This window comes from Pecten maximus, chromosome 6 (assembly GCF_902652985.1).
Source record: "Pecten maximus chromosome 6, xPecMax1.1, whole genome shotgun sequence".
NCBI lineage: Eukaryota > Metazoa > Mollusca > Bivalvia > Pectinida > Pectinidae > Pecten > Pecten maximus.
In genome coordinates this window covers 18,769,307-19,045,956 of record NC_047020.1, presented here as the reverse complement: position 1 = coordinate 19,045,956, position 276,650 = coordinate 18,769,307, and the positions used below count along the sequence as shown (strand labels likewise).

Genomic DNA, 276,650 nt, shown 5'->3' with positions numbered 1-276,650 from the left:
TTAATCTGTTTATTTAACTCGGAATTTAAGTTACTCCTTCCCCTTAATATTAATGGCAAAATACTCATTTTTTCAGATTTAACGCTTTTTATAAAAAAAAAAACCAAAAAATCTGCTTAAATTTGATATTTAGCAGATCAAAAAAGAGTACAAGTTAATCTTTCTAAAACAGCCATAACGATTTGAGGACCGGTGTTTCTTTTCTGCCCAATTATTATTTGTATTAATTTCACTATTTCGGGTTCAGAAATGTAAAAAAAAAAAATCAATCTAGATCCATCTCGAGACAAAAATGTTGAATTTGGCTTTTTATTTAGGGCAAGGAATATACAATTTCAAAATGCTGCAGAATATGGTAATTTATTAAAATTATTGTGAAATATAGTTCTATAAACAACAGACATCTAGATTTTTGACACATTTTAAAGATTCGTGTTTGCTATTAAGATTTACCATATTTGGCAAATATTACATGTACAAAAACACCCTTGCACAAGATGAAAACAAGACTTGAGCGTGATTGCAACCATGGAGGAATACAACATTAAATGCCTTAAGGGTTCGGCCACGTAAGATTTGAACTTTTGTCTGATTTTATTTGACGGAGTTATGGCTCCTAGATTAACTTAAAACGTCGTTTTCTGCAGTTTGCGTGTGATAACTGGAAATATCATCATACTAAATACGTTCATTGTTCAAATGAAAATAACATTAAGCTGAAGAGTGATTTACCATGAACATGGAAACCTTCAGCAAATATTATGTAATGTCGCGGAATTTAACGTAATATAACTAAATCTAAGCGGCCCTAATATATAGAGAAGTCATGCTTTTACTCTAAAGGACGGGGAGAGCAGCTTAATTTGTTTACGATTTTTAACGACTGCTAATTAACTTACAAAAGACAGGAATGGTGCCATGTTTACATCCTTATTATTTGACATTTGCGGATTCATGCGATGTCACGGGAGCAGAATCAGACGAATGTGGACTACTGTCGATAATATAAGTGACCTTTAGCGTTCACCTTCTCTAAGGAAAGTGTATATCGCGTACATATTGTACAAACTCGTAGGCGCTTGTCCGTGATCCTGCAAGATTAAAGAGGGCATTCCTTCGTTCGCACATCAGAAACATGCACAATTTCTATTGATGGAAATTTATGTCCGAACGATGATTATATAAGTATTTGTGCCTACATGGAATGAAATTAACACGAAAATGTACAGGAAAAAGCGTATCGTACAAAAATACCGTATGTCTTTGCGGTAATTAGTGATACTGTTGTGGAATCGAGTGGTGTAACATGTCAGAAATGAGTTATCATATCTGTATGACGATGTTGTCAGACAAAACAGCAACGACAGGAATAAACGTCTGTATTGCTCCGAGGTCTTACCGATAACTGAGGGCTAAAACATAGGTAATATAAAGGCACGAGGCCTTCCGGAGGATAACTACCCGGAATCCTCGGAACCGTACGTAAAATACAATGCTGTTCCACAACATTCCTCCCCGTTTACTAAGAGTGCGATACGTTATAAAAGACAAAAGGTCAGCATGAATTCTATACAATAAAACTACAGTAGTAAATGGTAAAGTATACTTGCACTCTGATGAGGTTACTGAGAGGTGACCATAGCAGATGATAACATCGTGTCGTTTTTAAATTGTATATAAAAACTATGATTCATCACAGCTGAACTCTTAAAAAACAGCTAGTAACAGTAGTCCAAGTAATGTTATCAAACCTACAAAATATGTGTTTGTTATAAAACTTGGAACTTGATCACAATACTTGTATCTTAAAATGGAAATGTAACTAAAATATCAGATTTTCTAAAACCGGGACTATGTACAGCAAGTTCCCACCGGTCCTGTTTTTGAAACCTAGTACACAGTTGTGTACTGCATTGTTACTATTGTACATGGCGGGTACTACTGGAATATATAGAATTGGCATTGGTGGAGGAGGCAGTGTGGTTGGTACATGTACTTGATAGGGAACATATGGAGGTGGCGATGAAGGTGGTTGAGGTGGAAAGCCCGGTACACCTTGATGAGGGATATATGGCGGTGGTGGTAGAGGAAAGGAGCTGGTATTAGGAGGAGAATGATGCTGATGTAGATGTTGACGAGTTAGATGTTGGTGCCGCTTTTGACGATACTCATGCCGAGTTTGACGCACATCACACAGGTTACTTGGCAAATTCATCTGGATCTTCTTTTTCCTGTGGACTCTTCTTCTCCTCTTTCTTTTTTTCTTTACTTTCATGGCATTGTCCAAAGCGTTCTCAATACTTTGTATGTTGTTGTTCTGTGTCTGAATAGATTCATCTTCCCTTCGCACCTTTACTTCGACTATCTCATCTTTGTGTTCCCCTGTGGTGTCTTTCTCGCTCTCGCTGCCTGTCCCAGTTGGTACACTTTCTCTCAACAACCTATACTCTTGAACGATTGCCATCGCCTCTTCTAATGATTTGGCCAATTCGTTGTCTACAACTGTATAGTAGTCTTCCTCTTCCATCACAGTTTTGAGGAACATGTCTATAGCTGTACGTTTGATGATATCCCCCCCACACTTCCAATATACAGCTGTAGCTAAATTTGTGATCCTATCAGCGTAACCATCAAGTGATTCACTGGAATCTTTTGAAACAAGGTACAGCTCTTTTCTACATATAGTCACAAGTTCATCATAAGTTAAAGAATGCATATTTACAACGATAATCAGAATACCAAGTTAAGGACTGAGTATCCCTAGCTACAGATTATACTACAGACAAAAATATAACATTTACAGTACAGCATAAGAACTCAGATAAACATGTACATCAGGTTATACCTGATTACAAATATCTACAACACATGGGGAAAATTCAGATAGCCATGCACGTCAGAGTATCCGACATTACACAGTATCCGTTTACAATAATGAAAAAAGACTAACAATTTACAATACAAGTACAGGTATCAGAAAACTACACACGTCAGAAAATCCGACAGTGTATGATATCCGATGATGAGTCTTAATATGAACATATTTAAGTACGGGAAAACATGTCAAAAGTTACTGCTGGGCACAAAGTCACATATAATCATACTACTTTTGCATAACGGCTGATGAGATTACCTCACCTAACCACATACACAAAAGTTAAATATGTATTGAATCCAAATATGGCGTCTCGTTCCGTCCATGGACATGTATTGAATTCAGATAATGGCACTTCGTTCCGTCCGTGAACACAATTTAAGTGTATTTGATGTATGAATACAACAACATAGCATCAGCTTCCTCCCCGCCTAAAAAAATGCAGAAGGAAATGTATCATACAAAAAGTAAGCTGACACAGCAAAGTGTACAAAATATTTTTTTTTAAAATCACAGAAAAAATGTTTAGAATACCTGTGTGACAAAAATGGATTAAATAATCCAATGTGATGTAGTTAATATTCACAAAAAAGCAACTTCAGTAGACATCCAGCGTTAGCATCCGAGTCGACAATAAAGCTAGCTGAAACAAGAAGTTCTTTTGGAAAATGTATAAAATATGTATACTAAATGACACAGGTAAACTGTACAATGAAATGAATAATAAATGCACAGAGTAAAGTGACCATTCAATTCAAACAAGTGGCAGGGCATCGGCTAGTACCAACTAGTGATTAGCCAGTGAAAACAGCTCACGTACCGAACCACAGGTAAACTGATCAGGTATAGGTCCTATGCGTACACAAAGGAATTTGTACAATCTACATTATTCTCAAAAAATAAAAACTGAAAAATTATACAAAGTAATAACAATGGTCACAAAAGGACATTTCAACCGGAAACAGAACTGTACAAAGCCGGGAAACATCAAAAATGTGCATACTGCAAAAAGCTAATGGGAAAACTAAACAATGATTCCCACAAAAACGTATACAAAATATATCACATCTCACTCGATTTCTTAGGGTTCAGGCATATGAAATCCCGATTCTGACACCAATGTTGTGGAATCGAGTGGTGTAACATGTCAGAAATGAGTTATCATATCTGTATGACGATGTTGTCAGACAAAACAGCAACGACAGGAATAAACGTCTGTATTGCTCCGAGGTCTAACCGATAACTGAGGGCTAAAACATAGGTAATATAAAGGCACGAGGCCTTCCGGAGGATAACTACCCGGAATCCTCGGAACCGTACGTAAAATACAATGCTGTTCCACAACAATACTTCGGGTCGAATCAAGAATTTTCAAGACTTAATACTCGATGAATTTTGATTTATCTTGAAAGTAAAACTGCCTTATCAATGTAAAGATCATGACTTTTACTACTTTGAAAAAATACTAATTTTCCAGTTAGTTTAATTTTGACGATCTAACTTTATTCAAAGGAATGAATGCCCCTTTAAGGTCATCTAAATGCAATTTTAAATTATGATGCTTTCCGAAAGAATTAGTCACAGTCACAGGTAGATTATATAATCTAGTATGCATTTACAAAATTATTAGCATTCTCCTTTGTTTTTCGATGGACATTTGCACCTGTAATAATGCTTGCGGAGACTTGTAACTATGTTAGAATATTCATGTTTTATGCGCATATACAGTGTATACAGTTAGTAACTATAGAAGTTGCAATACTGAAATCATGTACATGTATTCTTCATTTCACATACATTAAAAACCATTTAACAAACCATTGATTGATATATGTTTACACTTCCTAATTACATATGTGGTTATTCTCTGTCGTTCTGACCATCCCGTTTATTGTTGTTTTACATGTCTATTTTTAACTATCCAATATAACAATCAACGGAAAATGAATACGAGTAACTTCTGTTGTATAAGTTGGGTTTTTTTCGGCATAGCCGTCTAATTTTGTTTTGGCCCCGGATATGACGCGACAGGTGGCGTTTCTGTCAAGATGAAGTACGTGATTGGTCAATGTAGCGGTCAATGCAAAATGCAGATATACAGTTTAAAACGAAACAAAGTTAAAGGGACCTCACGGTAAACCAATATTTATTTTGTATTTTCTATCATATTATTGGGTATATCTTTTAAAAAAAAATAACCTTCTGAACAATAACCATTCGAATTTGATGATGTATGTACATAAAAACATCAGTTATCAATTATTAAAAGGTTATCACTCTGAATATGCAAATTTTGTGACATATACGATAAACGCATGCGCACAACAAACTAAAACACATGGAAACAAAAATGGCTTCCATTGTGAATCGAATGCGGTTGGAAACGATAACAGCTTCCGCAATGAAGAGAATAATAGGGAAATGGGTCAAACACAATCCTAGAATTAAACTTGGGAAGCAGTACAATAGATTGTAACAGTTCAAACATGAAAACAGCTGTAAAACGGACGCCGCTCGTATTCTGATTGATTGTTTGATAGTAGGTCATGACAATCTCGGTAGGCTAGTATTTACACAAACTCTGTAATATTAACACAAACTCTGTAATAGTTCCACAAGTTCGGTAATATTTACATAGTCTGTACCAGTACATCGCTACTGTCACTATACTATATGAACAGTGTTTACACTTATTTACACATAAATATGTGTGCCGTAATATATACAGAACGTGTTATTTAACATTTAAACCACTGTATCATATCGTTATCCAACTAACCCAGACGGAATATAGATATCGCCTTGTAAACTATCAATTAAGGGGCCGCTGTGGCCGAGTGGTTAAGGTGTCCCGACACTTTAATACTAGCCCTCCACCTCTGGGTTGCTAGTTCGAAACCTACGTGGGGCAGTTGCCAGGTACTGACCGTAGGCCGGTGGTTTTTCTCCGGGTACTCCCGGCTTTCCTCCACCTCCAAAACCTGGCACGTCCTTAAATGACCCTGGTTGTTAATAGGACGTTAAACAAAAACAAACCAAATTGTAAACTATCGTCTGTTTGTGTTGCCACGATTTCAAAACAGTCACGTAATAATTTAAAAATAATTTCCGCGCTAAATTAAGAGGGGGATTCCCAACTAAATCCAGTGGTCAAGCTGGACATAGGGATTGACTGTGAACATTGGGACAGCACAGAAACATAACTGGAAAGGAACAAAACGCGTAAATTCAGTGAAAATTGCAACGTTTATCGTGATGTCCCTTTTAAATTGAATGAAAGCTGAATAAGTGGATGCATCTATTCAAATAACACATTTGCAGTCCTATTATCACCAAAAATGATTCAAACTGATATAATTTTGTTATCCATGCTGAAACTGCGTATTTATTAATTAAAATGTAGTTCATTAATTTATTTCACCAGTAGGTTTACATTATAACCACCAGCATTAAAACTATGCCGTTTATCTTTTTTAAAGATATTTCTTGTTTCTCATAAAAACTGCAAGATCATGCTTGTAAGAAAAACGAGTGATAGTTAGCCGCACGGAACTTATTATTACACAACTACGTTGTCATTGATAGCATATGAGCCTCGCTATCGTGTTCGTGTCCAGTAAAGATGTCATCACCTGTCCCGGATCGAGAGCACGTGTCCGTTAAGGAGACCACGATTAGGTATACGCCAAGCGCTTACTAATAAACAACACGGTACATTACACTACTGTATATTATAACTCGGCTCCCTATAGGTGTTATATTACGTCTGTTCCATGTAGGTTCAATACAATGTACGGGTCTATCATGCAGCAAGGCGTCCATACATGCTTTGTTCAAAACTGGTGTGGGAAAGCAGGTTTTCTATGATAATGACCCACTCGAGCGGCCTCATTTTTGGATTAGAGATCTCGATCCTGGACAAGCTGATACACTTACCGGACAGGGAAATGATAGCGAGGCTCGCTTCCACGTATTGTTTATACTACGTTTAGTCAGAGCACAGGTAAATTTGCCAAAATGGGAGTTTATTGCGATCGAGTGATAAGATGAACTTAAAAAAACACTAGATTAAAAAAAGGATTAATAAACAAAATGAGTTTTAACATTTACCCCTTTGTACATATCGATGATAGCATTAACCTGGTTCGTTTATAAGGTGATCTAATTTGGTTGATTATTGCTTTTAGTAACCATGCAGGCATGTAATACTTTTTTATATACATACATCATATAATAACTAACTTGGAATGTGGTTAAGGGTTAATATTTAAAGCTATAATTTCCCATTTTAAAATTAACCATTTGCACGAGAGATCAATGCTGTCAGTCTTTCCTGCAGCGACCTCTTGGGGACTGGATACATCACATTGAACATTCATCGGCATATTGTACGATACCAAAGTATAGCCAAGGTATAGGTATGGGATAGAGAACATCAGTTATTCTCATCAACATCTACATGATATTTCAAACCAGTCACAGTCAATGGACAAACATGAAGGTTGGGCGTGAAAGTTTATTTGGTTTTTTTTTTACGATTTTTCATTAAATGTAGTTTGACCTCTGTTCAAAATCAACCTTAGATAACCCTGCTGATAACAACTCCTTCGATTAATGTGATACATTGTATACATGTGGTTAGGTATAAAAAGAGCATATTTCTTAAAGACTGGTTAAATTCTAATGATACGAGTATAAAGGACAATCCAGTGTATAAATACTAATAAATCAGTGGTTCACGCGACTGTTCTATTTTATTGATCTATTGAAGGCTTGGAGAAAAAGGACATGGAAGTAGTGTATTTACCGTTGTTGACACCGACTTTCATGTAACCCTTGTATCCGGTGTACATATAACCCGGCCTTGTAAAAATGTTCCACATTAACTGCTGTTCTAAAAGACTTGGGTAACAATTTCAAAGATAATACTCTTTTTTTTTTATACTTTTTATACTTTTTATACAAGGAAATTTGAACATGGTGTAAGGAAAGTTGCTTCCTTTTATACATACATGTATCCTGCAACTGCCACTGCATTGTCGGAATACACCCACCATATATATTTTTGCTGTATACGATTAAATGATTATTTTTTTATGATTATTTTTATGACTTGCAGGGAAAATAGAATACATGGTCAGTGTATATATAAGCTGTATTTTTGGCTCGGGACAGAAAGACAAAAGTCAAGGCTCGCCACTTTTGTCTTTCCTTACCCTCGCCAAGATACAGCTTATATTTTAAGACACTGACCATGTATTCTCTATGTATTATCATGTATCCCCCATCGCTGATTTTTATCAGGATGCGCGCAAATATATGACATCTGGAGCTTCAAAAGGAACATGATTTGTCATATACATTTTGTTTGTATCTGGATTTTGGGAGGAAAATATGTTTTATAATCATCAAAAAAAAAGATAGACTTGCCATCATTCCATTGGATAACACTTCCACATCAGGGTAGTATTTATATTTAGATTTTGTTCTCTATTTAGCTTTTGAGTAAGAATTACTAAATTACACAGTAATGTAGTGTGAATTCCTAGTCCTATAATGAAAATGGTGTACATGTATATACAAATGTACGATGGGTCTTGCCTTCACAATCATTAGATGTATAATGTTCTTGTTTTGGCCCCATTTATTAGTCCCAATATTTTGCAATAGCAAAGTTCCGATTTTATGACTTAATTAAATGTCTTCGTTGAATTTGTTCGATAAAGTTGTCATTGTTGAGGATTCCTATAAGAATCTGTTCAGGTTTTCTCACTACATCATTAAAGGCCAAGGTCAGTACATTTTGTTTTATATAGTATCATCATACAAGTACATTGCCCATTTTCACAAATTGTGATACAAAGCGTGTTTATTATTGATTCTGGAACATTTTCTTCGGGTTGGTAAAGTAAATATGATAGAAGTTATATAACACAACCAATATGGTATTTTAGAGCGTGACGTTTCGATGACTAGACTGTCACCTCCATCAAACTTATGACCAATGTGAAGCATACCAGCATTGAGGTATGTAGTGTCCGAGATGGTACAGTACATCATACCATCTCGTGCACATGTTTGATTCTATTTTATTTTTACCCTCTCGTCACATCATTTTCGATCTTGGTGTCAATAGGATCATGATAGAGACGAAACATCCCAAGAGTAGATCGAATCTTTTGCAATCTCGGACACTACATAAGTCAATGCTATGTGTTTATTATTTAGTTTGCGTACTATTAAGTATTACTATGTTTTTGTGTGATCTCTTGCTTTTTAACTCACAGGGACCAAGTCAATGAGAGCTATGGCAACACCAGTCGTCAGCGTCATCGGCGTCCGTAGGCGGCTAGGTTACAGTCATTTTACATATACTGTCTCAATACTAATGTGTTCTCGTTGTGACAAACCTTCTCATGGTACTGGACCTGCTGACTTTGACCGCGAGTTTTAGCTTACTTTAAGAAATAAGTTTGGCCACAGTATATTTACCGTGCGAGATATGGCTTTTCATACATGGTATGCGTGTTCCTTGTCACCTGACGCTTCCATTAGTACTAGATTTACGGTCCTGGTGACCTTGACCGTGCCCTCTGACCTACTTTAAAAAAGCATAACATTGGACATAGTATATCAAACGTACTAGATAAGCGTTCATATTTGATATGTGTGTTTCTTTTCACAAGACCTTTCTATTGGTAATACATGCACATTTGCCGGACTGCTGATATTGGCCGTGACCTTTGACCTACTTTAAAAAAACAGTTATGAATTTGAACCCAATTGGCGAGAGCTATATGTTGTCTTCTGATAACTTTTGTTTGCTGTTGAAAGTGTTTATAAATATAATGTAACGAAATAGCCAGGGAAGTATATGATCTAAGTCCCGCAGCCCTCGGTAGGTGTCCTCGAGGTAGCGTCAGACACCCGCCACAATACCCGAGTTTAGAAATAAGTAGTGTGGGTCGTCGAGAAACACAATTCAACACCTTTTTAAAGTTCCAGTCTATGTATATTCAGCAACATCAGCAGTGTACAGGGCATATATAACTAGCAACACCGCTCTCGCTTTCATCAAAACACGTAGTAACATCCAACAAAGTAACACCTAGGCACTCCAACTCGAACTCCCCCTCCGCTCTCGCTTTCATCCCATTTATACCAAAACCTACCGGAGCGCAGCGGGAGCGCCGGAGCCCTCCAGGAGCGGTACCGGAGCGGTGCAGGAGCGCTAGCAGGAGCGCCGGAGCGGTGCGCACCTGTGCCGGAGCCTTCCGCTCCGGTGACTTAAATGTGTAAATAACAATGTACAACTCTGTACATAACACTTAGAAAAACAATTAGCCGCGAGTAAATGTTGACCATGTGTAATATAGATGGGGCATCGCTGGAGCTCCCAGACGGGTCCAGCCATTTGTAGTGGGTAATAGGGATGGGAGGCGATTAATACCTCTCTGACAGGGGCAATAAACATGAACGGGAGCCGGACAGACGATTACTGCCACGGGCGTGGTGAATTGATTCCTTCACGGATTATCATCCCGACGTGTCCCCCATCTAATTACCAACGGTCAACAGATAGACGGGCTATTAAAATTCCTAAAGCATAGATGGTATAACAGAAAATAGAAAAATACTACACTAATATAGAAAAATACTACAATAAATACACTGCGCTGCAGTACTTATAGAACATTTCAAGTTGTATTATGTTTCCGTGTACGTTATATATCTACTGCAGTGTTACAGTTGAAATACATCCGTTATATAATTGTCAGGAATATAGCAAAACATTAAAATGGTTTTCTGTTACAAATTTTTACGAATGCGACTTTCAATAAGAATTTGATCTTGACTCTTTCTTGACTCATTGCCTTTGGACGCTGCGGTAACATCCATTTTACTGTTCCCAGTACATCAGTACGTCACTACTTCACAAACTGCGGTAAGAAGAATGTTGTAACAAAAAGGAAACGTCAAATTCAAAACTGTAAATGTTAGTGAACGTTCACGTTTATACTACATACATATACATACACTGAAATAGATTATATATAATAACGACTTACTATTATACGAACGTATCCCACTCTGATCACCAGTGTAACGTTTACACGAACGTATCCCCACTCTGATTACCAGTGTTACGTTTACACGAACGTATCCCCACTCTGATCACCAGTGTAACGTTTTTATATATTACACGAACGTATCCCCACTCTGATCACCAGTGTTACGTTTTTATATATTACACGAACGTATCCCCACTCTGATCACCAGTGTTACGTTTACACGAACGTATCCCCACTCTGATCACCAGTGTTACGTTTTTATATATTACACGAACGTATCCCCACTCTGATCACCAGTGTTACGTTTTTATATATTACACAAGTTCAAGTTCTTTATTACTTTAAACCACATGGTTTATCAGTATATAAATTACATGCACAACAAGTTCTCACAGTCCTCACAAACACTCACACACCCACACTGATCCACAGACAAACTCTCACACACCAATCCACACATGTACACTACAGCACATACACACCTATACCCACACACTCACACTGAACCACACATATGAACACCGGTCGGTTACATCTAGAATAGTGTAGAGGAATATCTCTCACACTTCAATAATTAAGTACATTGTTTTCACAAATTACAAATTCTGCCATGGAAATTACAAAAGTGCATAGGGGATTACAAACATGTTGTAGTTATATATTCTAGACATTTATATATCAATAACATATACATTAGCAAATTGCTCAAAAGTAATTTCGAAAATGCGTACAACACGTACTATTCAATATTCAGCCTAACATTGTAACAGGCGGTCTCGTTTCTTATTACTTAAGGAAATGAATTTCGCCAAATTTGCCATATCTTTATGTTATCAGTGCACAGTAGTTTAATAAATTTATACATGCTTGGTCTAGTAAAATAATATTTTTTTATGAACTTACTTCTCAACTCTTTAAAGCATTGACATTTGATTATAAAATGAAATTCATCTTCTATATCTCCGTTATTACAAACATTACATTTCCTAAGGTTACGTGATATATTATTATAACGTCCAACCTCTACTTTTAACTTATGTGATGACATCCTTATTTTAATTATTTCTTTTAAATGTTTTGAATCTATAGGCATTGCTAAGTATTTTTGTAGACAAAAATTATCACTCAAATGCATATACAATGCACACAAATATGACTTATTGGTATTCTTCCTAATTCATTATATATCATACAATCTGGTGTGCACTTCTTGACTCCTAATAAATTCTTACAGAATTTCAAGTGTAATTTTTCTATATCGGGTGCTTTGTGCATTCCCCATACTTCGCAACCATAATTTAAAATACTGGCAACATATATATCGAAGACGTGAAGCTGTGTTTCAACATTGAAATAATTTTTCCTACATACATTGGCTACAGCGAAAAGTGCTTTTTTACCTTGTTCGGCTAACTTTTCTTGAGTTTTTCTGAATTTTCCGTTGTAATTTAACAAGACACCCAAGTAATTAAAGTTATCAACGTTATCTAATTGGTGACCATTATAAAACCAGAGACCTATATACTATATAGTATATAGGTCTCTGATAAAACCATTTGTCACTTGACCTTAATTTTCCCCCGTTTCTAAAAACTAACACCTTAGTTTTATCTGTATTCACTGTTAAACCCCATTCATTGGTGTAATTTAGCAATGCATCTAACATTTGTTGCAAGCCCTCGGGTGTTTCAGCTAACAATACCATATCATCAGCATACATTAATAAAAATAGGTTTAATGTTTGTAATTCGATAGAAGGGCATTCATTCGTTAAAAAATTCATTTCACAGTCATTTACGTATAAGGATAATCGGAGACAAACGAACGTATCCCACTCTGATCACCAGTGTTACGTTTTTATATATTACACGGCGGTATACCCACTCTGATCACCAGTGTAACGTTTTTAATATATTATACGAACGTATCCCACTCTGATCACTAGTGTTACGTTTTTATATATTATACGAACGTATCCCACTCTACTAGTGTTACGTTTTTCTATATTACACGAATTCGAACGTACCCCATTATGATCACAGTGTTACGTTTGTGTATCTTAAGCTTTTTTCAAATATCAACAGTACTTAACCGCTGCCGTCTTTCAAGATTAATTGAACAACAAGTTATGTAAGATTATAATTACAATTTATTTACAACACAATAATTCATGAAAATCCATCAAGTAATATCCATGCACTCAACACCAATCTCCAATATTTCTTTATAACTTTTGTTACTACATGTACATCTACTTAGTTGTTCACTGACGCTATTTAAAACTATATACACTATTCTCACTATCTACCACAAACTTCTCTTAAACTACTATTCTATCTGATCTCAGGTCTATTTTTTTCGATTCTCAAATCTTAACTCTCCTCGAAGTCTGCTCACCTCACTTCTATCGTCTACTCCTACTCAGAGCTCTGTCCTACTCTAGCGGGCGACATTCTATTTATGTGTCGCCCAAATTGTATTCATATTGACTGTATACTACCATTTGGTAACAGTTCAATGCCTATATAAGTCGGGCCAGTACTACAAGTTATTGAACATAGAAATGTAAGTCGGACCAGCACTTCAAGTTGTTATACATACAAATGTAAGTCGTGTCATTACTACAAGTTGTTATACATTCAAATGTAAGTCGGACCAGTACGGGTACCTGTAAAGTGCGAAACGAAAGCAAAACGAAACGAAACGAAACGAAATCAAACGAAACGAAATCAAACGAAATGAAAAGGTGAAAACATTGGAAAAAATAGATAAATACACATTTTTAAACTTTGTAAACGCCTTAGTGTCCCATTCTCATCGGTCTAAAACAACACACAGGAATAAATTCATTGCAATAGGAAGACAGAAGCATGGCGAATGCTAGCCCCTATGTAGGAGGACATTCCTGTATCTGTATCTCTTTGAACATAAAAGTAAAATCATTGAACCTGAAAAAGGGTATCGCGATATTCGTTCAGTTCTTTAAATATGAAATAACTTTAATCAGAATATATTTAATTATCTATTTAGCGTTTTTTTTTTTTCATTCCGCTATTACGGCCATATGGTCTTTCTGCGGACGAGAATAGATAGGAAATTGAGTAGAATGGAACAGTATAGAATGAAAAAGGAAAGTGGGGTGGAAGAGAGTCGCCTGTCCAATTGATGGTGTGATTGTTATTTGAAAGCGACTCCCAGATTCGAATGGGTCCTTACCTAGCACTGTTTAGCAGCAATTACGCTTACCCTTGCGAAGATGAAGGGAGAAGAGAGAAGGCCCTACCCTGTGAATTTGGTTTATCAAGGTTTTTGACGTCCATCTAAACACCTAATAAATATTTCAAAATATTAAGTATTGGCCTAAAAATACTCTATCCTCTGGGCCGGCGTTATCACACCAAAAGACCGCCGATGGATCTTTATCGTGCAAGTTAGACATTCTCACACGGGACAGTGGACTCCAATTTAAGTCCTATCACACGGACTTGATGTTTGTCGTAAACGGTTAATTTAAGAACTAGTGCTTTATTTTTGTGCCCGCACTTGTAAGACTTCCTTCGATGTCCGATTCAGAATATACGATTAGTCCATTATTTATAGGCATGCAAATCGCGTAGTGTATTGTGTGTACCAAAAAAGGTGTATATTAAACATGGGATTCTACCAAAAATAATCACAAATACCGGTAAAATATCTTCTTACCAATAAATTCATAATCATAAACTATATACCCTATTTCTTACCCACCTGCTAATTTTACTTTCAAAATGAAGGGACGTTACTCTTACAAGTTAACGTTGTTCAACTTGCTATAAGCGTTATTTCAAGCATGCACGTTCAGCTACAGTACGTTATTTAATGCATGTCTGACCTTGGGTTTAGATCAAAAGAACAAGTTGGTCTTACGAAAATCTCCGAGCAAAGCTGAGATAAAATAAAATATATTCCTTTTTCAACCATAGAAAATCCGCTTAACATATCCAGAATTATTTACAGTTCATTAAAGTTACAGAAATAGAGTCGTCCTCTGATGCTTCCATTCTGTCTACTATGGGGCGCCGTCTTACTATTTATTCCCATTTAGTGATATCACCTATTCGAATTGGTGATATCACCTATTCGAATGAGTGATATCACCTATTCGTTTCATTAAATGATATTCGAATTGGTGATATCACCTATTCGAATAGGTGATATCACTTAGAAAAGTTCTTAAGTGATATCACCTATTCGAATATGTGATATCACTCATTTGAATAGGTGATATCACCAAATGGGAATAAATAGTAAAACGGCGCCCCATAGTCTACACTCCCGACACAAGCAATATGGGAACAGCGCGTTCAGTCGGCGTTTTTATACGAATCGCGCCTTTCAAGTACAGCAATTTTCCCGGAACTCTAACTTTTCGCGATCAGATACACACCTCGCTTTCCTGTGTGTTGCTTTAACACCGATGAGAATGGGACACTTAGGCCTATGTAAAGTCTAAAATTGTCTATTTATCTATTTTTTCAATGTTTTCATTTTTCATTTCGTTTGATTTCGTTTCGTTTCGTTTCGCACTTTACAGGTACCCGACCAGTACTACAAGTTGTTATACATACAAATGTAAGTCGGACCAGCACTTCAAGTTGTTATACACCACATACAAATGTATGTCGGGCGTGAATGTATCTTGCGTGAAATATCCAAGTCAGCGTGATTATTTTTTATACATGTATTATATATAAATGTATAATTTATATTGAATGCATTTTGTTGTTCAGCATTTTGATTGGGGGTTGCGCATGCTTATACGATATAAATAGATTTACAAGTATTTTACATTGTATGTTTAAGTACATTTTATCACAACAGTTAAATTCATTGATTGTTTAAATGGTACTTCATAGTGAACTTTGATAATTAAATCCTTTGTTTATTAACATGAAAAAAATCAATCTCAGACATGGTCTTTGGTTGCAATGTTTCTTATGTTAATTAAAATATGTAACGACCATATAACAATTAAGGCTAAAATTGATTTGCATACAAATGTAATAGACATTGATATTGAATTCGCAGGTCAAACTTTCTGAATTTGTTCGAATTTACCATGATCACATTCACACATTGTAGGCACATGTACTATCAAAGATAATAAAGAGCCAACAAATAGTGATTTTTATCGACAGAAAATGATGGACTATTTTGTATTCTTTACGCTTTTATTGCTCTCAAAAGTTTGAGCTTCGCCTGATTTTTTTTCCATTAAAAAGAAACAAATCATTAATTCAATCACGATGAAATATTACCCTGCTCCGCCTCTTATAGTTCTAATGTAAAGTCTGGCTTCTGTCGCGTTTACTTTTACTTAGGTACAATTACATGCAATGCAAGTGACGAAGTAATTCATATTGTTCTGATGTGTTATATACTTCTTCATATAATATCCTCCCCCCCCCCCCCCCCCCCCCCCCCTCCCTATGACTAAATCATAGTCATCGCAGTTCTGTATTACAATATATGTTATATCGATTAAGAATTGTATTGACATATTTACCATGTTTATTTGTGCGACAAGACACAGTGATTTTGAGTTATAAGGCTTGAGCAGTGATCGTTTGTAGTTTTCTGGAATTTCCCCAATATATGTGATGTCGTTTTACCTTTAAATCCCATCAGGTAATAGTACTTAGACGTATAAGCAGGGACATACATAGATACGACTTAGTGAACGATATCACTTAAAGGGAATAACAAGAGGCCCAGAGAGCCTGAATCGCTCACCTGGTTTCATGAGATATGAAACAAGAACTATGCTGAAGTATATGTGTCACTGGTATTTCTATGTCAATATATCATAAGCATTTTATATGAGTACATGAACATTGGTTTTGTTGTAATTCTAAATATGTCAATTTAGCCAAATTGATCCCTTTTGGCCCCGCCCCTCAGTCCCCAAGGGGTCAGCCCCATCATTTGTACAATTTTGAATCCCTACCCCAAGGGGATGCTACCAGTCAAATATGAGAGATATCCATTGCTTATTTCAGAGGAGAAGTTGTTTATATCAATTTAGCCAAATTGACCATGTTTGGCCCCGCCCCTCAGGCCCCTGGGGGGTCAGCCCCGCCATTTGTACAATTTTGAATCCCTACCCCAAGGGGATGCTACCAGGCACATATGAGCAAGATCCATTGCTTAGTTTCAGAGCAGAAGTCGTTTATATCAATTTAGCCAAATTGACCCCTTTTTGCCCCGCCCCTAAGACCCCCGGGGGGTCAGCCCCACCATTTGTACAATTCTGAGTCACCACCCCATAGGGATGCTTTGGACCAAATTTGGTCAAATTATGATTTGTGGTTATGAAGAAGTCAATTGTTGACGGACGGACGGACCAGGTGAGCTAAAAACTAAAATGTCGCCCCAAAATGATAATTAGAACTTGAGTAGTGGTATTTAAATACAGTTATGTGATTCTTTATAGCGTATTCCAGGTCCAGTTTGAATACAATGTAGTTAAACATAAAATGAAAACCATATTTTTTGTAATGTTTTATAATATATCAATGTATTTATTTTATCATTGTTTTTTCTTTTTAATTATTGATCTTTTCCCTCCTTTTTGTAGAGCATGGGTAAAGCATGTGGGGGATTGTGGTCGGAGGCCTCGGAATATAATCAAATCGAAGAAGTTTTAATTGTATAGATACTGATATATATGTGGTTTTGGTTTGACTTCTATTCGTTCCAATTAGAAGCTTAAAACAAAAACTTTATCTAAAGGTGACACACAAGTAGCTAATTCAGCCAATCAGCTGGTGTTTAGCCTGAACCCTGAACCAAATCCCCGAAGAAAATGTGTTTCTTAGGTTTGTAGCTATTTTCTGAGTAAAAAGCATATGCAATGGGTACTTTCTACATACGAAAATAAAGAGTAGGGTCTTGAGATGTTAAAGATCAAAAATACACACTCCTGGTATAAATAAAAAGATGTAGGATTCCAGGTGTAAAAAGGCGAGAATTTCCCAGTTAGGGGTTCCCCTGTCCACTGGGCAAATAGCAGGGTTACTGTCTTCCAAGTACTCGTGTGTTCTTATATGCTATATAAAACCTATCCAATAACATAATTTTTCTGATAGGGAAATCTTAATTTTAATGTGATATAAATTTTACAACATTAGAACTTCAAATGAGGTATTAAGGGGATTGAGTCATTGGTTATAACATATAGTGAAATAATTAGTTGTGTGATACCTAAATCACTCACAATGATAGGTTATACAGAGTTGCCTCCCCTTTTGGAAATCTCTACAGGAAATGAAAACAAATCTGCAGGGATCTGATGGATCTGCACGACGACTCTAGATCTAGAATCAAAATTTCTCCAGAATCTAGATATCTCTTCGACCGAGTATGGCCTATATATTTACACACATATATGCTGATATAGCCCCAGAGCTGAGAGCACATTATTTTAAAGGTTTTGGATCTACAGCTGTAAATTTCTCATCGTTGCTCACAAACATTTGTACGTTGACAGGTGCGAATTTCGTAGATGGCGACAACCCTAAATTGCATGGATCGTGGCATTCCATTAAAGATTCTTTTGATCTGTTGACTAGTCTAGTACTACAGCAAAACATCAACAGTTTGTTGCCTGGGAAACAAAATTCACTCACAATTGATTCGTTTCAGTTTGAGCGGCCAGCGTATACACAGAGCAAACGCTCGTCACGTGAACCAGAACAGCTGACAAGGACCGGTACTGATATATCTCAACTGGCACACGTACAAGACACAGCGAAAACCGTGAATCAGCTTCAGAACGATGGATACGATTCCTATGCTTCATCTCAAGACAATTTTTCACTTACAGCAGCAAATACAAATTTGGAAACGGCCTCTTCATCAAGACCAGAAAGTAACCAGTTTCCCCTATCTGATTGTGATCAAACAAATGATCAATCTAAACCCTGCAATACAACGAGGAATGTTGTAATAGACTTTCAAGATGTTAATTTTGAAACATTTAAAGATTTTGACCATGACCAACAAAAAGAAACACTTGAAGGTATGTATGGGTCTGATGCTCCTACAACAATACATTTACAGATAAAACAGGAGTATGCTGATGAATCGTATACACAAGAGGCACACACCTCCAACAGCATTGTTGGTCATGAATCTCCTGAGCAACAGTCAATGTTAATGGTTCAGAATGAAGGTTTATCAATGCATATGCAAATGGGAGAATGTGAAAGTGGTGGTAAAGAAAACTTTCTTGAAAACTCGTCACAAATGCCATCATATTCTACAGTGTCACCTATGGTTATAGAAAGGGCTCAGGAATCATCTGGTAGGAAAACTGGAGGAAAGAATAACTGGTCCCAGAAATCTGGGTCAAATACAGGCAATGACACAAAGCTAACACAGATGTATGTTAAAGAAACAAGTGAACGTGGCTTATCATTTGTTTGTATTAATTGTAAGTACAATTCCCACTGCTTGAAAAATATAGAAGATCATGTGAGAAGGAACCACTCTGAACGATTGTTTCATTGCAAGATGTGTTCTACAAAGTTTGGATTGAAGAGAGACCTTAAACGCCACTACAAAGTGAAACATTATGTGATTATAGACAACAACCAGAAACAAAATGTATTATAAAAGCAGTGAAAAACAACCAAATGATATATTATGAAATTTCATAAGTGAAAATTTGTATCCATGTACATGTAGAATACAATGTTGAAGTAGGATGACTTGATTGAAATTCAGAGGCATATATGCTCCCATTAAATTTATTTAAAGTGATACTAGATAATACAGACTTGCTGCAGAATAAAATTTTTTAACATCATGAGCTTTAAAGCATCTGTACCAGGCTGGCATGGCTGCACAGGGACATGGCACATATATATTTTTCAGTATAGTATATGATCAAAGTGTTTGGAAAGTGAAAAGATCCTGTATCTCTTGATTTAAATGCATCAGTATATATACACATACCGATTTAAATTCATCAGTATGCACATATAGCCTCCATTACAAACAAAACTTTGATAATACTATAGAAATTATGTTTTATGATATTGATTTAGGATTTCCCAAAGTAGTGCTGTTAACAGGTGTACTTATTTCTTCTGGTTTGTTAAACCACTTCAACATTTTTTTTTCTACACTTTTTCATTAATTTATAACCGATCTACATATTTATTATAGTGATAGTAATAATTTATGTTTTTGTTGGATATATCATATATAATATTGAGGAGTAAATCAGGATTGCAGTATTTTAAAGAAAGATTAACATATCTAGATTAATACAATGTTTTTCCTGACTTTTCTCAGGACTTTGATTGTAAATGATATTTTGAGAGTTTACTAAATGTACAATGTGTTCACGGAATAAAGTACCATATACATTGCCCATGCCTATGTAAGACTCTTCATTATCCAGATTTTGATCTAACAAGCCTAATCTGTATTTCCAGAATAATACTTGTTTACAAGGTCTCCACCAATCTTTTAATTTCAGTTGTGCATAACTGATTTGTGATTTACTTTGAGTTATGCCCCTTTAATGGTTTTCTTCACATATCTTGCATAACATTCTTAGGAATGGCTATAAATCAGCTTATCTTGTGTGGTCCTGACTACAAATGGTGTTCCGAGTAGTGTGCCAACTGCAGGTCTCGCTACCTTTGCTTGATACACTAATACTAATTGGTTGTTTAGAATTTTAACACAGGTGAAAAGGCACAAAAAGTAAGAAAACATTCATATGGTTATGAACTTTTTGCTGTATGAGATTGAGAAGCAATTTAGTAATCACTTTGTGCATCTGGCTGTGCATGGAAAACTTCTGTGTTCAAGATATCTCATGAACCCCTGCACACATTTAGTTAAAGTTGACATCACATATACCGGTACACCTGAAGAGATTTTGGTGGTCATCAGCCAAGTTTAGATGTTTTAAAATAAAAAGCTTGGGTACTAAATATCTTTATTAATTAAGCCACGTCCTTGACAATTTAGTCCATATTCACACCAAAACATAACACCACCAAGGTATAACTTACATCTGGTGAGAATGTGGTGGTCATTTACAAGGTTAAAGGCCGCACTTGACCACTTTAAAATGAAACATGCACAAGATATATTTCATGAACTCCTGGTCATCCATTTTACATTGTATTTACAGGTAGTAAATATTCACACCATATTGGTAGATTTTTGTGACTATCGGTCAAATTTAAAGGTCAAGTGTTGCACTTGTGACCACTTTAAAAATAAGAAACTTAATTCTGTACAGATATCTTGTTAATCCCTGAATAGATGTATTAGTATATACCATCATCAGATAGTGGGCAATACGTCCATGTTCTGTCTGTAAACAGTCATTGGCATCACTATTTCTTGAGAACAACTCGGAGGATATTTCTGAAATATTTAGGTCTCCGTTGCAATTGGTTCCTATAGTTGTATCCATTTAATTTTGAGTCTCATCGATATCAGGGGAAACAAAATAGCTGCCAGACAGCCATCTTGGATTTCAACAGTTAAAGTTTGTAATCAACTTTTTCTTGAGAAATACTTGGAGGATATATCTGAAATTTTGTATGTAGGTTCCCTTTGGTCTCTCGTTATGCTCCTTCAAGTTTAGTCTAATCGCAAAAAGCCAGAATACCCCACCCCCATCCCCCGCAGTAAGCAATATAACTATTGACAGTAATACAACTGTGGCAATAGGATGAAAGGGCAATGCCAATAATATTGACAGTGGGAAGCCTAGGGTGGGTGGAGTTTGCCAGATGACGCGGTACAGTGGCCGAGGACACGGCGCCATGTTGAAATAAGCAAGAGGACATCACTCTATCAGAATTTGACATGCTAGGGCCGCAGTCATATACTCTCTACGCAAACATTTATTTATCACTAAATCATCACAGTGCTTCGATATAAAAGACCAGATAAACATCATTCTAGCTGGGCAAAATTTAACAAACAAACAGTATAATAATAACAATTACAAAATAAATGGATGACATATAATACAAATAGTAAATGCAATTAAAATGTAATATCCCCAGCCCTGGAGTAATGTTTAAATTCTTTTTTTAAAAAAGTATAATTTCAAAAAGATTGAGTAACTGTAATCTTATTTTAATCATGATTGACTGCATGAATTGGGAATATGATGCTTTGTTCAAATATGCTCACCACAGATAATGATGATTTTTGCAATATGTTCACTAATGTAGTTTAATTTATTCCTGCACGGATACGGATAGGTGATGTTGTTTCTAGTACATTATAATGCATGGGGAGATTAGAAGAAACAAGCATTCTGAGAGTATTGCCGAAGCATTTTGGCTTGGTTTGGTTTGTTTTGTTTAACGTCCTATTAACAGCCAAGGTCATATAAGGATGTGCCTGGTTTTTGAGGTGGAGGAAAAACTCTAGAAACAGTAGCAGTGACCTTGACCCATAAACTCTGAAACTTTGATCTGTACCTACTCATACTAAAGTTACATACCAACGTATCACAAACATACCTTGAAGCATGATTGAGAAAACTGAGACAGACAGTTTGGTTTGTTTAACAGCCAGGGTCATTTAAGGACGTGCCAGGTTTTGGAGGTGGAGGAAAGCAGGAGTACCCGGAGAAAAACCACCGACCTACGGTCAGTACCTGGCAACTGCCCCACGTAGGTTTCGAACTCGCAACCCAGAGGTGGAGGGCTATTGATAAAGTGTCGGGACACCTTAACCACTCGGCCACCGCGGCCCCAAAGACAGACAGACAGGCGGTGAGGAAACCTGAAACCTAACCTATAGATATTATAATCACATCTATAGACAAATCTATTTCAGTAAAAGAGTTAGTACAGATGACAATAACAAGATCTATGAACACTTAATTTTCACATGCATGCAACGTTAACATACTTGTGGCACATACACGTTCACCATACTTACCACATACATCATACTTACCACATACATCATACTTACCACATACACCATACTTACCACATACATCATACTTACCAAACTTATGACACATACTCCATACTTACCACATAAACCAATTAAACCATACTAACCACAAACATGGAACTTACCAAACTTTTGACACATACACTATATATATACTTATAAATGTATTAGCATTATGATTATCATCAATCATTATGTGTGACTCTCCTGGTTCCGTCAGTTTTTAGAAAGCTATTGTTCTTCCTCTTCTGACAGTCCAGCTAGAGCTACTGACTTTGGTCCAAATACTACATCTCTAAATAGCCAAGTGTTCAAATTCTTCACACTAATCAGGCCTAAAAATTGTGAGAAACTGACCAGTGGACTTATGTGGACCTCCTTTCGTTAGAAACTGACCAGTCGACATTATATGGACAAACTTCAGTGAGAAACCACAGGCGTCTGATTAGCCCCTACTCATACTATATCAACACAGTGCAGCACTTGACGATCCACCTGGCTTACGTAGAGAATACTGGCTCCGTTAAAAACAGAGGATGTCTTACACACGTGTAGTCTGATTGCCGGTCAGGTGTGAAGAGACGGTTCACGGGGTAGATCTCTATCTGGCACGGGCCAGTTAACTGTGACGCACTTCCGGCGTAAGTAATCAGGTCAACTCGGCCCGAGACACTGCATTCCTCCCAACTTTATAATGAAAGTCCTTTATGGCCGGAGGGTTTGTAATGGTAATATAAAGATCTTCCGTGTCCTGATCAAGTTCCTTAATTTTGACTCTGCCCACTAAAAGCGTTGCGAGTTACTACTGGTGTTGCTTCCTCCAAAAAGGGGGAATAAGTAGGGATAAAATCCATTGCAGTCAAATCCGGTGATAAGGTACGGGTCGTCCATAAAAGGACACACAACCCTGTTGCCTGCTCATCAATGGGCTGAATAGTCCCTCTGGTTGCCATATCTGTAAATAATCAAAACAGAGCACATGATTACTTATTACAGCAACCTCTACATTTGTATTTGTCAATATCAAGTACCTCAGTAGTGGTTACGTTGAAACAAGATCCATGATACCATTCCTGACAATAATCACATTGAATCATGAACCGGCTTTGCCATGGTTTACGACAAACACAAAAAACTTCTGTACTCTGGTCTGGTAACTCCGCATCTCCTCCCCCTTTTGTCTTAAAGGTCTGGATCCACGCAGCGATTTTCCTATCTTTACAAGGAGCCATTCTATCATCTTTGGTCACCAAAACGGAACTGCGAAGCTTGATTTGATACAGATAAGGCGAGATCTTCTTCACTTTAACTCCCGGTCCTTTCCAAGGGGAACATAGTTTTTTACATTTACCATTGGTGACTGCAGTATCTAAAAGATGCACAACATCTCCTTCAGCGTATGGTCTCTGAAGAATGCGTAGGTCATAATAACGCTTCATACGGTTAAGAGATGTCTTCAAATTGCTTCTAGCGACGGCGTGAGCCTTCTCGAGGTTTCCTACCAGGGTAGACACGTAGTCTACAACATTGTTGGTTTTCTGGCCTGGTAGGGGGAACATGAGCTGGGCGGGCGTGTTCACTTCTTTCCCGAGCATCAGCATATTCGGAGTGAATCCTGTAGTCCGATTGACTGATGTGCGAATAACTCCTGCTATTTGCTGGGCATGCTCATCCCATTTGTTTTGGAACTTAGCGAGGAAACAACGAACAGCGTCCATAAACGTCTCGTCCTAAATGTACACAGAAGAACTTTTCTTTCAGCTTGGCCTTAGTTTTGGCTATTCCCTGATGTGCAGCTGAGGGAAGGTCATTGTGCCACTTGAGGGTTTTTTCTGTCAGAGAGATTGGCACTACAAGCACCAAACCGTCACTGTCAGTTTTCTGTTTAAATAACACACCATCTATCAGTTTAGAGATGCTTCTGTTTAACCAGTAGTACTTAGCTTCTGGAGAGGCTAGGAATAGCTTTCCTTGTCCAGGTTCTGATCCATCCAGTAGATATTTCCGGATAAACTGGAGGTCTGTATTTTGTTCTTGTTCATCTTCGAGTTCACGGTAAGAACCCCCAATAAAAATGGTGTCTCTGCTGTAGCTTCTTTCGCTAGCTGGACTGTACACATCCTAACCTGGAGCTGGTTGTCTAGAAGCTCTATATAAAAACTTCATCCATCTGTGCGATGTTCCACTGGCAAGGTGGACAAACTGTCATCTTTAAGTCGTCTGTCATGTCTACCACAATCAGGATGTGGATAGTCAAGGAAAACCGAGGAAGCCCTATTTACCTGATGACAACCCGGAGTTTGACTCGCAGAAGGTGGTTGGCCAATACAAAAATGGCCCTGTCATCTTTAAGCCGACTGTCATGGCTACCGCAATCAGGGTGTGGATAACCAAGAAAAACCGGAGTAGCCCTATCTACCTGATGACTACCCGGAGTTTGACTTTCAGAAGATGGTTGGATCGAACTGGCATCTTTAAGTCCACTGTCATGGCTACCACAATCAGGGTGAGGATAACCAAGGAAAACCGAAGTAGCCCTTTTTACCTGATGACTACCCGGAGTTTGACTCTCAGAAGGTGGTTGGCCAATACAAAATGGCCCTGTCATCTTTAAGTCCACTGTCATGGCTACCACAATCAGGTGAGGATAACCAAGGAAAACCGGAGTAGACCTATTTACCTGATGACTACCCGGAGTTTGACTCTCAGAAGATATCTTACTGGCACGCATGTTCAGGGGACGCTCAAGTAAACTGGTAGGCTTATTTTCTATACCGACAGAGTTACACACGGAACCAGCCGTGGCACTTTCGTACGGGCGTTGATCGCTAGCAGGAAGACTGTCATGAGTGCCTTGACACGCAAGATAACTGTCATGTTCACCTGGAGGGTGAACAAGGTAACTCGAACCACTCAAGAATGAATTGACCCCTGGCATGTGTGTCGAGTTAATTGTCCATTTAGGAGGCTCTATAGGGTTAGAATCCCCTAACCGGCCTTGCGGATTCGCTAATGTGGCCACATTATTGGTACCTGTCAGGTACCCCTTATCACCGCAAATATTACTTCCCGTCAGGGCGGTTACGTCGTCTACTTCCAGTGAGAATTCGCCCCACTGTCTATCAGCACGCTTACAATAATTGCAGCCTCAACAGGGCAAGTTTTCAGGCTTGATTCCAGCTGTGTACGATGGGAATAGAGTCAGTTCATCCGGGATTCTGGAAAGCGCGTCCGCATTTCCATGTTTGGTTCCGGGTCTGTGTTTCACAATCATATGGTATTGAGAAAGTTCTTCCATCCATCGTGCAAGCTGTCCCTGCGGCTCCTTAAATCGCAACAGCCATGTTAGACTTGAATGGTCCGCCCTGACGGTAAACTGTCTACCTAAAAGGTAGTACTTAAACTGTCTTGTAAATCTCACAATACTAAGCAGTTCCTTCCGAGTGGTGCAGTATCTTTTCTGTTCGGTTGTAAGGGAGAAACTGCTGAAAGCAATGACTCTCTCAACCCCGTCTTGTACTTGATTCAGCACCCCTCCAATCGCTACATCCGAGGCATCTGCATCTAAGATGAATGGATCCTTAGTATTTGGCAACGCTAAAATGGGAGGTTCTGTCAGCGCCTTCTTCAGACTATCGAAGGCCTGTTGCTGTTCTGTGTCCCAATGAAATTTATTCTTTCCTGCGAGATTATATATACAAGGGTTGAGCTAACTCGGCGAAATCCTTAATAAAGGTACGGTGATAATTCACCTATCCGAGAAACCGCTCCACATCTTTAGAAGACGCTGGTAAAGGCCAATTAGCTACCGTATTGGTGTCTGTATCCGACATCGCTATTTGGTCCTTTCCGACTATTCGACCTAAAAACTCGACTTCCGGTTGGAAAAGTAGACACTTTTTTGGTTTTAATTTCATCCCATATTGTCTGAATCTTTCCAACGTTTCTCTCAAATTACCGAGGTGTTCCCTGAAGGTGTGTCCAAATACTGGGATGTCGTCCAAAAAGGCGAGAACTGTTTTCCAGGTGAGACCCCGTAAGATGAGATTCATTGCACGAGCAAATGTGGCGGGAGGGTTAGTCAGACCGAAACCCATACGAAAATGTTCAAATAATCTATATTTTGAAAGAAGCGCCTTTTTCTTTCGGTCCGTGTCCTTGATTTGCCAATATGCGTTTTTGGCGTCCAGTTTTGAGAACCACGAACTTCCAGCTAGAGTGTCCAAACAATCCTCAACTAATGGTAATAGAAAGGTGTCCTTAAGGGTCATCTATATAGCAGAATAATGTTGAATTTCAAACACGAATAGATATCTTTAAATTTGCAAAAAAATAGTCATGTAATATACCAAAATGTTTGTTTGGACATGTTGTGTCTTAAAATCACAAATAATTTTATGTAGATGCTAACAATTTCTTCTATAGAGTTACTTTGTGGTAAGTTGTAGCATGGAATAATTCTAAGTCACAAAAATAACCAAACCTGAAAAATAACCCAGCTGTCATGCTTACAAGTGTCTATAGCACAGGGTAGGAGCATTTGTTTGACCGGATTTGACTTTATGTAGGTATAAACACATATTTTGTTTTGACCTTGAAATGCAAATGGCGGCTGTGGATGATATTACACAAATATGGCATAAAGGCAGGCATTTCAGCCATTAAAAATGCTCCTATATCATACTTTTAAGACATCTGATTATAGTAAGAATGACCTTTTTAAGACAAATTGTCAAACTGGTGAGTTTTGGGCCTTTTTCAGAAATATATATCTTTTACCCCAAACTCAACGGATGAACATTTTCCCCTAAAAACAGTCTTCCTGCCATGTCTAGAGTTCTCTATAGTATCTAATATGAGCATTTTTGACGTTTGAAATACCTTCTTATATGCCATAATTGTGTGATATTATTCACAACCGCCATTTGCATTTCAAGGTCTTTATAAAATCAGTGTTAATACATATCATAAAGTCCAATCTAGTCAAACCAATGCTCCTATCTTGTGCTTTAGACCCTTGTGAGCAACACGACATGACTGTTTTGCACAATAAATGCGATACAAATGAGTTAATTATGTCCCCCTGAAACATGTATTTTTCTCATGTTTTGTTGAAATTTACGAACTACTGAACAAATTAAATGTCAACAGCAAGGCCCACAATTTGACATGATACATATCAAAATTTTATCAAGTTACTTCTTTTAAATTGCACCCTAGTAGGGATGTATAGCCTTGTAAAATATCACTGTTTTGGCTTGATTTGCTGTTTAGATGCCCCTTAACACGCCAACTCCGACATGGACTCCTGGATGACACCTGCGTCCAGCATTTTCTTAAGATGCGCGTCCTCCTCCCCGGCGAATGATGCTGGCTTTCGACGCATTCGCAGTTTAACAGGCTTGGCGTCGCTGGTGTCTGCTACATGCTCAATTTTGTCAAAAGTCCCGAGATCAAATTCATTCTTAGCGAAAACGTCCGAATAATGACGGAGACGTTCAACTAAGTCCTTATTTTGAGATTCTGTCAAATATTTACTAGAATAAACAGCTAATTTCTGGAGATGCTCGGGTACCTTCCCAGTATCGGATGGGGTTTTGGTTTTGTCCGACTCGCCAACGTTGCGACATGTAATTCTATTACTTGTATGCCTCTGAATAAGTCTGGCGCTTATATAGGAGCGAATAGAATCCGCTGTTTCGGGGTTAAAATAATCCCGAACCTCAAAAGCGTTAGCTAGTATTTCTCCTTTCTTGATGGTCCTAAAATTGTCGCCTGAATTTACAAAGCAAACAACGGGCTTAGTATGGGCAATACGAACTATGCGGGGTACTAGAAGATCCAGGTTCCCACTAGGCTCTATGTTATAAGTCCGCGGTTTTTTTTACCGGTGACTCCGACGACAGTGTTGGGGGGTACTATACGTTTTCTTTCAGCTGTAACTCTGGCGATTACTGGTCTGTCATCTCTGAATTTCGTGTTTAGGTATACCCTCTCCTCCCCTATCAGAAGAGTGTCTGTTTTCATGTCGTGGATGGTGCCCCATTTGTGTAGCGGGTCATGTCCTAATAACATTTCATCACTGATGGGGGCTACATACACGCTTTCCTTAAACACGCTGGAACCAATTTTCAGACTAATTGGCGCTATCCAAGTACCATTCAGAGAAGATTCTGTGTCTGCCAGGTGCATTACACTTCTTCCAACTTCTTGGGGTTTTTCCGAAGTCTGTCATGTACAGATGTTGAGATAATAGTCATCTCTGCTCCGGAATCAATCCTGGCTGTAATAGGTACCTGTCCAACTGTGACCTTAACTAATGAGGAGCTAGCACATATCCTATTGATATAAACAACCTCAGGTTCAGAGGTGACACAAAATGCGTCATCTACTGTACTAAAAATACAAGTTGCCTCTGAATTGACAGGTTGTGAAATTGGTAAAGAAAAAGAAGAAGTAGCTAGCAAAACATTTGCTGGATCGGTTGAAACAACCATGGGAGCAGTAGTCACGGGCGGGTTTACAAACCTCCGTAGATTCGATATCTAGGCCTAAATCTACAAGTGGCTCAGGGGCTAGGCCCGTAGTCCTAGGCCTTACTAGTTTAAAGAATCAGTAGAGTTTTTCCTTGCTTGACCTTGTCTGTGTTCTTCTCACACCACTTCTTGTAGCGGCGGCAGTCTATTTTCATATGGCCTGCTCCTTTACAAAAGAATCAGGTTATTTCGTTGGAACCAGACTTTCCTTGAGCCTGTAGATTGGTCTTCCCCAGTTTAGCTGCAAGTTTATTGACGTCCTTCTCAATTAGAGCTTTAATCTCATCTTGAGAAGACTTCACTGCATTGACTGAGGTTTCCTCCCTTCCTTTTTTCTTCTTTCCATCCACGGCCTGGCTAACATACTGATATTGCTTCATCAGGTTTAGAGCCCCCTCCATGGACCGTGGTCTGCTAATGAACACGTGTTTCGCTGCATCTTTATCAACGCTCTCTTGGCAAAATCTGGATATTGCCTCGGAACGGGCATGTTTCTCCGGTAAATGACGAAAGGCCGGCGTCGCGAGAGTCATAACTCTGTCGGCCCAGTCATCAAGTGACTCGTCATTCTTTTGTGTGGCCTGCTGGAATTTGACCTTCGACGTCTCGGGTAATTCCTTAGCACCGAAAAGTCCCTCCAATTTCTTCATGATTCTCCGGAAAGAACATTCTCGTCCCATACCGACATTCATAGTAAAATAGACCAGTGAAGGACCGTACGAAAACTGTCAAACTTCTGCTTGAATGACAGCCAGTTTGTTGATCAGTCATATTTGAGGGTGTTTTTTTTTGGGGGGGGGGGGGGGGGGGGGGGGTTAGCTTCTGTGGCTTACCCCGTGGTCCCAAACTATGATAACAATCTTCACTGGACTCGCTACCAGAACTTGAGGAGTCGAAATAAAATCTCGACTTCTCACGACTGGAGCGATTGTGATAGCGGTGACTGCGATGACGCGAAACAGAGCGTTTGTGGCGGCGCATAACAGAGCGGTCACTGTAACTTCTCCTTGAAGGAGACCGATTACCCCGGCTACGGCTCCTACGATCATGACATGGCGAATATCCTCGATGCCTAGAAGAACTAGGGTGTCTTCTAGACCTGGAGTCTTGACGGCGCCTATGGTGTCCAGACCTACCCTTTGAACTTGATCTAGCGTCCGATGGTGACATAGTTTTATGATGACGCATCGGCTTTCCAGGTGACCTCGATGACCTTGATGACTTTGGCTTGAGAGACCTGAACGACGATGACGTCCCTTTGCTGGGTGACCTCGATGACTTACACGACCTTGGAGGTGTCTTGTCTGACCTTGATACTTGGACACTAGCTTTGTCCTCAGTAGGGTAGTAGCTGGGCGCTTGACTGGGCGGGGGTTGACTAGATGCATCGGGTCGATTTAACCAGAGTGAACTAAGTCTATGCTTAGTCATCTCATCATATGAAGATGGCGACTCCAACTTCCTAGGTATAGGTACCCTAGGTGGCTGCATGGACTTAGGAAAGGCACCAATTTCCTGTTTGGGGTCAAATACCGGGACATCAGGATAGTCCATTGGCATTAAATCCTTTCTGTTGACAGGTGGTACCAATGTATTCACTGGTGACCATTTTACGTAGAGAATACTGGCTCCGTTAAAAACAGAGAATGTCTTATACACGTGTAGTCTGATTGCCGGTCAGGTGTGAAGAGACGGTTCACGGGGTAGATCTCTATCTGCCACGGGCCAGTTAACTGTGACGCACTTCCAGCGTAAGTAATCAGGTCAACTCGGTCCGAGACACTACAGCTGACTGGCTATGTAGACATCACGTGTGCATGCCGAGTCTGACCAGAATGAACTTGAGTGACATGTTGTTGACGATATAACAATATTACTACTATATTTTGTATTTTAAGTAATAACCGGACGAATTGAACGACCTCTCGTTATTGTAATCATGCTAAAAGCAACATAAACAATAAGAGCAATGCTGATCAATTTTATCATTTCTTAAAATATTGTTTGATATCATACAGGCAAGATTATGAGAAGTGAAACGTGCAATCTTGTCAAGATCGGCGTTGCGGACCGGTTAATTTGAAAATGTTCATACTGAAACATTGTTTCCAAAGCGATGTCATCAGTAATGTGATATGTAGTTGATAGCCAGTCAATCAGGTCATCGATAAACGTAGATTGTTGTCTTTCAAGGAAAACCTAGGTTAAGTAGAGTAATTATCGAAGATATTTCAGGAATATATGTAGGAAGAGACGCATACCAGTAAACAATTCACCGTCGCCTTCTGATGAAGACACTGAGAGTGTATGACCATGCACAAGTCAGACCGAGATACAGAAAAAAGTTGGGAGATTTTTTTAAATTTATTAATTAAATCCCAACATCTTTGGAATATGATATTCATAATAAACCAAACGTTTGTATCTGTTTGTTCTCACTCTGTATGTTCAAGAACCTATTTTGTTGTTGTTATTTTTATCCCTTACAGATAATTTGTGTTTTAAAGTCATTTTCATTAGTTCTTTTTGATTGTATAAAGTAAGGATATTTTTGATATACAGGAGCCACGATACGTTAAACCTGATGCATATGATATCACCTACAGATGTCAGAAAGGCGGATCACAAGGCGGGTAATTATGATATCACCTACAGATGTCAGAAAAGTTGACCACTAGGCGGGTAATTATTATATCACCTACAGATGTCAGAAAGGCGGATCACAAGGCGGGTAATTATGATATCACCTACAGATGTCAGAAAGGCGGATCACAAGGCGGGTAATTATGATATCACCTACAGATGTCAGAAAAGTTGACCACTAGGCGGGTAATTATGATATCACCTACAGATGTCAGAAAAGTTGACCACTAGGCGGGTAATTATGATATCACCTACAGATGTCAGAAAAGTTGACCACTAGGCGGGTAATTATGATATCACCTACAGATGTCAGAAAAGTTGACCACTAGGCGGGTAATTATGATATCACCTACAGATGTCAGAAAAGTTGACCACTAGGCGGGTAATTATGATATCACCTACAGATGTCAGAAAAGTTGACCACTAGGCGGATAATTATGATATCACCTACAGATGTCAGAAAAGTTGACCACTAGGCGGATACTTATGATATCATCTACAGATGTCAGAAAAGCGGACCACTAGGCGGGTAATTATGATATCACCTACAGATGTCAGAAAAGTTGATCACTAGGCGAATAATTATGATATGACCACTAGGCGGTGTTTATCATATCATCTACAGATGTCAGAAAAGCGGACCACTAGGCGGGTGTTTTACTCAATAAAAATACATGATTATCTGTCGAACATCCATTCGCTTTTCTATTTTAAGCACTTGTTTGTAAATTTCAGAAATAAACTTTAAGCATTAATACAGATAACCCGTGATTGCAATTACGTTTTACTGATGAAAGCTAACTCTATGTAGATGACAATCAGTGTACCATTCGTGTTATCTGGCCAGTGTTCATAACATATACAACTATAGCCAGGTGACTGGAAGGCTGCATGCGTTTGATGATCTACGTTTTGGTATAGAATAAAGTGGATATCGATGGATGTAGCCAGTGGGATAGTGGTGTCCTCATTTGCGCAAAAAATATATTATCAGCATTAAGAGAAGTCTTCATCCTGAGTCAAATTATTTTGAATTACACTTGTATTATATTGTAGAATGACTACGCATAATATTTTCTTCGCTGTATACATAATTCTTGTTAATTATATGCATATACATGTACTTGGCATTTATAGTACCATGTGTGTCTTTTGTATAATCCCACCAAGACATGGTAAATCCTTAACTTTGTATTGTCACGGGGTTTTAGTAAAAGATTAAAAAGACAATTTTACTGAGCCTATAAAGACTATGCGGTAGTAATTATATGTCAATGAAATCATAGTTCTAACTGTAAAATTAAAGACGAGGGCAGATTAGATCTACATAAATTATTGAACTAAATTGAGTAAAGCAAGGTGTTGGGGGGGGGGGGGGGGGGGGGTAGGCGTCTGTACCTCTTTATAACACAAAACAACCTAATTATGTTACCCCCTCATTTGTCACCGCCTTTTGTTTCTTTTACATTTTTCAGTTATCCCACTTATAAATACGTCCAATCCACAATGTGTGCTCTATTTGGTACATCAATGTATGATCTTTTTGATTTATAGCGTACGATTTGATTGATATAACACTGTATGTTATACTTGATCTTACAATGTAGGATCCATTATATAACATCCAATAATGTCTTACTATTGTTTCAAAATGTATGACATATCCCGATAAAAGAAATCTATTCCAAATTTTGATCTAACATTAAGCACTCTGTTCGACAGAACAGCTTTTTGATTGATTAATATGATGATATCAATGTTTCATTTGGTATGACTTCTTTTAATAACTATTAAAATTTATATTTCACTCTAAGATAACATGATTTATTTCATGTTTTATCTGACCAATCAAAGTGAGAGATATTTTGATAAAAAATGTATGATATACTTGATCTCTTTGATCAAACAATGTATGTCTATTTATATTCACCAATGTATGATCAAGTTGATATTACATGTAATAGTTCATGTTGACGCCAACATTGGCTTATATATCTGATTCAAAACGTGTTAAACACTTGATTGAATAATGTATACAAACAATGTGAGATATGATATGATCTTAAAATGTATTGTATGTAATGTGCTTTATTTATCAATCAATGGATGAACTATTTTATTCAACTTTTTTTTGTAGTAGCTATCTTGGTTTAATAATGCTCAACTACTTACCAGTGATTCATAATGTTTTGTTATTTTAATCCACCAATGTGTGGTACATTTGATCTCTCAATGAATGTATGATTCATCTATATATATCCGGCTGACGATACTGACAATGATCTATTATTGAATGATCCATTTTGATCCTATATAGTATGATATATTTATTTATCATAACATAAGTTATGTTGGTCCAATTGATCAATAAGTATCTGATATAGTTGATTTAATTTTATTAGAAATATATTATCTTATCGAAATGTACGAGCTTTTTGAATATTTATCTGACCTACATGTAAGTATGTTTGAACCATCCGTTCTGACTATGTACAATTTTTCATGTGAAATGAACTGAAGCATACGGTTCAATAATGTATGTTACATGTGATTCATCAATGTGTAATACAACTTATCTATTGATGCTCTAATAACATATAGCATTTTGATCCATCAAAGATTGATCTGTAAATAGTAGTAAATTCAGCAATCTAAATATTTATCTGATCTAAAATCTAGTAGGACCTATTAAATCCATCAATGAACTAATCATCTTATCTAACATTTCTTTTCTATTTTTCCTCTCTCATTTTTAGATTATTATTTTTTCTTCTTCGCGTTACCAAATGTTGAAAATGCTGAAATAACAATGTATGATCTACCTTACTGGACAAAACGATATGAACTCTCTTACATGTACCCTGATCAATTAATTCATGACATATTCCATCCTTTACTGATTGATGTGTGTTGGTTGTACATATGGTTTGTAATCATGGTTGATATTAATATTCTCGTAAAGTCATATCTCCGTGTTTAGTTCTTCCGTGTCTTCATTCCCTCTATGAACCCCATACTCGTCTTTGTTCAAATGTTCTTTTGGAGAAGTCATGGTCCCCTGAGCATATTTTTGACTGATTTATCTTACTTGACATTTTCATCGTTTGCTTGGATATTAACCAATTTTAGTAAGGCTTCCGCAAATAAGTTAATACTAAATATGTTAACTATATGTCACTATATATTTATGTGTGTGTGTATGTGTTTGCGTGCGTGCATGTGCTACACTTGTATTGAGAAATATTTTTGTACGAATCTAACTGATATAATAATTGTGCATCAATCTAATTGTCTTCAATGCTATAACATATTATGGTCTGCTCTGATTCCATATCACTCTGATGTTCTTCTTTCAATCATTGTTTCTGTTTTATTTTCTGTTCTTTTTCTTTTCCCAGCTCTCTACTCTGTTGTTTACTATGCCATTGACTTTACCTCGTGCTGATGTACCAGTTCCTGCACATCGTCCTTATTTATTCATTGTTTGTTTTGGCATAACATAATGCCTATTAGTTTAGCGATATATCGTGCTCGAACTGGTGTCTTTAACAACTGTGTACAGTCTGCAAACTATGCGATTTTTGTGACCGTCCTTGACATACTATGTGTAAGGCTATTACTACTATTTATATACCTGTTATTATCTTATGTCAGTCTTTGTACATCTTCACTTTATAAATGTTGCAATTATAAATCATCTTATCACATTTTCTATTTTTCAGTAGACGTTCTGAGTGTTATTTCTATATATTTTGTTCTGATTCACTGGCTCTTATCATTATCTAGTGACATTGAATCAAATCTGGTCCTTCTTCCATTAGTTCATCAGATTCATCCTTGATTTCAAATATTAGTGATCTGTCTGTTTCTGACAGTAACTATTCATTTGTCCATCTTAATGTTCAAAGTCTCGAACAAAAGCTTGATGTACTGTATACTGAACTAAACAAATTTACTATACGTGTATTATCCTTTACCGAGACTTGGTTAAATGAAAATGATATTTCCCCGGAACTTAGCATGCCTGGTTATTCTGACCCATTCTGTTATTGTAGGCCCGATCGTATTGGTGGTGGTATATCTGTATATGTTAAAGATTATATATCTGCGAAAAGAAGGCATGACTTAGAGCTGCGAACTATAGAATGTATATGGATAGAAATAGTTCTTGGTTCAGAGAAATTTTTATATGGCACTTTCTACAGACCTCCAAATTCTCCTGTTATCACTTGGACCTATATCTCTCAGTCTATTGAATATGCTTTTAACACTGGTTTATCTAATATTGTAATTACGGGCGATTTTAATGCTAACTTACTAGTTGAAAACCAGTCTTCTCACTTACGTGATATGCTTATTTTATTTAACTTGTCACAACTAGTAGAATCCGCAACATTTTATACTGAAGCTTCGTCTTCACTGTTAGATATAGTTTGTGCCAGTGATATCAATGGTATTAATAAATGCATAGTTGGAGAAAGTTTTCTTGACCAACCTGTCAGATATCATTGTCCTACTTACGGTACTTTTAACGTAACGAAGCCGGCGAAGCACACTTTTAAGCGTAACGTTTGGCTCTTTGATCATGGTGATTACAATGTTTTTAAAGATAAACTGAAACATATTAATTGGAACGCATTGATTAATGTTAACGATATAAATGTTTCGGTTAAGAATTTTACAGACACATTGCTTGACATCGCAAAAACTTGTATCCCCAATAAAAATATTACTGTCAAATCTAACGAGCCTCCGTGGATGTCTAATGAAATTCGAAGACTAATTAGAAAACGGAAACGTGCACACAAAAGAGCCAAACGTACACTTATCAATGATCATTGGGCTAAATTCCGTCTCATTCGTAATAAATGCATTAACACTATTAAACATGCAAAAACCGCATACATTAACAATCTCTGTGGTACACTCAAGAAACCATCTAATCTCAATGTGAGGAAGTGGTGGAAAACTGTATACTCATTATTGCCAAATTATAGAAAATCCCCGATACCACCACTTCTTCACAATGACACTGTAGTTTCTGATGATTTCGAAAAAGCTTCCTTGTTCAACGATTTTTTCTGTGCCCAGTCAACTATTGATGACTCAAACGCTGAACTTCCAAACATTAATTACGAATGTAACCACACTCTTTCTAATATACATATCACTGCTACTGATGAAAAAGACGCTATATTAAATCTAGACTGTTCTAAAGCCATTGGCCCCGACCTTGTGAATCCTCGATTGCTTAAAGAATCTGTTGATATTATATGTAAGCCCTTAAGCACACTGTTTAACCTATCTCTAACATCTGGTATTTTCCCAACAGAATGGAAATCTGCTAATGTTACCCCTGTACATAAAAAAGAAAATAAGTCTATCTTAACAAACTATAGACCGATATCCTTATTATCTATTGTTGGAAAATTAATGGAACGATGCATTTTTAAATATGTTCACAATTTTTTGCATGCCCACTCGCTACTTTCTCCTCACCAATCTGGATTTAGACACGGCGACTCACCCGTTAATCAACTTCTTGCTATAACTCATGATATTTACTCTGCTTTAGACCATGGTAAAGAAATACGAATGGTCTTTTGTGATATTAGCAAAGCTTTTGACCGCGTTTGGCATAAGGGACTACTAAGTAAGCTTTCAGGTTTTGGAATTCGGGGTTCACTTCTAAAATGGTTCGAAAATTATCTCTACAATCGTAAACAAAGAGTTGTTATCAACGGAAAATTTTCTAATTGGTCTGAAATTAAGGCCGGGGTTCCCCAAGGCTCGATACTGGGCCCCCTTTTGTTTCTTTTATTTATAAATGACATTGTGAAAGACATACGAGCTAATATAAAATTATTCGCAGATGACACCTCTTTGTATGTCATTATCGACTCACCTAGGATAAGTGCAGTCAATTTGAATTTCGATCTTCGTAAAATTCATGAATGGTCAGTGAATTGGTTGGTTAACTTCAATCCTACTAAAACAGAAACCTTATTAATATCCAAAAAGACTAATTCCCCAATTCATCCCCCTCTACATATGAACAATATTTTGCTTTCTGAGGTAAGTTCACATAGGCATCTCGGTTTGACTCTGTCCAACAATGGCGGTTGGACTGATCATATCAACTTGATCATATCCAAGGTTTCACCAAAATTGAATATTTTACGCAGATTCAAATTCACTTTAGATCGTACTTCCCTTCAAACTCTGTATTTTACTCTTATCCGACCTATTTTTGAATATGGGAACATTGTTTGGGATAACCTTACAAAAACTCAGTCTGACATGCTAGAAAATCTCCAATTAGAGGCAGCGCGTATAGTTACTGGCGGAACTAAACTCACAAGTAGAGTAAAACTTTATCTTGAAACAGGCTGGCTTCCCTTAGAGCAAAGACGTAAACACCACAAAATAATTAATTTCCATAAAATGGTTCACGGTCTCCTTCCTCAGTATCTACAAGAAATTCTTCCTCGACGTAATAATAGCATCCATGATCACAATACTCGTGTTGGAAATAACTTTCGCCCTCCTCCTTGTCGCACAAGTCTTTACATGAAATCCTTCCTGCCATCTGTAATCCCTTTGTGGAATTCCTTGCCAGATGCAATCAAAAGTGATCCGTCCATAACTAAATTGAAAAGTCATTTGAATAAACCACGCCACAAAGTTCCACATTACTTCCTTAGCGGTAATAGACTGGGTCAGATTCACCATGCAAGATTAAGGATGGAGTGCAGTCCACTAAAATTTTATCTATTTCATAAAAATCTTATAGATAGTCCTCTATGCATGTGTAATCATGAAGATGAGACCAACGAACATTTCTTATTACGTTGTCCCCTTTTCGCGCAGTTTCGCTTACGTTGTTTTAGTGCTCTAAACTATCCCTTATCAACTGAAATACTACTCTTCGGTGATAACGAACTCACGTATGATGAAAATCTTTTGATTTTTTCCAGTGTTCAAGAATTTATAATTATTTCTAAAAGATTTGAATGATTGTTTTTATCTTTTATTCTTTATTGTTTGCACAGCTGTTACAGCAGGTTGTATATCTCATGTCATGGCATAAAATTCCTCTCTGATCTTTTTCTTCTGGTCTTTTCATCTCTCCTCTTTCCGAATTTCCCCATTTTTCATTTATTCAAGTATTACATTGCTCACTTACGTATTCTCCCACTTGCTGCCGTTTACTCAATGTGTCATAAAAGGAAACGGATTAATATAAGTCTTATACTTGTTTCCGAATCCTATTCACATTATGATTGTATGATTGTGTATTGTATATGTATGAATTGAATGAATAAAATAAAGTTTATATTAATTGTAATTAGGTACAAACTCATAATAGAGAATAATTAACTGAATATGTAGGAATAAGCTGCAGTGTTGTACACTATAACTACTAAAACATTACTGGTTATCACGCTGCCTTACAGCATAATACAAACATTTGGCAGTGTTGCATAGTTCTTTGACATTGTTTACACTCAAAAGTTTTATCACTTTTTAACACCTTAAAATAAAATGAAATTCATCCTCTACATCACCGTCGTTACATCTGCTACATAATCTATTTACTCTATTAATATTGATATGACGTCCAGTTTCTATATTAAGATTATGCGCAGATAATCTAAACTTTGTTAACATACGTTTATATTTTGTTTCAATGGGTTTACATAGATAATATTGTATATCAACATTATCAGTAAGTTGTTGGTACAAAAATCCTTTTGATGAGTTTTTAATTCTGCTAAGTATCAGTAATACCATTATGATCCATATTCCCCGTACCAGGTAAGTGATATGAGACATACCATAATGAGCCATATTCCACGAACCAGGTAAGTGATATAAGACATACCATAATGATCCATATTCCCCGTAACAGGTAAGTGATATGAGACATACCATTATGATCCATATTCCCCGTACCAGGTAAGTGATACCAGACATACCATAATGATCCATATTCCCCGTACCAGGTAAGTGATACCAGACATACCATAATGATCCATATTCCCCGTAACAGGTAAGTGATATAAGCCATACTATTATGATCCATATTCCCCGTAACAGGTAAGTGATATAAGCCATACTATTATGATCCATATTCCCAGTACCAGGTAAGTGATATCAGACATACCATTATGATCCATATTCCCCGTAACAGGTAAGTGATATAAGACATACCATTATGATCCATATCCCCGTACCAGGTAAGTGATATAAGACATACCATTATGATCCATATTCCCCGTACCAGGTAAGTGATATCAGTAATATCATTATGATCCATATTCCCCGTAGTTATCACTGTAATGTTAGGAGCTCATTTGGTTTAAAACAAGGGAGTTTGGAAATCAAAATGGAGAGTTAGAACATCAAAATTAACCAAAACAGGATTTAAAAGTTGGAGTTCATCACATTATGGTTCAATAAGGTTTTATATTGAAAACCTATGGACCACTTTGACAGAACATGAACTATGTGTATCTATCCTGAACCGCTGCCAGAATTTGCCTGAATATCAGAGCCTTCTAATCAATCTAACAATGAAAAATAGACACAGGGCAGACAAGATATCAGACTTAAACTTCATTTGTATTCATATTCTTAATCAATTGATATCCTTAACAAAACATCCCGCTTTAACATGCATTTCAGTATTCGTGAAATATCTACATTTATTTTATTTTTCTTCATTACCGATTTAAAGGTTTCATTTGTGTGATATCAGAAAGCATCTGAATAAAATTTAACTCCTAGATGTCAATGCAAAGTACTAAAATCCAAAATAGTTCACATCAAAAATCAGTTACCTATCTTGGGTTATTATTCGGTTTTAAAGTACATGTACCTGTAATAAGCCTTATTTTGCCAACTAATCCAATGCTCCGATGTCCGTATTCAAAACTTTATATACCTAGCCATGAAGATGGGGTCTTCCCCGAACACCAACTCGGGTTAGGATGGGGTGTTTACCTTGGGGGTTTCTACAGTCACGATGGCTGCGGCACCTATTACAAAAGCGTTGGAAGAGGCCCATGGGACCCTACACGGCCATGGCGCTTGGACACTGGATGATGTAGCGACGATGATCAAGGGGATAGACTTACGTTTATCCGGAATTGAGACACATGTTAAGAAGATAGACAAGATAGAATTCTCCATAACATCTTTAGCTACCCGAGTAACAGGAATGGAGCGAGAAATCAAAGGAATCAAGAACAAGACTAGAGACATTGAAGCGTCTGCTCAGTCCATGAGTGATATATTTGATGAAACGAGGAAACAAGCTCAAGGTAATGAAAAGTCCATTCAGGCAATCCAACACGAGCTTAGGAAGCAACACATGGATAATGTTGATTTGGCAAGTGATTTCATTATGGCAAAGAAAGATTGTGAAGAGCTCCTCGGCAAAGTAGAAGATCTTCAGTGTCGCTCCATGAAAAACAATTTGGTGTTTACTGGGCTTAGAGAGCAATACAACGAAGATACTGAGGAGAAGCTGAGAAACTTCATTTCGACTGAACTAGGGCTAAAAACCAGCATAGAGTTTGGAAATGTTCATCGATTCAAAAAGAGGATACAGGGGCGCACTCGCCCGATTGTGGCAAGGTTTATATACTATGCCGACAGGCAAGCTGTAAAAGAAAGGGGTTATCTTCTTCGTGGAACTCGGTATGGCATCAGCGAGCAGTTTCCTGCTGCTGTAGAGGAGCGACGAAAATTTCTGTACCCAATCTTGAAGCACTACAAGTCAAAAAATTGTAATGCAAAGTTAGTCCGTGATAGACTCTATATCAACGGGGAATTATATACTGGATCAGGGGAGGAACTAGTAACAGGCGACAGAAAAAATGTTCCTAGATGGACCCGTGGGTCCTACAGTGACGCTGTGACTGCACCACCCAGCGTACCCGACAACACCCCACGCAGGAATCCATTGAAACGAGCCCGTATCTCATCCTCGCCTATGGAAGCCACTCTTGGACCACGGAACGTTGGTAGTGATATCATAACTGTTAACCAACCACCAAACCAGCTACCAAAGTCTGTTAAGGGAGTTAGCAATGGACATGTTATCCAGGTGACGGCGGACGTTCATAGTTCAGAACCTTACGAAAGGCGATTCACGAATGAAAACATGAACAGTGTGGTAGGAACGATTTCGCGAATCAGAGAACCCGTCCAATCCACGACGATGGTGTTGATGATGATGGAATAGTGACAATCTCGGAAACCAGACCAGGGTATAACCGGCGGAATCTACATGATATCAGCTATTAGGATTGTGTGGAGGGAATCTCCATAATATCATGGAACATTTGTAGGAGTATCGCTAGTAAACTCGAGTCGCAAGACTTTGTTAATATTATAACTAAACATGATATTATTTGTTTATATGAATGTTGGGTGGAAGAAAATGAGGTGATAGAACTGGATGGGTATGAATGTTTTGCTTTCCCTCGTATGCATGGTAAAGGTGGTGGGATTGTTATATTTATTAGATCTTCTATTTCCAATAGCTAGTATTGTTGATAATATTTATGACAATATAGTGTTAATCAAACTAGCACGTGCGGTAACTAATGATGACACTGATGTGTATATATTTTCTTGCTATTTCCCTCCAATCAATAGCACTTTTTATGAAAAATGTGATACTGACCTGTTCGTGACTTTGGAAGAAATGGTTGCTTTGTATAAAGGTATTGGTAAAATATTTGTTTTCGGTGATTTTAATAGTAGGACTTCCTGTAAGGACGATTTTATCCGAGATGACACTATAGGGCATGATCCTGTGAATGTTATGTCAAATATATCATGTTACGCTCCAGATGTAAATAATTTCAAACGTAACAGTTCGGACAAAGTAATTAATCAGTTTGGCAGACAGCTTTTACCTTTATGTAAATCGACTAGCCTACGAATTGTCAATGGAAGGCATAAAGACGATCTCAATGGAAGTATTACATTTTATAATCATATAGGATCAAGTCTGATTGACTATGTAATGACGTTTGATGATAGCTATGATAGCATTGCCTGTTTTGAGAGTGGAGTTTTTAATGTTTTTTCTGATCATTCACCAGTATGTATTTCTCTACGAACTCAGGAGGTCAGCAATGAGTCAGAGAACAAAAACTTAGAACATAACATAAAATGTCCAAGTGTAAAGTGGAGTGAAGCGCATACGGAAAGTTTTTTGAATATATTAGAATGTAACAGAGACGAATTATTAAATGTTTGTATGAATTGTGAGTTTACTCAGAAAGGAATTGATTATTGTGTTGACAAATTTACTAATACTTTGAATAATTTGTTGTTACCTTTATATTCGTGTACTCGTAAATCACGTTCACGATCAGGAATTAAGGTTAAAACGGAAGATAAACCATGGTTTAATGATGTTTGCAAACAAAGATATAATGAATATAAACTTGCATTGAGTATTTTCAATTCGGACAAATCAGAGGGGAATAGATACATTCTTTTATGTAAAAAACGAGCATATAAAAAACTAGAATACAAATTGAAAAGAGAATACAAAACTCAGCGGGGCAATATGATGAACTTCATGAGAAGGAGTAATCCAAAAATGTTTTACAAAACGTTTCAGAAAAGGAATAAAATAAGTAAATCCAATTGTTCCTTAGACGAACAAGCGTTCTTCAGGCATTTCCATGAATTATCTTCCACTGAATTACCTGATAATAAAATGGTTACCGATTTTTTAGATACATATTTTGATGGTGATATTGCAGGTTCTGTGTATCAAGAATTAGACTGTGACTTTACTGAAGGAGAAATTCAGTCAGGAAAGTATCCAAAATCTTGGTCTGTTGGCAATATAGTTCCGGTCTTTAAAAAAGGCGACAGGAATGATACAAATAACTATCGAGGCATCACATTAATTAGTTGCTTAGGTAAACTTTTTACATCAATTTTAAATAAACGCCTTATAGATTTTGATATGATATATTCGATGATTAGTGACGCTCAGTTTGGCTTTAAGAGAAATATGTCAACAGTTGATGCTATATTTGCTCTTCAGACAGTAATCAACAAGACGCTTAGAAACAAAAAGAAATTATATTGTTGTTTTATAGATTATAAAAAAGCATTTGATTTTGTAAACAGGCAAAATTTATGGTTTAAACTCATCAAAGAAGGCGTGACAGGGAAAATGTTGAATATTATACGGTCATTGTACAATGATGTGAAATGTTGTGTGAAATATAATAACATCATGACAGAATTTTTCAGTTGTAAAAATGGATTATTTCAAGGGGAAAGTTTGTCTCCGATTATGTTTTCCTTATACGTAAATGACTGTGAAATGAATTTTTTAACGAATGAATGCCCTTCTATCGAATTACAAACATTAAACCTATTTTTATTAATGTATGCTGATGATATGGTATTGTTAGCTGAAACACCCGAGGGCTTGCAACAAATGTTAGATGCATTGCTAAATTACACCAATGAATGGGGTTTAACAGTGAATACAGATAAAACTAAGGTGTTAGTTTTTAGAAACGGGGGGAAATTAAGGTCAAGTGACAAATGGTTTTATAATGGTCACGAATTAGATAACGTTGATAACTTTAATTACTTGGGTGTCTTGTTAAATTACAACGGAAAATTCAGAAAAACTCAAGAAAAGTTAGCCGAACAAGGTAAAAAAGCACTTTTCGCTGTAGCCAATGTATGTAGGAAAAATTATTTCAATGTTGAAACACAGCTTCACGTCTTCGATATATATGTTGCCAGTATTTTAAACTATGGTTGCGAAGTATGGGGAATGCACAAAGCACCCGATATAGAAAAATTACACTTGAAATTCTGTAAGAATTTATTAGGAGTCAAGAAGTGCACACCAGATTGTATGATTTGTAATGAATTAGGAAGAATACCAATAAGTAATATTCGCAAGTTAAGAATTATCAAATATTGGTTTAAATTAAAAAAATCAGACAATTGTATATTACAAGCCTGTTATCAAGAAACGTTATATAATGATAATGGGATATGTGAATACGTCAGAAATGAACTATTCCGAATGGGATTAGGATATATGTGGTATCAAGACAGTATGAGTGATAGAGATTTCGATATTGTTAAATTTAAGATACATGATATTTTTCAACAAGAGTGCAGAGAAAAGATTGAATCTTCTTCCAAGTGTGCTTTGTATATGCATTTGAGTGATAATTTTTGTCTACAAAAATACTTAGCAATGCCTATAGATTCAAAACATTTAAAAGAAATAATTAAAATAAGGATGTCATCACATAAGTTACAAGTAGAGGTTGGACGTTATAATAATATATCACATAACCTTAGGAAATGTAATGTTTGTAATAACGGAGATATAGAAGATGAATTTCATTTTATAATCAAATGTCAATGCTTTAAAGAGTTGAGAAGTAAGTTCATAAAAAAAATATTATTTTACTAGACCAAGCATGTATAAATTTATTAAACTACTGTGCACTGATAACATAAAAGATATGGCCAATTTGGCGAAATTCATTTCCTTAAGTAATAAGAAACGAGACCGCCTGTTACAATGTTAGGCTGAATATTGAATAATGTTGTATGTATTTTCGAAATTACTTAGTATTGAGCAATTTGCTAATATATATGTAATTGATATATAAATGTCTGGAATATACAACTACAACATGTTTGTAATCCCCTATGCACTTTTGTAATTTCCATGGCAGAATTTGTAATTTGTGAAAACAATGTACTTAATTATTGAAGTGTGAGAGATATTCCTCTACACTATTCTAGATGTAACCGACCGGTGTTCATATGTGTGGTTCAGTGTGAGTGTGTGGGTATAGGTGTGTATGTGCTGTAGTGTACATGTGTGGATTGGTGTGTGAGAGTTTGTCTGTGGATCAGTGTGAGTGGGTGGGTGTGGATCAGTGTGGGTGTGTGAGTGTTTGTGAGGACTGTGAGAACTTGTTGTACATGTAATTATATACTGATAAACCATGTGGTTTAAAGTAATAAAGAACTTGAACTTGAACAAAGGGGTTAAGGTGTGTTGATAGGGAGTTATAGTCTGTTACAGAAATATCATCAATGTAAGCACACAGGTAAATCAACTCACCTGCTAGGTGATCAGTCATTAGCTGTTAATGATTGGCAAACTGTTTCAGAAATTGTGTATAAAACTGAAGCACACTTTGGAAAATCATCATAATTTGCTGATCATCGTCTTTACATACATATTTATATGTGCTTGCTGGATCTTGAATTGTAAAACAATTGTATCGTTGAATACTTTTGAACATTTTATTAAAGGATGTGTCATATTGATTTAATTTATAGTGTAGATATTAAAAAAAAATACTTTAATACGATTGTTTAATTTACATTCTTTTATATTATTTCAGCAAATTCAGCCACGTATCATTTTTCATTTATAGTGTAAATGGTGTATATATCTGATAATCAACATTTAAATTGGCATTTAAATTGAATAATTACGGAATCTTAAATCCATACTTTTTCACTGTAAATCAATTATATATTAATTAGACTTTGTATTTTTTTATATTGCTTAACTTTGTACGTTTTTCAGATTTGTATAGATAATTCAATTATTGTAGAATTGTAATAATTTTTAAAAGTTGTATCAGTTCCAGGTTTAGTTAGTAATCGTTTTTGTTTATATTTTAACTTACTTAGAATAGCTATGCATATATTGTATTGGATTTTTTCTAAACGAATTGTTATTATACAACACCATATTGATCAGTTACTGCAGAACTATTGTAATATTCTTATAAAGTTGTATCTAGCGAACGCACATGTCAGCGTTCAGTTCATCATCAACAGATATTGTCATTATTAATAGTTATATCTATAATCAGTGCTTTGAATTTAGAAAACGATATCTAATTTTATTTACTTTAATTTTTATCTATTTATTTTAATCTGATATTGTCATTATTTATAGTAAAATATAAAGTTAGATATAGTGCTTTGAAAATTTGATATTTCATTTATCTTATATATATTTATTGATATAATATTGTTATTTCATTATGACTAGTAAAAAATCTAAATGATACTGCTTTGAATTTAGAAAACTTCATGTATATCTGATTCGTATACCTGAGTTGACCCTATTTTCTTACCTGAGTTGGTATTCCATACTGAAACAGACTATAACTAAGCTTCAAAGAACTTCCTACATAAATACCTTTGCCTTTACCAGAGTTGGTGTTCGGGGAATGAGCCATGAAGATGATGACGCTCTAAGTTACATATCATTTGCAAAGAAACGTGTTGTAGATTCCAACACCGAGCAGCTATACCGTTTACAAAAGGGGTCCAAGAATTGAGATATGCAGACCTACAACACATGTCTAACTAGCAACAGCAGAAAGTTTTAAAAGAACTTTCTTTTGATAATTGTGTCAATCCATGGAGGTAATCGCTTGACACATCATATCATATTAGCTTGACTTTTATGTAAAACCTGACTATTCATAGTTGTTGCAGAGTACGCCACGAGTGTGCTTCTTTTCCTGTAGATAAAGACGCATAGTAAGATCTCTAAACTGCTACACTCTTACGGAATTTCCCGGCATCATCCAAAAAGGGACTGTACCAACTTTTGAATTCAGCAATACGCCACACATTTTATTTTAATTCATTCATTATAGGGCATTCAAAGGGACTCCGGTTTTGGCTCTAGAATAGGAATATCAGTGTATTATTATTGTATACTTGATTTCTCCATATCGTCACCTAGTAAGCGTCTCTATGTTAATCTATTAATGTAGGAATATACTATGACGTCCCTGGATTACCTATCAATCTTTTCATCAATAGCCAGTTTTCGCAATCTTCTTTCTCTTATCTCAATTCACCCAGGGTCTATCATCATGCCTTATAATGCATAAAATCTTGCTTTTAGGCAACAATAAAATATAACATAATGAGTATTCCAATCATATTTCTGATTAAATGATAAAATATAGTTGTCTCTTTTATGTAACCAATTCATGTAGATGAGTTTGATGAATGACGGGAGTTTGTACAGGACTCGTGGAATGAATATACCTACATCTGATGGCACCTGTTTGTGTAGGTTCGCTAATAGCAATTGTTGAAAATAAAAGCATATATACGCACATATATTTACATACAATGTCAGCAATAACACCATTCTGAGACCTCGTTACCATATCAACGTAAATGTCTCCTGGCAAAATTATCTATCATTTTCATTTATCACTTTGATAATTCTACAACATTTTTATTGAAACTCCATGACTATCCGAAAATTGATTAAGAGAACGGTAAGCTGTCCAAATTCATCCATACGACTTCGGTGTTGTGAAATATGGTCATCTAGCTAAGTGTCATTAAATTTATGTTGTCCTAAAACACCCAGTATCATCACGTCTATATTTATAAGGTAGATAAATAGGATGCATCATAATTATGCACATAATGATAAGACATGTTTATCCATATCATTAATGACTACTACTCCACCCTCCTATCTATATAATACACCAATACCGGTATACGACACTATTGTCCAGCGTCATTTGTATGTTCAAACTTTCTTTAAAATGACATTTCGGAACTTCTTGCAGAAAAACAAAACTCTCTTGTTGACTATTATACCACCAGTTGTGCTTTTACCATTGCCTTTAGCAACACAATCACAGGTAAGATATTATCTTTCATTTTTGTTTTATCATGTGATAATAAAATAAGGTATGCCAATGTTTAGAAATATTGTCAACTCTGCGTCGACAATTCAAAGTTGTTTATTGCAACATGGCGCATGCGTTACAGCATAAAATCCTAAAATACCTTAATACAATTGCCATCTTTTTTAATCATAGTCGTAACTTAATCAACATAACCTCCTAAGTGCCTTGTCTTAGATATATATTGAAAACTATTTTGTAATACTATATACGTATAAACTCTTATGTATCCACAGTCAATTATTTTTTGATAAATTGACACCCAAAACAATAATAGCTCAACAATAATGACGTCACTGTTTTTAGTCCCCTACCGGTGAAACCGGGCGACTATAGGTTTTGCCTGCGTCCGTCCGTCCGGTTAAAGTTTTGGTTAAAGTTTTATAATGGCACACCATTCACTTAATAATGGTATTAGGATGCTGATTCTTTGCATAGAGGTTCTTTGGGTGTGTGGCATTACTTTTGTACAGATAGAAATGAAAAAATTATTTTCATTTTTTGAATTTTTTTTCCATATCATGGACTTAACTGTTTTCTCTGTATTCTTAAGGTTAAAGTTTTGTAATGTCTCTCCATTCACTTAATAATGGTATTAGGATGCTGCTTTTTATTTGTGAGTATTAATGCATCTACATGTATATATACAAAAATGTACATAACCTACTGGCATCACTGGGTTTGATCCCCGGTCCGGCTGCACTTTTTTCCTTACCTATTACATTGGTGCCCCATAAAAATCCCACAATGGTATATAAAAGAGTCTCTTCGATTTCTAAAATAAAATCAGAAATCTAAAAAAAAAAAAAAAAAAAAGGTAGAAGGAATGTAGCCGAACCGAGAGTGTTGTCCCAGATAGCTCAGCCGTTAAAAGAGCGTTCGGCTAGTATTCGGAAGGTCCTGACTTCAGAATCAAAAACCATTACCATTTACTGTAATTAAGTATAATACTTATCTCTTCAAGAAGAGTACACATCAATTGCATTTTATTAACATTTAAATGTATTGAATGGTTCACTGATATGAGATTCTTTTGGAATAATATTAGTGTACTACTATGCTGTGCTATGCAGAATCATGTTTATATTTCAATCCAAGGCTGTTATTACACATTTCAATTTAAATTCACTTACATATTCTTTTACTCTGTAAAGTAGACATACCAAACGAATACCTGAACATCTTTTAGGGGCAGGAAACATTGTTTATTCAACCCAATAGAATTGAATTTACACATTGTTTGGAACGAACTTAATTTTTTTCATAAAATGATCATGTTTCAGTTTTGGCTAAACTTTTTTACTCAAATTTGGCTAAAGTTTTAACTTGAGGGCGCCGGTAGGGGACATGTATTGGTTTAGCAATACTCACAGAATGCTTGTTTCAAAAGTATTTATATTACTGATCTTGCCATTTTCACACTTTTTACTTTAAACATATTTTATTTCAATTAAGGAAAAGGGATTAGGCACAAGTTATTGCAACTTACTAAGGCCTTCTCCCATTACACATATAAACACATGTATATTACATATAGAAATAGGCATAACGTTTGAATGACTATGAAAATTTAATACAAACACAATAGTTCACAAGAACTTTATAAATATTTTAAAATCTGTTGCTGGATTTTATGAATAAATGCACAAGTCTAAAAATACGACAATTTAGATCTACGGAAAATTGAGTATTACCATACAATAGAAGTTTTAAACTAGGTTCTGTTCCAAAGGCATTTATATGTTGTAGCATAATACGTCTTTCCTGAGCATAAAGGCGACATTCAAATAAAAAGTGAAAGGCATTCTCACATGGATATCCACATGAGCAAGCTGGATCATCAACAAGATTTACACGATACAAATCGTACTTAAGTGGACTACACTGGTGTCTTAGTCTGGTGTGCATAATATTGAATTTTCTTTCACCCAAACCGAAATAGATAGGTGGGGATGGTTGCACGTTTAAAGCCAAAGAATTTACAAATAAAGGTAAAGAAGGTAATGATCGTCCGGATAAATCTAATGAATTCCAACTACGAATCGTCTGCTAAGTTAGCGACACTGATGTGACCGGTTAGACTGGAATCTGTTTCGAACGAAATATCCTTGGAATCGTTTTCACCTACTGTCAAGACAACTTTCATTGAGAATTAAGAGCTGTTATTCTTCTGAAAATAACGTAAATCCAGTCAATACCAGAAACATAAGTGTTTCCGAGGAATCGAGCCTGTCCTGTGCAATGCCCGTTCAACGCCGCATCACTTCTAAATGTTAATCGTACATCATTGCGCATCAAAACGGTTTCGATTTTAAACAATCAGAAATTATATAATTATGAACAATTTGATGATACCTACACACGTATATGAAATATAAAATAAAGCCAAATTTGTGCAAAAGCCACTTTATGTGTTTGCTATTGATAACGTCATGAGGGACTATATCATTTCTTCTGGAAATTTCGCGGTTCCGGTATTTGAACTTGATGACGTCAGTGATAGGGTAAGCGGCAAATTTAAACGCGTCATAACCTACAGTAAATAAAAAATCTTTATGAATGTAAATATAAGCATTGAACTGTTACCAAATGGTAGTATACAGTCGATATGAATACAATTTGGGTGACAGATAAATATTTCATGTTGCCCTAACGGGCGACATTCTATTTATCTGTCACCCAAATTGTATTCATATCGACTGTATACTTCCATTTGGTAACAGTTCAATGCTTAAATAGACGACTTCCACAATGATCATGTCAGCGTATCGGGCCGACCATCACTGCGCCATTGAAACGTTCTTTTTTAAGAACGCCGATGTGGCGCAGTGGTATAAGCTGCGGGTATTTCTGGCTAGGCGAGTTCGAGGCCCGGTCAGGGCACGAATCAAAAAGTTGTCTTCCTTCGTCATTTGTGTTGCTAAGTTATATATATATTATATTGAATATATACATAATCATTTAAATATATTTTTACAGACAACATATTTCTAATTTGTTTTATTTTCTTTGTAAAGATTAACATCCAATCATGAACGGAATACATCTGATTATGTGGAGGTGTAATGGTTTCTGGCTGCCTAAATGTATTTTTTACGGAACACAATAAATATGTAAATCATTCTAAAGGAAATCTGGATTATTTCAGAATGGGAATATTACCATAAATACTGGAATAAGTGACGTAATTCTACCTCATTCACATAACGCTGTATAGCTTTTCTCGTTTACATTTCACCTACATATAAACAAAACAACAACAGGTTACATTCCAGTGGAAATAATTCATTTTTATTGGATCAACTGCCCATTTATTAAATGTTGTAAGTACAAACACTATAAATGTACGATATAACATCGTTGCCTTGTATTGATGTATTTTGTATATTGAATCAGGAATCGAAATGTGCATACGGGCTACTCCTGATGGCGTTCTATTGGACGACGGAGACGTTTCCGGTCGCCATTACCGCCACACTTCCGGTTATTCTTTTCCCAATGATGGGAGTTAGTAAAGTCAGTGTACTGTCGGCCAAATATTTCCATGTAAGGTGTTTCTATTACCTTCTAATGAACAACAATATATGTTTACAATTTGTAACACGTCTAAGCATTGGTGCTTTAACCACGGAATTGATAAAAGCCATCAAAGCATATAGTTTTGGAATACATTTGAGATTCATTCCATTATATAAGCAATGATTTTAAAAAACGCATGAAATTTTAAATTGAAAACTGATAAGAGAAAATGCAATGTGCATATTACTTGTTTCCTGTAATATTCTACTAGGTGCGGCTTTGAAAAAAAAAAAAACATATTTTATTTCACCGCTATAGAACAAAAAGCGATATTATAAATTTTCTGATAATAATAATAATTATCATTATTTTTTTTTCATCTATAGCTTTAGTATTTCATGCATGTTTTATTAAATAACTGCCTGGTAAAGCACAACGATATCCCTAGTATTCAAAATTTAATACTTGCGTGTATTTGTGATCAATGACGGTTTCAGTGATTTATTTTTCAGCAAATTACATTTGTCTTAATGGGCGGGTTAGCTGTTGCCATAGCAATTGAGAAATGGGACGTCCACAAACGTATAGCATTACGGCTATTACTGATAATGGGTACTACACCGAAATGGTGAGTGATTCCGGATTATTTCCATTGGTGTCATAAAGGATAGTAAATCACAGTATCTGATACAATGTAGGTTGAAACATAATCAGAATTAATTATTGGATAGTGCATATGTAGGCATGTAACAGTTAATGCTACATACATGTCACTTCACTATAAGAGTTGAAAATACCTGATTACATATTTGATGTGTTAATTAGTTAATTGGTCAAATAAGCTTAAACAAGACCTCAGTTCATGATCTTAACATGTACATTACATTTCTAAATGTGAAGGATTTTCCTGTACTTTAAACATTATTTACAAATCGTATCGTATGGACGATCACGGATCCTTCTAATGCTCATAGAATAAGATCGATGACCATGCATAATATCAAATATGTAGCAGCATAAGGAATTTAAACAGCGAACCAAGTTCGCCATGTGTTTGCATAAATTTACATTACAGTCTTTATGAATGGGTATAATATTGTATATATTACTTACATATCTAAGTATATTATGACCAGAAATTAGAGAGTGGTACCGTTTTATCAAAGATTTAAAGAAAAGTTATTTTTTTTTTTTTTTTTTTGCTGAAATGGTGATACGTACTATATAATTCTCTCTTTCAAAACAAGAAAGAATACTAACACAATAACGACACTATAATTCTAACTCTAGATCGATAAAACGAGAGCAAAATTCGGATAAAATATAGATTTACATAGAGACCCTTGATAAAAGTAAGGAGAATAAGATCATGTTTTCAAAAGTAGAACTAGATTGGGGAAAAGGGAATATATTATTTTAATAGTGATGTTATTTCTATTGTAATTGTGTTTCGTAATTTCATTGATTCCTAGATACTAGCCTGAAATATGACAAATTAAACGATGTGTAGAAACTGGTATGCGCATGTCCTTAAAATTTAATAGCTAGGGTTTAGGAACCCGGGGCTCACATTCGCTAGAGTATGATTCCACTAAATTGATGTTACAAAGATATAGTTTGACCTAATACACGGTACATGTAAAAGTGGTTGATGATGTTGTTGATGAAATAACAATATTGATAAGTGTTATGTGACAGGAAAGAAACATATTTACCAGAACGAAACATCGAACTAGCCCAGACCTCTCGGCGGTCCTAAATGGAGTTATGTACATAAAAGTAACACACGTGAAAGCATGCTTAGATACAGTAACACGTGTTCATATCGAATTCCAGGGGACCAAGGAAATATTGCGTCAACAAGTCTGTTCGCCCCAAGAAAGCATTACTGTAGGAATTTAGTTGTCGATACAATATCAGATGAAAATCAATATGAAACTGCACCACCCAGCTGCTTTGTCCTTTTAGGACGCCTGTGATGTTAGGGGAGATAAGTGTGGAAATCAGAACACAGGGGGCTAACTCAATGAAAATGGAATTTACCATACATATTTCGTATTTACTAGATGGACTGGTCAATATACTTAACGACCATATGATTTTTTTCAGAAAAATCGAGATTTAAAAAATTATTAAAAAATCGAGGTACATGTAATTACTAATAAAACAGAGTTGATAACACTTATTTACATATGTATGGTTATATTACGAAATCAGGCTCATGCTTGGATTCATGTTGACCACTTCGTTCCTGTCCATGTGGATAAGCAATACGGCCACAACCTCAATGATGATCCCAATAGCACAGGCAGTTCTTTCCCAGCTGGTGGCCACGCGGACATCACAAGACCAAAACCACGTAAAACGTAGGTAAACTGGAGTGACGTCACAAACTGACTCAATCTTACTAAAATTAGACTTGTAATTTCCAGTCCTCTACAATACTATACGATACACTTCAATACAGTATGTATTGCAGTGCACAGGGGCTTGGCACGATTTTTCAAATGATGGTCCATATATAATACATATATATATGGACCATCATTTGGAAAATCGTACCAAGCCCCTGTGTTGCAGTGTATCGTAGAGTATCGTAGAGGAGTGGAAATTACAAGTCTGATTTTAATTAGATTGAAACTGACTGTATAACAAAGTAATGATTCAAATTTTCACTTCCTATGCGTCCAAAGTCGTTCATTGGCAGATTTGAATATTCTTATCCTATTCAAAACCGTTTGACCGTGAATACAGGGTATATGTAATCTTAGGATAGAAGATTATAACACTAAGATATATGTTTAAAAGTTTTCAAAAAATGTACCTCCCTACATCTGACCGTTCACTACATATTACAGATAAGCTGTATATCTATATTTTACGGGAACAATACCATATTTATATCTTAAATTCATGTTGTATTTGAAGTTTTAATGGCTTAAATTTCAAGATGTATTCTTGTTGCAGAAAACGAAGAGCAGAATACACTAGAAATTCCGGAAATATCTGTAAACGCTGCTCAAACAGAGATGATGGCTTTACCCAATATAGAGAGTGTTGAGTTAACTATACCACCATCAGGACATGCTGAAAAGGAGGAGTTTATCGGTCACCAACCAGCCCAGCAGGTGTCAGTCGAACAGTTCGTATCTTAATGATGATCAACAGCAAATGAAAAGTACACTGGCTAATAATAAGCTGTGAACGTATAGCGTAAATGGGTAGTCAATAGATATTTTACTTGCTGTGGAGTTTTATATCATGGAAAAGTGCTATTGTTTACATTGTCAGATATCTGTAACGCGCCGATCATAATCAATACAAAAGAGTATCTACATTTTAACTAGATTATCTGTTTTAAACTTTTCTCGTTTAAATCTTAATTATATTGAATTCATTTCCTTGTTTTTCTCCCCAATGATCTCTTCATTTCAAGTACTTTTATATCAATTCGAAATGCAATACGGTTCGAGTGACAATAACCTAATCAACGTCTAGTCTACGGAATGATTTTAATTTTGCTAGCTAGTTCTCAAAGTAATATCGGGAGGAGGAGGGAGGGGGCATGGGGGGGGGGGGGGGGGGGGGGGGGGGGTCATTAGGAATTTAACAAACACATATTTCGCACGTCAAATACATTCAAAATGTTTGACGATTCTTTACGGCCATGATACAACAAAAAATGTCTCTTGGCTAAAAAAATCATTTCGATAATTTCACATGTATTGTTGTATTTATTACGCTACTGTTTGATTTAGAAGCAGTCAGCAGACATCTGATCGTTAACTAAAATGTGCAAATTTACACACCGTTCACACAATCAACCCGTGTCACAGCCAACTCCCGTCCTCCCTAACCCGTGTCACAACCAACTCCCGTCCACCCTAACTCGTGTCACAACCAACTCCCGACCTCCCTAACTCGTGTCACAACTAACTTCTGTCCTCCCTAACCCGTGTCACAACCAACTCCCGTCCTCCCTAACCCGTGTCACAACCAACTCCCGTCCTCCTTAACCCGTGTCACAACCAACTCCTGTCCTCCCTAACCCGACCAACTCCTGTCCTCCCTAACCCGTGTCACAACCAACTCCCGTCCTCCCTAACCCGTGTCACAACCAACTCCTGTCCTCACTAACCCGTGTCACAACCAACTCCCGTCCTCCCTAACCCGTGTCACAACCAACTCCCGTCCTCCTTAACCCGTGTCACAACCAACTCCTGTCCTCCCTAACCCGACCAACTCCTGTCCTCCCTAACCCGTGTCACAACCAACTCCCGTCCTCCCTAACCCGTGTCACAACCAACTCCCGTCCTCCCTAACCCGTGTCACAACCAACTCCTGTCCTCCCTAACCCGTGTCACAACCAACTCCTGTCCTCCCTAACCCGTGTCACAATCAACTCCCGTCCTCCCTAACCCGTGTCACAGCCAACTCCTGTCCTCCCTAACCCTTGTCACAACCAACTCCCGTCCTCCCTAACCCTTGTCACAACCAACTCCTGTCCTCCCTAACCCGTGTCACAACCAACTCCTGTCCTCCCTAACCCGTGTCACAACCAACTCCTGTCCTCCCTAACCCGTGTCACAATCAACTCCCGTCCTCCCTAACCCGTGTCACAGCCAACTCCTGTCCTCCCTAACCCTTGTCACAACCAACTCCCGTCCTCCCTAACCCTTGTCACAACCAACTCCCGACCTCCCTAACCCTTGTCACAACCAACTCCCGTCCTCCCTAACCCTTGTCACAGCCAACTCCCGTCCTCCCTAACCCGTGTCACAACCAACCCCCGTCCTCCCTAACCCGTGTCACAGCCAACTGATGTCCTCCCTAACCCGTGTCACAACCAACTCCCGTCCTCCCTAACCCGTGTCACAACCAACTCCCGTCCTCCCTAACTCGTGTCACAACCAACTCCCGTCCTCCCTAACCCGTGTCACAACCAACTCCCGTCCTCCCTAACCCGTGTCACAACCAACCCCCGTCCTCCCTAACCCGTGTCACAACCAACTCCCGTCCTCCCTAACCCGTGTCACAACCAACTCCTGTCCTCCCTAACCCGTGTCACAACCAACCCCCGTCCTCCCTAACCCGTGTCACAACTAACTCCCGTCCTCCCTAACCCGTGTCACAATCAACTCCCGTCCTCCCTAACCCGTGTCACAACCAACTCCCGTCCTCCCTAACCCGTGTCATAACCAACTCCCGTCCTCCCTAACCCGTGTCACAACCAACTCCCGTCCTCCCTAACCCGTGTCACAACAAACTGATGTCCTCCCTAACTCGTGTCATAACTAACTCCCGTCCTCCCTAACTCGTGTCACAACCAACTCCCGTCCTCCCTAACCCGTGTCACAACTAACTCTTGTCCTCCCTAACCCGTGTCACAACCAACTCCTGTCCTCCCTAACCCGTGTCACAACCAACCCCCGTCCTCCCTAACCCGTGTCACAACCAACTCCCGTCCTCCCTAACCCGTGTCACAGCCGACTCCCGTCCTCCCTAACCCGTGTCACAACCAACTCCCGTCCTCCCTAACCCGTGTCACAACCAACTCCCGTCCTCCCTAACCCGTGTCACAACTAACTCCCGTCCTCCCTAACCCGTGTCACAACCAACCCCCGTCCTTCCTAACCCGTGTCACAGCCAACTCCCGTCCTCCCTAACCCTTGTCACAACCAACTCCTGTCCTCCCTAACTCGTGTCACAACCAACTCCCGTCCTCCCTAACACGTGTCACAACCAACTCCCGTCCTCCCTAACCCGTGTCACAACCGACTCCCGTCCTCCCTAACCCGTGTCACAACCAACTCCCGACCTCCCTAACCCGTGTCACAACCAACTCCCGTCCTCCCTAACCCGTGTCACAACCGACTCCCGTCCTCCCTAACCCGTGTCACAACCAACCCCCGTCCTTCCTAACTCGTGTCACAACCAACTCCCTTCCTCCCTAACACGTGTCACAACCAACTCCCGTCCTCCCTAACCCGTGTCACAACCAACTCCCGTCCTCCCTAACACGTGTCACAACCAACTCCCGTCCTCCCTAACCCGTGTCACAACCAACTCCTGTCCTCCCTAACCCGTGTCACAACCAACTCCCGTCCTCCCTAACCCGTGTCATAACCAACTCCCGTCCTCCCTAACCCGTGTCACAACCAACTCCCGTCTTCCCTAACCCGTGTCACAACCAACTCCCGTCTTCCCTAACCCGTGTCACAACCAACTCCCGTCCTCCCTAACCCTTGTCACAACCAACTCATGTCCTCCCTAACCCGTGTCACAACCAACTCATGTCCTCCCTAACCCGTGTCACAATCAACTCCCGTCCTCCCTAACCCGTGTCACAACCAACTGATGTCCTCCCTAACCCGTGTCACAACCAACTCCCGTCCTCCCTAACCCGTGTCACAATCAACTCCCGTCCTCCCTAATACGTGTCACAGTACTGACATAACAATGGCCGACGCCTACAGATTCTACGGTAACAATATTGCAGGTTTCATAACACTTGTATTTTTAATTGTATTATTTACGCAAACGTATGGCCGGATATCCGCTTCTTGTTTCATAATATATAAATGGATCAAATGGTTGTAATTCAAAGTGTTAAAAATGTCTGATTATATTCTAACTTACTAGTAATTACCTAGGGTTTCTAGGTGCTCGTTAAGTTGTGTTATGATTTCGGTTTTTGGTGTTACCATTGAAATACACTTGTTTCTTTGTTAAAATATACAAAAAGTAATTCTCTATTTTACAGTAGCATCAATAAAACTGATTTCAGAGATAATTTTTTCGAGAAGAACAGGGAAGATGAAGATTTTGACTTTGAATCCCTCGACCCCGAATCTCAGAAACTCTGCAAGGCTATGCTACTGTCAATATGCTATGCGGCGAATTGTGGGGGCGTAGGTACACTAACCGGGACAGGACCTAACCTCGTTATGAAGGGACAAGCGGACTTGTGAGTACAACATAAGAAATGTAAAGAGAGCATATGATTTTTATACACCAATTAAATATATGAAGTATGCGTGCTATACACATTTAAATACGGACATTATTAGGTCTACAACCGTCCGTTTGTAAACAGTCATTGTTTTCGTTAGGAGTACTTGACAGATTTTTCTCAAACTTCACATGTAGATTTCTCCTGTTGTCCAATTGTGTTGTTGTAAGTTTGAGAGCGATCGGGAAAACAAAATGGCCGATAGGCGTCCATCTTGGTTTTTGACATTTAAGTGCAGAATCATTTTAAAACCACACAGAACCAACCGATATAACAGACAAACTTCCATTATATAATCCAGGATGGCGGACGGTAAATCAGGGATAACTTTCGCCACTTGGTTCGTCTTCTCATTCCCAGTGGCCCTCATCAATGTCCTGCTGGCCTGGCTGTGTCTACAGGTCGTCTATTTCGGAATCGGGTATGTTGTATCGTTGTGACGTCAACACCTTATCAATACGTGTATTGAGCGATAAAACAACAATAAATATTACTGAATCACTCCAGAGGAATGAATAGGATCCATTAATGTATGTTAGAGGTACATGTTTTAAAGATCTTCGCTGTTATGCACGTTTTCGTGTATAACTGCTAGATCAAAAAATTATTTCTTAAATATAATTCAATTTATCATATGAAAACCGGCTTATTAATTTTGAGGCCAGTTTGAAACCCATTTATAAAATTCCCTGTTTCTAGTATGCACACGACTACATGTACTATTTCTCTATTCATTGCTTTATGCAGTGTACCAAGTTACCTCCCCTCAATATGGAGTTATCCCCCTTTTCACATTTTATCTGGTAGACATATTAGGAAAAGCTACTGTGGAAGTTTTTGGCCATCATTCGCCATTTACTTGTAAGTTTCGGACCAATTAAAAGACATAAATAGTGAAGAAATGTTATTTTTGTTCTTTGTTCATTTTATCTGATAAATGCTGTATATTTGCACTTAGTATAAGTTATGCACGGTATTTCTTAAATTAATTATGCCAGTTAATACTTTTAAATCAGAAACCTGTTCAAATCTGGTGACAAATCGGAAGCGGAGGCAGTAAAGGGGATAATACGGAAGCAGTACGAATCATTGGGGCGTATGAGGTAAGTATAGGGACGTATGAGGTAAATAAATGGACGTTTGAGGTATGTATAGGGACATTTGAGGTAGGTATAGGGACGTATAAGGTTAGTATAGGGACGTATGAGGTAGGTATAGGGACGTTTGAGGTAGATATAGGGACATATGAGGTAGGTATAGGGCCGCATGAGGTAGGTATAGGGACGTATGAGGTAAATATAGGGACGAATGAGGTAGGTATAGGGAAGTTTGAGGTAAACATATGGACGTATGAGGTAGGTATAGGGACGTATGAGGTAGGTATAGGGACGTATGAGGTAGGTTTAGGGACGTATGAGGTAAATGTAGGGACGTATGAGGTAAATATAGGGACGTATGAGGTAGGTATAGGGACGCACGAGGTAAATGTAGGGACGTATGAGGTAGGTAGAGGGACGTTTGAGGTAAATATAGGGACGTATGAGGTAGATATAGGGACGTATGAGGTAAATATAAGGACGTATGAGGTAAATATAGGGACGTATGAGGTAGGTATAGGGACGTATGAGGTAGGTATAGGGACGTTTGAGGTAAATATAGGGACGTATGAGGTAGGTATAGGGACGTTTGAGGTAAATATAGGGACGTAAGAGGTAGGTATAGGGACGTTTGAGGTAGGTATAGGGACGTATGAGGTAGGTATAGGGCCGTATGAGGTAGGTATAGGGACGTATGAGGTAGGTATAGGGACGTATGAAGTAAATATAGGGACGTATGAGATAGGTATAGGGACGTTTGAGGTAAATATAGGGACGTTTGAGGTAGGTATAGGGACGTTTGAGGTAGGTATAGGGACGTATGAGGTAGGTATAGGGACGTATGAGGTAGGTATAGGGACGTATGAGGTAAATATAGGGACGTTTGAGGTAGGTATAGGGACGTATGAGGTAGGTATAGGGACGTTTGAGGTAGGTATAGGGACGTATGAGGTAGGTATATGGACGTTTGAGGTAGGTATAGGGACGTATGAGGTAGGTATAGGGACGTATGAGGTAGGTATAGGGACGTATGAGTTAGGTAAAGGGACGTATGAGATACATATAGGGACGTATGAGGTAGGTATAGGAACGTTTGAGGTAGGTATAGGGACGATTGAGGTAGGTATAGGGACGTATGAGGTAAATATAGGGACGTATGAGGTAGGTATAGGGACGTTTGAGGTAGGTATAGGGACGTATGAGGTAAATATAGGGACGTATGAGATACATATAGGGACGTATGAGGTAAATATAGGGACGTATGAGGTAGGTATAGGGACGTATGAGGTAGGTATAGGGACGTTTGAGGTAGGTATAGGGACGTATGGTGTAATTATAGGGACGTATGAGATACATATAGGGACGTATGAGGTAAATATAGGGACGTATGAGGTAGGTATAGGGACGTTTGAGGTAGGTATAGGGACGTATGAGGTAAATATAGGGACGTATGAGGTAGGTATAGGGACGTATGAGGTAGGTATAGGGACGTTTGAGGTAGGTATAGGGACGTATGAGGTAGGTATAGGGACGTATGACGTAAATATAAGGACGTATGAGGTAGGTATAGGGACGTATGAGGTAGGTATAGGGACGTTTGAGGTAAATATAGGGACGTATGATGTAGGTATAAGGACGTATGAGGTAGGTATAGGGACGTTTGAGGTAGGAATAGGGACGTTTGAGGTAGGTATAGGGACGTATGAGGTAGGTATAGGGACGTATGAGGTAGGTATAGGGACGTTTGAGGTAGGTATAGGGACGTATGAGGTAGGTATAGGGACGTATGAGGTAGGTATAGGGACGTTTGAGGTAGGTATAGGGACGTATGAGGTAAATATAGGGACGTATGAGATACATATAGGGACGTATGAGGTAGATATAGGGACGTATGAGGTAAATATAGGGACGTATGAGGTAGGTATAGGGACGTATGAGGTAGGTATAGGGACATTTGAGGTAGGTATAGGGACGTATGAGGTAAATATAGGGACGTTTGAGGTAGGTAAAAGGACGTATGAGGTAGGTATAGGGACGTTTGAGGTAGGTATAGGGACGTATGAGGTAGGTTTAGGGACGTATGAGGTAAATATAGGGACGTATGAGGTAGGTATAGGGACGTATGAGGTAGGTATAGGGACGTATGAGGTAGGTATAGGGACGTTTGAGGTAGGTATATGGACGTATGAGGTAGGTATAGGGACGTATGAGGTAGGTATAGGGACGTTTGAGGTAGGTATAGGGACGTATGAGGTAGGTATAGGGACGTATGGTGTAATTATAGGGACGTATGAGATACATATAGGGACGTCACTGTATGTTTTTTTATTTAACTATTTTAACGTTACTGCAAGATATCAACATTTCTTTAGACCTATTTTAGGGGGTTTTTTCGTCGCCTCCTTGTCCTAGACACTTTCGGATCCTTGTTGGACGGAACAGTTGTGCGACGCAATGTTTATTTTGTCAATGGCTCCAGTGTATCTCAATTACTCTCAATTTGTATTGAAAGGTCATATATCTTGTGTATTTTTCGTACAATCCTTCAGGGTGCAATAGTCCCGGTTCCTTCTTTTTCTTCTGATAGCACCAAGCTCATGACCTCTATTATATAAGTGGTCATAGAAACGAGGCCTCAATCGTAACGCTGTTAGACAAAAACAAAAAACAACAACAACAACAACAACAACAACAAACAGACTGGTATCGGCTTCGAGCACATGCACATATTACCCCGTGACTCATAATGTAATCTGTGAAAATATGGAGGACTCAAGTTCCGGCAAAATACCGTCAAATTATCAGAATTTACATCTAACGAGAATATTGATTTAGTTTAATATGTTATTAATACTTTGAGTGGTGGGCAATTTTATCTGCATAAAATTACAAGGGAGTCTAGATCTCATTACACCAGTAACCAGATCCCTCACTAGTAGGGGTCCAGCTTGCTTTACATTAATTGCTACAGTTGTGTAAATAAAGGGTCAGCTGGCATCTGGGACACCAACTGTGAACAGGGCCACATACATTACATAATGCAGGCCTCACCCTGATCAAATAGCAGATGACTAAATTTGGTTATATGTAATCTGTTTGACCAATGGGATGGACACTTCCCTGCTAGAGTGAACCCCCATAGGGGAAACAGTCAGCAGACTGTTCCCCTCCTACATGCTGGTCACTTCAGAATTTTCTAGCAAAGCTTCAGCAGCAGGATTTCTCTAACCTGAGATTTCTTTCCTATACATGTATACTGATGGACACATTTTGTCCATACTGTAATATTAGCAGTACTCGATGATACCATAGGCCATTAACCTCATTGGAAATCACAGTTTTTCATTGCTTCCGATAACACAAACAGGACACAAGCGTGCCCTATCGCAGCAGCAAGATGAGTATAAATGCAGAACCTACACCTGGCAGCAGTAGGCACATGGAGGAGCATGAATTATCTGATGAGGACCGCGTAAGAATATGGGGAAAGCGGATGAAGCTATCTGATGTAACCATCAAACTGCTGATCACACATGGGTTTGATTCCATGGAGGCTCTGTCCCAATATGCACCAGAGGATCTGCCAAAGCAAAAAATTACTATTGGACAGGCTAAACTTTTGAATAGTGCAGTTAGAAAAACATTTTCTGACAAAACAACAGACATTGCAGTGTGTTCGGAGGAAACGGTTGCTGACACCCCTTTTAATACACAACCCCAACCCCAACCAGAAATGGATGTAGCGGCGGCTGGTGTTGACCAAGTCAACCAGGATGATGTGTTCATCCAAACTGTACTACGGCAGCTGGAATCTGGACAGGGAACACGAACAGGTTCAACCAGGAATATACCAGCCACTCATGGAGCTCCACCACCTACAGGTAAGGGTACAGCATGTACACTATCATGGCAGGGCCCACAAATTTATTTAAAAAATGCTGCCAATCCTAAACGGCAGAATTTTTATGATATTCTTGACTTTGTAAATTCTGACGGGTCCCCTACTGAGGAAGTGGTATCTGGACTACCTAACGGTCAGTCATTGGTACTTAAAACAGGCCCCAAAAAAATTAAAATTGAGAATATCTCTCAAAATCAATGGTCTATGGCAAATTTGGCAATTCTGTACAAGTTAGTTGAAGAAGGTGCGCTTGCTCAGGACCAAATCTTTGACTATTTGTCCTATACATACAAAGTATTTCAACTATTGGCCAGTTTTGACCAAACCTCTGTATTTCTTGTGGACAGGGAGTACCGCAGACTCCAAAATACCCACAATTTTCGATGGGGTACAGATATCCCGCACCTTCAAACGGTGCATTTAAAACATAGGACATCAAAGCCAAATGTCACTAATCCAGCATCCAAGGCATATCCAAACCCAAAAACGCCCCAGGGTGTTGAAATTTGTCGACTCTTTAATAGTCGAAAGGGATGCTGGCTTCATTCTTGCAAGTATGAGCATGTTTGTTTTGTCAAGAATTGCGGCCAAAAACACCCTGCTTTTTCTCATCCTCATGGGGATGTGGCTAAGCCAAAAAACTTGTAAGGGTCCCTACTGCTGGCATTGACAAGTGTCGGACAGCATGGGAAAGTGAACTAACAGGAGATAAAGACAAACTTTTCATTCTCTCCGGCTTAAAATATGGATTTGACATCATAGATCCAGATACCAACCCTAGCCCTGTAGAATGTCTTAATCATCCATCAGCGTCTACTAAAAGTGATTTGTATGATAAAGCTACAGCACAAATTAACACAGAAATTGAGAATGGCAATTATATACAGGTTGACCAGGCTGCACTGATTGTCAGTCCGATCGCTGTCATACCAAAATCAGACGGCGGAGTAAGACTGATTCATGACTGTAGTAAACCCACAGGTCTTGCTGTTAATGATTATGTATCGGAACTAGACAAACAGAGGTTTCAATCAGTTGATGATGCAGTCAAACTTGTTACGCCATTTTGCTATATGGCAAAGGTGGACCTTAAGTCCGCTTATAGGTCGGTCCCCATAAGCAAACACAGCCAAAAGGTTACTGGTCTTAAATGGGAATTCAAAGATGGCCCAAGATATTTAGTAGATACAAAATTACCTTTCGGTTCCAAATCGGCTCCTGGCATTTTTCACCGGCTCTCCCAGTCTGTCCGACGCATGATGCGAAGGAAAGGTTTCAAGATTGTTGCTTATCTTGATGACTTCTTCTTATGTGAAACTACAAAAAGCAAATGTTTAACAGCATTAAACACTTTACTGGGCCTGCTCAGGAAGCTAGGTTTCATGATCAGCTGGGCTAAGGTAATCGGTCCCACTCAAAAGCTTACCTTCTTAGGTATAGAAATTGACTCGGCCACAATGTCAACCAGGCTTCCTGATGCAAAACTGCTGGCTTTGAGAGAGGAATTGGCTTCCTTCTCATCTAAACTTAGGGCATCTAAAAAACAACTGCAATCCCTTGCTGGGAAATTGAATTGGGCAGCATCTGTAATTTATGGTGGGAGATGTTTCCTGCGCAGAATTCTCAATGCTATCTGCACGCTCAAGCACAAAGCTCACAAAATCCGCCTTGTTGGTGAGATTCGGCAGGACATGGATTGGTGGCTACAATTTATGTCCACTTTCAATGGCAAGTCATTTTTGTTGGACAAGCGTCCCATTACTGACATCCACACAGATGTCTGTGTAGACGGGAGAGGGGGCTGTCTGGGAAACGACTGGTTTTATGCAAACTGGCAACAGGATTTCCCAGATATAATGCCCCTGCACATTAATGAAAAGGAGGTGTTTGCAGTTACTTTGGCAGTAACTAGATGGGCACCTCTACTACGTAATCGGCGCATTTTGATTCACTCAGATAACATGGTCACAGTTAATTGCATTAATAAAGGCACATCACGTAATGAAACTATCATGCACTCCCTACGTACTTTCTTTTGGCTCTCTGCATATTACAATTTCTATATCACAGCCTGCCACATTCCTGGTAAGCATAATGTGACTGCTGATACTGTCTCACGCCTGAGTGAGTCATCCTTCTTCTGGGAGTGGTTAGCAGCCATAGCCTCCCCTTACAGATCAGTTGATCTTACAGCTCACATGTCCTCAAAGGCTTTTCACTCTCTGTTTTCCAGGCACGGGACTACTACCGAGCAACCTAGATAGTTTGGATGCTACAGTCAACCATTTTAGGCTGAACACATTTGCACCATCGACAAAGAAGACTTATTCTCAATATCTTTGTGCATATCTCACGTTTTGTAACACATTTAACATCAAGATGGTACCCATTTCTGCTTTTGACCTGGGCCGCTATGTAGCCTCTGCTTTGTATCAATACGCAATTATCTGTCAGTTGTCCGATTACTTCATATTGAGGCAGGTTATAGTAACCCTCTACAATCCCACTATATCAATTCAGTGTTAAAAGGGGCTAGACGTGTCCTGGGAGATCAGTCATCTCCCAAACTGCCCATCACCCCAGCCATACTGTTAAGTATTCTAAAACAGTTAGACTTAAGTTGTCCAGCAGATATTACCTTTTGGGCAGCATGCACAGTTGCATTTTTCTCCTTCTTCAGGAAATCAAATCTTTTCCCCCCACCAAAATCAGTGTTTACTCCAGGTATTCACCTATGCAGGGACTCTGTGGTCTTTACACCTGATGGGGCTGTACTATCTGTCAATTGAACTAAAACTATCCAATTTCGTCAGCGTACATTGGCTATCCCCCTACCCCGCATTAATAGATCACCCCTATGCCCAGCACAAGCACTCCTGTTGTCATTCAAAATATCTCCAACATCTTCTTATGTTTGCCCTCTCTTCATGTATAGACAAGGTGAAAAGTTGTTACCGCTAACGTATGCAATGTTCATATCCCGCTTGAAACAATGCTTAGCCACTGCGGGACTTGATCCCAGTTTATATTCTGGACATAGTTTCAGACGGGGTGGTGCTACCTTTGCCTTAGAGTGTGGTCTCTCTCCAGACATGATTCAATCTCAAGGGGACTGGAAAAGCCTGGCTTACCAGAGATATCTTGACCCTTCTCTCTCAGCAAGGCATTTAGTTGTCAAAAGAATGGCATCCCACATTAGGGAGCTTAATTTATAGTAGTTACCAGTTGGGAGTCCTTACAAAGCAAACTTTTCTTGAATCTGTGGTTTTATACTAAGTAGGGACCTGTCAGAATATAGAACAGGGGAGGTCAGTATTGCCTGTTCCCCTAACTATTACTTTTATTATATGTACAAGTTTTAAAGGTCAATTATACTGCCTGAGGTATTAATTAAGATATACATGCTGTGCCCTATCCTTCAGGGTTTCTGAGACTTTAATTAACCATTTCTGTGTGTAACTGGTGTTTTCCATAGAGAGTTGTCTGCACATGTACAGGAACAGTTTGGAGACATTTGTGTTTATTCCATGGACATAGCTATATAGTTGGTCTGTACACAGTGAACAATACGTGATTATGAGACAGTGTTTATCCCATGGATATAACCCACCAGCACATATAGTGAATGGAAACACTGTTACACAATTTGATTTGCTTTATGATATTGAATGCTAACTACTTATGTCTAAATTTTATGCAATGTATAATAAACGTTTATACAAATATTAGACCTACTACTACATAACAGGTTGGTTTGGGTGATTTGGAGGACCATAGTTTAAGTTTTAACTACAAAAAATAATGATATTGCTTATTGTTATTTTACTCTGTTATAATTATGTATTATGCAAATAAATCATGGTCTGAAGTTCACCCAAACCAATTTGTATGTTATTTATATTTAGTATATTGTAATATGTTTTCTATCTCTTAAGCCAGCATTTCTACCAGAAAATTGAATTAATGAGAATATTAATTTAGTTTAATATGTTATTAATACTTTGAGTGGTGGGCAATTTTATCTGCATAAAATTACAAGGGAGTCTAGATCTCATTACACCAGTAACCAGATCCCTCACTAGTAGGGGTCCAGCTTGCTTTACATTAACTGCTACAGTTGTGTAAATAAAGGGTCAGCTGGCATCTGGGACACCAACTGTGAACAGGGCCACATACATTACATAATGCAGGCCTCACCCTGATCAAATAGCAGATGACTAAATTTGGTTATATGTAATCTGTTTGACCAATGGGATGGACACTTCCCTGCTAGAGTGAACCCCCATAGGGGAAACAGTCAGCAGACTGTTCCCCTCCTACATGCTGGTCACTTCAGAATTTTCTAGCAAAGCTTCAGCAGCAGGATTTCTCTAACCTGAGATTTCCCACCCGCCCACCCTCAAATCATCATTCACCATTAAATCTATTTATGTGTAGTTTTAGTATTTGTTAACTTGTAGTGTACAGTGATTAGTGTAGTAGGAGGACCATAGTTTAAGTTTTAACTACAAAAAATAATGATATTGCTTATTGTTATTTTACTCTGTTATAATTATGTACATGTATTATGCAAATAAATCATGGTCTGAAGTTCACCCAACCCAATTTGTATGTTATTTATATTTAGTATATTGTAATATGTTTTCTATCTCTTAAGCCAGCATTTCTACCAGAAAATTGGATTAATAAATGAAATAACATATTTCATGAAAATCACATAAATCCTCCACTAATCTGCCGCTAAATCCACATTGTTACACTTTTTCTCGAGCTCTGAACATCCCGGCTATTTGTACTGCACATTCGAGTCGGTTTTAAGTGTTAAATAATACATATGACATCTGTGAATAATCGCAAGACTGAAATATTCTAAAACTTTATAATATCGAATTCTAAAAGGATGTATGATGTGTATAAATACTGCGTTTTAGTATTGTGGTTATTCACTGCCGTCATCTGGAAGGCATATTGCTCTGTTTTTGGAAACCAAACACGTGTGTCTCGAGTGAACAAATCACACACACATACTGTGCTTCGCATCAAATGCGCATTATGCGGATATTTTTGTGTATTAACATCCAAATACTTAAGTAACCAAAACGTATTTGGAAATGTATACTTTGTGTTACTTGGGAGACGAGAGTAGCTGACAGGCTGATGTTCCACTACTATACACACATTTACGATACGGAAAACACCGTTACAAAGTGACACACGTATGACACGTTAGTCAGTAAATTTTGCAATCGGATTGCATGATTTTAAACCTGTTAGGATTGATTTCCAATTTGTTGCTCATGGGCTGATGAAGGGAAGTGTGCCTCGTACAAATCGTGCATGATTTGCTTCGCATTTCAGTTAATCAGTCCATGAAAGCAACAAAATTGTCTTATTTTCATCATACCTTACTAAATATGACCTTTTCCATCCCTAAACTTTACGTCCTAAACACGGTGACAATCGATCCAGACTTAAGGTAGGTATTTAAATGATACTGAACCATCTGCATCGAGCTGATTGCAATGCATGAGCATTTGAAAAACCTTAATGTGACTCGATAATTTCCTATAAGGATCTAATTCGATATTGTTTTCATGTTACTTTCAGTTTCGCTGAAAAAGCTGTCTTGGTCCACTTCATAATCCTGGTTCTTTGTTGGTTTACACTGGAACCCGAATTCGTCCCTGGATGGGGATCCCTCTTCAAACACGGGTAACTTCTACACAATGGAAACACAATAATAGCTATTTCTAACTAAATAGCATACATATATTGAATGTAATGGAGATAATCGATTATTGTTTATGTTCTTGTCACTCTATTTCATCTTTTTAATTTATTCAAAACTGTGTTATTTAGAAACTCTCCAATTTTACAGTTACGTCAGTGACTCCGTACCCGCTATGGTGATTGGAAGTCTTCTCTTCGTGTTTCCTAGCTCAAGAAATCAAAATAACGGTGACTATCATTCAAAAGTAGACACGCTCAGACACCAAAATAACGTTGAAACTCAGTCAAAAGTAACCACACACAGAAACCAAAATAACGGTGACAATCGATCAAAAGTAACCACACAGAGAAACCAAAATAACGGTGACAATCGATCAAAAGTAACCACACACAGAAACCAAAATAACGGTGACAATCAGTCAAAAGTAACCACACACAGAAACCAAAATAACGGTGACAATCAGTCAAAAGTAACCACACACAGAAACCAAAATAACGGTGACAATCGGTCAAAAGTAACCACACACAGAAACCAAAATAAAGTGACAATCAGTCAAAAGAAAACACTCGCAAAACCTGAATGCAGTATGCCCTAACGATGTTGTTGTCATTTGTAGTTTACCGGTATAAATGTCAGTCTTGATTTAAGTTTCTAGCAAAAAATGTCGGACTCTGCTTGACTGGAAAACATTTAACCGGAAGCTGCCTTGGGGCGTCGCCCTACTTCTTGGTGGAGGATTCGCTCTTGCACATGCTTGTCAGGTAGGACAAAAATGAAAAAAAAAAAAAAAAAAAAACACTAATTACGAAAAAGTGAAAGTCGTTAGAATATGTCTTTTTCATTTACATGTTGGAATTCTGTAATTCTCTATTATTTTTTTTTCTTTCTTTCTTTAATACAAATGTATATGTAATCATCTTCCGCAGGAATCTGGTTTGTCGTTGTGGCTAGCCCAGCAGATGGGGATAATGACTGGAATTCCAACTTGGGTCATGGTTGCAATTATCTGTCTTATAATTTCACTTTCTACGGAAATAACCACTAACACCGCAGTTTGTACTATCTTCATGCCTATCCTGGCGGACTTAGTGAGTACAATACAACCATGGACTGCACCATATATAGTCATCATGTTTATCACTACATCGGTTAGATTATAACCATTTCTTTTAATTATTTGAATTTTTATCTGTGGACAAACGCTGTGATATCATTGAATGTGAATTACACTGTATGTTATTCGGTTGTGAGGACAGCAAGTGAAGTAGAAACCCTTTGCTTTTTATTTACAAGACTTGACAATATAGTGTCAGTTTCCGATACTTTCAGGCGAAAGGGATCCATGTACATCCTATTTACATCATGTTGCCGGCAGCGATTTCCAGTTCATTTGCGTTCATGTTACCCGTGGCAACACCACCCAACACTATCGCCTTCTCCTACGGGTACATCAAAATCGTCGACATGGTACGTTGGGAAATACATAATGAATGTTAAGAGCTCTATAGTACAACAATAGTCCGAGTCTCCTCATAGAATAGTGTCAGTGCCATAGGAAACTCGAGGTACAAAATGGTAAGAGTATTCTACTTCATTGACAAAACCGCCTTACAAATCTAGGTCAAATCTGGTTTCAGATTCGTTCTTAAAAAGAATATAGAGTGGTGACAACGGAATCACTAGATATACAATATTTATTAACATTTCACACAGAAATAAATTGTTTCCCAATGATATCATAACGTCGACCACAAACTTTCCCATGCCCTTCATTCATAAACTTGCATATCTCTCAAAACCTCTCCATGTTTATTTTTTCGGGATTGGTTTTCCTTCAATAATATGTATTATACACACATTGCATCATATATGTAATGTTCACTTTAAAGAGATATGGAATAAAAATGTATGTATACTTCTCGATATTCTGTATATATAATATATATGCATTGTATTTCTTATATGGACTTTAAGTTATATGTTTCACATACTTGTTTGTTTAACCATTTGTAGACTTCAAAGTAATTTGATTGTATTCTTAAATAAAAACAACAAATTGCTTACTGTTTAACATGATACAGTGTATTTGATTATCAAGTTTATAGTTTTTATGCATATCCTCTATTTTAAAGACTTTAAAGCCGTATATTGTTACCAAAATTTAGCCATATTTTGTTATATATATATCTAGAGATTATGTAAATAAGTTGCTTTTTTATTTCCATAGTAAAGTCTAACCTTTAGGTGGAAATCAAAGGCATACATGACAATTAGTGTACATATAACATGAATGGTTCATTAGCACTAGATAATAATAAGTAAAATGTCAGTAAAAGGCCAGGTACTCATTATAACAACATTTACCTGTAATGTGTAGGTGAAGGTTCGCTGAAATTCTCAACCTAATAAGTCAGTAATAGGCCTTGTAACATGTATCTGTAATTTGTAGGTGAAGGTTGGTTGGATTCTCAACCTTCTATGTGTTGCCATTGTTACCCTCGCCGTCAACACGTGGGGCATGGCCTACTTCCGGCTGGACGTGTATCCTGATTGGGCAGTGATACCGGAAGAAGTATCATTACAGATGTCAAATGCTACACTTATGGATATCGTAAATCAAACGTCCATTGCTACATCACCAGGAAACTTCATCGAAAATGTCACGTCCATTTAAAGTAAATATAAGTTTAACAAAGATGCGAGCATTTTGTTTTTGTTTTTTATTGTCACTTTATTTTTCTCACTCGGTTAATTAATATATATTGGAACTGGAAAAAAAACCCTTTCGCATGTTTATTTCAACTTGAAGTTAACAGGGACATGTAAATATCACAGGTTCATGAAGGGGAAACAGGAATGTTGGGAAGTTGAAATCATTACACTTGTCATACATCTTGTTGTCCCTGCCAGCTGGTTGTATGTAAAGATCGGGTCAGCGGCTGATATTGAAGAGTCTGCAGTGTCTTTGATATACACATGTATAACATAATACAGTTTGAAGTCCATGTTTTGTCTAGAGGCGAGCTATACCAAATGAAGATCATACCTGGTTTTTAAAATAATATAAATTATATAGACTGTATACAGATAATCTACAGAGACTATATATACCTATCCTTGGATACGATGAGACCTCATAATATATATAACCTGCCGCCTAGATATCGGGAAAAACAATGTTTACTAAATCCGTTTTAATTCATCAGACAGGCTTATACAGACAACACCTTTACCGAGCAATTCTTCGATCTAAATATTTAACGGCTATGTTCTTAAAAAAATCAACGAGCGAATTATTCGACGTATATCAACTTCATATTAGATTGCAAATAACATGTGAACCTACGTTATAATAGAAAATTAGTAAGATGTTACATTGTTGTTTACGGCTTGTTATAATAGAGAATTAGTTAGATGTTATATACTGTCCGTTATAATAGAGAATTAGTAAGATGTTACATTGTTATATACGGCTTGTTATAATAGAGAATTATTAAGATATCACATTGTTATATACGGTCCGTTATAATGGAAAATTAGTAAGATGTTACATTGTTATATACGGTCAGTTATAATAGAGAATTAATAAGATGTTACATTGTTATATACGGCTTGTTATAATAGAGAATTATTAAGATATCACATTGTTATATACGGTCCGTTATAATAGAGAATTAGTAAGATGTTACATTGTTATATACGGCTTGTTATAATAGAGAATTATTAAGATATCACATTGTTATATACGGTCCGTTATAATAGAGAATTAGTAAGATGTTACATTGTTATATACGGCTTGTTATAATAGAGAATTATTAAGATATCACATTGTTATATACGGCCCGTTATAATGGAAAACCAGTAAGATGTTACATTTTTATATACGGTCCGTTATAATAGAGAATTAATAAGATGTTACATTGTTATATACCGTCCGTTATAATGGAAAACCAGTAAGATGTTACATTGTTATATACGGTCCGTTATAATAGAAAATTAGTAAGGTGTTACATTGTTATATACGGTCCGTTATAATAGAGAATTAGTATGAAGTTGCATTGTTATATACGGTCCGTTATAATAGAGAATTAGTAAGATGTTGCATTGTTATATACGGTCCGTTATAATAGAAAATTAGTAAGGTGTTACATTGTTATATACGGTCCGTTATAATAGAAAATTAGTAAGATGTTACATTGTTATATACGGCCCGTTATAATAGAGAATTAGTAAGATGTTACATTGTTATATACGGTCCGTTATAATAGAGAATTAGTAAGATGTTACATTGTTATATACGGTCCGTTATAATAGAAAATTAGTAAGATGTTACATTGTTATATACGGTCCGTTATAATGGAAAATTAGTAAGATGTTACATTGTTATATACGGTCCGTTATAATGGAAAATTAGTAAGATGTTACATTGTTATATACGGCTTGTTATAATAGAGAATTAGTAAGATGTTACATTGTTATATACGGCTTGTTATAATAGAGAATTAGTAAGATGTTACATTGTTATATACGGTCCGTTATAATGGAAAATTAGTAAGATGTTACATTGTTATATACGGTCCGTTATAATAGAGAATTAGTAAGATGTTACATTGTTATATACGGTCCGTTATAATGGAAAACTAGTAAGATGTTACATTGTTATATACGGTCCGTTATAATAGAGAATTAGTAAGATGTTACATTGTTATATACGGTCCGTTATAATAGAAAAGTAGTAAGATGTTACATTGTTATATACGGTCCGTTATAATGGAAAATTAGTAAGATGTTACATTGTTATATACGGTCAGTTATAATAGAAAATTAGTAAGATGTTACATTGTTATATACGGCTTGTTATAATAGAGAATTAGTAAGATGTTACATTGTTATATACGGCTTGTTATAATAGAGAATTAGTAAGATGTTACATTGTTATATACGGTCCGTTATAATAGAAAATTAGTAAGATGTTACATTGTTATATACGGTCCGTTATAATAGAGAATTAGTAAGATGTTACATTGTTATATACGGTCCGTTATAATGGAAAACTAGTAAGATGTTACATTGTTATATACGGTCCGTTATAATGGAAAATTAGTAAGATGTTACATTGTTATATACGGTCAGTTATAATAGAAAATTAGTAAGATGTTACATTGTTATATACGGTCCGTTATAATGGAAAACTAGTAAGATGTTACATTGTTATATACGGTCCGTTATAATAGAGAATTAGTAAGATGTTACATTGTTATATACGGTCCGTTATAATGGAAAATTAGTAAGATGTTACATTGTTATATACGGTCCGTTATAATAGAGAATTAGTAAGATGTTACATTGTTATATACGGTCCGTTATAATGGAAAACTAGTAAGATGTTACATTGTTATATACGGTCCGTTATAATAGAAAATTAGTAAGATGTTACATTGTTATATACGGCTTGTTATAATAGAGAATTAGTAAGATGTTACATTGTTATATACGGCTTGTTATAATAGAGAATTAGTAAGATGTTACATTGTTATATACGGTCCGTTATAATGGAAAATTAGTAAGATGTTACATTGTTATATACGGTCAGTTATAATAGAAAATTAGTAAGATGTTACATTGTTATATACGGCTTGTTATAATAGAGAATTAGTAAGATGTTACATTGTTATATACGGCTTGTTATAATAGAGAATTAGTAAGATGTTACATTGTTATATACGGTCCGTTATAATAGAAAATTAGTAAGATGTTACATTGTTATATACGGTCCGTTATAATAGAGAATTAGTAAGATGTTACATTGTTATATACGGTCCGTTATAATGGAAAACTAGTAAGATGTTACATTGTTATATACGGTCCGTTATAATAGAGAATTAGTAAGATGTTACATTGTTATATACCGTCCGTTATAATGGAAAACCAGTAAGATGTTACATTGTTATATACGGTCCGTTATAATGGAAAACTAGTAAGATGTTACATTGTTATATACGGTCCGTTATAATAGAGAATTAGTAAGATGTTACATTGTTATATACGGTCCGTTATAATGGAAAACTAGTAAGATGTTACATTGTTATATACGGTCCGTTATAATGGAAAATTAGTAAGATGTTACATTGTTATATACGGTCCGTTATAATGGAAAATTAGTAAGATGTTACATTGTTATATACGGTCCGTTATAATGGAAAATTAGTAAGATGTTACATTGTTATATACCGTCCGTTATAATGGAAAACCAGTAAGATGTTACATTGTTATATACGGTCCGTTATAATGGAAAACTAGTAAGATGTTACATTGTTATATACGGTCCGTTATAATAGAGAATTAGTAAGATGTTACATTGTTATATACGGTCCGTTATAATAGAGAATTAGTAAGATGTTACATTGTTATATACGGTCCGTTATAATAGAGAATTAGTAAGATGTTACATTGTTATATACGGTCCGTTATAATAGAGAATTAGTAAGATATCACGTTGTTATATACGGTCCGTTATAATAGAAAATTAGTAAGATGTTACATTGTTATATACGCATGTGGGTTAATGTTGGATTTATAATCAAAAAGAACCAAAATCGTCATGTTTTTATATAAATTCAATATTTAATTATTTCCCGGTAAGTTCTGTTTGTTTTCTTGATCGGATTTTAATGTTAGGTGTCCAACGTCTTTATCGCGATGTTTTCGTCGGTCCTCCTGTTCTCGCGTGGTCACGTGACCGGCACGAAGGACTACATTAACACTTGGTCGGTAACTATGGCCAGAGCACCCGACCAACGTATTTTGTCGTACAAACAAATATAATGCACTTATTCATCGTGCTAAGAAACCGAGAAAAAGTGCTGTACATTCTTCTAATTATTCAAGTATGGTTACATAACGGCGTTATAAACTGGTCTTAATTGACGAAGTGCCGATTAATTGACTACTTTTAAAGTAATTTTGACGATGTTTGTCATTTTCGTAAGAATGTACAGCACTTTTCGTTGTTCCCATACAATTACCTTCGCGCTCTTACCTGTTTCATAATTATTGATTTAGGGTAGTCGGGTGCTCTAGAACGATTTATAGAGCAAGTGTTAATGTTTATTCTCCAATATTGGAACTCTTCAGTGTTTTAAGTATCGAAATCGGCATATAGAAAAGAACAAACGTTAATAAACGAATGCAATGGATCGTAATTAATTGAGAATTAGTAAGATGTTACATTGTTATATACGGTCCGTTATAATAGAAAATTAGTAAGATGTTACATTGTTATATACGGCTTGTTATAATAGAGAATTAGTAAGATGTTACATTGTTATATACGGCTTGTTATAATAGAGAATTAGTAAGATGTTACATTGTTATATACGGTCCGTTATAATGGAAAATTAGTAAGATGTTACATTGTTATATACGGTCAGTTATAATAGAAAATTAGTAAGATGTTACATTGTTATATACGGCTTGTTATAATAGAGAATTAGTAAGATGTTACATTGTTATATACGGCTTGTTATAATAGAGAATTAGTAAGATGTTACATTGTTATATACGGTCCGTTATAATAGAAAATTAGTAAGATGTTACATTGTTATATACGGTCCGTTATAATAGAGAATTAGTAAGATGTTACATTGTTATATACGGTCCGTTATAATGGAAAACTAGTAAGATGTTACATTGTTATATACGGTCCGTTATAATAGAGAATTAGTAAGATGTTACATTGTTATATACCGTCCGTTATAATGGAAAACCAGTAAGATGTTACATTGTTATATACGGTCCGTTATAATGGAAAACTAGTAAGATGTTACATTGTTATATACGGTCCGTTATAATAGAGAATTAGTAAGATGTTACATTGTTATATACGGTCCGTTATAATGGAAAATTAGTAAGATGTTACATTGTTATATACGGTCCGTTATAATAGAGAATTAGTAAGATGTTACATTGTTATATACGGTCCGTTATAATAGAAAATTAGTAAGATGTTACATTGTTATATACGCATGTGGGTTAATGTTGGATTTATAATCAAAAAGAACCAAAATCGTCATGTTTTTATATAAATTCAATATTTAATTATTTCCCGGTAAGTTCTGTTTGTTTTCTTGATCGGATTTTAATGTTAGGTGTCCAACGTCTTTATCGCGATGTTTTCGTCGGTCCTCCTGTTCTCGCGTGGTCACGTGACCGGCACGAAGGACTACATTAACACTTGGTCGGTAATATAACTATGGCCAGAGCACCCGACCAACGTATTTTGTCGTACAAACAAATATAATGCACTTATTCATCGTGCTAAGAAACCGAGAAAAAGTGCTGTACATTCTTCTAATTATTCAAGTATGGTTACATAACGGCGTTATAAACTGGTCTTAATTGACGAAGTGCCGATTAATTGACTACTTTTAAAGTAATTTTGACGATGTTTGTCATTTTCGTAAGAATGTACAGCACTTTTCGTTGTTCCCATACAATTACCTTCGCGCTCTTACCTGTTTCATAATTATTGATTTAGGGTAGTCGGGTGCTCTAGAACGATTTATAGAGCAAGTGTTAATGTTTATTCTCCAATATTGGAACTCTTCAGTGTTTTAAGTATCGAAATCGGCATATAGAAAAGAACAAACGTTAATAAACGAATGCAATGGATCGTAATTAATTGAGAATTAGTAAGATGTTACATTGTTATATACGGTCCGTTATAATAGAAAATTAGTAAGATGTTACATTGTTATATACGGCTTGTTATAATAGAGAATTAGTAAGATGTTACATTGTTATATACGGCTTGTTATAATAGAGAATTAGTAAGATGTTACATTGTTATATACGGTCCGTTATAATGGAAAATTAGTAAGATGTTACATTGTTATATACGGTCAGTTATAATAGAAAATTAGTAAGATGTTACATTGTTATATACGGCTTGTTATAATAGAGAATTAGTAAGATGTTACATTGTTATATACGGCTTGTTATAATAGAGAATTAGTAAGATGTTACATTGTTATATACGGTCCGTTATAATAGAAAATTAGTAAGATGTTACATTGTTATATACGGTCCGTTATAATAGAGAATTAGTAAGATGTTACATTGTTATATACGGTCCGTTATAATGGAAAACTAGTAAGATGTTACATTGTTATATACGGTCCGTTATAATAGAGAATTAGTAAGATGTTACATTGTTATATACGGTCCGTTATAATGGAAAATTAGTAAGATGTTACATTGTTATATACGGTCCGTTATAATGGAAAATTAGTAAGATGTTACATTGTTATATACGGTCCGTTATAATAGAGAATTAGTAAGATGTTACATTGTTATATACGGTCCGTTATAATAGAAAATTAGTAAGATGTTACATTGTTATATATACGATCCGTTATAATAGAAAATTAGTAAGATGTTACATTGTTATATACGGTCCGTTATAATAGAAAATTAGTAAGATGTTACATTGTTATATACGGTCCGTTATAATAGAGAATTATTAAGATGTTACATTGTTATATACGGTCCGTTATAATGGAAAATTAGTAAGATGTTACATTGTTATATACGGTCCGTTATAATGGAAAACTAGTAAGATGTTACATTGTTATATACGGTCCGTTATAATAGAGAATTAGTAAGATGTTACATTGTTATATACGGTCCGTTATAATAGAAAATTAGTAAGATGTTACATTGTTATATACGGTCCGTTATAATAGAGAATTAGTAAGATGTTACATTGTTATATACGGTCCGTTATAATAGAAAAGTAGTAAGATGTTACATTGTTATATACGGTCCGTTATAATGGAAAACTAGTAAGATGTTACATTGTTATATACGGTCCGTTATAATAGAAAATTAGTAAGATGTTACATTGTTATATACGGTCCGTTATAATAGAAAAGTAGTAAGATGTTACATTGTTATATACGGTCCGTTATAATGGAAAACTAGTAAGATGTTACATTGTTATATACGGTCCGTTATAATAGAGAATTAGTAAGATGTTACATTGTTATATACGGTCCGTTATAATAGAAAATTAGTAAGATGTTACATTGTTATATACGGTCCGTTATAATAGAGAATTAGTAAGATGTTACATTGTTATATACGGTCCGTTATAATAGAGAATTAGTAAGATGTTACATTGTTATATACGGTCCGTTATAATAGAGAATTAGTAAGATGTTACATTGTTATATACGGTCCGTTATAATAGAAACTTAGTAAGATGTTACATTGTTATATACGGTCCGTTATAATGAAAACTAGTAAGATGTTACATTGTTATATACGGTCCGTTAATAGAATAGTAATACATGTTATATACGGTCCGTTATAATAGAAATAGTAAGATGTTACATTGTTATATACGGTCCGTTATAATAGAGAATTAGTAAGATGTTACATTGTTATATACGGTCCGTTATAATGGAAAACTAGTAAGATGTTACATTGTTATATACGGTCCGTTATAATAGAGAATTAGTAAGATGTTACATTGTTATATACGGTCCGTTATAATAGAAATTAGTAAGATGTTACATTGTTATATACGGTCCGTTATAATAGAGAATTAGTAAGATGTTACATTGTTATATACGGTCCGTTATAATGGAAAACTAGTAAGATGTTACATTGTTATATACGGTCCGTTATAATAGAGAATTAGTAAGATGTTACATTGTTATATACGGTCCGTTATAATGGAAAACTAGTAAGATGTTACATTGTTATATACGGTCCGTTATAATAGAGAATTAGTAAGATGTTACATTGTTATATATACGGCCCGTTATAATAGAGAATTAGTAAGATGTTACATTGTTATATACGGTCCGTTATAATAGAAAATTAGTAAGATGTTACATTGTTATATACGGTCCGTTATAATAGAAAATTAGTAAGATGTTACATTGTTATATACGGCTTGTTATAATAGAGAATTAGTAAGATGTTACATTGTTATATACGGTCCGTTATAATAGAGAATTAGTAAGATGTTACATTGTTATATACGGTCCGTTATAATAGAGAATTAGTAAGATGTTATATACGGCCCGTTATAATAGAGAATTAGTAAGATGTTATATACGGCCCGTTATAATAGAGAATTAGTAAGATGTTATATACGGCCCGTTATAATAGAAAATTAGTAAGGTGTTACATTGTTATATACGGCTTGTTATAATAGAGAATTAGTAAGATATCACATTGTTATATACGGTCCGTTATAATAGAGAATTAGTAAGATGTTACATTGTTATATACGGTCCGTTATAATAGAGAATTAGTAAGATGTTACATTGTTATATACGGTCCGTTATAATAGAAAATTAGTAAGATGTTGCATAATTGTTATTTATAGAAAAATAATGTCGTGGCCATTGAATAGATAATTTTATTGATAATATAATAATTTAATTTTGCTTGTAACAAGCATTTTCATTGGCTCAAAAAATTATGTTATCATCTCATAACATAAATCTTCGCGGTTTATGAAAAGAGTACACCCCAGTTTTTTGTGTTATTGCTCAATAACGTAAAAAAATATTACAGTTAACCCTTAATTATCATCAATTTCTGACATGTCTATACAGGTCTCTGCTATAATAATGGATATTTTACTGACATGTATACGGATATTTTGGTACCATGACAATTTCGTACAGCAATATCTTGAAGATGGTAGTAAACAACCCACTACACATATACAGTTAAATGATCGTGTACTTTTTTACCGGCCTGGCTGTTTTTACACAGGACCGTTTTATTGGGGCCATTTTTAACTGTGCACCGGTATACCGTTGTGTTGACAAACCAATAATCATGGTCTTTGCGACGTTTGCACTAGGAGAGTAATTAACTACGTCTCATGTTTTCATCTGAGAATGAGTGATGCCGACAGGTAGGTAATTATAACTGTATGTTTGGAGTTTCTTATTTTCATACTCAAACTCGTCGCTTCTTTGCACTATTCTTAAACCCATGCCAGCGTCGTCCCCAAATGTCAATATCATCGCGGTTGTCGAATATATCTTGCAAACAGAACAGAACTTGATGTTGTTGTGAACTCCTTCTGTGATGTTACACATTGATAATATGAATGAAGGCAAAGTCTTAGAAGAGCGCAGTTATAATCACCCGACTCGCCGTTAATCAAGAAGGAAACACAGGGACCTGAGAATGTTCAGATTTTTAGAATTTTTAGAAATTATGACACATTGAGTCTGCAAAATATGCTTCAAAATAGGCCAATAATAGGTCCTAATCCAATACATATAGACTGTAAATTATACATCCCCCATTCCAAAAAAAACAAAAAACAAACAAACAAACAAACAAACAAAAAAAAACAAACAAACAAACAAAAACAAAAAACAACAACATGTAAACACCTTGTAAAATTAACAATGTATTGCATCTATACGTACATCTTCGCTAGCCAAGGGTTCTGATTACGTTACACTCCACGAACCCTTGACGGATATAGTCGTGTTCAAACCGTCGCGCCCTGGAATCCCAGGGCACCCAATCAAATCGCGTTTTACATTCTGGCTTGGTTTCGCAGTAAACAAAAAATGTGGCACCCAGTACAGAGCTACATTGCCGACTATGTCATGGCATTTTACCTAAATACAAAAATCACAATCTTTTGGGGAACATTCGCAGTGTTTGATCAATTCATATAAGTCATTGATCACATATCTCATCGAAATGACACCAAACCTCGATGTGTGTTTGTAAACATCACCGATGAAGTAAATCGGTAACGCTTGTTTTGATTGGTCGAAAATTTCATGCGTGAAGGGTGGTAATTTTGAATCACCGCTAAAGGGCCAGGACTGACGCCTATATCTGCCAAGGGTTCGTGGAGTGTAACGTAATCAGAAGCCTTGGCTAGCGAAGATGCTATACGTATATCGGCTGAAATTCTTATTGTTTGTCCTGATCTGACTAGCATTGTCTTCACTTTGCATTGTCGGATTCCAGATGATCACATACAATGTATATCATATCCGTGATGACATGTGCACTGCATAATGGCATCATTATTCTATTGCCACATTGCATATGCTACTAACAACGTAAAAGTGCAGACGATACAAGATTGTCATGATATATATAACAGGAAAGCGAATATAGTGTGCCGCCACAGGGGATCGAACCCGCGACCCTTGCTTATACTGGCCTGCCGCTCTACCAACTGAGCTAAAGGCAAAATCCCTCATCACCGACACTAGAAGCAAGGCAGCCGTATTACTATGTACACTATTTACAATTAAAACCTGCCACACTATTCTCACTTTTCAAACGTGTTCATCTCGAACACACATTAACCCAGGTTTTATCCCCAACGAAGCCTCTCATTTTCTAAAGCTTGCACTTGGAGTGGTCAACGGCACCAAAAATAACAGAAAAGCAAGAAGTCTCTTCCAGGATCGAACACGCGACCCCCGGTTTTACTAAGTCAGTCACTTTACAGACCGAGCTAAAGGGCTAGAAGGCAACCATATCACTATATAAACTATTTACAATTAAAACTTGCAACGTAAATGTATATTATCTTTTGTTTTATGCATAATTTGGGTTTTGGATCTGTTTTTGTATTGTTTTTGAAGCACGGACATATATTAGTATGTATATCTAAATCCGTGGTTGAAGTAACAAGAAGCAAAATCACTCACTTAGACTATTATTTGAGATATATTATAAACATTGAGGTTTTTAATTTGAAGTGAGTGCGTATTGGACAAGTTGTGAAAAACAGGTTCATTTTCCACACAAAGAAACAAATTACAAAGTCTGTTTTCTCCTGGAAATTTTGGTATACATAACGTCCTGTATGCTTAGACAATGATAATTATAATGTGAAAGTTTGTAATAGAACATCATATAGATTTTGGAAAGATACACGTCTCTGGATAGACTAATACAAACAGAATGAAATCTCCTCAGTCACATGTTTTGATACACACTGTACAATGATAACTTGTGCTATATTTTTCACGATTCCTTGTTAATCATTATTAGACATTGAGAACTATAATGTGGAAGTTTTTTAATAGAACATCAAATAGATTTTGGAAAGTTAGACTAATACAAACAGAATGGAATCTCCTCATTCACATAAATGTTTTGATACACACTGTACAATGGTAACTTGTGCTATATTTTTCACGATGCCTTGTTAATCATAATATCTAGTAATTTAAGGTCAGGCTAGGGTGTAAACTGTAAAGAGGTCGACACAGTAAGATTTTTTTAATTATGAAGTTTTCTTAATAAAATACAAGTTTTGATAAAATTTTATAATAAAAAATGCAACAACTACTGCAGTTAATGCAATTAATCTATACCCACTTAGAAAATACAGAAGATATTGAATCGTTTCCCTTAAATTATCACATATTTCACAGACATCTGGAAGACGAAAAACTCTTAAAATATATGCGTTGAGAAAGCGCGGGAATCATTGGCGAAATCTTTGACGTTGAATTCTTATGACGTCACGCTTGACGACAACAGCATCATTCTGAATGGGATGTTCAACTCAGTAATATTTCAGGGTTTTCGGTTGTAACCTGGAAAGTTGTGCTTACAATGCTGTTTTCTAATGATAATACAATTAAAAACTGTTCTATATAACGCACATATGCAGCAAAATAAAATGTCATTCTACTCTCGCATCCAATTTGATCAGCATCGAAACTGGGAGGGTTCAGATAAATTTAGGTAACTAACGAAATATCTCAAGCCAATCAAATTCGCAAAATACATTTACCTCGTCAGCCAAAAGAAAAATAGAAATGGTAACTTTTAAATGAATCAGGCCTTTGACATGGGTTGTGCGGATATGTCAAGAATTAAGTAATTTGAACTAACTTTCAGTTATTTATTTCGACGAGACAGAAATAATTCAGATCTCATCGTGTAGGGAACAAGATTTCAAACATGGCTGCCTCTACTGGAGGCGCGCGACTTTTCCCGCGGGACACAATTTCAAAGTTGAAGGGGTATTATATAAGAATTGATTGGAAATATAGCTTATACACGTGTTGTCTTAAAGAGAGCTTCGAAAGGGCGCGATGAGCTGCGCTCTTAATATCAGCAAAACAGTAGATTCCACCCTTACCCTAGGCTTCCTGAGGCACAGTTTCAAAGTGTCATCCCTTACCATCAAGGAATTCAAAAAGGCCTATAGTCATGATCACTTGTCGGTCTAGTCACAGGGGCATGTCTAGTCTTATATTAAAAAAATACCTAATATATAATGATTATAGGTATTTCTGGCTATTTTTAGCTCACCTGGACCGAAGGTCCGGTGAGCTTATGCCATGGTGCCGCGTCCATCATCCGTCGTCCGTCCGTAAACATTTGCTTCAGATCGCTACTAGTCAAAAAGTTCTTATTGGATTTTGACCAAATTTAGTCAGAAACATCCTTGACGGAAGGGGATCAGATTTTGCATAAATGGTGACTCTGACCCCCAAGGGGCCTGAGGGGCGGGGCCCAATAGGGGAAATTGAGGCAATTCCTTTAAATCGCTACTAGTCATAAAGTTATGAATGGATTTGAACCCAATTTGGTCAGAAACATCCTTTGGGGAAGGGGAACAGATTTTGCATAAATGGTGACTCTGACCCCCAAGGGGCCAAAGGGGCGGGGCCTAATGGGGAAATAGAGGTAATTCCTTTAAATCGCTACTAGTCATAAAGTTATGAAAGGATTTGAACCCAATTTGGTCAGAAACATCATTGGGGGAAGGGGATCAGATTTTGCATAAATGGTGACTCTGACCCCCGAGGGGCCAAAGGGGCGGGGCCCATATGGGAAATAGAGGTAATTCCTTTAAATCTCTACTAGTCATAAAGTTGTGAATGGATTTAAACCCAATTTAGTAAGAAACATCCTTTGGGGAAGGGGAACAGATTTTGCATAAATGGTGACTCTGACCCCCTAGGGGACAAAGGAGCGGGGCCCATAGGGGAAATAGAGGTAATTCCTATAAATCGCTACTAGTCATAAAGTTATGAATGGATTTGAACCCAATTTGGTCAGGAACATTCTTATGTGAAGGGGAACAGATTTTGCATAAATGATGACTCTGACCCCCGAGGGGCCAAAGGGGCGGGGCCCATAGGGGAAATAGAGGTAATTCCTTTAAATCGCTACTAGTCATAAAGTTATGAAAGGATTTGAACCCAATTGGGTCAGAAACATCATTGGGGGAAGGGGATCAGATTTTGCATAAATGGTGACTCTGACCCCCTAGGGGCCAAAGGGGCGGGGCCCCATATGGGAAATAGAGGTAATTCCTTTAAATCGCTACTAGTCATAAAGTTGTGAATGGATTTAAACCCAATTTAGTAAGAAACATCCTTGGGGGAAGGGGAACAGATTTTGCATAAATGGTGACTCTGACCCCCAAGGGGCCAAAGGGGCGGGCCTAATGGGGGGAATATAGGTAATTCCTTTAAATCGCTACTAGTCATAAAGTTATGAATGGATTTGAACCCAATTTGGTCAGGAACATTCTTATGTGAAGGGGATCAGATTTTGCATAAATGGTGACTCTGACCCCCGAGGGGCCAAAGGGGCGGGGCCCCATATGGGAAATAGAGGTAATTCCTTTAAATCGCTACTAGTCATAAAGTTGTGAATGGATTTAAACCCAATTTAGTAAGAAACATCCTTTGGGGAAGGGGAACAGATTTTGCATAAATGGTGACTCTGACCCCCAAGGGGCCAAAGGGGCGGGGCCCCATATGGGAAATAGAGGTAATTCCTTTAAATCGCTACTTGTCATAAAGTTATAAATGCATGTTGTAAACTCAGAGAGTCTGGACTTCATTATTAGCTCACCTGGACCGAAGGTCCGGTGAGCTTATGTCATGGCGCAGCGTCCGTCGTCCGTCCGTCGTCCGTCCGTCCGTCGTCCGTCCGTCGTCCGTCAACATTTGCTTCAAATCGCTACTAGTCAAAAAGTTCTTATTGGATTTTGACCAAATTTGGCCAGAAACATCCTTGGCAGAAGGGGAACAGATTTTGCATAAATGGTGACTCTGACCCCCAAGGGGCCAAAGGGGCGGGGCCCAATACAGGAAATAGAGGTAATTCCTTTAAATAGCTACTAGTCATAAAGTTATGAATGGATTTGAACCCAATTTAGTCAGAAACATCCTTGGGGGAAGGGGAACAGATTTTGCATAAATGGTGACTCTGACCCCCAAGGGGCCAAAGGGGCGGGGCCCAATACAGGAAATAGAGGTAATTCCTTTAAATCACTACTAGTCATAAAGTTATGAATGGATTTGAACCCAATTTGGTCTGAAACATCCTTGGGGGAAGGGGAACAGATTTTGCATAAATGGTGACTCTGACCACCGAGGGGCCAAAGGGGCGGGGCCCAATAAGGGGAAATAGAGGCAATTCCTTTGAATCGCTACTAGTCATAAAGTTATGAATGGATTTGAACCAAATTTAGTCAGAAATGTCCTTGGGGGAAGGGGAACAGATTTTGCATAAATGGTGACTCTGACCCCCGAGGGGCCAAAGGAGCGGGGCCCAATAGGGGAAATAGAGGTAATTCCTTAAAATCGCTACTAGTCATAAAGTTATGAATGGATTTGAACCCAATTTGGTCAGAAACATCCTTGGGGGAAGTGGAACAGATTTTGCATAAATGGTGGCTCTGACCCCCGAGGGGCCAAAGGGGCTGGGCCCAATAGGGGAAATAGAGGTAATTCCTTTAAATTGCTACTAGTCATAAAGTGATGAATGCATGCATGTTCTAAAAACAATTCTTGAGGTCTTTGAGACCTAAGAGAGTCTGGACTTCATTAATCTTTAAAGCAGTTCGGATTCCCACACTATAACCATATATAGCATTGTTAGAGATTTACAAATAAAACAAATTGAATATGAACATTATTTTGACATTTGGTCTAATCCAACCAGGTGAGCGATACAGGCCCCATGGGCCTCTTGTTTCTTTAAAGCAGTTGGGATCCCCACACTATAACCATATATAGCATTGTTTGAGGTTAACAAACAAAAGGAATTGAACATGAACATTATTTTGACATTTGGTCAAATCCAACCAGGTGAGCGATACAGGCCCCATGGGCCTCTTGTTTAATAAAAGACTAGACATGCCCCTGTGGTCTAGTGCAGTACGGGGCCCTTATCAGAATAGGATATGTATTCCAAATTAAAGGGTTCTGATGTTAATAACTACGAAGTAAGATTGTCAGAAAATTCAGACTAAACAGGATGTAGACAGATTAGAAATGGTTCAACACGTTCCATTGCCAATCGTTATCGAAACACCTCTAGCGGTTGGCAACAATTGACCATCTCAAATGGTGCAGCCTGCAAAACAGCAGAAAGGATGCAAGGTTCACCATGACGTATGACGTAAATCGCAAAATAATAGCCATCACGTACCATCAAGTATCTCACCTAAATCTCCAGACAAGCTAGGCATTATAAGTCATCACACATCCTTTCAATCATTATCCTATAGAACGTGTGTCAGGAATGAATCATTCTTTCCTCTGATCATCAATGGATGGAACAATTTGAAAAATTAACCTTCCTAACAAAATTATCTCTTCCAACTGAACTCTCTACGTATACTATCCTTAAAATCTGAGTCATCTCAATTCAATTCCTTTCCCTATTTCCATGCTCCACACATAAAATGACATAATCTTTACTGTGTTGAAGTAGGTTGTAAACTGGTAGAAGTAATTTCGCCATTTAAATTATAGAGCACAGTAAAACCAAAATCTTTAAATTCTACCAATGTTTGATTTAAATATCATTCTGTATGTAAAGCTATATTCTTAAAGCTACACTTTCCGAACATGATGGATTTATTTAAACTCCTAACCACATGTACAAAATGTACTTTCACTATGTATCAGATTTCGTTATAGACAATATAATTGAATAGTGACTATTTTGCAAGAAAACAAAGCAAAAATTACTTCACTTAAATGCTTATGTCGATTTCTTGCTGTACGGTGTATATTTAACAATTAACTGTATTTTTTTTTTACATTATCTATATCTGGACCCATCGCACGTATATATTGTGGACCCCATATCTATACAGTGGATCCAATGTATATACAGTGGACCCCATATATATATACAGTGGACCCAATATATATACAGTGGACCCAAGATATATATATGTACAGTGGACCCAATATATATACAGTGTACCTCATATATATATATATACAGTGTACCTCATATATATATACAGTGTACCTCATATATATATATATACAGTGGACCAATATATATATATACAGTGGATCCAATATATATATACAGTGGACCTAATATATATATATAGTGGACCCAATATATATATACAGTGGATCCCATATATATATACAGTGTACCTCATATATATATATACAGTGGACCAATATATATATATACAGTGGATCCAATATATATATACAGTGGACCAAATATATATATATAGTGGACCCAATATATATATACAGTGGACCCCATATATATACAGTGGACCCAATATATATACAGTGGACCCAATATATATATATACCGTGGACCCAATATATATATAAAGTGGACCCAATATATATACAATGGGCCCAATATATATATACAGTGGACCCCATAAATATATACAGTGGACCCAATATATATATACAGTGGACCCAATATATATACAGTGGACCCAATATATATACAGTGTACCCCATATATATATACAGTGGACCCCATATATATATACAGTGGACCCAATATATATATACGTTGGAACCAATATATATACAGTGGACCCAATATATATATACAGTGGACCCCATATATATATACAGTGGACCCAATATATATATAGTGGACCCAATATATATATACAGTGGACCCAATATATATATATAGTGGACCCAATATATATATAGTGGACCCAATATACAGTGGACCCAATATATATATACAGCGGACCCAATATATATATACATTTGACCCAATATATATACAGTGGACCCAATATCTATATACAGTGGACCCCATATATATATACAGTGGACCCAAGATATATATATATAATGGGCCCAATATATACATACAGTGGACCCAATATATATACAGTAGACCCAATATATATACAGTGGACCCAATATATATTATAAACAGTGGGTCCAATATATATTATATACAGTGGACCCAATATATATACAGTGGACCCAATATATATACAGTGGACCCAATATAAATATATATACAGTGGACCCAATATATATACAGTGGACCCAATATATATATATATATACAGTGGACCCAATATATATATACAGTGGACCCAATATATATATACAGTGGACCCGATATATATTTATAGTGGACCCAATATATATTATATACAGTGGACCCAATATATATACAGTAGACCCAATATATATATATATATATATATATATATATATATATATATACAGTGGACCCAATATATATATACAGTGGACCCAATATATATATATATATACAGTGGACCCAATATATATATACAGTGGACCCAATATATATACAGTGGACCCAATATATATATATATATACAGTGGACCCAATATATATATACAGTGGACCCGATATATATATATAGTGGACCCAATATATATTATATACAGTGGACCCAATATATATACAGTAGACCCAATATATATACAGTAGACCATATATATATATATATATACATACAGTGGACCCAATATATATATACAGTGGACCCAATATATATATATATATATATATATATATACAGTACTAGTGGACCCAATATATATATACAGTGGACCCGATATATATATATAGTGGACCCAATATATATTATATACAGTGGACCCAATATATATACAGTGGACCCAATATATATATTTATATATATACAGTGGACCCAATATATATATACAGTGGACCCGATATATATATATAGTGGACCCAATATATATTATATACAGTGGACCCAATATATATACAGTAGACCCAATATATATATATATATATATATATATATATACAGTGGACCCAATATATATATACAGTGGACCCAATATATATATATATATACAGTGGACCCAATATATATATACAGTGGACCCAATATATATACAGTGGACCCAATATATATATATATATACAGTGGACCCAATATATATATACAGTGGACCCGATATATATATATAGTGGACCCAATATATATTATATACAGTGGACCTAATATATATACAGTAGACCCAATATATATACAGTAGACCATATATATATATATATATACATACAGTGGACCCAATATATATATACAGTGGACCCAATATATATATATATATATATATATACAGTACTAGTGGACCCAATATATATATACAGTGGACCCGATATATATATATAGTGGACCCAATATATATTATATACAGTGGACCCAATATATATACAGTGGACCCAATATATATATTTATATATATACAGTGGACCCAATATATATATACAGTGGACCCGATATATATATAGTGGACCCAATATATATTATATACAGTGGACCCAATATATATACAGTGGACCCAATATATATATATTTATATATATACAGTGGACCCAATATAGATGTTAGATCTCCCACTTCTCATACATACTAATTAACTTTGTTCAGAAAGTTGGTTTCACAATTTTGTTGCGAACATATTTGAATATAAGTATTTACATTGATTCGTTTGTTTACAGTCCCGATGGTGGCAGGGACAAAAAGAAATCAAAACACCATGAGGACAATGACACCACAAAAAGGTTTGAAACTTAAACTCAGGTGGAATAGAAATGGTTTTCAGATTCTTTTTATCAGTATATAGTCACCAGGTACTTATTAACAAAACAGATTTTGTCAATCAGATATTAGCTCACCTGCCCGAAGGGCAAGTGAGCTTATGCTGTGGTGTGTCGTCCGTCGTCTGTCGTCCGTCCGTCTGTCTGGCCTCAACTTTTTCATTCAAACTACTTCTTATTACCCAAAGGCCCAGGGACTTGATATTAGGCCTGTAGCATCCTGGGGAGAAGGGCTACCAAGTTTGTTCAAATGAATGACCCTTGACCTTCATTCAAGGTCACATGGGTCAAATAGGCTATAATCTTCAAACAACTTCTTCTCAATAACCAAGAGGCACAGGGACTTAATGTTGAGCCAGTATAATGCTTGGGTGAAGAGCTACTAAGTTTGTTCAAATAAATGACCTTGACCTTCATTCAAGCCTTCTTCAAGCCTGTAGCTATAGCATGATGGGGTGAAGGGCTACCAAATTTGTTCAAATGAATGATATTGACCTTCATTCAAGGTCACAGAGGTCAAATAGGCTATAATCTTCAACCAACTTCTTATGAATAACCAAGACATGCAGGGATTTTATATTGGGCCTGTAGCATACTGGGGTGAAGAGGGTACCAAGTTTTTTCAAATGAATGACCTTGATCTTCATTTAAGGTCACATGGGTTAAATAGACTATACTTTTTAAACAACCTCTTCTCATTAACCAAGGGGTCAGGGGACTTAATATTGAGCAAGTAGAAGCTGGGGTGAAGGGCTACCAAGTTTGTTCAAATGAATGATATTGACCTTCATTCAAGGTCACAGAGGTCAAATAGGCTATAATCTTCAAACAACTTCTTTTCAATAACCAAGAGACCCAGGGACTTGATATTGGGCCTGTAGCATGCTGGGGTGAAGGGCTACTAAGTTTGTTCAAATGAATGACCTTGACCTTCATTCAAGGTCATATGGGTTAAATAGACTATTATTTTTAAACAACTTCTTCTCATTAACCAAGGGGTCAGGGGACTTAATATTGAGCAAGTAGAAGCTGGGGTGAAGGGCTACCAAGTTTGTTCAAATGAATGATATTGACCTTCATTCAAGGTCACAGAGGTCAAATAGGCTATCATCTTCAAACAACTTCTTTTCAATAACCAAGAGACCCAGGGACTTGATATTGGGCCTGTAGCATGCTGGGGTGAAGGGCTACTAAGTTTGTTCAAATGAATGACCTTGACCTTCATTCAAGGTCATATGGGTAAAATAGACTATAATTTTTAAACAACTTCTTCTCAATAACCAAGGGGTCAGGGGACTTAATATTGAGCAAGTAGAAGCTGGGGTGAAGGGCTACCAAGTTTGTTCAAATGAATGATATTGACCTTCATTCAAGGTCACAGAGGTCAAATAGGCTATCATCTTCAAACAACTTCTTTTCAATAACCAAGAGACCCAGGGACTTGATATTGGGCCTGTAGCATGCTGGGGTGAAGGGCTACTAAGTTTGTTCAAATGAATGACCTTGACCTTCATTCAAGGTCATATGGGTAAAATAGACTATAATTTTTAAACAACTTCCTCTCAATAACCAAGGGGTCAGGGGACTTAATATTGAGCAAGTAGAAGCTGGGGTGAAGGGCTACCAAGTTTGTTCAAATGAATGATATTGACCTTCATTCAAGGTAACAGAGGTCAAATAGGCTATAATCTTCAAACAACTTCTTTTCAATAACCAAGAGACCCAGGGACTTGATATTGGGCCTGTAGCATGCTGGGGTGAAGGGCTACCAAGTTTGTTCAAATGAATGACCTTGACCTTCATTCAAGGTCATATGGGTAAAATAGACTATAATTTTTAAACAACTTACTCTCAATAACCAAGGGGTCAGGGGACTTAATATTGAGCAAGTAGAAGCTGGGGTGAAGGGCTACCAAGTTTGTTCAAATGAATGATATTGACCTTCATTCAAGGTAACAGAGGTCAAATAGGCTATAATCTTCAAACAACTTCTTTTCAATAACCAAGAGACCCAGGGACTTAATATTGAGCCAGTAGAATGCTGGGGTGAAGGGATACTAAGTTTGTTCAAATGAATGACCTTGACCTACATTCCAGTTCACAGGGGTGAAATAGTGTTAGATCTTTAAACAATGATTTTACAATAGCCAAGAGTCTCTGAGACCTGATATTAGGCCAATAGTATGCTGGAATGAAGGACCAGAAAATTTATTGACATAAACAAACCTAGCTTACTCTGATATTTGAATCAAGTGGTAATCAGCATAGTATCTGTAGAAATGACCTCAATCAATTTCAAAGTTGCTGTAGAGCCAGGTGAGCAATACAGGCCTACTGGGCCTCTTGTTAGAATATCGCTAAAAATCAACATCTTCATATGACAGATAATAAGGCTAAAAGAGAAATATGTCTGTTTAAGGTAATTACATGGCCAAAAAATTAAATATAGGTGTAGTTAATGTTTATGCATCATGTGATGTACTTAGGGTAGTCAGATGATTGAAAGGCCCATTGGGCCTCTTGATTAATGTTGTAGACAGTACAGAAAAGTTGGAGAAAAACTCAGGCGAGACAAACTGAAAAGTTATTTGTCTGTACTAGCTCAGGAAATACCCTGGATCTCTGATGCAAACCACAAAGTTGACCGGTCACAGATACTGAAACTCACAGTTAACTATCTCAAGTTTCACCATGGTGAGTACAGAATCCTATAATGTCTTAATACATATAATGTTATAAAGATATCTGTTTGTGTGTGCATGTTCCTGTTACTCTAACCATCTCTGAGGTGCTCACACATGTATGTTCATAGATGTCGGAAAGAAATGGCTATCAGATGCCTGATATAGATATATTCAAGGCATCCAGTTGATCCTTGAGTTTTAGCAATTTCAGAAGTCAAATCACTCCGAGAAATCTGAAGGGTCAAAACATATGTCAAATAGACATGTCCCTTCACACCCAAGAGTCAGATCGATCTCATTTTGGGGAGTCAAGAACATACTTTGGAGAGTCTACTGGATGCCCTGATATTGATATACAAAAATGTACTTTTAATTTCTTAACAAAACAAGCATGTAAATAAGTTAATTCTGAATTGTTAAGTTACATAATCACTGCAAAATGAGAAGGCTAGGTGTCAGCTGTGTTGTATCTTGTTAATGGGTATGTACAAAAGGTTTAAAGCCAGACCTACTGTTTATTAGCTCACCTGGTCCAAAGGCAAAATATCTTATGAGATATATTGACATAGCAATACCAGTGACAAATATACTTAAGCATCATTCTTGTTTCATATCTCATGAAACCAGGTGAGCGATACAGGCCCTCTGGGCCTCTTGTATATATATATATAGCCATAAGCCATATCAGATAGAAAGGCTATAAATCATTTGGGGATCTCTAAATGTTACATGTATGCATCATGTCTCTTCTGTGGTGTGGCCCAATCAAGTATGCATAATAGGAAATAGGAAAACAGTGGGGAAATACAGCTATTCATGTACATCAGTGCACGAACGATGAACATGTTTGATTCGGTTGTGAATGATATAAATTTTGAAATATTGTGATGTATAAACAAATGTGGGTTTTTCTTTTCTATATCGTATTGATTAGTAGAGCAAAGTACATTATATTTCATATGTCCATCTATCAGATATACATGCAATGTTTGTGGTACAGTTGTGGGATCTTGATCGTTGACATTTTGAATAAAAATTCCATTGGGATCATGTGTACACTACAGTCAAATTATGTCATAAATAAATTCAATCTTAATTAAATATAGGTATCACAGTCTTTCAATTGCATTTTACAATAACATTAATTCTCCTATAAATCAAAATTTAGTTTCCTGGGAGTATTTTCTTTCAACTGATAATCAGCTTAACAAACACGTTCACCACACCTTTACCAAATTTCATGAATATTTGCAACAAATATATAGTATTTGCTACAAGTATACTGTGACCAATTTTAATCATTTACATTTCAAACAAACATTTAGTCAACTTAATGATTTCAATGCTTTAACATGGTCATTTCCTGCCTATCTATAGTGAAGTATACATTTTATAAATACAGGTGTCAAGGAAAAGAAAATCGCACTCCAAAAATGGAAACCCAACTTCCTGTCATCCGACACTCTTCGGCAGTGTCTCAGTGAGGTAATCAATGATCATTGATTATAAAGTATTATCAAACTATTTCATGTCTAAATAATGTATACATTGATTTCTCCAGCTTGTTTGTCACACACTTTTTGAAAATCTCAAAGTCAAACAGCTTATCTGTCACCTCTTCTCAATTTATCTTCAATCCTCCCTGGCCTGTAAGAGTACACATTATATGTCAATTGATTGTGAGTAATTTTATGAGTTTTAGTGTTTCATAGTGTCTCATAAGTCAAATAATTATGGCTGGGTATTGATCACTTTTACTTGTACATTTTATAATTGCGAATTGTATTTTATTGTTGATCAATGCGTGACACTTTAGTAAAATATTTTATTATTCATTTATTATTCATGTCTGACAAGAGATGGTATGTTTGTTTGGTAGTACGTTTTACATAAAAGATGGCATATTTGAGATGTGATAGCACATGTATGATATACAGTTATCAGATACATGTAAGGTGATTGTCATTCATTAAGTAAAAGGTTAAACATGTATATGTTTGGTCCCGTGGCTGCAAGTATGCATATACCTTGAATGAATATCATGAAATATGTCTGAATATGATGATAATTGACTATATACATACAGTATGTATATGCTGCATCTAAAGATATGTATTGTATTATATTTGACAGGCTACTGGTGGATTTGTGATGGTCGTTTCACACACAGGAACTGTTGTGTTTGTGTCAGAAAGCATTTCCTGTATACTTGGCCATTCTCCAGTATGTTTGTATCCAATGCCTTTTAATTTCTGTGTTCGATCCTAGTTGATAATTATTTACCAGCTGGCCTTTAACTACCTTTGACCCATTTTAGGGATCAAGTCCAAAGAAGGTACATTTTGTTGAAACATTTGACTTTAGTATTAAGAAAGATAATGTTCTGGAACTTGATACACATACATAGGTATAACAGAAGGAAATCAGTATCAGAAATGAACAAGCTATTATAGATGTAATTTTAGTAATATTACATGTGATTCAAATCTTATTTTATTTTCCCAACTTTCAGTTGTGATTTGAAAGCACAGCTTTCCAGTGATTTGATATGTGAATTATATTGAAAAGATCAGTAATTCAACACTTGAAAAAATGTATTATGGTACATTATGTGTATATATGATTGCTAGTTTTAAGATAACCTGAGTCTTTGTCTCAGGTGATCTATTACGATTGCCTTTTGTCTACCGGCATCCGCCATGCTTTGTAAACAACTTACACTTTCGACTTCTTCAAAATAACCAAGAGGCCTGTGGTCATAATATTGGGCCATAAACATGCTGTGATGAAGGGCTACAATGTTTGTTCAAATTAGTTATAAATAACTCTGAACTGCTTTCAAGGTTACAGTGATCAATTAATCACAATTTTTAAACAATTTCTTCTAACAAAGAGGTACAGAGTGATGATATTGGGCCTGCATTTTATTAGGAAGAACGGCTGCAGTGTTTGTTCAAATGAATTAAATTGACTTACTTTTTAGGTCATATGAGTCAAAAGTCTTAAATCCAAAAGGCGTAGGGTCATGATTTTAGGCCAGTAGCATGCTAGGATAAGTTGCTAAAAGTTTTTTCAAATAAATGACCTTGACCTACTTTCAAGGACATTAGAGTTAATATGTAAACAATTTTTTCTCAATAACTTTGAGACTCAGGGTCATGATATTGAGCAAGTAGCATGCCATGATGATGGGTTATGCAGTTTGTTCCTATGAATTACCTTGACCTACATTCAAGATCACATGAGGTCAAATATGTCAAAATCTTTAAACAACTTTCACATTAACTAAAAGGCCCAGAGTCAGGATATTGGGCCAGTAGCAAGCTGGGATGAAGGGCTTCCATAGTTGTTCACATGAAATACTGACCTACTTTCAAAGTCACATGGGTCAAATATGTCAAATTCATGCAGTGGCATGCTTTAATAATGGGCGGAAAAGTTTGTTGAATTGAATTACCTTGACCTGCCTTCAACATCACTGGTCAAATATATTTAATTCTTAATCTAAAACAAAACATCCGAAACATCAACTATCAGCTATTGTAGCTCAGAGCTTGGGTAACTGTAAGATCTCTTGTTCTTTTATTCTATCATTGATCCTTATAACCTGTTCTGCTGTTAGATGGCAGCCAAAGTTGCAAATAAATTCATTTTTTCATCTAATCCAGGTGAATGTGATTGGCCTCCCCATTTCCAACATTCTCCATGAAGATGACTGTGAAACATTTAGTCGACAGTTTCAGATGGCTGATGAAAATGCATTTATATGTGAGAGTCTGCCATCTGACCAGGAGAGGGTACAGAGTAAGTGTTCTAACCTTGTAGCTCCTCGATACAAAAACTGTGTCCTGGGATATATAGGTTTTCACTTACATACACTACACGTGTTAAGGTGTTGAAGGAAAAGTAATTTTTAGCATTGATGATATTATTCTATCTTCTATAAAAGGCTTTATTTATCTGTTTTTAACTTTGGATGAGACATCCATATTGTTTTGTTAATTATCCAATAAAGTGTTATCAACCAAATGAAGTCAGAAGTTTATGTCATACCTGGTTAAAACAAATTATCAACCTGACTTAAAATCATGAATTTCTGTTATGAGATACTAAAAGTAGAAGATGATATTAATGTTATTTTCTCTTCAAAATCATTCCATTTGATATTTTCAGGATCTCTAAAACTCTCTGCTGGTGGTCAAACAGAAACAACTACATGTATCTGAGTGTGTTGATCTCTTTTTTCATTAAAATGTTTCTCTGTGTCATTCAAATTCTCATGTACCCCAAGCTAGTATGAGTATTTTACATTGAAAAGCTATCACTTTAGAAATAATAATAAACTATAAATACTCTCACACTGACAGGTAATTTAATGGATGGAGATTTTTTATCACTTGTCGATCTGTTGCAGTAAACACTTTCAAGAGTAACCACAGATCATTCCTGGTACGGATGCAAATTCTGCTGAAAAACAGTAACATCCTACAATATGAGACTGTCCATTTTCTGGGGAAAATCTCGTCTGAAGACACAAAGACTGGTGACAAAAAAGTCAAAACCTCAGGTATATGTTCTTATTAAATTGTTATATGCTCGTACATTTAGTATCATAGACCAAAATCTTAACATAATGAAATTTTGATGGACATTCATTAATGTTGAAGGGTCAAAGGTCACATTTGACTACTTTGTTTTATTTTCCAATTAACTTAATAGGAGCAGCTGACAAGAATTTCAGTGACATTCATAAGAATCACTGAAGTGCACTGTACAATATCAATGACTGTGATGAACTTTCAGATCAACACAACATCTGGCTAGTGGCTGTTGGGCGGTTGGTAAGGGACCGGGTCATACATGAATTGTCTGTGATGGGTTTAGACAAACTGGAATGGTGTAGTCAACACAGTATGGATGGAACAGTCCTTTTTACTGACCAAAGGTACATTTATGTAGGATAAGTGTTACATTTTGTATGACTGCATGTCCTTACTAGCTATGTTTACAGATAGCAGATTCTCCTTAAGTTTCAGTAGTGTAATTATATTTTTCTGGAAGGTCTGAAATTCAAGATGGCCACCATGGCCCCAAAAATAGAATTTAAAACTCCTATAGTTGTATTGGTGCCATTGAACTAAAAAATTGATGAGGATGTGAAAGCAAGCCAACAAAGAATCTATTCATGAAAGTTATTATTTATGATATATTATTGATATCATTTTTGAGTCTCATCAAAAGTTTATAATATGGCAGCCATGATGGCCACTTGATACTATGATTGTGCAATCATAGTTTTCTTGAACAACAAATATTTTATAACTTCTCAAGTTTCACCTTCAGGATTCAGCTCACACATACATGAAACAATCCTGAGATGGTCCTAACCAAGTGTTTTTATACCCCCGCAACGAAGTTAGGGGGGGGGGGGGGGGGGGTATACTGAATCAGGTTGTCCGTCTGTCCGTCTGTCTGTCTGTAGACGCATTTTGTCCGGACAACTCCTCCTAAACTAAATGGCCAATTTCAATGAAACTTCACACAAATATAGAGGACCATGTGTAGATGTGCATGCCACTTTTTTTTTTTTTTTCAAAATTATGGTTGCTATGGCAACTGGTCACTATAAACAGGTTTTCTGATAAGAACCATAACTTAAAGTTTGTCTGGACAACTCCTCCTAAACCGAAGGGCCGATTTCAATGAAACTTCACACAAATATAGAGGACCATGTGTAGATGTGCATGCCACTTTTTTTCTTCAAAATTATGGGTTGCTATGGCAACTGGTCTCTATAAACAGGTTTTCTGATAAGAAACATAACTTTAAGTTTGTCTGGACAACTCCTCCTAAACTAAATGGCCTATTTCAATGAAACTTCACACAAATATAGAGGACCATGTGTAGATGTGCATGCCACTTTATTTTTTTTTCAAAATTATGGTTGCTATGTCAACTGGTCACTATATTACTGGGTTATCTTAGTTAGCCTCTAATTAACAGTTCCAATTCACCATTGACTCCTGCAGATTGCGGGGGTATTAGTCAGCCATCCTGGCGACAGTTCTAGTTTGATTCTGAATAAATACTTATCCATTCTATTTTCAAAAGTGCAACAGATGGCACCGATACCATTTTTGGGAGGCTATGTACATTTTATACCTTCATGAATTTTTGATCATTCATTTAATGAAAAAGTGTTTGGACAAATGTTAACACAGTTTTTGCCTTTTTGATTTGTATATGATAATTATATGACCTTCATTTCAAGAGTATTCATTTAAGACCTCTCCTAATCCCTATCTTCAAGGAATATACGGATGTATGTTCATTGACGTACCTATGCACATATTTTTGTGACAACCTGTTACTTGATCAAATATTTCTCACTTTCTAGACATTGATTAGTAATACTTTCCATTAACTGTGTTGCAGAGTATCCCAATGTTTGGGTCTATTCTCAGGAGAAAGTACTGGACATTCCTGTTATAAGTATATCATACCGGAGGATATCCAGGCTGTCAGCATCAGCCACATGAAAAGTCAGTTCCATAGCTCATTATCATAAAATAAGTAATCTATCATTGTTATTTAAGTTACCTGTTATAATTCATGTTCCACTTTTATATCACTGGTTATCAGTGCATGCTGCATATTACCTGTGAATGTTACTGATAGTCTGGGTATTAAAAAATTAATAATTCTTTTAACTTCAACTGTAACATATGTGATTGCCACTATTTACCTGTGAATGGCACTCCTTACCTGGAAATTGTACTTATTGCCTTGAAGATATTCACTAGTTAATGATTATTGTCACTTTTTACATTAAATTGCCACATTTTAGCTATGAATGCCACTAATTACAAGTGGACATCACTATTTACCAGTGAATGGTACTAGGTATTAACATTGCTAATTAATTTGTGTATGTTACTAAATAAGTGTGAATTTGAAAGGCAAATTAAACTGATATTGAATTTAGGAAGATTGTAATTAAAGTTGAGAACTGGAAATCTTATTAAAAGCATTATCATGTTTCTCATTACAGTTATGACAGACAATGAGGTACCACAAACTATCTTTAGGTTAAAGATACCAAATCAGGATACAAAGTATATTGTGTCTCGCTCTGTCGTCGTCCGGGACAAGTGGACGAAGGAGGCAAAATTCATATCCAGCATTAACATTATCATAGAGTAAGTTGGTCATCTTTGTCATATAAAGAGGTTAGCATCAATACTATAAGTATAGCTACAAGTTAACATAAAATTGGTTTTGTATCGGGGATATCATGTATGCCGGGGATATCATGTATGCTTATTTAACATTAGAGTATCTTTATTAAGGTATTAAGGGTTAAAAAATTCAGCATTTATCATATACATGTGGAATAAATCTAATATACATTGTTTGCACAATTGTACATACCACGAGTCAAAATTATGAAAAACAAATTTGTGAATCTTTGAAAACATGCATGAATTTTCCAAAATATACTGACAAATTTCGATCTTATGTTTCACAGGCAGAAATAATTTTCTTCAATGTCATGTTCATGTTCATGACCATTTCAAGAAAATGTACAGTTATGTTATATCCTCATGTCACCATGTTAAATCATTATGTCACCATGTTATATCATCATGACAACATGTTATATCATTATATCACCATGTTATATCATCTTGTCACCTTGTTATATTATCATACGTAGTAGAAACAATATTTCTAAATTTCTCTGATTTTTCATTGCAGTTGAAATATTAAACATCTTTCAGGACCTTGTATTGGTTTTATATTTCCATGGTCATTATGTTTAATTATTAGGAAATCTAAAAACGATTTTGGTCACTATATTAATACAGTAAAGACTTCTTTATGAGTTATATGAATATTACATATCAAAAATATGTATACAGTTTTGTCAATTTACACAGAAACTGAAATAATTTACACATGCAATGAGATTATAAGGTTTTGGAAGAATAATGGTCTGATTAAATTCTTCAAATTTGAAGGTGCAATGTTTTCACAAACCTTGAAACACCTTGAACATTCAGACTAGTTGCCATTTTTAGCTCACTGGCCGGAAGGACAAGTGAGCTGATGCCGTGGCGTGGCGTCTGTTCGGCCGTCCGGCGTCAACTTTTCCATTTAAACAACTTCTTCTCAATAACCAAGAGTCCCAGGGAGTTGATATTGAGTCTGTAGCATGCTGGGGTGAAGTGCTACGAAGTTTGTTCAAATAAATGACCTTGACCTACATTCAAGGTCACAGGGGTGAAATTGGCTTAAATCTGTAAACAATAATTTTGCGTTAGCCAAGAGCCTCCGAGACCTGATATTAGGCCAATAGAATGCTTGAATGAAGAACTAGAAAATTTATTAATATGAATAAACCTAGCTTACTATGATATTTGAATAAAGAGGTCATCAGCATAGTATCTGTAGAAATGACCTCAATCAACTTCAAAGTTGCTGTAGAGCCAGGTGAGCGATACAGGCCCATTGGGCCTCTTGTATTTTTTTTAATGCCTTGTAATTAAAAGATTATATTGATTTATAGTTACTGTTTAATTGTTATAAAATCATAAAGCCAAAATACCTGTTTTAATTATTCATATCATCCAACATTTGCACCCACTCCTTTCTGTTGGGACCTCAGATTTATTGAAATAATAATTATTGGTAATGGGTATATGTAAGAAACCCCATAGATTTATATAGATTTCAAACAGATTTGATTTTCTTACACTTTGGGTTGGTAAAAAATGACTAGAAAGGATTTGTGGATTTTTCATATTTCTAGCTCACCTGGCCCAAAGAGCGGGTGAGGTTATGTCATCGTGCAGCATCCGCCATCTGTCTGGCGTCGAACTTTTCCATTAAAAAAACTTCTAACTAACCAAGAGCCCCAGAGTTATGATATTTCACCAATAGGTTTTCTGTATGAAACCCACCAAAATTTACGAAAAGAAATGACCTTGACATATATTCAAGGTCACAGGAATCAAATTCCTTAAAACCTTAAACGACTTCTTCTCACTAGCCAAGAGTAGATGTTTTTTGCTTTCACTGTTGTCACTAGATAATAAGTTTTTTCGCCGTTTTAGTAAGACTGAAGGAGACCAGCTATTGGAAGAACAACAGAAGAAAGTTGATACCCTCATTGCTGTAACAAAACAACTTAGCCTTCAAAAGGACAATTCTGAAGTCCCAGCTCAGAAAGACGACATGGCAGACAGAAATTGTAACAATTCAGAGATCGCATGTGACTGTGGTACGTCAGAGAGCCCTGTTGGCAATGTGAAAAACTTTGAATCAATTGAATCATCTGCTCATGTAAGACCTAGACAGTTTGGCACACCACTGCTTAAAAGTCTTTTGGTAAGTGACCTCGTCAGTTCCTCCAACATACACTGTACTTGTACTACGGAGACTTGCAGTGAAACCAGTCCCGTCAGTAGTGGTTCTCATTCAATCAATAGCGGTTGTTCTCACTCCATCAATAGGAATGCCTGCTCACAGAGCACTGGTTCTTCTGAAAGCAAAAGTGGTAGTCCGCAGATCTTTGGGAATGAAGACAGCCCTACAGCCTCTAGTGGAGGAAGTCTTGATGTCACAAATGGGGAAGGAAGTCCTTATCTTTACGATGAAGATACAAATTGCCATTCCTTAAGCAATGATAGACCCCTTGTTAAAGATCATAAGAACATTGTTACAGGCAGCATTAATAAAGAGTTAATTAGCACGACAGAAGAAGAACCATCATGTGATGAGAAGATTCCAGCTATATGTAGCATACAGAGGGTGAGAAACTGGACAGATACCCTCACAGAAGTAGAAATGGATATTTCTAGGAGCACAGATCTCAGTGATTCACGTGATGCCTACTCAAGCCAAAGCAACTTGACTCTTCAGCAATCTCTTTCTGACACAAGCAGTGCCAGCCTTGATGGCCTTGATAGATACTGTCCTAATTCAGACCCAACAAACATAGAATTAAGTCCATCGGTACAGTCGAAGTTATCCCATGACCAGTCCAGCCCTGTATCTAATAGTCGGTCATTCCAGCCATCAGGCCGATTTCATGAAATTAGCTCTGTACAGACAAGTTCAGTTCATAACCTGAATTCCTTCAACATGTTATATACCACATTACCTTGCACTGTAGATTCGAACCTTACCTTTCAATCAAGCCTTCCAGGTAGTCAATCCAGTAATCAATCGAGCGTTTTATACAGTCACTCCGAACAGCTGCCATTGCATGTACCGTTTGATAGTCATGTATCAGATGATTTAAGCGTAACTCCAGAACAAGCTAGTTATGCGGAATCACGTCAATCATTTGATCAAACTTGCCAACCTTGCCAGGCACTGCCCAGCGTATCATTTGCAAAGGCTTATCCTGAAAAGCCCAGCATTAAATGTTGTGCTGACCAATCAAACGTTCCCTCACGCTGGTCAATCTCCAAGGACTCCAAAGAAATTCAAAACCAAGAAAATACTACACTTTCCGTTTTACTATCATCCCCGACACTGGACCATCAACAATCATTAAACAGCCAATCAAAATCTGCACAACATGATCAATACAATCAACTTCATTTTGAACAGGCCAGTCATACCTACAATGATATTAATTTGTTGTCTGCAGTCCAGAGCAGTGTTTCCTATGATTACTCAGGAAATGGTGATGATCATCTGTCTAAATGGCCAATGTTCAAGCAGCAACACCCGCAAGGACAATTGGGATTGAACCAAAGCAGATGTGAACAACAAAATATTGAACATGGCCAGATTTGTCGATCAGAAAAAGGAGCTATATCTGGCTGTAGACAAAGCATCACATCATGCAAGGGAACCGCTTGCTCTAGTGAACTGGATGAAATTCAAAAGGACAATTTTCCTTTAGTACCGGAGAAGGAATTCAAAACAAGAGATTCCCGACAGAAAGAAGTTTTATGTGCCTCTGCGAACGAATCTACTCAAGATTTTCGAAAGAAGGAATGCAACGCATATTTTAAACTGGCAGGCCAGCTCCGCGCTAAACACAAACAAATCAGGAAGTCCCTTGTGTCCCAGGAGTCTGTGCTGGACCAAGTACAAGAAAACCTCTCCCTGGTAACCGACGCTCAAACTGGAAATGGACAGAATGGTACAACGCTAAACCAGAATGTTTTTAATCTGAAGGTAACTAGCAATGTACTAAGATTATCTTTTAGCTATGCACACTCATTTAGTATAGACTGCGGGTTTGATTATAAAACTTTGTAGGTGCAGTGACAGCTCATTTTGTTTGTAATTTCGCCCAGCCCTATCGTATTCCAGTCTTCAAATTTCTATCGCTGTTATATATATATATGTCTCGGTTAATGGTTTCGTATATACATACGTAGTACCTTAGTGGGTAAGGGAAGTCCCGAATCCCTAGCACCCCTGTGTGATCCCAGGGGATGAATGAGGGAGCTAGTAGTCAACGTTTACTCTAAAATTGTGAGTTCGAAATGAAATTTATTTTATATCTCTTCCACATTCATAACATAATGAGAGTATTTGGTTATCATGGGTCTTGTGGTGAAATTGAATTAAGTAAGATATCTCTAATGAAACAGTTACGTTGTAAGTACTTTTACTTTACAAGGGATTACAGCGTATAGTCCTTCACTTTCACTAATTTGCTTGTTCAAGTTCTAGTGAAAAATATACAAATGTATAATCAAATACAAATAATTCGAATTCTTTTCTTCTTTTAACAATGTTTTTATCGCCTTTAATCACATACTTTAATACATGTATATTAGTTTTCTAATATCTGGAATATTTGAGATCAGTTTCAAGCTGATAGCATGCTCAAGACAGAAAATTATTTGCTTTACGTGTTATCCGTAGTACATTATGTACCTGTATAATCTACTTCTACATTCTTATTATTTCAGGCTGCGATTCGAGAGCAGAGGATGCAGCTCTCTGATCTTGAGGATGAGTTTATCTCGAGGATATCGGACAGGAAATGATTGCCGAAAGGTAATTTTGACTGCTCCTTAAGTACATATCATTAACGCAATACGCTTGTGTAAACGGACCCTTATAGAGTACAAGTGCAATTTAAACTACCGTTTGACACTTTCAAAACTAGTTTCTATATAATAAAACTTAATTGCAGTTTTATGCTAAAATAATTGTCAGGGTTGAAGACACTCACTTAACACAATAATGCTTTAATTATGAGGTTGTTGTTAATTTTACTATATTTATATTTATATTATATTTAAAATGAAAATGTACTGCAGCATTAAATTGCCAATTGCCAATTCTGGCTACTCTTTATCACATCACAGATGCAATAAATCCGGGTTGATGTTTGTCTTTCCACGGCAGTCTCGGTATTTACATTCAGTCCATATAGAAATGAGGAAAAGCACGTGATACATCAAGTACGCATTACAGAACATGTAGGAACAAAATGTACATGTAAGTGCACTTTGTCGCGCTTTATAAATATGTACTAATATCGCATATACTAATTTGGCATATAAGTTATATTATATAATGTATTCTGTGAAAACTGAAATATATTCTATAATGTATTTAAGAAAATTGAAAGTTTTAGCACTTAAGATGGCCCAACGCTTTCAACTAAGACGAATTCCTTGATCCGCAGTTTGGAGATATCGTGCGAACGGATATAAATATATAAGACCCGAACACATCATCTTCGGTATTATCATGTTACCTTTGCTGTATTAAATTAGAATTATGTTTGGAGTAAGCATCGTGCTGTATTTTTATTAAGTGACATATTAAGGGAAGAAGGGAATACTGGGCCCTATAGAACTTCTTCTCTGCTATGAATCCTACAAGGTAATTGAAATTCCAATTCACTTCAATTGTTACTAGGTCAACGAATCGTATAATCATGGTAATATCTGCTAAATGTTAATGAGATAGAGTTAAGGTTACCCTACCTTGTTTGAGAAGTGTTGTACCGATTTGGTATATTTCAAAAACATTTCTTGTAAATATTTGTTTGGCGTTTATGGTAAAAATTATTTTGCAAGAGCTAATATTTATGAATCACAGACACAAATTTCCATCCGTCGAAATTACGTCCTTTTTATTTATGCCAGCTATCGAATTTGGTCCTATGTGTATTATTATATACCTTGTAATATGATACCATGTACGCATACATAAATACTGTGTTCTGGACTTCAATTTGTACCTTAAGTCGTTATAAGGTATTTGTAAGAAATCTGTATTGCGAAAATATTGTGATTGTGTTTTGTTCAAAGATATAATAAACATGTTTTTGGATTTATTTCGTACTGTGAAAAGAATAGAATTCCACCTTCATGTGCATAATATGTAGACGTTTTAATCAACTGGTCTCAAATCAGACTTATATGTTGCATTAACAAGAACTATTCGCTTTTTGTCTATTTTTTATCCGACAAAATACTTTACCATATCTTAATTGTCTTCCATCCAAGAAGTCATGTAAAGAAGATTGACGCTTAGATGTTAATTTTCCGTTCTGTTTAAATCGTTTTCAGTCAAGGGAATCGAAATTCAAATCAGCATAGCACTATAGATTTGTTATTATATTGGATGAAATAAACAAGCGATCAAATGACTTCTGTATTAATATAATTTATAAATATTAAAGAAGCTCCATGGTAAGCTACATCGCCGAGAGCCACTACACTACTGTCATAAAAATACATTAAATGACATCCATGGTATGGAAATATATCTAAATAAATGAATAAGCTTCCGCATAATGATCGCTAACAAGACCGAATGTTACATATAAGATATAAAGGGAGGCACTATAGAATTTGTTCGTACTATTATTTATTCACTATTAGTTTGAAAGATATAAGAGAAGTTCAAACATTTAGAGGGTGGTAATAGTGTGTAGTATATGTATATGTCTTTTCTAGTTTTCGATCATAATCACCCGTTGTCCCTTTCAATCAGAACTATTTTATAAGTGTTTTGCATGTTGCAAAAGCCAAAGCGGGGACATCGATCCATAATTATGTATCGCGGAATTTCCACGTACCCCTCCTTTGTTTAAGATGTATTACCTCTGTAGGTTTGATTTTCAAATATAATTCATATTTCACAAAAATTAGTATGAAGTGTAGACAGTAATAATGTATAACATGAACAGGTAACCTATAGTGCACGACATTGTGTATAAACGATGTGGTCATCTACTATTGAAGTAGATAATGTATGAAGGTTTAAGACAAACCCGTTATCTTGACATTGTTTCTGTAAAAAATATTATCTTAAAAAGGTTTAATGTAATGGAAATATGTTTTTATTGTTTCAATGGTGATGATTTAATGATATTTATATCCACAATAACGTCATTGAAGACAAACGTTGACATTGGTATTGTGATTTGCATTTACTTGATGTGTGTATCAAGGTAAATGTGATTGTTATTGTTCTAAAAGATTAATATTTTCCTTTGTTATTCTACTAAAAGAGTTCAATATTTTTTCTTTGTTGATGTGTATATATTAGTAAAGTGTTTATATTATACAAATTTAGATTTAAGATGAATATTTTTGAAAGTGTTAGATAATGTATACTATTGAAGTTTATGATGACGTTTCCCCATAAAGTGTTAAGTGTTGTATATGATATAGATTTATTTATTTTACGGATTTTACGTCCGCAATTACGACCGCACGGCCATTCAGTTGACAAGGATGCACTTTTTAAAAAGATGGATGTTTTATATTTAGAGTTTAGTGCTGCCATTGGTTGATGTTTATATGTGATAGGTAATTCATCATGACGGTCATTGTGTATTGTATTGAATACTCTGCCTTAAACATTTTCATACTTTTGATTACATTACAATGTACCAAGATTTATTTGTACTAATGTATACAATATTTTTCCATATGAAATGCCATAGATATTGTGCTACTTTTATCTCATTTGGCCCAAAGTGCGAATGTAGAATCGCAAACGAATGTATAGCCAGTAGCTTCCTGTAATGAAGCCAGTCAAAGCTAGCAAAATATATACAATTGATCACAGGAGTAAAATTTGGTATCTACTGATTAACTGGGATCGTGATATTTGGTTTGTTCCTTAATCCCATAATGAAGTTTGGCAAACAAGTTTGTCAAAAATGATAATTTGTGCACATAATATTTTATTATGAAGCCGAATTTTAAGCTACATTCTAAGCGATGCACTGTAAAATTCAGTGTAAACCGTCTACACTGGGTTTGTTAGGGTGTTTATGTATGGTCTTGTAATCTTTTGTCATCATCTTGAAATGTCAATAAGGCAATCTTTGTCATAATATTGAAAATATATCTATATCAGTCAGCTACTCGGACAGCATTCCTTACTAGAATCTACAGACTAGTGTTTCTTACAAGGAAACAATTAACTGAAACGTGTTATAAATGAATGTAAGCATACATCTAAAGGGAACTTGGTTTGTAACATGGACACATTATCATAAGTTGACGAGGGGGGGATCAGAGGCTCCAAAAGGGATATCTAATAAAGGGGATGTAGACACGCCTATATCGCTTTCTACAGAGATAACCTCGTTTCCTTTTCATGGTCTATACTTTTTAGTGTAAATAAATCTTTGACCTACATGCCTATTTGACCTTTGATTCAGCTTAATCACATACTGTATTAAAAGAAATGGGGACGTCTTTAAACAAGAATCCAAGTGCGCGGAATGAATAATACCTTGTTTAAGTGATATACAATTGATGTTTTAAACAGTTTTACTTTTACCAATTTCAGAAGTCACATTGGTTAAATTCCGGATTATTATAACAGCGGATTATAATTTGTTAACGGCTATACATGTATTGTAACTTTATATAATAATTTGTGTGATATTGTGGTGTATGATAGATACAATTATTAAAGTTATTCATCAATATTTATCAGACATATTTATTCAGGATATGTCTGCGAGGCTTACGATGTTGTGAAAATAAAGGTCGAAATCTCATTACCAGTAAATGACGGTGTCATTCAGCATTTGAAAATGTATTGGACATTGAGCGTTTCAAAGTGAATAAATCACTTTATGTTAATATGTTGTCTTGGCTCCTACTCAAATAAGCAACAATTTATATAATTGATAACGTTCGGCGTCAAACATTAATACTTAATTCAGACACGTGTTTATTGCTCTGAATTTATTATCCCCTCGTGCGTCGAGTCGCCGAGGGGATCTAGGGATCTGCCCGTACGTACAAGTACGTATGTAAGAACGTACGTAATAAATTTGTGCGGAGCATAACTTTCAAACAAAGCATGATAATTTCATCAAACTTCATTCACATCTAAACCACATCGAGGTGGAGTGCAGTGTGCAAGAACCGTAACTCCTGCTTCTGTGTTAACCGTGTTATTTCCCTTAAAAATACCTTGTCCGGAGCATAACTTTTAATCTATGCATAATAATTTCACCAACTTAATACACATCAAGACCGCATCCAGGCGAAGTGCAGTTGCAAGAACTTTTGCTTCCTTTTTCACCGAGTTATTCCTCTTTGTGAAAAAAAAATACTTACAAAAAAAGTTCTTACATCAAGTATTGCTACAGAGGATATCAAAACGCAGCATCCAAGAATCGTCACTTTTGCTTCGGTTATTCGAGTTATTCCTCTTTTTGGAAAAGTTACTTACAACAAGTTTTTTTTCTACAGATGATATGAAAGCGGAGTGCAATATACAAAGTTGTGTTAGTAAGCTATTGTAGATTATTGAAACAACCACTGAAATGCAAAATGTTCACCTTTATATCAGTTTTTGACATAACTTGAAAAACTGCTCAGCACAATGGGTCCTGATAAATTGTTTGATAAATTGTCCGAGTGCTACATAATATAACTTCCATTGATGTCACCATATATGTTTACATCTGTTGTTAATCACACCAGGAGTCTATCAACTTATTGTTAATAACACAAATCACATTCCACTTGTGTCAGCCTGTTCCATTCATAATTCACGTTCTTCGTCAGGGTTTTCCGCGAGGGGATTAGTATCGTTCCGCGATGGCTTGTTTTATGTGTTTCATTGTGAAATATTTGCATTGCATTCTCCCGTCTTCATGCAATGAGTTTGAGACTATTACTTTAGAGCGTCATATGGTGACATTTTTGGTGTTACATGTCTTATTTTAAGCGGAGTGTCTTATGTAAGCAGAGTGAAATGCCTCAATAAATTGCAACTGTTCATATAGACTAAATATGTAACAGTTATAGTCTTAAACCACTGCTATAACAAAATTATTGTTAAATCATTCTATAAATATACACACAGGTTTATACAGTACTTACAAAAGTTCATATCACATCACGACTTCGGTTAGGACCTTTATGTATGCATCGATACCATTGACAATTCTTTATTTCTTGTACATGAAGCGGACATCCATTCATATTTGATAAAATGAATGAAATCCATTAGATACTTGCCGTATAAGTTTGTTATTTCTTTTTTTTTTCATTTCCGATGTTATCGTCATTTATTTTCATTCTTTTTTGTTATTCTCAATAATGTTTAGGAAAACAATACGTTATGTTATTCAGCGATACGTTGTTTTCGGATGATAGCTAGAGATTCGTGTTACAAATTAGGGCGGAAATGTTCCGTATTAACGTTTCAATATTGATTTATATTACCTTACTCCAAGCGTTCAAGCTTATGGCAGCTATAACGTTTATTTCCAGGAGGGAATCATGGTAATAAAATGTACTTTCACGACATATATATGTTTGAATTGGATTATATGTAGTACTGTATAGCGGGTTATGTTAGCGAGTGTAAACATTAACGCTTTAACGTAAAATGCAAAGAGTTAAATCTTAATGTATAGAACTTTAGCTATTATTCAATTTATGATCCTTATTTTGGCGATCAAGACGATAAACAATTAAATCCCGTATGTTGAAGAAAAGAACATGCTACACTATATTTATGGGGGTGAAAGTTTATTTTTAATGATGTTTAGCAGTTGATATTTTTTCGTTTCAAAATAAACTTAAATATTTACCTCGTTACCATAATGATATATAAGCCAATTCCTTTGTACGTTTATAGATAACGATTGTTTTACCTACCGGTGACCAAATATATTACTAACGAGAAGTGCACGCGTATTTTGTGATTAAATGTCCAAAAATACGACAAACACGCGTATTATTGAAATTATTGGGTTTTTTTTTATTTTATTTTTTTAAATATAAAAACAACAAAATGGTCAGACCTGTTTGAACACTTTTGTTCGGAAGTGGGTGCTTGTTTCTTACACCTTACGCTTCTGTTTGTTATATATTTAAACGTGTATCGTACAAGCAATGTTAAAAAGTATGGTACAGCTTTGGGGTTTGATGACAACAAAATAACACTGATACATATTACCTTAGGGCGCTCGTTTTGTTTTAATTTGCAATCGTAGTATTCCCACTCATTTAGTGTTTATTTGGGTATCAGGCTATACATGTACTTAATTTGATGAGGTGTGAAGAAGGAAACATGTTTTTTCGCTGAAATTGTTGCTCGCCTTAAGGTGCACAAAGACACCACTAGGGCGCAGGGTTATAAAATACAACAGTACTGTAATTGAATATATAATCTATGTATCGTGAGATTTTCGGTTTCACAATGTTGATATACACTGTTACTTTTGAGGACAATTAATATTATTGAAACTTCCCTACACCTGTAAATACACGTACAGAGTTGATTTTTGTATTGTGTTATTTGACGTTGTGTAACATTTGGTGCCTTGTTGTGACTGACAGTTATGTTTTCAATTTTCTAATCCACTTAGATTACACCATTAGGCCTAAATATTAAGTAACTTTGACTAGTTCATGCCAGTTTCTTCGCCCACCGGTGACAATCGAATCTCTACCAAGCATCTTATTTAGCAATCCATAGCTCTCCGAAACCTAAAGGGAACTTTAACTTTAAATTCTCTAACTCTCCAGCTTTAATTACTTTCAACTGTCCTTGATTTGCACATGTACATGAGACAAACTTGGAAGTTGTATTGATCCACATGTCAGTCATTACTTACATGAATTGTCTCTTTATAAAAAAAATCTTCTCAAAACGCTGTTCGTAAATCTTCAGCTGTATTCCTGGTCTATGTTAACTTGTATGATTACTTATCTTCCCAACTTGCAAAGCAGGTTCATCTTTGCATTTTGAAGCGTTTTAATATAATTTTTCTGTCATTTTCTCGTTTTATACATATTCCAATAATTCCTTTATATTCTCTGTATTGATGAGTATTTTATGCTTGTGATAAAATTAACCATGTCCCTCATGATCTCTAGCGTAACCGAGATTTCATTTAACAACTTTTTAAGAAGAGGTTTATTGTTTGAAAGGAAATATCAAAAGGTATTTATTAAGCTACAAGAATTATTAATGGTTTTTAAAATGCGAATAAAATATCGTTTGAATTTATCGTTTTGTTTTCTATGTTTGTGTTCGAACAACATACACACAATAACAATTGTGCTAAACATGTGTAGGGCCAGCTTTTTATAACAACTATGTTTATCCCAGAGTACTGTAGTAAATATTGCATGCAAATTTCTTATTGTAATGAAATCGACAAGAAGAGTCCTCTTAATTATATTTATATTATAGTAGCCACAAAAACAATTAACAATTTGATCCACGATCGGCCTAACAAAAATTGAGACTCCATCTCGGGGATTTTGCTCAATAGAGAAATGTTAGTAGCATAGTAGTCCATCTGAAGCCATCTAATGGTGCCAATTTTGTCCAATCAGAAAATTGAAGACTTGCTTAGTATTCTTAGTATTCCATATGGTTGTATTGAAGTCGGTCCAAAGGAAGCAGTCGGACGCCAACTTGTCTGAGAAATTCAAATACATATACGTACGGCTCGTATTTTTATATACCCATGTGTCTAGTATTTGATTGAAATCTAACAATATCTATATTTTGCAGAGGCTCCTAAAAGAAAATTGATCCGATATATATATTGCGCTCACATATTGGTATCGCCTAATATCCTATGGAAAGCGCAGTCAGATGCATAAAGAATTGCGAGAAGGATACGCCATTATATTGGTCAAATACTGTTGGTACTGCTTCAGCATTTTCTGCGTTTTAAATAGCAATGTTAGGAATTTTTAACATAATCTCCACGATGAAACACTTCATTTTGATCAAACGTTATTGCTTTCCCGTTGTCAGTGAAATGTGACCGGGTGGGGTGTCCTGCTGGGCGTCGTCGGCAGTATGCTGCAGTGACTATCACAAGGAGACTTTACACGAACATACCGCAGCCTCCCAAAACACATACGCACTCACTACACGCATACATGTCGCAAGCACGGGAGGCCGTCTTTAAATAAACTTAGCTGTTGATAGTACGTTAAACACATAAAAGAACGAAAGCTTTTCTTAAACAATACCCCTTCCAAACAATGTTGTAAACCATATTTTAAAAGGATTATTTCTTCCCTTTCAGGATCTATAACTCACTTCCGTTCTGTGGTATTGTCATACTCGTGGGATTCAGCCAAAGACTTTCATACCGTATTTGATTACAAAACAACACAAACCTCAATATATTCATATTTAATGCCATGTGATCATTTGTATATACCTGACAAAATACCAAGTATCAATGCTTGGAAATTGAGGTCGATATAGGACATCGCAAAATTAACTGATTCGTTTTAATCAGCACAATTGGTTGACTAGATATTCTAGAGATGAACGCTCTCTACAAATATAAAATATGGATATTCCCTGTCATTATTCATTCATAATACACCAAAGTATTTTAAAATACATTGATTATAAATGAAAATATATAATCACATCATAATGGTAACACAAAGAGAAAAAATAAATAAAAGTGACCATATACTTTAGTCAAAAAATAGCATAAAACTACAGGGGAAACATAATATCTATCACAACATATCACAAGTTCGTTCGTCAACATTTCTTTTTGAAATTGAAAAACTTGCGCAGCTTTGTAACCAGAACCTGATTAATTTTCAATATTACAAACGCTTGTAAAAGAGCAAAGAATTTCATATGAAGCAAATCTGAAATCAACCCCTTTGTTTGAAATATTGGGAAAACTGTAAAAATCCATATTGTTTAAAACTTCGAAGACTATATATTTTTTGTGATAAAGATTGTCTTTCTTATCAAAAACATTCGTAGATTTAAACAAATATATAATTGGTATACCTCTTGCAAATGAGTTAGTATACCCATGAAATGATACATTTACTTAAGACTGAAAAATAAGAAACTTCAACTATTCAAAGCTTAAGTAGATATTTAAATTTTATTTGTTTGTTTACTATTTCATTACCTACATAATGTACATATCATTTTCAATACATCTCATAATCAAAACCCGAGACGATTCCTATGACATACCTTAGAGTCTAGCTCGAGAGAGAAGATATCTTTAAAGAACTTATAATTTTGTTTAAAAAGTATAAGTTTAACTTTAACCAAACGTGGTACATGTAAGTAGACGCCTCAACCCAACATTCTTTTAAGGAAAGTAAAGAATTTTTAGTCCTATGACTCTGGCAATTAGGGATGATTGGTACCCAACAAAAATATGTTATTTCAACCAAATTCGGAATATTGTTGCATTGTAGTATCGACATCCCAACACACCCAATACATTAAAAGAATTCAATTTTTGTTGCTGTATATTTTGATGATCAGATGTATTTTCTTCTCACGTTTCAGGAAGTGTAATTTATTTTCGGGACGAACATGACAACAGTTTTGAGAATTAAAGAGTTTGCGAAATTTGTTATTTGTTTTGAAATAAATCATTATTTATACATATCTGTATATACAGGGTGCTTCCTTAATATCAAATACAGATTTTTTTGTTGCTTTTGTTTAGTGAATTTTGGAGTTAGCTTAAACTTTACTGATGAAGCGGCGAGATGCATAATTACATGTAATTCTTGTTAGCATTGGTGTATAATTTAGAAAACAAATCACGAAATTTTCATTATAAACTACAAATACCTCGTTCAGTAGATAACTTCTCATTTCTGATACGAAATTATTGCGAATCCAAATATAACACTGATAACATGAAACGCATAACGTGCTATATTCAAGAACTCCAGCTGTGGTTATGATATAAATAGTAGAGTATTAATTCAAAAATAATATAGTATGAACATGTTGACACTTGATGAGGAATTCCGTCAGACCATAAACTGTTAACAAAAAGGAAAAGAGCTGATATATGAAAAGTTGTAGATATTTGAATTTCTAAGAACAAAGATCAGTTTTGTAAATCAATAATCTATTGGTCTATTTATTTATTAACTAAGTATAGCTGGTGAAAATAATCGAAGAACGAATTCATTTGAAAGGAGAACGTTATAATAGAGTAAAAATCATGCTTGCGAGAGTTCGCCTCTTTGAAGATCGTATCTATATAATAACTTTAATGATTAAGCTTCGTGTCATTGTTTTATATCATTTATTTTCATATAACTGTAATAGAGATAAAAGTCTAAAACGAATTCCTGTTTTCAAAGATTATCTCCTCTAGGAGATTTGGTTTTGACATCTTCGGGTGTAAATCAATATAGACAAAGACTCGAACGACACAGAAGACTTACACAATGAAGTGGGACTGCACACAGAGTTACGACAGATCACTAATATCGCAAAATAAATAGTTCGTGTGTTGTAGTTGGGGACATATACGAGTGGATTTCTGTGATATAACATTTTTATATGTTATTTTCTCTTTGATATCTGAATGGTATAAGTTTTTTGAATACTGATATGCATCCACATAAAGACACGAATACTATCCCACACGTTGCAGAGAACGTTACTCTGGGTCCATAAGCGTTGTACACCTGACTTACAAACACTGGTCCTAGGGTTCGTGCCAGGCTTCCAGAACCTGTGAGTAGTCCCATCATCACTCCCTGTAACACAATACCATGTTTGGTGACAACGGATTGTACCAAAGACACACAAGTAAATGTATACTAAACCACGCAGCCGTCTCGTCAGTGGTGTTTATGGACAAAAATGATCATTAAACGCGAGCCTGACATAATTTCTGTTATAGAAGGGGTATACATTAAGCACATTTATGTCGTGTGCAAGAATTGCATGGGGCTACAAAGGTTCAGAATATTCTAAACACTATTTTAACAAAATTTTGGACCCATATTACGTCAGACGTGGAATCCTGCTTATTAACCGATTAATGTATCGCACAACATTTACTACATAGCACTGGCTGTTATCATATAGTTTCAACTTGACCTGTTACCGATATCTATTAACATTTTATTAGGCTGTAATCTACTAAACACCGCCTAAGGTGTTTTCTACTTAATTACAATAGGTCTTCGGCAAATGCATCATCGACTCAAGGTATCCTTAACACAAATATAATGATATTATTTGTTGTTTATCTACTTAACAACTTATAACTGTTTCTATTATGACTGTATGTGATCTGTTGTAATTTTATCTATACAAAGGGTCGTTTAATTAACACGGAAGTTGTATATATGTATTTTTCCTACCTGTGGTTTTGGTCCCAGAACTTTTGAGAAGATGGTGTAGATCATAAGGTTGCAGATCGGGTAACCAATGACAATCATGAGTGTGCCAACAAGGAACTGTGGTAACGGGATACGTGGTGTGTAAGCACACCACTTGTAGGAGTGTGGACAGCCTCTCTTCTCAGGCTCATCGCCTGTCGAACTGTTATGGCTTGCGGTGGTCATGAAAGGTGTTGACCAATCTGTCGAACCTGTTGGGTTTGGCGCAATGGTTGAGGGGGGTAATGCCGCAGGCAATATGTCTGTAAGAAATATAATGTGTTATAATATTTGGTAATCAATTACCCTAATATGCAAACATCGATATAACATCATAATGTCTTGGTATAATACCAGTATTCGTTCGATGTCATTGATATGGCCAATATACAAAGAACACTTCTCATTTTTTTTTAACTTTAGTTGACTTAAACATACTGTTTATGGTTTTGATATGAACGTACAATTGCCGGCATGTAATTGAACACATTCAGTTATTACCTATTTCCTGACCCGGATCGACCGACTTTAACTATGGATATATCTATTCCTCAAACAGCTATTCATCAGTGGTTTATGAAATACCGTTTAGCATGAAATGAGAGTTCCAGAAAAAAAATGTTAACATTTTTCCCTATTCAAATACACGCTGTTTTTTCTGGATCGTTTTGCTGGTAATAACCAAGGAAGAATATTTTAAGATAAGTATTGATACCTTGGTCCTGATAATCAGGGAACTCGTTTCCCCAAGGCAGGTAGATGAAGAAGCCAACCAAACAGAAAAGAAATCCAGCCAGCAGGATGTAGCGCTCGTTGATCCTGAAAAGACACGACACCGATTTATTATCTGTCTGATTTGGATTGTTTTGTTATCTTGTTTGTCTTACTATTGCAGAAACCATTAATGAAATATGAAGATCACTTTGAAACATGGCTTCTTAAAATGAATTTATAATCATTTACGGCGATAACAAACAAACTGCCATACTTATATCAAAAGGTTTTATAGTTCGACTCAATACTCGGACAGCGAAATGTCATAGTATTGGGCGTGTAGTAAACCGAGATGAATGGGTATTGAGTACTTTCGAGGCCACAATGGTCAAATATGTACCGACTTCCACTTATCTCAACGACGCGAATACTAGTCTTAAACCTATGGAGTCCAAACAAACTATGAACAGTACGTAATATTAGAAATCAAACATTTGGAAGTTTTTTTTTCACCTTTTCACTATTATTTTAACGACAACAAAGACGAAGACAGCGACAACTGCCCCGACAGCTAGGATAATCCCAGTATACAGCGTAGCTTCACTCTTTGTCCAGGAAAACATGTCCATAGTCAGTGGAGTGGCGATGCTGTTAACAAAACCAAAATTCAAATCTGCAACGGTGTTGTAAAATGTATGGAAAATTAAATTAGATCAATCACATCATTTCAATATTGGAAAAACCCAAACAACTGTCATGATATTAGGGCACTGAAAACAAAAACAGAAAAGTGAAACCGACTGCAAGATATGAATGAAGCCATTAGACATTTTGAATAGGTTTAAATGACGATACATACTATAAAATTGTGTCTAAATAATATAATACACGATGTACACATTAAAAATTGTCACTTTTTAATTGAACAATTTAACAATCAAATACATTTAGAATTTCTAACGAGTGATGAAGACCTTTTTACCTTGCGCTGATGTTTTCATACTTACGTTTCAAACACAGTAAAGAGGAATAAAACAAAAAAGAAAAGGATGAGTGATGCGCTGACTGCAATACGATCTGGTGTGTAGTCAGGTAGTCGCTCTGTGTAAACAAGAGTAAAGTTGTAGCGACATAAACACTGCTTTGGGCCACACTTAATACTTTATTATTACAGATTTTCATATAAGATATTAATTCAGAAAATATATCATATTCTGACAATACTTGCTTAAGGTGTAAAGACACCAGAATCTGGTATCTAGTATGTGTTTATGATCAACATACCTTCCGATTGGATATTGTAGTTTATATCTTCATCGTTGTCAACCTTGTGTTCTTGAAAAACGACCACCAGCAGGATGATGTTGACGATACCGACAATAGCGCTAAGCCAGGCAGGCATGGTGTAAAGATCGAGATGGAACGCATCTACGTGGATAGGCCCAGGCCACCCTACAGGCACCATGGCTGTCTGGATAGCTGAACAAATAAACAATAAATATACAAAATGTCAATGACAAGCAAAAATTACAAGTGCAATCAATGATTGCGAAAGCTCACCGGTAGCAGCAATCACACTATGCACTCAGTCTTTATGTATGTATAAGCATATCATTTTGAAAGTGTACGTCACATAATATCGCTCCTAAACCTCTAATACATGAATAAAACTTTAAAGAGGATTTTGGTGCTAAAAAAGTTAGTCCACAAAATGGTAAAATGCGAAAAAAATCACAAATTTTGTCTGCATGATTTTACTTACAAGCTTTCCAAAAACTTACCCCAAAAACTTTAAAGTGGGGTGGGACGCCGACGCCGACGCGGACGCCGGGGGAACAGCATTAGCTCACGGTTACTCGTAACCGGTGAGCTAAAACGTAAACGGTTCAAAAGAAACTATCCTTTTAGGTTATGAATATCATTCTATTCATCGTTATCTTTTAGTAAGCGTTCGAGTCATTACATGTACAATAGTTACAAATAAACTGATAATAAGGATCTATTGTTTTTGTTGGTGTTCTTATTCTTTTTCTTCTTGTATATTTTAGGACTACATAATCTTCTGATTAAAAGCAGCTTTGTTCATAATCTGTCAAACACAAATGTACAAAGTAGGTCATGATAGGAAAGCCGCATGTGTGTGGCTATCAAGTTTATAAAAACAATTACTTTGACCAACATTCAAGGTCACGGAAGTCAAACTAACGAAAATCCTCCGGCAAATTCAGTAACCATGAAACCAAAAGCATGATATTGGGCCTCTAGCATGTTAGGATGAATGTTTACAAAATTGAAATATTCGATTGATTAGTGAGAAACATGTGCTAAATTGATTAGAACAAATATAGTTATTTGAAAGTATCTTCATTTTACTTCTGATACACTCACCTGGTCCAAATATGAAGCCCACAGCCTGACAGGCACTCATACTAGCCATGGCCCCGGTCCTTTCTCGTGTGGTGGTAGCTCCAGACACATAGGATCGTACTACAGCTACATTACCTGAAAATTGACCCACAGGTAGTCACTTTACAGTGAAAGGGAGAGTGATATTACGGTTTTGATGCTTCATTACGTAATACTACATGTTATCCTATGTGCATTTTAGTTCTGGTATTTACGAAATCTTAGATTGTTAATGTCATAAAATGATATATTTTCTGAAGTTTAGCAAACATGTGCAGAATTAGAATAGAATCGGATAATTGCCCGCCTTTTCTCGATAGTTGATGTCATTCTATATATTGATAAAGCAATGCATGTCCCCTATCAGCCCCTGCTAAAATATTAACAGTGACCTGGGCAGGGTGCCCAACTACATTTTGTACAATATATGGCGTAACGTACATATGCACAAGACGGACGGAGAGGAAACATATAGTTCAGTCCCTATAAACCTTCATCCTTATATTTGATGTATCCTCGAAGATCTTTCTTTCTATCACAATAGTGTTATTCATTTCCCAAGGCATGAAATAATGATTCAAACTGATGACTGACCTTCAATTAATACCACACGCGGAATAATCTATAGATGCATTTTGATTGGTTGATACGTTGACGACCTTTGACCGGGACTATTTTTTTAATCACGTGGTTCAATGCAATTTGATTGGCTAACGCTTGAGGACAGCTTCACGTAGTCGCACTTGTTTTTTGTCATATTTAAAAATATAAAGAGAGAAATTTATATTGATTTATTACTTGAAAAATAATAAAATTGCTTTTTATTTGTTATAATTTGTTATAATTGTAATATTTCCATACATTTCCGAAATAGTCAGTTCTGCCGTTAATCAGCGGCATTTCCCTTAAGGCCAACTCCTTATACCCCACCTGATATTGTGAAAAGAACACACATTGACACAAACAGGTCAATTCATCCTCAGAATAGCTTTTCTATTGTGGTAGAAATAGGTCATACAAACTCGTGGTTGTTGTATATAGAATTTTTTCACTATCGTTAGTTATTTTTCCAAAGTTACACAAAGCGAGAGTTTTGTGTAACTTTGGAAGAAACAGCTTACTCTAGTGAAGGTAATACCATAAACAACACAGAGCTGTGTTACCTGTATTTGTTCACTTATCAACCCCTCGAAAATAAATATCACATTCTTGAGTAGATAAATCATCGTATTCACCTGAAAACAGGTCGATAATTTTATAAAGTACATGGTGTTCTGCTGATGTATATAAAAAGCGACCGGTGGCACAATAGTTCATTCTTATTTAAAATGCATATAAAACAATCTGCATCGTTTGTGTAAATATATGTAAATATATATGCCTCAACAATACTACATACTGAAGTAGAATGGTGTGTATAGTACATATAATTTTAATACCTGCGCCGAAGCCAATGAATGTCCTGGACAGTAGAAGGGCTATACTTTTGTGTGATCGTAGACTTTCCAGATAAGCATACAGGACAGTCGCTATTATATTGATGATAAGGGAGACAACCAATGGTTCTCGGCTCCTTTTTCGTTTATTAGCCCAAAAACCAAAGAAAGGAGATGCTAATAGCTGTCCCAAACTGTATGATGCCACTACCCAGCCTAAGAAGTCAGTAGTTGCAGACGGGTCTAACTGTAATTAAAAAGGGATGGATACTTTGACTTATACTCGTAAAGATCATTTGTGGTTTCAAAATCATATACCAGTTTAAACTGACAAATATACATTGATACAGAGTACCATCCGTTAAATATAGAAGTATTCAAAAACACGTATGAGGTAAAAAAAAAAACCTGTCTATTGGCAAATCTACGTGTATACATATGGATGGCATACATAGGAGAAGAAAGCATATAGAGGACAAGCTAGTGCAAAAACATAATGCTATATCGTTAATTTGTAAACGTCATGGATTTGTTTATAATAGCCAGAATCTTATATAACTGACAGACATATCAATTGTATTCAGGAACGTTTTCTTCGGTCTGGTAATGTTAGTATAATAGAAGTTATATGACACAACCAGTATGATATTTAGGAGTGAGACGTTTTGATGACTACACTGTCAGCTTCATCAGACTAACGACCGATTTGAAGCGTACTACCCTTGTCTTATGTAGTTATACTCTTAAATATCATATTGGTTGTGGCATATAACTTCTATCATAATATCAATTGTAAATAGGGATTCGTGAACCATCCATATTATGACGTTATAGAGTCGGTCAGTCAGTCGCTCTATATTGCCTAATCTACAGTTCGTCTTTTATTTCAATAATTGTCCTGTGTATGGCCTTGATTAACCTTTTTAAAAGTGACATACTCTATGTTCACCCTATAGCGCTTTATATAGTTGGCAGGGATGCCCCGCAACAAATTCCATATTCTGCCACTCTATATGTAGTCTATACGTTTTGCATATGCTATCAATGCGACCCGATATCTAAATTGGTACATTATATATATTATTCACATTGTTTACCATTATATTCAAATGGGTCTCGCCCTGGTGTTCATAGGCGTTTCACTTTTTGTTTACCCGATACCTATTAAAGGTAACATTGCTGTCTACATAGGTAACAATGTATCTCAATATGCCGTCCACGCTGTCCTATATCTGGTAGTCCATGCATCCATAGTTACAACTGATATGTCTGTCGATAGCAATGTAGAGTTGTTAAATGTATCATGTTTAACATTTTGCGATTTTCTGTTTTTAACTTCTATTTGTTAGGACCCAGTACCTATGTTGGACCATAACGTCGTTTTTACTTACTAGACACTATAAATATTAGGTTTACAACTTCTATTTGTTAGGACCCAGTACCTATGTTGGACCATAACGTCGTTTTTACTTACTAGACACTATAAATATTAGGTTTACAACTTCTATTTGTTAGGACCCAGTACCTATGTTGGACCAAAACGTCGTTTTTACTTACTAGACACTATAAATATTAGGTTTACAACTTCTATTTGTTAGGACCCAGTACCTATGTTGGACCAAAACGTCGTTTTTACTTACTAGACACTATAAATATTAGGTTTACAACTTCTGTTTGTTAGGACCCAGTACCTATGTTGGACCATAACGTCGTTTTTACTTACTAGACACTATAAATATTAGGTTTAGCCGCCAACTCATATGATTTGGTCGGAGGCAGCATTATTTCATATGACATGCAGGGAGTGGAATGTGTAGTGGTATGTGTAACCTAGATTCTATGTCCAAGTTCTGAATTACATTCACGAGGCATTATTGAATTTTGCGAATTTGGATGCATTCATGAATTAAGTGAAATTAAAACCCTTGCGTACATTAGCCACTATACAGTATAGGATCCTGACTATGACACACTTCGAGACATATCAGCAGCTAGCAATGTTATCTAAATAAAAACACGACGAAAACATACTTACCAGCTGAAGATAGGGCCATAACGATGACATACATATAGAAAACGAGACACTACTGAGGAACATAGTGAGGTACATGACCCGGATTGATCGCCATCTACTCTTGTATACATTTGGAGGTTCCAATATTGTACTAGGTACACCGACAGTTCCGGGACTGAAACAATATAAGGTATAAATAATATCAACACAGCCTTCAAAAAGAGACAAAATGTACACAGTCATCAAAACAGGATAGTATTTCAGAGAGAGACAATATATACACAGTCATCAAAACGGAATAATATTTCAGAGAGAGACAATATATACACAGTCAGCAAAACAGAATTTTATTTCAAGGAGAGACAATATATACACAGTCATCAAAACGGAATACTATTTCAGAGAGAGACAAAATATACACAGTCATCAAAACAGGATTATATTTCAAGGAGAGACAATATATACACAGTCATCAAAACATGATTATATTTCAGAGAGAAACAATATATACAAAGTCATCAAAACGGAATACTATTTCAGAGAGAGACAATATATACAAAGTCATCAAAACGGAATACTATTTCAGAGAGAGACAATATATACACAGTCATCAAAACGGAATACTATTTCAGAGAGAGAAAAAATATACACAGTCATCAAAACGGAATACTATTTCAGAGAGAGACAATATATACACAGTCATCAAAACGGGATACTATTTCAGAGAGAGACAATATATACACAATCATCAAAACGGAATACTATTTCAGGGAGAGACAATATATACACAGTCATCAAAACAGGATTATATTTCAGAGAGAAACAATATATACACAATCATCAAAACGGGATAATATTAGAGAGAGAGACAATATATACACAGTCATCAAAACGGAATACTATTTCAGGGAGAGACAATATATACACAATCATCAAAACGGAATACTATTTCAGAGAGAGACAATATATACACAATAATCAAAACGGAATACTATTTCAGAGAGACAATATATACACAATCATCAAAACGGAATTATATTTCAGAGAGAGACAATATATACACAATCATCAAAACGGAATACTATTTCAGGGAGAGACAATATATACACAGTTATCAACAAATAATTCAATTTCTTTGGGCTTTTTTTTAATATAAGCCTCTTTCCGTCGTGACGTCACAGGGCATGTGAAGCCATTCCTACATGCTTCACAATTGGCACAATTGGTAATGTACTCCATACAATGAAGAAGGTCACCGCCGGGCTCAGACAAGGACACCATATAACAGCTAGATAAATATCACAGCACAAACTAAAGTCAGAAACCAGAGAGGCGACTATACTCTTCCCCTTTAGTCACATCAGTTATCGGTATCCAAAGGCTAAAGCTATTCCACCACTGCTCACTTGAATAACGTCAGTGCAAGGATTTTTCATGTCCACAAGTCCATGTAGTATACTTTACTATATCCATTGCTGTACATATCATGTGACCGATTAACCCAGTGTCTTCCAGAACCACAGTTTTCTGTTATTGTTTATTCATACTGTATTCCTATACCCAGTGTATTAGTTCAATGTTTCAGTTACCGGTAGTTTGATCAATGGTTCCGACAGCCATGTTTCAGTGTTGGTCATATCGCATTCACATAGCTATCGACACAATTGACCAGACTCCACACTAAACAATCACTGTACAATTTTTAATTCATATCTAAATACTAATAAAACATTAACTACTTTACGTTTCTGCTCACTTATATGATAGACTTTATATATCGCATAAACAATCAAACTCAGTATAACAAGATTTTATTTTATTATCTGTTAATTTATAATTTAAATCTGTATTATGGATATATCCATCGATTCTATTTTTACTTATATTTAAAGAATTGTAAAAAATTTCATAGAAATTGTATATAGTTCTTAGAACGACGCTAGGTTCCAATACTACATTTCCTGTTTCATCTCTAATGCTTCAAATCACACTTTTAGATTGTCTCTGTTTTTCAAGGCCCAGAAAATATCTAGTGTTTTGTTGGTTTTTTTTTCTTTTTTTGCACTGTTCTAACCATTTTTCTCGCGCCCTTATTTGTGCCCATCGTGCCCTAACCTCATACAATAGTTCTAGAAGAAATCATTTCAAAATATGTAAGAGCGAACTACGTGGGTTTTCTCCGGAAACTCCATCTTCCTTATACAGTAACCCCCAATCCGCTTCCATCCGGGGCAAACAAGAGTGATTAATAAAAGTTGATATTAAAATAAGTTTACAATAGAGAAAAATACACTTAATTCAGGAGACTAAACGGACAGGCAACAATAGAGCTTTGCTAAATGATACATCATAGCAGAATAATCAATACCAAATATATGCTTGCAACAAGATAAATTGTATGTACACTCACATTTTTTTCTGACCGAGTTGAAGTTTTTTCACATCAAGCAGTTGAATTGGTCCCTTTTCCGGTATTGCGAATTTTGTCATGATGAAAACTGAGGAATTTTGAGTTTACGAAAAATCCTTCAAGTGTCTGATAAATGTAGCACTGATATGGACACCAACACTAGAAAGAACCGTGAGTATCACATTAGTATGTGCACCATCACTGGTTATATATCGCCCGAAGACAGATTATTTTAATGGCTAGTGTGTGGGTAGTCAACCTTTACAATTATATCGCTATCATATTTGCCCACATTCTAAAATCCTATTATGAGGGGAGTTTTGTGTCAAGACGTATAGTCTATTTCAAAGTAGCTAACCTACAACCTGTGTTTTTCACCGTTATATTATGATGGTAACTTAAACCTATATTTTTTTCATACTAATTGGATTTGACTTTTTAAAAAGTAATTGATTAAATCAAAGATTTTTTCAAGAGGCATTCCTTCGTTCTGACATCAGAAACATGCACAATTTCTATTGATGAAATCTATGTCCGAACGATGAATATATGAGTGTTGTGCCTACATGTAATGAAATTACACCGAAAAGTACAGGAAAAACTCGTATTGAAGACAAATACCTACGTCTTTGCGGTAATTAAGAATTAAGAGTTTTCGGGACTTAATACTCGAAGAGTTGGTTTATCTTGAGAGTAAAACTGCCTGATAAATACAAAGATTATAACTTTTACTACTTGAAAAAAAAAACATATTATGATCCAAGCTGATGATGCCCGCAACCGTGTTTGTAGATTACCAGACAGCTGTCCCCAACGCCATTCGTCAGGTTTTCCAAGGGGTCGCAGTAAAGGGATGTTTTTAAACTTCACACAATGTATATGGAGAAAGGCTCAACAGACAGGTTTACAGCTGACAATTCTATCAACAGACTGGTACGCCTGACCGCTGTATTACCCTTGTTACCAATGGAGAGTGTAGAGGACGTGTGGTTCAACGCCATAGAAGAACTAGAGGATGCTGACATTCCCGTGAACACCTACCCTTCACAAACTAGGTAGGTCGTGTCACAACGAGGGAGACAGACAGACTTGGAACCACTACTTCGACAGAGTGACGTCGCACCACCAACGACCTGGAAGCCTGGCACAGAAAACTGAAGAAGAAAGTTGGCCACTCCAATCCCAACATCTTCACCATCATCAGTCTTTCAGGAGATCCAGGAGAGCAACGAGATCAACAGGAAACAGAAGGACCAGGAGAACCAACCAGATAACACAACAAGAGATACCGGAACATCGACCACCGCCTCGCCCAACTCAAGGAACGCTTGCAGCATCACACCCTCTTTACTTTGAGTAAAGATGAATATCTGTGTATAACTGTAATGCCATTATTGATAATGTTATAAACTGTACGACCAATTTAAGATGTTGTATAAATGTGGATATTTTTTTATATAATATTTTTTGTAAATTGAAATGTTATGTTTTGCAAATGTAGGTGTATCCTTATGTTTTCATGTTTAATTTCAACTACATGTACATGTAATATTAGTGCTTTCTTTTCCAATGTTGCATGCTGACAGAAATGTATATAAGTAATTATTTCTTAGTGATATATGTTGGTGACTGAAATGTATTGTCTATATGTTGTTTTTGTTTTGTTTGTTTTTTTGTGTTGAATTTCAAGTACATGTACATATAAATTACTGAAATGTATGTTTTATGAATAATGATTATATTTATTAAGGTTTTTAACAGAGAATTGCTTCCCAAATTTTCATAGGTAACAGGTACATATATATATATATATAATACAATAACACAAATGACGAAGGAAGACAATTTTTTGACTCGTGCCCAGACCGGGCCTCGAACTCACGATCTATGGCACCCAATCGCTTAGCCAGAAATACCCGCAGCTTACTTAAAAAGAACGTTTCAATGGCACAGTAATGGTCGGCCCGATACCTTGACATGATCACTGTGGAAGTCGTCTATTAGATGATATGAATACCTAGATCGCAATGTATCATATATTATAAATATTTCTCTCGCTACAACTACGACAGGAAATTCAAATCTATATCTTCGGATCACCAACACATAGTGCATATAATACATTGTGCTAATAAATAGATCTACATGTATAACATAGTAACACAAATGACGAAGGAAGACAACTTTTTGACTCGTGCCCTGATCAGGTCTCGAACCCACAATTTACGTTATCCATATATATAATAATAATTAAATAAGTATTTATATAATAATCCGAATTTTTATGTTAATGACCGTAGCGACTAAACAACAACTGTTATACATTACTGAATACATTATGACAAAATTAGATGATCTGACCACACGGGAACCGTGTACGATGTTTACTTGCCGAAATATACGCATTTTAATTCCAATCCAAACCGCCTCACAGCTTCGGGTCGCCATCTTTGCTCAAATCAAAACATCTGTGCGTTTGAAAGAGTCAGTACTGCAAAGCTTCTGAATGATCTTGTGTTACAAATTTGAAGATTATGATAGAAACGAAATATGGATTTTAAAATAATTTGATTTAAATTACTTATGCATTAGGTTAGGGAATCGTAGCAATTATTTACAATGCACTCTAACGTTGTACTCAATACTGATCACAATGTTTTTATTTAGACATTTTCTATATCTTTCGCTTCATATCATTTTAAGAATTGATTTCGATTTGATGACGTAACATTAAGTCTACAGGCTATAGAATCAGGCATCTATAGTCGATAAATGGAGGTTTGGAGTGGATAACACTTCGGTCCATTAGCTGTATGATATTTCGTGGCGTCGGTTATTAGAACGTGACACGGAAAGCACAACGATAATAAAAACAGAAGATCATTGAACATTCCCGGATTATTTTCGCAATTTTTGAGACACCAATGTGCTAAAATACAACGGAAAGTAACACAGATTTAATTCATAGCTATCGTATCGTAACCTATGTAGTTGGACTAGACCTACTTTCGTTTTACAGTATACGGATATGGTCATAAAAATAATTCATATTCTGAACCATAGTCGATCTAATTACTTAATTGCGGGATATTTCTATCAAGTATATTTGTACTTCTCATGTACAGGGTGCATCTTTGCTTAAAATTGACTGGTCTGCAGGTCTGATCTGACTCTCCCAGCTGACCCTGACCACAGGGCCACGTTAATATCGTATCCTTTTGTAAACACCTCATAATAAATGTATCAACGGCAGAATCGTCTGGATTACAATTTTTACCGTTTAAATACTTAAATATATAAATACTTATTACCGGTAAGCTTGTAATTAAATAAGTATTTATATAATAATCCGAATTTTTATGTTAATAACCGTAGCGACTAAACAACAACTGTTCTGAATACATAATGAAAAAATTAGATGATCTGACCACACGGGGACATTGTACGATGTTTACTTGCCGAAATATACGCATTTTAATTCCAATCCAAACCGCCACACAGCTTCAGGTCGCCATCAGGTTCAGGTTCTTTGGTAGATTCCCTCGTTGACTTTGCGAGGCACCACTACAGCTTATGTAGCGTATGTAATTGAAGGTAGTTAAAGGTCTATACAGGTATGTACACTTCCGGACTTATTTACACTGGATTAAAAAATAATGATAAAATTGTTCAGTATCTCTCTTAAGAGTGGCGTGATCATTTTAAGCGATAATAGCAAATGATTAACAGTCAGGGGCTGGGAGTACTCCTATTACATAAGAGGCCGCTGGTCGGCTCTTTTTCTATCGGATATTATTTTGCCGACTGCGACCTCTTATTTCCGAAGCACTAATTCTTTGATGCAGTAACTAAATATGCTTGAAAAAAACTCTTAAGAGGTTGACAGGTCATTACAACGATGTCTACGTATCATGTATGCAATATTTATCCCATATGTATGTCACAGACACAAATATATAGTATAATACGGTGTATAACACACAAAATACATGCCCATGTCGTTGTAGCACTTTTCTAGTCGTTTTTAAAAATGGCTGCCTAAAGGTTGATACAAAATAGGTGTCGTTATTTCAAACGGAACGAAATGATACGGACTTTGTTGTATTCCGCTTGTAGGACAGAGGTTGTAATCCATTTTTGTATTAACCGGCAAATCACGTGGTATTTATACTATCACTACCGACAGTATTGTCTGCTTTAGCTCTGCTCCGCTTCGGAAGAAGAAAACTTCATAATTTGTGTTTTTTACGAAATTATTCTCATTTAATCATTCGAATATGGAAAGAAATATATATTGGACCCTGTGGATCATTTAAATGTAAGTTGACACGCTATATTTTTTCAATATACGAACTTTGAAAATTTTATCGTCAGCATCGGGAAAATCAGCTATGGGCAGTTAGAGGTTACACGGCGCCTGTCAAAAGTATCTCGCCGTGCAAAACCTCTAACATTGTTGGAGTAGGGCTGGGAGGTCTGCCTTTCTCCTCTATATCTAATTCACTGAGCATCTTCAGACGTTTTAGATGGATTTCTTGCAGGAATTCCCTGCTGTACAGTTCAATTTTGTGGATCTCATCTTCATTGAAAGTGTATACATCGCTGATCACGGGATGTGTACAGTCAAGCATCAAATGGGTCAAGTAGGTTGGATTTGACATGAGCTCTGTATATCGTCTGATTGCCGGAATACTGCTTAGACGAGTGTGTAGGCGTAGTCTGATACTATGGAGAGATTTACATTCAGCAATAAAGTGTTGTCTGTCCTCTGCTCCTGTTTTACATAATCTACATTCTTTGCTCAAATCAAACCATCTGTGCGTTTGAAAGAGTCAGTACTGCAAAGCTTCTAAACGATCTTGTGATGAAAATTTTAAAATTATAATAGAAACGAAATATGGATTTTAAAATAATTTGATTTCAATTACTTATGCTTTAGGTTAGCAAATCGCTGCATTTGTTTACAGTGAAAATTTAATGTTGCACTAAATTCTGATCAAAATATTTTTATTTTGACATTTTTTATTTCTTTCACTTCATTTCATTTAGAGTGTTAATTTAGATTTCCCAATAAATTCGCGGGAAATGAATTTCATGACGTAACCGGAAGCCCACATGCTATTAGAACGTGACCCGGAAAACATGCATGGCGATAATAAAAACAGACGATCATTGAACATTATACCGGCTTATTTTCTCATTTTTTGAGACACCAATGTGCTAAAATACAACGGAAGGTAACACTGATTTTGTTTATTGCTATCGCATCAAGTAAAATGAACAGTTATTGCGAAATAGCAGTAGTTGCCTTATCTAGTAGTTTGGCTAGAAGGTAGACCTACTTTCGTTTTACAGTTTAGCTTACAGATATGATCATATAAATAATTCATCTTCTCAACCATATTAATCTAATTACTTATCCGCTGATTTTGTCTATTAAGAATATTTGTACTTCTCATGTACAGCGCATCTTTGTTTACAATTGATCTTATGACTTGGCTGACCCTGACCACAGGGTCATGTTACTACGTATTCCTTTGTAGAAACGGCATATTCCTCTGTATTACTACAATTTTCTATCTTCTGGCAGAGACGTGTATATGCTATACACGTCTCTGCTTCTGGGACGTTGTGACTCCACCTCCCTGTATTGACTTCATACTTATGTTTACCCACAGGGACATGAGAATTAGTTACAGCAGAGACATATATACAGAGAGATAAGTAACATCGCTATTTCCCCGTACACGTAGTGGCTCCCTTTATTCGTTATTCACTCAAGCATATCCCTTATCGAGAGCGTCCTGTCTCCTATCAAACCAAGCGAGCGCAGGTAAATTGGGCTTTGCGCATGTGTGTATCGATGTATTGGAACTTATTCGACATGTTCTGGTTAATCCGCCATTACGTCAGGCCAAAACATCGTCATTTCAAATACACACAGAAAGCACATCGTTTTATTTTGGCCACTACAAAAGTTACCACATTAACCAAAAACTATCAAACTTATGGGATATAGTCTTATTGATCATGCACATTGTTGTCATTTATCCGTATTTTCGAAAATCCATTGGGCCCTATCGACATGTCCAAGTTTTGTAATTAAGCAGCCATAACGTCAGACCAAAACATCGTCAATTTTAAACGCACACAAAAAGCACATCGTTTTATTTTTGGCCACTACAAAAGTTACCACATAACCAAAAAACTATCATAACTATGGGATAGTGTGGTCATTTATCCGTAATTTCGAAAATCCTTGGGTCCTATTCGACATGTCCAAATTTGTAATTAGCCGCCATTACGTCAGGCCAAACATCGTCAATTTAAACGCACACAAAAAGCACATCGTTTTATTTTGGCCACTACAAAAGTTATCCACATTAACCAAAAACTATCATACTTATGGGATATAGGTCTTATTGATCATGCACATTGTTTGTCATTTATCCGTATTTTCGAAAATCCCTTGGGTCCTATTCGACATGTCTCAGTTTGTAATTAGACCGCCATTACGTCAGACCAAAACATAGTAAATTGAAACGCACACGAAAAGCACATCGTTTGATTTTTGGCACTACAAAATTTACCACATTAACCAAAACTACATATTTATGGGATATAGTCTTATTTGATCATGCACATTGTTGCCATTTATCCGTATTTTCTAAATCCATTGGTCCTTAGCGACATGGTCCAAGTTTTTGTAATTAAGCAGCCATTACGTCAGACCAAAACATCGTCAATTTTAAACGCACACAAAAAGCACATCGTTTTATCTAGGCCACTACAAAAGTTACCACATTAACCAAAAACAATCATACTTATGGAATGTGGTCTTGATTATCATGCATATTGTTGTCATTTATCCGTATTCTCGAAAACCCAATAGGGACTTTTCGAAAATTGGAGATTCCCGCCGATCTTTCCTGCGTTGTGCTTGACTTTCATACTCAAAATACAAACACTTGGACAGCAAATTGTGATATATTTCATATTGATGACACTTCTGCACTTTGATATTAATAAAATTAACGCACATAATTGGATCTTGGTGATGATTTCAAATAGAAATTATCGATAATTATGTGTCTGGTTTTCAAGTTTTCTCCAATGTGGCGTCTAGTGAGGACTGAACCGAGCGACCGCAAAGGATTGTGGTAAGGTCAGTATGTAAACACAAGGGCAAATAGAGAGCTGCCAATCTCTCTGTATATATGTCTCTGGTTACAGTCTACATGTATTTTGAGACGTTTTGGGGGGCTTGATTAAAATTTGGCAAAAATGACATCCCCGGTGGTCATATATACGAAAATTCGAAGCTTAAAGCGGACAAACCCTTTGACTCCAGCTCATACAATAGTAACATGTCTTTGTACTCTATGACTCATAACCTGTCACAGTTTTACTGGATATGAGTTACAGGGTAAACAGACATACATGTACATGTATCAAGTGTGTCACATGTTATGTTATAACAGGAGAAAAAGAAAAGTAAGTAGCAATTAGAGCAGGTTTCGAACACGAGACCATGCAAACTCTAGACTTACACTTTACCACTGAGCTACCTGGTCATTGGTGCACTTAATACATGTTTCAGGAGTCTGCGGTATGTGTTTGTTTGTCTCCTTGTGGTATATATTACCACCGGTAATGTGGAAAACTTTTTTTAAAAAATGAGATTGTTCCATTACTGGCAACCTATGTCTTTCCCTTGGTTGTCATTTAGATGAAGAAGATATTTATCAATTTAATCTCTTTCATTTGATCATATAAAAACAGAATATTTCCCCAAATATTAAGTGTAATCACTTTACACATACCCTGTATTACTGACCAGGATTGATGTTTAAACAGGAATGGACTACACATTCTTATAAAATATTTGCATTACCAAACACACTGAATTTTTTGGGAAAAAAAGCATGCAAGATTTTTTTTAAGAGTCAGACGGGTTAGTAGAGACAAAGTTTTTACTGTATTTGGTATATTAGCTGAAGTCATGAAAATGTGAAATTAAAAAAAAAGCAACTTTGGTTATTGATCAGAGAACTGTCAACAACAAATTTAAAAAGAATGGAATTTGGTTTTTCTCAGTCAGTTCTGAAGGCCCATGTAAACACGTTATGACGATATAGAATTAAGTTCATTTTACACAATTACCAGCTTTGATTGTTCCATCTTTTTAAATTATGTTCCTCTGTGTATAGTTTTTTTCGTTTTTGTTATTTTTTTGCAGGTTTTGTTTTTGTTTTTATACGCCTGACGAAAGACGGGATGTATTATGTTATTGTTTTATAAATCCTTGCAGAGATTTTTTAAGTCGAGTAGATATATAAAAGAATATGACTCTTGACAACTTGCATTGACTACAGTAAGAATTTAGCTTTCAAAATCCATTGCGCTCCACATTATATTGTTTGTTGACATGTTTCTGTGACATTTTCACAATTATTACATTACTTTATTAGAATACTGTGTTATTATTTCTTGAATCCACTCGAACATAGAAATATTTCCTTCATTTCACAAATCTGTAATTGAAATAATTGTAGAATATACATGTATGTGTTTGCACTAATAAGAAATATTTTTTAAACATTCATTTTAACTTATTTGGTGTGTATCAATACAAAAATACTTGTTGACATGATACTGCATTACTTTTATTCTGATTTCAATACACAGGATGTCAGATTTTATTTATCAATAGATTTGGCAACCTCACCTTCTAACAGGTCAAAGACCTTTGGCTTTGATGAGACTAATAAATGAGTATTCAGAGTTTCCTCTTGCCCTACCACCGGAAGTTATACACTGACAAGCTCTCATACAGTTGTTGACTTTGGTTAAGGAACACATTCTCAAATGACAGATGATCATATTCTAAATCAAGGGTTGGATTTTCACTAATTTGAAGAGTTCTGTCCCTTTGTTTTCATTCCTATGCATCTTATTCTAGCAGATTGCCATTCATATTTGTTTCCAATTGTTCTACACCTCATATACATTTGATGATATTTGAAAGTGGGTGAAAATGGAATAGAATATTGTATTGAGTCACATTGACTTCATTTCTCCAATTCATCCAGATCAAGAAATCTAGAAGGTACAAAAAGGTGAAACTTTCCAAATCCATTTTAGTTTCCATGTAGGTAAGATTTTAACATTTTATTATTATGGTTGTTTTACATTCAATTGTTGGGGAGAGAGGACATATTCATCAGATATATATCTCCTATATAACAAGGTTTACACTTGCTTATGTGTATACTTAAAATTAGTTTCCTTTCTTTTGATAATATCTCTGTGGTTATAGTCGCTCACATGAGTCTTTACACTTCTTTCTATCAAATATCTTCAAAAGTTTCATCTCATTTATTTGTCTCCAGTTTCTTTTTGGTTAAACAATTGACATATTTAGTGGCTTTTGATTTTCAAAATTTACTTTTTGTTTTTCAATACATGTACATCAATATTTTGCATGTCTCTGTAACATACAATGTATATATATATATATAGAAATGCTCCGCTTCTTCCTTTTTAACAATAATTTTAATAAAATATTTTGTTTGGTTAAGACATCTTGAATTGACGGATCTGTCAGATCAGCACAGTAGTCCAAGATAACATTCTGGTTCAATTGTTTTTCTTCTGTATGGCTTACTTGATGACCTTTTCAAACTTGGTCTTGGGCATTATTTGGCTGGTCTGATTGTTGTTTAAGAATCTTGAGGCACTCTGCTGACTCCCAAAGAGGAGGGATGGGACACAGAAGGACAATTCAACAATTCAAATGCACATGCATTCTGTAGTGATTGTACCAAATTTTGAATGCTGCTATAGGTTTGTTTTAATGAATGTCATTTACCTTCATTAAAGACCACTGGAGCCAGACATGCAAAAAAAAAACTTGAAAATCTTCAACTGAATAACCTTGAGGCCAAGATACCTGGTATTGGGCCTGTAGTATGCTGGTGAAGTGTTACAAAATTCAAGGTCACAGCCGTCAAATATGTTTAAATGTTTAAACCCTTTTTTCTCAATATCAAAAAGAGGTCCAGAGAAGAAGGTGATATGGCCTCTTATTTGGTTGCTGCACAATACTTTAAGTACTCTTTCAGACTCGAATGTCAAAGGTCAATGTCACTATTTCTGTCAAATGAAAACCAGTTGCTTGGACTACTACATGTAGCTTCAGATTTGAAAGACAAATGTAAAAGATAATGTAACTAAAGATAGAAAAATACTGTACAGATCAATGAAAGACCATGCTTTCCCTACATGAAAAAGTATTAGAACCCAATGCTACTGGTCATATAATACTTCTTTTATATATTCTTTACATGGATAGATAACGGCAACATTTTAAATACTTTAATAGATAAATACTTATTATCGGTTAGCTTGTAATAATAATAATAAATATTTTATTAGCGTGTCACACATTTTAAAATACATACATAATAGTTTCAACTAAAACAATGCATGATTTATAAAATGCCCAGCCTGTATTTGGCTTACGAGACACAGAAATTAATATACAACATTAACACAAATCAATCATGATTAAAAGAACGACGTTTTCTCATACATAAAAAACACTGTTCTAGCTATAAAACACTGCAGAGATGCCTCATTCATTAAAAATATAAATTTATCTTTCGAACACATATCTAAAAAATCTGATTAGATGTCATTAGCCTTTATAAAAAGAGGTTCCCGGAATTCATTATAATAATCACACTCGCATAAAAAATGAATTTCAGATTCAACAGATTTAAATTTACAATATGTACACAGTCTATCACATAATTGTATTGCAGGTTTAAAATAGCGACCAGTCTCTATACATAGTGGCAAACTTTCACATCGTAGTTTAGCTAAGACGCTCCTGTGTGATCTAGGCATAATACTGGTTACATAAGTTTCAGTTATTAAATCTTTCTTAAACAATCTATAAGTTCTCAGCTTATTACCATTTTGTTGCCCACTATCTGTCCAGACCCTTGTAAACCATGACTGTTCATCTAACTTAAAAACTTTTTTAGAAATATCGCGCATGACCGCTTTCGTAGCTCCGGTAGCCCTCGTGATGATTTGGTCGACTTGGTAATGTTTTGCTAGTTTATTTGCGTTAGCATCCCAGGACTTTCCCTTCCTCTCTGACCACTTATGGACTTTATACAAAAGTCTATCACAATCCACTGATTTCAGTCTACAGCACAGTCTAAAAAACTCTATCCGCTGTTTGGCTAGACACGATATCCAACCCATATCACCGATTTTACCCCCGTTAGAAGTATTTCTGGACACACCTAAATAAATCCTCATAGCTCGGTTCTGAATATTATTTATTAGCCTATGTTCAGTCTGTCCCCATATGGCTGAACAGTAAAACAGTATTGGTTCAACAATAGTCTCGTATAGCTTGGTAAATAATATATACGACATCCCACCGGAAGCAATAAATTTGGAAGTTAATGCTCCTAACGCTCTTCCGGCCGATTTAGAAAGCTCCCGTATGGCGAGTTTCATGTCTAAATGTTCGTCGAACCAGAGTCCTAGGTATTTGTATTCCTTTACGATTTCTAACTCGGTACCGCCGCAATGGAATGTAGAATCTGTCACAGGAAATGATCTGGGCCGGAAGTGAACCACATTAGTTTTTTCCCGGTTAATATTTAACCTCCATTTATAACACCATTCTGTTACAATGTCGAGTAGCTTCTGAAGCTTATCGGGGTCAGACGCTATAAGCGCGATATCATCCGCATATAGTAATGAAGTAATGAAGCATGTGCATCGCATATCTTTTTGCTTGGAAAGAGATAACTAGAATGTATGTATCTTAAGCATGTGAAGGAAAATCAGTAGAAAGTGGTATATCAACCTGTGTGTAAGAGCATGGCTGATCAGCACTATATTGGTTCGCTGGATAGACCCATGTAGGATTTCATTAGATCACTTTATAGAAATAACACATAATTTCACTGTACGCAATCGTTACTGACCGGTAAGTTTACTACTATTTAGGGCCGTTTTCGTTTACACGGTACAAACGGTTGGACCAGGATTGTTCGTTTATGAAATAATGACATATGCAGGTCCGTCAAAATTTACGCTTGAAATGTGACAATTAAAAATCGACGAACCAACTTGCCCGCATGACTTTTGGGCCTGTCCAAATTTGCTCTAGGCTAGTTGTTATTGACAGCTTGAAAGTTTTACCAGATAGTCCCCGCCAATCCAATCTTACTAATTATATTTCATGATGAGTCTTTGTGTCGATATACACGGACAGTACATTGGCCATCAACGCCGATACAAAACCAAGCTGAAGGGAAATCACTTTGGCTGAAATCACGTGACCATCAAATTGGCAGTGTATTTAAAGTGCGTGTATATACTCAATCATTTATGTGGTCAGGGGTGCCGGAGGGCAAGGCCGGGACAGGTCAATTGTCTCACAATCATAACTGTACAAGTGTATGCAAGACGTGTTAATATTCAAATAACCATAAACATATTATCTATGTTTAATTTAGAAGTTTAATTACACATGTTTAATATAGCAGCCGACTGCAACTTGGAGTTTTAGTCAATTTATACTCTGAATACGGACACCAAAAACAAACCAAATATGTTTGTCGACTATATATAGCTAGCCTGTCGTGTATCATTGGACAGACGTTAATGTAACAACGACCCAAATACAACATGTTCAATAAACTAATAACTACACCTACACTACATCGCCCGGATAAACGAAAAAACTCCGAACTGGGTAGATACGTAAAATAGCAAATCAAATCGCCCAACCTAAAACTTGCAATAGTAACAGGTCACAAGCCTCAACGCTTCAAGAAAATAAAAGATTAATTCTAACCCAATGGCAATGACAAGTGTTTATTCTCGAGAATATGAATATAGGCAAATGGATAACAATGATACATGGTAAAACAGGATGGACATCAGTATTGTGAATTATGTATCTCATTTATATCAATAATAAATTTAGCCACTGAAATAAGTTCATTTTGTGTTACGTAATTGAATAATGTATTACATGACCTGTTACAGGTTACATTGATTCTTGCCAACGAGCCAATTTAATAATTACCGGGTGATATGTGAAGTACTATATGAGACAACCCATGAAATATGTTTAAAAAATTCAAAACGTTCCAGGGGTCTGTTCCATGACCATTTTAATATCACCCTACACGGGAGTGTGACAGGGTTCCATTTTTAGTCAAAATAACGCACATTTAACTTTTTTTGTTTCATAGATGCATTTATGCAACAAAAAATTCATATATCAAAAAATTACGCAATCTTAAAGGGACAATTTAGTCAAGCATGTTTTTTTATAATTCAAGCAGAATCGATAAAACATATATCCAGACAAAGTAATTTGCGGTCAACAGTTATCTGCTGTGTAGCCAATGTCCAGTATGGTCAGCCTAAGTTTGGAGAAAGCCCACGTCAAATATAGCGATACTCCAAATATAATGACACGTTTTGCGCCCTCTGGCGGGAGTTGCTTGTAAACACATCCACGCAATCGAAGCACAAAGTGACGAAACGGTAGATCTAATTTCAGATATTAACAACATGCGTGGCAAACAGTTGTTATATGTATCATAATTAATAGATTCAATGATGAATGATTGTTTTCATGATTCACAGTTTGCACACAAAGGGTACCGAAGGAGAAATCGTGTTCATGAAATTGTGTACACAGATATATACGGCCGGTACGTCTCTGCTTCACATGACGCAGAAAATACGATTATTATGGAAAGATGTGGCCACCGAACACGGTGGAAGAAGGTGCTTAGCACTCAACCAGACTACAGTTGTATTTGCTATCTGCCGCCAACACAAACCGTTTTGTATAGATAAAAACAAGAAATTGAGGAATCTTGAAAATTCTTGCACTGTTTTACTTCTTTGAAGCCATATGTCATCAGGTAGGCTTTCCAAGTAATATTTTTCTCCTTCATCCACAGCGCTAATGGAATTCTGATATAATCCTCAGTAAATTACCCTAAGGGGCCCCGTAAAAACTGAATGTACCGAGTGCATTTCCTTCCGATATTTACATTTGTGTACGAATGCAAACAAACGTGATTATTTCATCCATGAGAATTATTTTGACAATAAATGACATTAAGTCCATATATGTATGACTATTTAAGACCTACAAATAAAAACAAATTATAATGTCAAAAATTGTCGTAATGAAGACAAGAAGCTACGAACTTTTGAATATTATAATGTGCTTTGCATACACTTTACCTTAATTGCAGTGCGTTCTGGGAGAGATTTACATACAGAAGAAAACAAATATGGTGGAATTATTTTTATTCAGCTAGGCCAACTATATAGTGCCTGTTGTCTATCATAACTACAAATTTTAAATGACAAGGCTTTAATGCAAACAGAACGCAAACATGCACCTTTAACATGATGGTCCAAATAATTGCCAAATATTTTGGGTGTACAGGAACCGGAAGTAGTTGTCCCAATTCCGTAAAAAATGAACATGGCTTAAAATTGGCTTAAAAATATAGGTATTTTTGTGATTACATGCAACTCCCGCCAGAGGGCGCAACACGTTGCACTTTATTTGGAGTATCGCTATATTTGACGTGGGCTTTCCCCAAACTTAAGCTGACCATACTGGACATTGGCTACATAGCAGATAACTGTTGACCGCAAATTACTTTGTCTGGATATATGTTTTATCGATTCTGCTTGATTTAATAAAAGCATGCTTGACTAAATTGTCCCTTTAAGATTTTGTAATTTTTTAATAGATTTTTTGTTGTTGCATAAATGCATCTATGATTTGCAGTAAATATCACTCTAAAGAAAATGATAACTTTTTGAAGCAAAAAAAGTTAATTGTGCATTATTTTGACTAAAAATGGAACCCTTTCACACTCCCATGTAGGTTGATATAAAAATGGTTATGGAACAGGCCCTTGGGAACTTTTGAATTTTTTTTTTAAACATATTGCATGGGTTGTCTGATATAGTACTACAAATAACAGCCGGTAATTATTAAATTGGCTCGTGGCCAAAAAGCAATGTAACCTGTAACATGTCATTTTAATGCAGTTTGTCTCTTATAATAATATCTCGACATATATTTCCGTCTGCTATTGAGAATAAGTTGCTGATCACTGTTGAATAAATACTGAAATTGGTCGCCTAGCTATTTCTCTTGAATTCCATAAAGCGCATATTCTATGTTCACGTGGTATTTTAGACCATATACAACTTGTGATTGGTATTTTTGTATTACTTATTCTAAATTTACAGAACGCTTTGACTAATTTAGGAGGAAGTTCTAGTAAATAATTCTCCAAACAAAGTTCAGTCTTGTAAATTCTATAATTGATTCCGTTCGAGTAAAAGTTTCATTTCTCCAGTTTGCTAAAAAAAATACCTTAAGTTTATAAAATAGTGTACTCTTCAGCCAATTTACATGTATACTTGAAAACTCTTTATTGTTAAATATATCTAATAATCGACATTCTTCAAATATTTTTCACATATTTCAACCAAGACGAGTTATAATAAGACGTAATTGGTAATGGTTTGATGCTCAATTTATTATGATTATGTTTTGTCAATTTAGCCCAAAATCCAATCATTCTGACTTTAACAGTCATATCAAGTGGGAACCGTCCAAGTTCTCCATATATCATAAATTTTGCGTAGACGTTTTAACATTAAAAATATGTTGACAAAATGTTAGGTACAAACGTTCAATAAGTTTATAGTTACAGAAACTCCAAACTTCACATTCATATAAAACAATAGGTTTGACAGCTTTATCAAATATGTCAAGATGACAATCTATAGACAAATTATGATCTCTACATTTAGCCATAGCACCATACATTGCTTTAATCCCTTTTTTATATAGTTGTTTGATATTAAATTCTGTTAAACTAGTTTGGGTAAAATAAACCCCAAGATACTAAAATTATTTGGCTATTTATATTAGATTATTTTCACCGTATGTAAAATTCAAATCATTAGGAAATCTTTTCCTTCCAAAACTCAATACTTCGGTTGTTTTGCTTTAAACTGCCAAAGTTTAGAATATTTCAAACATGTATCTAGCTGCTTTTGCAAATCATCAGCATTTTTCTGGTAGTAAAATAGTGTCATCAGCATATAACATTACATACAATTTCAAATATATATTTAATTATTGTTCTAATTTTTCAGTTATATAAGACAAATCTCTTTACAATCATGTGATTTAATAAAATCTTCTAATCGTTAAGAAAAAGTGAAAAGAAAAACGGAGATAGGTTATCGCCTTGCCGGCCACCGGAAGTACACAAAAATACTTTTTAGAATACAGCATCTTTACTTACTTTGGCCTTGATAACATTGTACATATTTTTGAAAATTCAAAAACTTTTGCCATCTACATGTATATTGTTTATCAAAAGTTTAACCAAAGACCAATTTACCATATACATGTACTATCAAATGCCTTTTCAAATTCTATAAAAGCACAAAATATTTATTTTTTTAAATGTTTAGGTAACTCAATTAAAGTATAGAGCGAGAAAATATGGTCAGTTGTGGAGTGGTTCCTTCGACACCCTGCCTGATTTTCGAGAATGAGTTCAACATTATCAGCATATTTATTTAAACGATCGTTTATTATAGCTGTAAACAATTTACCCAGGCAACTAATCAGAGTAATAGGTCGACAATTATGAGGATCATACAAACTACCATTATTTTTAAAAACGGGGATAATATTTCCTATGAGCCAGGATTCGGGCACATGATCAGTATTCAAAATATAATTGAATAATTCTACATATAATGGCATCATTAAATCAATAGTTGATTTGATATACACGTTACATAGCATATCGTCATCAACAGCCTTATTATTTCTAAGCATTTTGACACAATTCAATATTTCATTCGGTAGTATTGGTTCATTGATAAAACCATTACCTTCAAGTGTAGATAGTGCATAGCTCAATTAACCGCTTACCATAATCATTACATAAAATATCTTTTGATGACCTTGTTCTGGGTACATTAATATCAATAAGATTATCAACATCTGAAAAAATAACTATAGTCACAATTTCGGCTTCAAAGAATTCGGTAAGATCCGCCGTCCTACTATTGAAATCCCCAAGTAGGCAAACATACTTGCTATTTTGCGTTTGTAGAGATAGTAAATCATTTTCAACGTCATGAAAAAGGTCAGGTAAGGAATACTTGGAGCTACTGGGCGGGATATAAACGATTCCAAATAGCATATGCCCTTTGTGTTTAACGACGTCCCCCTTCATTTGAAGCCATTAAACGTGACTACAATCAGTTTTGATTACATTTACATGTTTCACGTATTCATGTTTACAGTAAACAACTATACCACCATATTTCACAGTGGACAAACATTTCTGTGTTTACAAAACGCTGTATAACCATTTATATCAATGGAGTCAGCATTATCAGTCTTAGTTTCGGTAAGACCTATTACATGTAAGTCATAGCTAGAGAGACACTCAATAAAATCGGGAGACTTAAGCTTACCAACAAGACCATTGACATTAATACCAGAATTTAAAATTGTTTGTTATTATTACAGTCAATGTGGACTCCCTCCCAGGTAAATCCTACTGCATATGAAAAATTAAGACGCAATGCACGCGAACGGCAGCTAGAAAGTGACACGCACTACACACCACACGACACATATAAAAACAAGCCAGTATTCTGATTGGCTAAAAACACGACGGCCAAATTAACTCCCACTTTTCTGCGAAGCGCGGGAATATTTGATGGTCGACATCACGGTCGTATTGTAGCCCGAGTTTCCTCTGGTCCTGACACCATGTCTGGTATATCTGGTATGTCGGGCTACGTCTTATTGATGAGTGTTATATTTCCTGGTGTAATATGAAATCCGTTTGAAGTCACTTACAGGTCGGTAATACATATGTAGCGAAACTGGACTGGACTGACCGCCGGTGACCAGGTAGCTCTCAGATGGTTAGAGCGCCCGACTAAAGTTTGGAGGTCCCGGGTCGGAGTCTCGTTTAATCGTTGCGGTTTCCTCTCCTATTACATTTGGCGCCCAACGTGAGAAGGGACACGAGATGTGACAAGAGAGAAACATGCAACGACCATTACTTTCCTCGTTCTCGGAACTTATCTCAACAGCGCTCAAGCTACACGAAACACCCTCAGCCAATCATAGTGCATGTTCAAATCACTCTAAGAATTCCATAAGAAAAATCCAATTCCCGCGGCGGACCCATGATCTCGCTAGCTAAACTATAAAGATGGAGTGGAGGAAGGGAGACAACTCCAGTAAATGTTTCAATTCGTTTCTCGCTGATAACTATAGTTTGAAAGCTGATGGGAGCCGAGGGCTTACAATAGTTTATGTTGTGTTGATAAGTATAATAAGTAATACAAATTCCCATATCGAAATGGGCATCGTTTTATGTATATGATATAAATGGAAAACGTTTTGTATGTTGTATAACTATGATACAAGTAATGACCAGGTGTTAAAAACAAGTGTTGTACACTTGTTGTAGTCTATTTCATTTCCACCATCTCGCCACACTATCTTCAAATTTGGTGTCAATAGGATTATGATAAAAACGAAACATCCTTAGAGTAGATAGAATTTTTACCATCTCGGGCACTACATAAGACAGTGCTAGTAGGCTTCAAATTGGTCATTACATCGAAACGTCACACTCTCAAATATCATATTGGCGGTGCCATATAACCTCTATTAAATTTACTTTACCAACATGTTGAAAAATGTTCCAGAATATTTTGTATAACTTGTTATTTTGTGTGAAACAGTGACACTTACTTAGTTCATCATTGTCTAAAGGAGAGCGTGGTGTATGTTGTTATAAATATTTCACTGAATTAACATCAGTGCTGATAATGTAGCTCTTTTAATTAGGTTATTGTAGAAGAATCAAATTGATCAAATGTAAAATTAGAGGTTCGTGTACAGTAGTATATACTGATGTAGAGAATTTACATCGTTTGATTGTTAAATGAAGATGCATTCCAATGAAAATATATTCATTTTGGCCGACGTTAATTATTGTATTCAATAAAACGGTTGATAGACACTGCCCTTTACTTATATTTATAAGTTTTATTTTTTTTTATGTGTGACTATCTCAACAGAGAATCTGGGTATGTTTTTTTTTTTATATCTTTTGCAACAGACCACAGTTACCTGTAATTTAGACTATCGGCGGTACATGTATATTTAGAACATGCACGTCCTTATTACTTATAAAGTACATGACATGTTCATCAGTCAAGGACCAGTACTTCACATTATATATACAGTGGACATACAGCTCCCCAAACCGACTGTACCACTGTCTATCATATTTATAACTGTTCCTCAAAACAGCCAAAGTCATTTGTTGTAGACATGATCCGTTTCAATCATTACCATTTAAAAAATTCATCCTGTTCGAAACAAGAATTTTCTAATGGTTGAATCATTCGTTATCATTACAGAGCATAAAGATGATGTCATTGCTTGTAACGTCTATTTTGACTGGTTAGAAGATCTGCGTAAAAAGGTTTAAAAAAGAAAAGAATTTAAAACCCTGGAGATATATCAATATTGTTCAGTTTTGTTGGCATTATGGACCGCAACATAAAAGACCATTTATGTTTACAAACATGTAGATTCTACTTAAAAACACATTTCTTTAAAAAGTTACGTTCACAGTAAATAAAACTAATTAACATCAATATGTGTCATTTTTATTTCATGAAAGGTAATTCGACTTTATAATTTTACTAGTATCAATTTGTGCTGCGTCATATATAGTATAAACAATCCTAAATCTACACGAGTGTAGACGTATTGTTAATATATTTGATATTCTCATTAACAAAGCTGGTTAGTTTTTGCGAACATTTTCTAAATTTGTATACATTTTTCAGATATCTTCGATATCATCACATATCATTGGTTTTACAAAATAATCAATCGGTTATCTCATTCAGCTGGCTGTGTGTAGTGATTGTCAACTGTTGAGGCCTACGATGTGTGTTTGTTTACAGAAAATGTTGTTGTTATCCCGAGTACAATTTACACTCGGACTTACCTGTAAACTGGGGGCGGTGGATGCGTACGGAGAAGACTTTCCTCTTCATCGTCGTCATCACTGAGGTACGACATGTTAATCAGGGTCTATCTCACGCCATAACACCACCTCTGTCCGCCATTTTGAACACTATCTCTGTGGTGTCACATGACCTATTCATAAACTACAGGTCACATGATGATAAGTAGACTGGTATAAGTCATCAGATGGTACAAGTACCTTAACGTTTTAATATGTTCGACCAAGTTTGCTTTTTAGACAAATCTGTGCAATGTTTGTGAAAAATGACTTTGAGTCGGTCAATACAGTTATCAGAATGTCATATTTGTTGTTTTAACAAAGGACGTATTTTATTGTTATCTACCTATCTCTTCTACATCTTGTATAATACACGTACAGGTATATCATCGTAAATGACGACTGTGATCGAAGATATGTATCTCAGCTAGTGGGAGATAATGCTGCAGACATTAAGATAGTTTATATTTCCCTTGTCTATAATTTTCAGATTATCTATTAAAACACTGAATGCTACGACGATAATTTTTGTGTAATCTCTGTCACACAGGACTAGATTTAAATTTCTCAATATCGAAAACAGTCTACCGAAAAAGGACAGGGTGCACGAGTATAGTTAGTTCAAATTTTTCAACTGGTTTGAGTTGATATCCATCTCCATGTGCATGTGTTTACTACTGAATTTAATTAAACTTTTAGCATAGACATTTTTTTCATTTTTACGCCCTAACAGTACCATGATTAATTGTAGCTACATGTATATAAAAACATCTCTGAAGTGAAATATAAGAAATATGCGGAAACCCGTAGGAGTCGCTTTTAAGGAAATGTGTTGGTATCAAACCAACATTTCATACAAACAGTTACATATATTTATATAATGCTTGATTTCCGTCCCTCCTGCCGAACCGTTCGTTCTATGATAATCTATGACAAACAGATAAGCTTTATTTAAACTTAAAACTCACAGTATTTTTTTCTCTGTTCGCTGCTACAGCTAAACGATAGATAGAGAGTCACAAGCTGATAACAGACCAACAACTTTTTTTTAATGTCTAAAGCACGTGTACAACTTGTCAATAAACTTTCGCTTATAGGTTGCATCACGATGTCTGTTAATACAACTTCCATATATCCTTCCCTCAAGCCTTGCACCTGATGTGTACAAACTTGATCCTTTATATTTTGAATAGACTTTTGATTTAAACCTTCGTGTATATTTACACAGGAAAGATATATCCTGACACAGAGTAGCTTACTTAATGATAACGTTGTTACCCCACATAGAAGTGGTATAAGCCGAGGTCGGCAAGCTCCACGGGATTGGACTAACCTCAAAGACCTTCATAAAACGGGTAGTTGATATGACCGACATTGTTATCTGGGTACCAACATGAGAATTTAAAAGGTGTTTCAGTGTACAGGTGAACAGTTTTATCCTATATATCCGAGAGGTCTACAGAAACACACATGTTGTCACATTGAGTAGTATATATGTGATTATCTATAGAAGGTAAAAATGGATGTTGAGGATAACAATCCAAAGAAGTCCTGTTGTTCCAAAACGCGCTGTTCCGTCATCGTATTGGTCAGCGTATTGGTCAGTGTGGCCATACTATGTGTGGTCACGTTCGCCACTGACATCCGGGAAAAGGTTCAGTATGATACATCCAAACTAGAATGGTGGAAAACGTCGCCTGTCTATCAGATCTATCCAATGTCATTCAAGGACACTAACGATGATGGGAAAGGCGATCTCAATGGTAAGCGCCCTTAATGACAGTTAGATAAGATAGGAAACATTTTTGGGGGAATTAGGAAAATTCATAAGTCTGCTGGTATATTTTCGCAGCGTTACGTATAATTCCAAATATCTAAAAACAATAAGTTATAAGGAATGATGCGCGCTTTCGCGCCTGGTTTAGGGGGAAATCTAAATCAGACATAGATGTCGTATGGTAACGTTCATTGGTTATACATTTTACATATATTTAGTCTACTGATGACATAATAAGATATGACATCCATGGTGTCAACACTTAATGTCACATGCTAATGTTAAGATATGATAAAATCAATGACAACGTTCATGGTGGCATCACTTAATGTCACGTGACAATGTTAAGTTATGATAAAATCAATGACAACGTTCATGGTGTCATCACTTAATGTCACGTGACAATGTTAAGTTATGATAAAATCAATGACAACGTTCATGGTGTCATCACTTAATGTCACGTGACAATGTTAAGTTATGATAAAATCAATGACAACGTTCATGGTGTCATCACTTAATGTCACGTGACAAAGTTAAGTTATGATAAAGTCAATGACAACGTTCATGGTGTCATCACTTAATGTCACGTGACAATGTTAAGTTATGATAAAGTCAACGACAACGTTCATGGTGTCATCACTTAATGTCACGTGACAATGTTAAGTTATGATAGAGTCAATGGCAACGTTCATTGTCCATAGAGTCGGAACCATTCTCAGATAACCACACAAACTGCTGGCATGTTTAACTACTGATATATGGAGACTTTTGCCGTTGATGAGGTCGACGACGTTCAGTAAGGTGATGCCTAACTTGTAAACTCAGTTAAGATCCATGGTGTGTGACTTGATCTATACCCTGGACGGTTTGCCAATGACATCACGGACTCTCCCATGCTGTAGCTTCTAAACTCGTGTACGTTATTCATTGAAGAGTCTAGAATGAATTCCCCGCCTCAAAATGGCTACTGCTCTTCAAGAGGCGGAAAACCCACCAAAATCAAATAATTACCGGGAAAAACTACTTTTCCTATCATTAGTTTACTATTCAAAGTGTTTAATGTATGAACTATTCTATTCCTTTTTATAAAGGTATAACGGAGAAGTTGTCGTATCTCTCGGTCCTCGGGGTGAAAGCCATATGGATCAGCCCTTTCTACGAGTCACCCATGAAGGACAACGGTTATGACATCATTAATTATACGGCGATCGACCCTCTATTCGGAACAATGGACAACTTCGACCATCTTCTGGTGAAAGCTAAGGAAAAAGGTAAAGCTCAATATGACGGGGTAGGGTCATTGTGTACGGCGGCCAAGATCACTCAAATGAAGTGAATTATTAAGACTTTTATTAAACAATAAAAACTTAATTCACACCAATTTACAAAATATTTTTCTTAAGCGTCGTTTGATTTAAATTAATGTCGCATTTTCGTGATTTCATTAAATTGTCAGAAAGGTAATATTTAACTTTCACATCTACAAAAAGTTAATTCGAGTAATTATGTAGTAACTTTGTAAATATAACATAATTTACGTAGAAAAGGCGACATCAACTTAGACTAATGTAACCCGTTACAGTATTATTCCAGATATCAAAGTGATCATCGACTTCGTGCCGAACCACACGAGTAACCAGAGCCAGTGGTTCACAGACAGTGAGAGTAGAGTGGAAGGTTACGAGGATTTCTACGTGTGGGTCAACGGTACAGGCGACACGACCCCTAACAACTGGGTAAACCTGGGGGTGATTGATATACCCATAACAACTGGGTAAACCTGGGGGCGACACGTACCCTAACAACTGGGTAAACCTGGGGGTGGTTGATATACCCATAACAACTGGGTAAACCTGGGGGTGATTGATATACATGTACCCATAACAACTGGGTAAACCTGGGGGTGATTGATATACCCATAACAACTGGGTAAACCTGGGGGTGATTGATATACCCATAACAACTGGGTAAACCTGGGGTGATTGATATACATGTACCCATAACAACTGGGTAAACCTGGGGTGATTGATATACCCATAACAACTGGGTAAACCTGGGGGTGATTGATATACCCATAACAACTGGGTAAACCTGGGGGTGATTGATATACCCATAACAACTGGGTAAACCTGGGGTGATTGATATACATGTACCCATAACAACTGGGTAAACCTGGGGTGATTGATATACCCATAACAACTGGGTAAACCTGGGGGTGATTGATATACCCATAACAACTGGGTAAACCTGGGGGAATTTACATACCCATAACAACTGAGTAAACCTGGGGGTGACTGATATACCCTTAACAACTGGGTAAACCTGGGGGTGATTGATATACCAATAACAACTGGGTGAACCTGGGGGTGATTGGTATACCCATAACAACTGGGTAAACGGTAAACCTGGGGGGGGGGGGGGGGGGGGGGGTTGTTACATACCCATAACAACTGGGTAAACATGGGGGTGATTGATATACCCATAACAACTGGGTAAACATGGGGTGATTGATATACATGTACCCATAACAACTGGGTAAACCTGGGGTGATTGATATACCCATAACAACTGGGTAAACCGTGGGGTGATTGATATACCCATAACAACTGGGTAAACCTGGGGTGATTGATATACATGTACCCATAACAACTGGGTAAACCTGGGGTGATTGATATACCCATAACAACTGGGTAAACCTGGGGGGTAATTGATATCCCCATAACAACTGGGTAAACCTGGAGGTGATTGATATACCCATAACAACTGGGTAAACCTGGGGATGATTGATATACCCATAACAACTGGGTAAACCTGGGGGTGATTGATATACCCATAACAACTGGGTAAACCTGGGGATGATTGATATACCCATAACAACTGGCTAAACCTGGGGGTGATTGATATCCCCATAACAACTGGGTAAACCTGGAGGTGATTGATATACCCATAACAACTGGGTAAACCTTGGGATGATTGATATACCCATAACAACTGGGTAAACCTGGGGGTGATTGATATACCCATAACAACTGGGTAAACCTGGGGGTGATTGATATACCCATAACAACTGGGTAAACCTGGGGGTGATTGATATACCCATAACAACTGGGTAAACCTGGGGGTGATTGATATACCCATAACAACTGGGTAAACCTGGGGGAGATTAATATACCCATAACAACTGGGTAAACCTGGGAGTGATTGATATACCCATAACAACTGGGTAAACCTGTAGGTGATTGATATACCCATAACAACTGGGTAAACCTGGGGGTGATTGATATACCCATAACAACTGGGTAAACCTGGAGGTGATTGATATACCCATAACAACTGGGTAAACCTGGGGGTGATTGATATACCCATAACAACTGGGTAAACCTGGGGTGATTGATATACCCATAACAACTGGGTAAACCTGGGGGTGATTGATATACCCCTAACAACTGGGTAAACCTGGGGGTGGTTGATATACATGTACCCATAACAACTGGGTAAACCTGGGGGTGATTGATATACATGTACCCATAACAACTGGGTAAACCTGGAGGTGATTGATATACCCATAACAACTGGGTAAACCTGGGGGTGATTGATATACCCATAACAACTGGGTAAACCTGGGAGTGATTGATATACCCATAACAACTGGGTAAACCTGGGGTGATTGATATACCCATAACAACTGGGTAAACCTGGGGGTGGTTGATATACCCATAACAACTGGGTAAACCTGGGGGTGGTTGATATACCCATAACAACTGAGTGAACCTTGGGGTGATTGATATACCCATAACAACTGGGTAAACCTGGGGGTGGTTGATATACCCATAACAACTGGGTAAACCTGGGGGTGATTGATATACCCATAACAACTGGGTAAACCTGGGAGTGATTGATATACCCATAACAACTGGGTAAACCTGGGGGTGGTTGATATACCCATAACAACTGAGTGAACCTGGGGGTGGTTGATATACCCATAACAACTGGGTAAACATGGAGGTGATTGATATACCCATAACAACTGGGTAAACCTGGGGGTGATTGATATACCCATAACAACTGGGTAAACATTGGGGGGGGGGGATTTACATACCCATAACAACTGGGTAAACCTGGGGTGATTGATATACCCATAACAACTGGGTAAACCTGGGGGGGGGGGGGGGGGGGGGGATTTACATACCCATAACAACTGGGTAAACCTGGGGTGATTGATATAACCATATCATTGAATCATTGAATTCATGTTCAAAGCAAAAGTTTCTTCCTGTCTTTTATTACCAGTTCTACGTTTTAAAGAACGCATTCTTTTGGAAATGAATTTGCAATCATCGATTAAATAATAAAAATGTTCAACACCAAGCATGCGCCTTTATTTAGTTATCATAGAGGGTACATATTGTACCTCTAATAACCCATCCCAGTTCTTATCTAGTTGTCATAGAGGATATATATTGTACCCTTTGATAACCCATCCCAGTTCTTATCTAGTTGTCATAGAGGGTACATATTGTACCTCTAATAACCCATCCCAGTTCTTATCTAGTTGTCATAGAGGGTACATATTGTACCTCTAATAACCCATCCCAGTTCTTATCTAGTTGTCATGGTAGTGCATATTGTACCTTTGATAACCCATCCCAGTTCTTATCTAGTTATCATAGAGGGTACATATTGTACCTTTGATAACCCATCCCAGTTCTTATCTAGTTGTCATAGAGGGTACATATTGTACCTTTGATAACCCATCCCAGTTATTATCTAGTTGTCATAGAGGGTACACATTGTACCTTTGATAACCCATCCCAGTTCTTATCTAGTTGTCATAGAGGGTACATATTGTACAGTGTACCTTTGATAACCCATCCCAGTCCTTATTTGGTTGTCATGCGAGTACATATTTGCTTAAGCCATGACGTATAATTGATTTTGTAAGGTTATCTAATGATACTACATCATATATGTAGGAGATTTTCGTTGTTTCAGACAAACACCCTCGGTGCATCAGCCTGGGCGTGGAGTGATATAAGACAACAGTATTACTATCACAACTATCTCGTGGAACAACCGGACCTCAACTATAGAAACCCCGCCGTCATAGCTGCTGTTAAGGTCAGTTCAGAATGTATGGTGGATTTATAATTAGTGTATGTGGATATGATAATCAATACTGATATACAATGTATACAAGTCATACTAAAATTTAAAAAAAAAAACGACATAGGATTACTGACGCAAAAAGGTGAGAATTCACAAAATGGGGGTTTCCCCGTCCTAAGTAAATATCTGTCTTTCAAGTGCGGTTGTTATCCTGTATGCCATTAAATAGACCCAATAACAACATTTGTCAGGCAGCGAAAACCTCCAATTGAATTTGATATACATTTTACATCATTTGAACTTCAAGTGAGGGATTGATGGGATGGAATCTGTTTGTAACACATAGTAAATAAATAGCTGTAAGACCTTTGTGGTAACTTACATGTTCAGACGAGCTTTTTGATATGTTTAGCTTCATATCATCTTCAAAATCCATGTATGTCATTCTCGCTGATAAGTTATCACATCTTCAGAGATCGACCAGGTAGATTGTTGTTAGAGTGGAAATGTTTCGTCTTCCCATAAAAGAAATATTGTTAAAATATGAATTTGTAATGAATTCTTCAAAGTTCATATTCTAAAAGAAAAAAAATAAAGAAAAATGAATGATTTTCCATGCCAAATATAGCGAATAATTTAATATGATAGATGTTGTTTTTTTCTACCTAATAGGACGTATTGAGATTTTGGCTGGATAAAGGCGTGGCCGGATTCCGAGTAGACGCTGTTGTGCACCTGTTTGAAAGCGAAAATCTTCAGGAGCAAGAGGTATACAGATTAATCATACAACACCCGTAACATTAAAACCAAGTGTATATATAGATTTATCATTTAGCATCCGTAACATCAACACCAAGTGGTATATATAGATTTATCATATATCTTCCATAACATTAGGACTAGTGGTATATACAGATGTATCATATATCTTCCGTAACATAAGGACCTAGTGGTATATATAGATTTATCATTTATCATCCGTATATTGATACAAATAATTGATCCTGATCATCTTCCTCGTTCTATTGTGCGTTTTAGGGTACTTTTCACAAAGAATATAAGACTCTTTCATATGTGTATATGTAGGATAGGGATATTCCACCCGAGGGGTCACAAAATGTGGTGAAACCCGAGGCTTGCCGAGGGTTTTACCACATTTTGTGATCCCGAGGGTGGAATAACCCTATCCTACATACACACATAATGAAAGAGTCTTTTTCTCTCATATCATTACCGAATTTCCGGCGAAAGTGTCCCTCAGCCATCCATTTTCTTCAATTTTTTAATTTCTTTATTTGACGTTTTTACTAAATATACTTGTAATATTCTGAAAGATCATACCCTATTTTGGCAAACTAAGTTTGCGCACAAATTTCATTCATTTTGTGGTTAAGTGATGAACGAATGAACAATTCGCCGATAAAAATTACCGTAACTTGACCGATTTTTACGTGGCCGTGATCAAATTGTCAACATCCGAGAAAAAGAAGTTCTATCAACAATACTGAAAGCCAACGCTGAAATGAGTTTTCCAACTTCACATAATTTGATTTGCACCTCGACATATTTAATCATTTCACAGAACACACTGTACTTTTAAATGTCAAGTCAATTTTTTTTTTATATAAAATACTACGTCACTGCATGACGTCACGACTGTCATTGGAATTCCATTCATAGTTCAAGGATATTGAGAGTGATGTCGATCTCGATCGCCATGACGCGGCGATGTTTCGTGGCTGGTAATTTTAAATTCACTGTGATTTTGGCAACTTCGTGTGTGAACCAGCGAACAGTGACTCTATACGAGTATTCGATCTTTTCTGTGACATAGGATTATTTATGACATCTCTGTCTTGTACACGAGCTAGGTGACCACAGCTAGTTTGCTGTTAAGAAACACTAGAAATTGATAATGAAGACATAATATGTGTTGAAAAGGTCATTTATTAATGACAAATCAATTTCAGATATAAAGATATACCCCCAAGTTATAAATTAGAGAAATTATGACTATAACAGCAAAGATGGGGTAAAAAATAGGCATGACATAATACCCAAACAGTACATCCATAATATATTTAAATCAATATAAAGATTATATAACCTCAAGATACCATTTTCAACATGATGAAAAGTTGGTATATGCATATTAGCAAGTATAAGGAGTCTAAAATTGACAGTTCAATACATGTTACACTGGGAGGGCATAAGGGTGGGAAATCAAAAGTGTTAAAAAACTTCCATCAGTGGAGATAAACTTTTACACTTGATTTTCCCAATGGAGGTGACGCTACTGAGGGTCAATCTCCTCTGTGATAGGTCCGGTGGCTGGGCTACGTGGCTGCTGATTGGCTGACCAATCACACGCTTCTATCCCTTAAGCCAAAATGACCAGAGGTCAGTCAAGTCCTGGGAATTTTCCATCACGTGGCCCAGACATGGACCTCCTTCTTGACCCCTCAATGTTAGCCCATTTACATAAAAACCAGAACAATGGGAGATGCGAGTGGTGCCAATGCCCCTCTCAACATATAATAAACAAACAATTACAGACTGACATACAAATGTAAATGTATTTATTTATACAGATATAAATAAATGTTATTTATGACATCTCTGTCTTGTACACGAGCTAGGTGACCACAGCTAGTTTGCTGTTAAAAAAACACTAGAAATTGATAATGAAGACATAATATGTGTTGAAAAGGTCATTTATTAATGACAAATCAATTTCAGATATAAAGATATACCCCCAAGTTATAAATTAGAGAAATTATGACTATAACAGCAAAGATGGGGTAAAAAATAGGCACTGATGACCTAGTCCAGATATTGTATAGAATGAATATATCTAGGGCAAGGTCATCGCCCCATTATATGTGTTTAACCAGTTGTCTTGATGGAATGACGAAGGTAGGTCAGTCGATAGGCTAACGATGATCATATTGAAAGGCTAGGATGACAGTTAGTTTTCATGGTTACTCTACACAAATATAGACTCTGAGTTACAATTAAAATACATATTTTTATATGAACATCGAGGGGTGTCATTTTTACCGAATGTTCGTTCATTTAAGAGCCAATTCACAACTTCCAAATACACAGGTTACTGAGTAGGCCTAACAGTTACAGACAGTACAGTAGAGTAAACAAATTCCAGGGCCCCCTGCTGACGCAAACGGAACCATTTCATAGGTTGTGACGTTTGACATTTTCTTTTTTATATTTTTTATGTATGGCTTTTATTTTACTTCCTGTCATTGCCAGGTGATTGTGTGTGTTTACAAGTTTTTAATGACAAATGACAAATCTGTCGGGTAGGCAAGTCTGTATTGTACTGTAAGTTGTAACTGTTACAACAGGCCTGTAGGCGTAGTCTAACTGTTTGTTACAGTAACGGAGTTATATGTTCGCTCAGATGAAATGTCTAATCGTTTAACCGTGTAGCCCTATTGATTTACTGCTGATATGATATATATTTATCTAAGAATGTATGTATTTTTATAGTTAAGTCCAACGTTTCAAAACCGATAAGGACTGTCGGATGTGAACACAAGCAGACGACGCTGTGAGAGTTGTCCCCCTTGAACGCAGATTAATCCGCGCGCGTGAAATGCTATGTAAGATAGATTTATCTTACATAGCTATCTTACATGGGCAAACTCTATCCAACATGGCGAGATATGAGAGAAATATGTATAATCAGACATGAACATATGGGGTAACTTGCCCGACCACTTGAGTTTCCTCATACATCCGGGCACATAAGGGTGATTGATATGAGCTGATTTAACTTCTCTCGCAGTTGTTATGAAAGTTTAATTTATTTCAAAATATGTACATACAAAAGATCGACTTTTAGACCCTAATGTTATTGTTTGATATTTCTATTTACTTGATTTGTTTATCCGGGTTGTAACGCCCTAGCAAGGGGCACATTGAGTAGATACCAACAGAAGAAAAGGGAGTGAGTAATGAAGGATCGGGAAGAAATGAAAAATATTTGCACATCAATCAGAGGTCAATAAAACGTTGAACGAATTATAATTGTTCATATTTTCAGACGACTGTAAATTTACCTGAGATCTTCCCAGTAATCGAAGGATGGAAGAAGTTACTGGACACATACAGCGACCCGCCTAGGTAATCGACCTCATCAATATAGTATATGTATTATCATGTAATGTCGACAAATGATGCAAGCTTCCTTACTACGGCTTTAAGTTTCGTTAGACGTCAGTAGTGTATTATCAATACATATGGTTCTCTTATTGTAGAATGTAGGGATTTAGATAAAAGTTCACCTGTATATGAAGGAACTTGCGACATTTAAGTGATATTATATGACCTCACTATTATGAATTACTCCAATAATCAAAATATCTTCTCAGTAAATAGCATTATTACAGCACAAAGGAGGAACGTTCAACAAGACTTCAATCATTATTACTCTCGTATATAACGGAATATTTACATTTTGGTGGCATAGTCACGATATAAACTAAGTAAAAAGATTTGCAGTCTATGTGAGCATAATTGACACCCAAAACGTGACATCAATCCATGTCGCGTATGAATATATTCACCCACCGGAACTACTTGTAGCTAACGTAAACAATTAATCATGGCTCTATGAAAAAAAGCCTAGGATCAAGTCGTTTTTTTATATTAATTAAAATATCAAAAAGAAATTTTATACAATATTATCACATAATTAATAAAAAGAATTAAACAGGGACTGTGTTATTTCAATGCACTTTTTTGTTTGCCAATCTGCATGTGACAAATAAATTTTGAAAAAATAGGCTGTCGCTGAATATTGGCATTGCGCTAACACAATATGACGTTTGTTTGCAACGCTCTGGCACCAAGAAAAGACAGTTTAGTCCTTAAATATACGTCTTATACAGACTATTGTCGTGAACAGTTTTAAACACTTTATACATAATGTATGTAAGTTAGACTTTTATGATTGATGTTCCCTCTACCAGTCATATTTCAACGTGTTTATACATAACCTGTTAATACTTTGGTTTTCATATATATTTTTTTCTAAAGGGTCATGTTTTCGGAGGCAACGTCTGTTGATAAGGAAATAATCAGAAAATACTACGATGCCGGTACAATACCATTCAACTTTGACCTGGTCAAGCAGGTTAACAGAACGTGCGATGGAATGTGCTTTAGAGACGTGATAAAAGAGTACATGGAGACACTACGGTCAGATGACTGGCCAAATTTCTTAGTAAGATAACATGATTTTATCATTCGTTTCAGTCACATTCCTGTCCAACTCTGTTCAGCTTGTATAATATAGTACTTGTCCTAGCATTTTTATTCATTTTTTTGTTATGTGTTTATTTGCAATGTATTTGTATTATCTTGTTTTCAATTTTTTCTCTTTTCTTTCTTATTTCTTTTTTTAAATACATATACAACCTGTATATATATTTAGTTGTTTTCTTTCCTTCTTTTTCATTTATCTATTTGAAATTACAATACACGATATTTCAATAACCATATATTGTATATGATTTTATCAATGTTTTAATGTATACTGTAGACAGGAAGTCACGACTTTTCTCGGGTGGCTACGAGACTTGAGAAAGACAAGGCACGAGCGATAGCTATGCTTCTTCTCACACTCCCTGGTACGCCAATCATCTATTACGGCGAGGAGATCGGTATGACGGACGTGCCTTACACATTCACTGAAAGTCATGACACATTCGGACTCCGTCTCGGAGAGGTGAGTAAAAGCAGTTCGTAGTTTTGCTCTTAAAGTTGGCCAGATAAGCATTTGAATAATCTTACGAATAAAAAAACTGTTGAGTTCAAACTAGGGGATGGGAGGTTAGGAACTCGTTTGGAACAAATTGAAGAGGATAATTCAGTTCGGGATTTGCTCTGAATCCAATTCAGACAATATGATAGACACACGACACCGATCCATATGAAATGATATGACCAGCTTTTTTAGTGCATGTATGAAAATGGTTAACCTGACACAAAGAGCTTCTTATTAACATGTCAGCTGGCCGTTTAAATCTCAGTCCGAAAGTATTACAACGCTAAGCATATCCTCGCTCAATTAGTGAAGACGCCTCACTAAATATTTATGTGCTCATCCAAAAATAAACTCGCAAACATTTATCAAATTCTGTTACTTTGCAGTAGAGTTATAATTCATTGTTTATATTTTCGGGGATTATCAATACATACCAGTCGACAAATAATCCATTTTGAAAAAAACTGTTACAACTTTTGCAGGATGATTACACATAACTTACGGCTATGGATCATGAGCATACTGTTTACAGTTAATGATCAATGTCAATAAAGTAAGGTGCAATTTATGGAGTTATTATAAACGTGTTTGCAGGACGGATATCGGAATAAGACCAGGGATCCCGAACGATCACCAATGCAGTGGACGTCGGCTACAAATGCTGGGTTTACCAATGATTCAGTCCATCCTTGGCTTCACCTGAGTCTAGAGTCCCCAAAGGTCAATGTAGAGGTAGGTACGGAATTTTACACGTGGACACGTCGTTTTAGAAATTTTAGAAATCTTTTTGATCTGTTGACTCCATTTTAGCATATTTTACTTTATATGAATATCATCATATAGAGAGAAGCAAACAATTTATCTTAACTTATTTATATCTCATAAAACTCGCAAGATAACATCCTCTGTTATTTTTATATTTTATCTTTAATAATATGTTGTTTAGGTGCAGAAGACAATTGCAAGCGGGATTTTACAACTGTATAAAGATCTGATCAAGTTAAGAGAATATCCGTCGTTTGAGACCAGTGAACTAGAGTTTGCTCTCGTGGCCCATGACATTTTATCTTACGTACGGCATGCAAGGGGCTGGCAGATGCACCTTGTTATAATTAATCTCAGTTCCCAGAGTGCAACGCATGACTTTTCTTCCGGTCCAGTGTTCTCCACCAAGGGAACTGTTGCTGTGACGACGGACAGTTCCTTATCAGTCAAACAGGAGGTAGATCTGACTAGCGTTACTGTAGAAGCTAATCAGGGCGTGGTAATTGCTGTCAAATATCAAAAGCATTAAAGAAACAAAATCAAATGTGTTTGCTCAATTTACGTAAAAGTCACAAATAAACCGCAGCATTACTGCAACCATTCGAAAAGTAGGTAGTTCGTCCTAAATCTATTTCAGGGGCATAGGTACCCGTGATGGCAGGGAGTAATATCCAAAAGTGGAAGATACTTGTGATCTTAAATTAACATCTTTTTACCTTATTAGCAAAATCCTAAATGCGGATATCCCTACTGACGTCTTGTTGCATGTATAGTAAAAGTAGGCAACTGTGACCTTTGAGTCGGTTACTTCAAAAACTGTCCGTGGCCTCTCTCCAGTAAAATGCTAATCTGCAGTGTTAACAAGTGTTGAATGCACATATACTTGAGGAATGCAGAGCTGACCCTTACAAATACATTGTACAGTCGAGTCCCGTTAATCAAGCAATTTCTGCCATTAAAACCCGAATAGTGGAACGGCAGGACTAACTGAACAGTTACTTGACGTATGATTATTCCTTTAGAATCTTGACCTACCTTGATGACTGGTTGTCTCAGAATATACTTGTACAGTCGTTTTCATCTAATTCATCTGGAAAAGCAAAAGTAACAATAGTTTTTGCATTGTTTCTTATCTGGATGAGTACATGCAATAGTCTGTTATTTTATTATATATTGTCACAGGATTGTGTATACAAAAGTTTTACGTAATCTAAAAAAGAAGATATGAATAAATGCTGTCAATTAGAATATATAAGCAGTATCTTAAATATATATTTAATACCACTAATATGCAGTTCAAAAATGTGTATCCACCTAAAGAGTCCTTTGATTTCTACATTGGATAGTTTGCTCCAATATTATTATTATGTTATTGGTACCGCAAAGATTTGATGTTGGATACATACATATATATATATATATATTACTAGTGAAGATTTAATTTCATTACTCTATCAATATCAATAAAATAGAAAAAAAAAGTGTTTACCTGTTAACACATATTCATAAAGCCCGTTGTTATAATATACATGTATGTATGTGTGACGGCTCGGGTGACAGCCTGATTAACAAAGAACACGTTTGATTGTGAGATTACCTACAAACATACATGTATCTTATATATTATGCTAACACTGATCCTTCTAGCAAATTCTACGCGTACTGCTGCACTTGTATATTCTTATACAGATGATATATCTCAAGCTAGTTGAGTATTGCTACACCAGGTATAACATAGAATAGTATTGTTGTATAGGACATATTATACCAGTGATGTTGTTTAAGGTATATCATATTAGTGATGTTATATAAGGTATATTATACTTGTGATGTTGTATAGGGCATATAATACCATTGATGTTGTATGAGGCATATAATACCATTGATGTTGTATGAGGCATATACTACCATTGATGTTGTATGAGGCATATAATACCATTGATGTTGTATAAGGCATATACTATCATTGCTGTTGTATGAGGCACATTATAAATGTAGTGCTATTGTGATATAAAATACCAGCACTGTTGTACCAGGTATACGTAACGTTTTATCAAACATATTATTAGCAACCTGAAATTAGAAATTATACTAGTATTACTGTACCAGGTAAGTCGTAATAATATTACCACAGGTATAATATTCGTGTACTGTTGTAGCGTTAGTCGTATTTTACAGGTATTGGTTTATCATTAATACCACACCAGAAAAGTAATGTTAGGCTATTCGTATGAATTGTACATAATGTTGTTACTTGTTCTGTAATGATTTCCAGAAATAGATATATGATTTTTACCTTAAAATTGCAAGAATAGATATGTATTGAATAAGCCTGTATAGATTTAGGATCTACATTGTGTTTAATGTTTATTTGATTATGGAGATTCTTAACACATTTTGATAGTACAATATCTATCATTTTCGAAGGCGTAACAAATATCTATATATGGATATTAAATTAATACGTAATTAATTGTAGTTGTGTTATATTTTAAAACACTTTCATGTAGAGGAACAATGTAAAATTCTGTAGGTGTACTCTAATTTCAGAGACTCGCGCGTTTTTTGTATTACTATAGTAGACAAGGTTCTGCAAAAACTACATCGCACATTCCGTTTTTCAATATATTTATCTTACCTGCAGCATTGGTCTATGTCGTTACAAAATATCACGTTCTTAACGCACAGTTTAGGGCTATTTAGTAGACATTTACACGATGTCTACACGGATTCTCATGGCATTATCTGATAAAACTAACTAGATTGTATGTAGGTGTAGGACTTTCTGTTTTATTAGTTAATTACTCTACCCATAATATAATCTTTATTATGAAGATTTTATTCACCAATATGACATTTGCAATTCCTTGACAATCCAAATATTCTATCGTGTCTTCTTTCATGTCTGGAATGATATTAGAAACACAAGCAAGCAAACGCCCACCAATCATTCATTTTATCATTACATATTCATTTTAACTAGATACAAAAACAATATCCGTAGTGGAGATTAAGTAGCTGTCAATAGCATAAACCATGTATGTAGAGTAAGCTTAAATTCGGGTCTGTTTACATTATGTCTATGTTACTAAATATTTTATAACATCGTTTGGACTGACAAAACTACTAGAGTTATCGCTCTTGTAACACATAAATCCAAATAACGTATGATCTGTTAGAATCTATGACTCTTATAAGAATGATGTAGGAAAAGAGAAACACACAAACGCACACACACCCACAAATACTTTTAACGACATACATTCACATGTATTTGTTCAATAACAAATAAAGCATACTAAACATAAAGAACACATGTGGATTAAAGAACGATATCCCCATATCCATTGAGCAGTTGGCCGTGCGATATTTAATACTTCGATAACCATTGATATGTTTGTACCGGGAATGTACTTCTTATGATATATGTAAAACCGAATAGGTCGGCTGGAGTTATTGACTCTAAGGAGATATTCCGATTTTATCCTGACCATGGGAAGAGAATTGTGTTTTGTCAATTCGACAAAGAGACACTAAATATGTCTTCCTGTGTGCGTTGATACAATTTAAAACCCTTAATCTATGAATTGGGATACATGTACATGCTATTTGTTGCGTGCAAACATATTTTTAAAACCTGTTACTACATTTCGGATAATGTTCTTTCCTCACATCATCCAATAGCCATTCAGCAGATAAAAATCAGTGGGATGTCTAATAACCTCCACTGTCTTATCGGTACCCTACGGTTCTATTTTAATATGGCTTACGCCGACCGCAACATAAAAACAAGGAATAAAGATAACACAAATGACGCATCTTCTAAATGTCTCATTCGGGAACAGGTCAATTAATTTAAACACTGTAAACATATGTGTCTACAGTTTTATATTTGGCTCATGAATCCTGGGTTATTGTAGTAGTATAAATATCACCTTCCGCAATCGCTCTATGATCATATCATTACTAAATAAAGCAAATTGGCAAGATAGTGCTTGCGAACACCTGAAACATTGTCCTTTGATGGACCAAAGATGTGTCCGTTCCATTATTCCGACTACGAAAACAGAAATTATGGTATGACCTTCATGGTAGGAATGTGATTGGGTATTCATTAAAGCACGATAAATATGTCCCTAATTTTAACACCTAACCCTGTATTATTTAACCATTAAAACCCTGTAATATAGGCTTTGTGAATATATACTCCTTTTTTAGATAAAGGGTGAATCATGAACGGGGAAAAAGATAAGGATATGTCACATTGGGTTGGAAGGTCACATACCTATCTGTGTACGGTATTCTGGGTACAATGATATGTGTCCTATACAGACAAGTTACCAACATATGATTGAAAGGTTGCGATAATATTTACAGAACTCAAATATAATACACACAATACACTTCCTGATTAAATGCATATGCATGTCGAATTCAATATCGTACAATTAACATTTACCACTGGGATGTTGCGAAGACCCTTTGGAGGAAACTCTGTTTAAGACTATATATAACACATATATGCGTTACTGGAGAAGTGAAATAACGTCGTTACAATAAAAAAGAAATAGAAAGTTTGATAGGTCTGGGGTAATAATGGTTCATGTAGTGATTAATGTACACATCGATCACTCGCATGACCGAGCTATCGGGGTATTCGGGATGAGTCACTCTTTTGATATGATGACAACACCATTTGTTTTGATATCAAGCAAAATGTTATGAAATAAGCAAATGGTTCTCATTGATATGTTTAAAATATTATTGAAGATGTTTTATGAAATTGGCTGAGGAGAATAAAAATTATAAATAGGACTCGACAGACAATTATGGACAATAATAGATTTACACGATAAAAGTATGAGGAGGTTAAAACAACCACATAGACATATGATTTCATAGCGCTTGAAAAATAATTTCATGTATATATAAATATGACTTCATATCGCATGGAAATATAATATTTTCATATATCGTTAATTGTTTTATATGACATGGAAATTGGATTTCATATCACATGGAAAATACATATTGTATGGAAATATAATTTCATATTGCAGGGAAACAAAACTTCATATCGCAATGTCATGGAATCATGACTTCATATTTCATGGAAAGATAATTTCTTATCGCGTGGAAATAGGATTTATAAAGCATGGAATTTTAATTTCATGTCACATGGAAATATAATTTCATATCACAAGGAAGTATAACATCAAAACGTATATCTATATCTTCCTTTAGAATAATAGCTTTGTCAAAAGTTCCCGATATTAGAGTATGGAAATCACAATAAACACCAATGACATGATTAATTATATGAGCCTTAGTCTTTATCTTTAACATACGTTTATCTACAAAGAGAGTATTATAAGATAATCACGTATTTCGAATACCAAGTTATCGGCAAATACCGTATATCGGGTTTTTTTAGCGAGTGTCTAATTTTCGCTATTTTCGCGACCAGACCCGGTCGCGAATTATAAGATATCGCTAAAATTGATCACATTTGACAGTAAGAGTTAGCTCCCTTGTAGGAGGGTTTTCATGAACCGATTACCTGTTTACACATGCCGTATACAGGTGTGCTTAACTGGCCGTGACTCGACTGAACTGTATTATTCAATAAAAATGTACTCACAGTTGACCATATGTTTTGTCCTTTGTATAGATCTATTTGAAATCATAACGAGAGTCGCATTGCATTAACTCCTCGATATCATTTATAATGATTTCGCAAGTTCATTTCTTTAATTCTCTTGATGAAATCAATTAACATAAGAGTTAGCTTTGACGGGTCTCTATTTCAAAATACATTAGTCCGAGATTCACTGTCCCTGGTTGAGGTTTCTTTGTAACAATTGTTTCGTAAATGCAATTGCGTTTACAACATGTAAAAAAAGAAATGCTCTGTAGATTTAATGTCTGACTTCAGTCAATATCACGAGTATACTTACTTGATCACAATTTAGTAAAGTAATAATATTAACAATGTATTCGCTCTATTTGGAAATGACGTCTTTCAAGTGATTTATGCCATTTAACACATAACATTGAATTCTTCAATACAAAAGTACTAACGTCATCATCTCGATAAAAGCAAGATTAATATTTATGACATCCACCAAGACCTTCAACTACATAATTGGAATTGTTTGATCAACTGTGTAACTCATGTTTTGAAGTTTAATTGACAACTCTGTAAATATAGCCTTGATACTGAAGCAATGTGTCATTAATATGTATTTAGCGGAATATTGATATAATTGTTTTCAGTCTGACACATGTCGTATAATATGCTTCCATTTACATACTTCACTCTTAGTCCTCCTCTGTTGATATTCAATACTCCAGTTATTTGTATTAGAACTTGGATATCAAATGAAAATACAACCGATTACAATGGAGGAACGTCGTCACCGAGTCGGCATCGGTTGACGCGCCATCCTTCATGGTGGTTTTTGTCTTTTGATATTGTAACTTGCACTTTTTGCTTTTTTCGCTTATTTCGTCATATTGGGATGAGGTGACGTCTGTATCTCATTGCCATTCTTTAAAGTAAACCTTTCTATTAAGACCACCTTGGGGTCTGAGGAAAATGGTCTTAATGGTGGGGTGGTTGTAGTGGACTATATTAACAGTTGACAATCAAGAACATCAACTCTGCATGATACCACTAGAGTAAACATGTGATCTGCTCATGTATCACATGTAATATATCCTTAATGGGCCTTAAATGGCGACCAATACAAAAACATATAGGGACATATAAAGGGACTGAAAAAAATGCCAATGATAGCAGGGTGGTCTTGATTTTAAGGTGGTCATTCAGTGATGTTACACTGTATTGTATATTTTACATTGATATGAAATGTCCTTAATGTCCTATACATCCATATGTTGTCTAAATATCCAATGTTACTTTTTAGGACTAAATATAGCTATATGGTGCAGTTTTATTTGTCCCGTAATGTTTACATTAACAACTTAATTCAAATTTAAAGGTGTTTTAATTCAATGTGTATGTAACTATTGTATAAAAAACACAGAATACTAACATAATAACAAAACGTAATCATTACAGAATAGCGACATAGCACAGAAAAGTAAGTCTTACTAAATAAATCTCACAAACAAAACAGAATACCGACATAGTAACACAATAGAGAATATCGGCATGATAACAAAACTGTTATTGTAACTCAAACAATATGGAGAATATCGGCATGATAACAAAACCGTTATTCTAACTCAAACACAATAAAGGAAATCGACATAACAACGGAATCATTATTCTAACTAAAGAAACAACAGAGAATGCCGACATAATAACGAAAAGTAAGTGTAACAGTATACCGATATATTAACGAAACAGAATTCTAACTTTTAAAAAAAAACCATCAAAACGAGGGCAAAAAACGAACACAAAATATAGACCCGCATCGAGGCTCTTGACATAGTACAAAGAGACTAAGATATGTTTGATAACTTATGAATAAGACCTGTTTGTTGGGGTTTATTTAGTATCAGTGTTCACGAGATGTAGATTCATACTGACACTTGTCATCAACATGTCTTCTTTTGTAACTATCATAAATCAAATCGATAGTTTTAAGTCACGGCGATAAAAGAGCAAAAAATAAAATGAATGTCCATATTGTTATGTTCCCATCTATCTATCTATCCATCCATCCACAAGTGTTGGGGGAGGGGGGGGGGGGGGTTATAATGCAAAACCTGTTCAACTGTGAACGATGTTAATGAATGAAGATAACATTGAAATTTTATTCAGAATATAGTTTTTTTTCTGACAAGTTATTCATTGAAAAATCCACACGTTAACATATCAATAAAACAAATGAAAGAAAATCAATATCCATACAAGACTATTTGCCATAGTAGTAGGACACTGTTGAATCGCTTCTTTTCGATGAATATGTATGATCCTTATTCGAATATGGAAGGATGAAGCTTTGTAAAGGAAGAGAAATCCCAAACAATGACTCTATTGTGAAGTTATATTCACTCAATATGCATGACAACAAACGGAAAGAATGCCGTTTACTGATGGACTGATTCTCACCTTTCTATTTTTTCTGTAACAAAATCATCATCGTAAATCCCTTGTCGTTATCCATTCAATGTCTTACTTCAAGATTACAGTTTAATCGAATCTGGCATTGCCTATAGATGACAAGATACGTATCTACGTGAATTTTCTATGGTAGTCGTTAAGTTATATTTATGCCGCCTCAAATAGGACATTGTAAATGCAAGACACGTTTATTGTAATGTGTTTTCATGTCCTAAAAAGTATGTGTTGTATTTGTTCTTTCATTTATAATTAAAAAAAATCACACCTACCACTATAATCAATGTAAAGTTGTTAAATTTTGCGGGGAAATATTCGCTGTATATTTATTTTCGCGTTATATTCGACGACTGCCAAATTAAATCCCCACAAATAATACCAAATAGATATAGTGTCGATAAATTACGGATTCCAATGCACATCTTGTGAAAAATGGGGAATGTTTTTAAAATGTGCTCAGATTCATTATAAAATGGTAATATTTTTTCTGATGACTTATATTTTGATATCATTGATGCCTTTCAATTTAAAATGTCGTTTTGAACGAGAGGGTAACATAACCTGGCGTATAGTACGCACACAGACGTCACTAGTCATAAAAACCTTTCTGGGGCCAGTTAACTTTGTCATAAATCGAGGAATATGTTGCTTTATTTATATACCTACAGACATATCATATATAAATCTATTTTGCACCTGTTATATATAAATCAGAGATGTTGAATGCATAGTTTGTGATGAAAAGCCAAATTAACTTTCCGTACAAGCTGTCCTGAGCTCCGAGACAGATTGAAAGACTGAGATGAGAGACGAATTCTTCCAGTTGAAATATTTTCAATAGAGACACACTTCATTAGATGTAGTAAAACCACCTGTAAGGGCAGTAGTTATGTGACCTATTTCTGATACAATGCTTAAAAACAAATAAAATGTCTTAATAAACAAATTGTCTATAAGAATATATCCAGTTTCCAATTTTTTTTACGGGCTTAAATGTTTTATTACCCTATGAGACTAGTTAACATAATAAATTGACCTTTTATGAGAAAACATATGAGGGTAGCCCAAGTAGAAAGGTATGGTCCCTGTCAATTTCTATGTGTACAGGGTTCAAGCATATTGGTTCTCAAATACTAGGGTTCCAACGTTTGACTATTCAAAGGTGTAAACAGACGTGTTGCTAATTCTACTTATTGTAGTTCTTTCATGTGGAATACCCAGCTAAGGGTAGTTTCTTCGTGGTGAAATATTAGAATCTTTAGATATCAGGTATCAAGTGAGACCTCAAGGGTAGCGTAAGAGAGAAAGTGATATATTAAGAAGAGCAAAGTGACAGACCAAGGTAAGGATATTTGATATACTCTTTTACATTATCTATCATTGAATCTGGTTTCCCCGTAGATAATGCATTTTACATAATTTAATGGAGAACAAATCTGTCATCTAATATGATTGTTATTGTGATTTTATGAACAGTCTTTGAAGAATGTCATTTTTAACTGACATGTTACGATATTTTATGCTTATCCACCAATGCACATATACGTTGTTGTCATCATGGTATATACAGTATGTAGTTATTTTAAAAATAAATTATCTGTAGAGACGAGAATTATTGATTTTATATATAGATGAGCAATAACATCAATAATATGTTAATTCAACATTTAGCTAAATGTTGGACTTTTTCGCTAGTACACAACTTTTACCCCTCACAGTGTCGAAAATTTAAAAAAAAAATCCCGGTCATCATCACTCATTTTTTTTTCACACCGCTCTTACCTGAAATAGTGCTTGTCACGACACGATTTATACCGTTATGGTTTCCCTGCGATTGGTGATGTTTTCAATCGCTTTTAACTAGATTGGTAAATACATACATATATTTCCACTACCAAACGAGGGGTTTACCTGTATGAGGTACATGTATGGAGTCAATGCATGGCCATGCATTAACATCATTGTTTTATGTGTGTTATTGCTATAAAGTGTATTTCTGGAATATATCTTAATACATAAAAAGTGTATTTCTGTAATATATGTTAATACATAAAAAGTGTATATTTTTGTTATATACTTTAATACATACAAAGTGTATTTCTGTAATATATTTAAATACATGTAAGCTCTTACTATTACTATCAATATTATATAATTATGAAAACAAAATAGTCTTTCTTGTGACTATATTAATGTCAAATGGTTGGTAATTTATATATAACGACAATTTTAATACCACTGACGTCCTTCTGGTTTCACACGTGAATTGTTGATATAGCGCTGTCATTAATTGATGTAAACTTGGTAATAATATATCCAACAATGGTATATACTGGTACTATGATTAGTTTTAATCATGATTATTACATGTACGTTTATTACCATTTATCCAGGAAACACTTTCAATTCAATGTTTAGCGTATGAATTCCCTGTCGCGTTATGTAAAGTTTTGTTATCATTTTGTCGATGTCGTTTTCTATTGTACCTGTATTTACTGGCCTAAGGTGTGCAAGAGTAAAACATCATTTAAATAACTACATACTTAACTATGAATATCATTTGATAAACTAAATGAAAATGTATATCTTTCTGTACAGTGATATATAAGTTACACCCTTAATTCTGTAATAATCATTACCGCGATTTAGTTTCTCTCTCCCACGATCTTCCACATGACTATTCAATCCAACTGATTTCACAAAAATAATAAACGTGGTACATTATCTATTTAGACTCTACACAAAACTTTCTTATCTACTATTTAGTAGACACATAAACCCTGTCCTTTACTGAAATAGTCAGTGTCATTACGTCATTTGGTTAATTATTTTGTACAAGTTGTTATTAAAAATTTAATTACCTCTTCGTCCTATGGGTGGAAATTCCTGGTGTAGAATTAGGCCAGGGCTGAGAGGGACATTTATCGTCGCTTATTTATCCTTCAGTGTTGTGATATCCAAGTCTCACACAAACATTTACACCTTTGTAGATCCGTGTGATAAGATTATGAGCGAGAAATGAGTCCTCTTCAAATCATAAGCCATATCACTTAATTTGTTTATTTGGTGTTGAATTGTGTACAGTATGTGGACTATCAAGAGGTGTTTACCTCCTTTCATACTTAATGCAGTGAGTGTATTTACAATTGCGTCCAGTAAAGAGTTTCCAACACCTTCGGTTGATTTTGTTGTATTAACATAAACTCGCTTATTCCTCTTAGAATGAAAGTTAGTCTGCATTGTCTGTGTTGTATCTCACCGTCTTTTGAAACCTTATCCATTATTTTGAGGCTGTTTCAATTTTAGTTGCGTGCTGACGTACGTAGAAGGCTTTTACCAATTCATTCCTGGGCATACTCTGAATGTCTATGTTATGATTTGTGTGTGATATCACAAAATTGTGTTACAGGCATATTATTTACATTAAGATCCAAGTAGTTTATCTATCAACGTTTGGTAATCATAACACCGGACACTCTTAGTGATTAATACATACAGCCCAAAGGACTATAGGACTATTACTAGCCTAGTTAAGAATATAAATTTGATAAATTACATTAAAATGTTTATTAGAAAATCATTGTAACTACATCTTTAAAAGATTACACATCATTAATATATACACATACATGATTTTAATAGTACGGAAGGAAGTGCCGAACGGACAGGAACAACTAATCTAAATTAAAATGTGTATGTGATATTTTTTGAGAATGGTCCATACAAGACCTTATGATTTAGTATAGTAAAATGTTGGTATGAGGATGTACCTAGAATTGAACATGACGTGATATCGCCACGCTGAATGCCCTAATCTATTTGTGGTCGGGGTCAATATCAACCAACACCCACCTAACAAGGGTAGATTAAGGGGGATTTCATATAATTGATCCGTACTGATAAAATTCGTCCTCACCACCTTACATTTCTCTATCTCTATACAAACATAAACAGTGGCAAGTCAGAATGCCCTCTTCACTCCTGGCCAGGACTACGGCTGATGTGAGCCACCAAATCCATTTCAAGCGCTGATTTCATAGAAATTTAGACACTTTTCATTTATCTCAAGATCGAACATGGAATCGATGGTTTGGGGTAAGTTCTTTACGTGATGTTAATGTACATTTCATAGTTTATAACCAAAACATGTCATTTTTATATAAAATCTTATTATACATTACCTTAGGAGTATAGCTGCCTAATGAGCGACATAAGGCATGTCACTGTGTTGTGCAAGTATAATGGTTTGTGCTTAAAGAAATAGTCCGTTATTAGATGATGACGAAACTGCATTATTTAGACAAAAATACGATAATGCAACACATTAACCACAAAACAATATAAAAAATAGCATGATTTAATTGAAATATTAAGCTTGTCGTTGAATTTAAAATCTATAGTAAAATCGCTTCGCTAGCTGCGCGGAGGAATAATGACTAGACTGTGTTCTCCGGTTGTCTCCCGCTTCGATATGAACTAAACAGTCATCTTTACGATTGGAAATATGTTACGGAGCTGGTTGTGACTTTGATATGAGCCCTACAACTGCTTAAAAGGTTATGCTTCGTTTATTTTATTTACTTATAGTTCTTTTTGATCGATTGAAATTCCTTTTTTACATTTATTCCAATGGATGCGTTATTTCGACCGAGCGACACAAATGGACTTGACATGAATGATTCCCAATTACAATCGGAACTCCTCGGACCTTTCCGGCAAGCTCGGAAAAACACTTGAAAAAATACCTGAGGTGTTCCGACTGGAATGATTCCCAGTCCAATGTCCATTCGGACGATTTAGGATCAGGATAGAATCGGAACTTGATGATAACGAATTTATTTTGGTTGAAAAATGGGCAATTATATGCAAAATCAGGCATCATTCTGGAGCGGGAATTAGACATTTTACCGATGTTTTTGTTGAATATTTCAGAATCTTAATGTAGGCCTCCATGATGCCTATTACGTAAATCCAGCAAAACAGTCCCATTCACTTCCTCCAAAGCCCTGGTAATCTCACATGTATGTTGACTCAGAACTATTCTTGCAAATTAGGCCTATCAGATTGGTAGTTGCATTGAGTGTATTTTGAGTAGAAATTGAAACATTCACTATTATAGATGATGAAATTTAACTTCAACTGTCCAAAGTATGCAATCAACCATGTCGACCGTATTCGGATAACCGAGGTGGTATCAATTGTACACACATAGCACATCGTACATGATTTGCTTGATTATGAATTTGTCAAATGTAAACATGTTTTCGTAAAAAGAAACAAAATAATGTTTGAATTTCTTCAGTACCGCCAGGAATTAAAGTCATGGTAGCTTATGGATTTAGTGGGTTTATTTCCTTACATATTACTGTTTTATAGGTTTACAAGTTTGATTGGTTGAATAATACTATACACGTAATTTTAAATCTCTGAAAATCTACCACTTCATATAGATATGTGTGATGACGTATATCCGGTAATTGTAAGGGGAGATAACTGTAATGTATATCGATATTTGATGTTGTGTTTCATATGGCTTTAAGATGAAACTGATTATTGTATTATATAGAAAATAGTCTTTTAAACATTGATACCATGTGAGATGATAATGGATAGGTTTATACGGTACAGTGTACATGTATATAGACTAGTGGATATGTCACTCACACACTTTACGAATGATCAATATTTGTTGATTGTTTATGTTCTTTTGACATGTCTAGTCTTTACATTGGCTGTGAATATGGTGTCCTACTTGTAAAGTAAATGAGAGGGATCAACTTCCAAGATGCGTCTATAGAATAATATAACAACTATAATATATTATGATTTTCTTGTATAAGCATTGGACTCTGTCCAAGGTGTCTTGTGAGGGGTTTACTGTTTGAAAACGGAGATAAATTAAATCTGAATCTATAGAGGGATTATATTGAGGCCGGCAGAGATATCAACAGAATCAGGCCAGCATGACAGATTTTCCCCATCATTTAACGGCAAATAAACCGCACTGTTCCTCATATATTTCAATATACGTATATGTTGTATGATAAAAGTACCTGCCGATATGTAACTGATATTTAAATATCAAAACAGAGTAGTTTTACAACATGCTACTTCCAATACGTTCTTATCCCAATCTGCGTTCGTCTTTCTAGTCAGATAGGGAATTTTGTTTATATCCAGCTGTTTTATTTCTGGCCATTAGTTTAAAACTAATAAAGACACCATATTGATTGAAATACTGTAAATCGGTTATGTAATCAATGTTTACCTGATGTACGTAATACGTTTAAGTATACTGAAACATCGATCCTCCTTCACCAAAATGATAAGAGCACATAGACCGAATTCAAATTTCTCTTACCCTGGACAGGGATATCCACAACTTTACCGGTGTGAGGTTTTTATTTCTCTTACCCTGGACAGGGATATCCACAACTTTACCGGGGTGATATTTTCGTAACTCACCCTAGGGAAGAGACCAGCTTCACATGCTCTTTGAACGTGCTCTTGTTCCTGACCCGGAACTACTTTTACGGAGTCACACACACAAAAGAAATTAAGTTAAGTATTAATCATCAGAGCTAGCTGAGTATTTGGTGTTCCTTTTTGCAAACTTACCGGAACCACTGTATATTGTATGAAATCAACATCGTAAGGTGTAAAGAATCTGCTGCAGCCTTATGACAATAGTCATCCGCCGTCCACGTGTTGTGGTTTACAAACGTTTGGATTTGGTTCACACTATATGTCTAGATCCCTCATCTCACCCCAAAAGGGATGGATTATTCTATTAATCTCAACCATAGGGGTAAGATACTTAATCTGCCAAACTTTCAGCAAGCCTTGTGTTGACAACTTAAGAATACCCCCTCGGGTTGAGATTCCATTGTCTCATCTCCAAGGGGTGAATTATTCTAATATTCTCAGGTCTGCATGTCCTTCTAATTTCATAGTTCTAAAATAATCCACGATTTTCAGAAATCATTGACCTAAACTGACAACAATACGATAACGCAACACATTAACCATAAAACAACATCAAAAATAGCACGATTAAATTGAAATATTAAGTTTGTCTTTGAATTTAAAATACATTATAAGAACGCTTCGCCAGCTGCGCGGAAGAATAATGACTTGTCTGCTTAATGCTTAAATAATCCTCGATTTCGGGGTTCCGGTGGAATACTGCATCTGAAAATTGATTTCTAACTTTGCGTGATAATGTCATTACCTTCAATATATTTCTTTTAATGGTGACCTGATCGACGCACATTGCCACATATGTATTTCTATATCAGTTTCTAAAGTGATTTTTATAGTAGATGTGATTAAGAAAATTGATCTCATTTGAATTTATTATTTCAAAATCATCTGGTACCGATGTTTATTTTGAATAAATATGTTCATAAGGTCGTCTTATAGAACAGAGTACAAACTCTGGCTTTTTGTTGGTACTATAAAGACCCTTGTCTAGTCTTTTAAAGAGCTGAACTCTAATTTTCTTTAACACTGTATATACTTACTCTTATCTTACGTCTAAATAATTATTGTCCATTAAGTAAATAGGGGTGTGACCTGATGGTGCTATCAGTTCATCAGGGGAATCTAATTTACGAGGACCACGGTTTGTTATACATGGAATGTGTTAATACAGCTGAAGCAATGTTTAACAAAGACATGCGAGCTAAGCTATTATTTCGTGTTTGATGTACATAAATTACAATAGAACTGATAGGAATCAGTCCCATCCTAGTGTGTTAACAAACTGTTTATCTACATACAGCTACGTTTCCCCAGGACTGTCAAAAACAATCAGGGTTACTTATCTCCTGAAATCGGATACACATAGCAAAGAGTTAAGTTCCTTCGATACCATGATTGACAATCGCCTCGAGGTACATTTCTTAAATATTCCCATGTCCGCATGTTCGGGTGTAACATTGCTTGAGAAGTTTTGAAAGTTTTTATGATATAAATAATGTTTTAGCAATATTTCTTGAAATTTTGTGAGCGGATTTGAGTTACGACTTCTCAATTTTTTTTCAAATGTCTGAAATCCCTTCCTTGGCCCCCATAGCTAGTGTGAAACAAAGTCAAGAAAATATACTTTATCTCTGTGATTTATGAAGAGTATATATCCTGTTTAGTCTATAGTGAACTAAATACTCACAGATCAGAGTTAATTTATGCGCAACATAACAGACCATTATCACTTCCGATAAAATCTTAGTTCACAGTATACTGGCTACACTGACTAATAGCACGCGACAGACGATGACGTATCTCTCGTGCTGTAGAGGTCAGTGCTCTGTATGTCAATACCATTTACGTATTCTATATTAATAAACACATATACATGATCACTGTTTACACGATTCAACTTGTAAGCTCGAAGGAAAGATAATAATCTTGAAACTAATTCATCGCTTGCTAATTGTCCTTTTTCGGTAAGGTTATATATATCATAACATATTGCCGAGATCGAATCAGGACAGTTTTACATTTAAGAGTTATAGCTATTGGCCTTATAAAAAGGCACCGTGTTTAATGTAAACATGCTATCATAACATAGCACAAACAAACGTACGACTTTAGAACAATTAAACAGCCTATTTTTTCTACAAGGTATCTTCTTCACGATCAGCATACTTTATGAGTGTTTGATTCTCTGATACAAAATGTACATTCATATCACTATTGTTATTTAGTATTAATCCGTACACTGACTAAAGCTAGTCTTACAACTCGCCGTACGTGCTTCTACGTGCTGTCTACGGGCAAAAATGGACCAAATCGCAAGGGACACGCAAGGCACCCGTACGGTTTTCCGGCCCCGTACACCACACGCAAAGGCCCGTAAAAGAAAATTGGCATGCACATTATTTTCTGCGTGCACCCTGCGATTTCAGAATCGCAGTTAGCCCGCAAGGGGACTGCATGGGGACAGTGCGCTACCCTTGCATTCTCCTTGCGTGTGTCACAAGTTTAAAATGGAGGGTTAGGCGAAAAAGTCACCTCAAAACAACTACGGGGCAAGTACTTGTGCCTCACTTGCCACTTGCGTTCCCCGTGTCAAGTACTTTGCAAGTGCGGACAACTTACGTGGCTCGTGCTTGTCAAGTGCGTGTACCGCCTAACTCGCAAGAGTGACCTACGGGGTAAACACGTGTTTTACTCCACACGCATGTGACATCACTTGTCTTTGGGACAGCACACTTCTATTTCAGTTTCTGTTAAGAGATGGCTCCAAAGAAAGGAAGAAAAGGACGAGCAAAGGCCAGCAAGAGGGACGAGGAGGAGAGGGCCAAGGTAGAGAGAGAGGAGAGGGAGCGGCAAATCGACGACGTAAATTTAGATCTGGGAGTTGAAGGTGATTCTGACGATGGGAGTGAGTGTAGCGGTTGGAGTGAGACCGGGAAGAGGAAAGACCAGAAGTCCTACAACTTCGGGGGAGCAGACGAAAATCGCCTGGATAAAGGTCAGGGTAGGAGTAGATGCCGTAGGATGCCAGTACGTTTATTTTGCAATGGAAGTGAGTGAGTCGCACGGGCGATCTACGATTCCCAAACACGTACCTACCGAGTGAGTGAAACGCACGACAGCCGTACTAGAAGTGCACTTAGCACGAACGAGGCGCACGCTGCACGCATGATTAAAAGCGTCCAATTGACGTACGATGGACGAGCGGCACGCAAGTTGGATGCACGAGGCACTTGCTCCATAAGTACGACACACTTGCAACACCACAGAAACACTAAATCATCTACGGGATGGCTACGGCCAATGAATTTGATAAAATTAACGGAGCCCGTGCGTGCAAAAACACGTACGGCGAGTTGTAAGACTAGCTTAAAGCGCGAATCATTCATAAGTTATGTATAATAAACATAAACATTTTCCCAGGAACGGTTAGGTGATTGGGGATACCAGAAGTTTAGGAGAGAATATACATGTAGTACAATTTAGGATCACACAACGTCACAAGATGTATTCACGGTGTGCGCACAACGTTAAAAGATGTACACGTGTATACGAGGTGCGAAGTATCGATCTATTACAATTGATAAGTTGTTGGCCTCGTATTGAAAGAGGTACTCAAGGATGTTCTTTTTAAGTCCTACTATTCTTTGACTATATAAGGCCGTGTACCCAAGGAATGGTCTCATCTGGTTTGTTTAAATCGGTTAGGGTTAGGGTGAAAGAGTCTGTCATTGCCACCATGGCTGCCATTCCCGATTGTGGCTTTAAACTGATTGAGCATCCGCCTTATTCACTGATTTCGATCCATCAGACTTTCATCTATTTCCAAAACTGAAAACAGCTATTTCAGGCAACCTAACCCTAACACTAACATTCAGTGGATGACTTTCTGAACTGCCAAGAAAAAGAAGTTCAATAAAAGTGGCATTGAGACCCTTAAACACCGCTGGCAAAATTGTTAGATACTGAAGGGGATTCTGTTGAAAAATAATACAATATGTCCGGCTACATTCAAATCCTTCAATGTGAGGCTCACAACCTATCAAGCAGCTCTCGTTTAACACATCAACGGCTTCCATCTCAACAAAAAATGCATAACCCTTTTCACCACACTATATGAATAAATATTAAAGAAAAGAAAGCTCTACTACATCATTGCACGTCTAGGAATTACACAAAGACTCTTTGAAAATTACTTTTGAATAAGCAAACGTATTGTCATACGTTATTTCTGTATTTGTCAACACGCCGGAGGTTTAATGGACCGGCTCACTTGATGAACATATTACAGGTACAGTCTGCTTAGTCATCTACTGAAAACTGACGTCAGTTCAGAAGTCAAATAGTGTATTTGCATACAAACAGTGATCGCGGTCCTGACCTGCGTCACGTGGACACATATCATTGCTGTTCCAATGACAGAGGCAATTACATAGGCGACCTAAAGGTCATGTAAATGTATATTATTTTATTCTGCACCGATATGGCACATATTTATGTCCTTTAAGTTACATAGTAGCTGTAATAAGACATCGTTTACAAACTCGCACTGTAATTAAACGGCGATAAACTGGAGATACACACAAGTGTTTAACAAGTGTTTAGAAATATATACTTTGTTTTGACCCAATAAATGAGTGTAAATTGTGTATGACAACAATGTGGATGACTATGTTAAGTATTTAATGTCAGTTTCATTGTAACAAGTCGGTGTAATATGTTCTCATACCTTGTCACAGATTTATTTTAATGGTTCGAGCTGTCAACGTTTCAGCATTTCCTTATAAATGTTTAACTTAACCAAATGAAATAGTTTGGAAATTATTATGAATCAATTCGTAGATCTATCTAGGAAACGGTTTGACAATTATTGCGTTAACTGAACAAGTTCTGTTAAAGGATGATGAATTATATTACTATTTTATGATTTGAATTAGAAGTGTAAAACATAGATTTCAATATTTTATAAATTAAACAAAAGAAATGTCAACAATTATGAAAGTATATCTATGTTAAGATAGATGGCAAATGTTGAAAGCATCAAATTAAAGCATACATTTCCCCGTCATATCATATGAAGTATGAAAGCGATTCCATGACATGATATATCATTTGACTTCATAAGTAGAAAAGCTTTGTGAATAAAGAAATATGCAATGCATGAATTCATAGTTGACGTAGATTACGATGTTTAAACATGCAAGTATGGAAAATAAGACAGTGCTCAGTTCTGAACAATTGATTGTCGTTTACTTCGATAACTTGTCTGTCAGTATTTAACGAAATGCTTTTTATCTCATGAGAGTTATTTCCCTTAGGCCCCTGTTTGAGTCCATGTTAATGTCTGTGGAGATTTTCTGTGTAGTGTGAAGATCACTGTGGGTAGGTAACATGACATGCGATAACATCAGAGTAAATTAGTCCTCGTTTTAATTCACCGACAGTATAGATTAGTATAATCTTATCTAATTTGACTTTTAATCACTTTTGAACGTCACTATTATGAAACAAGGAAATCAAGATAGAAGAAACACAAAACGCAAGGTCACGCATGGATCGAATATGGCGCCATGCTTTGCATATATTTCTGACATCTTTGATAGTCGAAGCTGTTCTGTCAAAATATTCTTTACAGATAGACTCCGTGACCTTGATCCCTCGTTTCTATTAATTCCTAGTCATTTCATGTCTATAAAACATTAATGTCTTATTGATATATGTGTAGAGCTGCAGCCTGGGTAATTTATCACCTAATGTGTAAACACGTGGCTGTGAGAGTGCTCAATATTGGCCCAGTTTTAAATAACTGTTTTATGAACTGTTTCTATGTCAACAGTGGTTGCTACATGATGACGAAGTGTTTTATATTATCTCGTGAATAGGCAGTCTGTGCTATGTAATTGGGACATACCAAATTTAGATATTCACTTAACGATCTCCCGGTACCGGCAAATGTTGCCTGTCAATTAAACAACATTATACAATGTTTGCCTGTTAATTATTTTTTTTTTTTTTTCATACATGTACCATAGTATCTTAATAATGTATATGATATAATATGTATAAATAGCACGTTATGCAGAAAAATAAAATGATTGTGAAACATCTTAAATCTATATTTATGACATTAACTTCCTCATCAACTAAGGATTGTACAATAGGACAACAGAGACAAGACAAGTAAGGAGACGAGTCACAACATCTCGGGTAGAGTATAACGAGACAGGTCACTGTATCTCGGGTAGAGTATAACGAGACAGGTCACTGTATATCGGGTAGAGTATAACGAGACGGGTCACTGTATCTCGGGTAGAGTATAACGAGATGGGTCACAACATCTCGGGTAGAGTATAACGATACGGGTCACTGTGTCTCGGGTAGAGTATAACATCTCGGGTAAAGTATGGAGAGACAGGTCACTGTATCTCGGGTAGAGTATAACGAGATGGGTCATTGTATCTCGGGTAGAGTATAACGAGATGGGTCACAACATCTCGGGTAGAGTATAACGAGACGGGTCACTGTATCTCGGGTAGAGTATAACGAGATGGGTCACTATATCTCGGGTAGAGTATAACGAGACAGGTCACTGTATCTCGGGTAGAGTATAACGAGATGGGTCACTATATCTCGGGTAGAGTATAACGAGATGGGTCACTGTGTCTCGGGTAGAGTATAACGAGATGGGTCACTATATCTCGGGTAGAGTATAACGAGACGGGTCACTGTATCTCGGGTAGAGTATAACGAGACGGGTCACTGTGTCTCGGGTAGAGTATAACGAGACGGGTCACTGTATCTCGAGTAGAGTATAACGAGATGGGTCACTGTGTCTCGGGTAGAGTGTAACGAGATGGGTCACCGTGTCTCGGGTAGAGTATAACGAGATGGGTCACTGTGTCTCGGGTAGAGTATAACGAGATGGGTCACTGTGTCTCGGCGGGTAGAGTATAACGAGATGGGTCACTGTATCTCGGGTAGAGTATAACGAGATGGGTCACTGTGTCTCGGGTAGAGTATAACGAGACGGGTCACTGTGTCTCGGGTAGAGTATAACGAGACGGGTCACTGTGTCTCGGGTAGAGTATAACGAGACGGGTCACTGTATCTCGGGTAGAGTATAACGAGATTGGTCACTATATCTCGGGTAGAGTATAACGAGACGGGTCACTGTATCTCGGGTAGAGTATCACGAGATGGGTAACTGTGTCTCGGGTAGAGTATAACGAGACGGGTCACTGTATCTCGGGTAGAGTATAACGAGATGGGTCACAACATCTCGGGTAGAGTATAACGATACGGGTCACTATATCTCGGGTAGAGTATAACATCTCGGGTAAAGTATGGAGAGACAGGTCACTGTATCTCGGGTAGAGTATAACGAGATGGGTCATTGTATCTCGGGTAGAGTATAACGAGATGGGTCACAACATCTCGGGTAGAGTATAACGAGACGGGTCACTGTATCTCGGGTAGAGTATAACGAGATGGGTCACTATATCTCGGGTAGAGTATAACGAGACAGGTCACTGTATCTCGGGTAGAGTATAACGAGATGGGTCACTGTATCTCGGGTAGAGTATAACGAGATGGGTCACTGTGTCTCGGGTAGAGTATAACGAGACGGGTCACTGTATCTCGGGTAGAGTATAACGAGATTGGTCACTATATCTCGGGTAGAGTATAACGAGACGGGTCACTGTATCTCGGGTAGAGTATCACGAGATGGGTAACTGTGTCTCGGGTAGAGTATAACGAGACGGGTCACTGTATCTCGGGTAGAGTTTAACGAGCCGGTCACTGTATCTCGGGTAGAGTATAACGAGACGGGTCACTGTATCTCGGGTAGAGTATAACGAGACGGGTCACTGTATCTCGGGTAGAGTATAACGAGATGGGTCACTGTGTCTCGGGTAGAGTATAACGAGACGGGTCACTGTATATCGGGTAGAGTATAACGAGACAGGTCACTGTGTCTCGGGTAGAGTATAACGAGATGGGTCACTGTGTCTCGGGTAGAGTATAACGAGACGGGTCACTGTATCTCGGGTAGAGTATAACGAGACGGGTCACTGTATATCGGGTAGAGTATCACGAGACGGGTCACTGTGTCTCGGGTAGAGTTTAACGAGATGGGTCACTATATCTCGGGTAGAGTATAACGAGATGGGTCACTATATATCGGGTAGAGTATAACGAGATGGGTCACTGTGTCTCGGGTAGAGTATAACGACCCGGTCACTGTGTCTCGGGTAGAGTATAACGAGATGGGTCACTATATCTCGGGTAGAGTATAACGAGATGGGTCACTGTATCTCGGGTAGAGTATAACGAGACGGGTCACTATATCTTGGGTAGAGTTTAACGAGATGGGTCACTGTATCTCGGGTAGAGTATAACGAGATGGGTCACTGTATCTCGGGTAGAGTATAACGAGATGGGTCACTGTATCTCGGGTAGAGTATAACGAGATGGGTCACTATATCTCGGGTAGAGTATAACGAGATGGGTCACTATATCTCGGGTAGAGTATAACGAGATGGGTCACTGTGTCTCGGGGAGAGTATAACGAGACGGGTCACTGTGTCTCGGGGAGAGTATAACGAGATGGGTCACTGTGTCTCGGGGAGAGTATAACGAGATGGGTCACTGTGTCTCGGGTAGAGTATAACGAGACGGGTCACTGTGTCTCGGGGAGAGTATAACGAGACGGGTCACTGTATCTCGGGTAGAGTAACATAGTTGTCAACGATACTAACTCAAGCTAACACTTTCATCATTGACATATAGACACCAGCGAGATGAAAGGAAGACTGAGATAGCCACTGTTAACTGGAGTTTACAACATATATACTATCATGGTCAATGTCATATCATTTGGTTAAAAACTGGGACATTTGCTAAAGGAAGTATACATAGGTAGCAGGCCGCAGTAGGATAGCCTGATAATGGGTGATTTAAGCAAATAAGTCCTGTATTCCTGTATTATTATATGTTTGAAAATGGGGGGGGGGGGGGGGGGGGGGGGGGAGAAAAACAGTATGTAGCGGACAAGGTAAGATAGCAGAAAACTTAATGATGAACTTGTGTCAAAAGAATATTAATTCTGTCTTTGGGATAGAGGTATTTAATTTCAAATAGGTTTCAAACTAAACTATCCTGCAGACATTACTTCAAAGTGTGTAGAAAAACAGTATGTAGCGGACAAGGTAAGATAGCAGAAAACTTAATGATGAACTTGTGTCAAAAGAATATTAATTCTGTCTTTGGGATAGAGGTATTTAATTTCAAATAGGTTTCAAACTAAACTATCCTGCAGACATTACTTCAAAGTGTGTATAATTCAAGCATAAATTGGACAGGGGAAATGAGGAGGAACTGTTATATCGATTATCGGTATGTGTGTAATAAATATCGTATGATAAAGCATTGATTTGGCGGGATTTTTTGCATAATGAAGGCACTTCAGGTAAGGATATATGTTTGCTTTCTATTAACTTGAATAATACAGTTGCGTCTGTAAGCAAGTATGTATGACGTAATATGCCAGCAAACATGTTTATGAAATCTTCGCTCTATATTTACTACATTTCCTTCTCAAGTGAATAAAACTATCCACTAATTAAGGGAATGTACCTCACAGGGTAGTGAAATCGACACACCTGTACCTCACAGGATAGTGAATCGACACACCTGTACCTCGCAGGGCAGTGTAATCGACACACCTGTACCTTACAGGATAGTGTAATCGACACACCTGTACCTCACATGATAGCGTAATTAGCACGCATGTTCCTCGCAAGATAGTGTAATTAGCACACATGTACCTCACAGGATAGCGTAATTAGCACACATGTGCCTCGCAGTATAGCGTAATTGACACACCTGTACCTCACAGGATAGCGTAATTAGCACACATGTGCCTCGCAAGATAGTGTAATCGTTACACATGTACCTTGCAGTGTAGTTTAATTAGCACACATGTGCCTCGCAAGATAGTGTAATCGTTACACATGTACCTTGCAGGGTAGTTTAATTAGCACACATGTGCCTCGCAAGATAGTGTAATCGTTACACATGTACCTTGCAGTGTAGTTTAATTAGCACACATGTGCCTCGCAAGATAGTGTAATCGTTACACATGTACCTTGCAGGGTAGTTTAATTAGCACACATGTGCCTCGTATTATAGTGTAAGTGTCACATATGGTCGTGTAATTGTCATACCTGTACCTCGCAGGGTAGTGTAATCGACACACCGGACGGTACCTCGTATGGTAGTCTAATCGACACACCTGTATTTCGCGGGGTAGTGTAATCGACACAGATGTGACATTTAGATATTAACATAGTAATCTGCCATGACGTGTATAATTAATATGAACACCTTGAGGATAAACTGTTGTAGTGTTTTTCGCCGGTTTTTTTCCCCTTCATATCACATCAATTTTTTTTTTATTAAATTGAGATGCCGACTCAGAGGGTGCACTCGCATGTAATGTAGTTTCAAGATTATCTGATATGTGTATTGTCCTATATTTAGGGACTAATTTCGTTAGAATGTCTCTCCTTCTCTATTGTAACATTGTTATGGACTTCAGACTTGTTTAGCTCCCCTACTTCCACACTTGTGAACGCTTACGTCATTAGAAGGACGAGCATCTGTCTCAGTTATCATTTCAATCGACCTGTTTTTATTGACTTGTAAGTGCTTATCAAAATGTAAACGACGAATCGTCAATGTCTATAGTACAAAATGGAGTGAGATGTTTGCCTTATATAATTTAGTGTCTTCGCTGGGCTAGTGTTTACTGTACTGAGAGTGCCAGAGGATACACAAAGCTCCACTTGTGTCCCATTGAACGGTACGAACCGAATCAAATGTTATGTTGGTGCCACGCCTCACACGGCTTTATTGGATCAAATAAAATCAGAAGGAAAAAGCACGCCTTCAATATGATCAGCTGTCTGCGTGCATCTATCCGGAAAAGACGACATATAAAAAGTCATTCCGCCGTCCCCGCCTCTACACGTATAGAATTGCTGGTTTTTATATTTGTAATAAAGAGATGAAAATGATTAGACCTTAACTTGTTGGATATAAATCACACATCATCAATGGCTGCCATTTAAGATCGGGACGATACGTGATATTGGTACACAAGGGTATCGCCAAGCAATGGACGTGCGGGTCAGTATCAGGCGTGAATCTTAGAGGTCAATCATGACATATCATCGATGATGACAAAATCGATATTTCGATATTTTTGAGAATAGAGGAAATGTGTGGAATTATATAATGTTATAAAATGGAGCTACTGGATTTTTTTTTTCATACATTACAAAATGCCTGTGCTGTTAAATTTGTTCACGTTTTAATTTTTTTATATTTTCATAAGGAATACAATGTTTTCATAAATTGGAGACTTGAAACATATTTCAAACAACGTATGGCATTTAAGCAAGGTCCTTATCGGCTGAAAAGAAAACATTTGTGAGTGGCTCGTCTCATGCTTTCCGTGACATTTGAAGTAAAATATCCAGACAAAGGACACACAATGGTAGCGCGGTCTGTTGATCTCAACTTCCTGGAAAACACAAGATTGTCTCTAAAAGAATCAAGCACATACTTCGGCATTCCGCTAGTCTCGGCTGATTCCGACACCCTTCATCAATATGTAGATACGGAAATGTGCCGAGATGTGCCGAGTGAGACTCGGAACATCATCTGTGGTTGGTTTTGCCGATAATCTACCGACATACCTCGAATTCCTTTAACGCAGTAGTCGCAGCCTGTAAGACACCAATGAAGAGAATGTTATTTTCACCGTTGAAAGGATAAACCAGATGACCTCTCGATTAGAAGTGTCCTTCTCGGGTCAATTTCCATTGGAGATACGTCTTCGGAAATCAAATAAATCAATATTAATAAATTTCTGTAATGATCGTAAAGGCTTTCGTAAATGACACCTGTTCAAACTATTAAAAAAAACATATTTTGAATTTTTGCTACAGAATGACCTCGATGACCATTAGAAGTTGTCTTAGTCTATGTATTAAGAATCGTGTTTACACCAAACCTGGGGGAGGTATTGAAGAGTTTCCACAACAGTTTACATTAGCTATCAGAGGAAGTCCACACTGCGGTGTATCGTTATCTTGTGTAGGTTTAATACCACTAAGTCGTCTTCCCAATATTTTCATTGAGTGACGCCTACTGTCTGGTCAGTGTCGCCAGCACTGTTACGACTTTTATAGTGTTACAACGCAGTAGCGCACGTATGTCAGTTACTGCTTCTTTACTATTGTCGAGGGCGGGGTAGGTATACAGTATACGTGGGTACAATTTAGTGAGGCACGGGGTAGAGAGGAACAATGTGTAGTGATGTATAGATGAAGTGATTTTCATAGCTACAGTTTATGCAGATAAACGGTCTACAACTAGTGTATAGAGGTTTGGTTTACATAGCTACATTGTATAGAGGTAGGGTGTTCATAGCTACAGTGTATAGAGGTAGAGTGTTCATAGCTACAGTGTATAGAGGTAGGGTGTTTATAGCTACAGTGTATAGAGGTTTGGTTTACATAGCTACAGTGTATAGAGGTAGGGTGTTCATAGCTACAGTGTATTGAGGTAGGGTGTTCATAGCTACAGTGTATAGAGGTAGGGTGTTCATACCTACAGTGTATAGAGGTAAGGTGTTCATAGCTACAGTGTATAGAGGTTTGGTTTACATAGCTACAGTGTATAGAGGTAGTGTGTTCATAGCTACAGTGTATAGAGGTAGGGTGTTCATAGCTACAGTGTATAGAGGTAGGGTGTTCATAGCTACAGTGTATAGAGGTAGGGTGTTTATAGCTACAGTGTATAGAGGTAGGGTATCCATAGCTACAGTGTATAGAGGTAGAGTGTTCATAGCTACAGTGTATAGTGGTAGGGTGCTCATAGCTACAGTGTATAGAGGTAGGGTGTTCATAGCTACAGTGTATAGAGGTAGGGTATCCATAGCTACAGTGTATAGAGGTAGGGTGTTCATAGCTACAGTGTATAGAGGTAGAGTGTTCATAGCTACAGTGTATAGAGGTAGGGTATTCATAGCTACAGTGTATAGAGGTAGAGTGTTCATAGCTACAGTGTATAGAGGTAAGGTGTTTATAGCTACAGTGTATAGAGGTAGAGAGTTCATAGCTACAGTGTATAGAGGTAGGGTATTCATAGCTACAGTGTATAGAGGTTGAGTGTTCATAGCTACAGTGTATAGAGGTAGGGTGTTCATAGCTACAGTGTATAGAGGTAAGGTGTTTATAGCTACAGTGTATAGAGGTAGAGTGTTCATAGCTACAGTGTATAGAGGTAAGGTGTTTATAACTACAGTGTATAGAGGTAGGGTATTCATAGCTACAGTGTATAGAGGTGGAGAGTTCATAGCTACAGAGTATAAATGAACAGTGAACAGATGTACAGTGTAAACAAGTGTGGTGTAAAGTGGTGCAGAGTTGCAGATGTACATAAGTGCAGAGGTACAGACGTACAAAGACCAAGCATATTTTGAGAACATATAATTCCAATCATCAAATGACACATTAATAACATATTTGAGTGGTTCCCATTGTATTAAAGTCTTAATGAAAATAACTTTAATTTTTACGGGCAATAGCGGTTTCCTATTCCATCATCAGAGATGTAGTTTAGGGTTTAGTTAATTTGACATAAACTGTTTCGTCTGATCTGTTCAACTGTCTTCTGTCGTTTTAATACAGCACGTTATCCGACATTTGACTGGTTGTAGTTTTACTTACCTCAGCATATCTATATTTAATACTTAATATGATATATTATGATAATGTATACACCTTAATCAGACAAACTATTACAAGAACGTGCTAAAATTCAGACGACTTTACAATTCAAAAGAAGGAAAAAATTATAATCTTTCGTGATTACAATATGTCTTCCGTGTAGTATGCGTAGATAGGAATGGGACATTTGTATACCAGTAACACAGGTGTATACATCTAATGGAACTGGAATTTAATAGTTGATTATAAGCCAGTTTGGAGTTATTTATGCATGACTTTGCCTTTCTACACGATTACTTCAGCACGGAAATAAAGGGTTTTGCAGGCTATTTATAATACCTTATTCCAAAACATTTGGCTTATCAGAGTGTTCGTGAAAGCTAAACTCCTTGAGATAAATGCCAGCAAGCCTTAGTTAGTGTCTACTCACGGTCCAAGTTAGATATCTCTTACTCCTCTGGGCGTGTTCTTCGATTTTATGAGAAAGTTGTTGCACACAGTTTGAAATAATGATAATCACTTACGAATGATTCATAATATCTAGAACTCTGAGACGAGTACTAGCTCAGAGGGGTGAGTATATACAGGTGCGAATCACACAGGTGTTTCGAGAGTAAAATAGGAACCTCCGACCACGATAATCGAGTAAAACAAATAATGCATATATTCAAAAACATGCTCAGCATGAACTTTATGAGATTAAAAATGTCGTACAGGTACTAAAGAAATAACAATCATATTACCTCTGAATAAAGTGTTTTTATAAATACAGTTTTGTATACATGTACAGTGTATTTTCGTTTGCGATATTGTGGAGACATAAGGTAATTTACCTATATCAAAGTAGTTGAATGTATCTTTTATTGAAATCAATTTTTAAAAGTTTAATTATCTATTGATGACTCTGAAATTGATTTACAATAGCTATATGAAGAACAGAATTAGTGATAAAGGTTCGGATCATCTTGTTCTACCATAAATAAAGCAATGTGTATGCGGACAGAGACTTGATAGTGATCCGTAAACAGTTACGCCACGCCCGAAATGATACATTTAATCTGACGTCACAGTTACCTGCCGAGAGATTGCCAGTGACCACAAGAAAGCAATGTTTTGAACTGGTATATTCTACATGACGTTGCCATAGCACGTCCGGATAGATGGTGATGTTCCATACAAATTACTGTTTATGCTTCCAGGAACTGTGATATCTATTCGACTAATGATAAAGACGTCCACCGAACAACACTTGCTAATTGTTTTATGTGAATCCGTGTACATCTCCATGCGATAAGAACCAGATTATTCATGAAATAAGAAAAAAACTGACCGAAATGTTCTCAGATATTTTTCGAGCAAAAAAGTCACTTCACTTTAGTCATATGAAATATATTGACTACAAATTGTCGTAATTTTACACTCAAACGTTACGTAACAACTTGTTCATGAATGTCACTCCACATATTTTATTTTTTAAGAATAAATATGAAGACGAATTTATTGGCTAACATTATACAGAATGAAGTAGAACATATCAGGTGTAACTATGTTACTAACACCTTTGGTAACAGTGGGAATTATTGAAATATCTGAACGTATAACATAATGACTCTATACCTAGATCGTGAGTTCTGTTACCAGGACTCTATACCTAGACCTTGAGTTCTGTTACCAGGTCTCTATACCTAGACCGTGGGTTCTGTTACCAGGACTCTATACCTAGACCGTGAGTTCTGTTACCAGGACTCTATACCTAGACCGTGGGTTCTGTTACCGGGACTCTATACCTAGACCGTGAGTTCTGTTACCAAGGACTCTATACCTAGACCGTGAGTTCTGTTACCAGGAGTCTATACCTAGACCGTGAGTTCTGTTACTAGGACCCTATACCTGGACCGTGAGTTCTGTTACCGGGACTCTCTACCTAGACCGTGAGTTCTGTTACCAGGACTCTATACCTAGACCGTGAGTTCTGTTACCAGGAGTCTATACCTAGACCGTGGGTTCTGTTACCAGGACTCTATACCTAGACCGTGAGTTATGTTACCAAGACTCTATACCTAGACCGTGAGTTATGTTACCAAGACTCTATACCTAGACCGTGAGTTCTGTTACCGGGACTCTATACCTAGACTGTGAGTTATGTTACCAAGACTCTATACCTAGACCGTGGGTTCTGTTACCGGGACTCTATACCTAGACCGTGAGGTCTGTTACCAGGACTCTATACCTAGACCGTGGGTTCTGTTACCAGGACTCTATACCTAGACCGTGAGTTCTGTTACCAGGGACTCTATACCTAGACCGTGAGTTCTGTTACCAGGACTCTATACCTAGACCGTGGGTTCTGTTACCGGGACTCTATACCTAGACCGTGAGTTCTGTTACCAGGTCTCTATACCTGGACCGTGAGTTCTGTTACCAGGAGTCTATACCTAGACCGTGGGTTCTGTTACCAGGACTCTATACCTAGACCGTGAGTTCTGTTACCAGGGACTCTATACCTAGACCGTGAGTTCTGTTACCAGGTCTCTATACCTAGATCGTGGGTTTTGTTACCAGGACTCTATACCTAGACCGTGGGTTCTGTTACCAGGACTCTATACCTAGACCGTGGGTTATGTTACCAGGACTCTATACCTAGACTGTGAGTTATGTTACCGGGGGTCTATACCTAGACTTTGAGTTCTGTTACCGGGACTCTATACCTAGACCGTGAGTTCTGTTACCAGGACTCTATACCTAGACTGTGGGTTCTGTTACCAGGAGTCTATACCTAGACCGTGAGTTCTGTTACCAGGATTCTATACATAGACTGAGAGTTCTATTACCAGGACTCTATACCTAGACCGTGAGTTCTGTTACCAGGAGTCTATACCTAGACCGTGAGTTCTGTTACCAGGAGTCTATACCTAGACCGTGAGTTCTGTTACCAGGACTCTATACCTAGACCGTGAGTTCTGTTACCGGGTCTCTATACCTAGACCGTGGGTTCTGTTACCAGGTCTCTATACCTAGACCGTGGGTTCTGTTACCAGGTCTCTATACCTAGACCGTGAGTTCTGTTACCAGGACTCTATACCTAGACCGTGAGTTCTGTTACCTGGACTCTATAACTAGATCGTGGGTTCTGTTACCAGGACTCTATACCTAGACCGTGAGTTCTGTTACCAGGACTCTATACCTAGACCGTGAGTTCTGTTACCAGGACTCTATACCTAGACCATGAGTTCTGTTACCAGGACTCTATACCTAGACCGTGAGTTCTGTTACCAGGACTCTATACCTAGACCGTGAGTTCTGTTACCACGACTCTATACCAAGACCGTGGGTTCTGTTACCAGGACTCTATACCTAGACCGTAAGTTATGTTACCAGGACTCTATACCTAGACCGTGAGTTCTGTTACCAGGACTCTATACCTAGACCGTGGGTTCTGTTACCAGGACTATATACCTAGACCGTGAGTTCTGTTACCAGGTCTCTATACCTAGACCGTGAGTTCTGTTACCAGGTCTCTATACCTAGACCGTGAGTTCTGTTACCAGGACCCTATAACTAGACCGTGAGTTCTGTTACCAGGACTCTATACCTAGACCGTGAGTTCTGTTACCGGGTCTCTATACCTAGACCGTGGGTTCTGTTACCAGGACTCTATACCTGGACCGTGAGTTCTGTTACCAGGTCTCTATACCTAGACCGTGGGTTCTGTTACCAGGACTCTATACCTAGACCGTGAATTCTGTTACCAGGACTCTATACCTAGACCGTGAGTTCTGTTACCAGGACTCTATACCTAGACCGTGAGTTCTGTCACCAGGACTCTATACCTAGACCGTGAGTTCTGTCACCAGGACTCTATACCTAGACTGTGAGTTCTGTTACCACGACTCTATACCTAGACCGTGAGTTCTGTTACCAGGACTCTATACCTAGACCGTGGGTTCTGTTACCGGGACTCTATACCTAGACCGTGGGTTCTGTTTCCAGGACTCTATACCTAGACCGTGAGTTCTGTTACCAGGACTCTATACCTAGACCGTGAGTTCTGTTACCAGGACTCTATACCTAGACCGTGAGTTATCTTACCAGGACTCTATACCTAGACCGTGGGTTCTGTTACCAGGACTTTATACCTAGACTGTGAGTTATGTTACCAGGACTCTATACCTAGACCGTGGGTTCTGTTACCGGGACTCTATACCTAGACCGTGAGTTCTGTTACCAGGGACTCTATACCTAGACCGTGAGTTCTGTTACCGGGACTATATACCTAGACCGTGAGTTCTGTTACCGGGACTCTATACCTAGACCGTGAGTTCTGTTACCAGGACTCTATACCTAGACCGTGAGTTCTGTTACCGGGACTCTATACCTAGACCGTTAGTTATGTTACCAGGACTCTATACCTAGACCGTGAGTTATCTTACCAGGACTCTACACCTAGACCGTTAGTTCTGTTACCAGGACTCTATACATAGACCGTGGGTTCTGTTACCAGGACTTTATACCTAGACTGTGAGTTATGTTACCAGGACTCTATACCTAGACCGTGAGTTCTGTTACCGGGACTCTATACCTAGACCGTGAGTTCTGTTACCAGGACTCTATACCTAGACCGTGGGTTCTGTTACCAGGACTCTATACCTAGACCGTGAGTTCTGTTACCAGGACTCTATACCTAGACCGTGGGTTCTGTTACCAGGACTCTATACCTAGACCGTGGGTTCTGTTACCGTGACTCTATACCTAGACCGTGGGTTCTGTTACCAGGACTCTATACCTAGACCGTGGGTTATGTTACCAGGACTCTATACCTAGACCGTGAGTTCTGTTACCATGACTCTATACCTAGACCGTGAGTTCTGTTACCAGGTCTCTATACCTAGACCGTGGGTTCTGTTACCAGGACTCTATACCTAGACCGTGAGTTCTGTTACCAGGACTCTATACCTAGACCGTGGGTTCTGTTACCAGGTCTCTATACCTAGACCGTGAGTTCTGTTACCAGGACTCTATACCTAGACCGTGGGTTCTGTTACCAGGACTCTATACTAGACCGTGAGTTCTGTTACCAGGACTCTATACCTAGACCGTGAGTTCTGTTACCGGGACTCTATACCTAGACCGTGAGTTCTGTTACAAGGACTCTATACCTAGACCGTGAGTTCTGTTACCAGGACTCTATACCTAGACCGTGAGTTCTGTTACCAGGACTCTATACCTAGACCGTGGGTTCTGTTACAAGGACTCTATACCTAGACCGTGAGTTCTGTTACCAGGACTCTATACCTAGACCGTGAGTTATGTTACCAGGACTCCATACCTAGACCGTGAGTTCTGTTTCCAGGACTCTATACCTAGACCGTGAGTTCTGTTACCAGGACTCTATACCTAGACCGTGAGTTCTGTCACCAGGACTCTATACCTAGACTGTGAGTTCTGTTACCATGATTCTATACCTAGACCGTGGGTTCTGTTACCAGGACTCTATACCTAGACGGTGAGTTCTGTTACCAGGACTCTATACCTAGACCGTGGGTTCTGTTACCATGACTCTATACCTAGACCGTGAGTTCTGTTACCAGGACTCTATAACGAGACCGATGGTTCTGTTACCGGGGGTGTATACCTAGACCGTGGGTTCTGTTACCAGGGGTCTATACCTAGACCGTGAGTTCTGTTACCGGGACTCTCTACCTAGACGGTGAGTTCTGTTACCAGGACTCTATACCTAGACCGTGAGTTCTGTTACTGGGACTCTATACCTAGACCGTGGGTTCTGTTACCAGGACTCTATACCTAGACCGTGGGTTCTGTTACCAGGTCTCTATACCTAGACCGTGAGTTCTGTTACCAGGACTCTATACCTAGACCGTGAGTTCTGTTACCAGGACTCTATACCTAGACCATTGAAACATTAAGCATGTGTAGCGGGACTGGACTGGGTCGATCATCGGTGACCAGGTAGCTTAATTGGTAGAGCATCCGGCTAGTGTTCGGAGGGTCCTGGGTTCGAACTACAGTCTGGCCACTACATTTTCTCCTCTCCTGTTACAAAATTGGCGCCCAACTAAAATACCCACGGTGGTGGATCTCGTGTGTCTTCAAGGGCGAAGACTTGGAAAAAAGGATGGAGGTGTGTAGCGGGACTGGACTGGGTCGATCATCGGTGACCAGGTAGCTTAATTGGTAGAGCATCCGGCTAGTGTTCGGAGGGTCCTGGGTTCGAACCACAGTCTGGCCACTACATTTTCTCCTCTCCTGTTACACAAGGATAGTAATTCGATGCCGGTCATGATATCTGTCAACATTTCCCTGAACCTATATATGATTTCAAACCGATTTACAAATAGGTTGGAACCTACAATTGTATGAATATACACTAGTGTTATGACACTTAACCTTAAGTTTTCTTGCAAACGCTGTGCTCTTTTATATCATAGCATCGCAGACTGGAGGTTAAATGTATGTGTACCCAAGGAAACAAGGGAACAGACATCTAAACGTAAGAGTTTCTATCCATCCTCCATAATGTTGTGTCGTACGAAATCTGAATTATTACATTTTGCTTTTAATTATTCGCGACTGTAATACAAACAAAAGTGTGATTCTTGATGCTGTTGAATACCTATGTACAGCAAACCCGCTACTATTATTTCGATATATTATAGAAAACAAGAAATCAGTGTCTGGGAAATATCAATATAAATAGCAGTATATAGCCGTCTGTACCATGTTTGCAGCAGCCTATTACCTAGTTAATAAGCGGGTGATGATCATAGACTATCGGGGGAGATACACAACAAACTTTCCCACGGCCATCTCCGAACCAGAAAGATAACAGGGAGCGTGTTTACAGTCAGTTAATGAGAGCAGTGTGAATTTATTACATTATAACTACAAAATTACACTATCGCAGTGTTATGAACAACTAAAGAGATTCTCCTAACTACAATAGATAATGCAGTGTCATAAGTGATGGCCGTTGCGTTTACTTGTGTATTGTTCCGATTTAGTAGCCACACGCCGAAAGATAGGGTTAAAGGTAAAGATGGATACAGGTCTCCTCCAGGTGTATAATTAACAAATTATAAGTGGTAGAGAATATATCACATGTATTACTTACTACACGTGGTTAATTCTTTAATGTATCTACCGTAAATAAACAAAAGGTGACATTCTACATATACCGTAAATATACAATGATTTGTACACCGTGAACACATAGTAAGTGGTATTTTGCAGTAACGACTTGTGGTATACAGTATATTACAGCACATGTTACATATACCGTAATTATCATTGTAAAGTGCTGTTCACTTGTGTATTCAATTGTTTCCTTTCTACAATTCTTCGACTTGACCGTTGTTAATAATAATAATTATAAAGAGACAGTAAATTAAACTTTTTCTGTTCAAATCATTACTCCACAGTAACGAATATTACTTTATTATACGTTATTATATTAACGAAGACCTAATTTGTCGTTATATAGACGGTATCATCGTCAATTAACACCTCATTCAGGCTTCAACATGTAATACGCTTATTGACTGCAATTGCAGCATGAATATTTCGTATTTTGTAATGCTAAGAACTTAGAACTTCTCATACTTTGCACCAGCATGACTCGACACACTGACATTTGTCACCGGAAATGAGAGGGTTACGTAAGGTTTCTCTAACCAGACAAAAAACTATTCATGTCATGAAGTGTTTGTGATAACACTTCTGATTGACTTTTTTCTATAATTAGCATGTGCTTAATTACTGAACTAGAAATAGAACACCGAAATGTGTTAAAATCACGATTCACACACATCAAAGGAGGTTTAACAGGGAAGAGTTTTTCATGTTTTTGAGAAGTTTCATTTTAGTTTTTAGTTTGACATCCATATCATTGAAACATTCACTTTGCCTTTTGAGATAAAAATCTTCAAATGCAAAAGGTAGATTGTTTACTAGAGGAATAGATACTACAACATGTGTCTCCAGACTTTGTATGACATGGACATTATCTTTAATTACAAATTATCAACATATACAAACACAGATACAGCACGTTGTATATTATGTGTCACAAAACGCTTAGATGGTAGCGTTTTATCTATTTTTTAGCTATCTTTTTAACATTAGGTTGTGTTCCTAGCTGTATTTTCTAGTTTGCTAAACATCGTATGCTTTAGTAAGCAGGGAATGCTTTCAGAGAATATCTCGGATACATATGTCTGGAGTCAAATTTATAGATATAAATGCTACCAACCATGTGCATTGTGATAATGATGTTAATAACATATTAGTAGATAAAGGTTGGAGGCAAACGGTCCCGTCAAGTCTGTTTCCAATACGACTTCATTTATTGTGAATCATGCGGGATCATAGACCTGTGGTCTTTATCAACGTTGTTCAGGAGACACCGACCATAAATGGTCCATCCATGTCATTAGTTAAGTGTGCGTGATTTGAGCATTTATCGGTGAATATTTTAGAAAAATTAACTTTAATGACACCACTAAATTTTACTCTAATAACAGACCTAATTTCAAATGGAGACATCAATCTGTATCTTTACGATTATGATTTAGTATAAACATGAAAGATGAAGTTATTGATTGAAATATATACATAGAATATACGTCCGGTCTGAAGGTATCGATTAAAAAACGTGAAGATAATCAGAACTACATGTTGGAATTAATTATACATGTATAGACATTTATTTATTTCTATTTTTCTTTTGATGAAAAAAACATCGGTGAATCAAACAAACTAGACGTGTTTTTTTCCATACATATACAGATTTATTTGTCTGGTAATATTAATCATACATAGCATTAACACTTCAGTGACAGAGATTAACTCCCCGAGTCACGTGTAGCGTGCGGAAGGCCAGAGAGAAGACTGTCTCGCCAGGTTATGACACAGTGACAATATAAGTCCTGGAGTAATAGTCCTCTTACCAATGTAATACCCGTACTTACTGTGTCAAACAACCCCATAACACTCTCAGCCGATCTGTTTCGGTTGAATAACAAGACCTTATACCTACCAATTAGAAATCATAATGAGACTAATAATTACCAAATAAAAACTCGCCACCCCTTATACTACACCAAAGGTTGTAGAATATAGATAATCAGGTAAAACGACTCATTAACAATATATTACAGGTGAAAACATAAGACTTGGTGACAGGTGAATATGCCTTTGATGTATCGTGGTTTGAAATAGATCATCAGCGACGGACAATCGAGAGGCGCCGTAGTGGTAGTTTGGGTGTAAGGGTTTGCGTAACTCTTGTTTTTAAGGCTAAAGGACTCAAGTGTCAATGTCAAAGTCGGTTTGATTTTAGGGTATGACATACAACTATAGTGCAGGGAGACCACAAGCTGTGCCAATTAGAGTAAAACATCATTGTAGATATTTATATATATATACAAGGTTATTTTACAAGGTACTAGTGGATTCTGGCACACAAGGCTATTCACATGAAATATATATACACCTGTAGCTCTAAATAAGTCGGTGTAAAACATTGGTTGTCCCAGAGAATTGGAACTAGATGAAGTGCAGCGAGAGAAGAAGAGCACTGCCTTTATTCAGGAACGTGTACTTTAATAGTTAAGTATGGTAAACAAATTTTTGGCCAATTAAATATTGTGGGGTTTTAAAAAAAAAATCTGCTAAACATTACCAATGATAAAAAAAATGTCAGCAATAAATTCAGTGTAAATCAAACTTGTTTTCACGTTAACACATACTGTAGTACAATTTCTACCCAATATTCGGTGACGTTTTAAGTTCATGTCAGTTCACACGAGCTATTCCGTGGGTCACATCTGTCCGAAGTATTGTCACTTATCAGGGACTTATCCGTACCAGTCCACGTGTGTGTTGTCGAATTTATCTATAAAATATACCTTATACCCTTGATCAGAATTCGGAAAAGATGTCCATTTAAATTTTGCCACGTGTTGGCTGTCGAAACTTTGGGAAATCTTTTGTCGATAAAAATCCCATTTAGTAGGAGACTTATCCATCTTGTCATTACGTCAGCAAGTATTTACACAAATGTTTATCTGTTCCCAAGCTTGTTCTCATTAACAGTTCAGCTGTTCTTCGACCCCTTGGTCCGTTATATATACGAATACCAATATGTCCTTGGTGGTGCAGGAATCGAATTTCTTCTGCTGTTTTATTTCAGTCATACGCCATATTGTATATCAGTTGGTTCTCATCCGACAGGTCTACACGACAACACGATTTCAATGAGGACCCATTTGCTTTGTAACTAAAACCCTTCAAATCTTACCCATTACGTGATCATATCTTCAAAACATTCTAACGACCATGATCAAAATCTTTGACATAAAGACACTTTATCTCTCGCGGATCTGAACAATCTGTGTAAAACAAAATAGCCCAATCAAAACAGAGGTTACAAGTCTGTTTTGTTTTCTCAGATCACATGTTTCTTTGAACAATAGCTTCATGACAAGATCATAGGATAAACTTATTCAATATACATATCGGCATATCAGAATAATATCTTGACAATGATTGTCATTTCTCTTGAATTTATGGTCATTATCAGGTCAAACTGACTCGTGGTTTGTCGCCATTTGCTTTTGCAATCTAATTGTTCTGCTTGTTGACCTCCCACATGGTGGGCAAATGTCACACGAGAGGCAGATTTTGTCTCCGGGTTCGTGTCCATATTGGTCCCGTTTTCGGTGGATACAGTCCAAGTTTTGACATTTGATGCAACTTGTTTACTTCATTACAATTTTAAGTATCTCTTTGATGTCCAGAAGTACGCTTTGTGACAAATTTGTCCTCGGAATCTATATACATTGTACATGTATATGCTTGATGCAGTAGTTGGTGAAATGTCAGAAAGACATATGCATATTTTTAAGATCACAATTAACAGTTGTACCATTAATTCATTTCTATTCATTTATTTATTGCTTCAACCAAACAACGAGAATGATTTTTTTTTATTATTCAATATTGCCTTAAAAAGAATCCCAACATTTCAAACGGTAATAAAACAATATTCACGTATTCATTGATAATTTATTTATCAAATTAAATTTCATACTCAAACATTGACGCGCAGTTCCTCTCTTTTCTAAAGCTTGGCCTTCTTTGAAGGAACTATCTCGTACAATTAATGCCAAACGTAAATAAGATCAGCCTGTCAAGTAATAGTTTTGAAAACGATCCCGATGACAGACATGAGACAAATCTGAAGTAAACATCCATGACACATAAACTTGGAATTCCACCTTAACACACTTAGTCTGTCGATTGTTTCACACAGACAAGCAAATTTAGAATGTTCCCATACTTTTTGTCTGATGGTAATGTAGTGTTGCGATGATTTGGAATGTAACCAGATTTTTCCATGAACTCCAATGATGTTTCCACTCACTGAATTATGTACAATGTATGTTGTATTAGTTTTCTTGTTACTGTATAGTATCATTTTCCTTTATTCCGTGAAACATTACTTTGCTTTATTCCGCGTAACAGTTTTTTTCCGTGTAACATTTCCCACCTTTATTCCGTGTTACATTGTATATCATTTCCCTTTATTCCGTGTTACATTATTTTCTTTTTCTCCGTGTTACATTGTTCACCTTTGTTCCGTGTAACATTATTTTGGTTTTCTCTGTGTTACATTATTTTCCTTTATTCCGTGTTATATTATTTCCCTTCATTCCGTGTTATATTATTTTCCTTTATTCCGTGTTATATTATTTTTCTTTATTCCGTGTTATATTATTTTTCTTTATTCCGTGTTATATTATTTTCCTTTATTCCGTGTTATATTATTTTCTTTATTCCGTGTTATATTATTTTCCTTCATTCCGTGTTATATTATTTTCCTTCATTCCGTGTTAGATTATTTTTCTTTATTCCGTGTTATATTATTTTCCTTTATTCCGTGTTATATTATTTTCCTTTATTCCGTGTTATAATATTTTCCTTTATTCCGTGTTATATTATTTTCCTTCATTTTCCGTGTTAGATTATTTTTCTTTATTCCGTGTTATATTATTTTCCTTTATTCCGTGTTATATTATTTTCCTTTATTCCGTGTTATATTATTTTACTTTATTCCGTGTTATATTATTTACAATTATTCCGTGTTATATTATTTCCATTTATTCCGTGTTATATTATTTTCCTTCATTCCGTGTTAATTATTTTCCTTCATTCCGTGTTATATTATTTTCCTTCATTCCGTGTTATATTATTTTCCTTCATTCCGTGTTATATTATTTTCCTTTATTCCGTGTTATATCATTTTCCTTTATTCCGTGTTATATTATTTACAATTATTCCGTGTTATATTATTTTCCTTTATTCCGTGTTATATTACTTTCCTTTATTCCGTGTTATATTATTTTCCTTTATTCCGTGTTATATTATTTTCCTTTATTCCGTGTTACATTAGTTTCTTTTATTCCGTGTTAGATTATTTACAATTATTCCGTGCTCTATTTGTTATTCTTTATTCTACAGTATCTGTCTCTTTTCATTACTCACGTTTACTGGTAGTACATTTCCCCCTATATTCTATATTTGTGTGTTGAATTGGTGTCCTTAATTTTATACATTGTATAATTTCCCGTTATCTATTTCCTTCATTCTGCCTGCTTCAATATTTGTTTTGTGTGTTGTATTAGATTTGGTTCTGCTTGTGCATTTCACACATTTATAACATAGTAACACAAACGACATGTATGTATACTATGATTTGATGTCCCTCCCTTGTACTAATTAAGATTATTCAGTTCACCAGTAATCTTTCGTTTAGTATGAATTATATGGACAGAAATCCAGATGATGTCAAATGAAGTCGTACCAAAGAATAGCAAATATGATAGATAGTATGTACACGCAAGTAGATAGAGCAGAGAAGAACAAGGTGCTGATCTGTGTAGTCAAGTAGAAGCCGATACCACTAATGTCCTTGGGTCGGGTTAAATTCATTCCTACACCAGTAAAAACACATTACTTCCTACGATCAGGTAACATGACACTGTCGTACATAGTGTAGACAGATCTGACGAGTAATGATGATCTGCAAACTCCAAATATCATTCTATTTACAATATGTGACATCCAAATATTGGAAGTTTCCTATCACCCCAATGACATGTACTAAGATATATATCACAAATCATAACAAATGAGAAGTTTGCGTCACGACATTTGCCAGTAATGTCTTATTCAAGACATGCTATGAAGTATTTGGCAAGTCATATTCATTTCCATTTCCATTTGAGAAAGAAGATTGACACCGAGTAAAATACCAGTAGATTATATTTCTGTCTAAAGCAGTTTTTGTAAGTGACGGGTAAATTCTAACCAATACTTTATCATCAGATCATTTGGTAATACATTCATCCATGTACGACGTTTTTAACGTAAACAATAAGTGATTTTCAATGCGTATAATGAAAGCATGACGGTAAATTTCGTGAGTGGGACAGTACAAATAGGACCCGACCATATCATAGGGAAGTCGTACGGGATCTCGAACATATCGAAAATGTAAATACTGGCAAAAATAGTTGATATATCATACAATTATAGCTCTTTCACACAGGAGCACTGTGTAAAATAAAATGTCAAAACACACAAAACTGGAAAATTCACATTTGTTAAGAGTTTCTTATATTCAAAATTAATTGTTTTATCCTGTCATCACTAAAATAAGATTCCCCCGAACATCTCGAAAAATTTGTCACTAACCCCACTGTAATTGAAATCTTCCTACAATCATGACAACATCGTACTTTAAATGTCATACTTTAAAGTATATAACGAGAGTTTCAAATTAAAATATATGCTTATAGTCGTCGATGAAATGATTTAATGAAATCTTTTGAGCCTAGCTATTTTCTTGGGATTGTTATAATGTTAGCATAGTAAGCGTTATCGGAGTTGGGCAATAGGAGACGCGATTTTCAGAGACAAATTATCTGTGTTTAACGACAGTTGACGTTTTATGAACCCACTGTGATAGATGACATTGTCTAATTTGTTTTGCTGTTGTGTTTTATGAGTTTTATTCTCTCACATAAACATTTCTACAGAAATAGGACCATAAGTCGCTTACTATCTATTGATATGCTTTATAGCGGCGGGCATCAAACAAGTTAACGTCGCGGATAGTAAACTACACGACGGTCTAGATAAAAAAAAAGTGTAGTTAAAGCCCTCTACAAAGTAAGGGTCTAGATATAAAGTGTAGTTACAAACCCCTACACGATGGTCTAGATAAAAAGTGTAGTTACAACCCCTACAAGAGGTAGGGTCTAGATAAAAAGTGTAGTTACAAACCCCTACAAGAGGTAGGGTCTAGATAAAAAGTGTAGTTACAAACCCCTACACGATGGTCTAGATAAAAAGTGTAGTTACAACCCCTACAAGAGTTTGGGTCTAGATAAAAAGTGTAGTTACAAACCCCTACAAGAGGTAGGGTCTAGATAAAAAGTGTAGTTACAAACCCCTACACGATGGTCTAGATAAAAAGTGTGTAGTTACAAACCTCTACACGAGATAGGGTCTAGATAAAAAATGTAGTTACAACCCTCTACACAAGTTAGTGTCTAGCTATGAAGTGTAGTTACAAACCTCTACACGATGGTCTAGATAAAAAGTGTAGTTACAACCCTCTACACGAGATAGGGTCTAGATAAAAAGTGTAGTAACAGCCCTCTACACGAGATAGGGTCTAGATAAAAAATGTAGTTACAACCCTCTACACAAGTTAGTGTCTAGATATGAAGTGTAGTTACAAACCTCTACACGAGGGTCTAGATAAAAAGTGTAGTTACAACCCTCTACACGAGGTAGGGTCTAGATATAAATTGTAGCTACAAACCTTTACACGAGGTAGGGTTAAGATATGACGTGTAGTTACAAACCTTTACACGAGGTAGGGTTTATATATGACGTGTAGCTACAAACCTTTACACGAGGTAGGGTTTAGATATGACGTGTGGTTACAAACCTTTACATGAGGTTGGGTTTAGATATGACGTGTGGTTACAAACCTTTACACGAGGTTGGGTTTAGATATGACGTGTAGCTACAAACCTTTACACGAGGTAGGGTTTAGATATGACGTGTAGCTACAAACCTTTACACGAGGTAGGGTTTAGATATGACGTGTAGTTACAAACCTTTACACGAGGTTGGGTTTAGATATGACGTGTAGCTACAAACCTTTACACGAGGTTGGGTTTAGATATGACGTGTAGCTACAACCCTTTACACGAGGTTGGGTTTAGATATGACGTGTAGTTACAAACCTTTACACGAGGTAGGGTCTAGATATGACGTGTAGCTACAAACCTTTACACGAGGTTGGGTTTAGATATGACGTGTAGCTACAACCCTTTACACGAGGTTGGGTTTAGATATGACGTGTAGTTACAAACCTTTACACGAGGTTGGGTTTAGATATGACGTGTAGCTACAAACCTTTACACGAGGTTGGGTTTAGATATGACGTGTAGCTACAACCCTTTACACGAGATAAGGTTTAGATATGACGTGTAGCTACAAACCTTTACACGAGGTTGGGTTTAGATATGACGTGTAGCTACAACCCTTTACACGGGGTTGGGTTTAGATATGACGTGTAGCTACAAACCTTTACACGAGGTTGGGTTTAGATATGACGTGTAACTACAAACCTTTACACGAGGTTGGGTTTAGATATGACGTGTAGCTACAAACCTTTACACGAGGTTTGGTTTAGATATGACGTGTAGCTACAAACCTTTACACGAGGTTGGGTTTAGATATGACGTGTAGCTACAAACCTTTACACGAGGTTTGGTTTAGATATGACGTGTAGCTACAAACCTTTACACGAGGTAGGGTTTAGATATGACGTGTAGCTACAAACCTTTACACGAGGTTTGGTTTAGATATGACGTGTAGCTACAAACCTTTACACGAGGTTGGGTTTAGATATGACGTGTAGCTACAAACCTTTACACGAGGTTGGGTTTAGATATGACGTGTAGTTACAAACCTTTACACGAGATAAGGTTTAGATATGACGTGTAGCTACAAACCTTTACACGAGGTAGGGTTTATATATGACATGTAGTTACAACCCTTTACACGAGGTTGGGTTTAGATATGACGTGTAGCTATAAACCTTTACACGAGGTTGGGTTTAGATATGACGTGTAGCTACAAACCTTTACACGAGGTTGGGTTTAGATATGACGTGTAGTTACAAACCTTTACACGAGGTTGGGTTTAGATATGACGTGTAGCTACAAACCTTTACACGAGGTTGGGTTTAGATATGACGTGTAGCTACAAACCTTTACACGAGATAAGGTTTAGATATGACGTGTAGCTACAAACCTTTACACGAGGTTGGGTTTAGATATGAAGTGTAGCTACAAACCTTTACACGAGGTAGGGTTTAGATATGACGTGTAACTACAAACCTTTACACGAGGTTGGGTTTAGATATGACGTGTAGCTACAAACCTTTACACGAGGTTGGGTTTAGATATGACGTGTAGCTACAAACCTTTACACGAGGTAGGGTTTAGATATGACGTGTAGCTACAAACCTTTACTCGAGGTTGGGTTTAGATATGACGTGTAGCTACAAACCTTTACACGAGGTTGGGTTTAGATATGACGTGTAGCTACAACCCTTTACACGAGGTTGGGTTTAGATATGACGTGTAGTTACAAACCTTTACACGAGGTTGGGTTTAGATATGACGTGTAGCTACAAACCTTTACACGAGGTAGGGTTTAGATATGACGTGTAGCTACAAACCTTTACACGAGGTTGGGTTTAGATATGACGTGTAGTTACAAACCTTTACACGAGGTTGGGTTTAGATATGACGTGTCGCTGCAAACCTTTACACGAGGTTGGGTTTAGATATGACGTGTAGCTACAACCCTTTACACGAGATAAGGTTTAGATATGACGTGTAACTACAAACCTTTACACGAGGTTGGGTTTAGATATGACGTGTAGCTACAACCCTTTACACGAGGTTGGGTTTAGATATGACGTGTAGCTACAAACCTTTACACGAGATAAGGTTTAGATATGACGTGTAGCTACAAACCTTTACACGAGGTTGGGTTTAGATATGACGTGTAGCTACAACCCTTTACACGAGGTTGGGTTTAGATATGACGTGTAGCTACAAACCTTTACACGAGGTTGGGTTTAGATATGACGTGTAGCTACAACCCTTTACACGAGGTAGGGTTTAGATATGACGTGTAGCTACAACCCTTTACACGAGGTTGGGTTTAGATATGACGTGTAGCTACAAACCTTTACACGAGGTTGGGTTTAGATATGACGTGCAGCTACAACCCTTTACACGAGGTTGGGTTTAGATATGACGTGTAGCTACAACCCTTTACACGAGGTTGGGTTTAGATATGACGTGTAGCTACAACCCTTTACACGAGGTTGGGTTTAGATATGACGTGTAGCTACAAACCTTTACACGAGATAAGGTTTAGATATGACGTGTAGCTACAAACCTTTACACGAGGTTGGGTTTAGATATGACGTGTAGCTACAACCCTTTACACGAGGTTGGGTTTAGATATGACGTGTAGCTACAAACCTTTACACGAGGTAGGGTTTAGATATGACGTAAGTAGTTGTAAAGTGTAGCTACAACCCTTTACATGAAGTAAGGTCTAGTTGTAAAGTGTAGATACAAACGTCTACATATTAATTTATCTGATTTCACAATGTTTCACATCATTTTCTATTATATGCAATATATCTTTGATAAAGTAAAGCAAATTAATTTACACCAGGGCCGTGATATTAGTTGTGAAATGTATACATACCATTTAACCTCTTCTGGTGTTAATATAATGTTGACATCCTCCGTTCGAAAATTTTAGTGAAACTAGATCAACTGTTATATTTAGCTTACTCGTGTTTAATTTCATTTGATATGCAGGTGAGTGTCATATCTAAATATCTATTTCGACTTATTAATTTATCCGGTTATAATTCCCGTGACCAATATCTAAAAATAAGTTTTTTCTGTTTATCAGGTGCACAGAGAAAAAAACTCAATCGAAATATTTCTCGTAAACAAACAAACAACTTCTTGCTTCAAAAAGTGGCTTTACGCAATGCATGGAAACACCTTATAAAACTCGTCCCTGTAGGAAATGTGTGAGATTCCTACAGATGAGTCATTGTTTCTTCAAAAATCGATCATGTCGGAGGAAAAAAGGTGATCCTACAGTACATTCAAATTAGGCTATCACGATTCACCGATAATGTAGAAAAAAACAAGAGTTCGGATTAAGATGCATTGGAGAGAAGGCACATAAAAAGTACGCATGTGAACATTTTTGGTCAAGGTAAAAAGAAGCAGGAAAATGTGTCGTTCCATCTTTTTCTTGATATTGTGTTTTGTACTGATTTGAATAATTCCTAGATAGAATTGCTAGACCTTGTAGTTTTACTTCCTGTAAGCTAGGGTATAACTGTCTTCTTCCCTTGTACCTTGAATCCGGTATATATGGATAAAGTACCTCTTAATTGTTCGTCATGGTCAATCTGGAAGATTGAGTGTGGATATGTAGCATTTATCTGTGTACTGTGGGACATTTAGATATTCTCTGGAATAGGGTAAGTATTATGATAATGTTATGTATACTGCGATAGATATTGAGATATCCCCTGGATGGTCCAGGACTTTCCATTCCAATCATCCACTTTTTAAATTTCAAATGCCATGTTTCTATAAGATGAGTCATCTTGACGGCGATTGAATTTATCACAGACGCATGGAAATTTTGTTGAAAAAAAAAATCAGCATCATCAGAAATGTCATTTGAGTATTTAATTTGCTCATGTCCTCACCGATACCAATAATAAGCTATATTATATCGTACCAGTCGGAGAGGTATCTTGGCCAATCGGAAAACGGCATATTACAAATTGTATTATTTTCAAGGTAAACACTTGAAACAACTTTACCGATGAAACACAGCCATAGCCTTTTTTAAACCAAGTACAGAGTGATTTGTGAGGAAATGTAATGACAAACGGTTAGCTTTTACATAAGTATGTGAGAAGGTATCGAGATGGGTGTTCCTCTGTTAGATATTCCCCGCGAATCGTTTGTAACCGTGAAAGGATTACGTGGTAATCGAAACCTCGTTCTCTATGTAACGTATTGTCACTAGATGCTTATGTCATTCTCCAGACAATGACGACAAGATGGAAGTTCAAAGTAACTGTGTAATCAAACCTAGCCTAGTTAGTAACTCAGTACACAAACATAAGTCTCTATCCTGATTTATCAAACACTACTCCTCATAGGATCTGTACAACTAACGACTTCGCTGCCAAATTAAGTGCAAAAAATACGATTCGAATCGCAGTGTGTTTTTGTTTAATATACATTTGGTAGATTTCGAAGTCTTTTACTAAAATCACACTCAATTACCGCAAGACAATCTGACACTAGGGTTAATATTTCGATGTTCAAGGGTTGATCAGCGCAGAACCTTGGGGCAGTCGTCGTCAATATCGTGTATTATCCCCACACCCATACCTGACCAGTAAAAAACAAAAAGACAAGATAAATTATCGCGATGTAAAATTTGACAAGAATCTTATTTTTAAAAGCTAGTTTCCATTTGTTCATCCGCACTGACCCAGAAACCGCCACCTAGTGTTAAATTACACTAACTCCTTCTAGCGTCTACCGCAGAGTTCAATCAGAGCCCACAATCTCCAATCATCAGTTCAAGGGCTAACAATAATGATTGATTGATTCTGAAACAATATATATCATATAATCCCCACATGATATCCCTTCTGTTTTACACCATGTTGTAAACCATATGTTATTGATGGAAGGGCATTATACTCGAAGTTAAAATGCGTGAAAATTTTACACTACCGGAGATCAAAGATACCTAACATCTTAAATAGGTTATAAATATGATTTCAGATCGTAAAAACAGATTTAAGATTTTGGAATCAAGTGACAATAGGAGGTAATTATCAGACTGATAATGCTTTGTTCGTTTACGTGTTTTTGACGGGATAGGGTATACTGTTAGGTATCAGGCGCGGCGGACTGGAAGGTGGCTCGCTGTTACAATTGTAATACGTCAATTTATATACACATTAAAAACAATTATAATACTCAATACCATTAGCTTACGTATAACAATTTTATAGCCTTTTGTTTAAGCGTGAAATATTAAACTGTGTTAACTTGGCTGATTTATAGAACGCTGTGTAGGACTTAATTCTTTCTGATGTACGGACGACAATCCAGTCGTTAAAGGGGCATTAAGAGGCATGCTTTGTGGTACAAACTAATTACATACATAGGTACCAATGTAATATGTCCATAGCCCCGTTCGATTTGCACTCTTCTAAGAAGAGAAGCCTTCTAAGAAGATCGTATTCCGTTATATGTAAATCGAGTAAACCGGGAGAATAAAACAAAAAATAAGCAAGTTTTTAAGTTTTCTCAAACACGATGACACAAACATGTGCATGTATGTGTTATAAATCCTTCTCTAGTGAAACTCATCACTCGCACACTTAAAACATGGTCGCCGCCATCTTGGAAGATAAATCTTCCAGCTTTGAGACGGAAGAGTAGAAGATCTTCCAGAAGCAGAAGAGCTTCAAATCGAGTGACCGGAAGATATCTTCTAGAATCAGAAGAGTGCAAATCGAACGGGGCTCCGGGCAGGTAAACCAACCCACTTCAGATTCAGATTTTTTTTATTTCCTTATGTCACAAGACACTTCGGGGAATAGACATTACATTGGTACATGTATATATCATAATAGTTCAATAGCATATGATAATGCAATAGTATATACATTATTTGTATTATAATAGTACAATAATTTATATTGTAATAGTACAGTAATATGTATAAAAATTGATATGATGTGATATACATGTAATCATATGACAATTGATTTAGTAAGTCATGTAGCTATTTTCATTATACATTATTATATAAATGTATATTGGTGTATAATGATATAAACATTGTAAAATGATATTATGTCATGAATATCAATTAGCAGCATCATTATATAACACAGATACGTACATAGTTTAACATATAAATATATATCTGGAATATTATCTTGTTTCATAGTATATGTAATTTATTGCTGAATATACGATATAGGTACATGATTTAACTATACAAAAGGTATACTAATCTGAAATATTTAAGTCATAAACTTCGTCTTTCATCTTTAGGGTTTGTGTACTCAGACTTGTTCTTCCATTACGTTTAGGCCTGTCCAGTTCCCATTCTCTCCTTTGTCTATCCATTATACCTGTCTTGTTCATTTTGAGGCAAAGCAAATTTGAAATGGGTACACAGGCAATTCACGTGAATTTCACGTGAATTTCACGTGAATTTCATGTGAATTTTTTTTCACATGAATTTCACGTGAAAAATTTCACGTGAAATTCACGTGAATTTTTTCTTGTGAATTTCACGTGAATATTTTTTTCACATAAAATTCACGTGAAATTTTCCACGTGAAATTCACCTGGAAAAAAAAATCACGTGAAATTCACGTGAAAAATTTCACGTGAATTTCACGTGAAGGAATATTGCCTGTGTACCAAATGGTTAGACCATATGTTTTGTCATCAGCCACCAATTTCAACGTTGCGGTATTGCTTGGATATCATTTTCCATATAGAAATCACAGTTATAATGCTTAAAGCCTATTCAATTGATTAAAACGATTCTGCATCATTTACTTCATTTCAAAATTCTACAATTGCTTCTGTCTCGTTTTAATTGAAAATTGAGCTAATATTGACTGGAGTTTTGCAGAAATTATAGGTCAAAGCGACCTACTTTTCACACAGTGATTTTATCAATATTATATTACTATCACGAAAACGCAGACTGATCAGTCTACCGTCGTGGCGGGAACATATTGATGACATGACATATATGCAAGCCTATACTGTATGAACAACATGTTTTCGCGGTACGAACGTTCATGTTTCTGCCCAGTAAACAGCTACACATATAATGCTATACTGTTCATCCAGATATGTACTGATTGCAACACACAGATAAAGAGGGTATCCGAATGAAGCGATTCGTATCTCTCGGGTGTTATATAACTACATTCAACATTAAACTCACCGTGTCTAATCATTGATAAGCGGAAACATCGTCAACGCCTAGTGTCGTCATGGCCACGATTGCATTCACCAGCCGCTCGAATAGGTATTCATGCGCATGCACTCACACAAACAAGGGCAGATGGGAGATGACTTTTCATCTGATAAAGGGGCTATTTAATTTTTGTTTTAGATTTTCATCGTATTTTAACTGACCTTGTTCAGCGTTAAGTGGACTGTCGTTACAAATACTATGGCCTTTCTTTCAAAATTATTATCAGAAATCTCCAGTTAATCAGATTTTGAGACAGTTTAATCCAAACACTTGTCTTTTTAGCCCGGCAATCATTAAGTATTTTGTGTTTCAATTGTTTAAAGAAACCTTTGAAGCTAGTTTGACATACTTTAATGAGATGTACACACAATCAATGAGATAAACAAGTTGTATACATTCTTCATTGACTTGATATCGGAAGGCTTATTGCTGACGTTTGTTTTTTCCGTGATTCCGTATTGCAGTCAGCACAAATGCCTATGAAAATGTATACGAGCTTACCATATCACTAGTCTAAGTATTGAAGGAAGCTCGCTCCAAGACGCGTAGTAAATGTATCAAAGCCAACTAGCACCCATACATTTGAATTCATGTAAATACAACCCAATGTCTTGAGATTCTTGTACACGTCTCTATGTCTTAAGATTCATGTTAACACGCCTCAGTGTCTTAGGATTCACATAAACACGCCTCAGTGTCTTAAGATTCATGTTAACACGCCTCATTGTCTTAGGATTCACATAAACACGCCTCATTGTCTTAGGATTCACATAAACACGCCTCAGTGTCTTAGGATTCACGTAAACACGCCTCAGTGTCTTAGGATTCACATAAACACGCCTCAGTGTCTTAGGATTCACATAAACACGCCTCAGCGTCTCAGGATTCACATAAACACGCCTCAGTGTCTCAGGATTCACATAAACACGCCTCAGTGTCTTAGGATTCACATAAACACGCCTCAGTGTCTTAGGATTCACATAAACACGTCTCAGTGTCTTAGGATTCACATAAACACGCCTCGGTGTCTTAGGATTCACGTAAACACGCCTCAGTGTCTTAGGATTCACGTAAACACGCCTCAGTGTCTTAGGATTCACATAAACACGCCTCAGTGTCTTAGGATTCACATAAACACGCCTCAGCGTCTCAGGATTCACATAAACACGCCTCAGTGTCTTAGGATTCACATAAACACGCCTCAGTGTCTTAGGATTCACGTAAACACGCCTCAGTGTCTTAGGATTCACATAAACACGCCTCAGTGTCTCAGGATTCATATAAACACGCCTCAGTGTCTTAGGATTCACATAAACACGCCTCAGTGTCTTAGGATTCACATAAACACGCCTCAGTGTCTTAGGATTCACATAAACACGCCTCAGTGTCTCAGGATTCATATAAACACGCCTCAGTGTCTTAGGATTCACATAAACACGCCTCAGTGTCTTAGGATTCACGTAAACACGCCTCAGTGTCTTAGGATTCACGTAAACACGCCTCAGTGTCTTAGGATTCAAATAAACACGCCTCAGTGTCTTAGGATTCACATAAACACGCCTCAGCGTCTTAGGATTCACATAAACACGTCTCAGTGTCTCAGGATTCACATAAACACGCCTCAGTGTCTCAGGATTCACATAAACACGCCTCAGTGTCTTAGGATTCATATAAACACGCCTCAGTGTCTTAGGATTCACATAAACACGCCTCAGTGTCTTAGGATTCACATAAACACGCCTCAGTGTCTTAGGATTCACATAAACACGCCTCAGTGTCTTAGGATTCACATAAACACGCCTCAGTGTCTTAGGATTCACATAAACACGCCTCAGTGTCTCAGGATTCACATAAACACGCCTCAGTGTCTTAGGATTCACATAAACACGCCTCAGTGTCTTAGGATTCACATAAACACGCCTCAGTGTCTTAGGATTCATATAAACACGCCTCAGTGTCTTAGGATTCACATAAACACGCCTCAGTGTCTCAGGATTCATATAAACACGCCTCAGTGTCTTAGGATTCACATAAACACGTCTCAGTGTCTTAGGATTCATGTAAACACGCCTCAGTGTCTTAGGATTCACGTAAACACGCCTCAGTGTCTTAGGATTCACATAAACACGCCTCAGTGTCTTAGGATTCATGTAAACACGCCTCAGTGTCTTAGGATTCACGTAAACACGCCTCAGTGTCTTAGGATTCACATAAACACGTCTCAGTGTCTTAGGATTCATGTAAACACGCCTCAGTGTCTTAGGATTCACGTAAACACGCCTCAGTGTCTTAGGATTCACATAAACACGCCTCAGTGTCTTAGGATTCACATAAACACGCCTCAGTGTCTTAGGATTCACATAAACACGCCTCAGTGTCTTAGGATTCACATAAACACGCCTCAGTGTCTTAGGATTCACATAAACACGTCTCAGTGTCTTAGGATTCACATAAACACGCCTCAGTGTCTTAGGATTCATATAAATACGTGCCAGTGTCTCAGGATTCACATAAACACGCCTCAGTGTCTTAGGATTCACATAAACACGCCTCAGTGTCTCAGGATTCACATAAACACGCCTCAGTGTCTTAGGATTCACATAAACACGCCTCAGTGTCTTAGGATTCACATAAACACGCCTCAGTGTCTTAGGATTCATATAAATACGTGCCAGTGTCTCAGGATTCACATAAACACGCCTCAGTGTCTCAGGATTCATATAAACACGTCTCAGTGTCTCAGGATTCACATAAACACGCCTCAGTGTCTTAGGATTCATGTAAACACGTGCCAATGTTTTAGAATTCGTTAAAACACGCCTCACTGTCTTCTGATACGTGTAAACACGTGCCCTTATGTCTTAGGGTACAGTTAAATACGCTCACATGTGTTAGAACTCAGATCAACGCGCGCCAACATACTTAAAGATTCAGGTAGATGCTCTCTCATACTTATGATTGAAGACAACGCACTCCCATTTGTTATTATTAAGGTAAATGCGCGCATGTGCTCCCATACATTACTGTGCGGTTAAACAATCTCCAATACCCTAGGATTCGGTTAAACGTGCTCACATGCGTTAGGATTCAGGTCAATGCGCGCTCCCATACTGTAATTCAGGTAAATACTCTCTCATACGTTAGGATTTAAATAAAAAAAAAAGCTCCCATACTTTAGGATTCAGGTCAATGTGCGCTCCCATACTGTAGGATTCAGGTAAATACTTTCTCATACGTTATGATTTAAATCAAAACGCTCCCATACTTTAGGATTCAGTTAGCGCTCCGATGTCTTAGGATTAAGGTTAACGCACTCCCATACGCTAGGATTTAGATATTTTAGCCCTTTCTATCGATACTGTCATCCATTAGACAAAAGTTTCAGTAAATGATCCTTTCCGTTGATAGATTTTCAACTCCGACTGAAGATCATTTTTTTTATTCAACAACACATTATTCACATGATTTTATGATTTCTGTTGGAGAATCAAAAGGATATCACGAATTGGACTTAGGTAAAGTATCCATTAGACTTTTCTTGATTTTTGGAGGTAGAGACAGACTTAGACATTATCCGTAATTATTATTTTGTTTAACTACTTTTAAAACATTACAATGTATAGTGGAATGCTGAACTCCCCAGCGGACAAAACGTGTACCTAGTGACTCGACATTGCTTTATAAAAGAAAAATATTCTTTTTTTCAATTAGGAATAAAACAAGTCTGTGTTAACCTTTAAATCGCTATAGTAATTGGATAAAATTGGAAGGCTTTTCGGAATAACATCTTATCTTACGCCAAAGTGATTAATGTTACGAAGATGTTTACAAAATGATGTCATCTTTTCACCAGCATTGTCATCGGCTTGTAATTTAAACACATGAAAGTAATAGCTTTTGACAGATACACGTTGATAACCGAAAAACTAGACGATAATCATCTGTTCACATACAAAATAGCTGAACAATTCTATACTTGATTATCTCCCTTGAACGACCACCCTGTCGATATTTTGTTATTGCTACTTTGTAGCGATATTACTCAATAAATAATAAAAAAATTAAATCTTTTCGTTCTTACTTGTAAGTCACACCTCAAAAATACAGATAAACAGAAGTATTTGGATTGAATATTAATATTTATTTATCGGAATGTTCCCTGGTAGAACCCAGTAAGTGTTTGTGCTCAGTCATTGGTGACGAGATCGTACAACGTTTTCTTGTGTTTCTGACGCAGGTTGCACTCCCATATCACACGCGGGATCTAAACGCTGTGCTAATGGTGTCAAACCGGGACCTTTCTCCCCTAAAACGAAATCACTTAAGAGGATGGGTCTTGTTTTCTGCAATAATATAACAAGATTTTGATGCACCAAGTAGCACATATTATGTTCCCCCAACACCCGTGTTATGTCGGCCTGAACGTTTTCTCCACGTGTCGTGTTACGTGCCAGGTTTTTCTATACACCTTGTAACATTTTGTCTATATAAACAGGTGTTGGCTTCTATTTGAAACGACATAAGTGACAATGTTGGTGTGAAATCTTATTTTTACCTTGTATTACGTGTGTGCAATTGAGGAAAAAAATATGATCATATGACGATTGGCCTAGTTTTGATATCAAATAAATACGGTTCTGTTTGTATTGTAATAATGTAAAAAGGCAAATCTTGCTTTGTTTTATTATTTATTTTTTTTTTTTTTTTTGTTTTGTTTTTTTTTTTGTTGTTGTTGGGGTTTTTTTGCGCAATTTCCAATGTTTACCAACATACAAAAAGGTATAAAGACAACTGTCCGTAAACAATTAAGGTGAAACGTCAGATTGAGAATATGGCGTATCCCAACCACTGTAGATGCATAACTAGCATCTGAATAGGAGACGGCGCTGCACGATTTTTATTTTCTTTCCTTTTTTTTTTTTTTGTATATAACACAAGATATTATCAAAGTTTTGAGCATTAAATCGTGTTCCACTGGAGCTTTCCTACGTGTAATAAGGCGAAAATGACAATTTTAACGAGAATTCGGAGAAAAGACTGCTATCAATATATATATATAATATACGTGTATAAAATTTTCAAAATCCTACCTAGAAGCGGAAGCTTTATGGCTGCATAGTAAACACCGAGTTTGAGTGAATCTTGTAGTTAATGTAAGTAATGGATGGTCGTACAAAATGAATGGTAAACTCCATACCTTTGGCCTATATCAATGTATGTCACTGTGTCTATGATGTAGGGCCGGTAGATAATGAGATTTGTGTCCCAAGGTCAATCTGTCGGTGATGTGGTATTGGTAGGTAATGACCTCTATGACGTAGATCATTCTGTCTGTGATGTGGTACACGTAAATAGGTAGGTATATCTATAGGGATATGTGATGTGATGACGGGTGAGATTAGGTGGGCGGATCCCGGCCACTTGACGGACACGCATGTCTAGGTAGATAGGCGGAAGTCGGTCAAGATTCAGTTCGGATTAGTCTGGGAGACAAGGTCTAAAGCCCACAGCCAACTCTCTTGTCACATTGTGTAATAGCCGCTTTAAATGAGGTGAATCTGTGTATGTAAAATTTGCCTCCCATGGTTCCCTAATATATTAACCGCGTACTCTCTCTAATAAGTGTTGTCTACAAGACCTTTACATTCCGCCCGAGAATTAGAACCGAAGACGTTTTAGTCTATCATTAAACAATCCACCATTCCAAATGATTATTATATTTTTCCAGTATTTCTTTTCATTGTACTAATATGATCAAAACTAGAAGCGACTACCTGTACATGAAAACCGTAATTATAACTCGATAGAATGATGCTAAATATCAACATATTCTCACGATGACCATTGTAATAGTTCGTGAAGAATAAAATCTCACTCCAGAACATGTTTCATTGGAAAAGAATTTGATGAAGGTTAAGAGTTTTTCCTTAAATTCTTTAATGCTTCCCTATGGACAATTTTCAGTTAAGGAATTCCTTATGTTAAAGTGCGTTGAGGAAACATGTGCCACATGTTTCGTAGGTTTTGCGTTGGCTGTTGGGTTATATCACTTATATAATGGACTTTCTATATACTGCATTCAAACACTGACGACAGAATAAACGAATCGTTTAACAAATCTTTGCAACAGACAGTTAGACGTGTTTTTAACCAAGCAAGCGGCAATATATTATTTGTAAATACTTCCGGATAATACTGTTTAGTAGAACGTGGTATCGGCGCATTTCACTAAGCAGCGTTATTATTTTAACATGTCGGCAAAAATAGTTTTCGGCTTAATACACGTGATATGAAAAAAAACTGTAATACGCCGTACTCAGCAAAGGTACATTTACAAAATTGGAAGCTGTAAATCCTTCTCTGATTTCACTTGGAACATCTTCAACTGATAAACAGATCCTTTATATTTTGACTAATTTGAGTCATTACATGGTTCACAACGTGGATAAAAGATCAGGAATAAACCTTGATATTCTTTCAGCGAAGACAAACCACCACAAATAAACCTTGACATCTTATCAACGAAGATGAATCACCACAAAAAAACTTTAATATGCTACGAAGAAGATAAACAACCGCGAATAAACCTTGACATCCTATATACGAAGGTAAACCACCGCGAATAAACCTTGGTATCCTATATACGAAGGTAAACCACCGCGAATAAACCTTTGATATCCTATATACGAAGGTAAACCACCGCGAATAAACCTTGGTATCATATATACGAAGATAAACCCCCGCGAATAAACCTTTGATATCCTATATAAGAAGATAAACCCCCGCGAATAAACCTTGGTATCCTACATGTATATACGAAGATAACCCCCCGCGAATAAACCTTTGATATCCTATATAAGAAGATAAACCCCCGCGAATAAGCCTTGGTATCCTAGATTAACCACATAGAATAAACTTAGGTATCCTTTTAAGATATGTGGTAATTTGTTCTCCTGTTTCATTATCACATCTGAAGAAAATCTTAGTTTGGTTGACGAAAGACAAACCTTCTCTGCTACAGTGCAATGTCTATTTAAGTTTTATAGTTTAAATTGTTTAATTTTTTTTTCAGAAATTTACAACACCGTGTATTTTCGTTTTGCGGTAAGATGATTTCACCGCAGTCGGAAATACTTTACTGCATGAGAATGAACAATATTTCCTTTCTCAGACTATCCTCTCATTATTACAGACCTAGACGATTCAGTTGTAAGATATTGCTTACAAATTAGTAGTAAACAATTGTTATATTGACAATACAAGCTATGACAAATCGACATCCAAACGAAATCGGAACACGATTACCTTATAAGCGTTTGTGGTTTATCGAGATGATCAGGGTAATTTGAGGGTAACCGTTAGGCAATCTATTAGTGCCCATAACGAAATGCTGATTCACACACAATCGTAGGTTGTCTTGTCATGACTAATTAGTGGTTATTAAAGGCGGAAGACTTGTAAACATGAGTGACTAGGATGGTATTTGCAATCTTTGAAACAAATCTAAAATTTTGTCGAATGTTTCAAAACAAACTAATTATTTGATAGGACGTTTTTAAGTTGATATCGTCTTAGATAGTGTTATCCTTGTCATTTTTTTGTAAACATTGGATTTCACAATCACTGCGAGAGAGTTATTTGGCGTGTAAAATTCAAATATCATGACACGATATTGGTCAATATATAACATTGGAGTGATACCAGGTTTGGTATTTGTTTCTACTTACGTATTAAGACCGTGTTAATTAAGTGTGCGATCAATGTTTACTGCAGCAATCGAGCCGTCAGGATAAATCTTTTGACGGTATGAATAGCTGTGTCATTGTACGTAACAATCCCACTTTCTTGAACCCACAAGATTCCCCAGTTCGCAAGTCCCTGTGTATTAACCCATTGTTCCCCATCCTTGTGCCCTTTAGTCTTCACCAAAGAGTGCTAAATTGTACTCTCATTTTAATTTTTGATTTGTTTTATCCCAATAAATAGACACACAAAATAGAAATGATCTGGTTTTCGTTTCGGTCAATATGTATAAATGGTGCAATGATTGGTGTGACATTATGGCAGTTATCATTGACAATGGTATTGGCCAAGGTTAACATAGCTACACGGTCATTATTTGTTATTATGAAGACACACCTTAAATAAATTGTACAATTGAATATACATATATGAATTAATTATCTTTGTATATTTGTAAAGTATTATTGATAGAAGGACTATCATATTGCGTATTTGCGTCAATGGACACATTTGCGGTTGTCAGATTAAAAAAAACAAAGCCATATCTCTTACAAAAATGGACCATTAATGTATCTTGTCCTTTGTACCTCAATGATAAGCATAATATTTCATGATAATTAGTTTTCTTCTTAAACATGTCAAAACAGTTATGTTTTGTCTATATCACGGTGACCTGTTCTCGTCTTGTCCTAAATGACTGCTGGGGTAGTCAGATTAACACACTACATAGTACCTTTAATCTACTTCTAACAAAATTGACCACGTCCTATAAACTCAGTTTATTTTTTATCAAAACATGACGCAATCAAAAAACTTAAATATTGATGTACAAGTTACCGAGACAGACATAGTTTGTTAAAAGTGTACCATAAAAAATCACAATACAGGTGTTGACAATCGGGAACTATACGAATTGTTGTTGATGTAGGTAAATTTCAACAGGTAATAGTTTTTTCTTGCCAAAATTAAAACTCGTTGTCTAGCACAAGGAAACAGTTTTTTTCATTATTCTTTTAAAGTTAAATCTACATTATTCTTTTAAAGTTAAATCTATTCAGGAAATACCTCCGATATAAGACCGTGATTACTGTACATTGTACCATAAAAGGATAACGTTTTGTATGAGGTTTTCGTTTGTCTTTTTATTGTATAAATATTTTTTTTATATAATTCTAAACATAATGACTTATCCCTTATTCATAAAAAAAACTTAAGTTAGATTTTTCACTTAAGTAAAAATTTCAGGTATTTTTTTTTTACTGAAGTTTTGAATTAAACATAAGTTTTTACTTAACTCAAGGTCTTGTCTTTAAGTTGTATCCATAAAACAACTTAAGGCTTAATATAACTAAGTTTTTTTAATCTAAGTAACGTCATAAGGACGTTTAACTTCATATCGAATACTTAAATCAATATTTAAGCATAAACAAATGGCCGCACGAAGTCGACAACACGTATTCCGAGAAAGGAGAGAGAAAAACCCTACTACATCAGTACGAGGATAAGGATTTGATCCTCCGTTCTTGAATGAATGCTTTTGGTATTCGGTTTGTAGCTAATCAAGCTGACTTATTTGTGTATATTATATACATTTGTTTTCTCTTTAGGAAGGAAGGACTCACGTTTTTTTTTTCACCTAACACATAATCATTTTATATTATTAATGTACACACCGGGTCATGTCTCCGTGTCACCAGATAGTGTGAATGGGACATCTATGTGGTTAGCGTTGAAAGGTTGCAAAAACTGCATTATTAAGACAGTTAAAACATTTTTAAAAATTCACATGCTACCACTTTCCCAACCACGTTGCCGAATAAATACCAATTAATGTTGATGTGACGGTAATATTAGTTGTGTAATATATTTGATATATTTTGACACGACTCACTTTATTGAAAGTAAAACTGTAAAACGCCAAATAAATCAAAATAAAGACCAAATAAACCCTGACTTTCATTACATGAAATAGAAACAGCCCCCAAAAAATGAAAACCATCACTGAATCTGTGAAAGATATCTTTAATGTAAACCACAAAATACAAAAAAAAAAAAAAAACTTTGTCCTCTTCTTTAGGTACTTTGTATCTGATTTAAAGCGTGTAACTGCCTTGATATCCCTGTCTTTAGATAAATCCACCATTTGGACATTTTTCATCAATTTTGACATTTTAATTATCTGTTTCACTCTGAGAAGATTCATGTATGTTGTTTACAAAGACTGATAATTAGGGTTAGTTTTTTTTTGCTGGAAGGGCACAGGCATATGTATCTAGTCTAATTCACCTGTAATCGAAACCTTTGCTGGAGATTGTTTGCTCTCGATAGATCCCATAAATTACCGGACGATTCCATTGTGTATTGAAAGGTGAAACAAGACAGAAAAACCTGATGTAACAATATTTCATTTCAAAATAATACAATAAAAACTTTCTGAGTGATGATATAAGCTTGGGAAAATGTAGCCACATCATTATGTTGATCTATTAAAGCATGCGAGCCACATCATTGAGACAATTTAATGTTGATCTACCCTTTGAAGTAAATGACAGACCACTTCCGGTTTACTGATAAGACAATTTATGATTTACAAAACGGTGTCCATTACCCAAACTGCAGTTATAAATCACCATGACCGTGAACTTTCATCAGGGTACCTTATAATAGAGGGTTCGTAAAGTATTGTCAACAATCAGGGACTATTTTGGTGATTCATTTATTGTTGAAGCTCTTCTTTCAAACTCTCAAACTTTCACAATAAAAGGTATTGTCTGTAAACGGTCATGTAATTACTTTTTTTTTCTTAAATAAAAAATGTACCTTTAACCGATTTCTGTTTAAAACAAGTGATCCGAGTCCCAATTGCTCGTCAGTCTCGCGGTGTCTCTGGTATTATTGTTTGCAGCGAATGTCTTTTATGTTTATATCTATTTCTAATTTACCGTTCCGCTGATGATTGATAGCCGATCTTGACCTTTCACTGCTTGTACATTTAGATCAGTAATGTATTAAAGTACAACCGAACCCAGTACTAGTGTAGGTCACAGTTCACTATGCATAGTAAATTATCATCACGACATCAAAGAAAGTTACAGTGATTTAAATCATTTGACACTTGGTTGAACATGCTGAGAAAATATAAAGATGTTTTTCCTCTGTTCAGAAAGAACAACAATTTCCAGGTAAATCACATATGTTTATACATCTACAAGTCATAATCAGACATTGTAGGCACCATGTAGATATATAGTTGGCTTATACGGCAATACCATAAATGATCTATTAAACCGAATCTTCATTCAATCTTAAAGACAGTAATAACATCTTCAACGATCAAACAGTAATAACATCTTCAACGATCAAACACGCTCCAGATTTGTTCGCCGGTGTAACGTTGAAAATGGACCTTTTCAACGTTGAAGGGTTCCATTTTCCACGGGGGTCCATTATTTGACAGTTCCCAATGTGTGACTGCGACCACATGATGATTAAACTCATGGTGTTGTAATGTATCATGTGATGAAGAATCTGTAACAAAGAAACTGGTGTTACAGCGTGTAATGTATATAGTATTGACGAACTGCCAGTTTAGTATGAACCGTATTTGCATTACGTAACAAATAATCATGAGCAACCTCGTGCAACATCACCAGCAGTACCTGCCTAGACTGCCTAATTTACACATTCTATTTTATGTACAGTGTATAAAAACATCACTTTGATGTCAGTTATACACGTTTCATAGCTTCAATATAAACTTATTTAGTGGTGATCTGTAATAGGCAGGATATTATCATTTTTATGGATATTGGCAACGAAAGTATTTTTTATAAGATAATAAATTTGACAGATGTTCAAGGATCGCGACATAAATGGATTAATTATTACCTCTAAAACAGCCGTATAGTCTGAGGATAACTCTTTACCAATGAACTTTAAATTTCAAAAAAAAAAGATAAGCAATTACATTTTGATGGAACTTTGAATATAGAAATTCTTTATTAGCTAGCTAATTTGGTGTTTTCATTTTCCACGATGACATAGCACTTTCAATGTATAGTTCTCGTGTATCCCGCCTGTCCGACCACACCTAAAGTAAAGCGGATTTAAAAGCTGCTGCGAACTAATTTCGACAAGACAGCATAATTCCCAATCATTTCCTAATATTGTAATGAGACAGATCAAAATGATTGGTATAGAAAATGCACAATATTTAAATACTTTCCAGATCTCGTTCGTACAGCATTATAATGATAGACCAATTATCTCGGTATTCTGTTGCACTATAACCAGGTTGCCATCTGGGCGTTGAATCCTAAGCTTGATCATTTAAAGTGTCGAATTGTAAGTTTTATCTATATTAACTTACAAGAAAGTATTGATTGATATGAGGTTAATGTTTTCTCATACGTCAAAACACTTAGACTTGATAATGATAATACTAAATTATCCCACGCCTGGTGGTTTTCGTATTAACCCAAATCATCCCACGCCTGACAATATTTGTATTAATCCTAAATCACCCCACGCTTGACAATATTTGTATTAATCCTAAATCACCCCACGCCTGATGATATTTGTATTAATCCTAAATCACCCCACGCCTGAGAATATTTGTATTAATCATAAATTACCCCGCGTCTGATGATAATTGTATTAATCCTAAATCACCTCACGCCTGAGAATATTTGTATTAATCCTAAATCACCCCACCCCTGAGAATATTTGTATTAATCCTAAATTACCCCGCGTCTGATGATATTTGTATTAATCCTAAATCACCCCACGCCTGAGAATATTTGTATTAGTCCTAAATCACCCCACGCCATGCATTCCTTTAATGAGGTTTCTTATTTTCAGCATTTCCTCACTGTATTTATGGATACGACGACGATTATTATTTCTTATAGTGATATCGTTTAGCCGAAACGTAACGTAAAGTATTCTAAACATATATTATCCACAGTACTCTCGCTCCTTTAGAAACATGATCTTGGTTTTCCTGGCTCATTGATGATTATATGATTGTAGCGTTACCTAGGTACATTGTATATCTTACATTTCGAGGTCGAGGTCGGTTGTCTTTGTTAAGGTTTTATCTATCATTATTTATTGGTTGATTTTAAAACGACATGATTTCGTTTGTTTTGGGTAAATGTTCGCGCTGCGGTCAGGGTCATGTAATACCTTGATTATGATGGCGATCTACTGTATTTTGAAACCTATGCTTCGATATACTTACATATACAATATCAAGTTCTGATCTTGAAACAAGACCGAAAATAGCTTCAGCAAATGTCATAACAGGCCGAAATCAGCATCCGCTTCAAACCAGGGCTCATGTCGGGATTTCAGCAAGTTGAATGACATGAGGATAAGTAAAATGTTGTGTTGTTCCAATAACCGTTCGTTTACATTTCACTTAACTGGGCCCCGTTCAAAACAGTTTTGAGCAGCTTTTTAAAGTTCCCAGGCTTTCCTGTACACATTGGATTAAACACGTGCTTTACCTGTCCTATTGTGTTACGCGGGATAATTCAGTCGGAACTCTTACAGTGTTCACAAGCATTAAATAAACATGTCATCTAAGTATAGCACTTGTTGGAATTAAAATACCTACACGAATGTCAACTTCAAAATTCCAAAATTAGGACAAATTTACCACAATCCACCCTCAACCTCAGGGTCCGTGATGTTTTATTGTTGTCAGCGATAGAAAATCAATTTATAGCAAACCCTGCCAGGTGTTTCTGCTAGAAAAGTAATCTTCGGCGTTCTTTGCATTATTCGGTCCTGTTCCGCTAGTACGATCAGTATTCACCATTACTTTGTGACCCCACGGCACAGAGGATTTATTAGACTTACAGATGTGAAGAGTTCTAAATCCTATCATTTTCGTCAAAAATCACGTTTTCGTCATTGTGGAGATTTCAATCATGACTGTAATAGCTGAATATCGATCGGTAGTTAGATGGTCATGGATAGCAAAAAAAAAGAAAAAATATTTCATAGGGACGGGAGAGCGAGAGAGAGGGAGAGAGAGCGCGCCAAAATTATTAAAAAAATGGTGATAATTGTTTTTATCTCTGCAAGATTGTCACCTTTGCCCAACTGAATATGTGTGATCAAAGAATGATACATTAACAATGTTAACACAGAGAGTCGTTAGTGTGGTAAATTCATGTATAAAAAAGAAAATACAGTTTTTAGGTAAATAGTTAAATTGAGTATTTACAGACTAAATAGTAAAATGTAAGTTTTACTCAGCAATCGGAGATAGCGATATACGGCGCCTCTGTGGTGGAACTGTTGAAAAAAGTCACATATTTGTCTCCCCTTGTGTGTAAACATATAATGACTAATTATCCAAACAATTTGCATCTCATTGACAAAGAACATCGTAATTGGAAGTCTTAAGTCATTCCCACTAACACTAACGGATATCATCTTCCAAAGACACATATGCACGGACGGAAATATTTCAGTACAAAAAGGCATAAATTACACTAACATCATCTGGTATCACGGCCCCGTTGGGACCACTTACATGAAAATTCTCAAGTCTGTTAACACCAGTAATCATTCAAACAGAATTTACAAACACGGTAAACACGATAATTATGCCTTTAAATGAACACATTTGTGATAAAACTTGAATGACCGATTGACCAGGTCACTTCATCAAATCTTCCCGATTCACTCATGCGATAGTTTAGCTTTGCTATATGAAACAAAAATAACGTGGACATGATTAAAATCTTATTCACACAATCAACAAGGTCTGTTCAAGTCTTAGGTAACGTTTGCGTCATTACCATAAAGGTCCGGAAAGATCAGAACCCAAAATGACCGATCGATATCGCTTCGTACCCGTTAGCGTATCGATGTTAACTATACACATTGTGGTTAGCTTACTAACATTGAATACAAATGTATTTAAACATCCCAATGTCCTTTTGTTGGCCCTATTAATATACCCACGGTACAGTCAAACAGTGCCGTCCATGGACAACGACTCTGCGGATAATCTGCGATTTATTGGACAATTTAATTTTTCTAATGAATTATGACTTTGGTGTTGAAATTCGATTGAAGGTATGTATATTTTATATATTTGACATCGTCAAGTTAGTTTAATTTCTAGACCTCCGTTTTCGATTTGGCCCGAGGGACATTTTATTCAGAGTATTCTTTTCATTCTGACCACTGGCTAGAAAAGGCATTCATATGGTCAATATTTTGAAAACAAATTATGCGATTTTCGTTGTATGTTAACAATTATAATTCGCCTTTGAAGGGCTTTAGTTTTGTGTGTCGACACTTCTAAATTCGATTATGTGTTGCATATAAGGCCTGAAAGCGTCGGCTGTCACTTGTGTGACGCCATTTTGCAGAGAAATACTTCGAAGCTTTAACTGAACTACACAAGATGTCATTTTAGGGATACCCACCACAATTGATAGCATCGTTCATACTAGCATTGTGAGGCATAGACAAAGCTTTTGTGGAAACAATTATATGATTCGTGAGTCCTTTTCATAGAAACCACTATGGATTTAGATGTATTCGAGCCAGTGATATCAGAGCTCCTGTCTCTGAAACTGTTTCAAAGGGAGAAGAAGTTTGAGGGTAAGTCTATCAGGACAACCTGTATTATGTTTTACACAGGAAGTGCTAAGCTGGCTATAAGCTTTAGAAGTATGTTGAATGCATAGAAACATACTTCAAAGGCGATCATGTTTGGCAAATTTTCCTTTTTTTTTTCTGTATTTGAAGTTGTTCGGGACATTTGAGACAAACGATCGCTGTTCAGGTTTACGGAAATGGACAGAAAACACGAGCATGAGATTATGTTTATCACATGAGTCGTACAGTGTCAGAAATGTCTTCTCTCCAATCAAGAGAGGATAATTTCTAGCCAGGTTGTATGTTTGTACTATGCGTATTGATGACTTCACAAAAGTGTTTTGTTTTGCCATCAGATACATAAGATAGTATTAACTGGCAGAACTTGCCTGTCGTGTGATAAAGGAAATGCGGTCAATGTATCTTCAGTAGGGGCAATGATTAAATGCCGCTGTAAATGGTTAAATTGCATTCGGTTCATGTTCTTTTTATATCATAATTATACAGGTTAATTTACTTTAAGGTTTCATTTTCATTTTTGGCTGTGGCTTTCTTATTTTCTGCTTTAGAATCATCATTGACGCATCAAATTAGTAATGTTTTAATCGACCTATTACTACAAAGTGTAAATTAAGCACATCCTAGTGTGTGTTTATTGAATAGTAAGCGCCAGAATCGTGTGTAAGTTGGCTAACCTCTGAGTTTACATCATCGTGAGTGTAGGGAATGTTAAAGGCAGAATCGTGTGTAAGTTGGCTAACCTCTGAGTTTACATCATTGATATGTACAGAATAGTAAACGCTAAAATCGTGTGTAAGTTGGCTAACCTCTGAGTTTACATCATTGGTATGTACAGAATAGTAAACGTCAGAATCGTGTGTAAGTTGGCTAACCTCTGAGTTTACATCATTGGTATGTACAGAATAGTAAACGTCAGAATCGTGTGTAAGTTGGCTAACCTCTGAGTTTACATCATTGGTATGTACAGAATAGTAAACGCTAGAATCGTGTGTAAGTTGGCTAACCTCTGAGTTTACATCATTGATATGTACAGAATAGTAAACGTCAGAATCGTGTGTAAGTTGGCTAACCTCTGAGTTTACATCATTGATATGTGCAGAATAGTAAACGCTAAAATCGTGTGTAAGTTGGCTAACCTCTGAGTTTACATCATTGTATGTACAGAATAGTAAACGCTAAAATCGTGTGTAAGTTGGCTAACCTCAGAGTTTACATCATTGGTATGTACAGAATAGTAAACGCTAAATTCGTGTGTAAGTTGACTAACCTCTGAGTTTACATCATTGGTATGTACAGAATAGTAAACTCTAGAATCGTGTGTAAGTTAGCTAACCTTAGAGTTTACATCATTGGTATGTACAGAATAGTAAACGCTAGAATCATGTGTAAGTTGGCTACCCTCTGAGTTTACATCATTGGTATGTACAGAATAGTAAACGCTAGAATCATGTGTAAGTTGGCTACCCTCTGAGTTTACATCATTGGTATGTACAGAATAGTAAACGCTAGAATCATGTGTAAGTTGGCTACCCTCTGAGTTTACATCATTGGTATGTACAGAATAGTAAAAGCTAAAATCGTGTGTAAGTTGGCTACCCTCTGAGTTTATTACATCCTTGTGTGTGTTTAAAATGGTAAACGCCAGAATCGTGTGTAATTTGGCACCGTCAGTGTTTATATACATACATAAACTATTGGTATCTCGTGATAAATGAACATAATTCATGGGATATCACTCAATTCAAATCACTAATCCCTGTCACTCAACTTACACGTGTATATTCTTTCCAGTACAAATGTATCGATAAATTCACATCTTAATGCATGTGTAATCTTACCGACATAAATCAATGTATAAGATTACATGCTACTATGCTTAATTTGTGTGTTTTTCTACATGAAATGTGCGCTTTGGGATCTCGGGTTATAAATTACTGCCAATGACGTCATTTCTTGACGTCAACACACTTGACGGTCTCTTTGAACGTTAGTGAAGGCTTAAAGTGTATCGCCTTCTACTAATTTGATTATATTGAACTTGTTGAGGAGTTATTCATTTCAAAAAGATAATATTGTGATAAACTAAATTTCCTTCACTCTCTCCTTCTGACCTTTCAACATGATTGTTAAGTAGACCACGTCAAATATATATTTGATACAAGACACGAGCCGTTTGCTTTAGTCAAGATTTTGTGTGGTTTATGTAATGTATACTGTGTGAACACAAACTGTCATTTAATCATCTGGTCATCAAGGTGTATGAGTGGTAACGACTGGTATGTCCAATCGGTCACCTAAAACTCCTGTTGGGTAGTAGCTGGTGTAATAAAATTCGAATTAACTCCGCCCAAGCGATATCTGTAAAAAAAAAAAAATGAGAATAAAAAGTGGTAATTTAAAAAAAAATATCTTCTTGCCCAGTCATCTTCGGTCGTCCTTTATAGATAGAGTTATTGCAGTATATATTTTGTATTATGCCTGAAGGGTATCAACTTCTTGGCTTGTGACCATTATAAAAGAGAAATCAGATCTACAAAATGGTATCAGTACTTTTATGACAATTAAGCCTAATAATTAGTGCGCTTCCGCATTATTGCTTCACGCTTCTGATATCCAATACTTGCCAAACTGTACTGCAAACAAGATGTATGACTGATCTTGACGAATTTGAGTGATGGAAACTTTCAATCATTCCTTAATAACGTCTTAAGCACAACTTTATCTATGTCTGAAACGGAACGGAAATCTCGACTTATCTCGCGTACGTCGTGCAATATGGAGTTATCTCCAAGTTGGTAAGTGGGGTTTTGAGAACAGTATACCGCGGTACTTAACATTAGAGATAGTTTGAAGGGTTGATAAGAGAAACCCTTTACACACGTAAAGTGTTCACAGCACTGTTGTAGTGGAGTGTTAAATGTGGTAAATCCGACTTGCATTATGAGTCGATGGGATCTTTGGCATACAATGTTAGCGCAGGACAATAATCTTTTGATGAAGTCTGGGAATGCATGTGTCACTTTACACCTACCTGAGGATGATATGTTGCTGAAATTAAAATTAAATGAAGTTGATATGTGGCGGCGACAGTGATTATGATCGCTGTATATTTTAATACAACACCAAAAGTTACATCTTTACCTTATCACAGCCCTCCGAACATTTGAATTGCTCTTATTTAAAGTGAATGGATTAATACACCCCGAAATGAGAACGAACTTCCTGCCTATACTTTGTATGGTGTAATAACCAATGATTTTTAGGGCGCTTTTATTTTATTTTGTGCTGTAAAATTTGATATGTTTTTCTAGATAATAGGCGTATTTTTGTGACTAGCAATGTCATCTGTTTTCGATCTAGCGCCTTTAACAATATGTTATTTGATATGTTTAATATATATATATATATATTTACAAAGCGTGTCCCTTGATAAAGACATGTTATTGCCGTTAAATAACCTCAATAGACAGAGGTCACTTTTGTGGATTTTATCCCGAATATAATGTAAGCGCTTCATGTAAATCAAACTTTCAGAGAACCTTTCTAACTTTTGATGCACTACCATATCATACAAGTGTAGTAGCCCGTGGTCTGCATTTAACACAATAGAGAAAATTAATTTCTAAGGAATAATTATAAAGACACGTCGCTTGCCATGTCTGGTATTTAAGTTAAATTGTTCCAATGTATAATTTAGATAAAACATCTTAGAAACTTTATACCATGTAACATTTCATCTGCATATTGAAATATGAAATACTAACAACCTTTTAGTGAAAAACTACATGAGTTTTGCTGAAACAGAGGATCTGGAGTCAGTGAAAGGGTTCGATTTTGCCAGACGGTATGATTGTGAGAATGTATTGTAAATCAAACTATTTCTGTCTACGATTTTGACCAGAGACTATCCAAAAGAATAATTTTATTGTCTAAAGTTGTTCTTGTTGTTATCAATAGGCACAATTGAATAGTTGCTTGGTAGTACGGTCGACGATCTTCCTAGGCGAGACATACAGCCAATACAACCATCTATAGATGGAACATTACACGAACGACGGAAACAATATTTCCAATCAGAACTTACCCATGAAGGTTGCTTCATTAGATCCTGTTTAAAACATCGCAATGATCCTACATTTACCCCTAAAACCTATAAGGAACATCAATTATTGCTAAGAGGTTCAAACCTATTGATACCATTGACAGGGTATATACTCATGTTGTACATCAAGACGACTATACAGCAGCATATATCAATTAGACATCTCATAGCACATTTATCTCACAAATTGTATTGTTGTTCAAATGCACTACACAGAACATCGTCACAGTAGTAAAGTGTTCTATAAACACGCAGCATGGTAGAATGGCTTCTTTTAGACAGCATTTTGTTATAAAGGGTTAATTTTTAAAAAGTAAAACTGTTCCTTATTATTTCACTTTATCATCTCAAGTGGGTTTTATATCTATTTAACGACACGATTACACCCCCCGTTCAGTTCTACCTTACAGGATCACCATGATTTCTATTAAGGTTGTTTGCATAGAAATCTAATTAGACTTTCAAATGCGAAATACATATAACAGATGTTAGCCCCTTGAATCAGATACCAATCTTAAGTACTGGTCTATACCTAATGAACCGTCTGTCTTATGTAGATTTCAATATTTGATATGTAGGATTCAGACTCGTTTTGTCTGTTTCAACACAAATAGAAAACTATGTACGAGCGTAACGTGATAATTGAATATTTGCTTTCACTATTTAAATTTCAAACAAGTGGCACAGCGAGTAAGACTTTAAACCTTGTCCAAATGTCGTTAGATTCGCCGCAGGGTACATGTAGTAGACAGAAACGAATATGACTGACTTCAACCCGGCAACTGGGGATACGAATTAAAATCAAGCCATGTTCTTTAATACGACAAGGAGATTAACATTGTTTATTTACCAATTATTCAAGATAAAATAACACAAAAACGGCCTATCATTGTCTAGATTAGTTTTGATACGACAATAGTGAACTATAACACAGATTTGTTTAGAATTCCTACAACATTGGTCCTCGTGCTCCTTATCTCCTCTCCGCAGTGATTGTGGCTCGCAGTAGGTGTTCTGATGTACGATTTATCATTGAATACTGTCTTCTTGTTCTGAAGAGTTTGACGCAAACTTGCCCTGAACTGCCCGGATGTTGGGACCTATTTGGCAGTAGTTTAACACTATGTAAAAGGTTCACAACCCAATTTTGGGAACGGTTCAATATCCCCAATCTCTGTGTTTATTTCGGGAGAAAGTCTCTTGTGATTGCCGAGTCGGTGAGTACCACAATGTAAAACACATATTTACATATACAGGTGATGTGTTTGTCTGTCACCTGCACGACAGAGGTATTGCAAACATCAGACATAGGGAAAATCCAGAGAGGTTCAGGAAGAATTTTCGGAGCCTAACTCTTGTTACTTTAAACTTTCTCATATAAATAACAGCAAAACGTATCCTTTTCCGTAACCCTTTTGAATGGTAGACATTAATTCATCAGATCAGTTAAATGTAGTTTCTAGATCAAATCGATCGTATTTTCTTCTATCTGGTTGTCGGCGGGAACAACTGGTGTTGTTCAAGTCTGCGCCAATCAGAAATAGATTGTGACGGCATATTCTGGACTATGACGTGACATCATAAATGTGAATCGATCAAAACATGAATGTCTACGTTTGATTATGTCCTCCCAATTTTGACTTTAAATCCTTATAAAATGTTAGGTTTCTGATTTTCTGTAAGGCTTGCAAAAATAAAAACAAAGACTCAATTTAAAAATTCCTGAAATCTCATTTTAAATAGAAACTCAATTAAGATCCTAAATAAATTACGAAAAAACGTTAACCCCATCAATCTACAGAGTTCAATATCCTTAAGAGATATCAGATGTGAGAAGTCAATTAGGTTATGTAACGAGACAACAAAACCTCTCGGCTACTGGCACTTACAGCAATACTATTGACGATTTGGTATAATTTTCACTAACATTCATCGAACAGGATTTGTGCGAAATAACCGAAAACGCATGGTTTGACTTAAGTAAGCAGCCATACCATGATACTTTCTGACTTACTACTATACACATATCTGTTCTCCATAGAACTCAACACTCTCTGTTTGTTAATATACAAGAAGTTGTTTACATACAAGTGGGTAGCTTACAGGGGTATATCTATGATAAGCTCGTTTGGATATGATATACATACACGTGTTTTCTCTAACTGGTAGATGAAACGCTGCGCTTACGCAATACGACTTAGCGAGATTAGCAATATTATGGAGGAAGATTTCGTCTAAGCTCAGACTGGGATGAACATAAAAATATAGCATTCTCCTTCAATGTCCTAGTTAATACCACATATAAAACAACACATAACATATAGATGCACTCCTCACCTAACTAAATTCAGGTATTTATTTTGTCGGCATGTTGCCATGTGCATGCTATATATCATTTGTGTACATGCAACACTTGACATATCAAGGGCATAACAGATGCTCACCCAACAGTTTGACAATATCGTATCCTGTTTTGTTGTGCATATATTTTGCTGAGTTCATTGCTATCTACCATGCATGGAATATTAAATAAGCATTATTACATTGACAGTTTTGTTTACCAAATAGTGTTGTGATCAAATAGATAGTGCCATATCTGTCGGATATATTGACAAATTACGCTTTTACTTCGATTGACCATTTCGTTGTCGAGTTTGGTGGCAAATTGCTTCCTTGATAATTTGACATTATAACAGCAATTGATTTTGGTCCAAATTAAGAATTTTGGATTAAATTAATTATTCAAAACAGTGAAATACCTGCTTTTCCAATGTTTATACTTATTTTTCAGTATATATTGGTTTACAGCTTTTGTTAATGTGCTGTTGTCATGGTGGTTATTTTTTCTATTTCTCTATTTATAGATCCTAAGTACTGTATATATGAACAATGCCAAAAATTGATTTCTTATATATGCCATTCATATCTGTGATTTGTGAAAAGGGGGGCAAATCATTTTTAATTATAAAATATAGGTTTCGGATCGCACCCAGATTTAATGACGGGGCATGCGTATTGTAAATACTATGGATAAAAGGTCGCATGCATTCCGCTGTACATAGATTCAATATTTACATACACAAGCATGTTAAACTACTTCGCTACGAGTCATGATGACGGCACGTCTCCAACCTGGAAAATAAATAATAATACAATTAGCAGATAATTGGATCTATCTTTAACGCAAAGTGAAAAAATATATTATAAAGTTTGATAAAATTGATTAGGTCTTTTTATCAAAAGAGCAAACATAAATACGATTGCATTTGATATAATTGGTTCGAGCATTGTCATGGGTTACTTATAGATTTTTAATATCAGGCCAATTACCGTAATTGGTGTTGCGGTATTTTTGTTTTTATGTGAGGCGGTCCCTCCTGTGTTGTGTTGGGAGTAGCGACTACTATCTGTATATGAAGTACCTTGGACCGCCTTTACGAATGCCAGAGCGATCAATTAGCGATCTAATATCATACGAATCAAACACCCAGGTTCATTGAAAGATTTTTGAATGAAGAGATGACAAATACGAATGGTGATAATATCATACACTTGTATTCAGTTCCTTAAACGTCATGAATATCAAATTTGTCAGGTTCTGTAATGCTTATTGAGGCCAGTCGATGATATAGAGCGATATGGAACTTTGCCTTTACAAACAGTTAACACTATCAATGAAATATATACGCAAACGTTTAACCCAGTCCTGATATCGAATAAGATAATTCGAGAAAGAAATACATATGTCCAGATCAATATCTGTCAAGCCATGGCATTGGCTCGCTGGGGGCTTCGTCGGGTACCAATTATTATTCAACGTGTCGAATACTTCCACTCCAAAACCTTAAAATGTTGAAACAATATGAAAGTTTTCTGTATAATCTGTTTTAATAGATAGCATACCCTTGTTTGGTTGTTTTCATTTTGATGTGGTGGTTTTGTTTTCCATATTTTCATTTTGTTAAAAGACATTGGCTAGTTGTTAACATAAACTAGTTATTTCTGTAAGTTAACCAAACTTGAAGCCAGCAAGGTTTGGGGAAGATGTGATAACTTGAAACGACTGACGTTGACAATCGCGCCAGTGACGGTCGCGGGATCTCTCAAAATGTTGCTATCAAATGACTGTTGGACGGAAGACAATAGATCTGGTGGAGGTCTAGACCACATACGATCGGAGTACCAGAGGGGCTATGGTATAGGCCCCACGGTCATATTAGTCCGATTCTGCAAATTCGTACCAATCCTTTTATATTCCATGTACCTCCCATACTGAATACTTTAGTACCATAACTATTATGAATAGAATAACGGAGTCAGGTCCATTAATTACCATCTTATAGGTGATAAATATATCTGTTACCGTTAAGTATAAATCAAAGTAATATCTAGGAAGGCGTAGCAACATTAATTATAACAAAAACTGCGCTATGTTAAAACTATGTTTAATTGTATTTTCGACATAATATTTGCTTTAGACAGGTCTTCTTCTTCTTCTTCTTCTTCTTCTTCTTCTTCTTCGTTACGTAATTCCATTTGTCTAGCCAGTTAGCGTATTCATTAGGGTATGGTTTCTGTGTTATTTTTGTTTCGCCTTGTTGTCTCAAATGAATGTGTTTTTGGTGCCAAACACATGTCAAATCTGATATAGATATTTTTAGGTGTAAACGACCTCTAATACTTTGCATGTTTAACACAACGTTTCCTCCTTATAGATAAACGCTAGTACTCAGCCCAGACAAATGACTGTTTTGTCCCCCGTCCAGGGGGTGCCATCATGACAAGCATACCAAACACTGATTATTTATTAATTACACCAACCAACCAACATGTTGACAATCGACACTTGTGATAACAGTCAAGTCCTACGATGGTACGTGTGTATAGATGTCATGTCCTGGGCTTTGTCGTCCATTAAAATGGATCAATGACTTCTAATGGCGATCCCTAATCCCCATCCGGTTGGTTCTATATTTGGATTCCGTTTAGAACCCTGTGGATTTGTCTCATGCTGCGTACACAGTAAATACGTTTGTGACGTCAAATATCTTCAAGGCCAAAGTGTTTTAATGTGTGGCCCGGGTACAGTCAAAGAACATGTATGAGTTATATATTTTAGATTAGATATGAACTTATGTATTGTACCCTGTAATGATATCAGAATAGATAAAGGAACATCTTACTGAGCATATTGTATTTCCATATATAAAGGAATGTCAACTCCTTGTCCTTTCCCCGAGTCTGAAAATTTAGACCTTCCTTAAAATAATTTAACAAGGTGGTTGGTGTAATTGCTTGATGCTTCTTGTACCTTTTAGGTTCTTTTTTATGCTTGGTTATCATCTTGAAACAATGCAATAACCTTGATTAGACAAAGATTCCGTGGAGATTATTTAGTGTTTACAAATGTTTTTGAAGATATATCACAGCATTTATTTCATTGTTTCAGTTCTTGTTTAGTTTACATTTCTGCATTCGTTAGACGCAATAATGCTTACTCTTCAGACGCGTACATACCCATTCCGCTTTCCCTGGTACTGCCTGCGTAGTTAGTGGTGACGTCCTGCTACCCTTCGTTTTATTGCCTAACTTCTGTTGTCATATGTTGGGACAGTCTATCGTTTTATTGCCTAACTTCTGTTTTCATATGTTGGGACAGTCTATCTTTTTATTTATTGTTATCAAACAATGCCAAAATACGATGGTGTAAACAGATTATGGTGGAGAGTAGTGGGCATATCTAATTCGTAAAGGAGACTGATCAGACACGATCAGAAATGGGAAAATAACCCCTCTTGACCTGATTTCGTGTAGAATGCGGCGACTGAATTCTTGTCAATGTCTCCACTTGCTAGTGCCTTTACTTCTGCGCGACCTTAAACCACATGTATTCTCATAAAACAATACACATCAATCCATCCAGGATTTAGAGTTCATAAGATAAGATTTCGTATGATAAGATAGATCCTTGTTTAAGGATATGTTCACATATTTGCATAATGTGAAACCATAAATACGGCAGTTGAGGTCTCAAATAAACGGATTGCCTACGGAGACAATGTTGTCGATTTGAGATAACGCTTCAATCAAAGAAAACAACAACATATGTTTTAGCTCAACACGTGTTGTGTAATTGGTGATCGGTATCTAGAGACTGGTGCCCCAGGCCAACACTGTAAAGCAATGCAAATTAACTACGTCACATATTATTATACAGCGTCATTCAATGTGTTTTTTTTCTTTTGTGTAAAAGTATTATTTATCCTTTCACACCATAGAGTATCGTTGTTCCACAGTATATATAATTATATGTAAATACGGATCATCTAGTGTGTATAGTACAATGTTATGCAAGAGATTAGTAAAGATTTGTAAATTAAACAGTACATACTCCCAAGGGATATAACATTATATAGTATAACTTAAGTAGAAGCTTAATTAACGATACTTCCATGTTCTTTTTACGTAGATGTCCCTTAAATTAGAGCTCATGAAACGCCATTATTCATCTCATATGACGCACACATTGGTTTTTATTTGCTTTTGTTTATAGTTTACAAACCGTAACCTAATGACCTAAGTATCTAATCAGAGTTAATGATATGTAAATGAAATAAACTATGAAAGAAATCTGTCTCCTTGAATACGAGATGTGTTGATTTTTCTAACTTTGTATCAATAAGTTTCGGTTAAGTATTTGATCTGTTTCAATATTAGTGGCCTCCTGGATGTAAGAGTGTTTACTCTGATGAACTCTTTGTTGTAGTAGACCAGGTAACCGTGATGGTATCGCTTGGTCATTCACGTACCACGCGACTAGAGACTCGATTCCGTCTCTCCCGTGTCAATTTCGAGGCCGGTCCTGACTTTTTTATAACACTATATCATGCACAAATCATCATAAAATTTACAAAAAAATAACTACTCTCTTGAAATGCAGTTGGACTCAAGTATACCGTATTTCTGTAGCACCATTCCGCTTAATGTAACCACTCCAAAGTCGAGCATTCCGGAAGGGAAAGCATATAGACCCGCCTTGTCATACATTTAAAGTAGCAGTTAAGAACAATATGCAACTAATATGGACTCCCATTTGTGCTCATTTTTTAGAACAAAAAGCAGACTTAGTCTATCAAAGGCATCTCTGATACTTTGCTGTCCGAAGGATCTAAATGTCGTCTCACAGTGACATCACCTTTTGTCATTTTTATGGATTTTTTCATGTCAGGTCGTAAAATAAAAACAAAAGATATATTTTCTTTTAATTAAATTGTGTTAAATGATTTATTCGCAATTGTTTTAATTAACAATAAAAATAACGGAAGGCAATTTGCAGATAGAACCTATATATTGGCATGATACATATTCTTTATATATATATAATTATTGTCTATATGAGCAGACAGGTAATTAACGAGCTGAAGCCATAAAGCAGCACTACGTTAGTTAGTAACGCGTTAATATACCAAAAGTGAAGATATAGATATGTCTTTGATAATAGAGTAGTAATCTACAATCGTGTTGGCACGATCATCAACTCATTGATCTTGATTAAGCAGATGTAGATGAGTAAGGTCAGCTGTTTATGAATTAATTGGCTGTGTGTTTGTTAATTATGATTTGCCTCCACGTACTAGCTAAAACAGACACACTCAAAATACCAAGACACTGTGTACGTATTCAACTCTCTATATCAATGTGTTCTATAATTATACCAAATACAAGTACAATCATTATTGTTTAAGTGCATTTTAGTATCATTTTTTACCTGTGAATGTTTCTCACCTGCCCGTTACCTGAGAATGTTGTGTTATTTCCAGGTGCCTGTCATTGTCACATTAGCGAGCTTTTTTCACTATGTTGCTTTTACACATCATGACCGACTATGAACGGTAATGTTGTAAGAATCATACGCCTGTTACTGATCGGAACAGGGCATAACCACCCGAGTATTTAATGCACAATTTAGATTCGCAGATGTGTAATTAAAAGGTCAGGGTTCAAAGATAGCTCTATTTGTAGCTGTCTTGTCCTTTTCACATCGCCAATTCTACAGTAAACGACTGGGAAAAGCTTCTTATATCTAAACGTGGATCTGGGTGCACATTTCCTCAACTGCATATTTCCCTTTGTTAGGAAATATTTAAAAGAAATAAATCAGAGATGATCTAATGCGGTAAGACGTTATCTACAAAGTCAGCTGGTTGTTGGGGATAATGAATAGCTACAGTAACATAACGTATTACGGTATTTTTAACCTGCTTCAAGAATACAATTAAAAGGTGTTTTCATGTCTGCTTTTATATAAGATATTAATTACCAGGACGAAAACACATATATTTTTATCACAATAAAAGTACTGCGTTATGAAGGGTGGAGACAGGTGCATTCATATCAAAGGCGAGTAATTGTGTGTAAATCTTGTAGGTCACCAAGTGTTGTAAGATTACCGAGACAAATAACACTATTCGGTAGTACGAATGTAAGTCGTAACTTCCATATAGGTATAGTACATACATAACAAATTGACTTATATTACATGAACATACTAAGGTAAAAATTGGACACGGGTTACTGTTTCAAATTGTTCACTGTTTCGAAAATTACACCAATGTTTGAAGGTGTGTAGACATTGTTAAACTCTCGCCCCAAATCACCCATTCTTATAAAGTGATCACCCGTGATGTATAAGCATGATATCAGATAGACATGTCAAAAGCTAAGAGGAGTCGAATTCTTGCGTAACCTGCAATATTTCCTCAAACAATAGCTGGAAACAAAAGAAACCAAAACGGACACTGGCTCGGCCAATTGGCGTGATCGAGTGCAGAAGGCTTGGCCTACAATACCGGAAAAGAAAGAAATAGTACCCCGGGAAATATTAGTTTAGAAGGAAGGGGATACTGAAGCATATCAACAAGGGTCAGTTAAGGCCTCACGAAAAGAGTTATAAAAGAATTATGTTTCTAGGGTTATAAAAACGAAGTCGTTCATTAAAAATAAAACCTGATAAGTAGGTAAACGGATCGTCCAGTCTCTTTCTGTACTGTTTATTTCAATTTTTAGGTATCAACAAAATCTAAACAGGGAATTAAGACGTCAGTTTTAGAAAATCAACATTTTTAACACACCTAGTTCACTTTTGTAGCAGGGCAGTCGCCATTCTCCCTGGTCGTCTTTGGTACAATTAAGTTATTCTATAATTGTGAGGGGTTTTAGCTATTATGATCATTTTATGAAAGATTCATTAGTATCATAATTTACATATGTGTACAGCATAAATCACATTTCATTTTACAATACAATGGAAATAAAACAAATGTATAATGTCTTTACTGCACTGATGTTGCTAACTTGGAATAGGCACAGTATCAAAATGAAAACTTCCAGGGAAGTAACTCTTGAGTACAGGATCCCCTTAATTTATTATATTTGATGAAGGACGATATATTCCATGTTAAGCAAAACTGTTCTGAAATGTTTTCCCGCTTCGTGATAACTGGTTTAACATTACGTTTACCTTATTTGCCGACTCCCAGACAGTAAATAAAGACTGTGCAGGCAAATTGATCGACAAGAAAGTAATCACGTATTTTAACGATACAATTCTTAGGGTGAGAATCTTATTTTATCAGTACTGCAAATGGCACTACGTTGCTGTTTATATATATATATTGTGGATGTAGAAACACCCAATATCTGTGCGATACATATTGGTTTGAAACCTGCTTCCCATCCTTTGCCTGTCAAGTCGCCACCAGGGGTCGCGGTGTCAGTACGTAATCACGTGTATCGACCAGCACCTCAATGTTCCGGTACAGCGCGTGGAGCAGAGTAACCTGGCTAACGTCACGAATGTATCTCCAGATCCATCACTACAAAACATGAAGCTACCAATTACTTTGTATCCAAACTTTTTCGTACTCCAATAAATGTACTACATACAGTGCTATATTCAGTGTTTATTCTGTGATTTGCTCAGTTAGTCAAATAAACATATCAACTGGAAACATTCCCAGCGTCACCTAGACAATCAAACAAATGGTCTAATTACACAATAACAAAATCACACAATGGGTACAATTACACAATAACAAAATCTCACAAATGGTACAATTACACAATAACAAAATCAAACAAAGGGTACAATTACACAATAACAAAATCACACAAAGGGTATAATTACACAATAACAAAATCACACAAAAGATATAATTACAAAATAGCATAATCGGAGAAAAGGGTAAAGTTACACGATAACAACATTACACAAAGTTTATAATTACATAACAAATTACACAAAGTTTACAATTACAGGTGTACACGATAAAAAAAATAGCACAAAGGGTACAATTACACAATAACAAAATCTCACAATGGGTACAATTACACGTTTGCAAAATCTCTCAATGGGTACAATTACACGTTTGCAAAATCTCACAAAGGGTACAAAGGGTAAAGTTACACGATAACAAAATTAAGACACGGTGAGTGTTCAATGCAGGTTGAAATACTTATAACACTCACAAAACAAGAACTCGCGGTCCACGGCGGTCAATATACCGCCCGATTATCCCCAGTATCCGACTGTGCCGCTGACTTCCTATTTGCACTATCAGCATTTCTCTCTCGACCTAATGACCTTGACACCTCGTGGCATATCATGTCTGAGATTGCCGTCAAAACAAACCAGAAATAGCCGTAAACCACTTAAAAAATGTTACGAAGGTTGGTTCTGCAATCAGTCCGATATCAGACTGGATACAGGAATTGACAGATATATAGCACATACTGGTTTCTAATTGATGTTAATTGACCTTCGGACATGAGGCGGAAAATTCTGTTATGGCGAAATCACATGGTACTAGGAACTAAATACCATTATTAAATCTAATATTTATTGTACCTCGATTATATTAATGGAACTGTTAGTATATATGAATATGCCAATCAAAGTGTTAGCTGCGATGTAAAAGAATGAGGAATGATTGATAGTTTAAATGTAATTAGCGATGAACTCCATGAGGTAAGATTTTGCATTAATCCACGCGGGTGGTGAAAGTCGCCACTTCGTACAACATCATCCCGGGAGGCAATGTCTAGACCAAATAAATTAACATTTCAAAATCGTTTAATAGAGTAATACGGTGTTCTTGAGAGAAAACGTTTGTTTTGAATAATTAAGTACGCTTTAACTTACCTTTACTGAGACAGGGAGCACTTTCGACGAGGCACGGCGCTGTCGTCACACAGTTTCGTTTCCAGGATGCCTATTGCAAATTGCAGAATGCGGTAGTGTCTACTTCAATGTCGCCTCGTAAGATCGGGTTATAATTTGTCTAAATTTACTTTTAAATTCTCTAAATTACAATTTCAACAATTAATGTGATAATCTGTGTGAACCCAAATCGTTACAGAAGACAATATATCGCCATTGCTTAGATACATATAGCTTCTTAGATTTGTTCTATTCTGTGCGTGTCATGTGATGTACTGGGCTAGGACTGGTAACTGAGAAGACGACTCACTATCTGTCTTAAACCTAAATCATCGTTGTCTATTTCAGTTTGTCGGAGGACCCCGGACCATTTAACAATCATAAAATGTATACCGGTGTGTTTAATGGCGCGTTTTGCATGTTTTTAATTGCTCTTACTTAGACTACATTACAAACTCAATTAACACATTAGTCATGCATTTACAAAACATGAACAAATATAGAATATTATCTTAAAAAGTATTAAATAATGTCTGAATTCTTTTGTTGAATCACATTATCATAATAGACATGCTTGGCTTATGTAATACATTTGAATCATTTGCCTGACATATTATGAATTATTAAACTGACGCAATCTGGTGCATTGATGTGGCATGTCCTTAAATGTATATATTTATTAACATTTGCGTCGAAATGTATGACATTATGATGTGTAACGATGGGATATCGGTATCATCAAGACAAGTCAGTGTAAGCTTCTAATTTCACACTGTCGTTATTTGAAATTTTAATTTCGGAATTGATTTTTATGTATATGTAATTAATTGAACTATTTTCAATCTTTGGAGTAGAATATAGCAAAAGTATATTCACCATAAATGAATTAATCAGATGTATACATCCTTCACCACGAGTTCTAGTAATGCTTATACTATATCTATTGTCTTTACTACTAGTCAGTTGTTGTTTGGTTCGTGAGTGTATAAAAGGTTGTGGTCATTATGTACCGTGAACAAACGTCTAATATACTGATCGAAATAGCTGATATACCTGACTTTATTTGACCCTTACTAGTCAAAACCATACAATATGTAGGTTTCCATTCCGCCTAAACAAAATCATTAAGGAATGAAAGTGTAGCTTGGATAACATGCATTAGATATTGTATCAGAAGCACAGCATAATATATCGGTTAGGCGATAACGGGTTCAGTCTACAACTATTTTGGTTCCTTAACCCATTGCACCAGTGTACAGTCTTTATTCCTTCTACTCCATATTCTACTCGGGTCATTCAATTAAGTATATTTTTTAAAAAGATATAAAAATAAATAAAACATTTCCTGTGGAGAGTGTTCGAAAAATGAAATTTAGAAAGTTAAATAACACCGAGGTCAGCATGGAAGTAATTCGTCAGGAATTGGAAAATATATATCCGTCAGGGATGTAAACATTGGCGCTATATAACTTGTACATGATACTACATAGCTGACCATGCTATTCCTGAACAGTCGACTGTTACCTGCTTTTGTCTACCCGTAGTTTATCCATCGCTTCCCTTTTGATAATAGTAAATATAACAAAGACTTAAATGAGTTTTTAATTTCAGTACCCCTCATAAATCCACTAGTATAGATGAGCGACCACCCACATGACGAACTTACACTTCATTTAAGGTCTTAAAACGTGAATAAAATATAATTATTTTAATTGAATGTTCAAAATTATGACAGGTGTTGTAAATGTTTTGATAACTTTTTTGTCAAAATTTGAAAACTTTTAAAATTTAAACATGATACCAGTATATAATACATAAACCGCTTTACTTCTGTTTGGTGAAACATTACCATTACAATATCAATGGGATTTTAATTGAATATAAATCAACAACTGAATTATTAATATATTGTAGGGCAGAGTGACAGATTATAGGTGATACGTTATTTATGGAGGGAATTGATAACTATATTGATCTATAACCGTTAAACTAGTCATTATCCATGCGTAATTGTGACAAGACATGTGTAAAGACCACAATTGTTGTGACGTGTTAGTTAAGTGTTTATTGACGATCACATGTCACCAGGAACAATGATGAGTAGTTTTTGTTTACCGATACGATTGATAGGTGTTTGTGTATTTGTGTCCCTATAGACCTCCTCTTACCTGTAGGTGTGTGTATTATCCATGATTATGTATACCTGTACGTAACATGAAGGTATACACTTCTTACAACCCTGTTATTTGTATGACCTACGTATAGTGTTGAGCCATTCTAACGCTGATTGACAGTAATGTATTGTTATAGGTTGACCGCTCGATAGCCCTTGGCCGTTTTAGAGTGGTCTTTCTTTGCTGGACACCGATATGACAACAGGTTAACAGCTCCTCATTTAGAAGCTCTATACGTCTTCGTATAAAAAGGTGTCAAAATTATTTCTAATGGTATTCTAACGAAAGCATAATATTTCTCTACTTTTTAAATATTTGAAACATCTTGATGTATTATTATTGTAAAGACTTTCCGTTTATATATCAAGCATTTATATATGTGTGTAAAATATACCTTAATAGTTATATTACGAGACATCAATTCATTATATATTTATTACTCATACCCCATGAGTGTTCGTGTTTCAACACAAAATTAACATTGATAATCGCTACCTACACAGTTTTTTCTTCTCTTTTAATTTTGGCTTTAGCTTAACATTTGGATTTTATGTTAAAGTAGTATTGGGCGTAATTAATGTATAAGTAGTGAAACTAAGACATCGTGGCAATGTAATGGTTTCCATTTCCCCCACTCATTATCATTTTTTTTCTGATTCTACCTTTTCTTCTTGAAATGTATTTCTGGGTGTGATAGTGGTCTCTGACTTGATGAAAAAAGTACCCTATATTTGAAGAGATCTTTGAAAATATATACATATTGCTAACTAAGGAAAATATTTTATCAACAACATATGCAAACATTTGATTCAATTTTCTTAATGGATGATAATAGTATTAATGTATTATTGATGTATATATATTTGTATGAGTGTTTTTTCTGATGATATAAAATAAACGTACTTTTGACAGACGTGTAATTATCAAGGATGTCTGAGAATTGTCTAGTCATAATGTACTAACTGGATGACTAATATCGGTCAGAATATTTTACAGTGAGAGGCTGTTGTCGTTCAAGGGTCATCGACCTTACCCTAGCTACTGGCCTAAGGGCCGTCAAACAATCACTTGTATTCCTAGTGACCTGAGGAGACCTGGTAAAGTGTTCTCCTGATTTAAATATTTTAATAGTAATGACGGTTCGTATTCTAATGAGTGGCTATTTCTGACCAGGTCAAAAGATAGGCCCCAGAGCATATGCGAGGTTTTGATATATGATTTTTACATTGTGAAAATTCATTCTGACTGAGGGCAATAATGACACCTGAAAAGTTGATAAAATATTCAAATACATTCATATTTTTTACTATCAGTTTGTCTGATACATTACTAGGTACTAAATTGCTGTAAAACATCTTCTATTTCTGTGACATGCAATTGTATTGTATCCTTATCGTCGATAATGAATGTGTTATATACTGATATATATATATAAAAATATTGCGATATCATCAAACATGACGTAGTTATCCTTCCTTTGACCTATTGCACTGTTGGCCTTGCAAAACAAATAAATGATCGCACTTTCTCATTGATCGATTAATTATCCGAAATAAGATCAGTTTGAGGTTTTCTGAAAATGAAGTTCCGAAACGCATGTTTTGTTGTTTAATTGATTGCAGGGTTTAGGAAAGTACAGACCATTAAAATAGGTAACATACTTGCCTTTCCACTTGATTGGGGTTCGATTTCCCTATCGGACGTGAACATGTATGGGATCACCTGCCCGACTACGTGGATACTCTGGTTTCCCCCACAGTAGTCCTTTTGCAAGCTTCCATGCTGGGCAACAAGAGTAATTACGATATAAGTTATTTTAATTTGTTTCGCAATTGTTGTACAATAGTTATGGTTTACATTTACATAAATTGACACGTTATACGTATTGTCTTAGACGTCAGTTAAATTGGTTAGGTGATAACACATGATAACAAGTGATGTTCACATTCACAAGGGGAATGTTTCTATTTCGAATTTGAAGAAATCCAGCAAAAAATATTATTAAGATGTTTAAATTAAAAATAAAAAAACATTCATACACAATATGTATTTCGATTAGCATTCATTACACTTCCATGCATACTAATTGTTCTTATGTGAAGTGAATTTATGATTAAATTATTACCTCATTGCCTTCGGTATGGCAACTGGATCTTATCTATTTCCCAACAAAATATGTCTGTTCAGTTTAGAATTTGAAGTCCATCATCTATTTACATTAGAGATGAGGTATATCTGTTTAATCATATCAAAGGTTTTTAATGTACGTTTCCAAATATATCAATATCGTAAAAGAAATCAATATCAGGTTTCATAATCGTAAACATTTTTTTTTTTTCAAAATCACTGCAAACAAAAAGTCTATTATACATATGTGAACATTGAGCAGAAGAATGAGGTATTCTTCCCCTTCGATAATGTGATTAGCACCAGCCTACCTTTACAATCCCTAATTAGCTTTTACATTTATGCATGTTTCCACGTTCACTTGTCATCAGGTGTCGGGTTAGGAATGTCAACCGCTATGTTTTTGTTCTAAACTTGCGTAATGTTTTTGACTTTATACGAGTTTATATCGTCACCTTCAATATTCAAGTCATAAAATGTATTATAACCTATACAACACACGTAGATAGGTAGCGCCCAAGGCTAGTGTAAACATCGGCTCCCTAACCACAAATATACTACTTTTTTACCCTCCAGGACGTATAAAATCCGTAACTTTTCGTGTTGTTTACTTGGCTTTAATAACAATGTAGTGTCCATTGTGTGATTAATTTGTCCATATCCTTTTCTGTCTCGGTTAAGTCAAGGTCCTCGTCACTATTAGTTGCCACAGTTTCAAATCAAAATCTTAAAAATATTAATTTATACAATATGACACAAACCATTTCATAGATTAATAACTGACTTACTAATTATGACGTAAAATATTATATGTAATTGTCATCATGTGTGTCCGCCTAATGGACACTGATATATTTAGCGCTAATGCGCAGTTGTATCCGTGATGGCAAGCGCAATTATTGTTAAAGAATATATCATTAGCGTGTGAGTATTAGGGTTGGTTGTTTACGAGAGCTATATATCATAGGACTAATAGTCATATATATTGATTTATAGAAATCGGTGTAGACATATATTGTATTTTAGCTTTAAAACAAAGTAATTGAAACGCGCCTTAAGAATCATTGTAGCACAGCGTACCTCGATGTCAACAGAATTATATGTACGTTAAAGTATGCGACGAAACTTATGACAAGATGGCGTTACATTTTAACTTCAAATATTCTCAATATAAAAGATGTAGCTGAGACGATGAAATTTGAAATTCAAATTATTACATGATTAAATCAGGCCATGATACTAGGCATTAATTATAGGCAGTGCTAATTATATGTTAATTACGTAGATAAATGACATTCTGACGTCAGATACCGTCACGTGTATGATCACCTTAAGTAATGTGTATTGTTATTAAGACGAAGTTAACTCGCGTTTACATATAATTAGTTAATAAATGATATATATTACTACCGGTATACATTGTATGTATTCAGAAAATTTCAGTATATTTTAAGAACAAATGAATATTAAACAGGGTTCAACATTAGAAATAACGAGAAATATTAAACAAGGTTTGCCAGTTAAGAAAAAAAGATAAATATAAAAAAAAAAATTCAGGAATCATATTTTATGCATATCAAGTTAGGTTAACACAGACACATTAACATTTTGTTGTGAAAATTTCAAAAACAAATAAACAGATAATTGCCACTTAATTAAATATATATAAAGTAGAATGTTATTCCTATATAAGGACGATTTATCTGACTGACACCCTTCCCGCTCCCTTCTTCTCCACCTCACACACACTCTCTCACACACACACGCGCGCGCTAACATCCACCTCGATCCCTCCCTTACCTCTCCCCCAATCCCCGTCCCTCGGTTTCCCTTACTTGAAATCCAGAATTTACTATATCTGTTTATAGATGAACAGTTACTAACCGATTAACCAATTATAATATTTGAAAACAAAACAAACAAACAAAAAACAATAACAAAAACGCGATGGTAATACACGTGTTGTAAGTGTCATTAGATACTCCACGCTAAATATTTACTAAATTTCTCTAGATTTAAAAGAAATGACAGTATTAGTGTTGAGACACTAGACGCCTCCTTGGTTGTTTTACACTGAGTTTGTGTGGAAATAAGAGTCAGATAGTAGCCATTTTTATGTATATGAACATGTCCTGATAGAGTAATAGTACGGTGGTCGTGTAAACAGAGTGTGATCTCTCGCCGAAATACCTCTTTCTAAAGTCAGTTCTACACTAGAACACGACAAAATATTGACATAACATAACTTCAATTAACGTTTTCTCAACAGTTAAGGAAACGCCCCGACTCGTCGCCAAGTAGCGATATCACCCGTACAACTGCAAATTATTTGATCTTTTGAAATGCTCAGCAGAGAGGATGAATATTTTAATCATTGTTTTGCATGTTAAGATTTTTGTTTGAATATTCACACGTGAAACCTTGACTTTGGCGGCGAGTTCTGATTGAGAATTCCCCAAACACAATAAAAGTGTATCTAGAAATCTTCTTCGTTCTCCACTCCATTAAATACAGGTGTTTTTATTGTACTTCACGGATTTAAGTTATGTGTTTGGTCAATGAAGTGGATATGGACAACACTGGACAAAAATATTCTATAGTAATAATTATGACATTAAAATAACTACCGTTTGACTACATTGCATGATTGACCCTCAAATAAAGCAAATTGCAATAATTATCAGTCATAATTTAGTTTCATTCCAAACAATTCACTACAGATATATCGTGGACAAGATACCAAGGATGTCCGAACAATGAAAAGACCTCTCCGTGACCTCTGACTCATATAAAGAAAAAATCACTTGAATTTTTACAAAATTGCACCTAACTTGACCAAAAAAATGATTTGTCGCAAACAGCGCATAACTTAGTAACCCTTGCAATGCGTTCATATCTACAGTTCAACACTCGTTAATACGTTGCTCCGTCCCTGGTCTCACGTGTTTAGAAACTAATTAGACATTTGTAGCTGTAATTAGTGTTGTACTAATAGATCATTTAGCGGACGAGATAACATACCATGGTGTTGACACCTAAGTGTGATCTCCTCGGAGATTGTACAAACAGATTCCATCACATTGATACGCTAACCCAATATTGACCAGTACCCGGAACTAGTCGAGTCGGGTATTTCAAGACACTATAAGTACCGTACCTGAGGATAACATCACCTTGTCAAAAAGCATTCATTCATGATCAGTGCACGAGACATTTAACACCACAGAAAGCGATCAATTAATCGATAATTTTAATTGGCTTCGATCACGGTTGATTTTGACTGACAGTCTGACGACGACCTCGTACATGTTTGTCTATAGATAGCACAAAACGTTCTCTTTGTATAAACAAAGTTAAGTCGATTACTGTTCCATAAGTTTCCAAGTAAATGGGATCTATATTCAGATACGTACGACAAAGTCAGGGCGTCAACAGAGTTAAGTAACCGTATCAATTCAAAAATTTTCTCAACAATATGCTAATAAGATAGCGTGTTGAATCTTGATCAGGCGTAAGATTGGGTTTAATTTTGTGTTAACGAGAGGTAATACCGATCACGGATCACTCATAATGTGACGTTACTGAGCATCACTACACGTCCGACGACATGTAGAGAGGAGGAGGACTAATTATACGTCTCTAAAGAAAGAAGCTAATACGGTAGGTGAATCTTCGTTATAAGTACCCGTCCTTCCTATTTAAACCTAATTATATCATATAACTTTAAATAAGTATAGCACATACTGACAATTCCTTAATTGCGTATCATTTGTAGTCCTGAATTATATATTTATATATTCATTATTCAGCCATCACTGCATCAACTACTAAATTCCTATTGTAATATTCAATGATGTCATTCAATTGTTTGTCTTTTTTAAAACCCTTAAATGTGTATACCGGTATATTCCCTGTCTAATTAAAATTGTTAATTTTGAAAAATGTTAATTCGTCAAGCTTTCTGATATCCATACTTTAAAGATTCTGCCAAACATTGTCAAAAGTGTTTGTGGCTCCTCGGTTTTCTTAATTGATTTATTCTTTAATGCTAAATGCGTGGTAGGTTTTGGATTTTTGACGCTTGAAATGTGTTTTGTACCGTTTATCGATATAGCTGACTCTCAGTGTTTTCCGAGGTTTGGTTGGATATTTTCTGAGTAATTTCAGATGACGTGATAATTTTAGCAACGCTGTTATCATCCGTGAAAACTAGATGGAACACGTTTTTAATAAATATCTTGCATTTCATTGAGTATGCGCGCATTTTTGGCCATTAACTGTTAGTTAATGACCTAACACAAATGCAAATTATATCTATATACTATCCTGGTATAGTGATCCTTATAATGTGTATGTACAGGTAAGTATTTATTGTAGTCTATCATATATACATATTCATGTAAAAACACTTTATCAAAAAGACCACCATAACCTATTAGAAAAGGCACCTCTTACCACAACTAAATATTACTCCAAACCATGGAACAAGGTTAAAGCAACCAGAGGTAAAGTAAGGTGTCGAACCACTATCAAACGACACGATTATTGTTATCAATTTTCCTCATCGACAGAGAACTGCGATTTCAGAAGTTGTATACATTTGTACGTCATTGAATGATCGTATAGTAACAGTCGGTATATGGATAGAAAAAGTAATATTTACACAGTTTGATTGCAGTGTGTGTGAGTGTAGGGAATACGCTATGTACATAAAAACTCGTTTTATATTGCAATACATTTTCAGAGATAGCCAGGAATATGCTGACATAGCTCAATTTCATGAGAGAAACTTTTATAAATATCAAACTTCGTAACAACACGCGGTGCCGTTTCATTACATGAAAACGATATGTCTATTTCAAAGTGCGTGTTTTCTGTAATAAGTGATCAATTATTCAACAAATCTGTCATTTAAATTAGATGCGCAAGTTATTAGATATTATATAGCAATATATCACACCTATAAAAGCCACTTGAGAACTATAACCAAAAGTCCACTCAATTTAGTTTCACATTTTATTTTTGACATTTTGATACTCTCAGTAGTAAAATCTCAGGATAAGATATCGCGAGAAATGCTTTGATGACGTAGGTAGACAAGAGAATGACACAAGTCATGCTTCTGTGTTCTAACTGGTTAAGTGAAGCGTTTATCACCCAGTGAAACACCGGCATACTTTGTACATCCATTCTTTCGTCATTTTTATTTGTTGATGTCGCACGTGTTTAGAAACGCGCTACGCAAAGAATACTCCCAATTGCATCAATACTTTCGATTTTAAATGATTATTCATAACCTACACAAACAATTCAAGCCAGTAAATGTGAGTTTTTATATCACCTTTAGTTCATGTCGAATGAACATCTTACATCTGTTTCGATATCCTATGCTTCGTCAGAGCCAAAAGTAATTTTGGACAATTTGGATGACGGGGAGCAAAATCCGTCATAACACATCGCAAAGTGTCTCGATAAGTTTCCTTGATAAGCCTACGTCATCAGGAATCGTTAATAGGGACAGACCAAACAAATTGGACTCCGGTTTGATATTCAAATTACTATTTTAAGGCCGTATATCTCCGAGTGTGTCCAGTTATCAATATCCGGATGAAAGGAAATCGCCTCCGTGTTTATTTTAGGTGTATCTAAGGTCAGGGTTAGTTCGACGCTTTACTGAAATTGATTTTACGCTTATCCTTGTAGAGTAGATAAATTGGTGTAAAATTGAGAAAGTGGTCACCGCATTTAACTGTAAAGTCAAGCCAAGGCACCTCGGCTATAGAAACAGTGAGCCTAAAGTATCGATATATCTAGGTTGTTCTCTCAGCGGGAGTCAAACTGTTTGAACAGTATTTGACCTTTGATTTTTTCTGACATAATCAAGAGAGGCCCTTTCGTCTGAGGGTCTTGTCGGTTCTCCTTTATTTGGCGGAGTGGCACAGGGGGGGGGGGGGGGGGCGTGCCACATTGTCATATCATCAAAGGCATACATACACCCGTAGCACTGAGAATCCTCCCCAGGTAAGGAGTCCCAAGTGGGAAGACCTATTTTTTCTGTACGCCCAAAAGCGATAAAACATCAGGCAAAAAGCTACTGTGAACAAGGTGTCTTTGTTTTCGGTATAACGTGTGGCTTTCACATACACACTATAAGTAACAGGTAAGCAACCCCTACATAGTCGTTTTATCATGAACCTACAATCCTGGACCCCCAATGGACCGCGAGTATGACATATGTTCCACGGCCTCGTATCGAAGACTCAACTACATGGATTTCAAGTTTAAGAATATGTCAACAGGGATGTACTGTTGGTTCTTAAAGAGTATTTAGGACACAAAGGACCACCCTGGCTAGTCTCGAGATTGTCTGTATTTGTTATTGAAGGCGTCCATAATGAGAAGGGTTTTTTGGATCTTGTCACTAGACTTTTAGCCCCTGTCAATGAGGATAAATTGACGAAGGATGCATTAGCCACAAGGTAACCGTTCAAATGACATTTGGAGAAATATTAGCCACAAAATAACCGCTCAAATGACCCAAATGGCCTTCGGAGAAGTATTAGCCACAAAGTAACCGACCAAGTCCATCTGAGATACAAAAGGCACCAATAACTGCAACATCGCAAAATAAAATATCGTGTGGAGTTTTCTGTTTCGAATTTCATTTTAAAACATTTCAAATGTTAGACAACTCTATCAGTTTTGTTAATCTCTGACCCATAACACTATAATGTGTCTCAAAAGAACATTGTCCTTTGTTGAAAAACTGTGAATGATCCATTTCTGTAATAAGGTAAAAAAAAATCAAATAATGAAAAGACCATTAAACGTTTGTTTAACTGATGTTTATCTGTAATCTCAACGGACATTTGCAAAAGATGCTTTGCTAAGTAGAATATCTTTCTGTTTTATTTAGCAGCTGCTCGCAGTATAATCATATAATGTTCAACTCGCCATCGATTGCACACCAATGTTCTTCGATTAATTCCAGAACATTATCGGTAATAGCTTTGCTTTTGAAGTATGCCCTCGTCTTCACAAGGGCAATAAATCAGGACATGGTATATACCTGTACTGATGACGTCAATATGGTATGTCCTTGTACCTACTTTCATTATATCAATGGGCATTTTGTATATTTTTTGTGCAACACTTAAATTTTAATATTGCCTAGTAAAATAAGATCCTACCTTTAGCCATACTTCGTATTATTTCTTTATCAAGAACCATGGTCTTGGGATATCAAAGGCGATCTATTGGTAACATGAATCACTGTTATTCCACAAAGTAAATATTACACAATATATGAGTTTCATCGAGGAACACAGATACTATCAGACGGCAGTCTTGCTTGGACAGTACATATGTGTTGACATTATTGAGGTGTATGTGCGGTCAAACTAAAGGATCAACCAATCAGGTACTGTGTTACATTGACCTCTCTTTGCTGTACAATCGAATAGGAAATATTAGATTGATAACTGTTCAATTATACAACGGTGTAGCGAATATGGAATGACCATGAGACCAATTACATTCGTGTATGTAAGATTTCAGTGTTGTATATACTGCATATAGGTACGCGATATATGTTTTGCCTGTGATTTTCAGTATATATTTTACTACATACGTCGTACATTGTATACGACAATAGATAGACAGATGACTTATTTATTTCGCTCTTTCCGTCGTCGTCACATATAAGGTTCAGATGGATGCTGACTTAAATCAAGACTAAAAGTATGGTACAAATTAATATTCATATATTAAGGAAGAACATTTTACACTTTTTGAATAATATTTGGGAAGTTTACAAAAACATCTTCATTGAATACAAATGTTTTAAAATAGAAAACAGGACGTAAACACGCGATTTATTTATAACATGAACACAAAACTGTAAACATCTCGTATTACTGTCAGGAAAACTTCCTTAAGTAACTTATATGGTCTTGTTGAAAGTTGTCTTCCTTTTCAGATTCCAAGTTAAAAAAATATTGCTTCGTCATCTTGACGGTGCGATTCACTTTAAAACGAAGATACAGACATACAAAACATACTCTAGTATTTATAGTTCAAGATGTACTTAACTTCCACTTACAGTATACATTAAACTATAAAGTTTAACTCACGAACAGGCAATTGTGCTTGGAAAATATGAACATTTGAGATAATATATGGTCAGAAAGATGTCTACGTAAGCTCTGAATCTTACTTTAAAAACCTTCATGATGTCTGTTCGCTAGAGAGTATCACTTGCATTAAGGAACAGTGGTGTCTAAACCACCTTCTGAGACTTATGAACCAGGGTATATCGTCATATCGTCTCAACCAGTCGTGACCATATTCCATTTGTCAAGACCACGTCGGGATACTGCGTTCTAATATCATAACCTACAAAATGAGTATGTTTTGTTCTAAAATAACGGGGTTCTAAGCATAACGCACAAACTCTGGATATTGGTTTGTAAGCATGCTACACAAACTCTGTAAATTTGGTTTGAAGCATAATATACAAACTCTGACAGTGGGTTCTGAGCATACCGTACACACTCTGGATATTGCATTCAAAATATAATATACAAACCCTGGAAACTATCGGCGATAGGGAGTTTTTTCCGTGCCTTAAGTAGTGCATTATGTTCCATCTGGAGAGGTATTGACATAATGTACTTTTAAGCTACCGACGTTTAGAATCCCTGTTATACAATAGACATGTTAAGCGGTTTGCACATTTTGTATATTACTGTTGGAGAGAGTCCATTCGTTCATGTCTCGAATTTCATTTATGTTACTGTACGTAAGGAGTAAGTAGTTTTATACTATAAAAAATCAGAGAGCTACTATTAAATATCTCCGACTGGTTAGGAAAGGTAGCGTTAGTTCAGAGGTACGCGATCGATAAGAGGCAGACAAAATCATGTTAGCGTGCCACTAACGTGAATACCCAGTCAGACAACGAAAACCAATTCAATCAATCGAACATATCCTTAAGTTAATCCAATAATACACCCATTGAATTAATGACTAGTTTTCCCCTCTGTCATGGTCTCAACAAACGTTGTCCTTTGATGTTTAAGTTGAGTTTACATTTGTTTGGCCTCTTAAAGGTATCGTGAAATTGCTTTGTATACTGCATATCAATTTGCCGTTTGTGATTGTATAGTGTTATATAATATGTTGTGTTAAATCGCTGATACTCAAACCCAAGGACGATAACTCCATACTTAGGTCATATATATTTTCTTTTCTTCCCTTCTAAGTCAGAGGTAAGATATTGAAGCAACGCTCTGGCCTGAGATCATTGATATATTATTTGTATTGTAAAGTGTCGAATTTAATAAAGAAGCGACTCCTATTTCAGTCACATTATCCAAGCAGCCCCCGTTCTAAATAAAGTCTGCAGAATATTAAAATTGGAATCCGCCTAATCAATCTTTAACAGCTGTAAAATTTCAATTTGACATTCCACGTAATCTTGGGAATTAATGTGTTATTTCATTTGGTCAGGGAAAACATATTTTATTCTATCAATAAGTAATCAGATTCTTTATACATGCCAGTAAGTTAAGGAACTGTTATTATTATTTATTTCGCCCCAGTCCTATCAGTTCTTTTGCGTTTGCGATATCAATAATATAATCTGATTGACATGCGCATATTCCTTTTTGTTGTAGAGATTCAAGCATTACTGTGATCATCGATACATTCCATTTTCATTCTACAAAGATTGACCGAATATGTTGATGTTGTAAACAACGAAAATCATAAGTGAAATCAAATGAGTGTCAATATGTTCACTACATTCCATTGTCTTCAGTGATGTCACAATACAGGGTTAAAGAAATTATAGCTTCTTTGTTTAAATAATGAAGTCGACCACCTGGCGTTACTAGCTGAATGTAGAGTAGTTATTTGATAAACGGACTTTCCTGTCAGTAGCAGGAAAGTCTAATACTCTACAGGACTAATGTCCTGTGATGTTGTCAACTCAGCACACGCCAGACTCTAACACTAATCATCTATATAAGACTTACTCCACCGCAGTCGTATTTGTCCTATCTAAATCATAACGTCATAAGATCACGAATGTGTTTAATAATTTTTCATATTTTTTATATCTTTTATAATCATTGCTCTTTTGTCTTTGTGGAACACACATTAAATCTAAGAAAATAAAATTAAGACATAATTGACATTCTGAACAAGGGTGACTATGTTGTTGAAATTGGGGCCTATTTGAGGATTGAGTAATTAATGTGAAATTAGGCAAACAGGTTGTCTGTGAAATAAATAAGAAATACATCAGTCACTAAACGCCATAACCACACAGTGATCATTTCAATGCAGGTGCACAAGTTTATCTGATTTAAAGCATACCAATTATAACCGTAATATCGTGATCCAGGCTAAATCGATTTAATTTTATAAATAAAGTGCACTTTAAAGAAATATTTATGCTATGTAGGAGCACTTTAGATAATATATATCACGTTTTTTGTGCTTATTGTATACTAGTGAAGTACAATGCTATCTGTTGATCATCACAAATTAATTTTGTCGGATCGAATTTTAAATGCTGGCAAGTGCATCATATAGAATCAGGTGTTATATTATCCGGAATATGTCGTAAAGAAATGTTGTTATTACAATAGGCCATGATACCTCATGTACTCATTGCCTGCGTTACGCCCTTGCCACAGCCCATGTCCACCCAGCTATTCAGTCACGTGACTATGACCTGTGAGCATGTGTACTTCATATTTCATTTGAATTTTGAATCAGAGTTCCCATCACGTGTGAAATATTGATTTAGAGTCAATTAAATACATAACGATAAATTCATAACCAGGGTCAGTTTTTGACTTGTTCCTGGATCAACTCCAGCTTGTACTAACAAGGGTAGGTGAGTGGATCGAGAGGTCATTCTCGTGACGTGCCAATATGAGGCTTAAACAAACGAATGTTGTGTATGTAACTTCCTGTATTTTCGGCTGAACAACAAACAGGTATAGTACTGCAAAATGGATTTTCCTGACGAAGTTCCTAGTAGAAGGAAATTATCACTACCTAAGATAATGGGTATATTCTATTTGGTGGTTGCAAAGAAGCTTTGTATGCTTCAATTCCATAATTATAACAACAGAAGAAATATAAGCTGTTTTTTTCAGTAACGATTATTGAATAAGGTTTACCGGGACACCTTCACGTAAAGTAGCTCTGAGTAATATGATTCTGTTGTACACCATATGGGTCACTTACCATCTGTATATATCTTATTCTGATTTTGGTTTGTGTTTGGTATGTGCGGTTTATGCTGTTGATGTCTGTACGGTGTTTTGGTTGTTGTCATGGGATATTGTTACATTAGCGGTTCATGTTATCATATCACTTAACCCTTGTTTATTGGCTCTACCTTATGGATTTCACTATTTAAAGGTTAAATATTTCAATTTTTTCTACTATTATGGAGCGAAGTGACTTCCATAATAAAAAAACAGTCAGCATCTTTCTTTCTGGGATAATAGAGCTATCAAATTCCGTTATTAAGAAAAAAAAAGCTACAATACAGAATTAATACAGGTTTTCATTAAGATGTTCTCTGTTATAGATTAATGAGCTCACCTGTCGTTACTGGATAAGCTTGATACGTTATAAGCTATGTATGAGTGCATTTCACGTGTGTAAATCTTTATCATCAATCCCAGAAATGACTTGGACTTAATATGATGTATAGTATAAGTGATTACATCTAGACGTCTGCGGGAAGATATTGATATTTAAGAGTAAGTCTTACCGGGGTCGATAGTACTCTAAAGAATGACAAATCTCGTGTTTTGTTCCATTAAAATTCATAACATTTTATTTCATCCCATGTATGTACTTCACAAATCAGATTGAGGTGAGTGTTATCTGGGGAAAACTTAAGCTACCTGATCCATTTTATCAACAAAACGTGCCACGTTTGCTTACATAAGGTCATAGATTTAGAAAAATAATTTTCTCTATTGAACACCTGTACGTATATATATCGTGAGGTAATAAATTCTCTCTGTCGGAATCTCCAGAGATTAATATCACTAGAAACATTTTAGGGGAGTTCCAATTTCATTTTCTTCCTTATGCATTATAATATCATTGTGTAGCTAGTAAATACGACGTGTGTTGAGTGAATCGTTGAACAGTGTTTTTTTTTACTTCTCGAGGGCCGCATTTGAGTCGTTCTCCTGTAGGGTATAATGGAATGTCTTCTGTGGTGCCAATTAAAAGGTTTTTCCAGTGAGAGTATAGCTGGGCGCATCATGTGGTGTCAGATATAAGGTCCTGAAAGTGATAGTATAACAGGTAACCATATGCGGTGCCAGATCTAAGGTCCTGAAAGTGATAGTATAACAGGTAACCATATGCGGTGCCAGATCTAAGGTCCTGAAAGTGATAGTATAACAGGTTACCATATGTGGTGCCAGATCTAAGGTCCTTAAGTGATAGTATAACAGGTTACCATATGTGTTGCCAGATCTAAGGTCCTTAAGTGATAGTATAACAGGTTACCATATGTGTTGCCAGATCTAACGTCAGCAGGTGAAAGTATAACAGGCAACCATATTGTTATTTCCCTTATCATTCCATTTGTGTCATGTATCCTTTGTTTGCAGTCTGTTTCGCTTGGGCATATTGGCATTGCGTGACATTTAACTTCAAATTCGCTGATGATACTAAACTGAATTTAAAATTTCCCATGGTTTTTAATGTTTTTTCTTCTAAATTACATCACGAAATATACATATATATGTATGATATGTTGTTCAATTCTTCTGTTTATATATAGACATACGGGAAGATATAGTTGATCATAAGGCTGGCTATTGTTACTTACTATATAAATCTAATATCAAATTAATATGATATAATTTATATACAAGAATGGAATGTAAGTAAATTATAATTATTGTCTATATTTTTGCATCTGTCAATGCAGTTTTCGTGAAGACTAATAGAATCTTTCAGCCCCGGTGGATATTCTTATTCTAAAGCCTCAAGTTTGGCAGCTTAAGTATCTAACACCGAGTGTTGAGATACCTTGTCTCACTTCCATGGGGATGAATGATCATTTTTCTCTTACCCATGTGACCATCTTATGTATCTGATATTGACGTTACAGCAATGCAAGGAAATGTTGACATGATGTGAATGAATTGTTGACATGACGTCATGGTGTTATTGCCTTGACGAAATGCAGTTGTTGAGAACGTGCAAAGAACACGTGTAGCTTGTCTCAACCTAGGCTGAAATAAGAAAAGTTCACATTGGTAAAATTGTGAATAGCCTGTACATAGTAAGAGAATAATATAATATAACATGGGTCTGTTCCGTGAACAGGGATATCTCAACCCGGGTGTAAGAGTTTGGCCAGTCAGCACGAGGCTGTTTTCATCGTGCCATCTACTATGTTCCATGGAATGTGCGTAAAAATTGATGACGTCATCATTTACGACATGGTTACTCAACGTAAAATGATGACGTTACTTTATTGTGAGCAGCGTTATATAGCGCGTGCCAGTTGTCTTTACCGGCCTTTGTGAGTTCGATTCATCTTTTGCCTGGCAACTGCGGGATATCCATGTGAAGTATGTGAGAAAATTTAATCTTAGGTAGGCAAATATTCAAATCTGATTCAGTTTTGTTTTATATATGAAAACAACTTTGAAAAAGGCCCATGTTGGTACTGGGCTGTCTACTCTGCCATTCATACATAACTCACCATATTCGGGTATTGAGATTTCTAGATGTAAGGTATTCAATCAGTATTTCAGCCATGTGCGTATCAGAGAATACACACTTCCAATATTTAACAGTGCAAAGGAAATAAGATATGAATTAAGTGTAGCATTTGATACCCTATTACTCTGTGTCCTTGTCTATGCTACAAAGTAGTTTCAAATCATGTTGACACATCCATTTTAAGTCATTTGTCCCTATATGTCTTTTAACAATGGGTTTGTATTCGAACTTTTGTCCATGAGCTGGCTTTAAACGCTTCGGCTGTCTTCCTATGTCTCGAGCGTCGCTACGTCTCTTAACGCCAAAGCTATTGTCGTGTATACTCTAAGTAATGTATATCTTGGCTCTGATATACAGAAATAAAAACAAAGTGTAGGAAATGTTCGACATTATTTCATGTATATAATGTAGCATAATATTATGCTATACGTTTAATATCGACGTTATGTGCCAATGGAACCCGATAGTAGCCTGTTTGGAGTTATCACTGGAGTCAAGTTACGTGTGAGGTCGGAGTTCTAGACCGTAAGTCTGTTTATAAGGTATGTATCAATATAAGGTACCTTATCTGAGTAAGGGGAACATTTAAGGAGAATCATGATTTACATTAATGCACGTTCCACACAATATTGTACTACACCATGTATTGTCCGAGCTTGTTTACACAACTTTGTTAATGTGAATATATTTGATTCTGTCCGATATGATGACTTTGTTTTAAAAGCTGAATTAGTTTGGCCGAGTCATTACATAAAATTAATGAATATGACGTAAAGATGATTATCGCACTATTGTGATTAAATATCTTGTGTATACGTTTTTGGTAATTCTTTATAGGTCGTGGTTTACTAATTTGTAATGTTAATTAATTATATGTATATATGTGATTAACAATGATTAAATGTAAACTATAGGTACCTGTACTGATTGATGTATATAGAGGTGTGTGTATCAGATCATTGGATTATAGACAACAATATTTACATGACATATCCACTAATCGAATTATTGTCAGCTTTACATATTTTCGCTATGTTTCGTACTATATAAATCCGTAACATGATAGGCATCATTAAGATAATATTGTATTCCTTACAACCGTATGATCTACGGGGCGAGTTAGAATTAGTCTATAATTAATTCGTAAAAACATTATATTATCCATGTGCTTTGAGAAAATAATAGAATAAAAATGTACTACAGAATTTGATGTCAATATACACAAATACACTTGATATGATATACGGTGTATACTGTGGCGTACTGTACGTCTCATCTCAAACCTTCTCCGGTCCAAAGAACCAGGGATTATCTTAATGATACATTCAGTGCTTCGACTAAAACTGTACCACATGATCATTCGGTACTACAACTAAAACTGTACCACATGATCATTCGGTACTACAACTAAAACTGTACCACATGATCATTCGGTACTACAACTAAAACTGTACCACATGATCATTGCGCATATGTTGTTGATATCGGCCCACATCTCTATCCTCATTTGTTACCGATTTTAGCTGGAATAAGGACCTACATCTCTATATTCTCACGTTGTTCTCCATGTTGTCATTCGTTTGGAGGAAATTCAAAATCGCAGTTATAGATTTGTCAGAAAAAATATATAACCGAAAACAAATGCACACTGAAGCCTGGTTAGAAACGTTTACATTGAAGCCATAACAGTGTAATGCCAGTCCACACTACAACTATTTAAGCAATACCTAATTGTCTAAGGCATTCGATGAAGCTACAAACAGATCTTAATCAGGTTGTTTGATGTGGACACAATATCGGGAATACCCTCAGTGATGATTATACAAAACACAAACGTGTGAATAGGGACACTGTAAACTTCATACTGCAGAGATAGTGACTCGGTACACGACCACCATTTTAACCGAAATATGACTAGATAGGCGCATATCACTGTTTTTTGTTGTTTTTGTTTTTTATATAGTTTATCTTATTGCTGTAAATGGCAAAAAATGCTCATTTTCTAAATTGATTCTGACCATTGTTAAAAGTATTCCTTAATGCATGAAGGGAAAACCTCGTGTATCACGTGATATTTGGCTGCATGTCTGTCATCCTAATCTACCGGTCGTAAATTAACCCATTTAATGCGCCGAGCAATGCACACAACGGAAAGGTCAATGGTGCAACTCCCCAGTGCAGATAGTACCCCAATGGCTTTGTTGGCGTGCAAGAACCACGACGTCATCGGGAGGGAAGCGAACTGAACCACGTCATTGACTCTCGATATTATCACGTACAGTATAGACAGACATCTACTCGATATCGTGACCACTTGCCCCTAAGGCGACGCATTGTTTTAAGGCTCTGTGTGTGGTTCACCCTCAAGTATCTAAAATACTGTTGTCTGCAGAATGACATAGGATTGTTATTTAATTAGAATTGTTTCTTTTAACGAAAACACCTTCATTCGACCGATAAAGTGCACATTACTATGCAAATTCGTCAACAATGGTCTCTTCCTTGAACTAAAAACAAATTGTTCGTGAATATAAGGGAGATAATCCTACAAATCATCAGGACATGTCCTTTGCGGGTCATTTTTCGTGTTATAAGCGGCACATTGTTGTTTTGTATTCTAACCCCAGAAGGGCGTTAACTCCAAAGAGTCATTGCTCCTACACACAATAGAGGGGTGTGTAATCGGGCGAAGGTTGTTTAACGCCAACAAAACACGGACCAAAGCAAAACTGATACATCGCAAAATTAGCGTGAAAATTAACTAATTCTTGCTTTATTCTTGTTTAAACTTCAATTTCAAATGTGTTCAATACCTAACAACGGGGTTTTAATATTAATTAAATGTACCATTCTCTTATCAAACAAAGTTCAAGTGTATATCTCGACAATGTGAGGAATACAAGCCAAGTACGTTGAAGGTTCTTTGATCTTAGTCTCAGATAACAAGTGGATAGCTTTAATTTTTACTCGTATACTCTCGAACCTGATCCTCACATTAATAACGCGTACGTTGTAAACCTCTGAAGCACAACTGAAGTGAACACCGTCGCGAGGACAGGTTTAATCATTCCTGAGTAGGATACTCCCCTTAACCTTTCCTTGTGAACGATCCTTAGACATTGGGAAAGGCACTCAATGCCGACCAAACTCAATATGCCTGGAATAGGTAAGTTCCTTGTGTTTTAGTTTATATGGTTGGAATTAGAAAGCGTATCTCCCGACACATACCTAAGATGTTTCATTCAACTACAACATGTTCCCAGAAGTTGTTCGTTAATGAAGCTGGCAGCACGAAAACTTACCAAATGCTGATTTAAAAGTTTTGTTCTATGTTATCGATTACACAAAGCTAATTACATTGGCATTCATCCTCAGATCACAACATGTTACTGGCTTTTATTCTGGCTTTTAGTACAAGCCGATGCTGCTAATCCAACAACAATTGCATTATATTGCCATTATCTCGGTTTATATTTGTTATTAGAATGCGTTCAGCATGTAGCTGATATATTGTCTTGGAATGTCGTGCTAGCAGTTCATATTGGGAGATTTATATGCATGTACCATCTAATTCGTGTGATCAATTATTATATTGAATGGCTTCGTATGAAATATGCATTTTTATTTCACTAACGCCTACAACTAGCGATGACAATAAATGGTAGCTCTTAAACAATGTTTCAACTAAGCACCCTTGCTATTTTCGTGTAATTTCTGTGTAAGCTGACGTTTTAAATTAATTTTGAGAAATTAAACATATCCCGTCATCGTGAATTTTTGAGAGCTTCACAACTCACCTCGTGATAAAAGATTTTCCGCCTCTTACATAACTCCTGTGATTTAGTGATATTTTAGCTTGACGGATTCCCATGGTAACGGTCCCCTGACTAGGGGGTGGTCTGTCACCTGTGGGGGACCTACGTCACTATTATCATTGAGTTATTACCCAAGATTACACGGCTATTGACCCACGTGACCTCTTTACCACGCCTACTTTTTTATTTTCACACGTTAAGCCGCTGTACTGCTTAATCGGAGAACACATCGTGATCGACAGCAAGCAAGTCTGCACATAAAACAGAAACATTATGCAAATATCAAAGGAAACATTTTAAGTTGTATCTCTTTAATGTAGACAGTTACATTGGAGACACTGGACTTCGATTGTATAATACACTCGGAACTTTTCAGAAGTGTGTTATTGCGTATCGTCTTTTTTTGCGAAGTCACGTTCGTCTTACGTACCAATGTCATAAGTATGTTTGATTAATAACATTCTGGAATGACATAATTTGCAAAAACAAATATAGACCCACTTTATTATAAACAATAATAATATGACCTTTTTTCATAACGTCTGATCGGCTGTAATATGGCAATATGACTACCCGGGAAAACAATACCATAATCTTTTAGTAGACAAACTTGATCAATAAAAGATATTTGCGTGTTTCTAAACACATATTCTATATTACATCCCCTGGTGTTGCTGGACCATGCCCTTACACACAATTACCACAGAGACAAACAATGTTGTAGAAACTTTGGAATTATTACTTGAATCTAAGTCAGTGTATTTCGATGGTGTCAGTAGTGATTAAAATGATTAAAAATTTCAATGATTCAATATTGACAAGTGTTTGATAGTGCAGTCTCACTTAGTCTCACATTTACATGTACCTGTAATTACTGATTTTTTTATTCCCATTTTATCATCGATCGATATGTTTTTCGGGTTAATAAAACCGTGATTCGACCTTATCAAACGGCTATGATTGTATATTATCTATCATTGCATAAGACAAAGGGGATATCTAGGCGATATAAATCTTTTTAACGATTCTGTAACACTCGAAAGCAACATGAACTATTTGAATTTGTGTTGAAAAACATATGCCTTTTTTGTGTTGTATATTATCTATATTGAGTGAAAAAGATGTACACAGCATATATTTAATTTAATGTGTTCAATGTCATTGTCTTTAAGAAGGTATGAAAATGATTTTCAACTTGTTTTTGTGTGCCATTATAAACAACTTATTATATCAGTAAGCATGTGTCGGAAAATTATAATACATGTATTTAGTGTTATAAAATACATTGTAATCCACTTTTATCGGAAACGAATGACTACCTAAAGATTAAGATACTGCATCATGAGAATTTAAACAAGATTGACAGGAAAGTGCTTCATGTCATACAACATCAAAAACTGTTTATCATCAAACAGACCCTGACCGTTTTAATGTGTAACCTATTCACATCTTATTCTAACCTCTGTAGGGTCACGGCAATCAGAGATACCTCTAACCTCTGTAGGGTCACGGCAATCAGAGATACCTCTAACCTCTGTAGGGTCACGGCAATCATAGATACCTCTAACCTCTGTAGGGGTCACGGCAATCAGAGATACCTCTAACCTCTGTAGGGTCACGGCAATCAGAGATACATCTAACCTCTGTAGGGTCACGGCAATCAGAGATTCCTCTAACCTCTGTAGGGTCACGGCAATCAGATACCTCTAACCTCTGTAAGGTCACGGCAATCAGAGATACCTCTAACCTCTGTAGGGTCACGGCAATCAGATACCTCTAACCTCTGTAGGGTCACAGCAATCAGAGATACCTCTAACCTCTGTAGGGTCACGGCAATCAGAGATACCTCTAACCTCTGTAGGGTCACGGCAATCAGAGATACCTCTAACCTCTGTAGGGTCACGGCAATCAGAGATACCTCTAACCTCTGTAGGGTCACGGCAATCAGAGATACCTCTAACCTCTGTAGGGTCACGGCAATCAGAGATACCTCTAACCTCTGTAGGGTCACGGCAATCAGAGATACCAACCTGGATAGATGTATACTCTGTATACTACGATACCTTGTGTTATCTGTGCATCTCTCCCTAAATAATGTGTTCATGCATACCTCGACATGGGTCCAGAATAATATACATAAGATTAAATAAGGATTATCTAATAGAATTTAGTTCATTCAATATTTTAATGTAAACATTGCACAATGTGTACGGGTGGAACGTGGGTGTATCGTCAGATACATGAGTAACTACAGTATTGGACGGGATGCTTTTAAGTCTTGTACATTTGGCGATATTTAAATACCTCTGTATTAATTACAATAATAATGAGTTTAAAAAGCATTAACGTGTTTCAAATTCAATGGATGTTTGTATCATACTTTTTGATCAAATATCAAGATTGTTGAGAACTTTTTGAATTGTTGATAACATTACAAAATAAACGCGGCATACCTGGAATTATTGTCGAGACATGAGAACATAGTCTATTAGTTCTGACTTTACAGTCATATATTTCTATATAATTGTTCATCTCGTCCTTAAATAACTTCTTAATTATAAAGACTTGCTTAACAAGATTTGACTGCTCAGATATGCCTGATGGACAGTTGTCATTTAACTGGCTATCATTTTTATAAGGGACGCTACCTATTTTGTTGTCATATAGATGCATGGCGTGTGTCGTCGATGAAACAGGGGACACTAAACCTTCCGGATCGCCTGGTCTTGTTTGAGTTAGAACTACACAAACATTTACACGTCACTAACCTCTTGTCATCTTTACAGCTGATAAGCTGTTGTAAGACATTAATTTGACTGTCACATGACACTGCCATGGGTTTACTTCAGGTGTAGAAAAAAGATGAACATCTAGGTTTTTTTACACTCTGACGGAATTCGTCTGGTCTTCTTTATCGTGATTCAGCGATGTTCCGTCTCGCCGTTAGATGTTGGGGTCTGTATCTCTCACAGTTGACTAATTAAAGTGTTCAGACGATAAATCTGTACACTAGCTCTCACAGCATGCAGACTAAACAACGCTGATCATTGTTACATTTCGTTTGTTGACTACACCACAATTCCGTAAAATTTAGTACCTGTCTTATTAACGCCGCGGATTAAAGAGCTCCAGGTCTTGTTTGCGATTATCTGAAGTTTCGTCAGGCTGGTGGCCATCCTAACAGGCCGTAAATTCAATTTGATTCCATGCGGCGTGAACTCCGTGACTAATTCTAACAGAAGGTAGACACGGTTTGGCTGTGTATCTGACCACCTGTGAGAAAGAGAGAAAAAGAAGCTGTAAGATAAAGTTAAGTAGCAGATTTACTAGGATTTTGTGGGTAAATTTGTTTAAACCTGTATTATGTTTTAAAATATGTAATAGATGATTCGGATGACAGGGGAAATGTATCAGACATATATCATATAGAATTTATATAGACCGCTGTATCTACAGTTGTGCTCTGTAAACAAACATTTGTGTAACTTCTGATCTTAGGGAAATGTTAGCCATGTAGTTTACGTTATGGGTATGTTTCTGGATATTTTTATCAAACCGACATATTTATCTTATGATATGTTTAAAGTACACTTATATGCATTTGTACTTCTACAGGTCCTTGTTACATACAACGCATGCGTCACGGTCAAACGAAAGAAAAACAACAATTATCTGGTAAATCTATATATAATTTGAAGTATACAATTTTCTCAAGTTACATAATACTTTCTGTCAAATCATTGCTCGCGTGTGTTTACTGCTAAAAGTACTCGGCACTCTACTGTGGGTAACTGTGGCAGAGAAATTTCAGCTTAATACTATTATGAAGATTCAAGACCACCTGCAAATTGTTTATAAGCTAATCTTTATGTGTTTTTTATTATCATTGCACTGCATACATTGCATGTTGCTTTTCTAAAACCCTGTCAAAACAAATTGAACCAAGTTATATTTATTGTATAAATTATGTCGTAAATAACCCGTCAGTACTACCATTCGGTATATATATAGACGATTAGCAGCCATTTCCCAATTATTGTAACTTAAGTGGAAGTTTTTTTGGTTAAGGTATTTTCCTCTCGAAATAAAAGGAGATGAATATGGTTTTAAAATTATGTATGAAAATGTTCAATATTGGTTACCCTTTTTAACCTGAACAGGTGTACAAGGCACGCGCTTAGAATCGGAACTTAGGACTATTACTATAATGAACAGTAACTATCTTGTATATAGTGGAAAACACCACTCTTCTTCCCTTCGGACTCCACTTCCGATCAGACTTTGCGTTTTCTTCCCCTTGCTACCACTCTCGGGCTAATTAAGTAGCGTACTTACAGTGTATAAATTACGCAAAGCATATGTAAAATCTCGAGGTTGTGCACTTTTCAAATTAAGCATGTCGACATTTTCTTGTTTTCAATTTTGATATATCTTTTCATTTCAAGATAACACAAGAGTGCGCCAGGCGATATGCTAAGAAGGAAACAGCTTCGCTTAACAATGTAACCGTACGATGTCCGACTTCAATTGTTTTACAGTCATACATGGCACCGCGTGTCTTCGACAGCACAAAAGCCTGGTCCATATGACCGACAGAAGGCTTGGATAATCTACATATACAGACATCTACAGTTTCAACAACTCTTTGTAATATGTACTTTTAGAGATACCAATTATTTTAAACTATACTGGGAAAAAAATCATAATTTTGACGGATATTGTGTGAAGTTTAAAGTTTAATTCATATTTTTGACCTTGAATTATATCATATTTCTAACGATCTTTTTTATAATTATATTGTACAGGTAGAGAATATGCTTGCGCAACCTGCGTGTTAAAATTGCAATAATCACAAACGTTTTTATCGTATCCGTTTACAAGCGTTTTTTTAATCTATACCCATGGACAAACGACCTTTCGAGACGCGCCCTCTGCATTGGTGCGTTCGAGAGAGATACTTCACATATTTAGGAATACAACGAACTCCGAAAGTCATTTAAAAGGTTTCATTGTTTTGCATAATTTCATTGTACAGTGCATTGAATTATGAAAAGGTTAGTTAAAATGGATTTCAGTACCCTATAACAGAAATTGTTCTATTTAGGTCGTACCTAGCTACATAGATAACAACAAACATGAATTGACACCCGAATGCTTTTTACCGCTGAAATAAGAAATAAGTCCATTGTATTGTTTTCCCGACTATGTTGAAATTTGTCTTTGTCTAGTATTGCGGTTGAGGATATGATTTATTCAACATGTCATTCAAAAAATGAGCTTGACGTGACCTTTAAGACTGGAAAAAGTCTGAATAGATAAACTTTCTACTTGTTGTCAGATATCTCCGGTATTATAGAGCTGGTTCAACCACAACAGTACAATCCTACATTAGTTATGGGTTGACTTACTTGTGTTTTGTTTGTAGAGTAGCACAAGATCAGGCGATAACTGCTGATGAATGAAATACCTTCCGAATATGATGGCTGAAAATGCATTCATTCATAAAACCACGAAAATCCCATTTGTGAACAAATATTCACAATTGGTACACCTTGTTGATCTTACTGACTCACTTAAATTTAGAAATTTAACGAAACAGCGACAAATATGTGAACCACACCGGAAGTTAATTTCATGGTTAATTAACTTCCGGTGAATCGCCGTAATGCGTATCATAAGTATAAAAATTATATTCTGATAAGAAGCATGAACTGTCTGGTATTTGACATAGATATGTAGAGGATAGGTCTTTATTGCACCTGATTGGATTATCATACATTGACGGGTATACAGGTACCGGGTATCAACTTATATCAAACACGAAAACGAATGCAATATACTTACTAATGGTATGATACACTTACAATAGCTTTGTCACGAACAGGTGAGATACAACCCTACTATGGATTTTTCTGACCACAAATGACACTGATTATTACAGGTGTGGGTGACATAGTGTCATGGTACACATTCAAACTGTACACGAGATCGGATTATCTGTTCCTAGTTTAAAAGGAAGCAGAAAATACCGGCAAACAAATGAACTGTAATTCTAACTCAAAATCCATAAAACACGAGCACAGTTTGAATTGAATAGAAAGCATGATGATCGTTAAAAAAAAAGAATTTGACCATGAGTTGTGGAAGGGTAAACGTCTTCTGCTTCATCAACAACACTCGCCAAGAAAATCTAGGTCAATCCTAGTCCAGTCACATTCTCAAGCTGAGAACCAGGATGGTAACAACGGAACCATTTGGAATTCCAACTAGCATTACACACGCCCGATTTTATATAGCATTAAGAAATATATTTTTTTCCTGATGATATGAAATTTCTGTCTCAATTTTCAATATTTCAGGGATAGTGGCAATGCAAAGTTTCTACCTATTAATAATAAGAATGTATATGCTACCTCAAGTAGAATGAGCACTCCGCATTGATTGCCATGCTCATTTCCTAACCGAGATTGTGAAATGAATTCAATCGAATATATCCTGTTGAGCGCCATTCTGGTGTATTATCTTCGGCAATGCAATGGAAGCTGGCAATAGTAATCGGTGTTCAATTTCACTCAAAGAAAATCATTTGAATAGAATTTACTAAAAGTACAAGTTTTATGTTTCATAGTTTACGATAATATACATGTGATCACTTTCATTTCATACGTGGAAAAGCGGTGATCTGACGTTTACGAGCGGGCACTTTCAACCTTTAGGGTATAGCGATTCGGCTATCGAAGAAGTAAATCAGATGGACTTCACCGCGTAGACAACCGGACTGGTCAGACGGGGGTATCATTATTATGAATATAAAACACATTTGTTACCGGGGAAAAAAGGACATTTTAATCACCATAGGTTATTTTGATCGTTTAGTTTGTCGACAGACCATTAATTTCTTTGATAACCTTGGTATTATCAGTGCATCGCAGGGCAATAACGTTCACACAAGTTTAACTTCGTTCTGTATAAATCTAATTTGAAAGTTAATACCAAATGAATGACCTTCATAACAACGTGTTAAACTGGAATTCATAATACTGAAAATTACCATCATGCACAAAATGCATGAATCGTAATGTTTCGATCTTAAACGGGCGAATTTGATCGAGAGTTAGCCACAGTTCTTGCTCAAAATCGTGTTTTTGTGATGTCACGGCTGGAAGGTCTTGGTAAAATCGTGGATAAAGATCAAGTATGAATATATTATTACCATAGAATTAACAGAAGTGGATGTTTTATGGTTGGTATATGGTAAAAGTTATGGTGCATGCCGTTTTATGAGTTTTTTACATCGTTGGTATAATAGTCTCGGGGTGGTATCGTTTCTTGGCTTGCCATACTACCGGGTGGCAGTGGATTGTTCTACCATTACGATCGCTGTATCCAACACGTGAAATAGGACTCCAGACTTTCTCGTTACACGTGATTTATTTGGTGAAATGATTTCTGTAGATCAAAGCTTTATGCTGTCTACGCACGCCAGCCGTATAAGCAAGCTGTGAAATTTTTGTGGGTTTATGTAAACGAATCATATACTTATGAATCCTCGAAGTCAGAAAACTTCGAATCCATCTGTATTCCACATCTTCGAAAAACAAGAGACCAGCTCTCATGTATTTTTTAGTCCTTAGTTACAGTGGCTGTGTTAACCACCTAACAAACATATTCCATGACAACGTCATGAGACTAGCCATGGCATTGGTTCCAGACATAAAAACTGGCCAATCACTTGGCTTTCTAAGATGTTGTGCTTTCGTAAAACACTTTGTATGTACGAGAATCTATAATAGGCACGCTCTATCGATTTTTTCGAAATCTAAGGCATTGAAATTATCATTATTATCATTTATTAACATTTACTTAAAGAACTTGTACTGTTAAATGTATCAACACCTTTCACTTGAAATGAGATTAAAGGCCCAGTGGTCTCTCGGACGTATTGCCTATGAAACACTTTGAACATCCATGGAAATTATCCTACAAGTTCAGCTATTCCTTTTGATTGGATTTCCCCTACACTCCATTATTTCTTTCTGTAAAAAATCAATTAATCTATGGATAATCCGAAACGTGGAGCCTGGTCGCTATTAACAAGAAATGTCTTCTTATCACCTTGCCTGTTTACATTCGACACTTGATCAGACTTATGACGGTATATACATAATGTACGCGACTCCTGATCATGAGGTTTTAAGCAGTAGTATTGTCTTTTCCGTCAACGCGCCCGATACATCATGCATCTATTTTTTGTACCAGATCAGTCGTGTGACTATAAACTCCACTTCACCTCAGCTGTTCGTCCAGGTGTGTCCCGGGGGTTGTCGATCATGTATCTATGTTCATTGGCCAGTGAGGCCCGGGGGTGCTAGCGCTATCTCCAGTGTACGGCGCCGTTCCGGCAATATTTACACCCCCACCAGTGTCTGGAGCCGGATAACGCGTTGGTACCTCAAAACCCTGGTGAGTATTTAATAATTTGTTGCCACATGCACAGGTTATCTTACAAAGCTCTACAGAAACGGATCTTCACAGTTCAGTTTTAATTTATATAATACAGTGCAACGTTTGTCATTTCTTTCGACCTTGATTGAATTTGTCGATCGCCTCCTAGGACTGGCAGATGAGACAGTTGTATGACGCAATTTAATTCGTGTTCGGCTTCCGATGTGCAGTGTACTTAACTTTAAAATTTGTACGGAAATGTGCTAATATTATGTATGTTTTTGTTACAACTATTTGATGTTCCGTTAAACTTGCATACCATATCAATTAATTTTCTCAAATATCTTTTTTTCAATTATTGCTTATTTAGGAAGTCTTGTTCTGTATTTTTATCAACTTACACTATATACAGGACAATAGATTGTTACCAATTAGCGCCAGACGTTTAGCACTTACATACATGTACCTCATCACAAAATATATACTAAGGTCACAGAGATTGCCGACAGTAGCCATATATCTATCCAGTCCGTGAGAATGAACACACTACTCGCTATAGATGTGTTCGTTAGTATTTTGATCACACGAATAGATAGCGTACGTAAACAACAACAGGTGATCTCGCCTGGTGGTCAGTGGTACACCTGTCCGCCATTGTCCGCAAGATTGGGGGAATATCTTAGGTTGTTTGTTAGTTTTAACCCACCAGGTACCACACGGTCGTAATCTAACGTTCTGATTGAGGGGATAGTGTATTGTGACAATGAATTATAATTATATTAACATAGGTATCAATGGCATTACTGCATAACTCAGCTCATTGATACTTAGCGGTCTTCAAACCACAACAGATATGTCCTTCATATAATATATGAGTATATAAAATATTTATTTTAATCTATAATGTAAATTGTCATCCATGTCAAAACCAGATAATATTATCTTGACTCGAACCAAAATTTAATCTCACATGGACCAAGATATATTACTTTAATAAATGTTTACTTTGTTGTTAATAGAGACTGGGCTATTCCTCCATACTGGAATGGTAAATAACTTCTTGTATACCTATATTTGTACTCTGACATATGACTTCGAGAACCTTTCTTAGTCAGCATAGATAGTACATATGCATTAGTATGTACTGTTGATTCTGCAGGCCTTCTAACATGGGACGGTTATGATAGAGTCCAAGATTCTGTAACAATATCCTCGCCATTGACATACCATCCACGTCAAGCTGTTTGTGTTCACTTCAAAACGAACCTATTTATGAAAATTGAATATGTATGTCAACAAACGCCGATCCAAAGCCGGTATACGTCGACACCAATACTGCTGGACTTCGTGTGTCAACATCGCCATCGGATATTTGTAAATGTATGTTGTGAATTAACTTAGCAGTAAATATGGGATTATTTTTTTTGGTTAAAACCAACAAAAACAGGTGTGCTGACGTTGTAAAAGACCAGGTATGTTAAATGTGACGGAACCGAACGGAGTTGACCGACGCTTACCGGGTTTTACTTGACTTGGTTCAGTTTTTACGTCAAGGTCTAATCGTTGAGTTTCTATCCCTTCCCAATGACGTTGGCGCCCATACAGACATCGCAAACATCATTGTGACCACCTTTAAACCTGAAGATGAGTAGAGTAGAGAATACGTCACGCTGTTGAAATGCTAGCAGCTTCTTCCTAATTCAGCTACGGTGAATATCTCTTTAATCAAATCGACAGTTTCCGAGTTCGATCTCTAACGGAGACATAAAGTGGTTGCACAGTATAAAATATACAAACACGAATATTATTAGATATGATTTAAGTAGCATACACACCGTATGTGGAGTCATGAATAGAAGAGATTCCTTAAAGTGTCCCTCTAGGATGTATCATTAGCGTTAGGGGCAAAAAAAATGGAAATCCAGAATGGAATTTTGGAAAATAGAAAACGGACCAAATAAATAATTATAGGTGGTGTGCACTTACTCCCTAATTCAATATTAACGACCTTGAATACATTAGCACAATGCATAAACCAACAAGTATGCATTGGACTACTAACCACCTACAATTTGTACTAGAAAAGAGCATTACTTTACCTACACGACACCAATCATCCTATAACATGTTGAGTTGACTTTTACTATTCCAGACGGTACTGTCTAAGTACAAACATAAGCGAGTGTGTGTGTGAGGGCCATAAAACAATCTGTAGGTGATCTTTTTAATGACCGAGCACGCGCCACTGACCGGTAAAATGGTCATTTTGACCACCGTGTTAAGGCGAGATACATGTATCAACAAATCAACACCATATGGACATTTGGACAAACTGAGTGACCGATTCAGCACAGAATGCGCTTTATGTGTTGTACCTCTCAACAATATGTTTTCATTAAGGCTAACCCCTTCGTCTTCCTTGTTGCATAAAGTGTCTTGGTCTGTCTTGCTCCGTCGTCGTCGTCGTCGTCGCCGCCGCCGCCGCCGTCGTTGTCGTCAGTCGTCAGTCGTCAGTCGTCGTCGTTTTTAAATACTACCGTTCAAATCCTGATTTGTAATTTTCTGTTTGGTGGCAGTCTTCGACTAAGTTATTACGTTATGCCTCGCGTTATACTGTATTACACCAGGAAGCTTGATATTTAACTAGCAGTGTTTCCCCGGTATTACCTGACACCAGACTCCTAGTGATCTGTAATTATAGTAAGGAAGTGTAGATCATGTGTCTGTTACATGTTTGTTACATGCATATATCACATGTCTATCACAACAGGTGTGTAGGCCACTCTTCATTTACTTTCAGTTTCCATTACAACCTGTCAAAACTGCGCAGGTATATATACTGTACAGTCTTGTCCTGGTGTGTTTTGCAATGTGTCGCTGAATACGATATAAGCGAAATGGAATGTGTGCATGTGTTTTTATGTAAGATAATTCACTTAAGAAGACACCAGTGACATCATCTGGATTTAATTCACACAATTGCGTGTCAAAGTATAAATTTATGTAAAATTAAGTCTGACGTATTCACGGTCCGTAACGCACTATATATCATTGTATCAGAATCTTGTAAAGTCGTTATTCCTCCCCGTATCAAACATCCTATATCCGAAATTGTTTGCTCTTGTAAGTAAGTAAAATAACAATATAGAACTGTATTGGTCTGCCTGTCGTTGCAGGTTTTTGCATTAATTGTCGAAATCAGAAAAACTTCAGCCTTCCTCAAATGTACTTCTGATTATAACAATGTGTGTTAGTGTGAAAATCAAATTAAACAAATGGCGTCTACTTCGTTCAATGAACGTGAAATTACAACCTGATAATGGAACAGCTAGAATCTGAACTCACACATGTATGAAACAAGAATAAATACGTTAAAATTATGTTACATGTTACATCACTAAACAATTATAAATAATAAGTGGCTCGATCAAATGGAGATTTTTTAATAACCGAGATCTGATATGACATGTAAGATATCCTAAATAAAGAGTGTCCCTAACTGTAATGCATCATCACGATTTGTAAGGTAACCTCACCAGAACAGTGGTCTGGTACCCGTACCGGGATACCAACATGATACACTGATAAACATGTTATGTAATTCTATAAATATTGAGGCGTGGATGAGAAACTTGACATCAACAATGTTAACAAAAACAGGTAGAGCATCCGAAATTTGTACACCGACGGTTTCATATCTTCTGATTATGAACAGATAAACCGCTAGAATGAAAACGATATCATACTCTGTAGGGATGGGCGATTCGAGTTTAAGTAATAAACCTTGTTTATCTATTTTCACATCTTAAATGTTCTTAATGACACCAGATTAACTATCAATATACTGGACCTATGTAAGTGACCTCAACATGAACTCTCCAGGTATTCGGACAAACATGCAGGTAATACCTATATAGATGCCTTTGTCATCCTGCTGTACAGATATACAGAGATTTCAATTAAATCATGCTGCAGGCATTAAACCATTC

General features: G+C 36.3%; 5 protein-coding genes across 7 annotated transcripts; 3 read left to right on the top strand and 2 right to left on the bottom strand.

Annotated features, from left to right (window-relative positions):
• The first annotated feature begins 48,703 nt into the window (after positions 1–48,703).
• On the top strand, positions 48,704–73,094 carry LOC117329148 (solute carrier family 13 member 5-like). Its single transcript, XM_033886901.1, has 14 exons — positions 48,704–48,850; positions 52,292–52,441; positions 52,927–53,042; positions 54,632–54,780; positions 55,382–55,556; positions 59,202–59,381; positions 59,728–59,847; positions 60,443–60,529; positions 70,032–70,136; positions 70,303–70,382; positions 70,804–70,916; positions 71,082–71,243; positions 71,485–71,622; positions 72,605–73,094. The coding sequence occupies exons 1-14, from the start codon at positions 48,752–48,754 to the stop codon at positions 72,827–72,829; spliced, it is 1,899 nt and encodes a 632-aa protein (XP_033742792.1). The 5' UTR covers positions 48,704–48,751; the 3' UTR covers positions 72,830–73,094.
• An 8,918-nt stretch (positions 73,095–82,012) lies between these two features.
• On the top strand, positions 82,013–114,234 carry LOC117329147 (hypoxia-inducible factor 1-alpha-like). Of its 2 annotated transcripts, XM_033886900.1 has the most exons (13): positions 82,013–82,093; positions 91,957–92,019; positions 94,592–94,749; positions 96,142–96,224; positions 96,873–96,962; positions 98,408–98,543; positions 99,154–99,306; positions 99,543–99,684; positions 101,175–101,281; positions 101,791–101,938; positions 103,856–105,935; positions 106,682–106,769; positions 107,084–114,234. In XM_033886900.1, the coding sequence occupies exons 1-12, from the start codon at positions 82,077–82,079 to the stop codon at positions 106,757–106,759; spliced, it is 3,255 nt and encodes a 1,084-aa protein (XP_033742791.1). In that variant the 5' UTR covers positions 82,013–82,076; the 3' UTR covers positions 106,760–106,769; positions 107,084–114,234. The 2 variants fall into 2 exon arrangements, with proteins under 2 accessions (XP_033742791.1, XP_033742790.1); XM_033886899.1 differs by having other exon boundaries at positions 106,682–114,234.
• Positions 114,235–115,366: 1,132 nt separating this feature from the next.
• LOC117329146 (major facilitator superfamily domain-containing protein 8-like) lies at positions 115,367–147,644 on the bottom strand. Of its 2 annotated transcripts, none has more exons than XM_033886898.1 (10): positions 147,524–147,644; positions 124,967–125,120; positions 122,935–123,178; positions 121,478–121,591; positions 120,374–120,568; positions 120,097–120,190; positions 119,603–119,737; positions 119,091–119,194; positions 118,358–118,638; positions 115,367–117,745 (listed from the first exon to the last, which is right to left on the bottom strand). In XM_033886898.1, exons 1-10 carry the CDS (start codon positions 147,595–147,597, stop codon positions 117,542–117,544), a joined length of 1,599 nt encoding a protein of 532 aa, XP_033742789.1. In that variant the 5' UTR covers positions 147,598–147,644; the 3' UTR covers positions 115,367–117,541. The 2 variants fall into 2 exon arrangements, with proteins under 2 accessions (XP_033742789.1, XP_033742788.1); XM_033886897.1 differs by lacking the exon at positions 147,524–147,644 and adding an exon at positions 127,356–127,523.
• Positions 147,645–148,947: 1,303 nt separating this feature from the next.
• LOC117329145 (maltase A3-like) lies at positions 148,948–161,622 on the top strand. The gene is made up of 10 exons (XM_033886896.1): positions 148,948–149,304; positions 150,410–150,589; positions 150,912–151,054; positions 154,311–154,436; positions 155,097–155,192; positions 158,491–158,570; positions 159,486–159,672; positions 159,991–160,176; positions 160,810–160,947; positions 161,162–161,622. The coding sequence occupies exons 1-10, from the start codon at positions 149,061–149,063 to the stop codon at positions 161,507–161,509; spliced, it is 1,728 nt and encodes a 575-aa protein (XP_033742787.1). The 5' UTR covers positions 148,948–149,060; the 3' UTR covers positions 161,510–161,622.
• A 50,618-nt stretch (positions 161,623–212,240) lies between these two features.
• On the bottom strand, positions 212,241–214,388 carry LOC117330088. The gene has a single exon (XM_033888307.1). It carries the CDS (start codon positions 214,386–214,388, stop codon positions 212,241–212,243), a length of 2,148 nt encoding a protein of 715 aa, XP_033744198.1.
• Positions 214,389–276,650: the final 62,262 nt, after the last annotated feature.

Coding starts and splice junctions, on each gene's coding strand:
- LOC117329146 (XM_033886897.1), bottom strand. CDS start 127,435: ATGACAAAATTCGCAATACCGGAAAAGGGACCAATTCAACTGCTTGAT. Junction 125,121..127,355: donor CAACTCGGTCAGAAAAAAAT/GTGAGTGTACAT, acceptor ATATTGTTTCAG/TCCCGGAACTGTCGGTGTAC. Junction 120,191..120,373: donor CTACAATATCCAATCGGAAG/GTATGTTGATCA, acceptor TTGTTTACACAG/AGCGACTACCTGACTACACA.
- LOC117330088 (XM_033888307.1), bottom strand. CDS start 214,388: ATGAATCCTAAGACACTGAGGCGTGTTTATGTGAATCCTGAGACACTG.
- LOC117329148 (XM_033886901.1), top strand. CDS start 48,752: ATGACATTTCGGAACTTCTTGCAGAAAAACAAAACTCTCTTGTTGACT. Junction 60,530..70,031: donor GAATCATTGGGGCGTATGAG/GTAAGTATAGGG, acceptor TGTTACTTTCAG/TTTCGCTGAAAAAGCTGTCT. Junction 71,244..71,484: donor TGCCTATCCTGGCGGACTTA/GTGAGTACAATA, acceptor CGATACTTTCAG/GCGAAAGGGATCCATGTACA.
- LOC117329147 (XM_033886900.1), top strand. Junction 96,225..96,872: donor TTCGGCAGTGTCTCAGTGAG/GTAATCAATGAT, acceptor TATATTTGACAG/GCTACTGGTGGATTTGTGAT. Junction 98,544..99,153: donor TGACCAGGAGAGGGTACAGA/GTAAGTGTTCTA, acceptor GATCTGTTGCAG/TAAACACTTTCAAGAGTAAC.
- LOC117329145 (XM_033886896.1), top strand. CDS start 149,061: ATGGATGTTGAGGATAACAATCCAAAGAAGTCCTGTTGTTCCAAAACG. Junction 158,571..159,485: donor ACATACAGCGACCCGCCTAG/GTAATCGACCTC, acceptor TTTTTTCTAAAG/GGTCATGTTTTCGGAGGCAA. Junction 160,948..161,161: donor CCCCAAAGGTCAATGTAGAG/GTAGGTACGGAA, acceptor TATGTTGTTTAG/GTGCAGAAGACAATTGCAAG.